The sequence below is a fragment of the Myodes glareolus genome, chromosome 20, assembly GCF_982192425.1.
Source record: "Myodes glareolus chromosome 20, mMyoGla1.1, whole genome shotgun sequence".
Classification (NCBI taxonomy): Eukaryota; Metazoa; Chordata; class Mammalia; order Rodentia; family Cricetidae; genus Myodes; species Myodes glareolus.
Genome location: NC_142045.1, coordinates 55,114,288 through 55,391,551, shown reverse-complemented (window position 1 = coordinate 55,391,551; position 277,264 = coordinate 55,114,288). Strand labels below are relative to the sequence as shown.

Here is a 277,264-nt window from a genome sequence, read left to right as displayed (position 1 = left end):
ATCTGAACATTTTAGCAAGCACACAGAACTGTATTCAGTCTAAGCACACGAGAGGATCTGTTGATGAAGCCAACACACCAAAGAGATGTCAGACATCAGATCATGACTTTACTCCCATGTTTTAAAAAGAGTTGAACAAAGACACTTATTAAGATTTCTCCCCACCATTCTCTTAAATTAAACTAAAGCAGAGAGCTAAAAATCAAAGCTTTGTTTCTATACACAAATATAAAAATGTATGGCCAGGTCGATGGCTCATTGAAAAAAAAATTGCTGCTCACGCCTGACATCCTGAGTTATCCCCAGAATCCAAGTGAAGGTAAAAGGAGAGAACCAGTTCCACAGAGTGATCCTCTTACCTCTCCATGGGCACCATGGCATGCACCCCCCTGATAATAATACATACAATCTCAGTTAAAGTGTGTGTGTTCAAGTGAGTGTGTGTGCATGTGTGTGTGTGCATGTGTATAGGAGTGTTTACCTGTGTATGTGTGTGTATGTGTGTTTACATGTATATGTCTGTGTGTGTGAGAGTGTGTGTAGGTGTGTTTACCTTGTATGTGTGTATACATGTAGTTGTCTCTGTGTGAATGTGTGAAAGTGTGCATAGGTGTGTGTCCCTGTGTGTGTACATGTGTGTATAGTTGTGTTTGCCTACGTGTGTGCATGTGTATGTAGGTGTGTTCACCTCTGTGTGTGTGCATAATTTTTAATTTTAACTTAAAGTATAACTGATGAACATAGACTTGAACATCTGATGTGTGGAAGTTTCCAGAATACAAAGCAAAACAAAACACCTCTTGGTGGAAGAAGAAGGGAAGAATGACATCTCTTAAGTTCCAACCTTTCTAACCTCATTGACAGTTTCGGAGGTGCTTCGTTTTGTGAGCAGACTGCATGCCCCTAGGAGACCTTCATTCGTTGCACGTGGTCTGAAAAACAGATTATGTCACAGAGCTCCTTGATGTACAAGCCAAAGGCAGCAAGATCTGAGAGCACTGGGTTTGGACTAGGTGGATCCTTGCTTGAGACTTTTCGCCCAGCGTTACTAGAAAGAAGCTTGCCTTTGAACCTGGGGGAACAATGGCAGCCAGGGTAGTTAGCGGCTACCAGTTAAACACTTAGCAGTTTCAGCATTGTTAACCTCAGTCACGATGGTTGAGCCATCTGCTAATGGTTGTCTGTGCTATAAAAAAAATCAAAACATGTTAGCAGACAGCAGACAAAGAATCCCTACTCTTTTCTATCTTCTTTAAAAATTTTTTCTTTTATTTTTATTTTATGTATATCGAAGGTTTCACTGCATGTTCATCTGTGTACCCTGTGTGTGCAGTGTCCACAGAGGCCAGAAGAGGGCATCAGATCACAAGGAAGGACTGGAGCTAGAGATGGTTGTGAGGTACCATGTTGGGGAAGGAGGGGCGCATTTTCCCCATCTTCTTGAGAAGAACTCAAAGGCAATTGACTGGCAAAGACTGGATAAAGCAACCTCTAGATTATTGTCTTTTATTAGTTAATTTTGTTATTTAACAATCTCATACATGTATATCATGTATTTTAATTACTAGCTCTCACAGCCTGTCTTATTTCTCTCCCACCCCCAGCACCCTACCATACAACACCCTACCTGTCCCTTTCCTGGGTTTGTGACTTTTGGTTGGGTTTGGTGACCTATTTAGCTAACCATCTTTGTGACTGTGGATTAGAGATATCAGTGGGGTCAGATGGGGTCTGATGGGTATACAGATCAAGGTAATGATTGTTCCCTGATTCTATTAGGAGCAAATAGTTCAGCAATGAGGAGTAGAACCCCTGAGCCCTCCTCCATCTATGCCTGAGAGTTGAACGGACCACTCTTGTGCTGACCAGTTGAGAGTTCGTGGAAGTCATGGCTATGGCTGTTGAGAGTTCGTGGTTGCCATGGCTATGACTGCTGAGAGTTCGTGGATGCCATGGCTATGGCTGCTGAGAGTTCGTGGATGCCATGGCTATGGCTGCTGAGAGTTCGTGGATGCCATGGCTATGGCTGCTGAGAGTTCGTGGAAGCCATGGCTATGGCTGCTGTGAGTTTGTGGATACCATGACTATGACTGCTGAGAATTCGTGGCTACCATGGCTATGTCTTGTTCAAATGTTGATTTTTTTCAGACATTCTCCCTATTTTCCAGCTTTTCCATTCTGACTCCTCTTTTTCAAGGTGTCCTGAGCCCCAGAAGGGACAGTATAAATGTCTATTGGACCTCTAAAAATCTGTGACCAATCTGGAAACAAAATACTTTTTCTGTGCTTTCCTAGTAATGCTAAACATACCAGAAGCGTCAGGGTTCTGTTTTCACACAGGTGGGGAAAGCCAGGTGAGGTAACGGTGTCATAAATAATTCCATCCTCTCACACCAGAGTCTCTGCACAAAGTCCCCACAACACATGCCCAGTGCTCTTCCTACTATTTGGGGGCTCTATTACTTTTCTTGTTGTGACTTGTAGTAAGGAGGAGCTGCAGGCTCTGTCCCGCCGTCCGGCTAGCTTAACCCCAGAAATAGCCACACGGAAATTGTATTAACTAAATTGCTGCCTGGCCCATTATCTCTAGCCTCTTATTGGCTACCTCTCACATGTTAGTTAGTTTAACCCATTTCTAATAATCTGTATCGCCACTTGACTGTGGCTGACCGGGATGAGTCTAACCAGCGTCCGTCTGTCCAGGGCAGGGGAATCATGGCGTCTGCCACACTTCCCTTCTTTCCAGCATTCTGTTCTGTCTACTCCACCCACCTAAGGGCCGCCCTACCAAAAGGCCAAGGCAGCTTCGTTATTCAACCAATGAAATCAACACAAATACAGAAAGCCCTCCTACACCAGTGACCAAATACCTGACAGGAAGAAACCTTGAAGGAGGATGGGCTGTTTGGTGACACAGTCCACTAAGGGAGGAAGGCATGGTGGCAGTAGTGAAGGCAGCTGGTCGCACTGCACCAGCACTCAGGAAGCATAGGGGGAACAGAGAGTAGACACAGAGAGGGACAAGCCTATAGCATCTCAAGACCTGCCTGTAAAAGGAGCGGTGGGCTGCATTTCCGCCCGGCTAGCTTTACCTGAAATAATTACACAGAAACTGTATTTATTTAAACACAGCTTGGCCCATTAGTTTCAGCCTCTTATTGGCTAACTCTCACATATTGATCTAACCCATTTCTAATAATCTGTGTAGCACCACGAGGTGGTGGCTTACCAGGACCATTCTAACCTGCGGCTGTCTCGGAGAGGAGAGTCATGGCATCTGCCTCACTGCCTTCTTCCTCCCAGCATTCTGTTCTGTTTACTCCACCTATCTAAGCTGCTGTCCTATCAAAAGCCAAGGCAGTTTCTTTATTAACCAATGAAAGCAACACATAGACAGTTAGCCCTCCTCCATCACCTGCCCCCAGTGACTCCCTTCCTCCAGTGAGGCTCCATGTCCTAAAGGTTCTGAGCCTATTCCAAATATTCTGAGCCACCAGCTGGAGACCAAGTATTTGGACATATGAGCCTGTGGGATACATTTCATACTATGACACCGTTTTATCACACCTGATTTTGTCTTCAGGTTCTTGGATTATGTGTTTATTCTGCATCTTCCCCCACCAGAGGGAAGCGCTGTGAATGCAAGGCCTTTGCTTTAGTTATGCATACCAGATCCCAAAACAATGTCCAGCCTGGAGTACAGGATTAGAGCGGATTGCTGGACTGATAAACCGCTTCTCACAACCACTACTGCATCTAAGCCATCTGCTATAGAAGACAGCCCCACAGGTCTTCCCCGAGAAGCACGTGATGACTGGTTCCTTGAGCCAGGCTCTCCTCTCTGGAAGCCCACATAGGAGCACAAGGGTTGTCTTCCAGGAGAGCCTCGCCAGTTGGAGATCTGCACTGTACACACTGTAGTGGTTTAGACAAAAGGGCACATTTCCCCGAGGGGCATCAGTGGGTCACGAGGGGCAGCCAGGTCCCACCACCTGAGGCCTCTGTGGGTCCCAGGCAGGAGGGAGGCTGTAAGTGAGAGATCTCAGAGGGGCAGAGGGGCAGTCGGTCCCACGAGGAGCCACAGTGGGTGACAGACGGATAGACACCATGCAGAGAAAGTGGGTATAGTTTATTTAGTGGGTTATGAAAGAGAAGGGGAAAGGGAAGAAGGAGGGAGGGAGAGGGAGGGAGAGGGAGAGGAAGAGGGAGGGAGAGGGAGGGACGGAGGGAGAGAGAGAGAGAGAGAGAGAGAACTCTGGTGTGTACTTTTTAAATCCACTAGTGTTGATCTGTAAAGCAAGTCCTCCTCATGATAATCACAGGATCTGGGGGCAGACTCAGTGGGTAGGTTGCTTGCCTAGCAAGTATGAAGGTTTCCATTACACAAACCTGGTGTGGTGGTACACACGTGTAATCCAAGCATTTGGGCTGGGGTAGAAGAAGGAGGATCATGAGTTCAGGGTCCTCTTCAGCTACATAGTGAGCTCAAGGCCAGCATGGGATGCCTATTATATTGATAAGAGAGAGAGAGAGAGAGAGAAAGAGAGAGAGAGAGAGAGAGAGAGAGAGAGAGAGAGAGAGAGGTGGGGGGGGAGGAAGGAAAAGGGAGGATTGAACTATGTAAACTTCTTTTCCCTCCGAATCTCCATGTAGATGGCATCACGATCTTTTCTGCGATACAAAAATTGAGCATCTGAATAAACCCTTTGGGTTTATTGGGTCTCAATGCAAGCATCACCCTTTGGCAGATCTATAGCATTAGCAATGGCTGATTGCCACTTTTCAGCCCAGGTTTCTGTCCTTGGTGGTGTTTGTTTCCACGTTAGGAAAAGGAAGCATTTGTGCAACTTCCCTATGACAAAGGCTCTTCCATTCCTTCCTCACTGTCTGTACAAAGCAAACTAACAAAGCTGGGGCAAGCAGGGCCACCTTATCCAACAGGTAAGGTCACTGAAAAGAATGTGTGGCACTAACAATGGAAAACATGGAGGAATAAGCCAACCAGAGAGTCACAGACAGAGCCAGAAGGACATTAAGAACTAGCCATGCTTGATCTGTCATTCCCTGGAGCAAATCCACAGTTAAACTCCAAGGCATCCTCTGCTTGCCTCCCAGCCTAACCTTCAGCAGGCCTGCTGTTACGTCCCTCTGCTATGTCTGGGTTTAGCACTAGGTGCTGCTCTACTGTTATTTATAGACACGGGTTTCCTTGCGAGGTGGCAGGAGCCTAACCTCTCCGGTCACACTCTCCTTCAGTCACCCTGGGCCAGCACATCCAATGTCATGGTCATTCCTCTGAACGGAGCAGGTGTGTCACACTGAAACCACAGCCCTGGGAAGGAAGGATCGATATGTACGAGGGGAGGCGACTCCAAAGTTAGATTTCTGTAATTGTCCTAATTCAAATATTTACTTAAACTCTGTTTTTATATTATGCACAGTTCAAGGGGAATGACATTGTCAGCTCTGTTTCCTGGAACTGGCTGTCTCCCACAAGGCCACAGATAAAGTTTGTTTACAGAAAAACAAAATATGAAAAAAAAAGAGACACTGTTCTTTGGGGTTTTATACTCCCACACATACTTGAGTGGAAGAGGGGACGATGTTCTAGGACTTTCCCCGCTGGTAACAAAAGGCGTAAATGCTTTCACTCCATCGAGGCGTGGGTGCGTCGTTACTCAGCTGATAGTGGCTCTCCCCATTGCTGTGACCTGACACCTGACCAGAATCGTGTAAGAAAGAAGGCTTTATCTTGCCGATAGTTTGAGGGGACCCAGACCAGCATGGTGAAAGGAAGAGCCATGCTCTGTCACAGTCACCTACATCCGGGATGCAGCAATGAATGCTGGCCTTTAGTTTCTTCTCACCTCTTAGTTAAATATTAGGACTCTAATCTATGGAATGGTGTCACCCACATTTAGGATGGGTCTTCTCACTTTAATTAATTCAGGGTACAAACTCCCAGGTATATTCTGATATTTGTCTCTAGGTGTCCTAGATCCTGACAACTTGGCGATATTAACCATCACAGAGAGTTTCAATTTACCTTTAAAGTCTTTTTGTTTTTGTTTGTTTGGTTGGTTGATTTTTTGAGACAGGGTTTCTCTGTAGCTTTGGAGCCTGTCCTGGAACTAGCGCTTGTAGACCAGGCTGGCCTTGAACTCACAGAGATCGGCCTGCCTCTGCCTCCTGAGTGCTGGGATTAGAGGCATGCGCCACCACCACCCGGCCTACCTTTAAGTTTTAAAGAACCAGTTAGTTGTGTTTCTTTAAACCAGCTGAAGCAGGAGGGTTACTGTGAATCTTGGGCTACAGAGGCTTAAAGAAGCAAGCAAACAAATGGGCAATCAAACAACAATAACAACAACTACAACAGATTCTTAAAAGTCAAAAGTCAGATTTCTTGCCCTGTGAGTCCTCAGCATCATTGCTTGGTCCTGTGGTGTGAGATGAACTCAGGTGGACTTGGCACAATGCAGAGGTTCCAGGCCTGCAAGTTGCTTGTGCTGTGACTGCACGATGCTAAGTTGGAAACTTTTCTGCACGTGTGTAACCAACCAGCACACAGCTTGTTGCTGCTATCCATGCTATTTTTGTTATTTGGCACTTACTGTTTACAGTAGTGGCAATCCGGCAACATGCTCACAGTACTCCTAGAGTTTGCCTTTATTTTACTGTGTGTGTGTTAGTGGTATTGGCTGCTGAGGCTTCATGCCCTCGTGCACGATGAACATGTGCTCTTTTGTTGAAGGACACACCCATCCCTAGCTTTTTTGTTGAAGGAGAAGTGGAGAGGGAGGGCTGGGGAGATGTCTCAGTGGTGAAATGCTCACCTTGTAAGCAGGAGGACCTACCCGAGTTCCATTCCAAGCACCCACGTTTAAAATACAAAAGAAGGAAAAGCCAATGTGGCTGTACATACCTGTGATATCAGCATGGCTGTACATACCTGTGATACCAGCATGGCTGTACATACCTGTGATATCAGCATCAGGGAGGCACAGGCCAGAAAATCCTCTGAGCTGCCAGTCAGTGTAACTGTATCTGTGAGCTCCAGGCTCAGGGAGGGAACTCTCTCAAGAATGAGAGAGCAACTGAGGAAGGTACCTGATATCAAACCCTGGCTTCCACACGTGTGTGCGCACACACAAACACGTACGTGCACAAGCTGACAGAAAGGGGGCGGCAGGAAAAGGCCTGAGCATGTAGCTCAGTCAGTGGAACTATTGCCTTAGCACAAAGCCCCAGTGGCACACACCTGCGACCTCAGCACTCAGGAAATGGGGGCAGGATGATAGGGAGTCACAGGCCAGCCTGCGACAGATGAGATAAAGTACGGGAGAGGTGAGGTGGGAGGGAGGGAGGGAGGGAGGGAAAAAGATGGAAATCTTAATTTTATTCAGAGCTTGGGAAACACGGAGGGAGGCACTAAGAGTCAGCCTTTCAGTCTGCCCTGAAGAGAGGATTTCTTCTCAATCTTAAAGTGCTGGCCTAAGGGCTGATGGAAATAAACACGTGGCTAAAATCTGGCTTTTTTTTACAAACTGTTCTCCCAGCTTTCTTCCTGCCACAAACACGGCCTGTCTTTTCTGAACATTCTAGTCATCTCTATCCTTTGACCATGGAAGGGTGCGCTGCAGCCGCTGTGTTAATTAGTCAGGGCATTTAGAAACGGAGAGGCCTGTGCTTTGTGTCACGCCTCCTCGTCAAGGTCTTCCTTGCCCTCCTCCCATAGCCTGAGCGCGGACACGCACGCAGGAGAGACACAGACGACGTGAAGTAGTAACTCCCTGCTCCGCGCTTCTTTCATTATGTGTCTGTCAGAGGTAGACAAAAGTGACCAGAAGTCAAGTCCTGACCCCTGCTCTCCTCAGCCTCCAGGAAGAGATGTTTATATATCCATCAAATTATCCATTTCCTGTAAGAATGGAGGAAGAATTCGTTTTGGAGATAAATGGTGCATTAATGAGAGAAAGAGAAGACAGGATGAGTAGGCTGTGCCTTTTGGATAATGAGACTTCTACTTAGCTGAGTCTATGGACCCGCTCAGAGGGGTGAGACCTGTGAAAGCAGGCATGGGGAAATGGGGAAGTCGATACTGCTAAAGTTCATGAACCCTGGTGTGGTGGTTTGAAAGAAAATCGCCCCCCAAAGGGAGTGGCACTATTAGGAGGTGTGGCTTTGTAGGAGAGGGTATGGGTTTGTTGGAGGAAGTGTGTCACTCTGGAGAAGGGCTTTGAGGTCTCATATATGCTAATGTCGTGCCCAGTGTCTGAGGCCACTTCCTGTTGCCTGCAGGTCAAGATATAAAACCCTTGGGTCCTTCTCCAGCACCAAGTCTCCCTGCTTGCAACCATGTAACACCATGATGATAATGGACTAAACCTCCGAAAACAGAAGCTGGTACTGTAATGGTCTGTCTTGTCCCTTTAAGAGACAACCCCCCCCCCCCCCCCCCCCCCCCCGTCCACCAGCGAGGCAGGAGAATCTTCCTTCTGCTTCCAATCTGAGCCTCTTCCTTTCTTCTGCCTCCTCCCTTCTTTCCCCTTCTCCCCTTCTCCCTCCTCCTCCTTCTCCTTCTTCTTTCTTTCTCTCTCTCTCTCTCTCTCTCTATCTTTCTCTCTCGTTCTTTCTCTCTCTCTGCTCTTCCCCCTTCTCCCCTTTCTCCTTCCCTTCCATAACCCACTAAATAAATATCCAGCCTCACTCTGCGCGGCATGTGCCTAGCCGTCTCTGTCTCTCACCTGCTGTGTGACTCTCTGCCTGGGACTGGCTGCCTTCGTGGCTGCCGTGGTCTCATGGCCCCCTGCCCACTGCTGCCACTCAGGGACCTGCAGCATTTGACCATAACAGGCACCTCCGTTAAGTGTTTTCCTTTATAAGAGTTGCTATAGTCGTGATGTCTCTTCATAGCAATAGGAACCCAACTAAGACACTTGGCTTGGATCCCTAACACCCAGCTGAAACCAGACAGGGTGACTTGTGTTTATAACCCAGTGGTGGGACTCTCTGGTTAGTCAGTGTAACAGAACCTGTAAAAGACCCTGTCTCAAAAACCAAATGAGAAACAATTGAGGGAGGCACCTGACAGTGACTTCTGGTTTCACACCACACATACACGTGCTCACATACATGTGTTCCACACACACACATTCCTATGTCAATACATCTATGAACACCTACATATATCACACAAATAAAAAAAATCTTATGAAAATAGACTTATATTTATACATGGATACATCCTCAAATTACCAAATATTTACTCTTAGGTTTTCTGTCTGCTAAACTGATCAAAGTTATGAAAATCCTGGTGTGGGAGCTTTTTAAATGTCACCTGCTAATCTCCTCGATCCCTTCCTATCCACCAGAGGTTTCATTTACACAATCCCAGGAGGTGGCTTGAGTCATATTCTCTACTAAAAATTAGTTCCAGTTTGGTTTGACAACTGTTTTTCAGTTTTATTCCAAATTTGAGACAAAATTTCACTCTACTAACAGTGAAACAAAGCCGAAATTCCTACCCTGTTGCTTCAATGCTTGTTTTCACTATTTTCTTCCCTAATGGGAAACTTTATAAATATTGAAAAGAAACATGACCGTGCTACAGAGACAATCCGGTTGCAATCCCCAGAAGATATCCATTTCAGGCCACATAGAATTTTCCCACTTCCTTGAATCAGAAAAAAGTAATTACAAAATTCATTAAAAAAAATACATGCGTTGAGGGCCGATGCGAAGCCATGGGGGATGTTTTGAGTTTCAGTCCTGAGCACTGAATCCAGAGCCTCTCCTGTGTTTAACAAAGACTCTGCCCCTGAGCCACACCCCAAGCTTAGCCAAGGATTTTAATGCAAATGGCAAAGTTGGTTTGAGTTTTGGCCCGGGACTGCTTGATGTCGGGTAAAAATGAAATATACAAATCATAACATTTAGTGATAAGAACCAACCATGTTAGAACAGCTGCTCCTACAGGGGCTGAGATACCTGGGCAATAAAGGTGCTGTCTGCTGCCGGGACTGAGAACCTCAGCTGGGTCTCTGGGACCCATGTGGTAGAAGGAGAGACCTGACTTGTGCAAGTTGCTCTTTGAGTTCCACACTGGGCCGTGGTACATCCGTGCCTCATTCCCATATCAAGTAAGGAAAATATTTAAAAATCTATGTATATAAAGCAGGAAAAAGCTTCATAGAGTTATGCATTAGCCTAATGCTTTTGTTTGTTTGTTTGTTTGTTTGTCTGAGACAAGGTCTCAGGTGGCATGGTAGTGCATGCCTTTAGTCCCTCAGGTAGTCTTGAGCTTGAAGCTAGCCTCATCTAAGTAGTGAGTTTCCATACAGCCAGAGCTGCAGGGTGAGACTCTGTCTCACACAAACAAGCAAACAAGCAAAAAGAGACAGGGCGCGTAGTTCAGGCTGGCCTTGGAGTCCCTGTGGAGGTGTTCAGGAACAGCGGAGTGTTTACCTGCAGAGTGTCTGGGTTGTTGGGGTAGAACACAGGACTTCATCCTGCTAGGCAGCCTTCCACCAACTGAGCTACACCCCAGCCTATGCTGTGTCTTTTTAAGTCAAATTTCCCATTTAAAGAATATGGAGTTGATTTATCAAAATCTCTGTTTACTATAGTTTTAACTTCTTGGACATTTTAATCTAGTTTTCTGCTTTATTGAAGCCACTGTAAGTATGGAATCTGACATTTTCATGGAGTGTCCACCAGCAAATTTAATGAACACAGTTATTTAAAATTTCCATCTAAGTTATTCACGAAAGACTGTTCCCTGGGGGCGTGCCTCCTCCGCTAAGTCCAAACACTAAGGGGATATGGAGCAGTAAAAAGAACAAGCTGGGCATAGTGACCAGTTCCTGTGGAGGGAGGAGGAGCATGCTCTGATTGTCTTAGTGAATATGGTCAGAACAATAGCGAGAGATCCTATTGGGAGGGGGAGAGAGGGAGAGAGAGAGAGAGAGAGAGAGAGAGAGAGAGAGAGAGAGAGAGAGAGAGAGAGAGGAGGGGAAGAGGAGGGAAGGGGAGGAGAGAAGAAGGGGAGAAGTAGAGGGGAGGAGGAGGGGAGGGGAAGAGAGGAGAAGGAGGGCAGTAGAGTGGGGGCCATTTTCTTCATAGTACAGCGCAGGTAAGTTACCTCTGCTTTTTTGAAATTAGCATGTGATCCAGATGGCTGTTGAATTTTCACTCTGGCTTCAATATCCCAAAAGCTGGTATCTCTAGGATACATTAACATGTTCATGTCAAATGTTTTTTATAAAGATTGATTTTGGTTTTATTTTCAGGTATGTCTATATACAAGTGTGCGTATGCTGCCAGAAGACAGGCATTGGATCCCCTGGAGCTAGAGTTACAGGTGGCTGTGAGCCGACAGATGTGGGTGCTGAGAAGCAAACTTTAGTCCTCTAGAAGAACAGCAGACACTCTTAACTGCTGAGGCATCTCTTCAGACCCTCAAAGAGTTCTGAAATTAGATCTCTAAGGTCTGTAGGCCATTGGGGAGTGTCCAGACAGAGGAGACCGAGTGCAGGCTTACAGTAAGAGAATTAGAGTGAGCTAGTCACAATGTGATTTCAGCACCTGGAAGTTAGAAGCAGAAGAATCAGTTCACATGTGTCATCTTGAACTGCAGAGACTGAGGCCAGCCTGGGATACATAAAGTGTGGTGGTGGTGGGGTGCAATTTTGATCTCCTGCTCTCGAATCCTAAAGACCAGTGTTTACACCCCAGCACCCACATAACAAGCTGGGCATCCTGCAAATACCTTGTATCTCTAGCTCTGAAGGGACACAGATGGGGGGTTGCGCAGTTTGCCAGCTTCCAACAAAGCTCAGAAAATCCTGAGCTCCAGGTTCAGGGATAGATGCCACCTCAGAAGAAAAGGCAGAGTGATAAAGGATACCCATACTTTCTCCTTGTCTGCGTTCGTGAAAAGTTCGCATGCCTGCACACACATTTGGATGGACACAATTCTAATAGACAAAACACAAAAAATGTTAATGATATCTTTCAAATTAGAATGCAAAGTGGGAATTGAAAATTAGAATAAAATTCAAGCACAAAAGCAAATCACACAGCAGCATATCTTAATCCCCTCAATTAATCCCCTTAATCAGCGTGGGGATGCCCACGCTGTCCTTGTTTGTGAGATGGTCTTCAACTATCCCTTGAACCTTTACTGCTTATCCTGAACTCTGACCTGAAAGCACTTCCTGTCTCATTCCCATCCCCTACAAGTCTGTGGGATGTGACCAGTACGTTGGACATCAACTGTGAATATCTTTGCAGATATTTTTCCTTACAAGCTTACTTTTTGCCCATTTAACTCAGAAGACATAGATTACTGAGGGGCATGTTTTTCTTCATTTTTGCATAACAATTCCCAGTCCTGGGGAGGGGGAGATGGTTTTGATTTTTATGTTCATGCTGGAGGCATTGTTGTCTGAGTCAGAGTCTCAAGTAGCCCACATGGACCTCAAAATTGTATGTGGCCAAAGATGATTCTGCTGGAATTGCAGGCTTAAGCCACCATGCCTGGATCAAGTTCAAGTTTTAATTTTTTTTTCACATTTTATCACTTAAAAAAACATTTTAATTAACTTCACAGTAAGCATTTTATTGTATCATAATTTATATAAACATAATTGTAAAAACTTTTTGTGACTTCTACTTTTATAACACTATAATTAATATTGTTTTTCCTTCTTCCTTTCCCTTTCCTCCCCTCCCTTCTTCCCTTCCTTCTCCCCCCCCCCCCCTTCTCTTGTTTTATTGGGGCAGGGTCTCATTGTAGCTGAGGGCTGTCTTCCAGTCACCTTCTGACCACTCTGTCTGCATCTCTCAGGAGCTGGGATCACAGATTTGTGCCATCGACATTGACATAACCTTAATTCTTGTATGGGTTAGTTATTGCTACCTTAGTATAAAAAAAATCCCACAATTAAGATTTTTAAGACAAAGAATTAAGAAAAATATTTTAAAATATTGCCACATTAGCCTGAGTAACTTTCCAAATATAAAAAGGTTCAAAATAATAGTTTTCACTTTATTTATATATTCACCTGTTTATATTGTCTGCTTGTTTTGCTGACTGAAAAGTTTTTGTGTCCCAATAAACCTCTCCCGCGACACAATAACCCAAATCAGACCAAATTAAACCTACTCAGAAAAAGCCCAGGTTTAATGGATGTCAGCGCTCCCTGGTGGCCTTCCAGTTCCCCAGAGAGGTGATAAAGAAGGAAGACCAGAAAACCACATGTCCGGTCTCTGGGGGACAATTTAAATACCCTGTGGGAGTGGTCTTGAGCGCTCTGGGGAGGGGTCACCGATTGGCCGGTTTTTGGAAGTGGAGTCTGGACTGAGGCAACTCCCAGAAGAGGGGGCTTGGGATGAAACTTCCACCCAACATTTCAGACATTTTGTATATATGGATGCCAGGGGCTGGGGTGACATTTCCAACCAAACGCTGACATTTTTTTTTTTTTTTTTGATGGAGTCTTTTTGTTACTCAGCTGTGGATGCCCTAGAACCTCACTATGTAGCCCAAACTGGTCTCGAACTCACAGAGATTCACCTGCGTCTGCCTCCTGAGTACTGGGGTTAAAAACAAACCCCACCATGCCTGGCCTATTTATTTATTTATTTTTATATTTTTGAGACAAAGTTTTGCACTGCAGCTCAGGCTGACCTAGAATTCCAACTAACCCTCCTGCCTCAGCCGCTGGAGAGCTAGGATTGTCGGCCGTGGGCCCCCCAAACCTGGCTGCTTAGACAACCACTTTATACACGCACTTTGATCCTGCTGGCACCTTTGTCACCTCTCCTGTCCCTCCTCCTGCTGGCCCCTTTCTTTTCCCAGGCAGTCCCCTTTCTACTTTCACGTCTTTTCTTTTCTAAACATTTAGAGCTAGAGTCCTATAGAGTCCGATAGAGTCCTAGAGCCATTGATTGCCCACACGCTAGAGTCACTAATTGGAAGCCCCTGGCCTGGCAGCCGCCCGGGCTTGGACTCCAACTCCCAGTCTGCCAAGTGGTGACCCCTGCCTGGGAGGGTCAGGACCACGCCCCCAGGCTGTTTAGGCTTGCCGCAGAAAGAAGAACAAGTGGTTTTGGGGTCTGCATGGATCTCTCATCTGTCTCTCTCTCTCTCTCTCTCTCTCTCCCTTGCCTTGCTCTCCCTGCCACCGGAGAGTGCAACATTAATTAAACATGGGCATTTTAATTTGGCATATCCGGTTTGGTTGGATTTCTTTGTGCTGGCGGAGCGCCTCGTCTTAGGAAATATTCCTAACAGTTACCAGCAATTGTGAACCAATGTTGGGGCTGGTAACTGAACTCAGCCTCTGAAAGAGCACCAAGCACTCTTATTCTCTGAGCCATCTCTCCAGCCCCTTCCCTACAACTTTAAAAAAAAAATGTACAGTTTCTATGTATGAAAGAAATCTTGCAATACAGGGGCTTAGCAACTACTTTTGTTAAAAAGCACCGGCTCCTCCCTTGGGTCCTGGGAGCTGTGCCCTCTTGTGGCATCTGTCTCCTTGAGTGCGTGTTGGTCTCTGGCACTACTCTGTAAAGGCATAAATGAGGAGGGAGTGTCTGTCAGCCTAACCTGTCTCAGCCCCCTTCAGAGCTGAGGACACAAAGATGCTATTGTCTCGCACCTGCTTCCAGCCAGTTCCAGAGCAATCCCTCAGCTTCCGGGGGTCAGTGTGATCGGCAGGACAGACACTTCCCAGATAAGAACTGTTGTCATTTATTTTAAAACGTTGTGAAGAGAAGTCGTGTCCTGCAACAGGGCTCACATGGAAGGTGTATTGGAAGAGGAGAGAGAAGAGGCTGAGAAGGGGGCAGAGACCGGACCCTGAGAACAAGTGTGGTGAAGAGAAATAGAGAGAAAGACACAGGAGGTGAGCAAGGTTCACCTTTTAAAAGGGGACATGCACAGGAGGTCTCCTAGTGGCTGCCGCTGAGGACGTATCCTGTCAGGACACTAAGGGCAGGCAGTGCAGACCTCTGCACACTAACACAATCATCTGCCAGCAGGAGCTGCACCCTGAGCACAGCCACCGGGAGGAATCACACTGGTCCTTTTGTGATAGCAGTGATGAGCAGATAACAATGTAGCAAGCTCGGCCAGCCTTAGCTGATGCCTTTCATCCCAAGACTGGGCAGGAAAGGCAGGAGGATTGCTCTAAGTCCCCTGACAGCTGGGGCTATGTGGTGGTTTGAATGAGAATGGCCCCCATAGGGTCATTGGGAGTGGCACTATTAGGAGGTGAGGCATTGTTGGAGGAAGTGTGTCACAGGAGTGGACTTTGAGGTTTCAGAAGTTCTGTCTCTTTCTGCTGATGTTGGGCCCAGATTAGAACTCTCTGCCTCTTCTCCAGCACCATGTCTGCCTTTGTGCCACCATGCTTCTTACCATGATGGCGATGGACTAAACCTCTGAACTATAAGCAAACCCCAATTAAATGCTTTCCTTTATAAGAGTTATGGTGGTCATGTTTCCCTTCACAGAAATAAACCCTAAAAAGACTATAAAATGACCTCATATCAAAACAAAGGAGCAAACCTTTTAGGTTACAGTACCAAGGTGAGACAACAATGGATACAACCACACCTTGACAAAGACTGCTTAATCCTGCAGACCTCTTGGCCCCTACACTTCTCTATTTAGTCCAGAGCTCCTATCGGCATTCCAAGAAGAGCTCAAGATCTCAGCCTCCCTTTTCATCTTCCGGCGCGCTGAGCAAGCTCCCTTTCTCCACTTTCCCCATCCCTTGCCCGGCTGTCACTTGTTTATCTGGACAGGGTCTCTGCGTCACCCCAGATAGCCTAGAACTTGCCCTACAGGACAGGCTGCCCCAGTTCATGAGCCTACCAGTGCCTGACTTTTGCTAGAGGTAAAAGTGCATGCCACAATGCCTGGCATCCTGCACATCTCTCTGGTTGGCATGTTGGGATGGGTGGCTAAGCCTGGCTTTGGGAGACTGGAGAAATGGGGCTTCAACCCCAGTTTAACACCAGCTTTCATTTTTTATTTTTTAACTTAGTGCCGTGATCTCCATTGCCATCTAGGCTGCAGGAATGATAGAAATTTCTTCTTCATCGAGGTCAAATAAAGCTCCGTTGTGTATGTGATGGCTATTCTTGGTTGTCACCTTGACTATATCTGGAATGAATTACAAACCAAAAATGGAATGTGCACTTGTGATCCAGTCTTGAGGCAGGAAGACAACACGCCATTAATCTGGATATTGAGGCGGGAAGACACACCTTTAATCTGGGCCACATCTTCTGCTGGAAGCCTGTATCAGGACATGCAATACAGCAGGTTTCACTCATTCTTTGCCTGTTTAACCTCACCTTGCCAGAACATCTATCCCTTCACTGGCATTGGAACCTACTTCTGGATTTCAGCATACACAGAAAACCAGCAGAGACACCCAGCCTCATGGGACTAAGCAACTATTGGATTCTTGGAGTTTGGTTCCGCAGGTAGCCATTGTTGGGCTCTAGCCTGTTGGTCACTCCCATATAGATACGTTCATTCCATAAGTTCTGTGACTCTAGAGAAGCCTGAGTAACGCAGTGTGTACATCACATTTTCTGTAACCTTCCCTCTGCCCATGGGTATAATAGTGCAGTGATAAGCATGGTTGGGTAAGCATCTATTCTGAGACAGGGTTTTTTGTTATGCTTCCTTTTGTTGTTTGGAAAATTTTTGTTTTATCATGAACTTTTGATATATATATATATATATATATATATACACACACTTACATACACACTCACGCACACACATACACAGTCCCCATCGATGCCCGTGCGCACGCGCGCACACACACACACACACACACACACACACACACAACGGTGTTACAAGAGTACACCTCCATGTTAGTTTGTTCTGTGCAAGGATTTGTTTGACCCAGGGCTTGGGCAGCTAAGTACTCTGCAATCTGAGCTCCAACCTCAGCCTTCCCAGTGACATGCTTTGTTTGTTTTGTTTTTGAGACAAGATCTTGCTCTGCAGTCTAGGCTGTTAGACTGACTTTGTAGTCAGGCTTGCCTCCAACTTGTGGTGATCCTCCTGCCTCAGCATTTCAAGCACTGGGATCAGTCTCATTTTAATGGATTTTTTTTTCTATTTAAGATACAATAAAACTTATAAGATATCTTCAATTTAATTTCAAGAGCTGAAAAACAGAAAAAGTGAGGGATGGGGACAATTCACCAGCTAACATGCATTCGATCAGAACAAAGGCCATTTCACTGGCCTGAGTGTATGTTTAAACCTTAACTCAGAACCCATGACCAACTCTAGGCACCTATCCCTTGGGCTACAAACTGTAATCCCAGCCTTGGCCTCCACCTTTGGAGGCCCCTTCCCTGTGCCCCTCAAACCTTGACCTCTCCCCTGTAAAGGTCAAGACCACTCCCACAGGTTATTTAAACTGTTCCCCAGAAAATAAACACTCATTTTCCCCTCTTCCTCTTGGTGGTCGCATCGGCGGCTTCCCGTTTGCCCTTCGGGGCCACCCCAGACCGCAGGTGTCTAATTAAACCTGAATATCTTTTAATTTGGTCTGATTTGGTTTGATTGGGATTATTTTGTGTAGGTGGAGTAGCTCGGTTAGGAAATACTCCTAACACAAGGCTTTCCCATCAGCCCGTGCAAAACCCAAACTTCGTATCTGTAACCAACGTAGGTGTGATGTAAATTACTTAAGTCTTTCTTCTCCCAAGTCTCTATTAAAGTATTGACCATAGAGCTGACCCAGTGAAGGTTTCCCAATCGCTGCCTTAATTACTAGAAGCTGTGGGGACTGGCCTCAAGACACGGTCCAGCTACAATGGCTCACTAAACCATGCTCAGTGGTTGGTTGGTGTATCATAGTATGTTATATGTAGCACATGCTAGCCTCATGCTCAATAGACTGCCAGCATCACTTGAGCTTCTCGTCCTTCCTGCCTTCATTTCCTGGAGAGCTGGCCTTCCTCTCTGGATGGAGAGCTGGCCTTACAGTCCTTCCTCTTTGGAGCCTTTGTTATAAACCACAAGGAGTAGAAGTGAGATGTCTTCCCTAGCTAGCCCCACCCAGCTCAAGCTCCACAGAAGCAGGGTACTGTAGGGCCCATGGGTCTACCCTTGCTCCAGGGGTTCATCTTGAGGGCAGCTTCTGGCCAGCCAGCTAAAATCCCGATTGTTCCTGTGCTCCCTCTGCCCTGCCTGGTGGTTGGCTACAGGGCATTGTTTACTCCACCTTGGGCATGGTAATTTTCCACCTGCCTGGGGGGAATTCCATTGTGCAGCAGCTAGGCTTATTAGGATTTTCCTAAACTTGAATAAAGGGCATTTGGCTGATCTCCTTTCAAATGACCCAGGTCTCTTGTGTGTTCTTTCAATCTCCAGGCCCTTGTCTGGCTCTCATATGGTACAGTGGCGCACGAACTGTACCAAGGGTAACACAGGAGTTACAGGGCACCCAGCCCAGGGGCTGACACTCCAGAACTGTCCCCACAGAGGTTCTCCCTCCTCCTCACTGACCCAGGCCCTTGTTTGCACAGCAGCTCAACCTCTCAGACTGAGTCCTGTCTGCCTTTACTTTTCCTCTTCTAACCCAATTCCTTCTCCTCACTTTCCTGAGTTTAGATGATGGGAAGGGAGGGGGCACCTGGTAGGGGGGAGTAGAGAGAAACTGCCCAGACACCTTCACATGCTGCTCTATTTTGTTCAGGGTCTGGGGTGTTGGCACCCACTGGCCTCTAGGGTCACCACCAACAGAAGCGTGGCACACTAGTGGCCTATTAGTACCTGATGTCAAGGGCTCCCGTCTCATCACTCATCCCTGTAATGGCATCCAGCTCCCCAGTGTGCATGTACCGTGTTCTCATGCTCTCAGGAGTTCCTTAGTATTATTCTTTTAAAAAGAATATGGTGATGGGATGTCCCGGCGGCTCGCGGAGTCCGACAAGGATGGCCGTGAGTCCCTGCAGCGCCATGCAGCCGGGGGAGTCAGGCAGGCGATTACGGAGAATAAAAGGCTCATAGGACATAGTATTATTTAAAGAAGAGGGAGACATTTATTGCTTAAAGAAGAGAAAAACAAAGAGAGAGAACAAAGACACACGTACACATGAGACGAGACAACACGTACACACACACACACACACGCACACACACATACAGACACCCCCCCACACACACATGCACGAGAGAGAGAGAAGATGGCGGCGGGAGGAGGGTCAAAAGTGGCTGGGATGGGCATGGTTAGTTCTTAAAGTGTCCCAATGGAATAACATTCCCGGATCCTTTTTATAATAAAAAGTAGAAGGTTAGACATTACAGGTTGAAGGAATTGGGGCGGCGAATTCTCAAGACTGCTTCCGGCAGATTTGTGGGCGTCGTCTTTGGGGGAGTGTGGGGGTGAGGGAGATCCGAGAGAAGCTGGGTGCTGGTCACGTCTTGGCATAGCTGGTCTCTGTTTCCGACAGGACAGGTGTCTGTGGCATGGAAATGTCCCTTGTACCTGGCTAGGGTGTTGGCAGAACAGAGGACAAAGTTAAATTGAGAAAAAAAAAATTTAAGACCAGGGAATTGAGGTGTTTGTATCTGACCTGTTTACGGTGGGTTTTTTAATTCGGCTCCCTGGAACTCATAAGAAAAATAGAAGTTTTAGACATATATATTGTATTAAGAACTCCTTGGGTTTGTAAAAACAGAAATTATAATGAAAAGTATTTTTATTTCGTGAGACAACCTGGCAAAACCTCTCAGCTATCAGACTGTCAGAGATCTTTGAGAAGGATAAGATTTTACTTGAGTTATTGATTAAAAAATGACAGAGAACTTACTTGGTTGGCACCCAGAGCTACTCTTTGGTCCTCCCTGGTCGCTGAAGGTTGTATTTGACCTTTTGTTGTTAGCACAGAGCCAGTCAGGCTTTTGATGACCCTGTGGACTAAGAAATCTGTAGGAAGACAGGCCTACCTTGACCTGGGCAGCTAGGCTGTTGATTCCAGTGATCCTGTCTACATTTGGAGGTCTCCAGTTTAGGTGAAAGGCAGTCTTTGCCCAATGGTCAGCGCTTGGCAGTCGAAGCAAACTGCAGATGGACGTTGGTCAGTGACGTGACCGTCTGTCTTCTGTCTTCTTGGAGGAAACAGAGTGCTTACTAGGAGCCAACCTGTCTCTTTTGGTTATGAAAAGTTTTTTTAGATAATTAAACATTTAAATATCACATTCCCCCGATCTCTGAGCAGTTGAGGGCTGATTATTAGGTATAGTTGCAGTATAGAATCTGTTTGGAAGATTGAGTTTGAGTTTGACTGTAAAAAGACAGACAGAAAGAAAAAAAACTGTTTGTAACATTAAGATTAGTGGCAGAACTGACAATGGTAAAAAACAGCTTAAAAGCACATACCAGTTTATGATTTTGTAGTCTGAAACGAGATGAAATGAACAATCATTATACATAGAGAACAGGAATTAGGCAAAGTGTATGTTTCTGATGGGCCCTATCAGAAAGCACGTCACTATGCAAAATACCTGTAATTGCAGCTAAGGAGAGATATCAGTGAACACTGAGGAGGGGGAGGGGAAAGCGGGACATACATAACAGTGGGAGGGCCTGGTCACGTGATCTGGCTCTCAGTGAATCTAGCGATAAAGTCATCTGACCCCAATGAACATGGCGGTGGCCACGTGTTGTGGCTTGAATGGAAAAACCGCGGGGATTTTAAAAGCCGGGGGCCGCCTGGTTGTTATGTAGAGTCTGAATCGTGAAAAACTCATGGCATATTTAGGCTGGTACGACTTGCTTTTCCAGGTCAAGACCGTGAAAAACCCGCAAAAAACCGTGACATCTCGAGCCTATGGGGAACGGCTCCCCGTTTAGGTAAGATGCAAATCGACCACCCAGGACATGTGGGGGAGCGTCCTCCATACACATGTGAGGGGTATAGGCCGAACCAGATCAGCCAATTACGTCCGCGAGAAAGGTTGGAAGGAAGAAAAGACTGAAATAAAGAGGAAGAAGCCTGGGAACCCCGGGTCACCAGGTGCGGGAATGCACGGGCTTAACAGAGGACACAAGCCGGAATGGATGCCAGCGACGGGGCAGAAAGTACCCCTCCCCAAGCCCAGAAACACCAGGAGGACCAGTCAATCCTGGGTTAAAAAGGCTTAGATAAGCTGGCTGGAGTGAGGAAACTTACAATTAGAAGCCTGTGTTGTTTGAAGGAATGAGTTCAGGCAGTTGGTGGTGTTGAGAAGGCCCTCGGTCCGATTCAATCCCGGAAGTTGGTGGTCAGAGTCCCGTGGAACTCTGGCCTTTGGCGGGTAAATCTGTCGAGTCCGCGGCACCAAAATATTGTTCTTTTAAAAAGAATATGATGATGGGATGTCCTGGTGGCTCGCGGAGTCTGACAAGGATGGCCGTGAGTCCCTGCAGCACCATGCGGCCAGGGGAGTCAGGCGGGCGGTTATGGCGGATAAAAGGCTCATAGGACATAGTATTATTTAAAGAAGAGGGAGACATTTATTGCTTAAAGAAGAAAAAACAAAGAGAGAGAACAAAGACACACGTACACACGAGACGAGACAACACGTACACACACACGCACGCGCACACACATACACACACCCACACACACATGCGAGAGAGAGAGAGAGAGAGAGAGAGAGAGAGAGAGAGAGAAGATGGAGGAGGGTCAAAAGTGGCTGGGATGGGTGTGGTTAGTTCTTAAAGTGTCCCAATGGAATAACACTTAGCTCATCTGACTTTTGACTATCGCAGATACTAAGTCGGGGGCCTGGGGGAGGGGGGATCTCCTAGTGCTACTGAGGCCCATTTACCAGCCAGTTCCTCCTTCAGCACAGTGAACTTTACATCAAAGTGCCTTCACTGCGAGGCTGCTACCAGCAAGGGAAATGGAAAGGTGGGTGGATTTGTCTTTTTGCCCGACTGAGACTTGCAAGGGATGTCCTCACTCTTCCTTTCTCTTGCAAGGGATGTCCTCACTCTTCCTTCTCGTGGGCCACAGTTCAGACACCACCCACAGTCTCTGTCTAGCCAGAGATAAGCAGACTTTCTAAGACAATGCTTACTTTTGTTGCTTTTGCTTGGCTTTCTTCCTGCCTTTCTGCCTCCCTTTCCTTTCCCTCCCCTCCCCTCCCTTTCCTTTCCCTCCCTCCCTCCCTCCCTCCCTCCCTCCCTCCCTCCCTCCCTCCCTTCTTTCTTTCTTTCTTTCTTTCTTTCTTTCTGTTTTTTGAAACAGGGTTTCTTCGTTGTTTCTCAGTCCCGGTTGTCCTGGAACTCGCTCTGTAGATCAGGCTGACTTCAAACTCTTAGAGATCCACCTGCCTCTGCTCCCCCCCTCCCCAGCCCCCAATTTCCCCAACCCCATGCTGGGATTAAAGGCAGGCGCCAACACCACCTACCTGCTTATTTTCTTATTTAACAAAGGACCTCACTATCCCAGACTAGTCTCTAACTCACCAAAGAAGACTTTGAACTCCTGATGCCCCTGCTTTGTCCTACTGAGTGCTGGGGATTACATTCACTACAGCAGACTCACAGGTGCCACAATTGAACACGGAATTTTGCACACTACACAACATTCTCCTGGGGAATGAACTAGATCCCAGCCCACAGTTTTCCATTTGTCTCCTCCACCCTCGTCCTCACTACAAGTAAACTATTTCCTAAATAAAAGGCCACGACTCGGCCTCTCTATAAGACTGTATTTCTTGGAGGGGACTCGCCTTGTTCATTTTTTGTCTTCAGTACACATATGCACGATTTTGTGGACACATAAGTGATTAATGCAAAGCTTCAGACTCACACTGCTGAGTACCCATAGGCTCTTCCTGCTGGGCAGGCAAGGTCTGCACAGAGACAAAATGCAAACAGAAAAAGAAGAACAAAATGAAATCATTTCTCATTTGCAACTAGTAAATATTGTTCTTTTAAAAAAGATATGATGATGGGATGCCCCGGGCGGCTCGCGGAGTCCGACAAGGATGGCCGTGGGTCCCTGCAAGATCTCCAGGGTGGCAGCGCCATGCGGCCGGGGGAGTCAGGCGGGCAGTTACGGCGGATAAAAGGCTCACAGGGCATAGTATTATTTAAAGAAGAGGGAGACATTTATTACTTAAAGAAGAGAAAAACAGAGAGGCATAAGAGAAACATAGAGAGAACAAAGACACATGTACACACGACACGAGACAAACACACACACACACGAGAGAGAAGATGGCGGTGGGGGGAGGTCAGAAGTGGCTGGGGTGGGCGTGGTTAGTTCTTAAAGTGACCCAAAGGAATAACAGTAAATCTGAATTGTTCTTAAACAGACATTATAAAAACCCACCTCTCTTAAATATTAGCCTAGCTACTTTTTTTAAAAAGTTACAGATCTTTAAGTGAATTTGTAAGTTTGTGCCCCTGAGTGTGAGCAGGGTGACTGGCAGGATGAGTGTGGCAACTAGAGAACAACTTGGTTCTGTTTCCACCATGCGCCCTGGGGATCCAACTCAGGTCGTTAGGTACTTTATCCTCACAGCCTTCCTGCTGCCCCAGTATTAATGTTTTTTGATTTATGCATACTTTGTATGAAACCAAACTATTTTTATTAATTGTAAATCTGTAAAATATTTATATAGCAGCCAAAAGAATATAATTAGCACATAGGCTAAGATTGCTCACTATGTACTTTGAAGATCTGAATCCAAATCCCAAGAAGCCAAATAAAAAACCAGGTGTGAGCCCAGGTGCCTGTGACACCAGCTCCAGGTGTGAACCCCCATACCTGTGACACCAGCTCCAGCTGTGAACACCCGTGCCTATGACACCAGCCTCAGGTGTGAGCACCTGTTCCTGTGACACCAGCCCCAGGTGTGAGCCCCCGTGCCTGTGACACCAGCTCCAGCTGTGAGCATCTGTGCCTGTGACACCAGCTCCAGGTGTGAGCACCCATGCCTGTGACACCAGCCCCAGGTGTGAGCCCCTGTTCCTGTGACACCAGCTCCAGGTGTGAGCACCTGTTCCTGTGACACCAGCTCTAGGCGTGAGTCCCTGTTCTCCTGACACCAGCTCCAGCTGTAAGCCCCCAGTTCCCCTGATACCAGCTCCAGCTGTGAGCCCCTCCCCCCCACCCCGTGCCCCTGACACCAGCAGGGCTGGGAGAGGGGGAGGCAGTGGGTCAGGGGAAGTGGACAGAGATGCTCTGGAGGATGCTGACTGCCAGCCCACTTCAGGTTCAGTCAGACAGAGGTCCTGACTGAAGGAACAAGGCAGAGGACCACAGCAGAAAACCTAGAGTCCTCCTCTGGCCTCCCATGCAGTCACACCGAAGCATATTATCACATACCAACAAAAACATGAGTAAAATATTTCTCAAAGGTGCATTTGTTACTCGTAAAAGCAGAACTCCATTGGTGTTCTTATTGTCTGTGCTACTGGGGTTCTACCTAGGAAGAGGGCTCCTGTGTCCATGTCTTGTAGACTACTTCCCACTTTCTCTTCTATCAGGTTCAATGTGGTCAGATTAATGTTGAGGTCTTTAATCCATTTGGACTTGAGTTTTGTGCATGGTGATAGATATGGATCTATTTTCATTGTTCTACAGGTTGACATTCAGTTATGCCAGCACCATTTGTTAAAGATGCTTTCTTTCTTCCATTGTATACTTTTAGCTCCTTTGGGGAAAATCAGTTGTTCATAGGTTTGAGGATTAATATCTGGGTCTTCAATTCAATTCCATTGATCAACATCTCTGTAGAAGGCCGCAACCACACTCTCCACCATAGATGGCGCTGCACCGCCAGGTGAGCTAGAAAGCTCACACGTGTTAGTATTTTTCCACTACTCCCAAGGTATCACCTGGGACTGGGAGCAGTTGACCAATCCAAAAATGACACGTCCAAAGCAGGGTCTGTTTCCTATATAAGGGATGGGTTCCATCTTATCTGGGTCTCCGCCATGTTGGCTGATGCCCGCTCTCCCAAGGGGCATTAAAGCTTTACTGCAAAAGTATCCTATGTGTACCGCATGGTTCTTGCTGGCGAGACGGTAGCACGGGACATCTGGTGCCGAAACCCGGGAAGAAGAAGAAAAACTTTGCACCGCCGGAGACCCCTTGGACACAAGGAGGATTCAGAACTACAGACATGCATACTCAGAGAGGTACGCTCTAAAGTCCAGAGAGCATATCAAAAACTAAACAGCAGTGGGAGGTTATGCGCGCACCCAGATAAGTTAAAAAATGACCCTCCGGAAAAGAATGGGGGAGACAAAAAAGAAAATAAGTTTGAAGTCAGGGATGGTAATGCCTCCAGTAGTACTTTTATTATATAGTATTGTTTTGGCTATCCTGGGTTTTCTTGATGGATAAATGGGACCTCCTGAAACTGAGAAGCTTATGTAAAGCAAAGGACACTGTCATTAAGACAAAAAGGCAACCTACTGATTGGGAGAAGATCTTCACCAATCCCTCATCAGACAAAGGTTTGATCTCCAAAATATACAAAGAACTCAAGAAAAAAGACACTAAAACTCTAATTAACCCGATTAAAAAAATGGGGTACTGAACTGAACAGAGAATTCTCAACAGAAGAAGTTCGAATGGCCAAAAGACACTTAAGGTCATGCTCAACCTCCTTAGTGATCAGGAAAATGCAAATCAAAACAACTTTGAGATACCATCCGACACCTGTCAGAAGAGCTAAAATCAAAAACCCCAATGATAGCCTATGCTGGAGAGGATGTAGAGTAAGGGGAACACTCATCCATTGTTGGTAGGAATGCAAGCTTGTGCAGCCACTTTGGAAATCAGTGTGGCGGTTTCTCAGGAAATTGGGAGTCAACCTATCTCAGGACCCAGCAGTTTCACTCTTGGGAATATACCCAAGAGATGCCCTATCATACTACAAATGCATTTGTTCAACTATGTTCATAGCAGCACTATTTGTAATAGCTAGAACCTGACAACTACCTAGGTGCCCTTCAATAGAAGAATGGTTAAAGAAGGTGTGGAACATATACACATTAGAGTTTTACTCAGCGGTAAAAAACAATGACATCTTGAATTTTGCCTGCTAATGGATGGAAATAGAAAACGCTTTACTGAGTGAGGTAACCCAGACCCAAAAAGAGGAATATGGTATGTACTCACTCATAAGTGGATTCTAGCCATAATTAAAGGTCTTTGAGCCTATAATTCGTGATCCTAGAGAAGCTAAATAAGAAGGTGAACCCAAAGAATATCATATAGTTATCTCCTGAATATCGGAATTAGACAAGATTGCCAGACAAAACTTGGGTGCACGGGAGTGTGGGAGGAGTGGATGTAAGGGGAGATGGTTAGAGAGAAGGGAGAAGGGGATGTTTCAGGAGAACTTGGGGGAATGGGATGGGTCGGATGGAGGAAGGGTGGATATGGGAGCAGGGAAGTAAATATCTTAATCAAGGCAGCCATTTTAGGGTTTGCAAGAGACTTGATTCTAGAGGGGTTCCCAGGTCCAAGGAGAGGTCACCAGATTGTTCCTTGGGCAGCAGAGGAGAGGGTGCCTGAATTGGCCTCGTCCCATAGCCACACTGATGAATATCTTGCATATCACCATAGAACCTTCATCTGGCGATGGATGGAGATAGAGACAGAGACCCACATTGGAGCACTGGACTTAGTTAAAATGTTGCTTTGTTACTTTTTTTCTGGTATGAATCTTTATTTTCATAAAAATACTGGTGTATGTCTCCCCAAACAAAAACCCCTTGCTGAATTTCTTTTGTTTTGGTCCTGCTTTGCTTTTGAAACAAGGTCTCACTATGTAGCGCAGTCTGCTGATTGAGCTGAGCATCCTCACTCAGCCTTCATCAACGTACCAGAACGGCACGTTTGCTGCCTGCTCAACAAAATATCAAGTATTCTGGTGTGGGAGAATTGTCTGTATTCTGTCAATCATATTTTAATAAAACGCTGATTGGCCAGGCAGGCAGTATAGGCGGGAAAGCTAGACAGGAAGTAGGGGTGGAGCAAAGAGACTGGGAGTATTCTGGGAAGCAGGAAGCTTCCAGTTCTGCCTAGACCACCAGAGAGGAAAGATGTAAGCTGCCCCACTGGAAAAGGTACTGAGCCATGTGCTAATGTAGATAAGGATAATGGGGTAGCATAAGTTATAAGAGCTAATAAGTAGCCTGACCTAATGGGCCAATCAGTTTATAATCTTATGGAGTCCTGTGTGTGATTTTTCTTTGGACTTGCTGGTTGTGGGGTACCGGGCAGGACAGATACCCCAACAAGCCGGCCCTCATGTTACAGTATTCATTGTTAGGAATTTTTCCTAATGCGAGCTCTCTGCCAATGTAAAAATCCCAATCAAGCCAAATCACAACATGCAAATTAAGAAATATCTAGGTTTAATGGGATTCTTGCGCTCTTGGGTGGTCCCGAGGGGGAACCAGGAGGCCACGAATGCAATCATGGGGGAGGGGGAAGAGAGCATGAGGAAACTTTCCCGGGAAGCAGTTTAAATAGACTGTGGGCGTGGTCAAGAGTTTGGTGGGCTCATCTTGACATTCCTCCAGGTAGGGCAGGTAGGGGTCAAGGCTTGGCAGGCACAGGGACAGGTTGTTTTCTTTTTGTTTGTTTGTTTGTTTGTTTTTCCGAGAGAGGGTTTCTCTGTAGCTTTGGAGCTTGTCCTGGAACTAGCTCTTGTAGACCAGGCTGGCCTCGAACTCGCAGAGATCCGCCTGCCTCTGCCTCCCAAGTGCTGGGATTCAAGGTGTGTGCCACCACTGCCCGGCAATTCATCACATCTTTTGATTAACAAAATAATATCCAATGAGATGTCAAAAGATATTTTTGCTTTGTATGTGTGTATGTGTTTCCTATTTTGCTTTTATGTTTTAGTTTACCTTGACCAAAAGCAGGTTGAGGAGAAAAGGGCTAATTTGGTCTGATTATATAGTCCATCTTCAAGGGAAACCAGAATTGGAGCTCAATGTTGAGCCTGGAGGCAGATACTGAATCAGAGACCATGGGAGAATGCTACTTACTGGCTTGCTCTATTCTTGCTCAGCTACCTTTCTTATTACAGGCCAGACCAACCTGCCTAGGGATGGCACCTCCTACAGTGGCCTGGGCCCTCCTGTATCAACTAGCAGTCAAAAAAATAAAAATACCAGGAAGGTATACACTGTCCAATCTGATGGAAACAATACCTCAATTAAGAGTAAAACTTGAGAAGGGAGTGTTGTAAGAAGCTGCTAGTTTGTTCCTGGCTGCTCAGTCCTGAAATAATCACACAGAAACTATATTATTTGCAATACTGTTTGGCCAAGAGCTAGCTAGCTCTTACTTCGAGAATTAACCCATCTCCATTAATCTGTGCATTGCCACAAGGCTGTGGTTTACAGGAAAAGTTTTGGCATGTCTGTCCCTGGTAGCAGCTCCATGGCTTCTCTTTGACTCCACCTTCTTTCTCCCAGCATTCTGTTTAGTTTTTCCAACCTACTGTTCTGCCCTTCTCTGCTGTAGGCTCAAAGCAGTTTCCTTGTTCTTTAACCAATAAAAGCAACACATAGACAGAAGGACCTCCCACACCAGGGGAGGAGGAGAGTAATTCCTCCATCAGGGCGTATGTATTTAATTCTAGCCCTTGGAGGTAGTGGCAGCTAGATCTCTGAGTTCAAGGCCAGCCAGGAGTGAGCTATGGAGTGAGCTCCAGGACAGCCAGGGCTACACTGAGAAACCCTGTCCCAAAGAGCCAAAGAGTTCCTCTTCCCAAGTGTGTCATTGTGTCAAAGTGACAAAAACTAACCAGCACAGTGTGTATGTGTGTTGTTTGAGTGTGAGAGAATGTACACACCATGGCATGTATGTGGAAATCTGTAACAACTTTTGAGAATCCCTGCTCTCTCCCTCCATCTTGTGGGCATCTGTCTAGTGTGTATCAGTGCCTTGAACCTTTTCCTGCTAAGCACCCTTGCCAACCCTGTAGAGACTTCACTGAAGTAGAAATGATAAAAACAATGTATGAGAAACAAGATAGGACCCAAATGTGAGTGAGCCATTTTGGAAGACTCAAGCTTCACAGTATGGGACCCTTGCTGTACAGTCCAGGAAGAATCACATGGATCAGGCTTACGCGGAACATGCTTAAAGAATACTCCAAGTACTGTTATACCTGTAATTTGATCAAGCACACACGATCAATGGTGGCGGTACCAAGAGGTCAGAACATTTGTTAAGTGGCAGTATAGTAATAGGTGATGTGTTACAGGCGTTTAGGCAGATTTGGGGTAACCTTGTACAATGAAGAACTGACTTGCATCTCCTATTAACTCCAAAAAACACCCTAGTTTCTGAATCCAGAATCTAATTTTGCTTTATATATACACGTTGAAAAAAATGTTCGTTGTACGCGTTTATATATATTACAGTATTTTCTGAGAACAAATCGAGGGATACTCTCTTATTTGGCAGAGAGAGTTGCTCAGCACCAAGCCTACTCATCCTGCAGCCGCAACTGCTCATAACCCCCTTAGCAGTGTGGGAGCAGCCATGATAAGCTGAGGAAGAACAGACCACCCAAAGGAAGTTCTCTACTTCCCACCATTATCACCTGCCAGAACAGGACTCAGCCATCCCTAAGTTGACTGGAGGCCAGAGTCTCAGTAGTTTACCCTGAGGCAATGCCTGGCTGCAGAAAGGATCATAAACCAAGATTACCTGAGCACCACCCAAGAACAGACCATACAAAGGAAATGCCTAACATTCCAACCTCTGTAGATAGGATCACCTGCCAGCACACACTCACCAGGACACCCCTAGACAAATATCAGTCAATCAGGGGTCCTGAACCTTAGAAACCCCTCACCCCCACCTTTACTACTATAAAAACCCACTTCTAACTGAGCTCAGGGATCTCTGTTTATTCCAATACATTGGACATGCGGAGAGACTGAGTTTACAAACTTGCATAAAATAAAGGCTCTTTGTTTTTTATTATGGGATTTGGCCTCCTTGTTGGCTTTTGGGGGAACTCGCAAATTTGGACATAACAGCAGCAGAACCAGGCTGAGTTGATTTGAGGTTATTTTAAAAAATCATGGCCCCATCAACAGCAGTGCGAAAAAGGAAAAAGTGCAGGGTGAAAGGTTTCTGTGCCCCGATGAACCTCTCTGCCAATGAAATAATCCAAATCAGACCAAATAAACAGAATAAGAAAAAGCCCAGGTTTAATGGATACCAATGCTCCCGGGTGACCTTCCAGGCCCTCAGAGAGGAAAACCACGCATTTGTTCTCTGGGGGGCAGTTTAAATAGCCTGTGGGAGTGGTCTTGAGCATCTCTGGGGAGAGGTCATCATTTGGCAGGATTTCTCAGAGGTGGAGTCTGGATTGAGGCAGCTCCCAGAGAAAGGGGGTTTGGGGTGGAACTTCCAAACATTCCATTTCTTTGGATATATGGATGCCAGGGGTTGGAGTGTTGCTTCTACCCAAACACAGGCTCTCTTTCTTCCCCTTTCCAAAGTGGTCCCTGGGTCTGAGGGTGGCTTCAGTGGTTGAGAACAAAAGCTTCACTTGTTGGTGGGAGGCTGTGCTTGGTTCCTGGTTATGCAAAATAAATGCAAATAACAAACTGGGCCAGGGGGTGTGGCTAGGCCTGTAATCCCAGTGTTTACATAGGCGGGGAGGGAGGATTGCTGAGAGTTTCAGGCCAGCTTGGGCTGCACAAGAAAACCATGTGCAGGGACACTTGGGTCCCCTCAAGACACCCTAAGACCAATTTCTCGGCACAGAGGGGATTTATATGCCCAGAGAGACCAAGGGCAGGAATAAGAGAGAAAAACAAAAAATAGAACATGAACAAGTGAGGTGGGGGCGGGAGAGTGTTTGCCCTGGAGTGGGAAAAAGGACCACCTCTGGATAGGAAAGAGACAGATGTGGTTCACAGAAAATGGCAGCTTATAATGGTAAAGGGAACATCCCCTTCATCCCCCCCCTCCACCGATGTTATGATAAGGCATTTAATTTTGATTTGGCATGTTAATTAGGGTGGCCACAGGGAGCTTTTGATTGCTGGACTTCAATAGTTTGATAACTGGACCTTGGTAGTCAGCCTCAGGAGAAGGAAATGACCAATTAAGGGACTAGGGTTTGGTGGTTAGCTTCAGAAAGGCAATCTAGTAGTTTTTCTAGCAAAGCAGAGGGAATGAGGGAAGGGCAAGACCTACAAGAGCCATGTTTGCCTTGTTCAGGCTAGCTAGAGTCCCTTCGCCTTTTCTCAAAAGAAACAAATATAAATTAATACAAAAATTCTGACACTAGGCTAACATCTAGAAAGCACTCCTGTGCTTGCTAGAAGAAACCCACTGCAGACCCATGGATCAGAATCGACATGTGATTAATTTATTTGAAACCACAATTAATAAAGTTATAGTTTACTGTGCTCTGAGAAAGGGTCTCATACAGCCTAGACTATATGAAAAGTCAATGTCCAGAGGAGGAGGACTTGGAATTATGATCTTCTTGCTTACACTCCAAACCCTAGGATGACAGGCATTCTCCACCACCCCTGCTTTAAGCGGTGCTGAGGATGGAACTCAAGGCCTAGTGCATGCTAGACCCTCTACCAAATGGCTATATCCCCAGCTTCCAGAAGCCGGGTGTAACAAGACCCACCAGTGACTTGTAGGCACATACAGATGTAAGAGGCAAACAGCGGTTGATAACAACTAGCTTCTAATTACCAGGAGACAGAGAAACACAGAGAGAGAGGGACAGAGAAAGAAGAGAGAGTTAGAGAGACACACAGCTGCTTCCTCAGAGAAATGGCAGGAAGGAAGAGAGCAGGGGTGTGTGGAACTTGTCTCTTAAAAGGACAGGGTACTGTCTGTCATGCATGTAGGCATGATGCAGGGTACAGAGTGTGACACATTGTGTCAGGTTCCTGAGGGACAGGGATAAGGTGTGTCTTGATGCTAACAGAGAGTGATACATATTCATAGTGTACAATGATTGCTCCACAGCATGCCCCCTTTTTTCTAATTAAAAAGGAATATTTTAACTTTAGCATAGTAAAATTATATACAACAAAATAGTTATTAGGTAAGAATTACAGTTGCAACATCTAGTCCATTTGTATTTGGCAAAATTAGGAAAAACACTCTGTTAGCTATCTTATCTTGGTGAGTCTAAAGTTTTACCTTTTTATTATAACTAAGGAAAGCTATAAATATAACTATCTAGTCTTAAATTCCATCAGAGACCCCAGAAATGTGAAACGCTGCCTGATGACAGGCACGTCAGACTGTCTGGACAGTCACTCCAGGTTCTTCTGTGACGTTGGGGCAGCTACAGGGCTGGTATATCTGACAGACTTTCCTGTGAAGCAGGGAATTTTGAAAGACTGTTCTGCTTTGTTTGGGCCAAGTTTGGCAGTCACCATTCTTGTGACCCAGTTTGGACAGCAACTATCAGCAATTGAGACAAGAGTAGTTTCTTTGCCCATGAGTCTAGCTTTTGTCATAAAGAGAGTCTAGCTTCTGTCATATGAAGTTTCTTCAATGCCAATTATCTTCTCTGAAGTGAATTGGTGCTGCCAGGAGCATACATGTCTCATTGTCATAAAAAACCTTTTTGTATTAAATACCATATTCTGCAGATCTTTGAGGTGTTTGAAGATGACCTGTCTATCTAAAATATATCTCTGTTTGACCTTGAAAACATACCTAACATGGTTACAAGCTTGACTATAATACATGACTATTAACCTATTTATTAATTATATATTACATTTTTAAATGAGCTGAATAAATATAATAACCTAAACAATAGTAGAAACATACGTACAATACAACAACTTCAAATAATTAACTTTAAATTTTAATTAATATAGAAAAATCCATACTAATCTAAAATATTTAAGGCTAGTAGTTGCTTTTTTGGTTTAAAAGTAGATTCAATAATCTACTATTTTGTCCTATCATTTCTATGTCCCCCCTTTTTCTTTTCAGTCCTTGAATCTAATCTCCTTTGTTTAACTTTTTTTCTGTCCATTACTAACAACAACTTGTAACCAACCCTCCTTAAATGATGACAAACATCCATAACCAATCTTTTGGGAATGTGTGCGTATTTTTCTTGACTACTTCCTGTTGTTTGGGGGTCACTGGCAATCTTTGGACCCGAGAAAATTTAGGATATTTATTTAGTGTTAGCTGTAGTAGACTGTGAGGCTGGATCATCTCAGCCAGCACCTTAAAACTGTTCTGTATGTAGAACTCTGGAAATTGCAACAGAGGCATTCTGATATTTTGGATCATCTGGACCATCTGTTTCTTTGGTATCTCACCTCTTTAGTCTGAAAATACATAAACTTTTAAAGTATATAAAGTATATATATATATATATATATACACACACACACACACACATATATAAGTATAGACTGCATTGTACACAAGTCAGTCAAAGATGATTTTCTATTTTATATTTGAGCAAGTAAAATATACATCAGGTGTCTCCTGTACTTTTTCTAGATTTATTTGTTTATGTTTGTAGGCAGGATTTTCAGGGGTCTTCCTCGATCAAACCTGATCATTTTGAACTTTGAACAAATCCACAGTCTTTGATTTCTGTGGAGATAAAAATATAACCTCTTCCCCAAAGTGATATATCTTTGGAATTTCATTTTGAAGTCAAGACATTTTTAAAATATATAGGTTGACTTAATCCAGCAACATTTATAATCAAATGTCTCTTAGCAGCTAGTGCTCCTTTCTCAGCAGTCAAAAAATTCAAAGGCAACATAATAGCGAACAGTATCTGTACTCCCTGTGTATTTTCTATTTTTACCTAGCTTTTTTCTTTTATAGTAGTTTATTACCTTTTTAAGGACTTTATTTTATTATTTTAAAACTGCATTTTAAACTAAGACTATATATACTCTTTCTCTTCTCTCTGCCAAGCATATACATATTTTTAAACACTCTGTAAACTGCTTAGAGTCTTTTTCCCCATCTGAATCTCTCTTTACTCCTTATCTGTAATCTTTTTTTACTTACATGAGCAAACCCCCAAACCTGCTATGCAATATGCTATTGGAGCTTGCACTGGCAGCTGAAGCCCTCAGAGAGCAGCTGGGAGACACCTCTCTGTACTGCTGCCTGTGTAAGAGATTGCTGAAATCTGCTGTTTGGCTTAGCTCATGGATACTGGCAGCTGCTGGGAGAAATTTCTCTGTACTGTGGCTGCATGAGAGAAATGAGACTAGGAAGCTGAGTTTGACTCCATTTTCATGTGTTTAGAACCTTTTTAATGCTTTTTCAGGTTTTATGTGAATCTATGCAGGATTGTGGGCATCATTTGTAGGTAGGGTTTTTTTTCCCAAGAAATCACACAAAAGTTTATATTAATTACAAATGCTCAGTCTATAGCTCAGGCTTATTGCTAACTAACTCTTACAATCTAAACTAACCCATTTCTATTAATCTCTGTATTGCTACATGGTTCTTGGCTTTACCTGTTCTCCAACATGTCTTGTTTCCTCTGTGTCTCTTGGTGACCCTGCCCTTCTTCCCCTCAACATTCTGCTTGACTGTCCCTCCTATACTTCCTGCTTGGCTACCAACCAGTCAGTTCTTTACTACCCAATGCCTAATTTATATTTACAGTGTGCAGAAGGATTATTCCACAGCAGCAGGGAACAAGGGGAGGTACACTAAGGAGGAAATGCATCACCTGTGCTCAGATTTTAATAATAATGAGAGTGTTATGCAAAGACAGGCTTATGCAAAACCTGTGCCTACACAAGTGAGGACAGAATGTTACTTTGGCTGCAGTAAATTTTGGATCCTTGGATTTTGCAAATAGCTTCAAAGAACATTCCTGTTGCTTTAATTCAATGCACGAAACTCTTGCAGCAAAGATGCAAGGTCAGGAGTCTGAAAACTGCAATCTAATGTCACCGACAGAGTACAAAGGTGAATCGGCTGAAGACTGCTGGGACAGTTATTGAGATACCATGTCTAGGTATGTTTGTGAGGATGTTTCTGGGAGAGATTTGCATAGGAGTCCAATGACCAAATAAAAGTAACTTAGTTTGGGTCACCATTGCTGTAATAAAACACCATGACCAAGAGCAAATTGGGGAGAGTAGTGGTTTGTAATCGCCCCACATAATCTCATAGGGAGTGGCACTATTAGGAGGTGTGACTTTGTTGGAGTGGGTATCACCTTGTTAGAGGAAGTGTGTCTTTGTGTAGGAGGCCTTTGAGGTTTCTTCCATTCAGAAAGTCTCAGTTGATTTTCTCTTGTGTGCAAGGTGTAGGACTTGCAGCTATTTCTCCAGCACTCTGTCTGCCTGCATGCTGCCATGCTCCTCACTGTGAAGATAATGGACTGAACCTCTGAAACTGTAAACCAGCCTTCGCAATTAAATGCGTTCTTTTTGTGCTGTGGTCATGGCGTCTCTTCACAGTAATGAAAGCCCTAATTAAGACAGGGAGGAAAGGGTTTACTTGACTTATGCTTCCACATCTCTGTTCATCATTGGAGGAAGTCAGGTCAGGAACCAAAGCAGGGCAGGCACCTGGAGGCAGAAGCTGATGCAGAGGCTATGAAAGAGTGCTACTTGCTGGCTTGTTCCTCCTGGCTTGCTCAACCTGCTTTCTTCTAGGACCGTGGACCACCAGCCCAGGGATGGCCCCACCCACAATGGACTGGGCTCTCCCAGGTCAGTCACTAATTAAGAAAATTCCCTGTAGGCTTGCCTACAATCTTATTTTATGGATGCATTTTCTTTTTTATTTTTATTTTTATTTATTTTTATTTTTTATACATTTTTTATGATTTATTTAACTTTTTTATTTTATGTGCATGTGAAGGTGTCAGATCCCTTGCAACTGGATCTTCAGACAGCTGTGAGCTGCCATGTGGGTGCTGGGAATTGAACCCGGGTCCTCTGGAAGAGTAGTCAGTGCTCTTAACCTCTGAGCCATCTCTCCAGCCCTGGATGCATTTTCTTAATCTAGGTTCCCTCTTTCCAGATGAGTCCAGCTTGTGTCAGACTGACATAAAACTATATAGCACACATCAGTTTGGTGGGTACCATACAACCTATTGAAGCAGAAAGAACAAAATGGCAAGAATATGACCATTTGAGTCTTACTGAGATGGGACCTCCATCTTCTGTCCTTGGGTGCCTGTGCGTCTTGTTCTCAGAGTTGGACATGGGTCAGAATATACCCATTGCCCGGAACTGCTCAGTCAACTTTCCTGTCTTTGATTTAGAAATAGCACAGTTTGGAACTTCTCAGCCTCTATAACTGTGTAAGCCACTTCCTTCCTCCTAGTAAATCTATATTTATTTGTGTGTGTGTGTGTGTGTGTGTGTGTGTGTGTGTGTGTGAGTTGTTTCTCTCCTTTCACTGTGTGGGGTTCTGGGATTAAACTCAGGTTGTTGGGTTTAGAAATAAGTGCCCTTATCACTCAGTCATCTCACTGTCTCCAAAATCCATATTTGTATATCTCTATGTATTCTGTTGGTACTGCTGCTTGTATGGGTAGGGATTATAGTTAATTGTCAAAATGTTAGTCAGATAACTCACAGACGCACACACACATACACACAAGCACACACACACACACCGCATGTGTGCATGTGAGTGTGCATGGACACACATTCTTCTATTTCATTTCGTGATTCACAGGAAGTCCTGATTCCCTGGAGTACCATGAACTCATCCGAAACCGAGAAGTGACTGAGGTGCTATTGCTTCAGCTGGGTTGTGTAAAAGAGTAGTCTTGACCACCTCCCGAGCTTAGGGCATGCGTCTGAAAACACAAGTGAGAAAACTGGTGTCATCCACAGCTGTGTGTGCCCACAGGGTCCACATTCATGTGGGAAAATGAAAATTATGACAGAGATGGAGCTGATCTCTTCCTGCCTTGATATTAATGAGTGTTCGCCAATGAAACACTTCCCATGTTTCTCTGGAGGTCCAAATAGCTCAGAAAGCACACTTGCAGGGGTCAGGGTCAACCCTGGAAGACGCTTACATCACTAAGGGAAATTGTATGACCTTTACCATTTCTAGCCTTTGTTTGAATTAGAAACGTTTGCTGATGCCACAAACCTGACTTCCTAAATCTGAACTAAATCTGGAGGGTGTGAAGTCAAACAAATGTTTGCAGAGACATTTTGCTTAGGAGCCGTAGAGTACGCTGATGTGTAACCATCTTAGGGTCTCCTGCAGGGCTTTCTAGGCGCTAGTACGACAGGCGTGAGCCACCATGCCTAGCTGTATGGTCTACTGAAACAAAGGCAGATCACATTGCTTCTCTATCCAGGGCTTTCCATGCCAAACCACACTTGGTATCCTTTCCTCAAAGAGTGTGCCCAGCCTTTACCCTCATCGTGTGTCTCCTTATCTGCCCTTGAAGTTAGTCCGTCTGCATGGATGCCCTTTCCAGAGACACTTGAAGGCCTTGCTTCTTCTCCAACCTGGGTCCTGGGAATGCACTTCAGGTATCCTGCAAGAGCAGTAGATGCTCTTAACTCCGTACTGTCTCTCCAGCCCCTATTATTGATTTTGTTAGTCAAATCCACACACTGTAGCTCAGGTTGTTCTGGAAATCAGTGTGTAATCCAGGCTGACCTCAAACCTTTAGTAGTCCTCCTGCCTCAGCCTTCCAAGAGCTGAGGTCACAGGCGATAACCATCAAGCATGGCTTATATTTTCTTTCTCTGATCACTTTATGGCATTTTTCTGGGAATTAATCACAGTCGTTTTACAGCAATTTGAGGGCAGTAGAAGACATTGGCATTTGTTTTGCCAATTGACATTGGTTTTGGTCTAAAAAAGTTTAGTCACTTTTAGATGTCTTCATGCATATTTGCTTACTTAACAATTATTTAGTTTGTGCAAATCCATAAAAACACAACTCAAAAAGTGTGCCAACAGCAGGAATTTGGGAACTAGTGAGTTTATTTATCTGTTTTTGAGAAAGAATCTCAAGGGATCAGGCTGAACACAATTCCCTATTGGGCTGGGATGATCTTAAACTCCCTATTCTCCTGCCTGGACCTCCCAAGTTCTGGGATCCAGGCCCATGTCACCACAACCAGCTGGAGACATTGAACTGTCGTCAGATGGGGGAGTTGGATGATTGTAATACATTCTTAGGGTTGACTGTGAGTGACTAAAAGACATCCCTCTCTGACACACCTATGACTTTTGGAAGCCTGGTGTCACATGATTGACATCCCACAAGCTCCCTGCTACTCCACGAATTTAGGAACTGTACAAACGATCTGCAGGAGGCTAAAATGGTGTTACTGAGCCAGGACCCTCCCCACACCCTGGCAATATGTGCACCATTTCTCAATATCTCTGAATCTTTTTTTTAATTGATCTTTTTCATAGTTGTTTCTTTCTTTCTTTCTTTTTAAACATTTATTTATTTATTATGTATACAATATTCTGTCTGTGTGTACGTCTGCAACCATTACAGATGGTTGTGAGCCACCATGTGGTTGCTGGGATTTGAACTCAGGACCTTTGGAAGAGCAGGCAATGCTCTTAACCACTGAGCCATCTCTCCAGCCCCCTGTTTCTTTCTTTTTAAAGCTTAGTTCTAAGCATGTGATTCTTTTTCATTCTGCATGCCCTTGTGGTTGAAGTGACTCACATTAGCTGATGGCTGAGGATCAGACATCTTGCTCTACACCCTGTGTCCACAGATAAACAGGTATGTATTGCCCAATTAATTAACATTGTTTCTGGATACACATAACCCCAGGCAAACTTGCTGTGTAGCCACAGATAACCCTGAACTTGAGATTCTCCTGTCTCCTGGGTGCTGGGCTCCACCAGGTGTTTCACTTCTGGTTTATGCAGTGCTGGGGCTCCCTGTGCACTGGGCAGACATGCTGTCACTGAACCACGCTGCTAGCCCCTTGACTGCCATTAATAATTAAATGCTTGTGAGTGAATAAAAGGATAAAGTAGGTGTGGTAATTTGAATGAGAGTGACCCCCATAGAATTCTTGGCCTCCATTAGCAGAACTGTTTGGGAAGGATTAGGAGGTATGAGCTTGTTGGAGTGGATGGCGCCTTGCTAGAGTAGGCGTGCCACTAGAGGAGGATTTTGAGGTGTCAAAAGCCTGTACCAGGGCCATTCTCTCTCTCTCTCTCTCTCTCTCTCTCTCTCTCTCTCTCTCTCTCTCTCCTCTCTCCCTTTTACTTGTGGCTCTGATGTAAGTTCTCATCTACTGCCTCAGGGTCATGCCAGGTTCCTGCCATGGTGATCATGGATGAATCCTCTGAAACTGTAAAGACGCCACTACTTAAATGCTTCCTTCCATAAGCTGCCTTGTCATGAGTCTCTTCATAGCAACAGAACAGTAACCAAGACAGGAGGGCAGGCACACAGGCAGAAAGGAAGGAAGGAGGGAGGAAGGGCAATGAATGGTTGTTATTTTGTGGGATGGATGACTTGGGATCACGAAGATTATGCAGAGTGAGTACTGGGGACAAGCAATGGATGCAGACTCTCCGTGTCTGAAGGAAAAAGGTATCAGGGGTTCAGAATCAGGGTAAGGCAGGTGAATGACAATACCAGAATGAAGATGAACACTGAAAAGAAATCTCACACTAGCTCGAAACTGAGTAAAATAAAGAGTTATTTATTTAGGGGTAGTCTCACAGATCACAATCCTCTACTCAAACGGGGAACAGCAACCAAATCCCTCCCTCCCTCCCTCCCTCCCTCCCTCTCTCCCTCCCTCCCTCCCTCCTTCCCTTCTTCCCTCCCTCCCTCCCTCCCTCCCTCCCTCCCTCCCTCCCTCCCTCCCTCTCTTCCTTCCTTTCCTTTGAGACAGCATCCTACTATGACTCTGGCTGGCCTGGAACTCACTGTACAGACCACACTGCTCGCACATCCTCCTGCCCACCTCTGCTTCTCCATGGAAATCACAGACGTTCAGCAGGATGACCAACTTACTTGTGTATATGTTGATTGGTTGTGTTTCAAGGTTTTCTGACATTTTTTATTTAGAGGGAGGGAGGGAGGGAGAGAGAGAGAGAGAGAGAGAGAGAGAGAGAGAGAGAGAGAGAGAGAGAATGTGCCATGCTGCAGGTGTGGAAACACTATCACATGTGGAGGTCAGAGGACACCTTTCCCCAGGGTTGCATTCAGTTCAGCAGGTTTGATCATGGATACCTTCAGCGGCTGAGTTATCTCACTTGTTTGATTTACAGTTATTTTGAGACAGGGTCTCACGAAGCCCAGGCTAGCTTGGAACTCAATAGATAACTGAGGGTGACCTTGAACTCCTGAGGCTCCCACCACCACCTCCCAAGTGTTAGGATCACAGTCAAGCACCATCAGGTCTGGCTTTGGAGAGTATTTTTGCAGTATCACTGAGTCTTTGAAATGTTTATCTGTGTTGCTTTTCTTTTAATAATCTACCTGAAGAGTTAAGAGATCTTGCCCCAGGGATAAATCTTGTGTTTGTCCCAGCATCGTTTATAAACTGTACACAATCCTGAAAGTCTTATAGAAAACAAGAGGAGGTAGTTAGACTCTTCAACCAAAATTCTGTATGTAAGCAAAGTTTAATGACAATTAGAAAACTTAATTTGTAAATAGTGAGATAAAATGATTCAAATAGTCTGTATAGCAGTGTGCTATGGTTGCAACACTTATGTACAGAAATAAACTTAAAAGAAATATTACCAAGTATTAATAATGAATGTACATATGGGGATTGTATATTATTTTGATTAAATTGGTTTTTCCTGAAGAATTACTGTGTCCCCCAGTTTTTCCCATGAAGGTCTCTGTGGTGGTTTGGAAGAAAATGACCCCCAAAGGGATTGGTACTATTAGGAGGTATGGTTTTGCTGGAGTAGATATGGCCTTGTTGGAGAAAGTATATCACTGTGGGTGTTAGTTAGCATTCAGGCATTATACTGGCCTGCTCCCTGTCACCTAGCAGGATGCACTTGCCAGTACTCAGGGAAATACTTAGCCCAGGGCTCTACAACTGGCTATAGGTCACTATGTAATCTACCTACAAGGCTCTGTTCGCAGGTACAAAAGGTCCCTTTAAGAAACAAGCTCTGCCCATTTCTTCTTGTTCACTGCAGCTTCTCTGAAGAGGCAGGCTGATCTCTGCGCCTCTCTCTCTCTCTCTCTCTCTCTCTCTCTCTCACCTCCAGTGGGTGGCCACCAAGGTCCCTCTCCCATCGATTTTACAACGGTGGGGATGGGTTTCAAGGTCTCAGATTTGCTTAACTCTCAGTGACTCAGATCACTTCCTGTTGCCTTTGGGTCAAGACAGAGAACTCTCAGCTCCTTGTTTAGTACCATGTCTGCCTGCATGATGCCTTGTTTCCCATCATGACGATAATGGACTAAATTTCTGAACTGTAAGTAAGACACCAAAATAAAATGTTTTCCTTTTTAAGAGTTTCCATGGTCCTGGTGTCTCTTCATAGCAATAGAAGTCCTAAGACAGAAGTTGGTACTAGGTGTTTGGTTGGAGCCCCTGGCTCACCTCTGGCATGATCCTGAAAGCCCCATTCCTGTCTCTCTCTCTCTCTAAACCTCACCCACCCAGAGAGTCTCTGAACAAAGGAAAAGGGCCAAAAAGCCCAGTTCAGCATTCTTGGCAGCTACTGCAGCTTACTCCTCTGAAGTTACCAGCCCACCCTCCCAATTCCACCTAAACTGTTGAACTTTTGACCATACTTGGACACAAACCCAGCTCATGGTGGAAACGTCATCACTTCTTGCCTACAACCTATAAAGTCTCCTTCCTTTAGTTCTGACATGTAGCAGCTTCTCTGGCTTTGGTCTCTGGGACTGGAGAACCCACCTGGGAGTTGTTTTGCTCAAATAAATCTGTTGTTATACCTTTTCAATTTGGCTTTACTTGGCTTACTGCATCAATAGAGTAACCTATTATCAGGAGGCCGCCAACCCATTGCCAGGGACTGGGGTATTGTTGTGATGGGCCTGACCATGCTTTTGTTTGAAGGAATATAGATCTTGGGATTGTGGATTAGAAAAGCAGTTAAACACTAAGTGCTGTTTAATGGGCCAAACTAGTGGAAGACAGTGGGGCTGAATGTGATCTGATAAACTGTGGGGGGCTGGCTCAGAATGTTTCAGAGAGGAAGAATTGTAATCTGTGGCCAAGAGATTGTTCTTGTGTTATTTTTTGATGAAGAAGGTAGCTGCTTTTTTGCCCAGTGTCCAAAGAATTTGCCTGAGGTTAAAGTGAAGAGATTTGGATTAATTTCACTGGCAGAGGAAATCTCAACATAGCCTAGTGTATAGACTCTGTTGTGTGGTTATTAGTGATCATTCTTACACATATTTATAATGAAAAAGAGCAGGAAAATGTGCAACTTGAGGAGAAAAAGAGCACCAGGAAGTGGAATGGAGCTAATTTCTGTGTTCAAGGAGATTGGTAGATTAAGACATGGAATAGCAGGAGTAGTGACCTTAGGGCAAGATCCTACCCAGCTCAATTTCCAATGTGTGAAAAGGAGTTAAAGTAAAACTTAGAGCTGGGTGTGGTATTGCGTGTCTTTAATAGCAGCACTCCAAAGATAGAGGCTGTCAGATCTTTGAGTCTGAGGCTAGCCTGGTCTACAGACCAGTTCCAGAACAGCCAAGCGTAGGCAGTGAAGGAAACCATGGAAAATAAAACTGGTAAAGATTTGATTGAGCAAGGAGGTCATGTTGCAGTTCCAGCAAGCAGTAGAACTTGGCAGCTTTGGCCACATTGTTATGACTTTAGAGTCAAGGATAGAAGAAAGGGTTTATGGAATAGCCCTTTGCAATTAAGGAAAGCGTCTAAGGCCAGTCACATGTTGGGGTGTCTCTTCGTGGAGGCCCAGGAAGCTTTTGTGTGAAGGTGAAGCCCGGACTATCTTGGAGACTCCTTGTTGGAGATGCCAGAGTCATGGGACCTGCTGAGGAGAGCTGCTAACAGTGAGTGGACCAGCACAAGAGGAAGAAGTGTGTTGCAGTCAGAAAAGCTAAAAGGAGTTGGAGATCTGAAGAGAGCTCTGACATCACACATGGAGATGCAGAGTTTGGAGTCTTGGTCTTGTTTAAGTCCAGTGTTTCCTCACTGTGCCCCTTTCCTCCCTTTTGGAATGGTAATCGTTATTTTATGCCTTTGTTTGTTGGAAGTATGCGATCTGTTTTTTTCATTTTGATTTTACAAGGGATTGTAATTAAGAGATTGTCATGAATATCAGAGACTTTGAACTGTAGACTTTTACATAGTGGTAGACTATGGGAACTTTGAAGTTGGACTAAATGCATTTTGCATTATGATATGGCTACAAGGCTACGGGGGCCAGGGGGCAGAATTGTGGTGGTGTGAATGAAACTGTCCCAGGTAGGCTCAGAGAATAGATTGAGACTTGTGGTCTTGTTGGGGTAGGTGTGACCTTGTTACAGGAAGTATGCCACTGGGGTTTGCTTTGAGGTTTCAGGAGCTTGTTGACAAAGATGTTTGTCCTGTCCAGTCCCACAGTTGTTCAGTCCCAAAACAACACACAGAGGCCTGCATTAATTATAAACTGGTTGGCCTATTAGCTCAGGCTTCTTAATAATTCTTTCTTACATCTTATATTAGCCTATAATTTTTATCTGTCTTAGCCACATGGCTTGGTACTTTTTACCAGTGAGGCATTCTCATCTTGCTTCCTCTGTGTCTGGGTGACAATTGCAGACTTAATCTCTTCTCTTCCCAGAATTCTGTTCTACTCTACTTTCTGCTTGGTTGCCACATCTTTACTTTTTGCCTGGCTATTGGCCAATCAGTGTTTTATTAAAACAGTACAATATAAGTGACAGGTTACAAGACCATTGTCCCACAGCAGAAGATGAAGTCAGGCCCAGGCCCAGTGACTTTCTCTCTTCCTACTGTCTGCCAGTTCAGATGTATAACTCTTGACTCCTTCTCAAACACTATGTCTGCCTGCACGTTGCCATGCTTCTCATCATGAGGATAATGGATAAAACCTCTGAACTGTAAGCCAGCCCCAATTAAATGTTTTCCTTGATAAGAGTTGCTGTGATCATGGTTTCTCTTCACAGAAATAAAACTCTTAAGACAGAGATCATTGTCTGAGATAGACCCCAAAGCTCCCATTCTCCGTCTGTGTCTGTTTTGTACAGACAATGCCATCTATGAATTCACTGGAAGTAAACCATCCAGTCAAGTTTATATTAACAAACAGTTTTAGATTTTGCTATATGCTATGAGTTGAGATGACATGTTCAACTTCTAAGTCTTTTTAGCACATCAAAAAAGTAATTTCTTCATTGAAATTGTTCCTAGAGCCTCCAAAAACTTTCTATGTTTGCAGAATACAATGCAAACATTATGAAGTAAACATATAGTATTTTTATATTCAGAAGAAAAGGTGAAAGTTTTAAAAGATTTAGGAAAGAAAACAGGTGTGATTAAAAGCCCCAGCTCTGAGGTAAACATGTGTATTAGTTGTTTTTCTCCTTGAGGTCACCTGCCAAGAAGCTGCTGAAAAGAAGAAGTGTTCATCTGGCTCACAGTTTGAGGTGTACAATCCACTATGGCAGGGAAGGCATGGTGGCATGGACAGCTGGTCACATTGTCCTGAAGTCCTGAAGCAGAGCCAGATGATGGCAGACGTCCAGCTCCATTCTAGGTCTGTCCAGTCAGGACCCCAAGGAATGGTGCCACCACATTTATAGCAGGACTTCCCTCTGTGTAAAACCTTCCTGGAAATGTCCTCACCGCCCCACCTTGCACCCCCAGAGGTGTTATTGGATGGCCATTCTACATCTAATCAGGTTGACAATGAAGAGTAAGCATCACAGTAGATGAGACAGAATTTCTTAATCTCCCCTCCCCCCACCCAGGTAAGTCTCAAAGTCTTCTCCAGTGCTGGTAGTCTAGAATTTTCTTAGTCAATTATTTTTTGCTTGACACCCATGAAAAGAAATAACCATCACAAAATCTCTGAGGACAGTAGCAACAACCTTTGGAATTCTAGTATGTGTCTAAAATTTATGTTAGCTACAGCCTCACTTCCTTGCTGGGTGATAGAGGGGCAGAATTCTGGTTCTTGTACAGTACTGTCTTATTTTATAGTCTCAGTTAACGGAAAGACCTATTGTTACGTATTAATGCCAAACGTTTCAATGATGACTTTTTAGAAATCGGAATGTAATTTTCTAGCTTGGTGCTTAAACATCTCACATTAATTAAAGACAAGCTTGTAAGAGTGCAGTGGCTCATGGGCCTGTGCTTCTCAAATCCCTGAGACTAATGAGCCAGGGAGAGGGAGGAAGGAGGCTCACGGAGCCTTTCAGCCACATGCTTGTCAGAGTCTTGCCAAACTCCTCTTAGGCAATCCCCTGTTTCTCAGAAGACTGTGCATATAATTGCAAAAATCTGTCAGAATCATAGGATTCAAAAGCCATCAATATTTATGTCAACAAGGAAAGAGTGAGGTCCTCGATCTTCCGAAACGATGTGCTCAAAAGAGAGGAATGCAGAGGGCTGGCGGTTGCCGCTTACAGGAAAGCTGAGCCCACACTGTAATTTCACCTCCTCTGGCTGCACTGAAATATTATATTTTTCATTTCAAGCAGTGTCGTGAGCACAGAAAGATATTATGTAACTGGGTCTGGCTCACTGCCAATAAACAGTTGCAAAAGGCCAACAGCATTAGCAGTTTAATGAACGGGGACCATCACATCTTTGGGCACTGTCTGGGTGCAGTGTTGTGCAACCAACTTGGAACTGACCTGTATTCAAAATTATATTCCAGAAGGGCTTCTATTCAAACCACATGGCCGCTGGTGTTCTCTTGATGACGACTCTCTTAAGTGGGCTAAATAGCAAAATTGCCATTTGGACAGCTCTGTAGGTGTGATGGGAGCCTCTCAGTCTTCCCCCCCATTTTAGTTTTAGTTTTCCCATTAAGATTTCTGGATTACACCCAGCCGATGGCAAATGGGACAGAGAAGTGTGGGTGTGAGGTGTGAGGGCAGTGTGTAATTGTTTGAGCCCCACCTGGTCCTCATAGCCAACCAGGTATACAGCAGAGAGCCATCTACAAACAGCAACGACAACACCAAAACAAAACAAAACAAACAAAAAAAACACCCGACCAAATGCACACACACGCACACTCACAGACGCGCGCGCGCGCGCGCGCGCACACACACACACACACACACACACACACACACTCCCTGGAGCGGGGATGGGCAGGGAGTAAGGCAGTCTTAGCTGGGCGGACCAGGCTGCTTACTCCATTCTTTGCAGACTCAGTTTCCTTTCTTGTAAACAGGCAATAACACCGACCGTTGGTTTGCAAGGAGGTCACAGTTGACCTCCACAATGCCCCTAGTTAAGTATGTAGCTTCAGGCCAGGAATATTTCACCATTTGGCTAGCTGCTTGCTTCTAACACGCGGCCAGATCTGGCGACTAGATATCATAGACAAGGACTGGACTCAGAGATTAGGGAAGTGAACTAGGTAAGAAGAACGCTAGCGTGCGCCCTGCGGATAACTGCGGCCGAGTTAGGAAACTTGGGGAGAAGAAAGTTTAAGAACCGAGGCGTGTAGAAAGGCCGGCGGCAGAGGCTCTGTAACGCGGCTGACCGGCGCCGCCCCGCCCCACCCAGCAGACGGGTTGGCGAGTTCCGGGCGGCGAGTCCTCGCGCCTTCCCCTCCTCCAGCCGCCCTAGTTGCTCCAGCTGCGCGGGGAGCCCCGAAGCCGCCGCCGCAGAGGGTGTGCCAGCGCCCCAAGCCCACAGGTAGGAGCCGCTGGAGCCAGGCTTGCAGGATTTCCTAGCCCGCAGGGCGTCCCGGCCTCGGCGCTTCGTCCTGGCCTCTTGGAACGGACCCCAGGAGGTCCCCCGGGACCCCACCCCCCCTCCCCATAGTCTTAATTCCTGCAATGTCTGTGCTAGCGATGAGTGGTGCACACTGTGGCCGCAGGCGAGGACCGCTGCCCGGAGCTCAGAGCCGGGTCAGCTGCTGGTGCCCTAGACCCACTTTATCCTCAAGTCCCTGGAGATCCCCGGGGAGCTCTGCAGGATGCACCCCACCCCACTTCCCTGGGCCGGGGTGCAGTGGGTCTGTACGCTCCCTCTAACTAGATGTCTCTGGCTCCCAGAGCTCCTTAGCTCTGTGGTCTGAAGGGGATGGCGATGGCACCAACATCCCGGGCCAACCAGGAAGTGCTGCATTCCAGCGGCTTAGAGTCCCGCTGAAGCACAGTCCCGGGCGCTTAGCCACACAGCTGCTGCCTCGCGGCCAAAGATGTGCAGCGTTGAAGTGGAGGGACAAGCGTGACAACTAAGGGCAGGGCCTGTGTTAGGGGGTTGTTATTTTAGCTTTGACCCAAGATAATTTGAGACAGTTCTCAGGGAGCGAGGTCCTCCAAGCTGTGGGACTGTTTGTTTGAAACAGTTTTCTGTAGCCCAGGCTGCCCTCAAAGTCTATGTAACAGAGGATGAGACCTTGATTTCTGTTGTCCTGCCTCCACCTCTCAAGTGCAGGGATCACTGGTCAGAATTTTTTTAGGATTTTTGCCAGGCCCTACCCCGTTACCCTGGGGCTACCTGCCACACCTGTTTGTCCATCTCCCCCCCCCCCCCCCCCCGCCCCAAACCCCCTTCTCAGATCACTGCCTTCTTCCTTCCTGAAGCTCAAAATACAAGGGCAATCTTAAGGACCACAGGAGTGTCGCATTTGACCATTTCTAGGTCTGTCCATGGAAAGAACAGATCTGTTAATTAGCCAGGCCCACCAGTTTCAGCTTGGCCAACTCCGGATGACTTTCCAAGGGTCCCTGGAGACTAAACTACCAGGAACATCAGAGACCCTTCAAGCCAGGTATGTTAGTGGCGCTGCTAAGGCAAGCCCGAAGAGATCAGGGATCCAGTTTGAACTATTCTGTGTAACTCTTTATGCAAGCATTTCTTTCCATAGCCAGTGCTTTGGGACACACAAGTGAATTTGTAAGCTGCATTTGAAGGATGTGTGGGGACCTTTTAAATTGTTATGTAAGCTAGTATCTGAGTTTTTATGAGCCAGTACAATTAGCTTTCCAAATAAAAAGGGAGCAGTGAAAGGTTTTGAGGGGGTGGCCTCCTTGCTGGCTTGTTTCTGGCATTACAGTGTCTGCAGACACCCGTGTTAAGTTCCCTACAGGCTCACTTAGGTTTATTGATTTACCGATAAATACATGAGTAGCATATAGTTAATGTGGAATCCCACTCATTAGAAGTTTACTTAGCATGTATTTCTTAATCTAAAATTACAAGTGGTCTTATGTAACCCTGTATAATAAAAACATCACAGTGACAATATTCATCAACCTTTAACTTCAGTGTATTTTAAAGATTTATTTTATTTTAATTTATTTAGTTATTCATATTTAGTTATGTGAATGCGTTTGTCTTGGTGTGGATATGTGCATTTGAGTGCTGATGCCTAAGAAGGCCAGAAGAGGGTGTTGCCTAAGCTGGGTGTGAAGAACTGAACTAGGTCCTTTGCGAGGGCACTATGTATGTACCTTAACTGCTGAGCCAACTCCAGTCCCATTTCCACAGGTTTTGAAAAAGTTTTATGTTTTACTTTTATTTTGTCAAAATACACACGTGACTTTGCCATCTCAACAATGTAAATATAGATGTTTGGTTGCACTCAATGCAGTTCAGTCCCTGGGCTATCATCCATCTCCATTCCCCAAAACCTCCCAGCTTCCTTGCAGGGATTAATAACACTTTAATAATGATGGCTACATTGCAAGTTTCAGTTTTCTCACTGAGTGAGGTCAGATTCTTTTTTCAAAGCTTTAAAGAAATGCACTTGAAAAATGTTGTTTTGAGGTAGGGTTTCTTGTACAACCCTGAAACTCACTATGTGAGTGAAGATGGCCATACCTGTGCACCCCCTGAGTGCTGGGACCGCAGGCATGCACCACCATACCTGTGCACCCCCTGAGTGCTGGGACTGCAGGCATGCACCACCGTACCTGTGCACCCCCTGAGTGCTGGGACCGCAGGCATGCACCACCATACCTGTGCACCCCCTGAGTGCTGGGACCGCAGGCATGCACCACCATACCTGTGCACCCCCCTGAGTGCTGGGACTGCAGGCATGCACCACCGTACCTGTGCACCCCCTGAGTGCTGGGACCGCAGGCATGCACCACCATACCTGTGCACCCCCTGAGTGCTGGGCTCACAGGCATGCACCACCATACCTGTGCACCCCTTGAGTGCTGGGACTGCAGGCATGCACCACCATACCTGTGCACCCCTTGAGTGCTGGGCCTGCAGGCATGCACCACCATACCTGTGCACCCCTTGAGTGCTGGGACTGCAGGCATGCACCACCATACCTGTGCACCCCCTGAGTGCTGGGACCGCAGGCATGCACCACCATACCTGTGCACCCCCTGAGTGCTGGGACCGCAGGCATGCACCACCATACCTGTGTACCCCCTGAGTGCTGGGATTACAGGCATGCACCACCATACCTGCGCACCCCCCTGAGTGCTGGGCTCACAGTCATGCACCACCATACCTATGCACCCCCTGAGTGCTGGGCTCACAGGTATGCACCACCATACCTGTGCACCCCTTGAGTGCTGGGACTGCAGGCATGCACCACCATACCTGTGCACCCCGAGTGTTGGGATTATAGGCATGCACCACCAGACCTGTGCACCCCAAGTGCTGGGATTACAGGCATGCACCACCATACCTGTGCACCCCAAGTGCTGGGATTACAGGCAAGCACCACCATACCTATGCACCCCCTAAGTGCTGGACTCACAGTCATGCACCACCATACCTGTGCACCCCCTAAGTGCTGGGATGACAGGCATGCACCACCATATCTGTTTTGTGTTGTATGTGCTAGGTGAACACTCTATCAATAAAGCTACTTTGTCAGCAAGACATTCACATTTAAAGAGGAATGAGAAAGGCATAACCAGACAGATGGAGTAAGGAAGCTTGCTTGAAGGTCAGTTGGTAAGCTAATTTGAGTTTGTGGTGGGAGCACTTTGTGAGCCTATCTAGGGGTAGGAAAAGGGAAGGGAGTTATTCTTAGTACTTCCTCCTCTGGAGACGTAAAAACAACAACACAATCTCAGTCACTTTGTCCCCTTTAGCAGTACAGTGAGACCAATTCACACCATGCATGGCCCAAACCATGGCACATTTTTAGTACCCAAAGACCTTTCTGATTAAGCAAGTTGCTGGGTTTAGCAATTTCCTGTCCTCCCCAGCGATATGCTAAAGATAGTGTCAGAGAACCCAGCACATGTGATATGGTCTTTAAACCTGTGGCTCCTCTGAGTCATTGTGTACAGAGAGCTGTCCTATGGGAGGCCAGGTTTTATGTTTACAGTCCTGTAAGTCTCAACAGCACAAGGAAAACTTATTTACTAAGGTGTTGGTTAAGAGATGTTTCAGGGTTCAGATGAGAAGCAGAACCTCAGCATCCAGTAAGCCTGGGACATTTCTGATTAGAATAGGGAATCAGATGCATTGCATCACATGGTTCAGTGGGAATGCGTTATAAAGCCGTGTCTGCCCTGAACTCACAGTGCAGGTTCAAATCTGGTCCCCGATGCTCCAGTGGTGGGCTCTTTGACAACAGCATGTGTTATGTAGCTCCATAGGATCACAATTTTTTCTATTGTGAAACTTTATCTAGTTTTAGATTTATTGAATAAGCACTAAGATGACAAAATAACATAAATGGTAAGTTTAATCAACACTCTCATGACATCCACTTGGTTTTGGACACCACGGAAAGCATCCCCTTGACACAGAGAAGGCAGTTAGAGGCACCCGGTGTCGCAGTTAACACGAGCTGGGACTCCACCCCGAGAGCTTTTGGATTGCCATCTCTTTAAGAGGTTAGTCTTGGATTCTGCTCCCTAACAAGCCATCTTCCCATTTTTTTTTCCTCATTTTGTTCTTGTTCTTGGGCATACAGAGCATGTTAAAACTGCAAGCATCATGCAGCCGACACATCGGTTCACTCCTGCATTCTTTGAAGAGGGAGACAAAATGGATGGTGGTCATGTTGCTGGTGAAAGGTTGTGTTTACTGCTGGGCCGGGGTCCTCTAGCTTTAAGGAGTAATTATCCTGTCTGTCTGTCTGCACACACACACACACACACACACACACACACACACACACACACACTTTTGAGCCTAGGTCTCACGTAAGCCAGCCTGGCCTTGGGCTTGATATGAAGAATGAGTTCTGATCCTCGTGTCTCCATCTCTGAGCGCTAGGATTCCGAGTCTGCCTCACCATATCATGGATTTATGCAGTGTTGAGAACTGAACTCTGGGCTCCAAGCATACTAGAAAGGCATTCTGCCAATTGAGCTACATCCCTAACACACTCCTGTGTTTTAATAACTGTTACCACCACCCTGGAGCCACTTTGTAAATAAGGGCCCAGGTTGTACCCAGAGGCCAGAGCAGACTTTTGCACTAGTTCTGGGCCATGGAGATGCTGCCCCAGCTTCCGGTCTCTTTACCCAGCTCTTGCATGACTGGCAGCACTGGGTTGTTTCCTGGATGGAGGGAACATCTTATTTTATGAGCCGAGGCTTGCCTCTGGATGAGGGGAACATCTTATTTTGTGCTTCACTATTTTTGAGCATTTGGGATCTGGAGCTGGAAACTTCTTGAAGGCCTCTGGCACACACAGGGAAAGCAGCACACACACTAAGAGCAGCCTGCCTTAGTTTCTCAGAGGTAGCTCCCTAGCAAAGACTTAAACTGTGGTTTCTCGAGACAGGGTTTCTCTGTGTAACCCTGGCTGTCCTGGAACTCACTTTGTAGACCAGGCTGGCCTCGAACTCACAGAGATCCCCCTGCCTCTGTCTCCCGAGTGCTGGGATTAAAGGAATGTGCTGCCACACCTGACCTTGCAAATGGTTTATTAAGAACAGAAAATGTTTGCATTAAACAGTGATTCTTTTTAAAGTAGGCTTGTACCCCTTTAGAAAAAGGAGACTGAGGATCAGCGCAGGGAGAAAAACAGCTATGGGTTACACCAAGTGGCGGAGGCAGTAGCAGAATATTTGGCAGGTCTTTGTAAAAGCATGGAAACTTCTAGGAAAGGCAAGGCTTGGGGAAAATCAAATGTGTGGCTGTCTTCAAGTGGTCTTAATGTTTAAAGTGCTGCTAATCCTCCTAGTTTGCGTTCTAGTTCGGTGATGAACACCGTGACTAAAAGCTACGGGAGAGAAGGGTTTGTTTCCACTCGGACTTTATAGTGTCACCGAGGAAGTCAGGGCAAGAACTCAGGACAAGAACCTGGATGCAGGAGCTGAATCAGAGGCCATGGAGCAATGTTTACTGACTTTCTCAGTCTGCCTGCTTTCTTTCTTTTTTTTTTTTTTAATTTTAAATTTGTTTAGCACTTGGGAGGCAGAGGCAGTAGGATTTCTGTGAATTCAGAACCAACCTGGTCTACAGAGCAAGTTCCAGTACAGGCTCCAAAGTTACAGAGAAACCCTGTCTTGAAAAACCAAAAAAAAAAAAAAAAAAAAAAAAAAAAAGAAAGAAAGAAAAGAAAGGAGTATATATATGTGTGTGTGTGTGTGTGTGTGTATACATATATGTGTATATTTATTTATCTTATATCCTTGCCACATTTTTCCCTCCTTCCTCTCCTCTCTCCCCCATACTTTTGTCCCCACCCACAATCCACTCAGGAAAGGGCAGGTCTCTCATGGATATCAACAAAACATGGCATATCAAGTTTCAGTATTAAACACCTCTCCATGTATTAAGGCTGGGCAAGAAGATCCAATATGAGAAGTAGGGTCCCAAAGGCCTGTAAAAGACTCAGAGATAGTCCCAGGTCCCACTGTTAGGAGTCCCACCAGTAGACCAAGCTACTTGTAAATGTAATACATATGCAGAGTGCCTAGGCCGGTCCCATACAGTTTCCTGGTTGTTGCTTTGGCCTCTGTGAACTCCTATGAGCCCAGGTTAGTTGAATCTATGAGTTTTCTTGTGGTGTCCTTGACCCCTCTGCTCCTACAGTCCTTCCCCTCTTGTTCAGGATTTCCTGACTTCTTCCTAATGTTTGGCTGTGTGTCTCTGCATGTTACATCAGTTGCTGGATGAAGCCTCTCCGACTACTGGGCTAGGCACCAGTCTATGACTATAGCAGAATATTATTAGGCATCATTACACTGACTTTTTCCCTCCAGTCGTGTTTGGTTCTATCCTAGGTCTACTGGGTTATCTTGCCTGTGGGTCCTGATGCTCCAGGCAGTGTCAGGGGTGGGCTCACTCGCTTAGCATGGGTCTGAGGCTGAAGCAATCCTTGGTGTCCCACTCCCTCTTCCTGGTCACAGGCTCCATATCTGCTTTTACTAGTGGTCTTACCTGGGGTTGGTCTGTTTTCTTATGCAGCTCAGGATCACCTGCCTCAGGTGGCATTGCCCACAGTGCACATCTCACATCCATCCTTAAGTAAGAAAGTGCCCCACAGGTCTACCTGATGCAGATACTGACTCGTTTGAGGTTCCCTCTTTCTAGAAGACTCTAACTGAAAGCAACAAAGACCTAACCAGCACGTAGTTAATTAAAAAAAAAAAAAACCCACAGTGGAGCTGCTTCCAGAGGTCCCTTCTGCTGTGTGCCACCATCATCCCGGTGGGATTACAGAGAACGTGTTGGTGTCGGAATCCCGAATCTGCACTGCTCACTGTCTATACTCTGGGAGAGGGCACAGCCTTGGAGGTCACAGATGGCACCTTCGATGTATTCAGCCCTTTATATGCCATGGGGTTGAATGAAGAGGTCAGGTGGTGGTGAAGAGGAACGGCCAATCACTGAGGATCTCTAGGCATTCAGGAAAAAGACTGTCAGGGTTGTCAGGGTTAGTGTTTTATTTATCTGTCCTCTGTGCTGTTGACTGCTTTGTTCTGGTATAATTGTTTTGAGACAGCACAGCACAAGCTCACCTTGAATTTTCCGTGGTAGCTGGGACTGACCTTGAGTTTGTAATCCTGCCTCCACCTCCCAAGGACTGGGATTGTAGGCACAAACCTTTATACCTTTCTTACACACCATGTGTATGTGTGTGTGTGTGTGTGTGTGTAGGTAAGGATACAGGATTTGTGGGAAAAGTCAGAATATTTTTGATCCTAACATTACAGGATTTTCAAAAATACTTATAAAAAAGTTGAGAGATGGGTGTGTTAGAAATCCAATCCTGTTATCCCAAGCAGGAAAAACTGTGGGTCAAGGTACTGATGATGGTAAATGTGTTATAATTTTATTACTATGGGTGTGGTGGTGTGTATATATGTGTGTGGTGGTGGTGTGTGTATGTGTGTGTGGTGGTGGTGTGTGCATGTGTGTATGTGGTGGTGTGTGTATGTGTGTGTGGTGGTGGTATGTGCATGTGTGTGTGGTGGTGGTGTGTGTATGTGTGTGTTTGTGTGTGTGTGGTGGTGGTGTGTGTGGTAGTGTGTGTGTGTAGCATGTGGACCTGCTTTGTTGGAGTTTCTGTCCTGCCCAGTTCACACAGCCGGCAAGTCCCAATGACACAGAGGTCTCCATAAGATTATAAACTGATTGACGCATTAGCTCAGGCTTCTTATTAGCTCTTGTAGCTTATATTAACCCATTATTCTTATCTATTTTAGCCACATGGCTCAGTACCTTTTTCAGCGAGGCAGGTCACATTCTGCTTCTTCGATGATCTGGGCAGGACTGGGGGGGAAGAGCTTCCTTCTTCCCAGAATACTCCTGTTCTCATTGCCCCACCTCTAATTCCTATCTGGTTGGCTATCGGCCAATCAGCGTTTATTTAAAATGTAATTGACAGAATACAGAATTGTCCCGCACCATGTGTGTATGTGTGTGTGGTGGTGGTGTGTGTATGGTGTGTGTGGTGTTGTGTGTGTGTATGTGTTTCTGCATGTGCATGTGGAAGTCAGTCACCTTTTGGGAATTGATTCTCTCCTTTATTGGGCTAGTGAGATGGTCAGTGGACCAAGCAAGCTTGCTGCAGAAGCTTAGGACTGCTGACCATCTTGTCAACCCAAAGATAGTAATATCTTAATGTAGGCATGGGGGGTCACTACCTCACCTGTAATCCATAGCCAAAACAGAGCTGGCAATGGACCATTGACCAGGCAGGCCATGTATCAGGGTGGCACATCAGGCACCACTAGGCTCTCAGTGTCCTCACTGGAGGTGACAACTTCAGGCCTCTTATAGACGGTGGGCAAGGGTTAAATCCTGAGAGCTCTTTCCCAGACTCATTCACATATGTCTCAGTTTCTCCACCTTTATAGTGAAGATACATTCTCAGGAAAGTGCAGGAAATAGTGTCTGCTATTAGACACTATTAGACACTAGTAGCGCTTAGAGCTGGGGACATCCAGACCACACCATCAGTGTTTGTTTCTCCTGTTTTGTGCACTGTTGTCTTCACCCGCCAAATCTGGCAGGAGAAACATTCTCGATAGAAGCAAGCAAGGTGGAGTCAGTAGTCAGTGCTAGACTGGACAATGGAATGTGGCCCCATGGGGTAGGCACTCAGCAGGAGTCAGCTGTGTGTAGGTGAGAGTGGGGTTCTATGAGAATGTGGCCCCATGGGGTAGGCACTCAGCAGGAGTCAGCTGTGTGTAGGTGAGAGTGGGGTTCTATGAGAATGTGGCCCCATGGGGTAGGCATTCAGCAGGAATCAGCTGTGTGTAGCTGAGAGTGGGGTTCTATGAGAATGGGGCCACACTGGGGTAGGCACTCAGCAGGAATCAGCTGTGTGTAGGTGAGAGCTGGGGTTCTATGAGAATGGGGTCACACTGGGGTAGGCACTCAGCAGGAGTCAGCTGTGTGTAGGTGAGAGTGGGGTTCCATGAGACACTCATAGTGGGAGTCAGGGAGTCTTCTGGTGGCAGAACTGGTCACACTGAAGATAGGAACCGCGTGCTTCTGATAATTCCAATTTTAGGGTATGTATGTTGACATTAGCTAGGTAGTTTGTTCTTTTCGTTGCTGTGTTATGCCCAAGTTAATTGTCCCCCAAAAAGAAACTCCAAGGGACCAAATTCCAATGATAAACTCAAGAGGGTTTTTACTATTCAAACTCGAGTTTAGACCACACCTCCAGCACAGTAATGCAGTAGGTGAGAAAGTGCCTTTAAAGGGGAAAGACCATAATCAGGGGAGTTCATGTCCTGTCGTCTTGGGATTGGGTAAGGAGGGCATAGGGTAAGATAGTTCCTGAAATTATTGGTCAGTTTTGGGGTGCAAAAAAACCTATCAAAGGACCATTAATAACTGCAAGGTGTCTTCAAGGACAGATGCCTCCTAGGAACATCTGGACCTCGTTACATTTTATGGCCCTGCTCCCTAGTTCTTTAACTGGCCATTTTCAGGGTATCCATCCAAATTCTGCTATGGCAGCACATTTCTGGAGCTGCCATCGGCCCCTGCTCATTATACGATTTAAGATGAAGCCCCTTGCTTACAATGAAGTTTGCAAAGCCAGGTCCTCACAGTTGCCGCTTTGGAGACAGACTCTCATTCTGTTGTCCAGGTTGTCCTCTTATTTCTGTCTCTCAGATGTTGGGGTTTTTCAATGTGTGTTCATATGGACATGCATTTTTCAAATGTTTCAAGAGTTATAAAACAGGAGGGTGCACTATGGATGTAAGAGTGAGCCAGCTCACGTTATGTTGAGAAGACTCTCTTCATATTCTGCAGCTTCATGAGAAGAATGCCCCCGGCAATATCCACTTCTTACTTCCTTACAGCATTTAAAATTGTGTCGTGTGTGTGGTGCGTGTCATACAGTGAAGAAGGGTGTTGGGTGTCCTGCCGCTTCTCCACGTCTTGTCTTCCTGACTGTACTGTAACAAGGGGAAGGCCAAGCCTTTGCATCCACCTGGGTTCAGAATTCCAGGGGCTGGGGTGGGGGTGTGGGGCAGGAGTGGGGGCGGGGGCAGGAGTGAGGCTGGGGGGGCGGGATGGGGCTGGGGAGCAGGAGTGGGGGTGTGGGGCAGGAGTGAAGGTCGCACCCACGCCATAAGCCTTGCATCCATGTAGCCCTAGGCTCAGTCACCAGCACCAGAATCCTCCCTCCTCTAGAACAGAACAAATAAATATGATTTCATCTTAGAGTCAATAAATCTAAATGCCAAAAGGAACCACTCTAATATGTCATGGCAGAACGGAATCCGTATGATCATTTCACAAAGAAACATGGCAGTACGATTAATATAGGCAAGTATTTTGATTTAGGAAGTATAAATGGAAATATTTAAAGGAATTAAAAATGTTTATATAGAAGAACATATTTATTACAATATTTTATAATAATAATTTTTTTATTTTTTGACACAGGGTCTCATATAATCCACATGGGCCTTGAACTCACTGGGTAGCTAAGAATGACTTCACATTCCTGAGTCCCCTGCTTCCACCTCCCAAGTGCTGAAATTACAGATGTATCCCCACATCCCAATTTACAATAATAGTTTTGAAGATTTTGTAACTGATAGAATTGATTCGTTCTGGGAGCTGGTTTTTGTATTTCTCAGGAATTTGCTGAACTAACTGTGACAAGCATGTCATTATGAAAAGTCAGGATTTCTGGGGCTGGTGAGATGGCTGAGAAGTTAGGAGCAGTGGCTGCTGTTCTAGAGAACCTGGCTTTGATTCCCAGCACCCACAAGGCAGCTCACAACTGCCTGTAACTCCAGTTCCCCAGGATCCAATGCACTCTTCTGCTTCCATGGGCACTGGATACACATAGTCTGTGGACACGCATACAGACAAAACACCCGTAAACATTAAAAAAAAAATCAGAATTTCTGAATTTAAAATTTCCCAAATTTACATCAAATAAATTATATTGACAACAAAGACTACAACCTCTGAAAACTCATCTTTCGCTGGCTGCTGCACTCACTGCCTTCTGTTCTTTGGAAATTATTTATAGGTGCTGTTTTTGTGTAGTAGAAATGCTGTAAGCACTACGTCTGTCTTTCCAAGCTGCATGGTCGGTAGTGATGTAAAACTGGTAGCTTAAGAATAGCTATGGTGGGAATAGGTACATCCTGGAAACAGGCAGACACCAGGCTAGGCCGCCCTCCCCTCCCCTCCCTTCCCCTCCCCCACCTGGTTAGTAAGCATCTGTCTGCACTCCAGGCATATTATGTATGGCACTCCCTGCTTCCATTCCATTGGGCCTGGTTCTTCCATTTTGCCTTGGGTTACCTTAATGGCAGCCTCTTCTACCCAGACAGGGCCCTGAGCTGGGAGAGCAGGTGTGCCTGGTGTACAGTCGGGGTCCATTAGCTGCTTGTTAGAGGAACCTGCCTGCATTTCCTCAAACGCTCCCAATATTGGTCTCAAGCCTGGGTTCCCAAGTTACTCCTCTGTTTCTCTCACCCCTCTGCTCTGCTCTCCCACAGATGCTCCGTGCTGAGAAACCTCTGACATCTGGAACAAGTACTACTGTCGACAGACAAGAAAGAAAGCCTGGAACTTCCTTTGTGAATGTCTTCTTTCATTTTCGGAAAAGCCACAGGGACTTGATTCTGCAGCTCCTGTTTGTCCTGCAGGTGAGTCATCTGTGAGGGGAGGGAGCGAGCCAACTGGAATCAGTGTGAGGCAAGTGTGGCAGACTTGGAGGCCTCTCCCATTTTCGTCTCCTAACAGTAGATTTTGGTTGGGATGCTCCAGGCGAGGAAGCCGTCTCCTACTCTATGAACTACCGGGAGGCTGGAAGCGTGTGTTGGTGATGTGTGTCCTGACTCACCTGAGTGGAGGAAACAGGATCAGGTTGGCTAACAGTGAGGCAATTTCTGCAAATCGGTTGCAAACAAGGTTAATAGATTACAATTAAAGCCTTCACCATGCATTCATAGGGGTCCATGCTCATGCTGGCATTGGGATATCTCCCAAGCACAGAGTCTTTGAGAACACTCAGTGGGGCTAGTGAGTCTAGGAAGTGATTCTTGCGGCTCAGTGCTTGACATCCCAGGGCTTGCAGGCATGTCTAAACCTTGTGGCCTGCATGTGGCTGGGAAGAGATATGCTGTAAAATTACTTGAAGCAGGAAAGATTTTTCTAACCTGACGGTGCAGTTCTCAGTAGTGGAGTCCGTAGACGATGACACCATGCCAGTGCTGTGACATCAGGAAGCTGGGTATACCTGTGTGCATCCATTCGAACCAGGACTGGACTGTGGAGGAGAACAGTGCCAGGTCACCTGAAGTCGGCTGGCATTTTGATCTGCTAGTAGGATATGGTTTTCCTTGATAGCAGTCTTCAAACAATATTATGATCTCAATATTTATTTTTCCCTAAAACTGATGTGTTAAAATCTCCACCCTCAACGCTATGGTGATATGAACTGACATCTGTGGGAGGTGATTAAACCAAGTGGGATCATTGCCCATTCCGGGATACAGTGGGAAGGGACCTCATACGCACAATAATAATGTGTAAAGTATGTTTTAAACCCCAGTTTTATATACATAAAAATTGTGTTTGTTTTAGATCTACAGAAGAGGTATGGAGGTGATACAGAATGTCCCCAAAGGGACACTAGGGTGTCAGCCTTTGGCTTCTCTGGATAGATGGGTGAAGGACTTTATTGGGCCACATATGCATGGCTCCTCTGTCTAAGGTGCATCTGCAATGCTGTGTCTCATTACTAACTAAAGTTCGTGCTTTATTCAGAATTCATTTGCTCCTAATTGGCTTTTGCTCCGTCTATCCTATCTAGGACGTCACCTCAGAGTTTGCGATTTAGCACTAATGCTTCAGCGCTGTGCTGGCTCTCTGCCTAGCGCGTCCCTTGTTTCTGATGACCTTGGCAGTTTTGAGGAGCACTGATTGGCTGTTTTGTTGAATGTCTGTCATTTGGGTTTCTTGATGATTTCTTATGAACGGACTGGGATTATGGGTTAGGCGAGGGAAACCACAGAGGTGAGATGCCATTCCCTTGACTTCACGATCAGACAACTTACGTGTGACATTCGCCTTGATCGCTGGCTGAGGACATGTTTGTAGCTATTTCTATTATGAAGCTAAATTTCCTCTGCCCTGCCAACGGCGCACATATCTTGTGAGAGCAGTTATAGTTTGGGTGCAGGTTGTTACGAGACACTTTTTAGGAAGGAGGGTAGCGACTAACATTTGAAATTATTGAGCATAGAAAATTTGTCTTTGAATTCATTCACTTATTTATTACTTAATTTATTTATATTAATTACTTATATTTATATGGTATGAACTAATACTATTTATCTTATGTTTTGAGCAATTTATTATTTATTTATCCACCTATTTATTTATTTAATTGTTATCCAGGACTATCTCTCTTCTTTAGTTATATTTTACTTTTGAGCAATGTTATTTGAATTTTGTTCTGTGTGTGTGTGTATGTGTGTGTGTGTGGTGTGCGTGTGCGTGTGTGGTTTGTGTGTGTGTGCTGAGGTGAAATTCAGAACCTTGAGTATGTTAGGCAAGACTTCTACCACTAAGCTACATTACCAAAAATTGTTTAAAATTTTAGTTATTTCTTTTTGATTTTTAAAAGATTTATTTATTATTTATACAGTATTCTGCCTACATACATGCCTGCAAGCCCAAAGAAGGTAGTATAACTTATTATAGATGTTTGTGAGCTACTGTGTTTGCTGGGAATTGAACTCAGGACCTCTGGTAGAATAGTCAGTTCTCTTATCTCTGAGCCGTCTCTCTAGTCCTGCTAGTTATTTCTTAATATGATGTTTTCTTCCTAGGTCCAAGGACTCAGGGAACCTGTGAGTCTTCTATAAATAAAATGATCATGTATTTAGTGAGTAGGAATGATTAGAAGTGATTATTTTATCATTATCATCTTCATTATTAATTCTTACAGGGTCTTCTGTGACTCAGAATGGCCTTGACCTTACTGTGTTGAAAATAATGACCTTGAACTTCTGATCCTCCTGCTTTTACCTCCTTAGTGCTAGCATTACAGGTGTGTGTCATCTTACCTGGTTTATGTGACTTGGGGACTAAGCCCAAAGCCTTGTATACTCTGGGCAAGGACTACCAACTGGATCGGCCTCTAGAAATAAAGAATGTTATTTTATTTCTTTGTCATAGAATACAAGCCAAGTTGGTCCAGGAAGAGGCCAAATGCTGTATTTAAATAAGGCTTGAATTTTATCTGGTCTGTGGTCCCCGTGGCTATAGCCCTCAGTTGATATGGATCCAGGATGACATCAAAGAACCAGTGAAAATGTCTTAGGCTGATTGGGGTCTTCAGATCTTCTTTCCCTCAGGGGGTGGGCCTGGAATTGTTTCCCAGACAGAGGCTAGTGGTAGAATGTAGGCCATTGCTCTGGCTTGAGAGTTCCTTTAACAGAGGGTGTCTAAGTGGCCAACTCCTGGGCACTGGCCTGTTATTGTCCTTAAGCTCTTCCAGAGCATTAGCATCTGTTGCCTCTGTGTCTAGCCCTCCCCATCTCCTGCCATTCTGGTTATATGACAGAACAGTCTTGCTTAGATTACCTGGGTTCAGCGGCCAGTAAGGAGTATGTCCTCCTTACTTTTAAATTCTCTTTAAAAAAATTTATTATTATTTTATGTGCATTGGTGTGAAGGTGTTATATCCCCTGGAATTGGAGTTACAGACAGTTATAAACTGCCACGTGGGTGCTAGGAATTGAACTCAAGACCTCTGGAAGAACAGCCAATGCCCTAAACCACTAAACCATCTCTCCAGTCCCTACTTTTAAAATCTCTTTCAAGAGTCAGTAATATTTATATTTGTCTGTTTTAAAAATGAGTCATGGAAAGTAACAGCCTTATGACACATTTGAGGAAGGTTAGCAATAAGATGCAATAAAGCTCTCAAATGTTCCAGCAATAGAAGGAAGAGGAATAAATTCAGCAAACTTCAGTTTGCTTTACATTGGAGACCCAAGATAAATAAATATAAAACCCTCATTCATGGTAGCAATACAGACCTTTCCATTAGTAAGATATTTGCATACACCACTTACCTTTTTTATTTGTGTGACAAAATACCTGGCAGAAGCCACTTGAGGGAGGAGGGCCTTATTTGGGGTTGAGGAGCAGGCTGTCATGGTGGGGAGTCTCGATGTCATGGAACTGGAGGCAGCTGGTTGTATGGCGTCCACAGTCAGGAAGCAGAGAGTCAAAGATGCTAGCGCTCAGCTCCCTTACTCGTTTCTATGCAGTTTGGGACTCCAGTCCATGAACTGGTGCCACCCATGTTTCGGTGCCCATGGAGGTCGGAAGAGGCAGTGAGGTCACCTGGAACTGTAGTTGCAGACATTGCAACTTGCTGGCCATGGATGCCAGGAAGTCGGGTCCTCTGCAAGAGCAGCAAATGCCCTGAACTGCTGAGAGCTGGGGTTTTGTGCTGAGGTGTTCTGGGTTTTGGACTTGGTCAGCAAGCATGTCCATAACGGTACTTATGGACGGCCACAGCAATTTGCTGGTAGACTTGGGAAGAAAGTGATCCAGGAGAGCAGTTAAGAATTCCTGAGACAGCCCCACCCAGATGTAGGGTGGACCGAAGAGCAAGGTGGCAGGTCCTCTGTGTGCCTGCGGCAGATGTGGGGAGAACAGAGGAAGGGATCGACGTAGCCAGAACTCCTTCTTTCCAGAACCATTTCTATAGACTGATACTGAAGTGTTATTCTCGGCTCCTTGGGATTCTGTGTTCAATTTCTAGGAATGTTAAGAGTAAGATGTTAAATGCAGCAATGGTTTAAAATTAAACACAATGGATTCTAAGTCCAAAGATGATTAAGCACTCAGAATTTTATGCTGCATTGTGATTTTATAGTCTATTAATTCCACTGCTCTCAAGGACACTTTTTTTTTCAAGGAGCAGAGCCCATCCGAGAAAGTGCTGCTATTAATAAGCCATGCTTTGCTCTATTCTTTTCTGTTTAGAATTACTTCCCAAGCTCGCTCAGGCTTTATGTGGACGCAGTTGTCCTCGTGTGCCGTTCTGTTGTCTGAGGTTTCTGTCCTGCCCAGTTCCCACAGTTATTAAGTCCCAAAGAAATCACAGAGGTCTACATTAGTTATAAACTGATTGGCCCATTAGCTCAGGCTTGTTGTTAACTCACTTATATAAGCCCATTATTTTTTTTTTTCTATGTTAGCCACATGGCTTGGTCCCTTTATTGGCGAGGCAGTCACATCTTGCTTGCTCTGTATCTGGATCACGACTCACTTTTGTCTACCTTTCAAGGTAGAAACACCACGGACTGTGCTGTCGCATCTCTCCCCGCTGCCCCGTAAGTTGAACTTGGCCATGATAGGAGTGTGTCTACATGGAAATTGAAAAACACTGCACACTATAGTTGTTGTTAGTCCTGAGAAGGTGGTGGGTAAACGGTTGTTGGGCTGGGTAGTGCTTGCAGTTGTCACACTGTGAATAAACAAATAATCAAGTATTCTTTTAGCAACTCTGAGACAGAAGCAAGATGCCTAGAAAGAAGCATGGGGTATGGTCTTTCACCATAGTCTGGCTATGGATAAAAGAGTTCAGCAGAGCCTAACAGGACCGGGTAGAATCAATTACTACATAAACTTTATAATTTATATTATAAATTTTATATTACAGTACACTTATGTATCCAGGTACACATAAATACCCTTGCTTCTCTGTGGAGGCCTAGGATGTAGCTCAGCTGATAGAGAACGTGCCTCACATGCATAAAACCCTGGCTTTTAGCCCTAACTGTACTATCACTGTCATGAGCTTCACTCTGAGGGCCATGCGTCCGGGCAACAACGTGACAATGTCAGCGGGGTCTTGCTCGGCTTATTTGTCGGTGCTTGGAGGGAAGGGTGAGGATTAAGAAAGCGATAGACAAGAGACAACTGATAGAGTCAGGAGAGCATCTGGTAAATACTGAGTTTGCCCCATGTTTATGTTTATTTGTCATAGGCTTTATTCACCCCAATCCAAAGAGGAGGGGGAAGGCAAGGGCCTTTTTTTTTTTTTTAAACAGGATATAAAGAACAAACAAAGTAATTACCTTCTCAATACTAAAAGCACCTAGTAACCACACCCTAGATCAAAACATCCTGTTAGTAGCCACACCTTAGGTCAAACCTCCTGTCAATAACCTTGAAGGAACTCTGACCTTTGGCAAAGGTGGGACAGATCCACTTCTGTGGGCTCCCACACACATTTAGTCTAAACCAGGCACAGTGGCACATCCTGTAATCCTAGCATTTGGGAAGTGGCAGAGGATCAGATGTTCAAAGTGCCAGTTTGGGTTACGCGGTGAGTTCAAGGCCAGCCTAGGCTGTAACTGGAGTCTTGTTTGTGCTGGCCTGTTTGCTTGGAATTCTTTTACTATTATTGGGATTCTTTCAGTGTCATTATTATCACTGTTAATTCATTTTTATGTGTATAAGTATGTAGCATGCAAGTATATATGTGTACACATGAATTCCTGGTGCCTGCAGATGACAGAAGAAGGCGCTGGAACTTGATTTACAGGCAGTTGTGAGCTGCCCGACATGGGTGCTGGGGGCCAGACTCCGAGAGCAGGATTGACTCTCACCATTGAGCCATCTCTCCAACCTTACTTTCAAGAACTCCAGTGCGTACGAGTGTTTGGGAAATTACAGGATTTTGCAATTTTCTACAACCCCAGTGTCACAAGAGAAGAAACTGATGCTCAGAGTGGAAAGGCCCAGAGTTCTCAACATTGGCTTAAGGCAGAGCTGAGTTGTTTCTACTTCTTATGATCCTGTATTTCTGGCCCTGAGTGTCCACAAATCTCTGCACTCTGGTCCTGGGAGTCTGTTGAACTAAATGTTTCCTTCTTCTGTCTCCCAAGAGGAGCGGCATCCGTTTCAACTGTGATTCTTATTTTTTTTTTTTTTTTTGATTTTTGAGACAGGGTTTCTCTGTAGTTTTTGGTGCCTGTCCTGGCACTAGCTCTTGTAGACCAGGCTGGCCTCGAACTCACAGGTTCCGCCTGCCTCTGCCTCCCAAGTGCTGGGATTAAAGGCCTGCACCACCACCGCCCGGCTCTCAACTGTGATTCTTTATAGACTGAGACACTTGGTCTCTCTCTCTCTGAGGACCAACAATAGTTTACTTTTGCTCAACAATTTAATTTGATCCCTCAAACGTTGGCTGACCGTGTTTGTTTGTATGTTCGGAGACAGGTTCTCATGCACTATGTAGTCCCAGAACTCTCTATACAGACCAGGCTGGTCTCAGAATTCACGGAGCTCTTCCTGCCTTTGCCTTCTGAGCGCTGGAACTAAAGGAATGTGCTACCGCACCCAGCTTTGCCATCCAGTTTTTATAACTATTTATGATTAGTGCAGTGGAGGACAAATTGAGGAAGAGCTATTCTTTATTCAGAAAGAGCTCATAGGTACTGGAGATTTAGTTCAGTGGTAGAGCTGGGTTCAAACCCAGAGCTACCACTGCCCCCCAAATCAGAACTCAATGGGAAACAGAGAACTGTGTAAGCACGTATATATCATACATGGTATGACTGGGGTGTGAAACCAGAAAGAGATGTATAAAATGTCTACCCTTCTTATGCAGAAAATATGCATAGTTCACTTGTTAAGCTACAGTATACGGCATGAGATGAACAAATGAACATATTAAGGAAGTGACACCTCAATGCCAACAGCTTCTATTTCAGCCCCATGAGGAAGTTCTTCCAGTCGGGTCCTGTGGAGCTGCTTCATACCCAGGAGGCTCAAAGGAACCCGGCTCCCTTTGTCTAATGGCACGTCAAATATCTCCAGGCCGGAATGCTGGCACAAGCTATAATTCTAGCACTTGGGAGGTCCAGGCTGGAATATCAGAGTTCAAGGTCACCTTCATTTTGCTCAGCTCTGGTATGCGTAGCCAACCTTGGGTAGCAATTGGTGAAAGCAACCCCGTTTCCTTTGCAATGTAAGGAGGAGGCAAATGTGAAGTCCGACATAGTCCTGCATGCCGCTTGCTCGCTAAGCATCTTGCTTATGAATTCACTGGTTTGCTAGATGAACGCACCTCAATTGTTTACTTATTCACAGTGTGACAACAGCGGCCACCACCATCCCATCCACATTTGCCCATCACCTTCTTAGGACTAACAGCAAAAATCAACTGTGGTGTGTACAGTATTTTTCAATTTCCACATGGACATGTTCAACTTATGGGAAAGTGGGGAGAGGCAGCAGTGCAGCACACGGCGGTTCACACTGGTGAGCAGGCCAGAGTGTCCTGGAGAGCAGAGGGATTAACAAGATGTGAAATCATAAGGCTGCCATCAGTTTTGAGTACTTTACTGCTCCTGGGCTAAATACAAGTTACTTTAATTTAATTTTAAATCATTGCTGCATCTAACAGCTGAATCATAGCATTTCCAGGTTTTCCTCCAGAGCCCAGGACACCACTGGAGTTACGTTTGACAATGTTCTCTTACAGCAATTTGAAGAGATGCCTGGCAGAGGAGGGGAAGCTCTGACTGAGAGTGGTAAGGGAAGAACATGACGACATGGGTCCCCAGACCCCACTGGCCTGAGTTTAAATGAGGTTCAGGTTAATAAAGAACAACATGGAAATCTAACTATAGGACTCAAATCATTCTTGAGGCAAGATCTTATTCATGTAGCCCAGGCTGGCCTCCAAAAACTCATTCACATAACCAGTGCCAGCCTTGAACTTGATCTACCTGCCTCTAACCTCCTAAGTGCTGGGTTATCAGTCATGAGGCTTCATAGTCCTCTTTAAACTTAATTTGTTCTTGAGACAGGTCTCGTAGGATAGCCCAATCTGGCTTCAAGCTTGATAGTCTTTTGCCTTAGCCTCCCAAGAGGCTGTGATTTGCATATACCAGAACGCAGCCCCCATGCAGGACATTTAAGAAAACTCTCCTCTGTTGTAGTCTTGGTGATATCTTGGCGCCGTCACACGTGTTCCTAGAGCCTTACCCCATTCACAGTCTGTGGCTGTACTCTCTGCTTGGTGACCACCCACCACCTGGTGACCACCCACTATCCAGTGACCACTACCTGGTGACCACCCATCTCCTGGTGGCCACCCACTTCCTGGTGACCACCCACCACCTAGTGACCACCCATCACCTGTAGCAGGTCAGACGCCATTATTTGTATTCTCAAGTGTGAGCATCTAGGTGAGAGGACTGTAAAGGATGCTGGGGTCCTATCTGCACTCTGCACCAGTTCCTAGTTCCCGATATTGCCTGGAGCCTGGAGGTGAAGGGTTTGGTTCCCTAGGACTCATATCAGCAGAGGGAGAGGCTGTCCTTGCTAATTCTTCCTGTGGCCTCTTCCTGCAGTGGCTTCTGGAGTCTGCCTTTAGGCAGGAACACAGTCTCTACCCCCTCCAAAGGCTCCTGCAAGCTCTGGGCTTAAGACACCTCTCCCTTTGTAGATCCCCAGGGGCACATTGATCACCAGGATCCCGGATCCAGTTTTGCTCCTAGAATTTAAGCCTTTCGTTTTGAGTTTTCTCCCCCTCCCCCATGCTTCATAGATGGCGTACAGACAAGTAGATGAAATGATGGCCATGGCCTTGGTTGCCTGCTGGGGTGGATCCATTCTTGCTCCTAGAATGTAAGATGTTCTTTCTGAGTTGTCCCACACACCTTTATACTTCATAGATGACGTACAGACAAATAGGTGAAAATGGCCATGGCCCTGGTTGCTGGTTGCATGGTGGGGCCAGGGCTTGAATTGGAATCAACTTAGACTTAGGCATAAGACAGGGAGGAGGACCACTTAAAAATTCAATACACTTGATTTGAACTTGATGGAATAAATACCTGTGGGAATTCAGAGGGTCCTGGGTAGACCAGAGGGAGGGTGGTGTTTGGAAGAGGGAAGCTTTAAGTTTACAAACGTCTCCTAGACTTCCTTCTCTGTGGACACAGAATGGCAAGAGACTTAGGTGCCAAATAGACGTAAGGAGACAGAAGAACTCTAAGCAGCGTCAGTGTTTAAGGGAGGGTGTTGTAGAGAAGCCCAGAACTCAGAAGCCAGGACTCCTGCTGAAGAGAATGTGAGAGGAAGGAGGCCTGGGCCCAGCACTGTGACCCAGCTTTGTGACCCAGGCTGGGAAGAGGCCAACCATTGTTCACCCTTTCAGAGCTGGCTTCGTGATCTGTGAGCCATCCCCTCCTGGCTCTGAAGAGGGGTCAGGTTTGCTGCAGTTTGGGGAACGGCCTGTGAACACGAAGACACTGGACACCTCGCGCCTTGCCAGTACTTTGATCTAGCCTCTTACAGTCAGCCCCAGGAGCTGAAGGCCACTGCAAGTCTGCTCCGTAGTCTCTCCTTTCCCCCTGGTCACTGCCTGGTGCTGGTGTTCTCTCCTTTGTGCCCTGCCTGATGTGTCCGGCAGGTTCTTCCCTGCGATCGAGTGACACGGTAGATCTCAGGCTGGCCCAGAATGGGAGTCCCTCCTGGTGGGTAAGAGGACTGCTGAACAGGTAAGTTTCTGAATGGCTGCATGGTTGGCATTCAGCACAAAGCACACTGGAGAGGCGTGAGGCGGATCAGGAGACAAAGATGACTTCAGTTCCATTCCTGGAACCCACATGGTGGAACGGGAGAATTGACTCTCCTGAGTTGTTTTCTGGTCTCCATACGTATGCTGTGATACCCACACAGAAAATCTCTCTTTCTCTCTCTTTCTCTCTCTCTCTCTCTCTCTCTCTCTCTCTCTCTCTCTCTCACACACACACACACACACACACACACACACACACACACCAGACACACATGCACACACACACACACACAAAATGAATAAATAAATTTAATAGTATGCCCTGGGCATGTAAGAGGTTGTTGGTTTGGGAAATAAGATGGCTCTACCATGGAGAAGAGAGACCCTTATCGGGAGATATAGCAAAGTCCGTTTTCTACAGCAAATCTGTGGAATGAGTGAGAAGCAAGTCTGGATAGAACCACAGGCTTGCCGTATGAAATTCTATTCCATGGGAATTAAAGTTTGTGGCTTTGTAAGGCATTTATTGCAGATGGTAAAAACTTTTCTCATATTCTTTTGCCAAAGCCTAGAAGCATATAAAAATAAGGATGGGCTTTTACTGCGGCGGTGTGTCTGCTCTTATCCCCTTAAACATTTAATGTGTCCCCTGTGCACAGCAGTGACATTTAAAGTTGCTATTCTGCATAACACAGCAGCTTAAATGTAGAAGTCTCTTACTAAGAAAACAGAAAAGTGAGAGAAAGACGCTTCGGGATTGTGCTTTTCTGAGAGTGTTGCTGTTCCCAAGGTAGTGTTCAGCTTCTCTTGCAAAAGCAGTTTAGATGCAGACACTTGAGAACTGGCATGTCTGGACCAAGGTACCTTCTGCCTCAGCAGTTCTAATGTGATGTCTCCAAGATGTGGTCCTTGTCGGAGAAGGAGTCTGGTGCTTCACATGTCCACTTCATATTTGTGGGCAAAGAATGAAGGTAGACGGGGGAGGTTCTATCTCCCTGTGAAGACCTGCCTCGTCATTCTAACACTGTCACATCTTACTAGCTAAAGCTTGTCTCCCAGGCTGCTGCACCTGGTCACACTGTGAATCTCTTAGTTATTATGAACCTCATTTTAGAAAATTTAAGTAACAGTCTTGTCTTTGCTTTGTCCTTGTATATATATACTCAGAAAAGTATATATATATACTTTCACAGGGGACTCTTGGGTGTCTTTCTGGATGATTTCACATCAGGAACTAGCTAAGTTTGCTGCAGATGTGGGGTTAGTAAATTGCATGTATTTAGGGGTTTCTTACAGGGAAATGATTTACTTACCTGTAGGGTTGGATGGCCAACTAGAAAGAGGTAGTACAGGCAGAATTACCGTGAGCAGAAGTAGAGGCCTGGAGTCGTGGAAGTGTGGAAATCCTAAGGACTGTCAGTCCTGTCAGGGGAACCACCTTGTTTACTAATTACCCTGGATGCAATCTCCAGAATCCCTTCACAGCATCAAGGTTAGTAGCTGATTGGTAGCTAGGGAACATGTGTGCACACACTATAAAAAGACTGCTGCTGCCTCCTTCCCTGCTTCAGTTCTGAGGAAACAGGGTCGTACTGGCTGGCCCTGACTAGACACACACAGAAGGGACATGTTGGGGACTGTGGCTCATCGCAGTGAAGTCACCATGTCACCTTACTACTTAATTGCCAAATAGTGACAGATACAGGGTAAAAACCAAGTCAGCGAGTGTTTCCTCATTTCTGGTGTCTGACAGAGCTGTGTGGATGCTATCATAAGTATTGCCTCAGATGGCAATGTGGAACTAGTTATTCAGTTAGTTCCTTTTAGTATTTTGTTCTTATATTCCATGTATCATAGGTAGTTAAGACTTGATGTTTTCATTTTGCATGAGGTGAGTGAAGAATTTTGAGGGCCATCTGCCATTGTGACCACATCCAATGCAGCATTGTTTTTTATAACTAAAGGAAATATAACTCAGTTTTTAACTACTTAAATGTTTTTCCTTATCCACACCTATTTTGATCTTCTGGATACATATGCTAACTGATCTTTTTCTTCTTTATTTTTTACATTTGTTTGTGTGTTCATGTGTGGATGCATATGTATGTGTGTGTGTGTGTGTGTGTACATATGTGTGTGTGCATATGTGCATGTGCATATGTGTGTGTGCCCATGGGTGTGTGTTTGTGAATGCCTAGAAAACAACTTTTCAGAGTCATGTTTTTCCTTTTGTCATGAGTGTCCCAGAGATAAAACCGGTCATCAGGCTTGGTAGCAATGCCTTTACCCACTGAGCCATCTTGCCAGCTCATTCCTGACTTTGTCATAACAAAACCATACATTCACAATGGGCAAAGCCCACCTAGATACGCTTCACTATGTACAATTAAAAACAAACATTATAAGCAGTTAAAACATTGTATTTTACCAGTCATTTTTGATCAGCAAACTATTTAAAATAATCAGTGTTGCTTTTTTAATTCAAAGTTTAAAGCAAAGGAGTCTACTACAGTTATCTACAGTTATCTTAAAAATAACCCAATGCCTCCATTTGTGCATGCCAGAAGTATAGGGTAGAAATATAGCCACTTTGATAATAGAACCTGGCATTGAGTTTACGTTTGGGAGGTTTAGGGGTCCAGTTATTTTTGTTTTCTTATGAAAAGCAAGAATCACTGTTCTACCAGTTTAAGTTCTTTTTCTTTTTCTTTTTTTTTTTCTCCCTGAGACTGGGTCTCTTCATATAGCCCTGGCTGTCCTGGAACTCACTTTGCAGACCAGGCTCAGCTTGAACTCACAGAGATCCACCTGCTTCTGCTTCCCAAGTGCTGGGATTAAAGTCACGCACCACCATGTCCAAACCTGGGAGTTCCTCTGTAATTGCATTTCTGTACACTTGCTGTTTGCGTGTGCCACAGCACGCACCGGGCGAGAGACGTTTGCTCTGGACTCCACCACGTGGGTCTGTAGGATGGAGCTCAGATTCTCAGTCATGCCCTGCTCTCAGCTTCCGGTGCCCATACCTGCTGAGCCATTTCACCCCCAGACTTAAGTTCTTGGAAACAGAAATGGGTAACTCGCTGTAAACATTTGTTTCAAGCAGAGATGGTCCTTTATTGTGGGATCTTCTGCCCCAGCCGAGTCCATTCATTCTTCAGGCGCCATTTGCCATGGCGGCTTGCGTTCATCCCTGCTGCGAGCAGTACTTGTCCTTTGCTTAGTGCGAGCTCAGGTACAGACACTGCTGGTCCAAGAGTCACGTGAGACTTTCCCAGACTGTGCTTCAGAGGTGGAGAGGCTGGAAGGTCATCAGATATTCATGTGAGATGTTTATTTTGCTTTGTTTGAGAAACGGTCTCCCTGTGTAGCCCTGGCTGGCCTGGAAAACACTATGTAGACCAGGTTGGCTTCAAATGCACTGAGATCTGCCTTCCTCAGCCCCCTGTGTGCTGGGGTTAAAGGCCAGCAGCGTTTCAAGTGTCCTGGACTGGCCTTGAACTATCTGTATACCTGGGGCGGGTCGTGAATGCCTGATCTTCATGCCATCTCCACCCGCTAGGGCTGGGAGTATAGGTGCGTACATGAACCACTTCATGATGGCATCTTGTCCATGCTCTCCCTTCCCAGCGCTGGAGTTACAGTGCAGACACATAGCCATGCCCTTCCTTCATGTAGGTTCTGGGAATCCAGACTTAGGTACTCTTGTTTGCAAAGCCAGCACTTTACCCACTGGTCTGCCCAGCCTTTCACTGATTGACAGCTGCCTGGCTGTTCTCGGAAGGCACAAGCCTATGCGCTCAGGCGTGCCCCGCGGGCAGAATGCAGTATCTATGACTTGCCAGAAGGAAGTGGGAAAAGGCTAAAACAAAGATTTTGAGAACACCCTGCAGGAAGAGACCCAGATCTTCCTGGGGGATGGTTTCACCACAGACAGACACACCACTCCTGCATTGCTAAGGGTGAGCGTGGTCTCTGGGGAGAACAGGGAATGGAGTAAGACGGGAACTGAAGGCTCACACTGTTGTGTGCTTGCAGGCTTACTCCCCTTAGGTCACCACGTTAATAGTTAGAGATACCTTGCCGCTGCCGTGTTAACATAGGTTTTGTTCCTGCAGCTGCCTTGCTTGCCCCCATTGCTGTTCAAATGAGCACCTTGTGCAAGAAGGTGTTTTGTTTTGTTGATAGCATTCTCTGTAGTGCCCACGTCTGGCAGGCAGGAAGTGAGAGTGCAGATATGGTGTGTGCAAGAAGGAGTTAAATAAAGATGCAACTCCCTAGAATTCAGTTTTTACAGTTCTCTCATGCAAGCAGCAATGAGTTATCTTCATAAATACCCTGGTCTATCTCTGCGTGACTGAGACCGACCTTCCATTACAAATGCAGCAGACATTTCAGTCATCTGACTGCGCCTGTTTCTAAACCTCTGCGTGAAGCTGAAGATAGGAGGGGAGGAGGTAGTGGGAGGGCTCTGCTAAATGGAGCAATCAAACACATTGATCAATAGCTAAGGGAACAAACAAATATTTAAGACTATCAAAATACAAAATGCCTGTGTGTGCACACACATGCCATGGTGTGGGTGTGGAGGTCAGAGGACAGCCTGTGGGGGTTGTGTGTGCACACACATGCCATGGTGCGGGTGTGGAGGTCAGAGGACAGCCTGTGGGAACTGTGTGTGCACACACATGCCATGGTGCGGGTGTGGAGGTCAGAGGACAGCCTGTGGGAGCTGTGTGTGCACACACATGCCATGGTGCGGGTGTGGAGGTCAGAGGACAGCCTGTGGGGGTTGTGTGTGCACACACATGCCATGGTGCGGGTGTGGAGGTCAGAGGACAGCCTGTGGGGGCTGGTTCTCTCCTTCCACCTTCACACAGCTCCCAGCCATTGAATTCAGATCATTAGGTTTGTACAGCAAGCACCCTTACCCGCCGAGCCATGTCTCTGTCTCATTGTTACAGTTTTAATTTCCCTGGTGACTATGAAGAGCTAGGATCTTGTCATGTGCTTTGTCTCGTGTAGCCCAGGTTGTGTAACTGAGGCTGTCTTTGAACTCTTGATCTTCTAAATTCCACGGGAGCAGGGAAGTTCCCTTTTCACTTCCGTATTCTCAGAGCTGAGAACAAGACCTGGCACACAGGGAGCATGGGGGACTTCCAGCCTCTCTCCATAGGCCTTAATGCTTTCTTCCCCAAGAACATCTCAGAAGGAACCCCCTCTGCTCACTTACAGATGGAGAGCCCTCTGTGTGCTTTTCTTTCCTTGGACTGTCTGCGGGATCCCTCACTTTCCGGTTATTACCTTGGGTTCTTCTCTTGCTGTCGTGACAAACTATGTGACACAAAGCTATCCAATGGGAGAAGGATTTCTCTGTGTTTACAGTTTGAAGGATTGCAGCCATTGTGGCAGGGAAGGCAGGACAGTAGACTGTGATGTGAGCTCGGTTGTATCTGCATTCGGGAAGCAGAGGGTGGACAAGATTTGAGGTTGGTCTTTAAAGCATCAAGGCCAGCCCCTGTAGCGCTCCTCCTCCAGAGAAACCACCTCCTAAAAGTTCCACAACCTTCCAACACAGACCAAGAGCTCAGACACACAGGCCTATGGAGGGCATTTTACATTTAAATCACAACAGCTCAGAGCCCTGTAACCAGGATTCCATCTTTCCTGTGAACTCACCTCATGCGAGAGTCTCTCCCAATGTACGGCTCATCTCTTGACCAGCCTTTCTGTGGCCTTTCGCCCTCCTGATTTGGCCAGCTTGTGTGAAAGAAGCTCTGGAGGCTGCAGCCTTACCTCAGTGCTGTCTCCTCCCCAGCTTGCTACGATTTCCTGGAACCGCTGGCCTCTGAATTACCCAGCCCAGCCAGGAGTCCATGCAGCTGCCCCGCAGCCTGGCCTGCTTGGATCTGTTGATGTCCTCCTTTCTTCTTCTCCTGTGTTCTTCCCATGAGCACCATTACACGCTCTGCTTTTATGCACCTGGCCAACTCTTCCTTGCCTCAGTGAGAAATGTGGATGCTGACTGACCTCCCTGTCTCCCCGCCCCTTTCTACTCTGCTAAGCCCTTCCTCAGAGGTACCCTGCATTTCTCTCTGCAGCCATCTAAAACTCAGATTGGAGCTTCAAACTTTCTGTGCTCCTCATTAGATTCAAATCTGCCTCCCCACGTCCCCAGGCTTCCTCTACAGGGATTTTCGGTGCTAGAATGTGCCTTGTACTCTCCTGTATGGAACTCTTTCAGTAGGATGCTCTTCCTCTCTTGTAGATAAGCATCCTGGACCTTTGTAGAGTCTACCTCGATGCACATTTTTTTTACATGCTGGGTCATGTCTGTCTCTTCCCTGCACCCAGAGTTCTGTGCATGGCATACCTTTGTTGGTAGGGCATGGGCACTGCCTCCTCCATGAGCTCTTCAGCTTTTTGTGGTTCATTTCTTACTCAACTTTGAACCTTCAGTGTCTACAGATTTCTTAGCACATAGTAGATATTCAGTGGGAATTTGAATAAAGGTCCCATTAACAGAGGCAGAGCCATGGGTTACAGGCTCATACCTATAACCTTGACATTTGAGAGCATGAGACAGGAGGATTTACATGTGTTGGAAAGCCAACCTGGGCTATGTAGTTAAGTTCTAGGTTAGGCTCAGCTATAGGGTGAGATTCTGCCTCAAAAACAAACAAAAAAACCAAAGATGCAAATTAGTTCTTCTGCTAACAGAAGGTTTTGTGTTTTATTTTTTTTTTGTTTGTTTGTTTTTGAGACAGGCTTTCTCTGTGTTACAGTCCTGGCTGTCCTGGAACTCTCTTTGTAGACTAGACTGACCTTGAACTCACAGAGATCCACTTACCTCTGCCTCCCAAGTGCTGAGATTAAAGGCACAGCACCACCACTGCCCTAACAGAAGATTATTATCTATTGTTGCTATTGGTTGATTTAGACAGGTCATTTTGTACCACAGGCTAACCTTGAATTCCCAAGATCTTCCTGCCTTAGCCTCCAAAGCACTGGGATGACAGGCCTGTGTCACACTCTCAGCTAACAGCGGAGAATTTAAGCTCAAACAAGTCGGGAGTAGCATGGGCAGTAGCAACAGCAAGAAGGAGCGTTAATGAATGGTCTTCTTTGTCATCTCAAGCCAGGCTTGACAGTGGCTGCTTTGATACATGTGGAAACCACTGGCCACTGTCAGAGCTCTTTGTTCTGTCGGGTCCCTGTGGTGCTTTCCTGGTCAGTTTCTAAGAGACGTGACAAGTTTAACACCATTTCAGCCCTAGTAGAATAAACGTTTCCACAGTCCTTTAGGTTTTGCAGATTGCCCATTGCAGTGGTTCTCAGCCTTCCTAACACTGCGGCCCTTTGATACAGCTCCTCGTGCTGTGGTGACCCCAACCGTAAAATTATTTTCATTGCTACTTTGTAATTGTAATTTTGCTACTGTTATTTATTGCAATGTGCATATATTTGGAGATGGAGGGTTGCCAAAGGAGTCTCCACCCACAGGTTGAGAACAGCTGACTGACCGGGTTTTGTTTGTTTGTTTGTTTGAGACAGAGTCTCCTATAGCCCAGACTATTCCTTGAACTTCCCATCCGACTGGCTTTGCCTATTGTTCGGATTTGTATTTGGCAAGTGGGTAAGTGGGTTATTAGGGAACCAGAATCAAATACTTGGTTTATTGAGATCCATACCGAATGAGTTCAATGGGACAAGGGATCTGGGAGCCCTCTGCCTTTAGGACCACTCCACGCTTCAGGGTACTGGTAGCTGGTGAATCTGGTCTCACTTTCTCAGCAGCTGGGAACCTGGACGTAGGGCCTGTCAGTCACCCTCTCAGTGGTGTTGTGACCACAGATTCCTCTGTCATTCTTCTCAGGAGGAAAAGGCGAAAACTAATTTTGTTCTTAAAGGCTTGTAGTTTTAATAGTTTCTTTTCAAAAATTGTTGTCAGGGATGGGATCAAACTTAGTGGGTAGAGTGGTTGCCTACTGTGCAGCAAGCCCTGGGTTCGATCCCCAGTCCTCCGTGAATCAGGAAGCAGTAGTGCCTGCCTGTAATCTCAGACTCAGCAGGTGGAGGCGGGCAGATTGTAAGATCGAGGTCAACTTTGGCTACAGAGTAAATTGAGGTCAGACTGGACTATTTAGGACTCTTTCTCAAAGGGGAAAAAAAAGATCTTTGTCTTCTTTTTAGAAATCAAATTAATTCTTGTATCTAAATTTCATTAACTTATCAGGAAAATATATTTACTTTCTCCAAATGATAATTTAGGAATACTATTATTATTATTATTCTCCTTTTTTGCATTTATTTGCGTGTATGTGTGTGTGTGTGTGTGTGTGTGTGTGAGAGAGAGAGAGAGAGAGAGAGAGAGAGAGAGAGAGAGAGAGAGAATTACTTGGGGAGTCAGTTCTCTCTCTTCTTGAGGCAGGTGGGGCCCAGTGATCCAGTTCACACTGTCAGTGCAGGTGGCAAGCCCTCCTACCCACTGAGCCATCTCGCCTCCCCCCGTGGATGCCATTCCTGCTACTAGGAAGATGGCTTCTGTCTGTCAACTTGCATTAACCTCCTCTGTGATACTCTGCCTACCTTCAGCCAGCGGTCGTGCACCTACCATAAATGTTCACAAAGCCCTTTGTTTTATTTCCTGGAAATGGTGACATCTAAGTGAATCAGAGCATGTGCGATATATTCCAGAAACTTTTCCGTGCATGCAAATCCATTGTATCTCCTCATAGGCAGACTTTGCATGATCAAGAGGTTGGTTTTTTGTTTGTCTGTTGTTGTATGTAATCAGCTTTTGCAGTAGGAGTGGGAGAGAAGTACTGGCCACTTGGGGGCACCCAGGCATTTATTTTGCAAGGACAATGGAGGTATTGCCAAGGGAAAAGGAAGAAAGGGGAAAACAACTCAGGGTAGAGGGTGTTCTAGCATAGGAGCTCAGACTGGAGGCCTGTGTTGGAGGCAGATACCCATACTCTAATGAATCCTGACGCAATGAACAGAATCACTGAAAGCCTGGCCAAGTGATAATTCATGGGAACTTCTGCATGGCAGGCGGCCTTGGGAATCTCAGAGGAAGCCAGAGGTGATGGAACAGAATGATCGTGATTGGCCAGCTTCCCCAGTAGTCCCACATCTATTTCTGACCTGTGCTGAATGACTGATTCCCTGCTGAAGTTATACGCTCATCAGAACTGGTCAGTGGTTGCTAGGCTGGAAGGTGTAAGATGATGATAACCCATCAGCGAAAGGAGTTAGTGTGAGGCATTGTGTGTGCTGGAAGTGTACAGATGCCCCTCCATCCCAGTGAGGTGCAGAGCGGTAGAGCTGAACTGAGTGCTTTCCAGGGGCCTCTGTGTCTGCATACAAGTATGCATACTTGCGCATGCAAGGACACATGTGCGTGCACACATACACATACACACACGCACAATTTTAAAAATAAAAAAGTAATGAAAATATACTTAATGAGGTGTGAGGGTGGTTCCTGTCAGCAAAACTGCAAGCATAAAAACCTGAGTTCCGTTCTCGAACCCACATTTTAAAAGTCAGGAGTGCGCATAGTATTGTTGGCAGAGGTTTCTGTCCCACTGGTCCCTCAGCCATTTAGTCCCAAAGAAACACACAGAGGCCTACATTATTTATAAACTGGTTGGCCTATTAGCTCAGGCTTCTAATTAACAATTTCTTACATCTTAAATTATCTCATAATTCTTGTCTGTGTTAACCACGTGACTTCATACCTTTCATCAGGGAGGCATTCTCATTTTGTTTCCTCTTGGTCTGGGTGAGGACTGCAGACTGAGCCTTTCCTCTTCCCAGAATTCTCCTATTCTGGTAGCTCTGCCTTTACTTCCTGCCTGACTGTTGGCCAGTCAATGTTTTAGTAAACCAATCCAAGTGACAAAACTTTACAGGGTATAAGACCATTGTCTCATAGCACAGTTTGTAATCCCAGTGTTGGGAAGCAAGGTCAGGAAGATGACTGAGGGTCAGTGGTCAGCCCGCCTGACTGAAGCAACAGGTTTCAGGCCGGTGAGAGATTATGTGAAAAAGCAAAATCAAAGCAAAATGAAGTTAGAGGGCATGCCCTGAGGGCTAATAACGCAGAATTGACCTTTACACCTACACACATACTACACCTGCACACAGGTACGCTTGTACACACATGTGACCCCTCCCCCCACTTAAAACACAGTTAATATAGCATAGCTACCCTACTGAACCATACAGGACACTGTAGAATACCCTGATTATGTGACTGACCAAGGAGGGCGGCCACTGCCCAGCATGATTAGAGAGCATTTGTCACGAACCCAGGAGAAGACCCAAATCTAAAACTGGAAGGCCAGTCACCATTACATGCACTTGGCTTTAGCTTCATGGTGAAGCTGAGGAAATGTGTCCAGAACTGTGTAAATGGTTGGCCATCTATCTTAGTGTGATTGGCTGCAGTGTTTGCAGGAAGTCAGCAGGAAGGGTCCAGATTACTCCTCCAGTGGGAACTTCAGGTTGATGTATTTTCTTGTATCTATTGTAGATGTATGGATATATCCATACATGAAAGACCTGATCTTTATTTGCGGTAAGTTAACAACACAGCATCCTTACAGAGCATCCCATCATACTTTTGTAGGATGGAACCATTAAAACTGTCCTTTGAGCTCCAGTACTCTCCGGCCGTCTGTGTTGTTTAATCACCTACTTGGCAGGTAGGGTTCTCTATAATGCAGAATCTAAGTCCTGTTTCCTGATGTGACTCCTCTTTGGTTCAGGAAGACAAGCTGGGATGGGGTGTTTTCTTTAGTTTTATGGGTTTACAAATTCTCTTTTATTAATTCATCCAGGCATGAATGTTTTGAAACATGAAACGTGTTTGTTTAATGTTAAATTAAGGGCTGGTGAGATGGCTCAAAGGGTAAAGGAGCTTTATGAAGCCTGATGACCTATTTGACCCTGGGACCACATGGTGGAAGGAGAGCCTATAAGTTGTCCTCTATGGACACACACACACACACACACACACACACACACACACACACAGAGAGACAGAGACAGAGACAGAGACAGACAGAGGGAGAGAGAATACATAAAATATATTTTAAAAGATTAGCCACATTTGAGATTATTCTCTCTTCCTCTCTTTCTCTCTTCCTTCAGACTTTTTAGCAAACCCCAACCGTGTTAAAATCAAGACCACACAGGCACAACTCTGCACTTTCCCCCAAGAGCTGAGTGTGCCCTGAGAACACCCCCCCCCCACAAATCCAATGATGTGTAATTGGACCTCTTCTCATCTCCTCAACTTGCGTCTTCTTAGAAATCTATATACATTTCCCAGTGAGTTCATTGTCTTATCTTCCTGAAAAACTTTGTTTCTTCCTTCAAACCTACCTTTCCTCTTACCTTTCTCAACTAAAGATCTTGTGTGTCATGGAGAACCTAGATGTAGTCAGCAAGAACAACCCTATCTCCCCAGGACCAAACCTTCTATATTCAACTGTCATTCTGTCCCTCCAGGCCCTGGTCTTTTCATGGTGTGTTTCCGTGAGTTATATCTGTCTTACCCTCAGAACACCAATCTACTTCTGCCCAAGCAGAACTCTGTATCCTGCTGCATCCAGGATCATTAGACTTCCTTCACTTATTGGATCATATTTATTGTTCACCGCTTTCCATAGTAGTCTCTGTAAACATTTCCCCTGCATCATGCTCAATGAAATGAGCTGGCACCTAAAGACAAATACTACTTCTTTTTATTTTTATATGAAACTAAACTGTTGAAGTCCTAACGTAAAAACGAAATAGTGCTTCCCTGAGCCTAGGAAGGGTGCTGGGGAGGGAAGACAGAGAGGTGAGGGTTAGCAGAAGCAGGATGCATTTTCTTGAGAAGATTAACATCTGTAGTCTATGTATAGTACCGCGGAGCAGTCTATACAGTACAGCGGGGTAGTCTATACAGTACAGTGGGGTAGTCTATACAGTACAGCGGGGTAGTCTGTACAGTACAGTGGGGTAGTCTGTACAGTACAGCGGGGTAGTCTATACAGCACAGCGGGGCAGTTTATACATAACAGTGGGGTAGTCTATACAGTACAGCGGGGTAGTCTATACAGTACAGCGGGGTAGTCTATACAGTACAGCGGGGTAGTCTATACAGTACAGCGGGGTAGTCTATACAGTACAGCGGGGTAGTCTATACAGTACAGCGGGGTAGTCTATACAGTACAGCGGGGCAGTCTATACAGTACAGCGGGGTAGTCTATACAGCACAACGGGGTAGTCTATACAGCACAGCGGGGTAGTCTATACAGCACAGCGGGGCAGTCTATACATAACAGCGGGGCAGTCTATACAGTACAGCGGGGCAGTCTATACAGTACAGCGGGGCAGTTTATACAGTACAGCAGGGTAGTCTACACAGTACAGCGGGGTAGTCTATACAGTACAGCGGGGTAGTCTACACAGTACAACGGGGTAGTCTACACAGTACAGCGGGGTAGTCTATACAGTACAGCGGGGCAGTCTACACAGTACAGCGGGGTAGTCTATACAGTACAGCGGGGCAGTCTATACAGTACAGCGGGGTAGTCTATACAGTACAGCTAGGTAGTCTATACAGTACAGCTAGGTAGTCTATATACAGTACAGTGGGGTAGTATACTTTTCCCTAAAACTGTCACAGTGTACCCCATAAATATACACAATTCCTGTGTTTAATTTAAAAATCCAAGAACATCCCCTCAATCTCTTGTCTCCTCATTTTTCCCATATATCTATCATTTTTTTTGTATCTATTTCAGACATTGTTTCAGGCAGTGCAGGCTGGCTTTGAATCACTATGGAACTCAGAATGAGCTTGAATTCCCAACTTCCTGCCTCCACCTTGCAAGTACTGGGTTTACACATGTGTGACATTAAACCCGGTTGACAGTTTCTGTGGTTCTAGGGTTTGAATCACAGCCCGATCCATCTGCCTGTTCTTCACAGCAAAACTCTTTGAGTAAGTTAGTCGGTTTGTCCTGTTTCCAATTCCATCCCTCATACCATCCCCCTTCATCTTATTCTAAACATTTCAAACTTTGGGATTGATGAAGTCTTCAAGTGAGCAATCAGAGACTCCAAATGACCCCCAACCTTGCTGTTTTCCTTGGATGCCTCCAGGTCCCTGCCTTGGCTTCCCTGACAATGGGCTGTAACCTGTAATCCAAATACACCTTTCTTTCCCCAAATGGTTTTTGGTCAGTGTTTTTATCACAGCAATAGAAAGCAAACCGAGGCACGTGGCTTTTTAAGGTCTCTCTTGAGTGGCATTTCCACAGTGAGCCTCCTCTGGGCACTCCCGCTGAGGAGCGTGCCACCTCCCCGCTTTGCACTGCGCTGACTTCCTGTCCCCTGCTCTGTGTTTCATGGCGTTAACATTGCATGGTTTTGTATTTCTGTCTTTTTGTTGTTGTTTGGTTGGTTTCCTGTTCTAGCACTGGAGATCAAACCCAGGGTCATGGCATACTAGGCAAACTCTCTACCACTGAGCTATATCCTCAGCCTGCATGTTTTAATTTTTGGTTTTCTTCCTCTGGGAGATGGAGATGCCAGGATCTACCATACTGGCTGCACATGAGTGGAAAATAAGATGCCGAGAGTGACACACATTGGTGCTGTCATATTGTCACATTGCTTATTTTGTGACTGTCAAATAATAGAGATGACTTTAATTGCTTAGGATCAATCAATATAGGAGAATGCCACGGGAGATGGGATTTGCCTATAATACACTTTTGGCAGCGATTGCTTTCAGAGGTGTAAGTTGGAATCCACAGATACCGATGTCTGCACAGATGGTCCTGATACGTGATGGTCTCACCTAATGACTTTCTACTTTGTGACGTGACTACACCTACAGACCATCCTGTTTCCCATTTTGGTGCAGTATTCCTTAAATGACAGGACATTCAACTTGTATTATAAGTAGGCTTTGTGTTGTTTGGCTTTTCCAAACGCTAGGCTAATATTAGGTATTATTGGCATCCTTATGGTAATAAGTTAAATTATTATAGTCAAATTAAACAGCATGGGGACCAGGGCTGGCTCAGTCCTGGTCAGCCAATGTCCCTGAAGTGGATCGGCTCCTGCTCCCATGGAGCTTGCTTCCTCAGGCCCACTCAGGCTTAGGTAGCTGGTTCAGTCCCACTCCTGTGTAATTTGTTGCCTCAGGTCCACTCCAGCCCAAGGTACAGTTCATTGCCTTGGGCCTACTTTGGCCTAGGCTACCAGCTTTGACCTGTTTCTGTAAATCCTGGTCTGCATCTACTCCTGCAGAGGACCCTGACTTGGAATTGGTTCTGCAAAGGACTCTGGCCCTAGCAGACTCCCTCAGAGTTCCCAGGCTCAGGTGCGCCCAGACCGACAGAGGATCTGGCTCAGGTTTAGTCCCTCAGAGGTCCCAGACTCATGCTCGGACCCACAGAGGTTTCTGGTTCCTGTCTATTCTCTGTGATGTACCAGACCAACGCCTGGCTCCACCCTCCACTTCTAAAGTACTATGATTATAGATGTGTACAACCAAGTCCCAAAGCCGGGGCTTTGTAAGGATCCTACCAAATGAGCTACATTCATTAATCCCTTCAACTTTCATTTTCAACCCCTTGATTTCTCTATGGGTTAAAGCTAAAAGGCCACTAATGTGAGAAGAAAGGGTGCTTATATGGTGAGCAACCTGTGAGCTGATAGCTAACTTAAAAAGGCAGGTTACCTGGGTAAACTTGAGATAATATTTGCTTGAAATAATAGAGTTTTGCATAAAACTACAATAATACAGAAATGTTAAAGAGGCTGGAGAGATGGGTCAGAGATTAAGAACACTTGCTGTTCTTTAGAGGACCTGATCTTGATTCCCAACACCCACGTGACAGCTCACAACCACGTGTAACTCAAGTCCAGAGAGTCTGACAGGCTTTCCTGGCATCAGGGATCTGCATTGCACACACACACACACACACACACACACACACACACACACACACACATTCAGACAGGCAGACGTCCACATAAATAAAAATAAAACAAATCTTAAAAAAAATCCAAATATATGTTTTAAAGAGTTTTAAACACCAGCGCTTTCAATTTGTGCTCTCAGTTCTCAGAATGGTGTTACATTTTGGAGGGTGCGACTAGATTTCAAAGTAATTTGCAGTAGTTAAGGAAATAACCCCATGAAAGCAAGAACAGCAAAGTCTACAAACAGGAGGAACCATGACAGCTGTGGCAGGCCAAGGAGTGGACGTGGCAACAATGAGTGCCATTGTCCTTTCTGGCCATCCTGGCAACACGTGTCACAGCTCAAATATCGAATGCCAGTTGGCAGGCACAGAGAACGGAGAACAAAGCCCTGTGCCCGCTAGTCCATCTAATTCCAAACTCATTGCTTTAGCAGAGGCTTCTGTTTGGGTTATGGATGATGGAAAATTAAACAGGTGTATATTGTAAAGCTCATAATTCACACGCTGACAGTCGTAAGAGCCATGGCTATGAACAGAAGCTGGGAGAAGGGTGGGGTCATCAGTAGGCTTGTCATTCGCTGGGACTTCTTACAATGGTGACAAGAGTGTCTCTCCCGTATTCATGGTTGAGGATCCACTATGTTGGTCACGGACACTCCAAGCTGACAGGCCTGGCCCAGTGTCGGGGTCAGGGAATGGAGTTGTCATACCTGACAGCTTCTGCTGAAGTTCAGAGCAGGCCGGGTTGCCTGCCAGTCAGCTGAGGAGCTAGTGCATCTGGAAGTTTGTTTACATATGTTGTTTACATCAGTGAAGTAATGGATGTTTTTATTAGGGGGTAGAGTCAGGGGCTGGAAGAAACACGAGTTAGAAATCCTGTTTTTGAATTCTGCAACTGAATTCTGGCTTCTACTCATACCAGTGTTCTCTCTCTCTCTCTCTTTCTCTCTCTCTCTCTCTCTCTCTTATTATTTTACTGTTGTGGGGAAAGCATGCGCACACGTGGAGGTCAGAAGACAACTTTGGGGAGTTAATTCTGCCCTTCCACCTTTACATGGTCCTGAAGATCAAGCCCAGTTCTTCAGAATCTGGGCAAACACCTTTACCCAGCGGACCATCTTGCCACCCTGGGGCTCCTTTTCTGAATGCCATTCCTAAGAGCCTTGTTTGTTTTTTGTTTTTTTTTTTTTTTTTTTTTTTTGTATTTTGAGACAGGGTTTCTCTGCATAGCCCTGGCTGTCCTGAAACTTGCTCTATAGACCAGGCTGGCCCCGAACTCAGAGAGCTGCCTGCCTCTGCCTCCTGAGTGCTGGGACTAAGCTGTTCTCCACCACACCATGGACCACATGACTTTAAACGTTTGTTCTTCCTTTCCATCTAGAGTCCTGGAATTATGGGCATGCACTACCCTACCTGGTTTATGTCTTGCTGGCCTGTACATGCATGCCATAAGGGTGCTCTGTCAGCTGAGCCACCTCACCCCTACAGATCAAATAGTCTTCACTTTGTGGGGGCCATGGTAACCTCTTGACTTTCTAACAGAGCTAACGAGTCCCTTTGAAGAGAATAATCTTTACTGCATACGATTAAATGTATTAAAGTACCTAAGATTACAAAGAAAATCAATAACTGAGAGTCATAGATACGACAAGAAATAAACATTGTAATCCTGAGGGATCCTCTTGTTTTACGTGCACAGTGGCGTCGAGGTGGTGACTCTGATGACCATTACTGTTCTGAATTTATGATATATGGGAGCGATGCTTTGAGATTTTAGTGACAGTTGTGACATGCTATGAAATCATCTTTGACTTCTTTTAATGACAAGTCACAGGAAAAGATGTTCTTTTTAAATTAATAACTACATCTATTTATTTATTATTTGGTCGTGGAACCCGTGCGGAAGTTGAGTACAGCTGTGTGCAATCAGGCCTCTCCTCTGTCACGAGGGTCCTGGCTAGACCTCAGGTGCTCAGGCTTGGTGGCAAGACACTGAATGAGCTATCTCTGGCCGGAATTTGTTGCATGGCTGCGAACATTTTTTACTGAAGGAAATACTAAATCTTGGTACAAGGTTTGGATCAATGAAAAGGAAAGAAACTTCCCACCTACATCCTAAATTCTGTTTGGTGGTTTCAGAACCTTTTGGACTCAGTGGAGTCAAAGCCTCCACCACCGCCACTACCCCAACTAGGCTGTTCTTTCTGTGTTTGGGGTTTACAGTTGCACATCTCCTGCCTGAGTGCAGAGCTGGAGCCCCAGAGCCTCCTGGGCCATGCTGGACCTTACCTAGCCTTCCACAGTTGTGATGGGCATGGACAACCTGGCTCTCCTTTGTTCCTCAGCCTGTTCCTCTTGTGAACAATGTTATGATCCTCTGGTCAGCTCAGATCAGACCTGTGTTCCCCAAGGATCATGGTGCTCTCAGGCTTACCTCTGGAGCCTTTTTTTTGTAAATTTAAAAAAGGTTTTCAGATTTGTGTGTGTGAGTGCTTGTGTGTGCGTGCATGCATGTGTGTGTGCATGTGTGTGTGTGTGTGTGTGTGTGTGTGTGTGTAAGAGAGAGAGAGAGAGAGAGAGAGAGAGAGAGAAAAGTGGGGGAGGCTTGGAGGCCACAGGCCACCTGATATGGATGTTGTGAACTGAACTGAAATCCTGTGGAGAAGCAGGAAACACTCCTAACTCCTAAGCCATCTTCCCAGCCTTCAGTTCCTGTACTGCCTTATTTATTTATCAATTTATTTTTATGTATATGGGTGTTTTGTCTGCATGTATGTCTGTATATTATGTGGGCACCCACAGGCCGGAAGAGGGCATTAGATCCCCTGGAACTGGTAATACAGATGTTGGGAGCCACCATGTGGATACTGGTAATTGAATGGGTCCTTTGGAAGAGCAACCACTGCTCTTAACTACTGAACCATATATACAGCCCCTCTTCAGAATTCTTGATGATACTTACTAATATAAACTTGGGTATTTTGTTTATTTTTACTATATTTTATTTGTTCACTAATTTTCTTAGTAGTCTATCTCTGTGTGTATGACTATGTGTGTCTCTGTGTGTGTGTGCAGATGCACACCTGTATGAAAGTCAGAGGACCACTGTGGCTGTTGGTCCTCCCCTTCCACATTGTTTGAGATGGCAGAGTTTCTTCTTTTTCTCCTCTGCATATGCCAGGTTGGCCAGGTGACCCAAATCTCCCAAGGATTTTCCTGCACCTACCTCTCATCTCCCCCACGAGAACACTGGTATTACAGAGTGCGCTACTGCGACTGGAGATCTGGAGATCTTGACTCCAATCATCAAGCTTGTGTGCTTTACCCTCATCTATTTACTACTGCATCCATTCACAAATCATGTGTATATACATGTGTGTATACACACGTGTGCGTGGAGAGTACAGAACAGCCTGCGGGATTGGTTTGGTTCTCTTCCTCTACCATGTGAGTCCCAGGGTTCAAATTCCAGTCTTTAGGCATGGTGGCAAATGTATTTATTCAGTGAACCATTCTTCCTGCTGGCCTCCTTAGTTATTTTTGGAGACAGAGTCTCTAATCCAGACTGACCTTGATTTTGAGTAGTAGAAGATGACCTTGAACTTCTGATCTTCCTGTTTCTTCCTGGGATTATGGTCTTGCCCCACTGTACCTGACTTTTGCTGAGCTGAGGGTTGAACCCAGGATTTGGGCAAGTTGGGCAAGCGCTCCATCAGCTGGGCTTTGTCTGGACCCCGAACTTGGACATTTAACAACACTGCCACGCACCTGTCCTTTTTTGTGAATGCCTTCTGTCTTCTATGTCTCTGCCTGGTCCCGCCTCCTTGCCTCTTCACCATGCTCCCCAGTCAAGTCTTGACTAGGTGAAATTAGAGGAGTCACCTTCCTCCTGCCTTCCCCGTGATGTTCTGCCAGTTTTCCAGGCTGAACACACTTCCTCCAAGGATGCCTAGTGCCACCCCGGGTCTTCTTCTACCTTGGCAGGATGAGCAAGTGCCTTCTTCTGTCTGGGCACACCTCCCTTCCCCTGTCACTTCCGGCTCTCAGTCTTGTGCTGCTTCTCTGGAGAGTCTACTGGGACTGACCCAGGAGTCCCTTGCTTGCTTCCCTTCTCTCCTATGCCAACCAGAGTCTGGCCAAGGACATGACCAGTTCACCACAGTGTCCTGCTGTGGCCAGTGGCAATCACTGCAAACCTTCCCCGAATACTCATGGGTTTGGATACGATACATCCAAATGTATAAAATCACATATGATGTGCTCGACACACACATGTCTTCCATAGGCTTTAGCTGGCCTCAAGCAAGATTCCTCATGATCCATGATGCAGTGTCTATGCTATTGCAGGAGCTGCTGCGTCAGGCGGACACTGTTTTACAGTCTAGCAGCGATTATGCTGTTGAACTGTAATTGCCCAGGGATAATGACAGGAAAAAGTTTAGACCTGGTCGGTACAGACATTCCCCCACAACTGAGGTTGGTTGACCCATCCATGTGGAGGGTCAGAAGCTCATGGTTAGGACCAGTGGCTTTCTCTCTGGCCTGACTCTGTGGCTGTGTGTCCGGACGCTCCTCCTCGGACAGCTCTGCTTCCTCGAGTTAGTCGGGTGTAGCCTTGTGGTGTAAGGCACCTGTCCTCCACCCTGACTCTTAGCAGGAGCTAATGATGCCTGCCTCATTCATTTTAGTTAAATGCTTCAGCTGATTTAGAAGCTGCATCCCAATGTAATTTCATTTGGCGGGGGTTTTTAATATTTTTCACCCTCACTGAGGTTGATATCGGGCTTGAGTTTTAGAAACATTAACTTATATGACACTACAGGGCATTTCTGTGTGAGTTCAGGCAAGCACACTCCTGGACACACCTGTGGAGGTCAGAGGACAATCTCAGTCCCCTCCCCCATGCTTGTGCTGTGTGCCTGACTGGTTGGTTCCTGAACTAGCCGGGAGTCTTCATTTTCTACTTCCGCGTCTCTGAGAGATTATAGACCTGTGCTACCACATCCAGCTTTACGTGGGTTCTTAGAATTTTAACCTAGAATCTTGTACTTGCAAAGTGTTCACTTTACTGAGCCAACTTCCCACCCTGAATTATTGGTTTTTTTTCCCCCCTCTTTGAGGCAGTTTCGGGTAGCCCAGGCTATGTCACACTTTGTAGCTGAGGATGGCCTTAAGTTTCTGGTCCCTCCTCCTGCTCCCTCCTTGTCCCTAGTGCCAGGATCACAGGAGAGCTACCTCACCCGCTGTCTCTAGAGAACAAACTCAGAGCTCTGTACACACCAGGCATGCCTAAAAGGAAGTAAATTATGACAGAAAAACAGAAAAAATAGATCCTAAAGATAGACTTTTTTCTTTCTTTTTCTTTTCTTTTCTTTTCTTTCTTTCTTTTTTTTTTTTTTTTTTAAAAAAAAAGGAAACAGAGTTTCTCTGTAACTTTGGAGTCTGTCCTGGAACTAGCTCTTGTAGACCAGGCTGACCTCAAACTCACACCAATACGCCTGCCTCTGCTTCCCAAGGCTGGGATTAAAGGCATGCGCCACCACTGCCCGGCTAGACTTTCTTTTTTAAGATAAGGTTCCACTGTGACCAAGGCTGACCTGGAATTTAAGATCCTCCTGCCTCCCCGTCCTGAGTGCCGGGATCACAGGTGTGCACCACCCCATCCAGGGGAAGGAACTTTACGGAAAGAAGGAGACTCGCTCCCACCGTTAGCTCATCGAGCTGAGTTGAGGGTCTGTCTGTACATTTCTGCTTCAAAGCTGGTGCTGGTGTGACAGCGTGACTTCTTGTAGGGGGAGAAGAAAACTTAGCAGAAGACAGATGTGTCTTTGAGAATACGCATCATCAAATACGCTGGCAAGCGAGAGCCCCATAAAAGAGATGGCCTTAAGTTTAATTATGCTTTGGCATCAACATTTTTCAGAAATATTCTACTTTTGTAGGTGAGAACATTTTAATGAACCCTACTGCACATCACTTGTGGCATTGACATTGTCATAGGGCGGGACTTCCTTCCCCTGAGGTCTGTTCCAGCAGTCCTGGCTGCTCCTGTTCCTGCCAGCAGGTGGGGTGCTGGGACTTTTGAAGGCACTAGCTAGCTACCTGCCTGAGGCTGCTTCTCCTCTCAGTGCTGGGATTCTCCTGGTGAACCCACCAAGCCTGGAGGAGAGAGATGGAGGCGGCTGGTGGGTCTGAGCTGTGTGTGGGTTTTCCTGACCAGCATTGTTGAGCTAGCGTGCTCAAGTCCCGTGTGTTGCCCAGGTGCTGATTAACTTAGTTTAGCAGAAATGTGTGTAAGTCTGCCTGGTAACCACTGGTCAGTTTCCCTGGTCCTGTGTAATTCTGGGTTACACAGGAAATCTGGACCATTTTGTTGAAGCAGATCTTATGCAAATCAACCAGAACGTTCTGTATAAAAGAGTAGCAAGTCCTTGAAATCAGCATTGCTCCTGGGGTTGAAAAGTAGGGGTCAGCCGGATTTCCTGTGAGTGCACCTTGTTTAAAAGCGGAGTAACCAGTGTGCTGGAACAACATTGACTCTGCCACTTGAAAAAAGTTATCAGTTACATTTTTGTGCAATGAAAGTTAAAGTTAGATGGCTTATTTTGAAACTGTAGTCTATGTTATCGAAAGATAATAACGATCCACTTGAAAATACTTTTTAAACATTTTATTTTTTTGTGAGTACACATGTGTTTGAGTGAATGTGACATGTGGAGGTCGGGGATGGCCCCTGGGAGTCAGCTCGCTCCTTCCCGTGTGGGTGCTGGTGACTGATCAGTCTTCAGGCTTGGCAGCAAGGACCTCCTTGATGGGCCATCACGCTGGCGCCCTTGAGAAAAACCTTTTCCTCCTATGTATCGAACACAATGAACTGACGCGGCAAAGCTGACTTAGAGATTTACGGACACCAAGTCAGACCTGACGTTAGGAGGGCCTTTGGCAGATCTTCCCTGTGAACTATATTAACTTTTGAGCTTTTGTGAGGTTTTAAGCTTATTCTATATTATGTTAAAGTTGAGAGCTAGCGGTAGTATGAGTTTGACTCTTGGAAACAATAATGCCATACATCTCTCTTATAAAATGTGAAATTACAGAACTGTATGTTTCACCATCAGCACCACGTATCAAAGTCATTTCTTGGCCCCAGTAGAGGGAGACAGTACCACCCTTGTTTACCGTGAATCAGCCCCTTAATACAGTGTCTAGGGGAGACCAGCGCATGAGCACTCTCTTTGTTTAAGTGTGTGCTCTGGTTTTCTTGGGCAACCAGTGCTCTTTCTCCCTCTGCCTTCTCTTTCACACAACAGGGTCTACTTAGCATATGGGGCGTGGTTTCAAGTTCATTACTGCCGCTTATAGGCTGAAGTGCTCTGTGGGCTTGGCCGCCTTGAATTGCCTTTAGGGAGCCTGGCAAAGCTGAGCTTGGAACAGGACGGCTTTCCCTGTTTATGTGGATTCTTGGGGTAACAGTTTCCCCCCATCTCAACTTTCAACTGCTTTGGACATTAGTTTCATAGGAAGGCTTCATTCTTTAGAGTCAAATGGAGCGGCTCTATTTGCCAGGGGCCTCAGGTTAGTAACACTTTGAACATTGTTTTGTGTCAGATTTTCTTTCTGTGCTGACAGGGACTTGGGGTGACAGAGACAGAAAGGAGGAGGCTTGTCCTGCTGCTGTGTTAGGAACAAACTTTTGATCCCTTGATCCTGCGGGACTGGGGGTTATATTCTTCTAAATAAGATATTTTTCTGTCAGTCCAAACGGAGCCAAGAGGAAATATGTGTGTTGGAGTCGCAACTTTAAGGGTTGTAATTGTTTGTAAGCATTATTTATTTCGTTATTTTTAACTTTTTTATTTTTTGGTGATGGCTTTCTTTGCGTCCTCCACATCCAGCTAGGCAGAACTCTGATTTTAAGCATTGTGATTTTGTTTTAGCTTTTGAAGTGAGCAGTGTGTTGTGTTCTAGCAAGTCCTATTTTCTCTCATTCTGCCTGCTGGATAGTTTCCCCTGGGGCCTACTCCTCACAGTTACTGTGGCTCAGATGTCAGCTCAGTTTTACTTTGGAAACCCTGGTTCTTTGCTAGCTGCCTTGTGAAATACCCTGTGGAATACCCTGTGGAATATGTACAGGATGACTGAGGTGGATCGAACATCCAGGTGGGCTCAGAGGGGACCCAGTTCCTCCCTTGTTTGTTGTGTCTGTTCACGAGTAGCTCCCGAGGTCACCCTAAAAATAAACATGATTGTAAAATTGGAGTGTGATGTGTAAGATGCGAAAGTCGTGTTAATAATAATAAAGAAATGAAGCTAATAAAATTAAGTGCCAAGGGAATAGCTTGCTCAGTTTCCTGGCATTAGAAGAGACAGGTAGGGAGCAATTTGGCCTCCGTGCATTTGCCCTGAAGCCGTCTTGCACGAGACCACTTTGCAAGAGGAAGTGTGTGCTTTTTAGGAACTATGGCTTCTCTGCCTTGTGTGTGTGAGTATGCATTGATTCACAAGAATGAACTAATGTTTTAAAATATGCGAATATGTGTCTATTATTGCCACTCTCTTTTTTCCCAAACGGACAGGCAGTGCGCCAGCATCTCATCTTTTTCTTACTGGCTTTAAAGATTGAGGGAAAAGGGAAGCAGAAAATGTGTGTGTGTGTGTGTGTGTGTGTGTGTGTGTGTGTGTGTGTGTGTGTGTGTTATGTGTGTGGTACATGTGTGTGGTATGTGTGTGTATGCGTGTGTGGTATTGTGTGTATGTGTGTGGTACATGCGTGTGGTATGTATGTGTGGTATGTGTGTATGTGTGTATGGTACGTGTGTGTGTGTGGTACCTGTGTGTGGTACATGCATGTGGTATGTATGTGTGGTATGTGTGTGTGGTACCTGTGTGTGGTATGTATGTGTGGTATGTGTGTGTGGTATGTGTGTGTGGTACCTGTGTGTGGTATGTATGTGTGGTATGTGTGTGTGGTATTGTGTGTGTGAGTGTGATATGTGTGTAATACCTGTCTGTGGTAAATGTGCGTGGTACATGTGTGTATATGTGGTACATATGTGACACACGTGTTTGTGGCACATGTGTAGTAGGTATATATGTGGTATGTGTGTGCTACATGTGTACAGGTGTGACATATGTGTGTGCCTTTAAGGTGCTGAACTTCAAGGTTCCTTCTATTTCCTGTCTATCTGAGGCGGATGCTATAAAGAGAAGGCTGTGAGCCATCTCGGATTAGAACCATGTACTTTACACCCTCAGACAGCGGCAGTTACTGTCCCCACCCCCCAGATACTTCCCTTAACTGCAAATGCTCCAGGCAAACTTTAGCTTCCTGAAAAGACAATGAAGGCCCTGGTTTTACTGCCCTGCAACTATACCCATGTGTTTGCTTCTACTGCATTTGGCTATGTTGTTGTGTGGTTATTAATTATTTAATTCTTTTGGGGTGGGGTTCTAGATAGGGTTTCTCTGTGTAACCCTGGCTGTCTTGGAATTCATTCTGTAGAGCAGGCTGGCCTTGAATTCAGAGATTCATCTGTTCCTGCCTTCCAAGTGCTGGAATTAAGGCATAAGACACCATGCCTGACTAAATGCTATTAATTTAAATCTTAAAAGACAACACTTATCAATGTGGTTTTTGATGCTTGATGATTTTAAAGAAAAATATTAAGCCATCTCACCCATTGATCATTTCCCTGTGCTAAGTGAGCATGAACACATCCTCAGGAGCTTGACTCTTTTATGCCTTCTGGAATCTCAGCTTGTTCTAGTGTACTTCTGAGCTAAACCTCTGTTGACAATAGAATCAAACAAAATGACAAATAATATGAGAAGTGGGAAAATACAAGTACAAACCAGACTTTAGCGGCTTTTCCAGAGCATGTGAAGACAAGAAATTACATTTTCTTCAACCTGAGGAATATGAAGGCGGTGCAGCAGTGTTGGTGTCTGACAACCAGGGCCGAGCTGTCTCAGCCATCTAGCCCTTACAACAGTCACAGGGTTCTCACCATCGTGACAGACTGGCCTAGCACACCCTATATCACTGCAGTTTTGGCTCAGGTTAAGCAGTCATCACATCTGACTGATTCTATACCATCATATCCCAAGTGGAGCCTTGAGCTCGTTAACTTTTACCCCACATCTGGTTTCCAGTTTGGTGCTGAAGCTGTCCCACGTCCATCAGGCAGGTTATGGCCCAGCTGATGACCCAGAAGCATGCCAGGCCAGTTTTTCTTTCAGAGTGAATCTAGGTCAAGGTTGGAACTGCCTTGGGCAGACTATCCCCTGAGTTAGCCCACGCCAGGCACCTGGTGAATCAAATGGCGCTAGAAGGAAAGTCCTCGAGGAAAGGAGAGCTGAGAGCAGCTGCTCTGGGTTTCCAGTCAGCACATTTTCACTTCCTCATCCAATTCCATCCATACTTCTGCTCACACCCGTTCGCAGCCTTCATCTTCGCTGGAGAAGGTTTGGGAGGTTCTTGTGTGTGATCCTGTCAGATTTATTTAGGGACTGTAGTGATCACTGCGTTCTCTGCCACTGCTGTCCTTAACCCCGTGGTTCTTGTCTTAACCTTGTTTACTCCAGACACTGGCCTGCATAGGTCTTGGACTCACACACCAAACATCAAGGAATGGAGTGATCCCGTCCACCTTGGGAATTCACTGTTTTCAGAATGACAATGAGAGCCAATTTCCCAGGACAGATTAGTCTCTGGGAGCTTAACAAACCACACCCTTACCAGCTCTGAGGAACCCAAAGGAAGTTCCGAGCTGGCGTGTCCTGGAGTGGGGATAGGAATCGTGTGGCCATTCCTACCGCAGTGACAGTCACAGGAAGAATGGCTGCCCCTCAAAAGGCACTCCCTGCTGTGGCTGCTCTTCTGAGCCTTCTCTTCCATGCCCCATCCACCCCTAAAAACTTGACTGTCTAATTGTCCCCATTTTATGTTAGCAGCTGCCCCACAGCGTCCAGTAAGGCTAAATCAGTGGAAGACAGACAGGTTCGCTTTTTTAGAGAATGTCCCCTGGTGTTTGTTATTAACGACAAGTGACCATGTAAACGCGGACGTCTGTGCTGATATTCCTAACATAGGGACATCATCAGTTAACCCCCGTCACTCAGGAAGGCATGCCCTCCGTGTCCTTCCTCCACTTGTGTGAGCTTGTTCTAGGCTTCCCTACCTATGCTGCTGATGACCAGCGGCCAAAGCCCAGTGACTAATCACAGAGTGTAGAGCGTGTCTGTGGCCCGTAAGCAAGACTAGCGATGGACTGAGGAGATGGCCAGCTAAGTGGTTGTTCATCTGTGATCCCAGCACTGCCGAGGCAGACACAGGAGGACGTACTGGGCTTGTTGGCCGGCCAGTGTAGCCAAATCAGTTTAGAAAGCTCCAGTATCCAATGTAAGGTGGAGGGAGAGTGAGTGAGAAGGATGCCTGACTTTGGCCTCTTCCTTCATAAACTCGTGCTCACGTGTGCAAGCTCATCCCCACCCTCCCCCAAACACTGCCTACTAAGGCTAGAGGTGGCCACTTGGTGTGAAGAATGAGCTCCACTGGGCTGCATTCTGTCTCCTACTGACCAAAACTAGACTTGAAATTCTTTAGACTTTTTAAGGCTAAAGTTATCAAATCACTAAGATTAGGAAACTTCTTATTTAGTTTTGTGTCCTCGTCATTCCTGGCCAGCATGATTTTCTGCTGGTAGAGAAAGCTTGAGTTATTTTGTCAATCCTCAGGGCTTTCTGAAGCTCTGCAGAAAGCCGAGAGTATCAGATGGGAAGTTCCCTTAAAAATGTAAATGCTCATTTAAAGATGCTGGATGAACAACTTATGCTTGATTTGGCTGAAACATAAACATTTGGCAAATACATTTAGAAAATGTAATGGAGCATAGTAGTGTAGTCTGAGTAGAGTAGGGGCTCGGTTTTGTTTGTGTTTATGCCTCTCTCTCTCTCTCTCTCTCTCTCTGTCTCTGTCTCTCTGTCTCTGTCTCTCTCTCTCTCTCACACACACACACACACACACATGCCGGGGGGGTCAAACAGAGAGAGGGGGGAGGGTCTCATGTATTCCAGGTTGGCCTCAAACTCAATATGTAGCCTAGAATGATCTTGAACTTGTGATCCGCTTGCCTCCACCTTCCCCACGCTAGAGTACAGGTGTGTGCCATGACACCTAATTAACACAGTGCTGGTCTGAGCCCAGGGCTTCAAGCGCATTAACCAAGTTCTACCAACTGAGCTCCCATACCCGGCCACAGGCATGATTATGTTAATCTCAAATTTTTTAATTTAAAGTTTTTCTTTCTTCCATTTTATTCTTTTTCTTTTTGGAATATTTGTCTGTATAGCCTCATCTGTCCTGGGACTTGCTGTGTAGATCTGGCTGCCCTCTAACTCACAGAGATCTACCTTCTTCGACCTCACAAGTGCTGAGATTAAAGGTATTAGCCACCATGCCTGGCTGAGTTTTCCTGTAATAGGGAATTATTATTATTATTATTATTGTAGTAGTAGTATAGTATTTGTATGTGCCAATCCAGCTGTCTGTGTGACCCATGGAGGCCAGAGGTTTGTTTTATTTTTTTTCCAATGTCTTCCTTAATTGCCCCTCCATCTTGTCTTTCTCCTCTGAGTCTCAGCCACACTGAACCTGGACTCACTACCTTAGACTGGACTGTGACTGGACAGTGAGTGTGAGCCCTTAGGACCCCACTATCCCTGTAGCACTAGGGGCCATGTTCGTGCCACTGCCTGGTTGCCACAGGGAAGCTGGGGATCCACACTCATGCCTGCCTGGCATGTGCTGTCCCCTGGACCATCTTCCCAGTTTAAGAGTTTATTATTTATCGCACATATCTAAGCAGATCGAGGTTGACAGGAGAGAGTTAAGGCAAGATGACTTTTACAAGATGCGATGATTTTGCTGGGCAGTGGTGGCACACGCCTTTAATCCCAGCACTTGGAAGGCAGAGGCAGGCAGATCTCTGTGAGTTCGAGGTCAGCCTGGTCTACAGTGGGAGTTCAGGACAGGCTCCAACGCGACAGCAAAACCCTGTCTCAAGAGACAAAACAAAAACAACAAATAAACAAAAGATGGAATGATTTCACTTAATACTTGAAAGATCAGTCTAAGAAAGACCTTGGGCTGTGTTTCCCACAGATCCAGTGCGTGGTGACCTTGTTTAGTCTGACATCAGTGATGACGGCAGGAAGAGCCTGCCAGTGTCCTGAGGCTTCCTTAGGGAAAATGGGATAATGAAGAAGGGAGAAACCTGGGAACAGCCGGTTTTGGTTTTCCATGTTCTCATTTAGTAGAGGTCACTGAAGGTCGGGAGGAGTGAGCCCTTAGGGCCACAGGTTCCAGTACACTCTGTGGGAGCTTTTGAGTTTCTGCCGTTGTCCCATGGCTACTGTTTTGACTCTTTCCTTCTGTCCAATTTAGCAAATTTCAGTGACAATGAATGAAGCAATATTTCCATTTATTCTAGGTAGGAAAAGTCAAAATCAAATAAATTTCCCAGTCCTTACTAAATAGTATGAAAGGCTGACCACCATTTCCGAGGAAAGCCGAATGGCCTCCAAGCACCGCCAGGGTTCTCATGATCGCTGTTTGAACATTTTGTTCTGGGTCCGTCCATCTGTTTCCCGTGCTTATTCTGGAAGACCACAGTCACAAGGGGTAACTAAAGGATATTTGATCCTGAGTCTTGGATGTTATTTTCTCATTGTTTTCATTTTCTTGAGGCAGGATTTCATGTAGCCCAGGCTGGCTGGAAGCTCCTGGTCTTTTTGCCCCCCTCTTCTTAAGTGCTAGGATCACAGTCCTGCACCACCACTTTTAGTTTGCAAATTATTTTATTATTTTTTATTTGCTTGTATATATATACATATATATATACACACACACACACACATATATGTATATATATGCACATGTCACATGTGTATCCATGCACATGGCATGTGTGTCAGGCGGTCAGAAGACAAATTGCAGGAGCCACTTTTCTCCTCTCACCAAGTACTTCCTACGGAACTTGGATTCCAAGGCTTAGCAGCAAGCGCCTGAAGACCTTCCCAGTCATCTCACTGGCCCTGGAAATTGTGTTTGATCATTGTTCTTGATATTACATAATTGATAAGTTATGAAGTTAACCCTTTAGATCTGCATTTGAGTGTTGCTCAGCATGAAGTTATGTGGCCATCACAATAATAATTCATTTTAAAAATATTTTTGTTGATCTCTAAGAAACTTACCTCCTTTTGGTACCAGCCCTAGGCCGTCATTGTTCTCCTAACTTGGGTGTTACCCATTCTGAACAGCTCATCTGAATGGATCAGTAAATAAGACTCCTGGAACTTTTAGTTTGATGCTCACATGTTTCTGCATTGGCAGAGGCTGCGCTTTAGAGGGCCGCTGTTTCTGCCTGCAGATGTGGCTCTGCGGTTACTAGCCTGCTTCTCTAGCAGTGGTCTAGTAGTCTAGTGCTCAGACTGAAGCCCAGTGGGAATTCTGTTCCTTCAAGTACCAGCTTTGTTGCTACTGCCAAACACAGATTTTAATTAAGTCTGTATTTTTCTTTTTATCAATAAGACTCAGGAGTTAAAGGCTGGGGCGAAAACCTGCTAGCTCAGAGAGGTTGAGTAGCAACTAGCTGACCTTCTCTCTTTGTTGTGTCTCTGAAAGAGAGTGTCCCTGTGCTCCTCAAAAACAAAAGAACACACTACGTTAAGTCTCTCCCTACTTCTTCCTGTGTGTCTTTCTATTGTCTTACAGACACCTTATGACTCTCAATGATTACTTTCTGGCAACTAGTTGCTAACTTGTCCTCCTACCAGAGGTTGATTTTATTTAATTAACTCAAAGGCAAAGTAGTGGTTTATGATGTGTCAAATATCCCACAATACTCAAAAGCTGCTTCTATAAGCATATCCTGGTAACTGTGTGGGGTCTCTGTCTTCTCTGCTGTCGGGAAGAGTAGGGGTAAGACCAAAGGATACAAGGTTGCCACCTATCTTACTAAATTTAGCTATTTTGTCTTTAAGAGCTCCAGATTCTTTCCATATTCATTTTTTTTTAAATGAATGGGTATAGATAGTATGAGATGGTTGTAGGTTACGTTGTAAAATGGTTGGGTAGACCACTGGTATCAGTTTTTTGAGATGAGAGAATAATGTGCAGGTGTGATCAAATGACAGCCCAGGCTGGGAGAAATGTTGGCTGTGCTTAGTCTGTTTTCACACCTGTGGGATATGGACTCAGTATTAGGGAGTTCAGCACTTCACTAAACAGCATAGCGCACCTGGTTGTGTGTGTGCATTTGTGTATGTAGTGTGTATGTAGTAAGAACTTCTGAGTTAACTAGACTCAGAGCCCAAACTGACTTCAAAACCATGCCACTAGGAATTAACATTGCCTAGTCAAGACAACGAGTTTCCATGTAATGGTTCTGGTTTATAGATGCTACTCACACATGCTAGGCTAAAGTGCACACTCTTGTTGATAGCCCTGATCCTTGATCCTCACGATACTTCAGCATAGAAACACCCCCACCTAAACAGACAATCCCCTGTGGCAGTCCTGGTTCTCACCCTCTGCCGCCCTTGTTCAAACATTCACAGTCTCGCTTATTATCTTTTGGTTTATGAGTTCCAACCCACCTGCACCTGTTTCTGTTTCCTGGATTGTGCTTTCTATTCTGAATGCTTAGTGGACTTCTGTATGTCTTCGAGACCCCTTTACAATATCCCTTTCCAGGGGCAGGCTTCCTAAGTGCTTGGGTTGAATATTCCTACTCTTACTTCCTACGACACTTTTATCCATGCTCAGAATTCGCCATTACCTACCCTGACCCTGAGGTCCCAAGGGATACATTTGACTGTCATTGTTGCCTTAAGCCCTCTCTAGCATCTGACACAGGACAGCCATTCAAGAGGGTAGAAGTGAGACAGTAACCTGACTGCCTATGAGTTACTAACTATGCAAGGTTTCTGAGCTTAGTTTTGGGTATAGAATGTGTAGCCTGGTCTGGATTAACTGTGGGCCAATGCAGATAAACAAAAAGTCTGTATTACTCCTAAATACAGAACAGCCCCACCTGGGGATTAAGACTGCGAGAGCCTTCCGTTGCGTAATGGCACCCTTCACCTTGGCAGATAGGTGAATTGACATCCTGAGGGAAGCAACGGCTTTTCTGTGGCGCAAGGCTAAGCCCAACCTACCACCTTTGCCCAGAGAGATTTAGATAAAATTAGTGAGACATGTGACAGTGTGGCCAGATACCTAAGTTCATGATAGAGTTAACTACCAGTGTAGGAATCCATGCTGATAAGCGACAGTGCAAAGTCATGTGTCTGCTTAACTCTGGGGCTTGAGCAGCAAGCAGCTCATGGAGTATGGACAGAGGTTGTTCCTCAGTGCATGGACAGAGGGGTCCTTTGAGAACAGGTCTGTCACTGAGGCAGCAAAGGAGACAGTCTCTATCTGAACAAGAGTGGCTCTCACCGGCTGTTGGCTGTAATTCATAAAATTGTGTTCTTGTCTTGGAGCTGAGTAGGGATATATAAATGAGGGCCTGATTTTGAACCCTGGAAAACACACACACACACACACACACACACACACACACACACACGCACACATGCCTTGTACATATCTTAAATGGGTTAATAAGGTAGGCTGGAGAGATGTCTCAGAAGTAAGGAGCCCTGGGTACTCTTCCAGATGATCTGGGTTCGATTCCCAGCAACAGCTGAGTGACTAAAAACTGTATAAACTCTAGTTCTAGGGGCTCTGAAGGTCTTTTCTGGCATCTTCACACATTGCACACATGTGGTGTACAGATACACATGAAGGCAAAACACACATATACAAAAAAACAAAGATTAAAGTAAATCTTTTAAGAATTAATTAATTTGGGGTCCGACTGGATTCACTGTCGGTGGAATGAGTCCCATGCTAGTGGTGGTCTATATGGATTTCTTATCCCGAGAGCTGACCCTCATCATAACTACTCTGTGAGCCCTGAGACCCCACAGCCCAGCCTCTCTCCCTGTGTTTCACTTGGCCAGCTATAGTGACATTTTGTTTATGTTTAAATAAATAAAGCTTGCCTGAAGATCAGAGAAGCAGAGCCATCAGCCACTAAAGAATTCTTTTTACCTCTACTGATGCTCAGACTGAAGGGGCGATCCTGTCCTCAGACTGCATCTCCAGGCTTCATCTGTCTCCACTGAACCTCAGACTGCAACTGTCTCTACTAAACCTCAGACTGCAACTGTCTCCACCAAACCCCAGACTGACTGAGCTCCTGTCTCCTTCTGCCTTATATTCCTCTCTTCACCCAGCCACATTACTCCTGTCTCCACCTCTCTAGTGCTGGGATTAAAGGCGCAGGGTCCCAAGCGCTGGGATCACCTTTGTGTGAGTTCTGTTTCTCTTTTAGACAGATTCAATCTTGTGTAGTCCAGAGTGGCCGTGAACTAACAGAGATTCCTCTGCCTCAGTCTTGAGATTAAAGGTGTGTACCATTATTGCCTGGCCTCTAGTGGCTTTACTCTGCACTCTGATCTTTAAGAAAATTTTATCTGTTAAAGCATAAACAAAATATCACTACAGCCAACCTCCTCAATGTAGCATGAGTCTTTGCTTGCCAGATCTCTTGCCACAAGACTAGACCCCAGCAAATCCATCTTCTTCTTCCTTCTGTACTGGTGGGTTAGGAAGCTACTTCTGCTCTGAGTGGTCCCCAAAGAACTGGCCCAGGTCTGAGGGACCACGGTAGCTGTAGAGTTCCGAAGCTAAAGTGGATACACTCTCTGTATCGAACAGGAGGCTCCTCTAGGAAGTGCTCACATGGGTGACATGGGCAGTAACACCTGGATTTCAGACGTGTTTTCTGATGCCTACTTTTGAATGTCTCTCTGGGTGACTCTGAAAGTCACACGGACCCTGCTGAAACACTCACACTGTGATGGTTTGAATAAGGACAGCCCTCATAGGCTCACATTTGCATACTTAGTTATCAGGGAGCGGAACTACTTGGGAAGGATTAGGAGATGTGATCTTGTTGGAGGATGTGTTACTGGGGGTGCGCTTTGAGGGTTTGAAAACCCATGCCAAGTCCAGAGTTTCTTCCTCTGCCTGTAGATCAGGATGCAGCTTTCAGCCACTGCTCCTCTGCCATGCCTGTCCCCATGCCCCTGCCAGGATGATAATGTACTAAACCTCTGGATCTGTAAACCAGTCCCCAATTGCATGGTGTGTTTTTTGGTAAGAGTTGCCTTAGTCACAGTGTCTCTTCATAGCTATAGAACAGCAGCTCAGATACTCACATGTTCTCCATTTTACCCTCTGAAGCCACAGATGCAGTATCTACAACCCTAGTTTGTAGACTATTGGAAAGGTCTCTCATTTTAGCTGAATAGCCACAGACTCTGCCAATTGCACCTTGTAGTACTACAGCTTCCAGATATAGAGTCGGTCTGATGGCTGTTTTCAGGTAGTTGTGGTTCCCTTTGCTGTTCCGACTGAATGTCGTGCTTCTGACTTGAAGCCTGGTTTCTCAACTGCTTTTCAGGGCTGTGGTCATCGTTCTAATTTATCCCTAGTCTGCATCAGCTCTGAAAAAGCAATGCTGTTCACATGTGCCATTTTAATAATTACAAATTTGAGAGCGCACGCATGTGTGTGTGTGTGTGTGTGTGTGTGTGTGTGTGTGTGTGAAAGAGAGAGAGAAAGAGAGAGAGAGAGAGAGAGAGAGTCCAGGGAGTTAATCCATGTCTTCAGACATAGGGTAAGTGCCTTCACTTACTGAGCCATCTTTCAAGTCATATTGTGAGACTCTAATAAGGCCTGTTGCTGGCTGTCATTTGGACTGGGAATATGGGACTGGTAGGAAGACCCACAGATATGATTTACTCCTGACATTGCTCTGACCTGTGGGCTTGCCAGGTCAAGGACTCTTTCGCTAGTTAATATGTATCTGAGTTGCAGTGGCCTCTGGACTTGGCATTGAGTCAGATTCCTTGGGACCATGCTGCCCAGCTTTGCTTAGTTTCCTGCTGGCCCTACAGCTTCGAGCATGCTCACTGACTTTCTTTACTGTGATTCAGCTGACAGACAATCCCAGAAGCCAAAGGATGATTCTGAGCAGGTTAAGAATGTGGAGAATACAGAGGCTGGGGCGATGATGATTCGTGAGTGGGAATGTTTGTTGTACAAGCTTAAAGCCCCGAGTTCAAACCCCAGCACACACGTGAAAAACCAGACATGGCAGCTCCAGTACCATGGGGAACAGTGAGAGGAGAGTCACTAGGGCTCACTGACTGCCTGCCTAGCTCCAGCTTCAGCAAGAGACCTAGTCTCAGGGAGGGAGGGAGGGAGGGAGGGAGGGAGAGAGAGAGAGAGAGAGAGAGAGAGAGAGAGAGAGAGAGAGAGAGAATTTTTTTCTGTATGACTCTTAGTTCCAAGAAACAGTCTTATAACTATAAAATAAATACAATTCATTGTTCATTTTATTTAATTTTTAAGGCAGGCTTTCATGTAGGCCAGGCTGGCCTCAGACTTGCTATGTAATAGAAGATGACCCTGAACTTTGGATCCTCTTGCCTCTACCTCCCAAGTGCTGGAAGGATAGGTGTGTGCCTCCACTCCGGGTTTTATATGGTGCTGGGGATCACTTGGGCTTTATGCATGCGATGTGGACATAATAGATGTTCTCAACCCTTTAAAATGGGAAATGAAGAAAAAGGTAGCTGAGCATCCTCCTTGCTGGGCCTCTGTAGGCAGAGCTCTCACAGTTTGGTAACTCCGGGACACGGGAGAGCCAGCTCACAGGAGAGCAATGCTGAGCCCGCTGAAACCGGCCAGGTGCTCCTCTTGCCCGACTCGCCCTCTTATGGCGCAGCTGCCCTTTGCTTTGAAGCTGTATTTCCTGTCTGAAGATGTTATGCCCTGCAAAAAGTGAACCATGAGCTCTATTGAAAGATATCTCCCTTAAATCCAGTTTAAACTGGAGCTTATGTTAGGCTTGCTGTTGTCCATGTGTTTATAAGTGTGTCAGTATTCAAACCGATGACTCAGCCCTGATAAGAAACCATTTCTGTGGGCGAGGAAGGTGGCAGGCTGGAGGTTAGCTTTGGCGGTGTTCTTTGGGAGCCATCTGTGCTTTCTCTTTTCCCGTTTGAACCCGTCTCTCACTCAGAGCTAGGGCTCACTGCTTACGTTAGGCTGGCTGGACAGCAAGCCCCAGGGATCTGCCTGTCCCTGCTTCCCAAGTGCTGGGATGAAAAGCAGTCACCTCCATGCCTGACTACGAACATGGGTGCTGGGGATTCAGCCTGAAGACGACGAGCACTTTACTAACTGGGCTGTCTCTCTAGCCCCAGCAGAGTATATTTTTGTTTAATTGTTTAATGATGCCTACTTCCAAAGGCACAGGCATGTGGATTTCAGAACCGAGTGGAGTCATAGAGCACTCTGTATATATGATGTGGGTTATGGATTTCGTTCTGAGACAGAGTCTCTCCCATGTAGTCCAGGCTGGCCTCAAACTTGAACACTGCCTATGGAGTCAGCTCTTGCCTCTGTCGTCAGCTCCTTTGGAATCCTTATATATTCCCTGGACCTGTCCAGGCTAAGGCGGGTCTGTTCAGTCACAAGCTGGCTGCCTTCTCTCTGGAGCCAGCACAGTCGCTCTCTCTTCCTTCTTTATCTTCTTTCTTCCTATTTTAAATATGTGTCAATTTGGAGAGAGTTCAAATGACGTCTCTGAAACTCAAACTGATGCACACATAGCCCCCAAGCACCTCGTTAAAATGAGCATTTTGTTTTCTGAGTGTGGCCAAGATCCTGCTTTTACTGAGTGGCTGGGAGGTCCCTGTGCTGCTGGCCCAGGGTGTGAACAGCAGAAACTCTGAGCCTCACTGCCCAGCTGGAGTGGAAAGCCCAAAGCTGGACTGGAAAGTGTCAAAGCAAACACCAGGCAGGGCAGCCTTGTACGTTTCCTGACCACTCCGATTATGTTGGCCAGTTCCTAGAGGCCACACTCACTGGGCATAAGAACTCTTCCAGCCGGGCGGTGGTGGTGCACACCTTTAATTACAGCACTTGGGAGGGAGAGGAAGGTGGATCTCTGTAAATCTGAGGCCAGCCTGGTCTACAGAGCAAGTTTCAGGATAGTCAGGGCTGTTTCACAGAGAAACCCTGTCTCGAAAGAAAAGAAAAACCAACAATAACAACAAAAAAGAACTCTTCCATCCTTTCTGCCACCAAACAGAAGACTCACAGGTGCCTGTTAGTAATCTCCGCAAAGCCTGACTTGTTCATTCGAAACATGCAAATCGTATGAAAGTGTATTTTTAGTGTTATTGGGCTGATTAAATGAAATATTGTGTGTAAAACACCTACTAAGTGCTTGCTGAATATTGACAATGTGAAGAAATTCAGGAAGCATTTATTGAACACCTACTACATGAATGTGGAGCATGTAAAGAGTAAAGTTACTCATCTAATTTTGCTATTGAGTTTTGTTTTAATTTGTGTTGTTCTGTTGGGACAGAGTCTCATGTAGCCCAGGCTGGCCTTGAACTTCTAACCCTCTAGTTTTTACTTCTAAGAGTTAGAATTATAGTTTTGTGCTACCATATCTGACTAGGAGTTTTTTGCCTGCATTTTTTTTTTATTTTAAAAGTTATATTTACTGTGTGTGCACGTGTGTGTGCACATGCACGCACATGCTATACCACATGTGTGGAGACCAGAGGGCAAATTGTCAAAGTTAGTCTTGTCCTTCCACCATGCTCATCCTGAGTTTCAAGCTCAGGTCCCTAGGTTTGGTGAAACACATTTTTCACCCATTGTTCTGGTTTTTGAGACCAGCTATGCAGCTCAGGATAGCCATGGACTTGTGATCTTCCTGTTCCATCCTCCTAAATCAGATCTACAGCTGGACTCTATGGTCAGTGCTCTTTCTGTCTGTGATGGCTGGCAGTTTCTTAAATCGAAAGGGTACATTAAACCAGAGCTGGTTGTCGACCACCTTTAGTTGCATGGAACCCGTGTGTTAGAGGACACTGGACGAAACATCTGATTTCAGAAGGTTTTTATAGCATATATGTCAAGTCAACACAATGACATGTTGCGTTATTATACTTTCATACATATATGTGATGTATTTTGTATATAGGGTGTATATATTCACCCCTAGACTTCCTCTTGTCCTCCTCACCCTCTTCTTCTGTACAGGATCCCAGCTGCTGCCATCTCTTTTGAATCTAACTTTTACAAACAAAATCTCTCTTCCATTTGGTTCCATGAGTTTGAGAGCATTGGCTCCAAACAAGGAAGTTAAAAGGAAGACTTTTGTTTCATTCCAATTTGCTTATGAGTGACCTGTTGGCTCGAGTAAGTTGGCAAAGGATGGCATGGTCTAGCTCTTCTGCACTTGCTTCGGTAATTGACATCCACCTTTTAAGATGGTTTACAAAGCTCCTGCCTTTGCTAAAATAATTTCCAACAATCTTGCATGCTGCCTCTATGCTAACAGCCCCTAAGCATAGTCACGCATGTGCCCTTAGGGAGTTTCGCCCCTCTGATTTTCCCCTCCTCCGGTACTTTTGTTTGGAACTCTGTCTTACAAAGGAAGTGACCACTGATGGGCAATGTTTCTTCTCCTTTTTCAAGTCATTGAGGCTTGTATGATACTCTTCCTAAACATTTCATAGTGTGCTGGGTGGTACAAACTTGAAAAGATGCTTGTCTGGGGAACAGACCCCAGCAGGACTGTGCTGGGAAGGAAAAGTTACCTCTGAACAGAGCTGGTAGCCGCTGGAGCTGAAGGTGGTGTCCTGCAGCACTGACCACGCTCTTTGCAGCCTTTGACGAGGTCTCAACCCTTCCTGTCTTCATGTTTAAGTAGTGATTTTTTTTCCCCTAAGGTATGTAGAAATGATTTGTGCTGCTGATTTTCCTTTCTTGGGCTCAGAGAAAATCACCTGCTTTTCCTTTAAATACTGGTGCACGCTTTGACTATTTTTCTTTTAATCGTTTTTTATTGGTATATAGCTCACTCATCATAAAATTAGCCCACTTGAGGTGTATAATTTGATGATCTTTAGTACGCTGTCAGCGTGGTCTCTGCAAGCACATCTTCTCTTCTCTGCTTTCTCTGTGTTCCCAGACCTTTCTAGTCTATGTTTCTCTTGCTTTGTTTTTGGAGACAGGGTCTCTTAGACCCAAGGCTAACTTTTAACTCTGGATCTTCCTGCCTCTGCTTCCCAAGTGCTGAGATTATAGTTGAATGCTGCCATGCCCAGCTCTTCTTCCCGTTTGCAATATCTTTTTTCCTTTTACATATTTGAACAAGTAACAAAGACATTTTTAAAAGTGTTTTATAAATTTATTGTATGTAATTAAAAATAATATCAGATCCAAAAGAATTATTTCAATATTGGAATAGTTCTACAAATTGCTGTTTGCAAAGGAAAACAGACAAACAGAGGTATCCATGAAGGCAGGAAGGAAAGCAAATGTAGAGATGTAAGAATCCAGGGTTTCTGGAGAGACAGCTATGGATGCTGGGAACTGAACTCTGGCTGTGACCCTAGCCTTTAATGGCTGAACCATCACTCCAGCCCAACAAAGACATCTAAACTCTCTTATGACATTCCTAGTTACTTTGTGACTTTTATTAACTTTATATCAGTGCGTTTTAATGACTGAATCAATAAATCATCTGTCAACTGTGTCTCTGGGAGCCTGGCATGTCCTTTATCACGCTTCCAATCCTTTCTTCTACTTGAGCACAAGCTCCACACCCTACCCTCCTAGCTGACCTTACTTTACAGACAGAACAGAGTGTGTCTGTGTCTCTACTGTGTCTCTGTGGGTTTGTGCTTGTGTGTCCCCATGTGTGTACATGTATGTCGTGTCCAGAGGCCAACTTCAGTTATTGCTCATTCCTTAGATGTCTCTCATTGTACTGGCACTGCCTGCACCACGAGTTCGCCTCCCAAGTCTTGGGACTACAAGCTCACATCACAATGCTTGGCTTCTTATATTTGTAACGTGAGGTCTGGGGATCAGACTCAAGCCCTCGGTTTTGCCAGGCAAGCACTTTGCCAACTGAGGTGCCCTGAGTCTCCCACCACAGCCCTGGAGCTGGTCTCTGCTGACTCCGCTCAGGCGTTGCTTTGCACGGCCGAGGCTCATCTGGAAGCTATTCTCCCTTGGAGGGACTTGGACGGAGGAAGGAGCTGGTTTTCTACTTAAGCAGAGGGTTTTCTATATTTGTGAGCGAGCATCATTGTTTAGAAGGGTAATAAAAATAAACAAGCACAAGTGATGTTTCTTACCCTATCAAATCCCATTTTGAGCCATCAAAAGTTTCTTGCTAAAAAACCAGTTAGCTGCATGTCCTCAGGAGCAAGACCACCTTGCATAGGAGACCATTGACTATGAGACCCTAATACCACCGGCCCCTACCCAGTACCTAGACACAGAGCACCTTCTCTTATGTCCTTAATCCTGCTGTGCCAAGGGAAAGAAAATATTGTGGTCATAGAAGAGGCGTTTAGCTCTTGGCAGGACTTACTAGCTGATAGATACTAAGAATTACAGAAAGAGCATTGCTAAGAATGAGTCCCAAGATTTCCAGTCTCTGCAGCCGGGTAGACGACATGTCTAAGTTATTCAGGAAGCGAGCAAAGGAAGAAGAAATGTTCTGTGGTTAGAGGATGAGAAGTCTGTTCTGAAGCCTGGGCTGGGACGTGGTAGAAAGCTTGCCTTGTAGAAATGAGGCCTTGGCTTCGGTCCCCAGCACCAGATAGACTGGGTGTGGTGGCTCAAGCCTCATACTTGGCAGGTAGAGGGAGGAAGATCAGAGGTTCAAGATCATCTCTGGCTACATTCCATCATGTCACAAAATAAAACAGAACAATGAAATCTATATTGGGCATAGCGAGTAGAGATTACTTACGGGGTTGGCAGGTGGGAAAGTTCATAAGCAGATGTATGTCAGAACTGACTCTCAGGAAAAGGGATGCGATGGGATAATTAGGAAAAAGACTTGATTCAGGGACAATGACTGAGAGTCCAGGGGGCACCAGTAGCTGTCAGCACATGGATGGCATCTGTCCATAGGAATCTGCTGGGGGACACATCGAGTGGAAAGAAATGCACTCAGTGGTGATCTCGTTTGGACCCGTAGAGGCACCCACAACAGGAAATGCTGGAATGTGTCGTCACACTAAAGTGAAGACATCTACTGGGGAAGTGTATAGTAAGAAAGAATGAGTCCAGTGTCCTGAAGAACCTCAGTGTGCAAACTCTGTGCAGCATCAGGGCCCCATTGTGGTGGCTGGAGAGGGAGGAAGAAACTAGAACACTGTGGAAAGTCACCTGAGAAGGGATGTGAGCAGAGGGAAGCAAGGCTGGCCCAGTAGAAAGGCTCCATGAGATGAGCATGCGGCAGCAGCCTGCAGATTTTACAAGTCCAGGTGGCCTTGATGTTTGGTGCAAGACGTTTGGTAGAGGGAGAAAGTGAAGAGGGATGCGGAAGGAGCAAGCAGACACACTCTTAGGGGGTCAGCCTTGAGGGAGGCTCGAGAGAAACATGGTGGACGGCCCGTAGATGACAGCCCGTAAAGCCAAGGGCTTTCTGCATCCACCTGGAGAAGATTTGGGTAGGCGCCAAGAAAGCAGATGGTTGTATTGGGTTGGGATTGGACAGGACTATGGGACCTGCAAGTAAAGATTTATGGCAAGAGAGGATGATGCATTTGGCTCTTTGAACAGGCATGCAAGGCTGACGGAAAGTCAAGAGTGTTGCTGAGTACCAAGGGCGTTCTTAGGTAACGGTGGCTTGCATAGTTTTCCTACCAGATAGGATTGTGATTTTCTGGTTTGAGTGGTGTGTGTGTGCGTGCGTGCGTGCGTGCGTGCGTGCGTGCGTGTGTGTGTGTGTGTGTGTGTGTTACATCTGTCTGTTTGTCTGACTATCTGTTGTGTTCATTCTCATGATCAGTTTGCTTAGCTACAGAACGGGGAGACTGATTTCTACATCCCAGGTTTGGATGAGGAGAATATAAAGGTAATCAGCCCACTAGAATCTCCACTAGAATGGAGGCAACAGTTTGTAGATAATGGGGAAATCAGTGGCCGTGAACTGCAGAGGTCAGGATTTGAGTCTCAGGCCGGCTGGTGACAATGTCACCACAGGTCAGGGTTTGAGTCTCAGGCCGGCTGCTGACAATGTCACCACAGGCATTTTGGGCCATTACTTCTTTAGATGAAGAGAACTGAGAATACTGCTTCTTTTCTTTTCCAAGTAGGATTAGCAGGAAAACTCAGTTAGGTATAGACATGAGAACTGCTCTTGTTCTCTGTCCTGCGCATACTGCCCATCTAAGTCTTGTTTGCATCTATTCATTCCGTTTCCCCACAAATGGTGACGGGAACCAATAGAAACTCGGGACATGGGACGTGGCCTTTCACTTGAAGGAGCTCAGTCTTCTAGAGGGGACACAGCCGAGCAGAAAGGTATACATCCATACTCAAAGGACTCACTGGGTTGCCATAGAGGCACTAAAGAAAGGCACACATCCTGTCAGCCAGGCCACAGGAGACTTCCCGGAGGAGGAAGCATCTGATAGGTCCACCCAGATGACTGAGTCTGTCAGACAAAGAAGACAGGGATGTGGAGGAAGCTCAGCTGGCATAGGGTTTAATCGCCTGAGATCCATACCCAAACCCATGTTTAAAGCAGAAAAGAAAAGCTAGGCATGGTGGTTCCGTTCTGTAATCCCTTGTGGGGAGACAGAAGTACACAGATTTTGGGGATTACTGGACATTAAGCCGAACCTATTTGGTAAGCCCAAGGCCAGTGAGAGACCCTGTTTCAAAATACATGTGTAAAAATGAAAGAGAATGGTTCCTAAGGAATGACACCAAGGGCTGTCCTCTGCCTTTTACAGGTGTAGACATATATGTGCACATGAACACATGAACACATACATGCACACGCAAAAAGGGGATCCAAAGGAGGCCAAGCCACATGGAGTAAGGCAGTCTATCCAAAGGCTCAGGATTAAACATGCAGAGTGAAGCCCGTCTGGTCCCGTCCAGCTGAGCAAGGCAGTGGCTACTTTCAGACGTTGACCATGGAGTCACAGTCAGAGAGACGTGTTAGCAGAGGGGACCTCACATGTAGGAGGTGCTTGTTGTAAGAGTCGAAGGAAAGCCGGAAGTTGGCTAGGAAGTTGATGATGCGTGGGGCAGAGACAGGAGGGTTGGACGCAGGTCTGGGCAGCAGGAATGGCTCCCCCAGAGGTTTGGTAACGAAGGTCCTCATTGCCCAGGTAAGGTGAGAGAGGGACGTGTTGTTCCTAAAGCTCCCTCTCCACTGCGAAGGAAAGAAAAGGCATTGGTCATTTACACCCCATCCACCATCTGGTGCTCAGCACTCCGTGTGCTCAGTCCCTGAGGCTGAGGTTGACTGTTACACTGACAGGAGCCTCGAGCTGTCCTGAGAGTGTCGTGACCAGAAAACTAGATAGTGCCCTCAGCTGGCTGCTGAACACTGGCCCTATTCATTGGCTTGGCAGCCTGCCTGCCCGCCTGCCTTGCTGCCTGTCCACCCTCCTATCTCCCTTCCTTCCTCCTTCTGCCTTTAGCTTTCTTTCTGTCTCTCTCTTTCTGTCTGTCTGTCCTCTCCTTCTTTCTCTCTCATTTTTGGAAATAGGGCCTCACTTTGTAGCCTAGATTGTCCTGGTACTCGCACTAAAACTGGCCTTTGACTCACAGCCATTTTTCTGATATAGCCCCCCAAATCCTGGGATTACGAGCCTGGATCACCACACCTTGTAGCATTTCTGATTTGTTTCAGGGATGCAGCCTGAGTCTCCCTGACTTGGGCAGAGTGTCTGTGAAGACAGTTGTCCTCAGGAGAGCTCTGGTCTCAGCCTAGAGCAGGACAGAGAGGCTTCTAGAGCGAGGACCGAACTGGTTCTTTCCTGCAAGCGTCCTTGTCTACACCCGCTGGGTGGAGTCTGGAAGCTGAGAAGCTAAAATCGGTTTATCCTGCCTGTCTGGTTGGCTTGCTGACACAGTCGCAGAGGTGATTCACACTTCATGCTTTGGGAAGAACCCACGCCTGAAACATGTCTGGGCAGGCGATTTGTGAAGAGGACAACTGTTTTCTTTTGTTTCTTTTGTGTGAGTCTCAGGGACTCACACAGGGCTCACTGTCTTCGCAGGGCATTGGAGGGAGTTGGGCGAAATGAGTGCCAAGGTGAACTCATGTACTGGCTTTAGTGACTACAAGTGACACTTACTGTGGCTTCCTTAGTCACTCTGAAGGGTCCCTAGGTTCTTAGCAGTGCTTGCCACCAGATGCAGGAACTATAGGCTCTTACTGTATCACACTAGCTTCTGATCCTTCATATAAATGCACACATATGCCCGCCAGCTCATTTGATTAATTTTATGCTTCTCAATAGATACTAAAGGCATGAGGTAGAACAGATTAGATTTGTTGTTGTTGTTGTTATTGCTGATGGTGGAGGTGGTGGTCTTGGGGTGTGTGTGTGTGTGAGAGAGAGAGAGAGAGAGAGAGAGAGGCCAGAGGTCAACGTCAACCTTGAGTGGTTCCTCAGGAGCTATCCACCTTATCCACTTTGTTTTTTGTGAAGGTCTCTACCTGGGCCCTAGAACTCGCTGGCCAGAAATCCCCTGCACTCGGCTGATCCAGACCCCAGCTCCCCATCGGGGGATCACAAGCTCATGTTATCATCCCTTTTAAAACTCAAATTGTACACTTGTAAGACAAACCAACTGAGCCATCTCCCAGTCCCAGGCTAGACTTCTTCCAGAGCTGCCTGGGAGCTGACAGATTGCAAAGTTTGGATGTAAAGACTAAGGAAAGTGTAGTATTGGGATCAAAGAGGAAAATGGGCTACAATCCTATATAGAGGTCCACCGTAAGGGATGCTCGGCAGAATTTTATCATTGTCATTCCGACTTCCTAGGGTGCTCACAGCCCAGGAAGAATGAAGGGACCGTAGCCTTACCTCTGTAAGGAAAAGACTGTTGCTGGGTTTGCTTGCTGGAGACAGAATGACAGCCGTGCGGGGTTATTTTTCAGTTTCTCTGGCACTGAGCAAGCAGGTCTGTTAGTTGGCTTTATTTTTCACTTCCTTAGATTGGACGGCTAGTGCCCGATGTTGACTTGCTGCCCCTTTGGTGACAGTCATCGGTAACTGTTAACACGGACCTGAGCTGACGTCATACTTTGTGTTCTCTGTGCACTTTTCCACCCTCCAGTGAGGCAGGATCACCCTTCCAGGGAAAACCCCAAAGCTTGGAGAGCTTCAGCAATACAGTAATACGTGACCTAAAAAGTAATATAGTATAGATAAGGTAATATAAAAAAGTAATTCAACGTACTCTAAGTGACGTAATACAGAACTCGAAGCTGAACAAAAGGTTTCAGTCCCACCATTAAGGAGTCAGTGTGGTTGGGAGAACGCTAGCATGGCATGGGGAAGGCCCGGGGTTCTAGCTCTAGAACTTTGTAAACCTGGCATGGCTCACTCGTGTAATCAGGAGGTCGAGGCAGGAGGATCAGAAGTCCAAAAGACAGAGTGCAAGGCGAGTGTGCACACTGGTGGATAAAGTGGATGAGGGGCTGCAGAGAGGGCGGCCACAGAAGATTCAAGTCTTACCTCTTAATTGAGGAGTATTTTTCTCATTCAGTAAATACTGTTAGCTGTGCACATCTGTGGGGATGATCCAGCTGCCCCACCCTGGAGTTCACAGAAGAGGTGGAGGCCTGTCCTCACAGAGGTACAGGTGTTCCCAAAGAGCCTGGCGGTGGAGGGCAGCCAAGGGAGGCTTTGTCATTTGAATGTGGGGAAAGCAGAAAGGCCTTAGGCAGGGCTTAGGAGGAGGCATCAGGCAGAGAAGCGGGAGGGGTGTTTTAATGTGACAGAGAGAACAAGGGTGATGGGAAGCCCAGGCCTCAGGGACAGTGTGCCAGATGGACCATGGTTGATCATTGCTCAGATCTTGAAATAGCCGTGCTCCTCCCGAGAGCCCACACCATGCATGCCTCATCCCTCCCCCAGCTGATGAGTGATATGAGCCACTGTTATCTGGAGGCCTCACTGTGTCTTTATCAACTCTCTATTGACCTCCATAGTTACTTTTGTTTTTGTAACAAAACATCTTGTGGGCAGTCCTCTTGCCTCTGCCATCTGAGTACTGGAATTGCATGTGTGGACCACCACCCTTTGCTAAAACATAGTTTTGCTGTATTGATTTCCTGGGTTGCATAGCTTCCTTCCTTCCTTCCTTCCTTCCTTCCTTCCTTCCTTCCTTCCTTCCTTCCTTCCTTCCTCCCTCCCTTTCTTTCTCCCTCCCTCCTTCCTTCCTTTTTCCTTCCTTTCTTCCTTCCTTCCTTCCTTCCTCCCTTTCTTTCTCCCTCCCTCCTTCCTTCCTTTTTCCTTCCTTTCTTCCTTCCTTCCTTCCTTCCTTCCTTCCTTTCTTTCTCTCTTTATTTTTTATGTTGTTTTGTTAAAAAACCCCTCACACCCTTTTTATTATTTTTTATTTATATATTTTTTAAGACAGCGTCTCTGTATTAGACAGATCAGGCTGTCCTAGAGCTTACTATGTAGACCAGGCTGACCTCGAACTCACAGAGATCCACCTGTCTCTGTCTCCTGTACACACTGTTTTGGTTGCTTTGTTTGCTCTAAGATAGGGTCTCGTGTAGTCTGGAATGGACTCTAAGATTCCTCTGCAGCTGAGGAGGACCTTGAACTTCTCGGCACTTCTACCCCTTGAGTTCAGGGATTATACGTGTGTGCCACACGTGTGTAATGCTTGGCCCTAAAGCAGGCTCTCTGCTCTCACGGATGTGTGCTTTATTTATCCAGTTTCCTTTATTTTGATCGGTGTTTAAAGCCCATTTGAGTATGTTCTTTTACACCATCACGGAGGCACGTTTTAGACTGTGTCTAAGGGAAGCCTTGTGGGACAGTAGGCTGTGCCGTCGCTGGGTTCCCTAGCTGCCACCACATTGTTCAGGTTATTTCAGCCACTTTCTGATGAGCAGTGAATGAGCTGCCTTTCTTCACCAGCGCCAAGTAGCTGTGGCTTACACAGAGCTTAGCAGTGCAGTGGGGCGAAATGGCCTCTTGTTCGGGTGAGAACTCTGCAGCCACCTAGGCTGAGCGAAGGAAGGACCGGTTCCCTACAGTTACCTTCCTGAGAAGCTGACACGAGCCCAAGTCTACTCTCGATGATCTCTGGATCCGTTTCTTTCACATTTATGGATCTTTCCTACTACCCATCTTTTCTCTCAATCTGGAGTGCTGTTCAAACTTACAGAGTTTTACCATTTGTCTAATAAAAGTTTTAAACTTAAACGTGGTGGAATTTCTCAGCATTTCCTTGGTGATTTTTCTATTTGTTTGGTTGCTTGATTCTACACACAGGGTTCTGTTACGTAGCCCAGGCTAGGCTCAAATTCGCCTCAGTTCTGCCTGTTTCACCTGAATGCCAGGGTTAAGCCGTGAGCACCCACTCCTGGTTGTAGTCTGTAATTTGGTGTTATAACATAACAAGGTCATAATAGTAATTTTTTATATTTTATTTTAAAGGTTTAAAGTTTGTTGTGCACATTTAGACTTTAATACTAAAAACACAGGTTGTCTATGCTATAATCTGCAAGTGTTGTTATGGGAAATCTCAGGGAAAGAACAAATTTTAGTTAATATTTCTTTATGAATTGTCAGTTTCAGCATCACTTACTGAAAAATCTGATCTCACCAATGTGTTCCATCACTGTCATAAATGAGAAACTCATATTTGTACATCTGGTTTGGGGATCTTTATTTGGTTTCTGGTTGTTTTAATATATTTCTATATTCCTCCAGACTTATAGAAATTATAGTGTAGAAATTATACACACACACACACACATCAGAAAACACATCTTATTGGCTTATTTTTATAACTTCTGATATGAGTTTTAATATTATCAAGACTGGTGGGATACTATATAGAATTTTAAATAGTAATTTCACATTGAAAAGCAAATATTCAAAATCATAATTTTTGAACATCTGGACTTTCATTATCTTGTGCCCTTCATTTATTTATTCTTTTGGTTGTCCCTAAGTTTTAGTAAACAATCATACAAAACATTCCAGATTAGTGAGTTTTTTGAATTTTCATTTGTTATTACTGTGTGTGTGGGGGGGGTAAGTATGTATATATGTGTGTACATATGTATGTATATATGTATGATGTATATATATGGGCATATGTAGCATGATACATGGAAAAATCAGAGGACAGTCTGTGAATTGGTCTTCCCAGCTATCTTTATGTGGGTTCCCGGGACCTAACTCAGGCCACCAGCCCTTCCTGGGAAGAGCCTTTTGGTTGTTGTTTGTTTGCTCTTCTTTTGGCTCTTTTGGGGGCCCACCACCCCTCTCCCAAAGAAACCACACACGGAGTATTATAAGTAATAACTTATGAATGCTCGACCTTAATTGGCTTGTTTCCACCCAGCTGATCTTAGTTTACAGTATCCCGTCCACCTTCTGCCCTGGGCCTTTTCCTCTTCTCACTTCTGTAATCTGACTTTCACTCTGACTCTGGGCTGACTGACTGGGTGGCTGGCCCCGATCCTCCTCTCTCCTTCTTCTCTCCTGCTCCTTCCTCCTTCTCTTTACACTCTCTGCCTGCCAGCCCCACCTATCCTTTCTCCTGCCTTACTATTGGCCGTTCAGCTCTTTATTAGACCATCAGTTGTTTTAGACAGACAAAAAATCAAGGCTTCACAGAGTTAAACAAATATAACATAAAATAATGCAACATATCATTGCACCATTAAACACATGTTCCACAGTACAAACAAATGTAACACATCTTAGAATCATATTTTACGACACCTTTACTTGTTGAGCCCCTAAAATAAATAAGTTTTAATCCACGTCTCCTCCTCTTCATCCTTCTTAACCTAAGTAGGGTGATTCATGACTGTCTCCGTTGTTAGTGACTATACACAGTCATGTAGGATGCTTAACCTAAGTAGGTAATTCATGACTGTCTCCGTTGTTAGTGACTATACACAGTCATGTAGGATGCTGTTCAGACACTCTCACACCAAACTTGGTTGTTTAATTGTTTATTTTTCAGTGCTGGGGATCTAATCCAGGGCCTCAGGCTCCATCCCCAGCATCATACAGAACTGACCTGGTAGCACACGCCTAGAATTCTAGTACTTAAAAAGTGGAGGCAAGAGGATCAGATATTTAGGATCATCCTCAGCTACACAGTGAGCGTGAAGTGTTCCTGAGCTGCATGAGAGCCTGCGCCAAAGGAAGATAAAAAAGCAAAACCAACAGCAACCAAGAAAACCTCTTTGAGCCCTTCCAACTTCAAGTGCATTGTGCTTATTTGTACAGCTGGACACTGAAGTTTCCCTACATTATTGTTTTTCTTCTCCCTGACATTATTATCCTTGACTGAGTATCTTTGCAAAACAGTTGCAGTGTATTCCATGATTCTGTGTATGTCGTGGGAAGGGGGCACATGTCTTATTTAATCTCTTCTGTCCCCGGACGGTGTCAGGGGTGGGGACACCTGTGTTCATCTGCTCTGTCCCTGGATGGTGGCAGGGGTGGGGACACCTGTGTTCATCTGTTCTGACCGGGACGGTGTCAGGGGTGGGGACACCTGTGTTCATCTGCTCTGTCCCTGGATGGTGACAGGGGTGGGGACACCTGTGTTCATCTGCTCTGTCCCTGGATGGTGGCAGGGGTGGGGACACCTGTGTTCATCTGCTCTGTCCCTGGATGGTGTCAGGGGTGGGGACACCTGTGTTCATCTGCTCTGTCCCTGGATGGTGGCAGAGGTGGGGACACCTGTGTTCATCTGTTCTGTCCCTGGATGGTGGCAGAGGTGGGGACACCTGTGTTCATCTGTTCTGTCCCTGGATGGTGGCAGGGGTTGGGACACCTGTGTTCATCTGCTCTGTCCCTGGATGGTGTCAGGGGTGGGGACACCTGTGTTCATCTGTTCTGTCCCTGGATGATGGCAGGGGTGGAGACACCTGTGTTCATCTGCTCTGTCCCTGGATGGTGTCAGGGGTGGGGACACCTGTGTTCATCTGCTCTATCCCTGGATGGTGTCAGGGGTGGGGACACCTGTGTTCATCTGCTCTGTCCCTGAATGGTGGCAGGGGTGTTTTGCGAGTTTTGTTTGATTGGCTTTGTTGTTTTTGAGACAGGGTCTCTCCATGTAGCCATCGCTGTCCTGGAACTTTTTGTACAGCCCAGGCTTGCTTCAGACTCACAAAGATCCCCCTGCCTCTACTTCCAAGGCTCTGAGATTACAGGCCTGGTAGTTTTTAACTATTTCCACTATGGCTGCTTTCTTCCCTGAAAAGTGCTGCGTCCTATACAGACAGCCCCATTCAGCTAGAGGCACTTGATTCTCGGGTGTAGACTGCTTCTCAACATTTCCCCAAGTATCTGAAGTTGGACTCCATCCAAAGGAATGGGCAAACAACCCACATTATAACAAGTGTAGGCAACACCGAGAGCCCTTTCAGTGACCCAGCAGGCTCACCTACAACCCAAAGGAAGTAGGCACACATACACGTGCCATCTCTTCCAGGCATTCTCAGTGCTGATTAGCTCTCACACTTTGTCACAAGTGCTGGTAGACACAGAAACATCTGTTAAAGCTTCCTGAGGCAACATAGTTGAAACATGTAAGAAGAGGGAACCTCAGCTAAAGAACTGGTCCTATTATATCAGCCGGTGGGGATGTCTGTGAGATGCTGTCTTAACTGACGACTGATGTGGGTAGGCCCAGCTTGCTCTGGGCAATGCCATCACTGGGCAGCCCATCTGGAGCTGTATAAGAGGGCTGTCTGAGCAAGGGAAGCAAACCAGAAAGCAGCTTGCGCTCCTGTCTTGGCTTCCCTTCATGACGGATTGTAAGAAGAAATCATTTGTTCGTTTCTCTCAAAGTTGCTTTGGCCATGGTGTCTGTCATAGCAACAGAAAGCAAATAGGACAGCATCCTGTGTGAGAAGCAGAGCTCGGGTTAAAATGAGGTGTGTCCTATGCCACCAGGACTTCTAAGAACTATGTGACTCTGCGTAAGCACAGGAACCAGCAGTAAGGACTGGATGTTGAGGACAAGCTGGTGCTGCATGCTACAGAAAACCCCGTCACTGAGCCAGGTGTGAGACCCCACCTCAAAAAAAAAAAAAAAAACAAAACTCAGCAGCTAACCAACCAAAGGCCCCTTCCCACCTTCATCCTATGTATATGTACATCCCCACCTTCTTCCTTTGTATATGTACATCCCCACCTTCTTCCTATGTATATGTGCATCCCCACCTTCATCCTATGTATATGTGCATCCCACCTTCATCCTATGTATATGTATGCACTCCCCACCTTCATCCTATGTATACGTATGCATCCCCACCTTCTTCCTATGTATATGTGCATTCCCACCTTCATCCTATGTATATGTATGCACTCCCCACCTTCATCCTATGTATATGTGCACCCCACCTTCATCCTATGTATATGTACATCCCCACCTTCTTCCTATGTATATGTGCATTCCCACCTTTATCCTATGTATATGTGCACCCCACCTTCATCCTATGTATATGTGCATCCCACCTTCATCCTATGTATATGTACATCCCCACCTTCATCCTATGTATATGTATGCACTCCCCACCTTCATCCTATGTATATGTGCATCCCACTTTCATCCTATGTATATGTACATCCCCACCTTCATCCTATGTATATGTATGCACTCCCCACCTTCATCCTATGTATATGTATGCACTCCCCACCTTCATCCTATGTATATGTGCATCCCACTTTCATCCTATGTATATGTACATCCCCACCTTCATCCTATGTATATGTATGCACTCCCCACCTTCATCCTATGTATATGTATGCACTCCCCACCTTCTTCCTATGTATATGTGCATTCCCACCTTTATCCTATGTATATGTATGCATCCCCACCCTCATCCTATGTATATTTATACATGCCTCTTATTTGCTTTTTCTCAACAATTGAGGTTTGTAAGGAGTAAAAAAAAATGAATTTTCTCAGTGTGCTCAGTCCAGCAGAGCCAGGTTTGGGAGTCTGGCTTTCAGTCCCCCGTGGAGAGCCCTCGGGCTCTGCCAGAGCTCAGCTGGTATTGAAGTTCTCCAGAGTCGCGTCTCTTCCTCACACATGGGAAGGGAACAGTGCATGCGTGGACTGCATAGGATGTCAGATCTGCATAGCTGTCTCCATGATGTGGATCAGACTCTGCCAAGGATGGGCCGTGTGACAGCAAATCACAACCAGGCGTCAAGTGCAGCTTTGGCTGCTTTGGCCATTGTCACCACATCTCACTGTACCCTTTCTCATTCGGGTTTATCAAAAAGTCACTCCCTGATTCATGAAAATAGTTTCAGTGGATTTTCTGAATAGCTGAAAGGAAATAACTTCTTTATGTCATCTCACTACAAGTGAATGCCGTTTGTGTGTTGAGGGAAGGCATCTGTTTTGTCCACTAAAGCATTGGTGGACTAAGGTTGTCTTCTTGATGTTTCCGCCACCTTGCCTAGTGTAGCTTTTTCCACAAGGGTAAAGATTTTTATAAATTCATGTGTAGTTGGCATCCTTTCTTGAAACACTGTGTGAATATTCAATTCTTGGCTATAAAAAGTTATGTGGTAATTTGAATGACGATGGTCATCACAGGCTCTTATATTTGAATACTTGGTCCCCACTTGGTGAAACTGTTTGGGAAGGACAGGGAGGCAAGGTCTTTGTTTGAGGCTTTGAGGTTTCAAAAGGCCATGCCCTACCCAGGTAGTTCTTGCTTGTGTCTCATGTTTGTATCTCCAGATGTGAGCTCACAGCTACTGCTCCAGAGTCATGCCTACCTGCCTGCTGCATGCTCTCCACCATGATAGTCATGGATTCTGACCTTCTGGAGCCATGAGCACCAAAGGAAACACTTTCTTTTTTAAGTTGCCTTGGTCGTGGTGTTTTATCACAGTGATTGATCGATGACTAAGACAATTTAGAATATAAAGGGGTGATGTTCTGAAGCTTGAGCATAAGTTTTCATTGTCAGATATATAATGAATGCAATTGTAGCTTACGTTGCAATGGTTGGCCCAGAGTAGGAACTCAATGAATGTGGATATCACTTTCCCATAAGAGTAGGATGTGCCTCTGGAAACAAAGTCAATAGAACTGAGACAAATTAGAATCAGCTGGCTCCTGCAAGGAGAGCAATACTCAGCTCTAGGATGCACCAAATTAAATGTGTTGGAAATTTCTTGCCAGGGGATATGCACCTGGGTTGTTCAGAAGGGTATCCAAGGATTTAGGGAAGTTTTGGTGTGAATCAAGAAGCATCTTTTTTGTTGTTGTTGTTGCTGTCTCTAGGGTAGTCCCTTCAGAAATCAATGGCATCTATGGGAACTATTTGCGGCTTCTGTGTCCTAAAGCTGCCCTGGATGCTTGAGGTCAATATTGACAGTGGTTGTCAGGGATCATTATCATAAGTATGCAAATGACATGCAATACCAATTGAGATTTGCTAATGGAAAATCAAGCATGAATATGGAGAGGTAGCTCATTGGTTAAGAGCCCTGTCTGCTCTTTCAGAGGACCCATGTTCAATTCCCAGCACCTTCATGGTGGTTCACAACTGTGTATATCTTCAGGCACAAGGGATCTGATGGCCCCTTCTGGCCTCTGTGAGTGCTATGTACTTGTGTTGTACAGGCAAACACTGTGACATAAGATATGAATAAAATCTCAGAGGAAGACAACAGAAAGGGAGCCATGTAAACACCTTCAAGTCACTGTGGGCTTGCTTGTGCCTTTAGCTACGTAAGAGAAAGAGTGTATCTTTGTTTCCTGGGCTCAAAGGATCTGAGTTCAGGTTACTTATCAACATCTCCTCTGATCTTGCCACCTCGGGAGGAAATTCTACCGTTGTTAGACATTTGCTATAAGGCTTTCCCACAAAGTCTGGGGAGAAGAAACGGAAGATTGCTCTGGAATGACCATGTCAGCTTTGATGTGGAGTTCAGAGAGAAGACAGACAGGGCCTAGAAATCACACTTAGAGCCAGCCAGAACAGCAGGCTGTCCACACAGCCTCTGGACCACAGAGGGATGTGTGATTTCATATGGAATAATCTCTTTTTCTTGGCATGGTTGCAGGTGGCAGGACAGATGAGACAGGCCTGTGACTTTCAGGTCAGCCAGCGCTCAGCTGATGGCTGGCGGCCCAACCTCCTGTCTCCTTGTCTGCTTATTGGTATCATGAGAGTCGCAGGAGGACCGGTTTGTGAAGCTGTTGCCAAGCTACTTGAGGTGGTACAGCAGGAGCCCTTGGCAAAGGCCTGGTGCACTAAGTTCCCATAGCAATTCTCTGTTGGTTGCCAATGATCCATACCATTCGTGCTGCTTCTCGGGGCCTTTTCCCAGCAGAAGGTCATTGCATATGGTAGCCTCTGCAGGTTACGAGAAGGGCATCTTTCTGAGGTCTGTATTGGATTGCCTGTAGATAGCAGATTCTCTGTGGACAGCTTGCTTATTAAGTAATTTAATAACAAATAATTGCTGAACATGTGTTCTGTGAATTCTGAGTGGTCATGGCATTGCCCCATCCTTCCCCAAGAAAAACCCCATCTCCTGGAGGGGACAGGTGTGCCCACCCTCAAAATGTCACTTCAGTGGACAGGGCGTCCTAATGCATGCATCATAGGACACTCACAGGCCCAGGAAAATAAATGCTGTGTAAGAACAGAGGTGCATTGTGGGGCTTTAGACTCATAGGTGTCACCAAAGTCGCAAAGAGGACTGGCTTCCCATGTTAATTCCTTTTCTCACTGCCATGACAAACACATGGCAGAAGCAACTTAAAGAAGGAAGGCTTTATTTGGTTCACAGTTTGGGAGCATAGTTCATCATGAGAATGAAGACCTGGAGCTAGGCACTTCAGGAGACAGGTCACCTTGTGTCTGGGTCAGGAAGCTAGGCACTTCAGGAGACGGGTCATATTGTGTCTGGGTCAGGAAGCTAGGCACTTCAGGAGACGGGTCACTTTGTGTCTGGGTCAGGAAGCTAGGCACTTCAGGAGACGGGTCACATTGTGTCTGGGTCAGGAAGCTAGGCACTTCAGGAGACGGGTCACATTGTGTCTGGGTCAGGAAGCTAGGCACTTCAGGAGATGGGTCACTTTGTGTCTGGGTCAGGAAGCTAGGCACTTCAGGAGACAGGTCACCTTGTGTCTGGGTCAGGAAGTTAGGCACTTCAGGAGACAGGTCACCTTGTGTCTGGGTCAGGAAGTTAGGCACTTCAGGAGACAGGTCACCTTGTGTCTGGGTCAGGAAGCAGAGAGAGAAGAACTCGAGGTTCAGCTTGCTCTCTTCTCCTGTTCAGCCCAGGTCCCCTGCCAGTGATGACATCACTCACCCTGAGGGGTTGTCTTCCCAGCTCAGTTAATCCTCTGGAGAAACTTCCTCACAGACCTGCCCTCAGGCTCCTGTCCCAGGCGATTCTAGACCTTGTCAAGGTATCAGATGGTATATCAGCACTGCTATAAAGCACACAGGAGTCATTGTAATGAAGAACAAGGGGACAGTTCCATTTCAGGACCTAGGAAGAGATGCAGGAGCAGAAGGGAAAGCAAGCACCCAAGCCAGGGAGGATGAGGGGGCAGTGTCTTGGCCAATTCCGTCCACAGTTGGGTTGTCAATGAAAGACTTACTGGCTTCCGTCTGATTTCTGTGGTATAGTCCAGAAGTCAGAGCCGGAAGGACAGCGGCTGGATGGCATGTTACTTGGTGCAGCTAAGTGGAGGTGCAAGGCTGGACACGGCCTAGCATCTCAGCCTCGAAGACTGCTACAACCAACCTAACTTACCTGTGCATATCTCTTCACTGAGTTAGAGGGCACACTGGTGGCCAGGGTCACCTTCACTCTGGATGCACATGTCCTGCCACAGCCCCATCAGGAGGAGTGGTAATGTAGTTCACTGAGGGGAAATGGACATTCTGGAGTTGATGGTTGGTCAGCCACTGACAGTAAGGACAGAATCGTCATGATCATCTGACCTATTCTGTACCACTGACATCTAGTTTAAATTTTTTTAAATTGATTTTATTGTTTTAAGTGTATGGGCCTTTTGCCTGAGTGTATATCTGCACATCGTATGCTTGCATTGCCTGGGGAGCCAGATGAGGGTAACAGATCCCCTGGAACTGGAGTTACAGATGGTTGTGAGCTGCTAAGTGGGTGCTGGGAATTGAACCCAGGTCATTTGGAAAAGCAACTATTTTGCCATCTCTCTGGCCCCTGACATTTAATTTTTGGATGAAAGGACTTAATAGAGTTCCTACTAACCTTTGTGGATATGATATTCTTCTTTTAAAAATTTCTAAGATCCAAGAAACATTAAAAGTTTTTTAAAACTTGTTTTTATTTTTTAAAATATATAGTTTGGAATATGAAATATACCAATACTTTATTAATAAAGTCAGCTAAGCTAAAAAAATATTTATTCAAGCTTTATTGTATCGCTGGGTATTTAGGTCAGTTTTTGAATTTTCAGTTATGAATTTTATGCTTTAGAGAATATCAAGTCTGCCCATGAAAGTAAATTCTGTGCAATCATAAGGAGTTCTGTGATATAGATGGCCCTGTCATCATGAATTATGAGAGACTATAAATCCTATTAATTAATATTCTTTCCAATGGCTTAATTATAATTCACATTGATAGGTATGATTTGGTTTGGGGCTTTGAAAACCATCCTCTTGCTAAGCACAAATAACATGGAAAAACATGCAAGAACCCTGTAGATTACATGGCAAAAACATGGAAGGACCCTGTTGATTACATGGGAACATGTAAGGACTCTGTAGATTACATGGGAAAAACATGGAAGGACCCTGGGGAACATGGAAGGACTCTGTATATTACCCAGAAAGGATGCAGGAACCAAGACACAACATTCATTTCACATGATAAAATGCTAGAGTTTTTGTTATTGTTCCTTTTTAAAATTAGATTTGCCTTTTTCTATTAATTTTTTTCATATAATGTATTTGCTGTGCCTTAATCATATTCCGAGTGAGAGTGAGCGACCTTCCCTCCCCAACCTCTAGTGGCAGATGACAGACTAGTTAACTGAACTTTGGAGTTAGAGGGTTGGCTCCCTCACTTCCTGGACATGGGACCATGTCCTCTCTTTCCTAAGATGCTCTTCAGAATATGGCTGCCAGCAGGACCTGGCTCTCAAGATGGCTATGGAATTGTACAATGCCTGGCATGTGACATATTCAGCAAATGTTAACTAATGTAATGTCTATCTTACCATCAATAACTATGGCTGGCAGTATTGTTGTTACTTTAGCTAAGAGAATGTTTATGTGTTTATCATGTGAGAAGGAAAATACCTGTTCTCTTTCCCAGCCAGTGGTAGAGGCACACACTTTTAATCCCAGTACTTGGGAGGCAGAGGCAGGCAGATCACTGTTGAGTTTGAGGCCAGCCTGGTCTACAGAGTGAGTTCCAGGACAGCAAGGGCTCCTACATTCAGATAAACCCTATGCAAAACAATAACAATACATTTTTTTTTAAATTTTGAAGAGAAAACCCTATTTCTCTGCTCCCTTCATTGAATGATGACATTATTAAATGGTTGCTGCAAAGAGTTTTGATTCTAGTATTCAAAGCCAGAAAAAAAGAAAGAGAAACCCACTTTATTTACCTCCTAGATAAGGAACACCTGCAAACAGAATTGTAGCCCAGCTGCTCGCATCCCTCTGCTTACAGCAGCTCCTCTTTGTACAGGGTGAGGCAGAGACCCACAGGGTAGACTTATAAAGAGATAAGGGAATGGATTCTTATCTCAGATGGAAGCACTAAAGGGCTTATCGCACTGCTGGGTAACTCAGACTTTAACTATGGCAGCTGCTCTATTCCAAGATAGAGGGCTCTAATTGAAGTAACACGGCCTGACACGTGAAGTCTCAGCAGAGGAACAAGCATGACCTCACCATCTGATTGTGAACACCAGCAATAGAATTGTGGGATGCGAACTCACGCAACTCTGTGGAGTCCAGCAAGCAGCAATGCTCAAATCATGCCTTCTCTTTCCCGCCATTAGTGCTAAGATCCGCAATCTGATGTGTAAATATGCGAACCCTTTGGGGCCCCTAAAATTTCTTATGATCCTTTGTTATGATTCATGGAAATTCTGGAAGCTTTCCTGACTCGTTTCCATCTCTATAGTGATTGTGGGTTTGGATGATCCTCCCCAAGGTGTGGTGTTGAAACTAGAGGACGTCTCTTATTGTCATAGAACACAGGCATCATAGAAAAGATTAAATTTCTAGTCATTCAAGCCATGAAATAAAACCAATGAGTGTGAACCAAGGTTACAGCATATTAGAACCAGTCAATTCCACTTTAAAAAGTCACTCCTCCTTTGAAGAGATCCTTTATTGATGGTTAGTTAGGAGCAGGTGGTAGTTTGAATAAAATTGGCCCCTATAGGCTAATATATTTGAATAAGGGAGTGGCACTGATTGAGAAGGATTGGGAGGCGTGTTCTTGTAGAAAGAACTGTGTCACTGAGGGTGGGCTTTGAGGGGTCAAAAGCCCATGCTAGGCTCAGTGTCTCTCTTCTCCTGCTGTCTGTGGGTCTGGACATGAAGAACTCTCAGGTACTCCTCCAGCACCATGTCTGCCTGTGTGCCCCCATGCTCCCTGTCATGACGGTAATGAACTGAATCTCTGAAACTGTAATCAAGTCTCAATTAAATGTTTTCTTTTGTAAGATTTGCCTTGGTCATGGTGTCTGACCAAGACAGAGCATGTTTACTCTTGCAGAAGACCCGAGTTAAGTTCCCAGCAGCCATGTAGGGAGCTTTAAAACACCTGTTGTTCAAGCTCCAGGGTCATTGATGACTTGTTCTGGACTCCACAGGCACTCCCATGCACATAATCCCACACACAGACACAGACACACACACACACACACACACACATTCACATATTTAAAAAGACATCTTAAAAATGTAAGAGGTGACTCTGACACAAGTTGAGTACCTCTGGACAAATATCTAAATTTCATAGGGCAATCTTGACTCTCAAGTATTAAATAACAAAATTGTGCTTATCATACAATAAATACTTTATACTAAATATTGTGGGTTTTTCTTTTACTCTTTCTGCTTCTTTTCTCATTCTTTCAGTTTTCACACACTCGCATGCTTCTTTTCTCTCGGCCAGAAAAAAGATATTTATTTCAGCACGAGCCAAAGCCTTTCCCCTACTCACCCCAACATGTAGAGTAATCTCTGTGTATTAATCACATTTTTAAAGTCTAGAACTTGGCCCAAAAGGAAGGTCATTTGGAGTAACCTCCCTTTGCTATGCTGAGGAAGTTGAGAAAGTTAACCATAAGTCTATTTAATCAATAAAAATCTCTAAAATCTTTAAAAGTTAACGAATGACAATAATATGATATAATTTCTGATTTGGTTTTCCTTATCTCAGTTCCTCTTCCCATTACCTTGTCTTTTAAATAATGCAAAGCTTCATGGTTCATGTCTAATAAGTGACTCTTTGTTGAATTAGGGGAAAAGGAAGCAAATATTTTAATTGTGACCCAAGGCAACACCTCCCCAGCAGGAACTGAACAAACAGCAGACAGTTTTGGCTGGAAGGCTCTCTGCCACCCACTCTCTTATTTAAATACAAAACTACTTGGCGTAATTGCTGGAGATAGGAAGATGGTTAAATTATCATGGAGGCTAATCAACTTTAGGGCATCTTCTATATATAGTTAAAGTGACCCTAGGAGTGAAATTCGTAAGCCAAGACCCCAGGACTGAAATGGCTTTGTCCTGTGAACACTGGAATGTAGGAAAATTTCATTTCCTGTTCGGCCATGCCAGTTAGCGTGTATAGAGACTTGTCCCAAGGTATGTGTGACTATCAGCCCTTTCAAGGCAGTTTATTCATCTCCAAAAGTTAGAAAAATAATTTGAAAATGAGAGAATTGCAAGGAAGGGATAGAGGTAATGATAGCCCAATGATTTGACTACAGTAAGGTATAAACTTAAATTTAACCTTCTTACAGTCAAGGGAGTGTAAGAGTGAAGAGTGGGTGATTTCCTCAGTTCACAGGGAACCCCAAAGTATAATCACATGCACAAGGCAACCCAGAATTTCCCTCCTCTCCCCATCTTTGCATTTCTAAACGAAGTCTCTACCAGACGCAGTGGTGGCGACTTAGGCATGGTTTTGGAGACTTGTTATCTTAATGGCTGCTCAAGTTGGCTCCATGTGGCACACCCAACCTCTCCTCAGAGCCAGAAGCCGGCCAGGTGTCTTCCCCGCGGGACAAGTCTACTCTCAGGAAGTTCAAGGCCTTCGAGGAGGCCTGGGATGAAACATGGAATTAAGTAGCTGTTTCCCCAACCCACACAGCAGGTGTCTGCTGTAGAATATTCCTTTATATTGTGTGATATGTCACTGTGATTGGTTTACTAGAAAGCTAAGGGGCCAATAGCTAGGCAGGACTTTCCAGGCAGAGAGAATGCGGGAAACAAGGGCAGAGAAGCTAGCCAGATGAGGAACGAGTCGGACACACAAAATGGGATAGAGGTAAAAGTCACATGGTAGAACATAATTTAATAAATACATGGGTTCGTTTAAGCTATAAGAGCTCGTTAGAAACAAACCTAAGTCCAGCTTCAGAGCTCCTTAACTCATCTTCACATTTTCTGACCTTCGTATTTGATCTATCAGTGTGTGCATGTGTGTTCGTGTGAAATGTGTGCATGCTTGTGCATGAGTGCATGTGAGTGTGTGTATGTGTGCCACTGCACACATGCCGGAGCATGACTGCCAGGAGCTGGTTCTTTCCACTGTGGGGTCCAGAGTTGAACTCAGATTTGTACATGGCAAGTGATTTTATTGACTGAACTGTCGCACAGACCCCGTATTTAAAGTTACATTCGTTGCTTCTCATCCACGGTGAACGCAATGCTAAGTTAACGCTTGTGAGCTGCCATAGACAGCGAGCATGTGTAGAAGAGTTAGCCATGTGAGTCTCCTCTCAGTTTACGCCCAATTCTGTCAGAGGTGGTTTCTATATTGGGCGATATAGACTTTTTAATCCAATTCTGACAGCAGTGCACAGAGCTTACTCCTCCATATTTTAAATGGAAAATAAAATCTATATGAAGTCTTTCCCCTGGGTACTGATGTGCAATGACTCATGTTATGAAATGTCAGGATGAAATAGAGCCAGCTTTCATGAAAGGGGGAGAGAAATAGAATCCCAACCCCTCTGGTAGCTTTAGGAACGGGTGTATTAGTCCGTTTCCTTTCATTGCCGTGGCCGTAGCCTCAGGGCTCCGAGTTGTTGTCACTTGGGAAGTCAGCTCTTGAGAAAATGTAGGATGGTTACACTGTCATACGAATTTTACTTTCATTATTGTGTGTATGACATGTGTGTGTCAGAGAACTTCTGCGTGTCAACATTTGTCTTTCCAACAAGTTCCTTTACCCACTCAGCCATCTCATCAAGCTATAAATATAATTAATTTCCAAATCTGAATATTTGGATGTGGAAAATTTCCACGATTTTCTTTAAGAAAATGCTGCTTATTTTCCATGTTATATACTTTACATGCACTTTTCTCCTCTTCCTTCCCCCCTCTCTCCCTCCCTTCCTTTCTCCCTCCCTTCTCTCTCTCTCTCTCTCTCTCTCTCTCTCTCTCTCTCTCTTTCATTTTGGTCTTACTATGTGACCTTTGCTGGCCTGGATCTCACTGTGTAGCCCGGACTGACCTTGAACTTACACAGATGTTCCTGTCTCTAGAGAGCTGGGATTACAGGTGTAGGCCACCATGCCAGGCTATTTTGTATTTTTAGTTTGAACATATTTATTCAACAAGGAGGCATATCTTCAGTTCTGACAAAGCAAACGTGTCTGAGTGACGCCTGTCCTTCCTCCTCAGCCCCTCTGCTTGCCTGTCAGAAGTCAACATGTCACTGAAAAACGAGCCGAGGGTAAACACTTCAGCGCTGCAGAAAATTGCCGCAGACATGAGCAATCTGATAGAAAACCTTGACACGCGGGAACTCCACTTTGAGGGAGAGGAGGTGGATTTTGATGCCTCTCCTGGAGACCCCAAGACTCAGGAAGGTAAGGACAGATGACGAAAGGACCGGCCAAGACATCCTCAGGGTTGGTTGCAGGGCACAGTGGTAAATAACCGAGCAGTCACCTTCCTTGGAGAGAGGGCTTCCAGAAACTTACTTATTTTAACTATGATTCTTTTTTTTTTCTTTTTTATTCTGTCTGATAATGGCTTTGTCTCTGTAAGACATTTGTCACTCTGGTGACCAAATCCCACAGCCTACATGACCAGACCCCACGTCCCCCAGCAGCTCTGGGACACTTGATCAGCCCCAGCTTAGGTCTTACAAAGGTGCAGGGTGTTTCTGCCTGTGACTGGAATAACCTGTTCCCTCTGTGCTTTGCAGAGTACATCCCATTCTCTTCGATTTACAACACACAAGGATTTAAGGAGCCCAACATCCAGACCTACCTCTCCGGCTGTCCCGTAAAAGCCCAAGTCCTGGAAGTGGAGCGCTTCACGTCTACCAGCAGGGTCAGGGCACTTTGGGTTCACCAGTTTGGGTTTTTGTCAAGCGCGTGTCCATACACGGCCCGACTCTGGATCCCCTCCCCCGGCACTGTGATGTTGCTGGTTGAGCTTTAGTTGCAATTTCTGTGTCCTTGGTTTTTTAAAACTCTGCTCTTTGGGGCCAACACGCAGCTCCCAAACAACCACTCCTAGACTCCTTCTTACTTATGAGCACCGGCCGCAGCCAGGCTTCTTTCTAGCCTTTCTTAACTTAAACTATGCCGTCTAACTTTTGCTTCTGCACTTTTCTCTTTCTCTATCCTCTGTATCTTTCTTTACTTCTTACTCTGTGACTTACTGTGTAACTGGGTGTCTGGCCCCTTACTGTCCTCCTCTCCTTTTCTTGTTCCTTTTCTTCTCTTTCTATTTGTTCTTTCTGCCTGGCAGCACTGGCTACTTCCCTCTCCTACCTAGCTATTGGGCATTTAGCTCTTTATTAGACCAATCACATGTTTTAGACAGGCAATGAATCACAGCTTCACGGAGGTAAACAAATGCAATATAAAAGAATGTAACACAAATAGCATAAAACATCTCAGAGGAACTCTAACCAAACAAGTGGAAGACTTGTATGACAAGAACTTAAAATCTTTGAAGAAAAAAATTGAAGACACCGGAAAATGGAAAGATCTCCCATGCTCTTGGGTAGGTAGAATTAACATAATAAAAATGGCAATCTTACCAAAAGCAATCTACAGATTCAATGCAATGTCCATTAGAATCCCAGAAAAATTCTTCACAGACCTCGAAAGAACAGTACTCAACTTTATATGGAAAAGCAAAAACAACAACAACAAAAACCAAAATAGCCAAAACAATCCTGTAAATTCAAAGAACTTCTGGAGTCATCACGATCCCTGACTTCAAACTCTGCTACAGAGCTACAGTACTGAAAACAGCCTGGTTTTGGCATAAGAACAGACAGAAGGACCAATGGAACTGAATCAATGACCTAGTTATTAATCCACACACCTACGAACACCTGATTTTTGACAAAGAAGCAAAAAATATCAAATGAAAAAAAGAAAGCTTATTTAACAAATGATGCTGGCATAACTGGATATTAACATGTAGAAGAATGAAAATAGACCCATATCTGTCACCATGCACAAAACTGAAGTCCAAATGGATCAAAGACCTCAACATAAAGCCAGCCACACTGAACCTCATAGAAGAGAAAGTGGGAAGTATACTTGAACACATTGGCACAGGAGATCACTTCCTAAATATAACCCCAGCAGCACAGACACTGAGAGAAACAATTAATAAATGGGGTCTCCTGAAACTGAAAAGCTTCTGGAAAGCAATGGACATGGTCAACAAGACAAAACCGCAGTCTACAGAAAGGGAAAAGATCTTTACCAACCCCACATCAGACAGAGGGCTGATCTCCAAAATATACAAAGAACTCAAGAAATTGATCATCAAAAGAACAAGTAACTTAATTTAAAAAAATGGAGTACAGACCTAAACAGAGAACTCTCAATAGAGGAATCCAAAATGGCTGAAAGACACTTAAGAAAATGCTCAACATCCTTAGTCATCAGAGAAATGCAAATCAAAACAACTCTGAGATTCCATCTTACACCTGTAAGAATGACTAAGATTAAAAACACTGATGACAACTAATGCTGGAGAGATTGTGGAGTAAAGGGAACACTCCTGCATTGCTGGTGGAAGTGCAAACTGGTATATCCACTTTGGATATCAGTGTGGCAGTTTCTTAGAAAATTAGGAAACAAGCTTCCTCAAGACCCAGTAATACCACTTTTGGGTATATATCCAAAGGATGCTCAATCGTGCCACAAGGACATATGCTCAACTATGTTCATAGCAGCATTTTTGTCATAACTAGAACCTGGAAACAATATAAATGCCCCTCAACCAAAGAATGGATAAGGAAAATGTGGTACATTTACACAATGGAGTACTATACAGCAGAAAAAATGATGACATCTTGATATTTGCTAGCAAATGAATGGTGAGTGAAGTAATCCAGACCCAGAAAGACAAATATCATATATACTCATGCATAAGTGGCTTTTTTTAGACATAAAGCAAAGAAAACCAGCCCACAAATCACAATCCCAGAGAGCCTAGACAACAAAAAGGACCCTAAGAGAGACTTACATAGATATGATCTACATGGGAAGTAGAAAAAGACAAAATCTCCTGGGTAAATTGGGAGCATGGGGGTCATGGGAGAGGGTTGAAGGGGAGGGGAGAGGCAGGGAGGGGAGCAGAGAACAATGTGTAGCTCAATAAAAATCAATAAAGAAAATAATGCAACGTATTTGCATCATTAAACAAATGTTCCAGGGCATAAACAAATGCAATTCATCTTCAGCCTGTAAGTCCTCTTCATGGCTGAGGACTGCACTTCCTTCTCACGCACTCTGTTCTTATCACACTGCCTTTTCCCCTTTGTGAACAGTGCTCCTTGTTGTTGGAGACGGGGCTCTCATGGAGCTTGGCGGGCATCTCTTGCTCCTCCTACCTCCGCCTCCCCAGGGTTGAGATTATAGGTGGGAGACCCTCTGCTACTACAGTGGGTTTAGCTTGGTTAACATTCAAGGGCAGGCGAGGTGCTTTAGTAGGGAAAGGCGCTTGCTGCCAAGCCTGAGCGCTTGAAGCCAGGGGAGGGAGTTCCTGCCTCCTGGAACTTGTCCTTTGACCTCCACTTGAGTTCTGTGACACATCCACAGGCACACAGACACTTACAGAAATAAGTAACTGCATGAAAAGAAACAAACAAAAATAATATCATTCAAGGCAATTTTTTTAATTTGATAACTAACTGACAAGATGTCTCTTTGTCTCCAGTATTCCTTTTCAGTGGGGCTTTTGGGACAAATGACTAACTGAGGTGCCTGTTAATGTATCAAAGCAGACCTGGCCACCAGGTTCTCCCAGCATCCCCCAGTTCCTACCTGTTACAGGGTATGGTTGGCACACCCCGAGCCCTACCCATAACTTCTCCAGCCCAGGGCTGGGCTACCCTTTTCCCAGCTGCCCTTCCCTATAGAATCCAGCGGTTTTGGCTAGCCAACCCTTTTTGTCTGCCATTTACTCTCCTGGCTGTCCACTCCACCTCTCCTTACGTGACCTGGCTCAGGGTCACATCCACTCTGTTCTCTGGGTGCCCCACATCTGCCCATTTTCTCCCTTTTACCTACAATAGAACTCCTCCACCATACCTAGGTGCGATCATGTCCTTCCTTTTTATTTCTTTATTGCCTTCAATATCCATTTTAACTGAAGGACTAGTATACGTCAAGAGAAGCTTTACTTTTCCTAAGTCTTCTTTAGCAAGAAAATACGAGTGCTATTCATCTCTGAAAACAAACAAACAAAAAAGTCTGGACATTGAATTGTAGGTGCTATATTCAGACGCGCTGCTGAGAGAATTCTGCTGCAAATTTTGTCTCTGATTTGTTTTTGGGATTCCGCTCTTCAGTCTGCTGGGCTCTCTTCTCAGTTCCCTACATGTGACCTGCCGTATTCAGAGCTCCACCCTCAGACTCTGAGACTCCATCCTTTCTGGTTTCTCTGAGCACTAAAAGGCTTTAGATAAAGTAAGTTATCTTTGCGGAGCCAAGCGGAACAGACTGGAGGAGGAGAGGTCTGGACAACTGCCTGACGAGTGCTGCTTGGATCTCATAGTAGTAGGGGACCTTTGTCCCCCAGGTGAAGTACTAGTCAAGATTGGGTAGGACATCACGGGCTTCTGCCTCACAGTACACACAGAATCCTAACCTTCGGTCAGGGGCCGTTGACTTCCCCAACCCTCAAACTTTCCTATTCCTCTGCATCCTCCCAGTCTTTTGAGGGCAGGTGGGCAACCACTTTTAATGCTGGTTTAGAGGCCTGATCTGTCTGATCTATGCGGACTGTAGTTGACACCACTCTGGTGTCCAGCCTGTGCTCTGGCCTCTTTTCCTCCCTACCGCTGCTCTTCCTTCCCTAAGAGATAGTCTCGTGTGCTCTTTAACATCACTTAGCAATTAGCTGTTGCTTGCTGAGCAATTTCAGAACTTTCCCCATCTAAGATAACAACCATTTTTTTTAAACATCTATCACTGCAGGTGCCAAGTATCAATCTGTACACTATTGAATTAACACATGGGGAGTTCACATGGCAAGTGAAGAGGAAATTCAAGCACTTCCAAGAGTTCCATAGGGAGCTTCTCAAGTACAAAGCCTTCATCCGCATCCCCATTCCCACCAAAAGGTAAGTCTGGCAGAAATAACATAGTTAACCCCCTGTGCAGGGATGGAAGTGTGTTTTATTCTTTTCCATTAGGGGGTAGACATTTTCAATAGCAGAGCTATTTTAAAAGTAAGCCACCTCAGCAGCATGCATGGGTGCAAGCCGGTGGTCCCTGGTGCTTGGGAGGAGGGGACAAGAGGACCAGGAGCTCAAGGCTAGTTCACTTGGCTATATAGTGAGTTGGAGGCCATGAGACTGTTTTTAAACATTGACAGGAATGAAAATAATAAGTTATGACATAAAAGATAATATGAGGCAGTCAAAGAATAGTCGAATTGCTGTTGGCATCGTGTGTGTCTGTCCTCTAGACATACTTTCAGAAGACAGAATGTCAAAGAAGAGCCCCGAGAGATGCCCAGTCTGCCCCGTTCATCAGAAAACGCAATCCAGGAAGAGCAGTTCTTCGGCAGGAGGGTGAGTCTTTCTCTGTTGTACTTATTGCTATTTGTGTGTGTATGTGTGTGTGTGTGTGTGTGTGTGTGTGTGTGTGTGTGTGTGTGTGCAGTGATTCAAAGACAACTGTGGAGTCACTTTTCTCCTTCCATCTTTTCATGGCTTCCCAAGATGAACCCCAGGTCTTCAGGCTTGTGTGGGAAACCCTTTTGCCAGCTGAGCCCTCTCTCTGGTTCTGGTCTTGAAAATCCCTTCTCAGCGCTGAAAGGGTCTAGCACCTAAAGAGAGGGGTGTAGCTGCCCCCACCCCATTGATGGCTGGCTACTTTTCTCTGGACCTTAGCCATCACCTGGTCTCCCAAACCAGGGAGGAGACAGAGTGCTTATTTGGATGATGGGACAGTGATCTTCCCAGTGGAACTTCCCCGGGTTTGAGGAGAGACGAACACTCAGCACATTCTAGTAGGTTTTGAGATCCACTCTTAAAAAGCAGATGTTTCCACCCATTTATTTGATTTCCAATAGCTCGTTCTAAAGATATGTGACATCATTTCCTCCTTAGATTGGTGGTTATGGTCGGAAAACAGAGAGAGGGAGCACAGAAGGCACAGCTCAAGGGCACAGGTCTGCCCACCCTGCTCCGTGACTGCTGCTACCAAGGCCGGAGATAGTTTGTATTAGCGTATTAGTAATTCTGTCGTTTTTATCAGCTCAGTCTTAGCATCTGAAATGTGTGTGCTTCAAGGAACAGAGAACACCGACTCGTCTCCATGAAACGCTGTTTAAAACGAATTTTAAAAAACTCACCTCTTATGGGCAGGGCAGTCCTATTCTCCTAAGTATGGAGGAGTAAAACCAGGCAGCTTGAGCCCAGCAGTGCCGTCCTCTAACCCAGCACCCGGGGGATAGAGGCAGGAGGATCTCCGTGAGTTCAAGGCTAGCCTGGTCTACAAAGTGAGTTCCAGGAGAGCCAGGACTGTTACACAGAGAAAAGAAACCCTGTCTTGAAAAACCAAAAAAAAAACAAACCAATTCAAAAACCAAAACCCAAACCACACAACTCAAGGCTTGTTCGCTTTAAGGTTAACACTGAGAGGAGGCCGGGAGGGTTCTCTAGATTAGGCTTCCTGAGGGGAAGAACTACCTTAATCGTGAGTGCCCGCAGGCTAGGATTTAGCAATGAGTGCCCACGGACTAGGGCATAACCATGAGTGTCCACCATCTTTTACCATTGAGTGCCCTAGGCTAGGGCACTGGACTGACTAGAAAGGAACCCCTGAGTTCCCCACTCTGGCTCTGCCCGAGTGACCACCCAGTCTCCCATCCTTGCCCCGATCCCTTCTGCGCCGCAGTGGACAGTGTCCTCTTAAAGGACAGAGTCAACCCTTTCTTTCTGGGTGTTTCGTCACAGCACTGACAAAACAGCACAGGCAAAGACCTAAGCATATTGAAAGTTAAGTATTTATAGCAAGAAGAGGCTTAAATAACACCCCAAGAAAATGGTAAGCGTTCTACCTTCCTGCCTAAAGACAGGGTGTAGTGACTGACAGATGTTCGGTGAGACCTGATCCCATCACTGTGGTTGTTTAAATTCTGTACAGACATGATTATGTTCAACTGTATCCAAAATATTCTTTATTGTAGAAGCAACTGGAAGATTACTTGACAAAAATACTAAAGATGCCCATGTACAGAAACTACCATGCCACGGTAAGTACCCTCAGTGGGCCTGAAGGAACCGATGGGATCCTGAACTGTAGCTAACTTTGGATACTTTCATGAACTTTCATGCGCTTGCTTTTGGTCCTTGAGCCGCATTAAATTAGTAAGGACAAAATTGCTTTGGCAGTCGATCTGGATCCAGTCTGCAGTGATGATTCTGATGTTCCTAAAATATTCAGTAGAACTTGGTATGTCTGTGGCAATAGAGTCAGATGAAGTTGCAATGCTACCGTGGGTTAGATACCTAGAAATGGCCCTCTTCTCCATGAAACCTTAAAACATTTCAAAGCGAACTGTCAAGCGGGGTTGCACACCCCCAGATCATACGGAGCATAATTTCTCTGCTGTCTGATTGGTGTTTTCCTGTGAAAGTGAGAAGCATGGGAAAACTAGGGAAAGAAAGACCTCTTGCAAAACGTAAGAAAAGCCTGGAGAGCAGTCGGGGCCGAGAAGAGCCACAGAGGGTGAGCCCGGAAGGCCGGCCGCCAGCCAGCAGGAGGAAGCCAGCTTTGCACGGTCAGCAAACTGAGAGCTTTGCTTTGGAGAGGCCCCTTGAATGGGGAGGCGAGTGTTTTTAAAAGATTAGCTTTCAGTTCTGCTGAGGTCTGAACAAGGGCGAATGCCTGGATTGTAGTATTTCTCTCTGGTAGCGCAGACTGTGGGGTTGGCCACACGGAAGTGTTGCGTGTAGAAGGTACGAACCCGCGCAGGTGCGACTTGCCCTCTGCCCTCCAGAATGGTGGGTCAGAAACATCGGCACTGAGGAGGGGAGAGGAAGGGAAAGTGCCTGGCTCTGCCGTTTCTTGTGCGAGAGCTTCCCCATTGCTGTCTGCGGGGGGCCCAACGTATACCCAACTGCTCCCTGTTTACACACATGGCCCTAGCCGGGTTCTCACGCTTCCGTGGTGGCCTGCAGTGCGGTGGTCACGAACCTGAGGAGCCTTTCAAGGCTTGGTAATCCTGGCATCTCAGCAAATCCATCAGTGTGGGTCTCACTGCAGCTCTCTAGAGAAGAATGACAAGGCGCCTTATTCCATCTAGGATTTAGGAATTTGTAGTGTCAACAACCGCCAGGATTTTAGCTAGGAAAGCGGTTCCCAGCTGTGCTCTCTGCGCTCAGGAGTGCTGTCCCCTTGGCTGCACAGCTGTGCAGATGTGACCTGACACCCACACGCACTGCCCTCCCTTTCTCTTGCTCCCCTGCCCACGACCTGACTTGCACCCTTGCTTTTGGCCTAGAGTAACACTCGGTGAGCCCAGGCTCCTGCCCTCCCAGCCGCATCCATTACATGTCAGAGAGTTATGCGGAATGAAGGATGTGTGTATCTTAAAAAGATGTTTGCTTTAATTATTTCTCCAGTCACAAAATTTTTTTTTTTCAAACTGAAGCCACATTGTATTTATAAACCCCAGGCTACCTTAGAAGCACCACTTTTGGGGGAGAAAAACTAGCTCCTGCTAGCTCCTGCCCTAAGGAACGTACCCTTCTCGCTTGTTCCTGATGGCTGGCCGGATGGTCCGTCCCTAATGATTCAAGCAAGGGTACAATCGATATATCTTAATTCGCTGACATTTCCCCTCATGGTAAATTTCGCCCAGCCTCAAGACCAGATACACAGACCGCATATCGTTTTGTAAAATTAGATTACTGTCTCTGCATTTCCTGTAGCATCGTATGCCCAGCTCTGTGTCTCTCCAACTGACTTTTAGATACATGATCTCTCACTGAACCTGGAACTCACCAATTAGGAAGGTTGGCTGATGGTGGAACTCCCTCCTCCCAGGCCTGGGATTGCAGACACTTGCTGCCATGCTCAGGGCTGTATATGGGTGCTGGGGTTCTGAACTCGGGTTCTTATGTTGACACTTACCCACTGAGCCGTCTCCTCAGCCCTTAACTCAGACAAACCATGGGCCACAAGTCAGGGGACCGGATACATATGTGTTTAACTCTAGGACTGTGCAGATCTGTGTCTAAGAGCTGGGGGTGTGACTCAGTTTATAGAGCGCCCCCTAGGTTCAAGGCCCGGAACTGCACAAACCAGTTATAGTGGTACAAGGCTGCAACCCTAGTGCTCAGTAGGGAGAAGGAAGCAAGGGAATTGCAGATTCAAGGTCCTCTGCAGCTGCGTAGTTTGAGGTCACCCTGGGCTAATTTCACAGATGAGACCCCCTCCCCCCTCATCTCAAACAAACCTACGAAACAGCAAAATGAACACCTGTCTTTGGAACCTGTGTTTTTAAACAGAAGTTTAGCTGATTCACATCAGAAGGATTTGGGAATTAAGCTAAGCATAGCTAAGTTGCTATGGTGACAGATGTAAAGGCCCAAGATGGAGTTGCTTTTGCAGTTTTGCTTTAGGAGGGTTTACTCAGAGGGAGCTGGGCTAGGCCTTGAAGCTTTTGAAGCTGGCCAGGACTGGTTCTTCCCTCTGTCTCTACACCTTCCTTGGTTGATTGTTGATATTGCGTGCAGACAGACAGATAACGGCCTTTCCTCCAGGGTTCCTGGAGACTTCTTTTTGTCTTTATTTCCTTCTTTCAGCTCTGACAGAGTAGCCCAGCTTTCAATGTCAGTCTCCCCAGGGAGAGTGCCTCATTAAGTTATTACTAATTTGTAAAAATGGCCGAACGTGTCAATGCAAAAATGCAGCGCTCACCTCACAGGGAATAACAGGTTATTTTGGAGCCAACCATGAGTGATCACACGTTGGGAACACAGACTCGGGCTTCCCCAGATACCATGTTTCCCTGTGGAAGTGGTTATGTGAGACTTTAATAATTACAGAGCAAAGAACGTCCTCAGCCAAAGTTTATCCACCGTGGGGACCACAGGTACGCAGGTACAAGGCGGGCCAGCTCAGACAGAGTTTTAGAAAATATTTGATGAGTTTCTTGGCCTTTGGACTTACAGGAGCTAGTGGCTAGTTAAGTTTGCCTTGTGAATCTTTGATAGTCTCAAGGAAGTTAGGTAAGACACCGGGAATGACAATGGCTGGTTTTCAAAGGGACACTGAATAGGCCAAGATAATTTGGCTGTGGTCTGCAAGTTCTGTCTCGCCATAATTAGTCATTAGGTCTTGTGGAGTCTTTAACTCAAGGACAGTGTTTCCCTCTTTTTGATCATCTTTGTTGAGACTATCACAGTGTGTTTCACTTCTATGTGGACGTGTATGCACACACACACACACACAAACACACACACACACACACACACATACACACAGTGGCTATCTGATTGAGCTGTGCAACACCACGCAGAAAAGTGCAGGCAGGAATTCTTGTGGTCTGCAATTGTTCTAGGATTGGGTATCATACAGAATTCACAATTTGGGCATTTTAGGGGCTAATTGGAAAATGCTTTTCTCCAAGAGGATTAAAAGAAGTGGAATAAATAACAGTAAATGTGTTGTTCCCCTTAAGATTAAAATCTGAACATAGAACAAAATGTCCAGTTTCTGAGAAAAGGCCATAAACTACTGGGAGCCCACGGCCGTCTGGACTGTCATGAACCCCCTGTTAAAATGACTTCTCTCCAGATTAGCTTAAAACCTTAGATAAAGCATTATAAACACCTCTTGGATCAATAATTCTGAGTTCACTTCCTCCTCCCTTTGTAGGGCAAATAAAATTAACTGGAGGTGAGGAATAAAGAGGCACCGTTTCCATAGCAACAGAGAGAAGCTGTGCTGATTTGAAAGGCTGCATTTTCAAATTAAGTGATTTGTGTATTGTTTTTCCATGACCGAATCTTCGCGGCAGTGGCGGTGGGGCACATGACGTGAGCCTTTGTCCACCCTCTTCCTTCCCTCCGTAGTTAGGATGTCTTCGTCTCCTACAGCTGTGTAAGCTGCTGCGTACAGGAGAGAGGCAGCAATCCTTGGAGTACCTGGGCCTGTCTCCGCCCATCCCTACCTGCATGTGGTCCTGAGGGAAGCTCATGTCTTCCTATGTCTCATGTTTACTGTCCCTTCATCCTTTCAGTGCTGCCACTTGAGGCCTGAAGGGGGTCTCTGGAGATTGCTCCCCCTTATAACACCAAGATGGCCAAAAAGGACATTGTGGACGTGATTGATAAATCATCTCCATAGCGGTTGCTACCCAGAGCATTTACAGTTTGCTGGTTGGCATGGAAACCTTTGTACTCCCTCATTTTGCTAGCCTTTAAGTAGCCAGTTGTTGGTAAGGCACAGTGGCATTTTGTGCCAGAGACCCCTTTCCACCCAGTGCCAGGAATGTGTGTAATTGAATTTGTTGCAACTGCCTCTTCTTCCGAAATGAAACCAAGACAATATTGATTAGCTCTTTACTCCGTAAGCCCTGTGGGAGACTGCTCGGATAAGCTGGTTTTTAGTTTTAGTTTGGGCAGCACCTGTCTCAGTGGAGGCCGAGTTCTCACTACTGACAAACCACGGAGAAGGCTACAACATCATCTTTTTTGAAACTTTGTGCTTTGCTAATTAGTTTGGCCTCTCACTCACCTCGGCTCATTTGCTTTCAGCGTGGTTAGGTCTGTAGTAGATGCGGGTGGTGGAGCAGCCTCTCCTCTAGTGCCCCGTTTGTAAGCTATCAAGACCTTTTATGGTATGTGTGTGTGTGCACACACGTGTGTGCATACCGGGCATATATGTGTTCCACCACATTCCCATGAAGGGCAGAGGGCAGCCTCTAGGTATCTATTCTCTCCTATCATGAAACCTGGAGGTTGAACTCAGGGCCTTAGGCCAGTGCAGCAGGTGCCTTTACCCACAGAGCCATGCTGCTAGCCCTGGTGTGGGCGTTTTGAAACTGGATCTCACGATGTAGCCTTGCTAGCCCAGAATTTACTGTGTAGACCAAGCTGACCTGACCTTAAAATTATAGTAATTCTTCTGTCTCAGTTTCCTGAAGAAAATTCTAAATTTTAAATTAACATGAACGTGAGATGGCTTAGTGGGTAAAAGTTCTTGCTACCAAGCCTTGTCTCCAGGACTCACACACTGTAGGAGAGAGTCCATTCCTGAAAGCTGATATTTGACCAACATACAAGAGCCATGGCAATTGAGTGTACACACACACACACACACACACACACACCCCAAATAAACAAAACTATTTTCTTAAAGAAAATATCTATATATTAATGGACATGTGGTTCCCTTAGTGTTTTTTTTTATTGTTTGAGACAGTGTCTCATGTAGCCCAGGCTAGCCTCCTGCTTGCTATGTAATAGAGACTGAACTTTACTGAGACCAAGATCCAGAATTACAGGCATTCAGTACCACACCTGTGTTGTAGAATATTTGGTGAAGATGTGTTACACCTGTTTATGCTGTCGAACATTTGTTTAATGATGCAAAGATGTTTTGCATCTTTTATGTTGCATTTGTTTAACTCTGTGAAGCTGTGTTACTCTGCCTGTCTAAAACACCTGATTTGTCTAGTAAAGAGTTAATAGCTAATAGTTAAATGGCTCATAGCTAGGAAGGAGGAAGGAAAGGTGGGGCTGACATGCATAGAGAATAAGTAGGTGGAGAAAAAAACAGAAGGAATGAGAAAAGGAGAGAGGACCCCAGGACCAGCTACTCAACTACATAGCCAGTTATGAAATAAGAGCGAAAGAAAGATACATAAAATAGAGAAAGATAAAATCCCAGAGGCAAAAGATAGATGGGATAATTTAAGAAAAGTTGACTGGCTGGAAACAAGCCAAGCTAAGGTCAAGCATGCATAAGAAAGAATGAACCTCTGTGTGGTTTATTTGGGAGCTGGGTGGTGGGCCCCCCAACGAGTAAAGAACAAGAGCAAAGAGGAAAAAAACAAAACTCCACACCTGTTTACTATTTGTTATTTATTTTCTGTTGTTGGTTTTTGAGACAGGGGCTTAGGGTGAAACCCAGGCTGACCTGTGGCTTGCAGGGATCTTTCCCTTAGCCTTCTGACTGTCGGGGTTACAGATGTGCGTACCACACACCAGACTGTCGGGTTACAGATGTGCGTACCACACGCTGGGCTGTTGGGTTACAGATGTCTGTACCACACCCAGACTGTTGGGGTTACAGATGTGTGTACCACACGCCGGGCTGTCGGGTTACAGATGTGTGCACCACACGCCGGGCTGGCTTTCCGGGATTGTTCCTTCCATGTCTTATTTTTGCATTTTCAAGTTCTATGAAGTTACACAAATTCTCAGTTCCTCAGAAATAATTTCTTACCAGGACAGACATCATCTGCCTGCTCCTTAGAGATAAACTGAAAGTCTATGGTTTAGGATTCTAAAAGATTTTGGATCTCACACTGACAACCTGCCATTTCTAAGTAGCTATATTTTCCGGCTGAATTTCTTCAAAAATCAGATAGAAAATGTGTAGAGCTGAGTCAGTGTGTTTTACATGTGAGATAAAAACCTAGACTTTCGGGAGCCTTCTTTTTAAAATGCCGTGTGTAGATAGATTCAGTGGAATCGGGGGAATTTTAAAAAGTTATTTAAATCCTATTAAAAGTAAAAAGTTTACTTTTCCCAAGAAGACATGCAAGTGTTTCATTGAACCTCTCGAAAGTCCTCACATAACTGAGGCAATTTTTTTTTTGCCTTCAAATTTCATGATTTTCTTTTTTTCTTTTTATTGTTTTTATTGAGCTGTATATTTTTCTCCACTCCCCTCCCTTCCTCTCTCCGCCCCTTCTGCCCTCTCCCATGGTTCCCATGCTCCCAATTTACTAAGGAGATCTTGTCTTTTTCTATTTCCCGTGTAGATTAGATCCATGGTTGCTGAGACAGTTTTTTTTTTTTCAAGGCTGGTTTTTTTTTTTTAAAACACATACAAACATTTTAAGGAAATCTGCTGTTTTCTTTTGATAATCCAGTTAGAAGCCAGGTATGGCTTCCTCTACCGATCCAGCCCCACCCTGCTCTGGGGCTTTAGTACTGCCCCGTGACTGGATGATTCTCCCACTGGACTCTGCTGCTGTAATCTCCCATCTGCTTCCCCACCCTGGGTAAATACCTTCCCTGTCAAGGGTTTCTGCTTTGGATACACTCTGTGGCAAGAGATGACTTTGAACTTCTGATTTTTCTGCCTCCACCTCGCTAGGGCCGCGACTGCAGGTGTGGAGCAGAGCGATCATTTTATGAAGCGCTGGGGACAGAAGGCAGCCCTCTGCCAGCTGAGCTACATTCCCAGCTTATCTCGGTCTCCTCCCTGGCTATTGCTGACGTGGTCCAAGCATCACCGGCACACCTGGGCTGACAATGCTTCGAAGAGAAACCTGTAAACAGGGAGCATTCCGTGTTCAGTTCTAGGTGTTGCGAACACTTTCTGAGACAAACCCTGGTCTGTGTTGAGCACTGCATGCGCTAAATTCACATCTTTTCTCCCGCCCTCCATGTTTGCAGCTTGCCCTCTCCTCATTATTATATGCAGGGAACTCATCTAAATAAGATAAATGTTGAGCTGGGTATGGTGGTGCACACGTGATTCCCGCACTCAGGAGGCTGAGGACACGAGATCTGAGGTTATGCTGGGCTACCTAGGTAACACTTGTCTCAAAATCAAAACACAACAACAACAATACACACACAGAGATAAATAGATAGATAGATAGATAGATAGATAGATAGATAGATAGATAGATAGATAGATAGATAGATATGGAGAACACAAACAGATGAATATTAAATAACATACTGACTTTGGTTTGATTTGATATCAGTTCTATAATCCCTGGCTATATGGTCTTGGGAGCTTAGTTTCCCTAAACCACCACGAACTGGTAGATCAGAACTTTTGTGCCAAACTGAGTTCACTGACTGTTTTTGTGTTTTCTCTTAAGATTTCCTCCCTCCTTCCCTCCCTCCCTCCCTCTCCTTCTCTCCCTCTCTCCCTTTCCCTCCCTCCTTCTCTCCCTCCCTCCTTCTCTCCCTCCCTCTCTCCCTTCCTTCTTCCCTCCCTCCCTCCCTTCTCCCCTCCTTCCCTCCCTCTCTCCCTCCCTCTCTCCCTTCCTCCTTACCTCCCTCCCTCCTCCCCTCCCTCCCTCCCTCTCTCCCTTCCTCCTTCCCTCCCTCCCTTCCTCCTTACCTCCCTCCCTCCTCCCCTCCCTCCCTCCCTCTCTCCCTTCCTCCTTCCCTCCCTCCCTCCTTCCCTCCCTCTCTCCCTCCCTCCTTCTCTCCCTCCCTCCCTCCCTCCTTCCCTCCCTCTCTCCCTCCCTCCCTCCCTCCCTCCCTTCTTTCTTTCCTCCCTTCCTTCCTGTTGAGTCTACGGTGGTCGTGCAAAAATGGGGGACAGACCACCAAAGTCTATTAAACCAGAAGCCAACTTTATTCCAGGAAAAAGTAAAAAATTAAAAAAAAATCTCTACAGAGAACAAAAAGCTTTGCAGCTAGCTGGGACAACAGCCAGAGGTGGACTTGTAAGGCTGTGGCGATGGGCTATTTCCGAACTCCTTTTTTTTTTATAGTAAGAAACAAACATTAGGCATGAACAAAAGAATTTTTACAATCTCGCGATAAAACTCCGAAACAAATTGCCTCTTTTATAATTTTCACTAACAGGGTCTTCTAGTTAGGCTAGTGTTTGTATTTAGCCCTTTGCTTCTCTCTGGCGCTTGCTGCTGGTGTTTGCCAGAGCTCTGTACTCCCCTGATAAAGCCAGTTTCTCACAGCAGGGAAGGGCATGGGACAATGCACAACCAAAAAGTCAGGGACATCCCATCTTTTAAAGTTAACTGAGTTCACATCAGTTTCTAGTCATGAGTGGCCGGGGTTATCTGAAAGCTGCCCCTCAGTTTGCAGAGGCCAATTCAGCCCTGCAGACAGAGCTATGGGTTGTAAAGCAGAGTAACCCACTGTTAATAGTTAATCCTTAAACTTCTGAGAAAGCCGCTGATAGCCTGCTCTCATTCTCCTAGGCTTACAACTTTGTACTTCTTTATTTCTACCTCCTTATTTCGTGAATCTACAATTCTTATTCTTGGACTCTTCATTTCTATCTTAATTTCTATCTTGAGACAGGGCCTCATGTAGTCCATGCTAGCCTTGAACTCAATATATAGCTCAGGATGACTTCGAATTTCTGGTCCCCAGATTTCACCCCCTGGTAGCTGAGACCTGGTTTTCTATTTGCATCTGGTATTCACGAAGTTTTACTTGCTACAGCCACACCCACGTGTGTATCCCCAGTCTGTGTTCACACCACAGGGGAAGATTGGGCATTAGTAAAAAAGGGTCAAGGGCCCACAGAGATCAAAATATTTGTCTGTTTTTGTTGTTTTGACGCAAAAAGCTCCGCCTACCCTTGTTATTAAGCGTAGTCTCCTTTCTGTTGGGAAAATTTTAAAGCATGTTTAAGAGAATTGTGAAGAAGCGTTTAATACATGTAAAAAGCCCTTAGTAAGTGGTATCCGCGAGAGTCAATTAGCTTCCATCCCAACTCACTGAGAAGTGAGTCTACCAGTGGGGCTGGTAGCTCAGATCTGTAAGCTAAGCTTCTCCAGAGCTTGAGGAGGACGGTTCAAGGCCTGGGCCACAGAGTAACCCCAGGTCCAGCTGGATAACTTAGGGATAGTCCGTCTCAAAGGAAAGAGCCTTGGAACATGGCTCAGTGGTAGGGCTCCTGCCAGGTGTGTGTGAGGACCCAGGCTCAAGCCCTAGCACTGGGCGAAATTCTGCTGCACCTCATGCTGCTGGTCTCGTGGATCTCCAGGGGCTTTGATTCAGAGCAGGTCTCCATCTTTGCTCTGCAGCTCGACCGCATTCTGTCATCTGTCCTTTCCCTCGTCCCCCACTTCCGCATGCCCCCAGTCTACCTTCTAGAACCCTTCCCATCCTCTCTTCATGCGCGCCTTATTTTCTATACACGGTACCACAAAACCCTCTCCCCTGGCAATGAAAATGGTAAGGAAAACAGCGGTTGGGAGTAGCTGCCCTCTACGGTCTGCAGAGTGTTCTGTCTCCATCCATCCCTGTGGTGCACAGCACTTTCTTCATTGTGTGTTCATTATGCAATTCCTTTTCAGTTTTTTTCTTTTCGGAAACAGTCTTATGTATCCCAGGCTGACCTGGAATGTACTTTACTGTGTAGTAAGCTTAACCTTGAACGCCTGATCCTCATTCCTTCTCCCAAGAGCTGGATTACGGTGTGCATCAAAGCATTTATACCTAATGGCTCCTAATACATGGCTTATGCAACTCATGACTGTCTTGTTTTTCTTCTTCTTCTTCCCTTCCTTCTACCTGATGTTTTCTATGTTTTCTTTCCTTCTGATTTACTTTGTTTTCTAAAGTGTTTATGATTTCTTTCATTTTTCTTTTTTCCTTTTTTTTCAGACAGAGTTCCTTGATGTCAGCCAGCTGTCTTTCATCCATGATTTGGGACCAAAAGGCCTGTAAGTTCCAGGGTTGGGTCTTTACAGAAATGTGTAAGGAAGCTGGTGGGTATGGATGCCTGATGCCACAGCTGCTGACACTGATGGGCAGCTTGCCCTTCCCTTCCTGGGACTTCTCCCGCCCCACTAGTGAGATGCTCACATGGAGCAGAGCGCCCCCTGTAGGAAGCAGGGGCAGCAGCTATCTCCTCTTTCTGGTGGCCTAGGAACACTCAGTATCCATAGTCAGTACTCTCCCAGCTATGAGGATCAAGTGCGTAAGATGCCTCCTCCAGTCTCTTCCGCAAGCTGTTCCCACCCCTTTTCCTAAGTACTTCAGAGCAGCGCTTTGTCACAGGCGCTGTATAAATAGACTGGGAGTTTACTCAGTGGCTGTTTTTCCTTCCGATATTAGGGCTTGCTTGTACAAAGGGCTTGCTCTTTTCCATCATTATTTTTACTAATTTTAATTGTGCGTGCATGTATGTTTGTGCGTGGGTCTGTGCACACAAGTGCAGGTGCCTCTGTAGAGTTCAGAAGAGGGCGTCTGGTCCCTGGACTTAGGCGTGGCTGTGAGCCGAATGACGTGGGTGCTGGGTCCTCCGCAAGAGCAATGGGTGTTTTTACTCACTGAGCCGTTGCTCCAGCCCCACAACGTACACTTTTAATTCGAGTTAAGCACAGTGCTCGTAGCTATTTCAGTATTATTTCTCTTAAGTTATTGTTATTGCACATCTTTCAAATTAAAATGTTAAGTTTTTCTTTGTTTTGAGACAGGGTCTCGTGTAGCCTAGGCTTGCCTAGAACTCTTTTATGCATCTTGGGATGACCTTGAATTACTGATTCCCCTGTTTCTACTACCCTAAGGCTGGGTTGATAGGAATGGCCTACCATACCCAGCAAAATAACCCACTTTGCATAGCCAGTAGCTTTGGTCTCCTTGCTTCAAGTGGCTCGATTGATCACTGTGTGTGATGCCGTGTGGAGATGTGTAAGACCCTGGGGGGCCTCAAACCCCATCTCAGCTGCAGCCACCGTGGCTGCAGGGAGGATTTATCCTTAAGATCTGGGAGCCAGGGTGCAAAGATCCTACATTGTGCCCGACAGAATCACTGGTCCACAAAGGCCGAAAGGGCTACATTTGAACAAGTGTCTGTAAGAATCTCTGCTGGTGGGCCCTACCTGATAGAGAGCAGTGACCAAGGGGAGGGGGAAGGAAGGAATGAGGGAGTGGGGGTGGGGAGGGAGTTACTTGAGACGGTTTATACAGTCCCTGACTGTGGGGCTGGCTGAGCAAGGCCTGTGTGAACTGTACATGTGAATTTCATGACTTGGTGTGGTATCTCTTTCAGGGAAGGGATGATCATGAAAAGATCCGGGGGACACAGGATACCAGGTCTGAATTGCTGTGGCCAGGGAAGAGCCTGCTACCGGTGGTCAAAAAGGTAGGACTCGCGAGTTCTGTGTATGTGACTGAATACACTGAGCATCTGGGTGTTTAGATACTCTCTTTGCTTGTTTTGTTTTGAGATGTAGCCCAGTCTGGACTCAGCCACTGTGTGTCTAGGTGAACCCTGAACTCCTGGTTGTAACAGTATTTTCTTATTGGAACCACCAGGCCACAAGTAACAGTAGAGAGACTTCCTGTTAGTTGTGAATGCTCAGCCTTAGCTTAGGCTTGTTCCTAACTAGTTCCTATAACTTAAATTAATCTTGTTTGTTTGTTTGTTTGTTTTTTCAAGACAGTGTTTCTCTGTAGTTTTTGAGTCTGGGTAGCTCTTGTAGACTAGGCTGGCCTTGAATTTACACAGATCCACTTACCTCTGCCTTCCTAGAACTGGGATTAAAGGCCTGCACCACCACACCTGGCTAAACTCACAGATTCACCTGCCTCTGCCTCCTGAGTGCTGGGATTAAAGGCATGCGCCACCACCGCCTAGCCTAAACCCATATTTTTTTTAATCTGCATTCTGGCTTATAGTTTGTTACCTCATCTCCGTATTGCTTCCTCCGTGTCTGGCTGGTGCCTCAGCTTTTCTTTCCAGAGTTCTCTCTCTGCCCAGAAGTCCCACCTATACTTCCTGCCTAGCTACTGGTCGTTTGGTTTTTTTTTTTTTATTACACCAATCACAGCCATGCATCTTCACACAGTATACAAATATCCTCGGCACTCTTTCCTCCCCTTCCCACATAGGGCATTCCAGATGTTTACCACCACGCCCAGCTCTCAAACATGACCTCACATCTGCTTAGAATATAAGCAGTGGTATGGGAAAGCCAGAGACTTGCTTTTGTCTTCTTACCCTCAGCTGTACAGAACACTGGGTAGAGGTTTACTAAGGGTACAAGGGAGTTTGTTAGGGAAGCAGTATCAGAGGAAGACAGGTAGAAAGAGCAGGGATGGGAACTCCCGAGGATCATGGGTACCACAAGCTAGCCATGCAAGCAGGAAAAGGATGAAGTTGCAGGACTTGGCTGCCAGGGCATCTCTTCTTCAGTGGTGGCTTCTGGAGGTGGGTTTCCCAGCCTCCTGTGGCTCTGCCGGTCACTCCTTCTCTTTCCCTCAGTCATTCACTACTTGCCTGTCTCATCTTCCTACACTGATGCTTTAAACCCCCGGTGATTTTTTTTTTCTTCCCAGAAGCTCTGGGCTGCCAGAGTTCTGCAGCTGGTGAGCAGACCAGACTGGAAGAGTCAGTGGAGTCATCAGTGGTCAGCACCACCTTGTTGGGATGACTCATACATGCCAGGAACTAATGACTGAAGGAATCAGTCAGTAACTGAACAGTGCGACAGTGGTGTACTGTCCCTTACCAAACTAAAACACTCTACAAGATTCCAACATCTTACATTGATACAAATAAAATGTATACACAGCAGGAGAATCCCGCCTTTTAAATAAGTCCATGAATGAATTCTCACTAAAGCTGCTAGCCACGGTGGAACAAGCCCTTGGGCTCACGGAGCTCTGAGGGAAATGAGGTCATATGGAAGTGGAGAAGTAGCAGATGTTGTTTGGATCTAGGGTGATCGGGATGATGTTGGGGAGACTCCGGCACTGTGATGGCAAGGGTGCTGGGGTCGTAGCCCCAGGAGTGTTGTCAGAGATCCTAAGGATCCCATTCTGAGCTCTACCCCCCAGAGGAGGGCACCCGCACTCTGGGAGCAAATATTTGAATGTTTTCTGTTTGGACGGCGTTTATGCTGACATCCACTTTGCCACTCTACTCCATTATGAAGCTCTGAGTGCTGCATTGAATGGAGCCGTTTTGAGAGCTACTTCTATACTGTTGAAAATTATTCATTAACAATCCGTAAACCAGAAATATTTTGAAGTGAACAACAGAATATGTGGAGTGTTAGATGTAGTTATTAAATGTTCTAGAGTCAGCTGCATTTAAGGTAGTTTATGTGAGCAAACACTGCCTCGCTCTATTCTTCAGCAAGGGGCTCTTCAGTGCTTCCTGTTGACATCGGGGACGTTCTTCCAGGAATGAATTAATTCTTTTTGATTGCATGGTGTCCACACACAGAGAAGGACAACCAGAAGGCCTGTTTTGTAGTAATTAGTCTCCCTCCTGGGAATTAAATCCAGTACTCTGTACGTGCTAGGCAAGACGTATGCCACTGAGCCTCGCCCCTAGCTCCTGTTTCATGGTGATCTTTAAAAGGCACAAATAATCCGTCAGGTGAGACATGACATTATATCCGTGATCTTCCAGAGTGTTTTCTTACGACTTGAGTTGTAACTGGCTTCAGTTACTCAGCTTTGAAAGCTGCTGCCGTCTTCTTCCAGGTGGTTAATAGTGAAGGATTCTTTCCTGCTGTACATGAAGCCGGACAGTGGGGCCATCGCCTTTGTCCTCCTCGTAGACAAAGAATTCAGAATAAAAGTGGGAAGAAAAGAAACAGAGACAAAATACGGACTTCGAATTGATAATCTTTCAAGGTAGAAATTTCTAATGTTTAAAACATATTTCTCCCTTCCTCAAGGCCTCACCTATGAAAAAGGAGTAAATTAGATTTAAATGTTCATAATTGTTGCTTGGAGCTCATCCTCAATTAGAAGTAATGGAACTGTGTGTGTGTGTGTGTGTGTGTGTGCGCGTGCGCGCGCGCGCGCACATGTGTGTGAGCAATGAGCATGTGAATTAATACAGGACCTGCAGAGGTTAGAAGAGGATATTGGATCTCCTGGAGCTGGAGACCGAAGTTTGTCAACTCATCTACCAGTTTGTTGAATGAATCAATTGGCAGCTTGCATGTTAGAATAATAGTTTTATATAGTTTATAAATTAATATATTTTGATATGAACATCTTTAAAGTGATTTGATCTGTAAAATTTTGTCTGCATAGAGCTTTTGAGAAAGATATCTTGAAGAGATGATGAAATGTACATGTATTATATATTTTACTCACAATTACATTATGTGTTAATGTGCAGGTTTCTTTCTGGCAGACTATAATCATACCTTGAAAAAGCGTGTGTGTGTATGTGTGTGCATGTTTGTGTAATCACTCTCATCCATATGAATATTCATAAATTCTCCTTACACAGTTACAACAGGCATATATATCTCTCCTAATACATATTTGTACAGTATTGCATGTATGCTTGTATGATACGTACATGCATGCTTGTGTATGTGCATGTATGTAGGGTGATATGGGGTACAACAATATTGAGCTTCCTACTTTCCTTTCAGAAGGTAACTTTCAGACTGTTACTGAAATGTCTTTGTTATTATCCGCTATATCTCCATTCCCCACACCAAGTGGATCTATTTGAATCCAGGGTTCTCCAGGCTCCTCCAGGCAGAAGTGTTCCTTGTCATCTTAGCCAACAAGACCAGCTTCTCCATTGTCTTGGAGTTATTTATCTCTGTTTGTAGACACTCCTGCTACAGCCTTTTGGTTCTGTGTTGGCAGTTCTCTTTATAACCCTTCTCACACATGTATTTATTTATTTTTGCCTCTTCCCTCTTGCTTCTTCTATTATTTATACACCCATTTATTTGTGTGTGTGTGTTGTGTAGTTATTGTGTATGTGTTGAGTCAGTCATTTCCTTTCCTTCCACTGGAAAGGAAATGGATCAAACTGGAGAATCAAACTCCCTCCCTTGATGGCAGGTATGTCTACCCATGGAACCACCTCACTGGTTCCCCCTTTTTAAAGTATTATTATTATTATATACATGTGTGAATAAGGGTGCATGAGTGCCACTTCATACATGTGGAAGTCACAGGGAAACTCTGTGAAGCTAGTTCTCTCTTCACATGGGCCCCAGCGGTGGGATTAAGGTCAGCAGGCTTGCCCTGCCATGCTCTTGTCTGCTGAGTCATCTGGCCGGCCCTCATTCCATTTCTGTGCTTGGAATAGTTTCCCTCCTCCACCACTAGCCCTCTGGTGATACTCATCTCTTCCACACAACCATCTTCTCAGGACATCTTGTCCCAAGGATAGGCTGACCCCAGGCAACTTCCGAGCCCTCTTGCTCCTCATGACTCCATTGCTATACCTGCTGGGGAGGCTTCTTTCCCACCCCAGCCCCTCTCACCTCCCTATCCCCACACCCGCCAGCCTTCTGCTGGACAGAAGCTTTCAAAGGCCAACATCCATCTGTGATATATCTAGAGCAACTATTTGGGCACCCTCGATCCTTATAAATAATTATAGAATCTGTGCATATGGCCCCTCCCTTGCTCTCCATGAGAACAGCCGTATACCCCGCCCACCATGCATTCAAATGGAAATGAAGCTCTGCTTCCCACTCAGTACCATTTCTATTGTCAGGAAGCATAGAACAGCGCCTTGCCCTTTGAACTTCAGTTCCAGTAACTGTTTTCACTCTTGTTAATAGCCATTTGTTCTGACACTTGGCATAAATTTTTTTTTGTAATCCCCCAGAATTTATTCCCAATATTTTTAATTCTATAACAGGCTAAAGTAACTTGCTCAAGTGATAGATGCAAATGGACTTATTCCAGAGCAAATTAATTAGCCATGTGGAGTGATTAATTCTCAAGCTAACCTACATCATTAAGACACATTTTCTAGGTTTCCTTAGCTTTGGAACCTGCCTTGTCCTCAGCGGGGTCCCCTTCTACCACAAGATGGCTGCTCAGCACCCTCACAGCACACTCAGCAGGAGGGAGGGAGTCTTTTCCCACACTGCTGTGTTCTCAGATCTACTCTCACGGGGTGGGGCTAACTTCTGTGCCCTTGCCCCAGCCCACTAGGACTAGGGGAGTGGGGGATACTATTTTGCATAGCTCTGCTGGCTTTCAGGAAGGAAAGGAGATCTCTCCCAAGGACAGCAGAAGTCGGGGTGGTCAGTGCAAAGGGACCAGCAACTCTGACAGAAGTGTTCCCTCACTCTGTACCTGCCCCACAACCCTTCTCATCCCCTAGTACGGTTCAGTGTCTACATCAAACCCCTTCCCATGTGCCTGCACGCTGGAGTGAGCAGGGAGCCTGACCAGGAAGTTCTGACCAGTGAGCCTTGTGAGGAACTCTACCGAGGTGTTTTAGAAGCTTGCTTTTCCAAACGTTCATTACCTAGAAATGTCAATTCCTGTTTGATGCGGCATGCTTCATCTTTAAATTTGTTTTAAGAGCTAGAACTCAGAGTAAACCCTCAATGCCCATGTTTGCTTTTCTTTAAAGGACACTGATTTTGAAATGTAACAGCTACCGGCACGCTCGGTGGTGGGGAGGAGCCATAGAAGAGTTCATTCAGAAGCATGGCACGGACTTTCTCAAAGACCATCGCTTTGGTTCCTATGCTGCGGTCCACGACAACACATTAGCTAAATGGTGAGGTGTTTTGCTCACAGGTGTTCATCTAGTGTTATAATGGCTTAAATTTACCTGGAATCAGCCTCAAAACTAAACCAGTGGTTTGCTCAACTGATGGATCATATTTAAAGATAAGATTGCAGCTTCAATTTTGTTTTTTGACCATCTTTAATAGTGAGCTTACAGGCCTTTAGATTTTGATGTTTGCTTTGTTTTGTGAGAGAGGGTCTTGTGAAACCTAGATGGACCTTGAACTTCTAATCCACCTGCCTCATCTCCCACAGGCTGTGACTGCAAGCCTGTATCACTGTACCTAGGTAGAACTCTGGTTTTTAAGATCCGCTTCAAGACTGGGTCCATGGCACAGTTACTGTGTTTACTTAGCATGCATGAATCCGTACTACCCCGTAAAACCAGACATGATGGCATAGTTTATAATCCCAGCAACTGGGAAGGGGAAGCAAGTGGATCATTACCTTAAGGTCATGTTTGGCTTCATAATGAGCCAGAGGCCAGTCTAAGATACCCAAGCCCCAGTCCTAAAAAGAAAAGCAAAGTGTAACTTCCTATATCTCTTAAAGGTAAAATGGGGCTGTATTTAAATCATTTATTTTTCCCCCATGGATATGAGCTGGTCTGTTTGTAGGCTCAAACCTGTGTAATAAGGAGGCTCCATGAGAGTGATTGACAGGCTGCTGTCTAAACAGAGATTGCTCAGGTCTGTCTCCTGACTGCCTTTCCTGTGTAATAGATGGAGACAAGGTCATGTTTTCAATCTTGTTTCCAGTTACCCAAAGGAAAACGGTGGGAATGTAGACCAGGCAGAGCTTTCCATGCTTTGCCTTGGCCTAGGGTGTGTTTTTCTTTTTTGTCCTGTTTTATAAAATCAAAAAAAAAAAAGCATCAAAAGAAACCAAGGAACAAATCCTATTTCTTCCAGGTATGTGAACGCCAAAGGTTACTTTGAAGATATCGCAAATGCAATGGAAGAGGCAATGGAGGAGATTTTCATCACTGACTGGTGGTTAGTATTTGTCCAGGGGAGTGCTGTCTGGAAGCATCTCTGTTTAGAAATGTGCTATGGGAGAATACCACACTATGGAAGTCCACAGTAGCCATGATGGATTGGCCAAGGCTCAGTCAACTAAATAGACTCCAGAGAAAGACTTCCAAATGCTCTAGTGATCTCTTGTCTAATCGCCATGGCAGAGATAGCATAAAGGAGGAAAAGTTTGTCTGGCTCGCTGTTTGAGGGTCCGTCCATCATGCTGTGGTGGGTAGACCTGGTGGCAGCCTCTGAGGGCTGTGGCTTGGTATGCATGGTTGGGAAGCCGAAGAGGTGAACTCCTGTGTTCTACTCACATTCTCCCTTTTATCCACTCTGCAATGCCAGCCCATAGATGATGCTCTCCTGTATTTAGGGCAAGCCTTCCCACTTCAGCTAACCCAATGTCAAAACTCCCTCACAGACCTTCCCAGGGCTTTGTTTCCAAGGTGATTCCAGACTCTCTTAAGCGGACAACCATTGTTAACTATTGCAAATATCTCCGTAAAGTATTTAATGTGAGTGGTCTTGGAAGCAGACATGCAAACATTTGTGTTGCTGTGGAAGAGTGGCTGTGGAGACGGGAAGGCCCATCCTCTCTAGCTGTCTTTCCATCTCTTACCATGTCCTTCACTTGGTCCAGGAAGCAACTCCTGAAGTTTTGCTTTGACACTGAAATGGTTGTTCTTGCTGTCACTGTTGAAAGGACTGGGTCTGGGCAGCTCTTCTGGCTGTCCATCAGATTTAACTGTCTCGCCCGTTGTGAAGATGCCCGCAGGCATCACGATGCTCACTTTACCGAAGTCACTGGAAATCTCCTATCTAAAGTTCTTGAGTTCTTGGGGAATGCCACCTGTGGAGTTGGTGTTGGTTTGGTGTTTGTAGTCTAACTTCAGTTCCAGCTGCTGTCATCTTAGAATGGTGAAGCCCAGCACAGATTCCGACATTGGCTGATTTGGAGGTGGAATATGCTGTCCTTGTAGAAACTGAAGTGACTTTCTAAATGCACTCTACCCTTTGAGACATACGGGCTTGCTTTGTAACCCGGGTAGACTGGTGGGATTCACTGTTTGGCCCAGGCTGGCCTTTAAATCCTAGCAGTCCTCCTGTCTCAGCATCCCAAGTGCTGGGGATTTCTGACATGAACCATGCCTGGCTCTGAAATTTTGCTTTCAGCTCCATCTTACTTCTTTCAGATATTACTCATAGATGAAGCTTGAAAACACCTTCCGGGTGTGTTTCCTTCTAATGCTAGACTAGGAGACAGGGAGAGAAATAGACGTGGTGTCAGGTCCACGAGGGTGGCGCAAAGATGGAGAGAGACCACCGAAGTCTAGTAAACCTTATCACAGAAAAAAGAAAAAGATAAAACACCACGGGGCACAAAAGCTTGTCAGCTAGCTGAGACCACAGCGGAGTTTGGGCTGAAACTGTGGAACAAGTCGGTTTCTGGACTCCCCCTTTTTATAGCAAGAAATAAGAAGCATTAAACATGAACAAAGGAATTTTTACAATCTCGACATAAAACTCAGATATGTATTGCCTTTCCTTACAATTTTCATTAACAGAGTTTCTCAGTTAAGCTAGGTTTGTATTTAATCCATTGTTTCTTCCTGGCTCTCCCTAATTGTCTTTACCAAAGCTCTGCACCTCCCTAACGCTGCCAGTTTCACATAGCAGGGAAAATGCATAACCGAAAAGTCATGTCCACCTCATCCTCTGAAGGTTAACTCAGCTATCTCCGTTGTTAATCAGGATGGCCGTGGTGTTATCTTAGGGCTGACTCTCAGTTTGCAGAGGGATGCTTCAGAGCAGCCAGTTGTGAAATGAAATAACCACTGCTGCTAACGGCTCCGTAAGCAGCTGAGAAATAACTTACTGCTGAGAAGGCTCTTAGTAGTTCGCTTAGGGTTACAACTTTATGTCTTTCTTCATTCTAACTTCTACATCCTCATTTCTGGTACCTACATTTCTATATTCCCATTTTTATTTCTAGATACTTCCATGGAAATTCTTCTAATCCTAGGTTAGAAGAGAGGGGGAGCAATGGACATGGGTATTCTTCTAGTCCTAGACAGGAGACGGGGGAGAGCAATGGACATGGGAAGCCATTTTCTGGTTCCCTTCAGTTCTATAGAAATCTGTAGATCGGGGTCCTCTTTCCAATTTGGTGCTAGTGACGTTTTGAGAGAGATGATTCTTTGTCATAGATGTCTGTCTGCAGTACCTGTGGCTTTGACCAGTTAGCTGTCAATAGCAGATCCCCTTTATGACAATCAGATAGTCTTTAGTTATTGCCAAATACTGAATAGTTTCTCAGAAGTCAGGAAAGTACATCCAAAGCTCAATGTTCATATATTCATCAAAATACCCCTAAAACTTCAGCCAGGACACGAACGAGAGAAAGGAGCTTTTCCAACGATGCCATATTTTCCTGCAAGAAAGAAGCGTCTCTTTTGGAGGTTCCGGATGGTAAAATTCAGACTTCCACTTAAACAGCTACGGAGCTGGAACCTATGTGATTTCTGCTGTACTTTCCGAAGGAGAGGGAATTAGGTGCTGTTTGTTCCGGCCACAGCCCTGGCACATATCTTACTTACGGTAGCACGCATTTTGAAGTGAAGCCCTACAGGACCTTCCTCTCGGGCGAAGGGAATCCTCAGGGGCCATTATCCTGGAGTACATGTAAAGTGTCTTATGGTTTTACTGATTTGTTTGTTTATTTATTATCAGTGATTCCTTTAAACAATGTACTGTAACACGACGGAGCTGGCTTGCTGGGGTTTCCGTCCCGCCCGGTACCCCACAACCGGCAAATCCCAAAGAGAAATCACACACAGGACTCCATAAGGTTATAAACTGATTGGCCCATTAGGTCAGGCTACTTATTAGCTCTTATAACTTTTGTTACCCCATTATCCTTATCTATGTGAGCCACACAGCTCAGTACCTTTCTCAGCTGGTTAGGTTACATGCTACCTCTTCGGTGGTCTGCACAGGAGTGGTGGTGGGACTTCCTCCTTCCTGGAATACTCCTGTTCTCATTGCCCCGCCTCTACTTCCTGTCTGGTTGACCTGCCTATACTTCCTGCCTGGCCAATCAGCGTTTTATTAAAATACATGATTGACAGAATACAGATAATTCTCCCGCACCAATGTACTTTTTGGATTCTTGTTTACTATTTTAGAGCCATCCCCTTGTCCCTCTCCTCTCCCATTGGCTCTGGAGAATTTCTTCTGTATTCGACTGTCTTAATTATCCAGGATTTCTTTTCTTTTCTTTTATTGCTTTTGCTTTTTGTTTTTTGAGACAGAGTTTCTCTGTAGCTTTAGAGCCTGTCCTGGAACTAGCTCTTGTAGACCAGGCTGGCCTCAAACTCACAGAGATCTGCCCGCCTCTGCCTCGTGAGAGTTGGGATTAAAGGCGTGTGCCACCACCATCCGGCCTAATTATCCAGGATCTTGTGTGTTCTAATTAAATAGCACATTTCATTCTGGCCTCCAGTATTCTGGAGAGGAAATTTCAGCAATAAACTATTTTTCTCTTTAGTGCTTTCCAACTTTTCCAACTGTTTGGTTTTCAGCAGTTGGGTTGTGACCTGGGAGTTTATCTGAGTTTCTTGAATGTATTGTCTTATGTCTCTAGCCAAATTTGAGACTGTCTTGCCATTGTTTCTTCACACATGAAAATTTCCTCTTCTGCCAGGCGGTGCCGGTACATGCCTTTCCCAGCACTTGGGAGGAGAGACAGGCTGTGAGTTCAAGGCCAGGCAGGTCTATGGAGCAAGTTCCAGGACAGGCTTCAAAGCTATGGAGAAACTCTGTCTCAAAAAACAAAACCAAACAAACCAATTTCCTCTTCTAAAGGTTCCACTATGTAGACAGTCCTTCCTACTGTCTCCAAGACTAGCTTCATATTTTAAAATATTTTCTCTCTTGGATGTTGTATTGGATAATTTCTTTTTCTCTAAATTTACATTTATTATTTATTTTGTGTGCACGTGTAGGTTTGTATGTACACATGCATGTGCCACACCACCACATGTAGGGGTCAGAGGACAACATGCAAGCATCAGTGCTCTCTCTTCACTACATGAGTTCCAGGCCTCAAACTCAGGTCATCAGGCTTGGTGGCAATCCTTGTACCCACCAGCTACCTCCCCAGCCCACATCAGCAGAAGCTTATTTCTATTTAGCTACCTTCATAACCTTCGTTCTGGTATTGAGCTTATGATGTGAAGCCTGGTAATTTTTTTCTCCTATTTTTGGGGTGATTGTCTTTTTATCTAAGAATTTTCTGATTCTGGATTTCATCCGTTTCCCTGAGGGTTTTCCTCTCCCTGTTTGTTCTTACATATAGTTGTATTTTTATATCTGCTAAGGGATTAAACTAGATAATCAGGCCAGGAAGATGACTCAGTGGGCAAAGGCACTTGCCACCACCATGCCTGATGACAAGATTCAGTTCTGGAGCCTACATGGTTAAAGGAGAAAACTGACTTGTACAAATTGTCCTCTGTCCTCTGATTTCCAAATGTACATTGTGCACACACACACACACACACACACACACACACACACACACACGAGAGAGAGAGAGAGAGATTTTAAATACATGTAAAGTAAATAGTAACAATATCAGCATCTACGATACCTATTGTTGGTATTTATTTCATGCAAATTGATTTTTTTTTGTTGCTGTGTGCCCAGTATTTTTTAAAAATTTTATTCTAGAAAAATTAACATGATGATGTAAGACTTTTAATCTCACTTAAATCTGTGGGCAATATTTTCTTTTCTTTCCTTTTGAGTCAGAATTTCTCTGTAGCCCTGGCACTCACTCTGTCTGGCCTCAAACACACAGAGATTCTCCTGTCTCTGCCTCTAGCCTGTTAGTATTAAAGGCGTGTGACTCTACCACCTGACATTTATTTATTTTTTTAATAGAGTGTTTTCTTTGGCTGGCAATGGCCTCATTTGGATTAGGCAGAAAGTTCCAAGCAGCATTTGGGATGCTTAACAATTCTTTGTAGCCTTGTTTCAGTTTTTTGTGTATGAGTGTTCACTGGCATGCATCCTGTGCTAAGGCAGAAGAGGGTGTCAGATTTCCTGGAACTGGAGTTACGGATGGTGTGAATTATCTGTGAGTGCTGGGAACTGAACCTGGGTCCTCTGCAAGAGCAACAAGTCCCCTTAATAGCCAGGCCACCTCTCCATCCTCTAGGGGTGGGGTTTTAAAGCCAGTTTTAGTTCCCGGGCCTGTGCTCTGCTCTTGCCTGAGCTATATAATGTGCGCCACCTGGTGGTCGATCTGGGACATGGCCGCAACCTATTGGTTCCTCCTCAAACTCCTTAGATGAATTTTGCTGTAGTCAAATCCCCGAGGGAACAGCTTGTGAAGGAGCCAGGAGACCGTCAACAGCTTCATGGGACTGCTTTCCGGAGTTCTCCCCTCTCCACGGTCGCCCAACTGTTTTCTAATTCCTCACAACTTTCCTTATTAGTACACTCGCTTGAAATGGGAATTTTGACTCACCCAACCCTAACATGTGACCCTGAAACAGGGCCAACGGAAGGAGCCATTGTGAACTTAGGTCACCCTCTTGGGGGCTCAGTTCTGCTCTAACTGGATTCCTCTGTGTCTGTGGCCTCCCTGCTGCTGCCCTGGCCTCTGCAGGCCATCCTGTTCTTTCTTGTTAAGCTGGAACTGGACTTCTCTCAGCTAATCCCATTTCGAGATTTTCCTTCCAGATCAAATCACCAATAAATCGATTACATGTAATTCAGATTCCTTTTCTGCCCTTCACTGGGCCTTTTGGTTAACAAGCATTGCATAGTTGATTTAAAATTTTTAGTAGTGTTTTGTACCGATCCACATAGAGCTCTTCATAAAATTGTGTGCTATGTGTGTGTATGCGTGTGTTATGTGTGTGTATGCATGTGTTATGTGTGTGTATGCGTGTGTTATGTGTGTGTATGCGTGTGTTATGTGTGTGTATGCGTGTGCTATGTGTGTGTATGCGTGTGCTCTGCGTGTGTATGCGTGTGTTCTGCGTGTGCCCCAGCACCATGCTGAGGACAGAGGACAACTTGCAGGAGCCGCCTCTCCTCTACCACATGGATCCTTGGGATCGGGCTCAGGCTGTCAGGCTGTTACTCACTGAGCCATTTCACCAACCTCCATTAGGGCCCTATATGTACAATTTGATACATTTCTTAGTAAGCACTTCGATTTTTTTAAAAAAAATATTTCTTTTTATTTTATGTGCACAGGTGTTTTGCTTGCATTTATATCTGTGTGGCTTTGAACTTGTGATCCTGCAGTCTTCACCTCCCAAATGTTGAGATTAAGAGTATGGATCTTGAATTGTTTTTGATTGGACATAGTTTCTTCCATGAGTTTCTCATAGCCTTGGGGAAGAGATCTGACAGGGCAGACTTAACGGCATGTGTCTAAGTCTGGTCTGTGACACAGTGAATTTCCTCTTTTGTTTCAATCCCTTTCCTTTTTTTTTTTTTGTGACTTCAGGTTAAGCCCAGAAATCTTCCTGAAGCGTCCAGTGGTGGAAGGCAACCGCTGGAGGCTGGACTGCATCCTCAAGCGGAAAGCGGTGAGTACGGCCCCAGTGCACACAAATGTTTCTAAACTCCTTCATGTATGCATGGAGCCGGATCACAGCTGGAGAACTTGCTCGGCCTGTGTGAGGCCCTGGCTGGGTTTTATTCCAGGGAGCATAGGAAGCCAACTGTGGTGACACACGCCTTTAATGACAGCACTTAGGAGGTAGAAGAAAGATGAGGAGTTCAAGGCCAGCCTAGGCCGCATGGCGATGTCAAGGCCAGCCTGGGCCTTTTGAAAGTGTCTCAAAATAATTTTTTTAAAAAATATACTTATAAGTTTTTACTTTAGAGCAGTGGTTCCCAGCCTTCCAATGCTGCGGCCCTTTAGTACAGTTCCTGATGTGGTGACCCCCAACCATAAAATCATTTTTGTTGTTACTTCATAGTTGTAACTCTTTTCCAGTGGTCTTAGGCGGCCCCTGTGAAAGGGTCGTTCAGCACACCGCTTGAGAACCACTGCCTTAGAGCTTGCAAGCCAGCACGCATACACATACAACACATGCACACACATGAAACACATGCACATGTGCACACATGTGGGGGGGACTTCCCGTTCACCAGTTCATTTAGAGAAAAGCACATGGGGAGGGAAGATGGCTCAGTAGGCAAGAGCTTTTGCTGCCCAGTGTGGACTTGAGTTTGAATCTCCAGTATACCACAGTATACCACGTATACTCAGTGCACGTAGAACCCCGGAACTGTGAGAGATATACATCGAAGCATTGCTGGCTTTGTTGACTGCCAACCTGGCTCTGGGTTCAATGAGCGATCCTGTTTCAGAGGAATAAGATGGAGAGCAATAGAAATGGGACATTTATGTCTTTCCCTGGCCTCCACAGACATGTATGTTGGCATATGCACCAAACAACACCCCCACATATTCATTAACCCCCCATACACACATATCATATAGGTGGGAGGATGTTAGAGACCATGGGGTTTGGTTCTAGTCTGAGGACAGGTTCCATTGAAGCTAGCCCATAGAGTCTGGGTAAACACTGATATGTCCTTTTTGTTATAAATAAGTAAACAGTTGAAGCAGTGTAGCTACATGTATGTTGTTAATGAAGTCTGTTTAGGTGACTAAATTAGAGCAAACCTTTACTTATTTTATTAATCTTCTGAGTAGGGAATGCTAACCCTTTTCCTCTGGTTTGAACCTGTCTTAGTTTTTCTCTCTAGTGAAGCATGTTCTGACAGGTGTTTGGATTCCGCAGTACTGGGAGCGGTATTTTTCCTGGAGGAGGTCTCCATACCGTCTTCCTCCTCTCTTTGTCCTTTCCTCCACCTCCCAGAGAGTTCCCATCAGTACCCAGATCTCATTGCTCATCCTGAGGGAAGAAGAGGTTTTCTTCTATCCATCCAGCATGGCCTCGGTGGATAATGTAATCCATTCCATTCACAAAATGGGACCCACTGAGCCTGAGAAGTTCTATTTATGTATTCCCTAAACAGCTCAGTCTCTGTGTAGGATGCCGATCACCAGGGAGGCTCTAGCAAATGTCGTTCCAGCCCATCCCAGCTAACTCTTATTGAAGGCTCGTGCCCTAGGCTCACACCTAGCCTTACCAACCGATTTCCTACCTGTTAAAGAATCCGGAACCCGCTCTGTTTTTCTTTTCTGAAAGCAGCACCTCTCCCAATCTTCCTTAGGATTTCATGTCAGCAAACTTTTCCAGGCTTGGCCAGTGACCTGCACTCACACCTGGAGACCCTCCCGCACAGCATTTGTCTGAGAATTTATATTTTTTATGTTTCAGTCAACATGAGCTTGTTGAATGCTTCCCCATGTTTAGGAGCGTGACTGATCATAAAGGAGTGTATGATGAATAATCTCTGTGATACATAAGCTGGGGCAGCGTAAAGATCCTCACATATGCCACTTCCCTGTGATCCACATGTGTGCTGCATCCCCATGATCCACACGTGTGCAGCTTCCCCTTGATTCACATGTATGCAGCTTCCCTGTGATCCGCACATGTGTGTGTCTCTGTGATCCACACGTGTGTAGCTTCCCTTGATCCATACATGTGCAGTTTCCCTGTGATCCAAACATGTGTGTCCCTGTGATCCACACATGTACAGCTTCCCTGAGATCCACACATGTGCAGTTTCCCTGTGATCCACACGTGTGCGTGTGCTTGTGATCCACATGTGTGTTTGTCCCTGTGATCCATATGTGTGCTGCATCCCCATGATCCACACATGTGCAGCTTCCCTGTGATCCACACATGTGTGTGTCCCTGTGATCCACATGTGTGCAGCTTCCCTGTGATCCACACATGTGCCACTTCCCTGTGATCCACATGTGTGCTGCATCCCTATGATCCACATGTATACCACGTCCCCATGATCCACACATGTGCAGCTTCCCTATGATCCACACATGCGCGTATCCCTGTGACCCACACGTGTGCAGCTTCCCTGTGATTCACACACGTGCCACCTCCCTCTCCAGTAGAGAAGGCATCTCAGCAGACACCTCTGCCTCTTAAAATGTTTCCACCCTTTCTTCCGTGACTTTCCATGAGCCTCATTTGTAGGGTTTCATTGCAGCCATGGTGCTGGTAGCCACACGCAGTGGCCCTTTGTATTTTAGCCTGTTTTGGCTTTCCGAAACAGCATCCATCTGCTACAGAAAGAAGCATCTTTGACGAGGGTTAAGAGTAGCCCTCATGTGAGCATATAAGGGTAAAATGTTGAGAGTGCAGCTAGGCACTGTGCTGATTTAGGAGAGTGTCAGTTGCACAGTCTCCTCTTGGTCTCCTCACTAGCCATGGGTACTGAGAACTACGGGCAGTTAGCCACTGCTGAGCAAAGAATTGGTTTCCTCTAGAAAAGGACCCCCGTTGGTTTTATTCAAATGGTCAACACATATACATACAAGTGGACTAAATGGACTCAACAGGTTGTATGTGTGCATATGTAGGTGTGTGTGCACATGTGTTTAACAACAACAAAGCAAAAACAATAGAAATCATACATGGCATTAGAAGGAGGGCTTGGAGGCAGAGGAGGGGAATAGCGGGAGGGGAGCAGGCTAGGATCAGAGTACATCACACTGGTGTGTAGGTCATAATGTGCACTTAACACATGCTAATAAGCTGAGGAGGAAATCCATAAGCTTGTCAAATTCAGGGAGTACAGGGAGCGCACTAGGCCGAGCACCTCACACCCTGAGGGCTTTGGGGGGAACGTAGGATGGGCAAATTCCACAGGTGCAGTAAACCCTGAGAACAGAGGGACGGTCTGCTAGAGTACGGTGGCAGGTGTGGCTGGGCTCCCGCTGGGGCGTGGCTGCAGCTAGGCTGTGGGGCTGAGAGCCAAGCCAGTGACAGGACTTTCTGACGAAAGTTAGGATGCTTAGGGTCAACAAGGTGGACCTGGGATGTGGTAGAGAGAGGAGCGGGAACTTGGATTCAGAAAGCTGAAGTCTGTGTCCCTCCCTCCCTCCCTCCCTCCCTCCCTCCCTCCCTCCCTCCCTCCCTCCCTCTTCTTCTCTCCCTCTCTCCCTTTCCCACCCTCCTTCCCTCCCTCCCTCTCTCCCCCTCCCTCCCTCTCTCCCCTTCTCTCCCTCCCTTTCCCTCCCTCTCTCCCTCTCTCCCATGCCCTCAACCTCCCTTCTTTACCCTCCCTCCCTCCCTCTCTTCCTTTGAATGACTTCCTTCTCTCCTCTTTCTCTCTCCCCTCCCATACTCTTTCCTTTCTTTCTGAACTGCCATCAAGCCCAGGCTCTTCGCTGGATACAGCTCCACGAGTTGCATCCCCAAGCCTAGAGAGATTCATTTGAGATGCCCAGACAGAGTGCCAGGGGTCTGTAGACACCAGCATAGCCCAAGAGAGGTGGCAGATGTTGATCCAGGCTCAGGAGGGAGGCCTGCAGATCTGGCCCTCCACCTCCTGTTGCCTGTTACCTGGCAGTATTGGTCTGTCGGCCTCAGGGTCCCTGGCCTTTACATCACTGGTCTGGCTTCTCATAGCTTTTGACCTACCAACCCTGCTGAGGTCTCTAGTGAACACCCCAGCAAAGGAACATCACAGCTGCTGACAGTGTTGTGTTCCCAGGTCAGGTGCTTTCCGCGGCTTGTCATCTTTAAATTAAATGGGTAACAATTTGCTTCTTGTTCCTGAGAAACGGTTGTGCTATGAAGGGTTAATGCTTCTTGGCACATTTAGTGGAGTGGTCTCCTTCATCTCAGTGCACTGAATTTTTACATAAATAATAAAATTTTTACATTTGGATCATTCCAATCTGATCCATCGTATGCACATGAACATTGCTTCTCATATATAATTTAGCTTCTGAAAGCCACATGCTAAGCTCGAAAAGAATGGAGTGTAACATAATATTTGTTTTTGTATTATTGTGTCCCTAAGGTCTGTAAGGTTGATTAAAATGGAACATTTCCCTTCTGACTATACAGATTATTTTTTAATATTTAAGAGGAATCTGCAAATTTCTCTGCCTTGGCGCGGATGTGTAGGTCAACATCTCTCACAAGAGCTGTGTTTTGTTCTTCTGGTAACAACTGGGCTGATAATCTCATCTTTCCCGGCTCTCATGACATGTGATGTCCACAGTGCCAGCCGGTCTTGTCAGCAGGTTGTTTATTGCTCAGGCATCCTCCTGCCTCGGTTGCCACAGTTCCGCAGTAAAGACACCAGGAACTGAGAAGATAAGTTGCCTCACGCTATGGTCACCAGAACTCTGTGTCACGGTTGTGGATGCGTCAGTCTTAGAAATATGAGATTGACAGCAAAGGAATTTTCCAGAGCAGTGAGCTGCCAGCCGTCAAAGGGGTTTTGCTTTTCACAATGAATTTGTCATCAAGTTTAAATTTTTTTTTCCTTTTTGCACCACAAGACACAGGACTGCTAGAGATATAGTCAGCTGCCAAAGGGGAAGATGTCCACACTAGAGAAGAGAGACAGAGAAATACCCCTCTACCTAGAAAACCAGTGGGACCCTAAGTAGGAGGCTGGAATGGCTTGCCAGGGAAGGGAGAGCATATCTTTAACCTCCAGGACCAGATTTTAAGCAAAGCTGTTTAAAAATACATAGATAGTTATGTTGTGGTCGCCTACTGCTCCTCATCTGTAACTAGTGAGAATGTGATTGCTGCTTTGAAGTGTATTCGTGTGTGCACACGTGTGTGGAAGTCAGAGGACAGCTTGAGGGAGTTGTGGGTATTCAGGTATTCTGGCTTGGAGGCAAATGCCTTTACCCGCTGAGCCGTCTGACAGGTCTGCTTTCTGCCCTCATGTTTTGGAGACGGGATCCCATCCCCTTGCCCCATCTTCTCAGGTGCTGGAGCTACAGCTGAACACCAGCACGCAGGGGTTTTGTCTTTCTTCATTTGTTTCCCATTTTCCTACAGTCTTGCACCCCAAGAGAAGTGGCAAACAATGGATTGTTTCTCTGGGGTGCGTTTGTATAAAGTAATGACAGACAAAAGACAAACTTGGCTGTGCTTCGGAAATACTTGGGTCATGCTACTTTGAATAATCAGAGGAGAGGCTGGCTATGAAATTGTGTCTTGATCATTGTCTTCATGTGTGTTTTGTGTATCCAAACCCCTCCAGCTCCATGCACCACCACACCTGGCTTATGTGTTGGGGACTGAACCCAGGGCTTCCTGAGTGCCAGGCAAACACGCTACCACCTGAGCTACCTCTCCTGCTTGTTGTCTTAATGAATTTCCTTAGTGTTTTAAATGCTCATTGTAGAGGACTTTGACTTGTTTGGTTAGGTTTATTCTGAGATAATGCTTTCCTTTTAAGCTTTTATGAATGGAATCGTTTTCCTGACTCATTATCACAATCCCTGTTTGCATATAGAAAGGCTACTTCCAAGAATGACTTTTTAAATTACAAACTTAGCCTCTGTCTTCCGTAGATTTTGTTGTTGGTTTACCAAAATAGCGTCCATGGTTTCGTCAGCCTGTACTGTAACAACAAAGCAAATGATTTTTATCACAAAGGAACACTTTTCTTTTGCCACTTATGGAGTTTGTGGCTACGCTGTGATATGGTGCGCACTTTGACATTTATGGAGTTTAGGGCTGTGAGGTAATATGTGGCGCAAAAGGGAAAAATTACTGATTTTTTTTTTTGGGAATCTGCAACATATTAACTTCTTATTCCAGGTATAAACATGAGTATGTAGAACAAGCCTCATTAAAAATAGCATTTGTATAATTAGTTCCTTGTTAGTCATTGGTATTTAAGATAAAGGGGACAGAATTTATACCCTATTTCCTTTCCATTCACCTTTTTCAAGTGAGAAAGGACATGATATGAAATAAAATACCAGGTATAAGCTTTGGAAGGTGTTAGTGCAATCCATTAGAGTTAACATCTTTATCTCGAAAATCCACCAATTATTCAGGTACGTGGGAAACTGCAGGATTTAGACAAAGTACCTAATTTGCAAACCCTGCTCTTCGTGAATTTAATGTTTTAAGTTCGAGAGGCAGAATTTCCGAGCTAGTGTGGGTTACTTTATTGTAACCGTTTACATAAAAAGATGGAGCCGTGGTTAAGAATGTTTGCTGCAAAGCTATGAGGACCTGGGTTCAGATCCATGTCCACAGGGAACGTGCTGGGCAGGGCTTAGTGTGCGCCTGACACCCAGTGCTGTGGAGGCAGAGACACGAGGGCTGCTGGGGTTGCTGACTTTGCCTAGCGGAAAAGTGAGCTCCCGTTTCCGGAAGAGAAGTGCCTCAAAGGAATGAGGAAGAGAGTGATAGAGGGGCACATAGTCTTTCCCTGTTGCTCCACACAGATGAACACACAAGTGCTGCACTAAGACCACACTCACGGGCTCCTGTGCATGGGAATGCATGTGTGCCACACATCACCACACTCACGGGCTCCTGTGCATGGGAATGCACGTGTGTCACACATCACCACACTCATGGGCTCCTGTGCATGGGAATGCACGTGTGCCAGACATCACCACACTCACGGGCTCCTGTGCATGGGGATGCATGTGTGCTGCACATACACTATACTTGCTCGTATGCACAAAAGAATTTGAGAAACACTCTCTAGAAACAAAAGCAGAATTTCATCCATTTGAAATAAGGGATGATGTCAGGTATAAGAATCACTATTCAGGTTGCAGTTTTGGGTTATAAACTTGGAATTATATTCCCCCCCGAAAGACTTCTATTTAGCATAGAATTAAAATATTTAAAAAGGAAAAAATAGCTGAATGATAGAAGTGAAAAATTAGCTAATTTTCCTTCCCAGCTCTCAGTTAGTGTTTATTACAGAGGACTGACTGGCCAGGTCGTCAAAAATTAACCTGCTCCCTGCTTGCCTATATTTTTATGTTCGTATTTATTTATTCAAACTATATATATTCAAATTATATGTCTGATAATATTTTTTAAAATATTTATTTTTAGTTTTTAATTATGTGTTTGTTGTGTAAGCATGCGTACGTGCTCATGGTGCCTATGAAGGCCAGAGAAGGCATCGGATCCCCTGGAGCTACAGCTCTGAGCTGCCTGATGTGGGTGCTGGGAACCAACGCTCACCCTCGGCAGGAGCACTACATGCTCCTAACTGCCGAGCCCTCTCTCCAGCTCACCATTCTTTAAAATATACACGTATTAATGTGTGTGCGTGCGCATGTCACTGTAGTATGTGCGTAGAGGAGCTCTCCTACCACATGGGTTCTAGGGGTCAAACTCAGGTCACCAGGCTTGGCAATAGTCACCTTTATCTACTAAACCAGCTTGTCAGCTCTGGACTTATACCTTTCATATTTGATTATAATAGTAATTGAATAGTTATAGTAAGCAATAAGTAAGTTCCAATATCCAGGTGTTCGTAAGTGAAATGGAATTATGTGAGTGTGTGTACATCCACGTGCAAGAGTGTGAAGGGTATGTATCATACAGACTAATTTTGACCTTTTTCTTTTTCTCAGAACAAGGGTTTATCTTCTAATACATGTAACGAACACCTGATTGAAAATCTAGTGTCCTTTTAAAGTTGTAGACTCATTTCAGGCATAACTAACTCATGAAGTGATGTGGTCTTATACAAAACCCACACACTATATAGTGTGGACAGAATAACACTGGGAAACTGAATATTTATGGCTCCCCATTATCTATTGCCTAAAAGCATGAACTCAATGTCATTTGAAGTTGTGGTGTTGTGAAAACACATGGTTCTTGTTGGTCAGATGGTGAACTCAGTAGTTCATCAGGCACTTTCTGACTTAGTTTGACAGTGACAGGGCCCCCAACAACCCTGCCTTTGTTCTGACCCACAGTCTAGGGGCAGATGCATGTTCATTCATTACACACGTTACACAGCTGCTGCCACAGTGAAGTCCTTTTGCTAGCACCATAGATGTTAAGAATTGTGTGTAAGATCTAGCACACTCTTCTTTAAGGATTTAGAAGTGTTTTATCCATTTAAAATCATTTTTTAAGGCAGTCAGTCTCTACCCTGAGACATGTCAGGTGCATTTGACACTAGCTCAGGTCGCAGTTCTCCTGAGCAGTAGTGCTGGGGGTTTTCTAGAAAGGCACTAAGGCTACTGGACACTTTTAGGAGCAGAGGTGTTGGCCACTGCATCTTGGATCTATAAGTATCCAATACCAACACTCGTGTGATGAACTTGTACAAAGGGAAGGAGGATGGTTTTCTTCTGAGTGAGATAATATGTAGCCTAGGCTAGCCTTGAACTCTGCTCCTCCTGACTCCCCCTCCCCAGTGCTGGAGTAACCAGTATTTGCCACTACTCCTAAGTTTTAGATTTTCTATTTGTGCCTTGACATCATGCATGCCATGTCTCTCACTGCCTGTTTGTTCACTGTTTCCATCCCAGTTCATGGACTAAAGGAGATCTAAGCCAGGGAAAGAAGGAAGGGAGGTGGGGCACAGCCCTCCGGGGCACAGCCCTCCGGGGCACAGCCCTCCCGGTGCTCACTCGTGTTTTCCCGTGACAGCAACAAGGTGTTCGGATTTTCATCATGCTTTACAAGGAGGTGGAGCTAGCCCTCGGGATCAACAGTGAATACAGCAAGCGGACTTTGATGCGGCTGCACCCCAACATAAAGGTATCCTGGTCCCAGCGCTTACCGCCCCACAGCAGCCTTTCCCATAAAGATGACCCGAGTGTTCATATTGAGCGAACAGCGTCAGATCCTCAGAAATGCACACATTATTATACTTTCTTGTTCTGCTGTTCAAAATTAGTTCACAAAGGGAGGGGTATGTCAACCACACCTTGTTTCTATTGCTCCCCCTTCTCCATTTCCTTTGCCCAGACTCTTGCTCCCCCTTCCCCTTCTTTCTCAGGGTACCCCTTATTTTACTTTTATGTCACACATATTTTCATACCCTCTTCTCCCCCTCCCAGTTCCCTTCAGACTTCTCTTCCCTTCTCATAATCCCTCTCCAGTTTCTTGACCCTATTCACATGCCATAGATATGCACATATAGAAATGTTTAAATCTAGGATCTACATGTGAGAGGGAACAGTTGGTATTTGTCTTTCTAGGTCTGGGTTACTTTAGTAGTTTCCTTTTTCATCATCTTCCCGCAAATATTGTTATTTCATTTGTTACTACTAAATAGAATATAGGTATGTGTATATATACCATACAGTCTTTATCCGTCTGTTGATGGGCTCCTAGATCGGCTTCGTTTGCTTACCATTGTGAATAGAACAGAAGACACATGGATGCAGGAATCTGTGCAGTGTAACGCAGTCCTTTATATACCCAAGAGCAGCTGAGCCCTATGGCAGTTTTAATTTTAGTTTCTTCCCTTTCTTTCTTCTTCCTTTCCTCCTCCTCCTCCTCCTCCTCCTCTTCTTCCTCCTTCTCTTTCTTTCTTTCTTTCTTTCTTTCTTTCTTTCTTTCTTTCTTTCTTTTAAATACAATCTCAATTTGTAATCTGGTTGGCCAGTAACTCTCTATGTGGCTCAGTCTGGCCTCTGAGATCCTCCTGCCTGCCTGCCTGCCTCTCTGGTTCTGGAATTAAAGGCACACACCACCTCTCCAGGTATATTTCTAGAGAGACCTGCATGCTAATTTCCGTAGTGGCTGAACCAGTTTACCCCAGCAGCAGTAACTAAGCTTCGCTCTCCCCTCCCCACATTTCTCTCCAGCGTTTACTGTTGTTTGTTTTCCTGAGGGTAGCTATTCGGCCCACCAAGATGAAATCTTTAAATGGTTTTGATTTGCATTTCTTTGATGACTAAGGATGCTGAATGCTTTAAAAACATTTTTTTTTTCTGAGACTCCTCTATTCAGCTAAAATATTTCCTTATATTCTCTGTTGATGGGGTGAGTAGATCTTACATTTTTCAACTTGAGATGAAAGTTGAGCCAATAGCATGGTTCCTGCACTATTTTACTCATGAGTTCTGTCTACTCTTCACATTGTGTTAGGAAAACACCAAAAACACTTGGACATAACGTCACCACCCAGTTCTCTGATTGCTAACAGCAATAAAGAGATTCCCTTTAGGGTTTGAAAGCCTGTATAGTTTGAGATCAACAGTATCTAATGTGAAATGTTTGAAAAAGCTCCTAGAAATCTCATTAGACCTAAAATCTCAATAAATATCATTCAACTATCAAGACACAAGACTTCTGTTCTAACAGGTTTAAAATATGTAACAATTATGTATCTTTCTTGATTAAAAATCAGCCCACAGGATAAGTCAACTTACAGCTTCTCAACATTCATTCACTGGGTGTTGATTTTGTGACATCAGTAACTGAAAAGAATACAACAAATGGTTTCTCAGAAAATTGGGAATCGATCTACTTCAAGACCCAGTTATCCCACTCGTGAGCATACAACCCAAGGATGCTCCATTCTACCACAAGGACACTTGTTCAACTATGTTCATAGCAACTTTGTTCCTAGTAGCCAGAAACTGGAAACAACCTAGATGTCTCTCCACCAAAGAAAGAATTGAGACAAAAGAACAAAGCAAACCTAAAGGTAGCAGGGGAGGGACATCAAGATCAGACACGTCAGTCACAGGCAGAATGGGGAAAAATCAGTGACCAAAAGTTAGTGTTTAGAAAGATCAACCAGTTCAAGAAAGCTTTAGTCAGAAGAAGAAAGAGAAAAAGGAAAGCCTCTGGTTTCTGAAGACAAGAAGTGAAGATGGAGCCACTGTGAAAGTCCACAGTGGGAGCAGGTGACCCCCACAAAACCGGTCCAGGCTAGCCCAGGAAAAGGTATGAAATCTGGATAGGCGCAACTAGTCTGGGGATCGTGACCAACAACTGAAAACTCTCAGGGAAAAGCACGGGGTTCTTGTGATTCTAATGCTGCATTCTGATGAGCTCTGCCCGGCATTTTTTCTTTTCTTTTCTTTCCTTCTTTCCTTCTTTCCTTCTTTCCTTCTTTCCTTCTTTCCTTCTTTCCTTCTTTCCTTCCTTCCTTCCTTCCTTCCTTCCTTCCTTCCTTCCTTCCTTCCTTTCTCTCTCTCTCTCTCTCTCTCTCTCTCTCTCTCTCTCTCTCTCTCTCTCTCTCTCTCTTTCTTTTTTCAAGACATGGTTTCTCTGTAGCTTTGGAGCCTGCCCTGGCATTAGCTCTGTAGACCAGGTAGGCCGCTAACTCAGAGATCTGCCTGCCTCTGCCTCCCAAGTGCTGGGATTAAAGGCGTGTGCGTCCACCACCTGTCTGAATTCCACCCAGCATTTCAAGCCCTAACAGCAGTCCTCAAGATTGGCTAGCTCATGGCCTTGGGAAAACTGCACAGAGGAATTGGAAATGTGGCAAATTTCATGTATTCTACCACAATAAATCAAAGCATTAGCCAACATTTTTGTTACTTACTTACAAACGTAAACATAAGAGAGGTCACACGGGGTCATTAGGGGCTCATCCTGCAAGCCGTTTACCACAGCTCCATTTCCTTCACATGAGGCGCTGTCCCAGTGTCTGTGTGTTTGTAACATCAGAATGCTAGCATAATTTGTTACACGTCTTTCCACAGTGCATGGTGGTTAAGGACTTACTCATTTACTTATTAATTTATTTATACCAAGAGTAGCTACTGGAGGGGGTGGAAAGAGAACCTATAGCTCTAATGGTTTCCATTCAAGTCAAATGACCGCTTCCTCAAACCACCTCATCTGGCTGAGGACTTAAGCCATAAGAGGTCACATATAGGGGCCTACACTTGGAATCCCAGGATTCAGGAAACTGAGACAAGAGACTCTCAAGACCAGTGAGGATAGTCCTTTAAAAGAGAGAGAAAGAAAGAAAGAAAGAAAGAAAGAAAGAAAGAAAGAAAGAAGGAAGGAAGGAAAGAAGGAAGAAAGGAAAGAAGAAAGAAAGAGAGCCAGATGGAAGTCTTTCTCTGCTAATTCTGGGATTAAAATGTGAAGTTTGAGGGACTTTCTTTGGCATGTGTAGAACACATTTTGTACCTGAATTCTTTTAGAAGTGGTCTCAGGAGAGCAGACCTATTTTACTGTGATTGGAAGGGCTTTATAATTCGCATTCCCTGTGGATTTCTCCCGTCTGCAGGTGATGAGGCACCCAGACCACGTGTCCTCCAGTGTCTATCTGTGGGCTCATCACGAGAAGCTCGTCATCATCGACCAATCACTGGCGTTTGTGGGTGGGATTGACCTCGCCTATGGGCGGTGGGATGACGAGGAACACAGACTCACCGACGTGGGCAGTGTGAAGCGGGTCACCTCAGGACTGTCCATGGGCTCTCTCGCAGTAAGTACCCGTCACCTTTGAGGGACGGCATAACATCGACAGGCTTGTCTAAACCCGATAAAATACCATGATTGACCCAGTGATTCAGAGGTGGCAACCGGGAGATATGGTGGATGTGCCTACTTTCCTGTAATAGTCTATACAACCTGCCCAACCCGGAACCTGGCCTCTCAGCTTCTCTCCTACAGGAAGAGAGGGTGAGTTCTGTATAGCGTATGTCATCTCAGTCGGTTCTCTAGTGAAATACGAGCAAGAAGCCCATCCCAGGCAGCTGCTGGAGCTGGGTTTCATTCACTTATGAGGGTGTGTGCCCGGCTATGGCGGGCATTTGTTTTTAGCGTTTTCCTGCTTCTGGACACAGAAGTCAGTCGATCAGTCTGGGGTCACTTAGAGCAAACTGGAGCAGGAAGTTAACTAATAACTCCTCAAAGCACCCGCTAATCAGGAGCTGCTAAAATCCTTGCTTTGTTTCAGTTCCACACGGCCCAGGTGCAGTATGGTTAAGGATTCAAAGATTTCAGGGGCCCCTCTCATTTCCTGATGGCTATGCTGCTGGCTTTTTTGAGGATTGAGAATGAGCAATGCCCTGCCTGGATCCACTTCATTACTGTAACCAAACATCTGATGGGAAGCAGGAGGTGGGACTGTTTCAGCCTCGGCTTAAGGAGTGCAGTCCACCGTGCTGCTAACGTTGTGGAGGCAGGAGCAGGGGTCCTGCTCATCCCATTCCATGGACAGTTAGGAGGTGTGGAGATGACAAGCCATCAAACCTGAAGGCCCATCCCCAGTAATTCATCTTCCCGGGCAGGGTTCCACCTCCTGAAGCCTTCCAAAACACTGCCACCAACTGGGGACTAAGTGTTCAGTCTGCGGGGGACTTCACATTCAAACCATGGCAATGGGGAACATGCCTGACCAAGGGAGTCAGCTCATCAGAGTTGTGTAGCTTCTTGCTGAATTTTAACAGTCTAATTAGTGTGAGGTAAGGGGGGGTCAGTGAAATGAAATCTCAGGAATTTTAGATGGGTGTGGTGGCATGCACCGATAGTCCCAGAATGTGGGAGGCAGAGGTTGGTGAATCTCTAAACTTGAGGTCAGCCTGATCTACATAGAAAGTTCCAGGACAGCTAAAGCGCTCACAGGAATCCACCACCGCCCTGTGGCTGACCTGACTCTATGGAGAGTCTGTTCTGGGACCATCTGTTTATAAACCGCCTCTCAGCTCTGCTTGAGTGAGAGCCCATTGCAGAATACTGTATGCATGACCTTTTAATTTTTATTTAATAACTTTCTCAGGCAGCAACAATAGAATCTATGGAATCCTTAAACCTCAAGAGTAATCACGAAGCTCATAAAAATGAGCCCATCCTGAAGAGTGCCGACGACATAGACGGCAAGCTGAAAGGAATAGGCAAGCCCCGGAAGTTCTCCAAATTTAGTCTCTATCGACAGCTGCACCGTCGTCATCTGCACAACTCCGACAGCGTCAGCAGCATCGACAGCGCCTCCAGTGAGTCTCGTCGCGTTAGAACTTGTCTTGGCTGTGCTGTGACCCTTGACCTGTTTTTTATCAAGCTGTGGTGGCATTCCATGAATAATGCCTCTAGTTTGCCAAGCCATCCTGTGTGACACCATTGGCACTGTTTGTGTTCCGAGACAGGGTCTCATGTGACACAGGCTGGTCGCAGACTCGCTATGCAGGAGAGGCAGATCTTGGGCTCCTGTCTGCTCCATGCTGGTATCACAGGCATGCACCACCATGCCTGTTTTACAAGGTTCTGGGATTAAACCAAGGGCTCTGTGTATGGAAGCAAGCACACTACCAATTGAGCTCCATGTCGGCCTCCTTTGCGTCATTTACAAAGCATATTTATTTTCAACACAAACTAATCATAGCAGCTATTATTGATCTTTGATGGTCACATAATGACTAAAGCTTTGTAAAATATGACAAGCTGCAAAGTGAAATTAAGGCGTCAGGTATACTTCAAAAACCTTTTGTAGAAGAAAGTTTTCTTTTCATCCAGAAATATATTGTTCGTATTAGTAGAAATCAGATATTCTGTATCTTAAGAATTTACTATTCCTTATCACACTATACCTAATGACTGATTCTATAGACTTGCTTGTTTTAAAAATTATTACGCTTGCTTTTGAGTTTGGAAACTTTGATACCTATATCAAATATAAACATATACAAATACATGCACATATATGTAAATATGTTTCTTTGTAAAACAAAAAAGAACTCTCAACTTTCTCCAGGTTATTCTAGCCACTATAGAAGTCACCAGAATTTAATCCATGGTTTAAAGCCCCACTTGAAACTCTTTCGCCTTTCCTGTGAGTCTGAGCAGGGACTCACTAGGCACGGCACTGGTAAGTGACCCGCTAGTGTCAGAACCCCATGGTCGTTGGCTTTTGTCGCTTCCTCTGCTACATGAGCACAGTGAGTGTGTGTCCGCACCGGCTTTCTGCACAGTCTTCCTGCCTCTTATGTCGGGTAGAACCTGCTTTATGCAGGTGGAGCACTTACATTCTAGTGGTAGCATGCGTGCGCACACACAGCCAGCTCTGCGCAAGGCAGGACTTCCTCTTGCTGACTAGAGAAACGTTCTGAAAAGAGAGCTTGTCCAGTAGGCCTGACAGTAACTTGGGGGTGGAGAGGACAGTAACTTGGGGGTGGAGAGGACGGTAACTTGGGGGTGGAGGGGACAGTAACTTGGGGGTAGACAAGGACAGGAAGATTTTGAAGGTGAAGGAAAGGAGCCCCGTAAAGACCCTGGCATGAGAAGACCAATGCCGTAACTGTTAAGGACAAGCCTTGTTCAGCCAAGGCACAGTGACTGGTGTTAAGAGGACACATTCAAGACACAGAAACTCGGACAAAGAGGGGAAGATACAACTTCATTTGCTGAAAAAAATCATGATGAGTTTTGATAGGACTATCATGTTTTACGTGGATTGGTTAGAAAATGCTATCTGATACCTTTTATGAGAAGGATCAGATACGCGAAGAATGAATTACTTAGGGACTAAAGTATGGGGGTGGGAATGAAGGAGGTTTTGGCAATTGATCTGACCTAAGGATGAAGAGTCACTACAATAAGTCAGCAGCCGAGGGTTCAGATGGCTCCTCACTGCCCTGGGTGTCTCTGGTTTCCACAGATGAGGAAACCCGACCTACACTGTGCTGGCACAGTGTTACTGCCCAGTGTAGTCCCAGCTCAGCACAGCCTCCTGCTCAGTATCTACACGTAAAACCCAGGAGAAGTGCAGGCACTCTGTCCGTCTCGACCTTGGCTTGATCCCCAGGCTAAGATTCTGCTCTGCTAGGACAGTGGAGCCCAGCTGACTGCCAGGATGAAGCTCCAGGGGACCTGACTAGTAAGGCTGACGCTTGAAGAGTGAGAGTGGTTCCAGCATTCTTTAGGAATCTAGCTTTTCAACTGTTTTTAATCATATGTGTTGATTTCATATGTGTATATGTGTATGCTGGGCCGTGGTGACCGTGTGGAGGTCTGAGAACAACTTGTAGGAGTTGGTCGTCTGTTTCACAAGGGATTGAACTCAGGCCTCCAGATTTGAGGCCTGATAAAGATAAAGATAAAGATAAAGCACCTTTATCTCCTAAGCCATCACATGGACCCAGACATAGCAATTTTTAAAATATGTTGACTGTATGTAACGTACCAAAGCACAGCGTAAATTTAAGCAATATTGTTACACAGTTAAAAATGGAAAACATTATATTATAGTTATTTAACATAAGGCTAGTTCTTGATTGGCATATGAGTTTAGGGGTTGCTTTCATTTATGTCTGCTCCTGTGTGCGCCTCAATGTTCCGAGGTCTGGAAGCTTTTGGGTAACCGAGGGGACCAAGACAGAGTACCTGCAGCTATAGATATTAAGAAGAATTTTTAATTAAGGTGGGCCTGGAAAGTGGCTTTCTGGTATGTGTGTGTTTACTGCTTTAGAGGTGAGGTTCAAAGTGAGATGGGAGACTGAGGCTGCCGAAATGTGAAAGACTCTGCACATTGGCCATTAGTGAGTGCAGGATGGGAGCAAGTGGAGCTGAAAGGCTCTGGCACATTAGGCCAACCCCTGGTGGAGGGCGTGAGACCCACAGTGGTGGCCTAGGACGGGATGCTGCTGGGAAGTGTCCTTGTATGCATTCAGCCTCCTCCTGGTGACTTGTTTATTTTAAGAGAAAGGAAGGAAGTAAACAACTCAAATTTTAGCCTCTGGGGATGATAAGGAAGTAGGCAGTTGGGTCATCCTTAATGAGACCCAGCAGCCATTAAAGCAGAAGCTCACATAGTTCTTTAAAGATTTATTTTTAGCTCTAATTATGTGTGTGTTTCTGGTGGATGCTGGAAGCCAGACCTGAGTTGCCTGTGCTCCTAATCACTGAAACGTTTTTCCAGTCCCTTTGTATGAACATATATGCACTAAGCTCCTGTGACATACTAAACCCTGTCCTAACTACTGTGAATTAAGTTAATGTAGTAGGGATGGGGGTTACACACACAGACTGTTGCACATAGTATTTCAGGCAGTGATAATTATTCTAGTGGAGACCAACGGTGTGAAAGCAGAGGGATGAATAACTATTCTATACAACCTAAATAAAGAACAGTGCTCTTACAAGTTGAGTTTCCCCTGGAGCTCAAGAAGGAGAGGAGGAGAATAAGAAACTATCTGGGGAAGTGTCCTAAGCAGGAACAATAACAATTTCAAAGAACCCAAGGCAGGGGGATGATTGGAACGTTCTAGAAATATGGCTGTGGAGATGGGAATGTTAGAAAAGCAAGAAGGTGGGACTGGATGGACTCTAGGCAGCTCTGTAGGCTACTGTAAGAATTTCATCTCTAGGATGGATGCTCTAGTGGCACAATAGGCTAGTGCATGGTACTTATAATACCAAGAATTTCATCTCTGGGGAAGTCAATGGATAGTGTTAAACAGTACACAGATAGTCACATGGAAGGGACTCTTAGGACACCTTGCCTTGCAGAGGTCAAAATGCAGGGTGCAGGTGTAAGGGGTCCCTGCAGGTGTCCAGGCAGGAAAGTGAACGGCACAAAGAGATAAGTATGAAAACAAGGTGCAGACTGACTGTGTCAACCTGGATCTGACTCCGGGGAGTCTAAAAAGAGACAGTTTCTGCTGGAGATGAGAGCTGCTTGTTGGTTCCCTGCCACCCAGCTAGTGTAAACCCAAAATAATCACACAGAAACCGTATTAATTAAATCACTGCTTGGCCCACTAGTTTTAGCTTCTTGTTGACTAACTCTTATGTTAGTTTAACCCATTTCTATTAATCTGTGTATCGCCACGTGGCTGTGGCTTACCCGCTAAAGTTTTGGCATGTCTGACTCTGGCAGTGGCTCCACAGCTTCTCTCTGACTCTACCCTTCTTTCTCCCAGCATTCAGCCTAGCTTCCCCTGCCTACCTAAGTTCTGCCTTTCTATAGGTCCAAAGCAGTTTCTTTATTCATTAATGGTAATCACAGTACACAGAGGGGACTCCCTCATCAGGTTTCTTCCCAATGTGTTTAAACCCAGTATAATTTGAAAAAAAAAAATCCTGGTGTAATACAATTTCTGGTGCATTAAGTAGCATAAATACATTGAAACTCAACTTAGGTTACATGTCATCTCTTCCCAGAAGATGGGTTTTAAAGATAGACTAGCCTATCTGTAGTAGCTGTCAGTCACACAGTGTAGAAGTCGTTTGGGCTATTAGCCATGCCTGGTCCTGGCTTTGGGAGTTTGGGGAGCCCCTGGCTATAAGGGTCCTGGTTGAAAGAGCTAAATGTGGCCTGGCTTACAGATAATGTAGGTTACCTGGCTGTTTGTCATCCCCAATTCTCAGCTTTCTGGGTGGAAGAGCAGGGTTTTCATCTTTCCCTTTGGAAAGACAATCCTGTGTGCTTAACATTCTTGGTTTCTCTGGAGACCTGTGGGCACAAGGATCTTGGTTCTGTGTTCCCAACACAGGAGAGAGCTTGGCAGGGTTCAAACAGGAAGACTACACTAAATGTGATTCCTTTTAATGAGCTCAGTAACCATGGTAGATTCTGTAGTATGTATTTTAATTCAAAAAGCACTTAGCCACCCTCAAGGATTTTTTTTTTTTGTCTTTTCAAAATTATGTTCTAAGGAGACTTCCAGGGGGCTATTGCTTTGCCTAACACTATTTTAAATACAGAGTTTGACTGCTCTCACATTTGGGGAACATCTGCTGAGCTCTCCTTTGTAATGCCGGGCAGATTAAGTAAGCGGGTTTCCCCATTATCAGTGATCGGTTGATACTAACGGTAATAAGGTATGAACTTCTCCAGACTTCTCTGGATTGTAATGCATAAGCCTCTTCATCTTCCCTCAAGAAGCTTAGGTCAGGCAGACGAGGTAGCACATAGCTGCAGTCTCAGCCTTTGGGGGACAGAGACAGAGGACTGTGACAAACTCGAGGCCAGCCTGGTGTAGCTTACGAAGGGAGTTTAGCACCAGCTAGGGCTAGATAGGTCTTGTCTGAAAACAAAGCAAGACGCAACAAAGCAAAAAAACTAAAGAAAACCAGCTTATTGTCTGCTAGCTGATCGTGAAATACTTTGAAATGTTTTGCCAACTAGCACACTGGTCAGTACTCTTGCTACAGGTGAAACCTTAATGGGCGCAACCAAGACAAAGTCACAAATCCTCACAGACACTTGGAAATCTAGAAAGTTTGAAAATGAACATTTTCAAAACCATGTTACTCATTCAGGACCTGGATTGTGACTGCCCTTGGATATGAATATAGATGCAAAAGATAGGATATTGACATTGTAGCTCAGTGGTAGAGTGCCTGCCAGCCTAGCACATATGAGGCCCTAATGCTACAGAAAAAAAAAAAAACCTTAGAAGGTAGAGACTAAGAAAGGAGAAAGCATTGTTTCAGGATAATGTTCTTAGGGCACAGATTTGTGTTGTAAAAGGAGCGGTGGGCTGCGTTCCTGCCGCCTGGCTGCTGGCTAGCTTTACACCTGAAATAATCAAATGGAAACTGTATTCATTTAAACACTGCCTGGCCCATTATATCTAACCTCTTACTGGATAACTCTAACATATTGATTCAACCCATTTCCAATAGTCTGTATCGCCACTTGACTGTGGCTTACCGGCATGAGTCTAACCAACGTCCGTCTTGGAGAGGAGAGCCATGGCGTCTGCCTGACTCTGCTTTCTTTTTCCCAGCATTCTGTTTGGTCTACTCCGCTTATCTAAGCTGCTGTCCGATCAAAAGGCGAAGGCAGTTTTTTTATTTGACCAATGAAAGTAACACAAAGAGAGAAGGCCCTCCTACTCCAGATTTGGAAATGAACACCAGAAGTACTTGTTTTCAGTTCTCAAACTTAGGCAGTGGGACAAACCCACAGAGATATACATGCAGTCAGGGATGTAAGCAGACTCCATGTGTGTACACATGAGTGGGAACAATGAAGTCAAGGAATGTAAGCAGACTCCATGTGTGTGCACATGAGTGGGGACAGTGCAATCAGGGATGTAAACAGACTCCATTCGTGCACAGCATGAGTTGGGCAATGCAGTTGGAAAAACTTCCTTGACAGTTCAGGTTAACTTCTGATAACAAGTGAACCATGAACACACATTGGGATTTCAGGGTTGGGGAACTTGTGGTTAAGGATTAATTCATATAGACTGGGCCAATGGAGTCTATCTGGATCAATTTTGGAGGCTCCAATGAGTCAGGCTGAAAGTCTAAGTCAAAAAATGCTGGGGAGCCCTATGGCGGAGGTTGGCTAAAGGGAGAAGTTCATGAATGATATACTTGATGTAAAGGGATCTTACAAGGTTGTGACAATGTGCTCAAGACTAGAAGAGATGGAAATTTCCAGAATTATTAAGACGTCCCTATGGTTCTAGAAGTGGTGAAGGGGAGGATGTGAGGAGGATTGCTGAGCAGAGTGGTGGAGATGCCCAGGTCAGAGTCACCCTCAGAGGGATTGGTGCTATAGGATGCTGGCAGTTTTAGTGTTAGGTGTGACACAAAGAGGCGACTTGTCAAGGCCTGGAGACTCACAGCAGGAACAGGAAGATGTTCTTGCCGCAAACTTTGGCTACCGACAGACAAGGGGGCGGAAACCTGGCACGAGGCATCCACGGATAAAAGATGCAGCTGTGAGGATGTCATTCCGGAGCCGGATATGGCTGGGATATCCACGTGTGCTGGGCTGCCTCTGTGTGTTGGGAGGACTGCTGTTCCTCGGCATAGTAGAGCCTTGGCTAGAAACAAAAGTATGTTTGAATTGTGGGCACCTGAATCCAGTTATTCTCAGGGTTGTTTTCTGAGACTAGAAATTTACTTTCATTTTGCTGTCAAATGATAACCAACTATTATAATTATCTTAATATTTCAACAAGTGTATGGGTGTCCGTGTTACGGTCTCAGCTTCATTTCTCAGGCTGATGAAAAATCAACTGTATGTATGTGTATATCTGCAATCACCACACACGACTAATATTGTGTCTCAAATTTAATTCTTACATGTTTGTGTTTTTTAATTTTTTATTACTGTGTGGGGGAGGCTGCACCCCTGCCTATGTGACACGACAAGGCCTGTGGAGATTAGAGAACAATTTGGTCGAGTCAGTTCTTTCACCACGTGCATCCTGGGATTGATGCAGGGCCCCAGGCTAGGTCACGGGTCCCTTTATCTACTCAGCCACCTCTCTGTTTCTGTGTATTGTAAATTTGGGATTGACTCATGGTCGTCTATATTCTCACTGTCCCTGTCCCTCTCACAAGCCTGGCTTCCCGACAGTATCCATGCTTCTAGGAAGAGCCTACGGGCAGCACACAGCCCGCATGCGCTCTTTCCGTTCAGGGGTCTACAGCAGGACAGCCAACGGCTGGGAGAAGACAGTGAAGTCTGCTTCAAACATTAGTTGCTTTTGTTGACATTGACAATTTAAACCATTTTTTTCATACAGCATATTTAATGATCTTTCTAAAGTTAATTATTAATTTTGAGATAGATTATTAGGTGTGTGGTTACTGCATTAAATATTTGTTCTGCAAACATTTATTAATGCCTTCCTAGATACTGGGAGCTGCAGCAGGTGGTAAAGGGCTATGGTGCCTGCTCTGAGTGTATAGGCTCCTGGAGGAGGGATATCCACTCAGCGTTTTATGCAATCGCATGGCCTGGTCAAAGGGCTTGGGAAGATCTAGACAGGACAGCATCAGTGCTGGTGAGGCCCCTGCCGGCACGGGTCCGGTCTGTCTCTCTTGAGGCCAGAATGATATGGCTCATAATGGAAGCTTAAAAGATCAGGCCGCAGAGAGAGAAGAGTAATCTGTTCAGAATGAGTATCATGCAGACTGCACAAAGGCAAGGTGGATCATCCTGTCACAATACAGTGAAGAAGGAGGCATGCTGACGCCTGGGGCTCAGCGAAGGGAAATGGGGAAGGAAATAACAGACAGCTGCCTGGGAAGCAGCTCCCACACACACTGATCCCTTAGCACTTGAACCACCTGTCGATGCTCTGGAGAGGTTTTTAAACAACTTTACAGTTTACAATGACAGCTCAGGTGCTATGGCAGCGATAGTGTATGGTGGCCAGTAGACCTCTCATTGGCTACTTCAAGTGGTTCTATTATAATTTCTTTAGCAAGCATTCTTGCGCCCCATGCCTGCCTGCCTAATGCCCCCTTTGTGCAAGTACTGCATTTGTGATTTCAGTCTGCTTCTCCCCTGCTTTGTTTCCTTTATGACTGACACACCCCTGAAATGTTGGTGCTGTTTAACTCGGTATCTGTTCTTAGGTAGAGTGATCCGTTCGTCTCTTTGTGGGAGGCTGTACAGCTGCTGCTTTAGTGCCTCAGTTGTAAGCATTTGTCTTTGTGTTTTATGGATGATGTTTGTTAAAGATGGAAAGATCTCAGTCGTCATCTAGGCTAAATCATATTCTTTACACGGAAGGCTTTATGACCCCAAATGTAGGAGCTTGGTGCCATGTAGCTATATAATCCTGGGGCTGGAACATGGACTGTCTAAATATGAGACTCATGTTTTTTGAGATGAGAAAGGCATGAAGTATCCACCATATTGGTAAAGGAAGAGGTGGCCTAGCTCCTGCTGCCTCTGTGTAGTGGACCCCCTACTCACCTGGCTATAGTGTTCTCTTGGAACCCCACCTGGGGAATTCTTTCTTTATAATATATTCTGTGATCTATTCTCCCTGACCTAGTAGGCTTTGAGAATAAGCTACTCAATTATTAAGAACGTTAACTTCCAAGTTAGCAGATAACTCTTGTTTGGGCCTTCATTGCTACCTAAAGGGAATCTTGTGAGGGTTGGAATCCTACCTCAACCCACAGTCCTGATTCAATGGACTTAGGCTGTCCTAGTGACAGGACCCAGGAAGAAAAGTGAGGGTGAAAGGAGTGTTAGGGTCAGGAGGTCCCTCTGCAGGACCTGCCCAACTCTGTCTCTGAGCCAATGTTGCAATGTTCACAGATACTGGCTCCATCCGAAGCGTGCAGACAGGCGTGGGAGAGCTACATGGGGAGACCAGGTTTTGGCACGGGAAGGATTACTGCAACTTTGTCTTCAAGGACTGGGTTCAGCTGGACAAGCCTTTTGCTGGTGAGTACTGGGGAGGAGGGCGGCTGAGGTTCCATTCTGTTTTACACTTTGGGGCATCTCAGCAAGTATGTATGTGCATGATCTAAGTCCCTTCTGTTTGTTTATTGAAATTTTGCATTTACATTTATTAATTATATGTGATGATTAATTTCATTATGGCATTTTCATACATACACACATACATACATTATTTTGGTTCTATCCACCCCCTCCATTGCCCTCCCCCCTCCCATTCCCATTGGTCCCCTTTTCTTCCCAATTAGAAACGCTTCTACTTTTGATGGTTCAGTGAGTTTAATTGGGTTTGCTTACAAGAGCGTGGGTAAGGAATTACTTATAGAAGCATAGGTGACTTTTACAAGTGGCTAACCACTGTAGGAAATGTCATTCCCTCCCCTGGCCATTATTAACTACCTCCAGATCCCCAGTGAGAAGGAAGAGCCTCAAGGCTGTGTTGAATTCTGGAGGTCTGATTTGGTCATACCCGTGTGAGTGTTTTCCCTGTAGCTGTGAGAAGAAAACTTCCCAATTTTCCACAGCTGTGTTTCAGGGCAAAAAACGAACTGTCGCCCTCGTTTGGTTCTTTTGTATTTATTCTCTCTGTCTTCCTTCACTGAGGGATGGGTCTTAGATAATGACCGTGCTTCTATGCTTGAGAGGTGCCCAGCATGGTGCTTGTGTATACAGATAGCCTACTGTTATTCCCACAGATCAAACGGGAAACCCCATCACACCTTGCCTTGTCTGCAGATTAGTACTGAGCATATATTAGATTCAGTGGAGTGGGTGGATGGTTCAAGTTTCTGAAGATCTGTTTCCTTTGACCATGACTGTGTTGTATCCTAGTTGAGGTCAGTATTTCTGTTCTCTGGCACCGAACTTAGTGATGGGTCCTTGCCTGGTGCTCCGGGCAGATTTCATTGACAGGTACTCCACCCCCCGGATGCCTTGGCACGATATTGGTTCTGTGGTCCACGGGAAGGCAGCTCGTGATGTGGCTCGTCACTTTATCCAGCGCTGGAACTTCACCAAGGTACCAATGTTGTGACTTGGCCACGTTTGTGCCTGGCCAAGGTGAAGATCAGAGGGTTGGCAGGAAAGGGCTGCTGTGGCCACATCTGTGACACCATCTATTGTTAGGGTTATCATTGTCATAGTGCTGGGCTTCAGAGCACTACAAGAAAGCAGACTGTGTTTTGGAGTGCTATGACAGACAGCTCTGAATGTAGAGGGATAGATGCGGCAGTCACGGCCTGTGAACTTAAAACAGAAGTGTTAAGTATTTGCAGAGACAGATCAGCATGTGATGGAGGAGGGTTAACTGTCTATGTGTTACTTTTATTGGTTAATAAAGAAACTGCCTTGGCTTTTGATAGGACAGCAGCTTAGATAGGTGGAGTAGACAGAACAAAATGTTAGGAGGAAGAAGGCAATGAGGCAGTCGCCATGACTCTCCTCTCCGAGACAGCTACAGGTTAGAATCCTCCTGGTAAGCCACCACCTCATGGTGCTACACAGATTATTAGAAATGGGTTAGATCAATATGTAAGAGTTAGCTAATAAGAGGCTACAGATAATGGGCCAAGCAGTGTTTAAAAGAATACAGTTTCCATGTAATTATTTCAAATGTAAAGCTAGCTAGGAGGCGGGCGGCAGGAAGCGGCCCACCACTCCTTCTACAAGCATGCATGTGGACGACTATTATAGGGTCTGTGGGGCGTGTTAAATAGGGGCTCAGCTGTAAAGTACCTTCTGATCCTGGCCTGTCCTGGCCACGTGCTGGCATAGGACCATGGAACTGGCTTTGAACAGGGAATGCCAATGAGTTGGAGCCATTTCTTTTCTCTAGATAGAACTCACTCACAAGCTACCATTTCTATAAGAGTAAGACCCTAACCTGCAGAAATTTGGCCAAGCCAATGGTGCTGTTAAGGGCCTGCTGCATCTACTTAAAATAATGAGGCTGTTTATCCTGATAACTGGAAAAGGGGCCCAGCTGAGTACTTCCGTGAATAACAGGGTATCAGTTTACTAATCGTTCATATAAAAGCTGCAAATTTTTTATTTTAAATTCAAGTTTGGAGGGGATGAATGAGTAAGCAAAGCAGTATCACTTTATTTTTCTTTTTTTTTTTTTTTGGTTTTTCAAGGCAAGAGTTTCTCTGTGTAGCCCTGACCGTCGTGGAACTAGCGCTGTAGATTGGGCTGGCCTTGAACTAACAGTGATTCTCCTGCCTCTGCCTCCCAAGTGTTGGGACTAAAGGCATGTACCACCACTGACCTGCACAATATTATTTTTAATCTACTGTACTGCCAAAAATAAAAATATTGCTGATATTTACAGTTTATTTTTTCTATACCCCCGTGCCCTGCTCCTAATAGGATAAACTCTCAATAATATTTTTAGCTATAAAATCCCTTCCCAGAAAAAAGTATTTTCACATCACTTCTAATGGTTCAAACACTGCTAGAATTAGTTAAAATGCCAATTAATAGTACTAAAAGCTTTGTTTTTGAGACAGACTTTCTATGTAGCCCATCCTGGCCCAGACCTCACAGTGTTGCTCCTGCCTTAGCCTCCAGAGTTCTATTGGGTGTCAGATGAGCTCCCGAATTCCTGAGTAATATGAACCAAACCTGATTCTTCCTCCTGTTTTACTGTGAAGTTGTTTAAAATGAAATCGTGCCTAATTGCTGTCGTCAGACATTTTCAGCCCAGCGAAACATTAGCCCACAGAATAAGAATTCCAGCTTTGCAATTACATGTTGCTGTAACTTTATATTAAAAGAATGTGTGCTTGCTGCACGAGGAAAAGAGAACTGTGAACACAGAAAACAAAGGCAGCTTCCAGCTTTGAACGTAGAAATAGTCGCTTATAATTTTTTTGGTTCCCAGGAACCTGCATTTCTTTTTCCACTTCAAAGCAAAGAATAATGGATTTCTTTTCTCATTTGAATTTTTTTGAATTTGACTTTCCTGTTTCAGATTATGAAGCCAAAATACCGCTCCCTTTCTTACCCTTTCCTGCTTCCCAAGTCTCAAACTACTGCGCATGAGCTGAGGTACCAGGTGCCTGGGACAGTCCCCGCCAAAGTGCAGGTAAGCAAAGGCTGCTGGGTAATATCGAGGTGATGGGAATAATTGTCCGCCACCTTCGCTTCAGATTTTCCAATAAGCATTTTTCTGACGCGCGGCTAGGTGGATCTTTGAAAATTGAGTGTTGTATTTACTCTAAATGATTCAGTTTGCCATCTTTCTAAAGCCCATGTGTTGTGTCTAATAAATGCATGTCCTCAGGAAGGCTACAGTGCAGGCACAGCTATTCCCATGATTCCTTGAGAGCTGCCCCTTGCCACTCTTATGCTGTATACCTGGGGCCAGTGCTGCTCCAGTACCAGGGACAAGGCTGAAACTTGAAGTCTGGGAAGGGCATTCTCATTTAGTCAAATTTTAGTGCTTAATTAACCAAATACCATTTAGAGGCCCTTTTAAAACAACAGGAAGTTGTTTAGTAGAGTTATAAAAATTTACAGCTTCCATTCCAACCACATCAAATTACAAACAAGAAAACTCCTGACCTGGGACTGGAGCTTCTCCAGAGCCACCCACTACTGCTGGGTTCCAGCTCTGGCAGTGGCACTCAGCTGACTCCTTTATCACTGGCTTTCATCTGTCTTGAAGTTACACAAGGACAGGATGAGGATGGACCACTTTTGGCGTTGCCTTCGTACCATCGAAAGCATTGTTTGAGCAGAAGCCCAGTCCCCTGCCTGCTGTTCATGACCCTGGTGTGAACTGACCTAATTCAGACAGGGACCCTGGTGGACACGCTTTCACAAATGAAGTTTCTAAGTCTGTTACTCCGCACTATATGCAAGCGTAGGCGTGTGCCTACCGAAAGTAAAAATATATTACAACAGACAAAATAATAGAATATAAAGAACAAGTCAGGGCTGAGGAGATAGCTCAGGTGGTAAAGCGCTTGCCACGCAAGCAGGAGGCTCAGAATGTGAGCCCCAGAACCCATGTAAAGAAGCGAGGCATGGGGATGTGTGCTCATAATCTTAGCAGTGGGGAGGTGGATCCTGGGCCTCACTGGTCAGCCAACCTAGTGGGCCCCAGGCCAGTGAGAGATACTGTCCTCTCAAAATAAGGTGGAGAGCTCACAAGCAATGCCCAGGCTTGTCTTGTGGCCGCCTGTCAATAACACATATCTGCACGTGTCCCTCCCCCCCTCCCCCGCACAAGGGCAAGTCACCTAAACACTCACCTCACATGCAAACACACAAAGAGAAAATTGGACACACAGCTTGAGAAAAATACCTGCAGTAGATGTGAAGTCATCCCACTATGAAAAGATACGCAAACATTCCATTTGGAAGCACAGAGAGCATTTGCGTATAAGTTGGTTGGTATTTTATGAATCTATTTGATTCTATGTGGATGAGAAGAGCTTACTTATTCTGCAAGATGAGACAAGGATGCTGGTACTAAGAAAAAAGAGGATTTAAGATTTGAACTTGCATTAAAATTGGTGTGGGGGTCATCTAGCTTCTGTTAAGTGTCGGTCAAAACTGTATTGTTGATTGGCTGTAGAGATGGCGTGGGGTGGAAGCCTCACTGCCAAGCCTGGTGATTTGAGTTTGGTATACTGCCCTCACGTGGCAGAAGGAGACTCCTGCAGATGGTCCTCTGACTTTCACACCCTTGTGTGCCCCCCCCCCCACACACAAATAACTAAATATATATGATAATTTAAATATATATATATGATATTTTAGTTTACTGCTTATATCAAGACTCATTCACTGACTCAACCAGCATGTTTAAGTACTGCTTTCTCTTCCCAGCGAACTATGCTTCCAGAGGCAGCAAAAACTGGTTTTTATCCCCTTCTCTCAGGATCCAAAATGATGGCTTACAGCGTAAACATATGGTGCTTAAACATATGCTTATATAAACATATGGTGAAACTGAAAAATTCTTTTGGCCACTCCCCTGGATGCCCTAAGAGCTTGCCAACAAGGAGGGCCGGAGCTGCTTCTTGTGCCTAAGACAGCCTGCTGTAAACCACTGCCCTTGGAGAGAGCAGTCCAGCCTGTGTGAGGCCTGAAGGTGACCGTCAGTGACCTTCAACTTGTCCATTTCCTGGGTGACCTTCAACTTGCCCACCGACCAGGAAGATTAACCAATGACAGTATTTCCCAAACTGGCTTTCGCCTGGTGAATGGGCTTCTGAGGCGGTCTACTGTGGACTGGCTGAGACTTTGTTATGCTAATGTGCAGGAAGCACTGAAGGACTTTTATGTCACGTGGCCATTTTCAAAGTTTATCAGACAGATGATTTCTTATTTTATTTCTTCTCATCTGCTTCTGTGTGAATACTTTGAAGCTCGAGGCACCCACATATGAGGAGCTTTCCAGGGAAGGCCAGGTCAATGAGGGTCGCTAACAGTACCGAGGTCACTATGGGTAAGCTAGGGATGCCAGAAAGGGACAGGATACAGAGGGAAACGTGGACACTGAAAACTAGGGGCTCATCAAGAAAGAGACAGAGTGCAGAGGTTAGCTAACTGTCCTTGCTGGCATCTCCAGAGAGGAATGTGTGTGTCATGCTGAATGGGCCAGCGTGAGTTGAGGTCATCACGGACGGATGCACCCACAGCTCCACAGCAAGGCTGTTCTGTGTGACACAAGATGTGTCTGAGAGTGGTCATGATAAAGAGGTGAAAAAGTCTGAGGGGCCACTTCTAGGGACACAGGACAAAGGTCAGCTAATCACAGTCAATCAATGCATTAGAAAGCCATCAAGTCAGGAAAGGGCAGTCAGATGCAGAGGCCATGGAGCCTGAGGCCTGAGCGGATCGTCCCTGCCATCCTGGGCCTCTTGCTCACTGCAATCCGATCTTAGCTCCCTGCAGGCCCCAGAGAGACTCTTCCATTTAACATATTTAATAAACAAAGGATCGCTATACTGTATTAATTACCCTTTATTGACTCCAATCTGATGTAGCTCAGAGCCCACATAAAACTCGAATGCCTACGTACCTTGGCTTTTAAAGGAGTTATAATCATGTTGATGCCTAAATAGAAGCCGCTGTTAGAATTTGTGAATAGATGATTAAACCCATTTGGTGGGTCTCGGAGAAAAACAATATGAAAATAAATTGCAATATGGCTGTTAGACAAACTGCATCATGGTAGGTGTAGCTGGTCTTCTGTACAGCTGTCAGACAGTGGCTGCAGCATGGCAGGTGCAGTTGGCCTTCTGGTGCAGCTGTCAGACAGTGGCTGCAGCATGGCGGGTGCAGTTGGCCTTCTGGTGCAGCTGTCAGTGGCTACTGAAATCACAAGGACACCAAAGTAGGAAATACATTATTCATGAGCTCTCTAATTCTGAGATAATAGTTTCTTTTGTCCTTCTGATCCTCAAAACCTAATATATATTTCAATTATTTATTTTTTATTTCATGTGCATTGGTGTTTTGCCTGCATGTATGTCTTTGTGAAGGTGTCAGATCTTGGAGTTACAGACAGCTGTTAGCTGCCATGTGGGTCTGGGAATTGAACCTGAATCCCCTAGAAGAGCAGTCAGTGCTCTCAACTACTGAGCCATCTCTACAGCCCCCAAAACCTAATATTTTTATAGTTAACTTTTCATTGTCTCAGTCCCTAAACCTGGGGTTACTTACTGGCTACCTGAAGTTAAGGCCGTGAGAGGAAAAAATGAGTTGTTTCCTTTTAGGAGCCCACATTAGTGTCTGGGCCTTACCTTAGGGTCAGGACAACTCACTGCTCAGTCCTTTCTCAACCTTTGACCCTCGAGTTAGAGCTCCAACCCTGCTGGTCAATGCTTAGTGTGCCTGAAGCCTTGTGTTCAGTCATCAGAATCCCATAAAATTCAGAGTATCAGCACAAGCTGTAATCCCAGAGGCAGGAGAATAAGAAACACACGGTTATGTTTGGCCACATAGCAAGCTTAGGGCTAACCTCGGATATATAAGACCCTGTCTCTAAAAAGATAAATATTTAATTTTGCAAATTTTATGCCATTTTTCTTATAGGGTCCTGCCCTGATTTAGAATGTATAAGACATAGAGAAATCTGGGATTCTACTGGTTTTTAGCCAAATAGCTGTGGTTCTGAAAACTGGCTGCGGCAGGAAGATAGGAAAGTCTAGGATAGAAGACACCCAGAGTGTCTCACCTTACATCTTTTCTCCTTCAGTCCTGACGTGTGTTACATCACCTTCCATCTCTTGTTCACTGCTCTACACAGCCATCCCTCTCTAGATTGTTTTTCCCAGAACCATGGCTGTTCAGGGTTTACAGGCTGAAAGCAGGGATCTAAGCCAGTCTTGATTTTTTTTTTTGTTGTTTCCTTGTCTCCATGAAACGCTGGGGATTGAACTCAGGTCCTTGGACATAAGAGGCAAGACTTCTACCACTTTTCATTCCCATAGAATCAGAAGGGACAAGGAGGTGGATGCTTGGTTCCCTTATTCACTATTTCCTTTTCAAGAATTCATTGTCATGTTTTCCAAATTGTCTGTCTCTCATCTGCCATATGACACTAGCCAAACGGGCTGTTTTACCATTGTTATGATTAAATAAAATGCTACAGGGCCCTGAGTGGTGGCAGTGGGCAGCAGGCATGAGACCATGGTGGGCCATGAAGGCAGCCGATCCCAGGCAGGGAGCTACTTGGTGGGTGAGAGACAGAGACCTATTAGGCACTCCACGCAGAGAAAGTGGGTATTTATTTAATGGATTATGGAGGGGAAAGGGAAAGGAGGGAAGGGGAAAAGGTAGAAGAGGAAAGAGAGAGAGAGAGAGAGAGAGAGAGAGAGAGAGAGAGAGAGAGGAAGATATTAAGAAAGAGAAGGGGGGGAGAAGTGAGGAGAAGGGAGAAAGGCAGAAGCTGCCTCTGGGAGAGAGACAGAAAGGAAGGAGCTCAGGCTGGAAGCAGAAGGAAGATTTGTTTGCCTCAATGGACAGGGAAGGGAGTGAGTGGGGCTTACCTCTGAACCGGACAGGACAGACCATTACAACCATACCTTGGAAAATTTAGTAAAGTTTACCTTTATGTTTATTGTATTGTTAAGAGACAAGGTCTCTGTAAAAGGAAGTTTTTTTATCCCTATCGCCTGTTCCCAAATACCTGGTGGCCACTTCCCAAATTACCACACAGAGACTTATATTAATTCTAAATACTCAGCCAATAGCTCAGGCTTATGACTGACTAGCTCTTTCATTTTAGGTTGACCCATATTCCTTATTTACACTCTGCCACATGCTGGTACCTTTATTAGTATGGCATATTTATCTGCTGCTCTCTCTGCGTCTGACTGGCGACTCCTGACTCTGCCCTTTTCTAAGCGTTTATAATTCAGATAAGCCTCTATGTGTTTATTTGGGACCAGGCAGCCATGACAGGAAGCATCTGTCTTCAGGACTTATGTAATCTGGACTGGCTTTGAACTTACTGTATAGTTGAAGATAACTTTGAATTTCTGGTTCTTCTGCCTGCACTGGCAGAGCGCTGGTCTTAAAGTGTGTACCATCACTCCAGTTTATGTGGTTCTGGGGATGGAGCCCAGGGCTCTGCCCAGCAGGCAGTCCTTACCCTTTGCTGAGGTTTAGAGCAGTTTGCTTAATAACTTAGAGACCTTTTCATACCTGTAAATGAGCATCATGATATCCACTAACAAGATGTGGGTTCTAGAATCAAGCTCTGCCATTTGCTAGCTTGAGCCTTGGGCAAACTGCTTCACTTCTCTGTACATATTTTCTTCTTTTGTAAATCAGGGCTAACAATGCCGTCCATCCCCTCCATGGACCAATAGTGGGTGCAGATGGGTACAAAATCGAAAACCCACAAAGCACTAGAAGGGTGCAGCGGGGCTGTGTGTAGCTCAGTTCGTAGACAGCTCGCCTGGCACTCACTCAGTCCTGGGGTTTGATCCAGAACGCTACAAAACCCCTAAAGGAAGCTGACCACCAACTGCCAGGATCACCTGAACTCTGACCTCCACTCCCCACCCTGTACTAGGGTGCTGTCTGATCTTGGTCTTGTGCAGGCCGTCACAGCCACTGGGCACATATGCAGCTGCCAGAGACGTGATGATACAGATGTCCCACTTAGGACGGAGCACTCCCCAGTACCTCATCCTCTGCACACTGATCAGAAAGACCACACATATCCAGTATTTGGCCCTACACCCCTGCATAGACCGGCAGTACTAAGTGGACTCCATGGGTCGCAAACTAACACAAGGGAGGAGTGGCATAGATAGGGGAGGGACTGTGGGGGGAGGGAAGAGGGGAGGACTGAACTTGATCAAAACATGCTATCTGGATATGTAAAATTCTCCAACAATTAAACAAATAAAGTATGGTGGTGCACACCTGTAATCTTAGCACTAGGGAAGCAGAAGCAGGAGGATCAGAAGGTCAAGGTCATCCTTGTCTACATAGTGAGCTCAAGGTCATCCTTGTCTATGTAATGAGTTCAAGTACAGCCTGTGGTGTGTGAAACCCTGTCTCAAAACGGAAAATAAAAACAAACAAAATCCCCCACTGGGAAAACATCCTCCATTCTTTCCAGGTCTGCTCTTTGATGGTTTCTCTAGTCCAGTGGTCCTCACCTTTCCTAACACTGCGGCCCCTTCACACAGTTCCCTGGGTCCTGGTGATTCCCACCTTAAAATTATTTCCACTGTTACTATGTAAGTGTACTTTTGCTGCTGTTATGAACAATAATGTAAATATCTGATCTGTGGGATATCTGATCCCCCTGAAAGGGTTCTTTGACTCCCGAAGGGACCATGACCCAGAAGTTGAGGACCACTGTGTTTCAAATGTTTGCAATGAAGAAGTTGACTTTGGATGGGTCACTAGAAGGGCTCTAAGTAAAATCCATCTTTTATTTATTGAAATGGAGAAAAAGAACCTGGAGAGATGGTTCAGCGGTTAAGAGCTCTGACTGCTTTTTCGGAGGCTCTGAGTTCAATTCCCAGCATGGGAGTGCTTACTTCTACTCCTAATACTTAAGAGGCTGAGACAGGAGGATAGCCCACCAGTAAAAGACCACCCTTGGCTGTAGAATGAAACACTGCCTCTCCAAAACCAAACAAACAACCTACATGGGTGAGTGGCGGGAATGAGCCTTGATTTCCTGAACTCTGGCTTCAGCACTGAGGTTGTAAGTGCTGGAGCTGGGCCCTGTTCCCAGTAACGATGTTCCCTGTTCCCAGGGCGATGGTAACCACAAAGGCCCCAGCAAAGTGACAATGCTTCATCTGTCACATCCTTTAGGACTGTCTCCCACTGCCTGCCTTTCTTTTATATCTTTTTGGTTCCCCAAAGCACCAACCACACATATCCACACATTCAGCCCCCTATGCTTTCCTCCTTGAGTTTTTATTTGAACACTATGATTTCTTTTTCTACTTCAGCCCTAAGACTGACTTCTTCCTTTGGCACTGTTAAAAAGGCTATTCTTGCGAAAATTGCGTAGCCAACTGAGCAGCAGGCCTCAGACACAGGGGTTGTTAAACGAGGGAACATGAGAAGGAGACAGACACCTCGGTCAATGTCTTTGAGTGAGGCTCCATCTTAGGAGTACTTCCTTTTCTCCTCAGACTCTGCCATTTGGGGGCATCTGCAGGAATGGATGCCAGCCTCACCCTGAAGTACAGGCACATACACACATGCACACACACAGGCAGACAGACAGACAGACAGACACACACACACACACACACACATGCTTTTGTCCTAAGCAATCATTGTCCATAATTCACTTGAACACTTAGGGAAGTAACAAGGAATCAAGATTATTAATTAATTAATTATCTGTATGTACATACATACATACACTGAACTTACAGGGAGTAGAAGTGTTCTGGTGGAAAAGGAGAAACTTTGGACCGATACTAAGAATGTCCTGAAGGCTTTGCTGCAAGAGACATTTCTATTTTTTAAGTATTCATCTTAGGCCCATTGTGTGGGAGGGTAAGGGTTGTGCTTAATGAGAAGGTTATTTTTAGTTTAAAAAATAGGACACTGTACGAAGGAAAATTTCTAGTCCCAGTTATGATTTTGTCCCCAAACCATCAAGTCAGATCTACGCCATTTTCCTGCTGCTTACTCAACTTCGCGGTCTGAACAGTATGGTTAGATCTTATTCCCAGGACATTTGAGGTATGTTTTTGCACGTGGGGCAATGACTCCGAGACTTGTCTCTATTATTTTATTTCAAAACTAGAAATATGAGACAAGCTGGTGAGGCCAAGGAAACAAAAGAGGAGAGTGATTCTCAAGTAAAAACCAAACAGAAATGAATGAGCGCATGCTTGTTGTTCTCGGCGACTCCAGAACTTTCTAGACCATCGAAGATGTAGAGCGGTTAGGACGATTCTCTGGCTTCAGGTTCCAAAGGCAAACAGGAAGGCAGGGCCAGAAGGAAATCAGTTTCTGTTGCTCTGTGGTGACAGGTTTGAGCTAGTCACAAGAGTCAATGACTAATAATCCTAAGTAGTTTTTTTTTCTTTTTCCTCTCTTGCTTAAATTTAACTCTAAAGTTGCCCCCAGATAATGACGGCTTTGAGTGAAGTGACTTCCCATCGTGAGTAAAGCTTGGACTTAGGCCATGGGATCACCACCACGAGCCCCCAGGAGTCGGGCACCTTCCTCTGTGTGGCTGCTGTGAGCATTTTGAGAGCCTCCACTTTTGCATACGGTCTCTCCCACACAACGGGGTGTGTTTTCTGGGTGTCCAGGTTGACTTTAAACATTTAAATGCCTCTGATCACCTGCACCTTGTGGAAAATGACACCTGACCTCCCTGCTTTTCTTCCTGGCAGGCGTGGCTAATCAGAGCCGCCTATCAGTGTACCTGCCCCAAGAGTTTCTTTTCATTATAATTTGCAAGACAGTCCAAATTGATAAGACACGGAGTTGACCTCTGTTATGACATCTGGTTGCTGCTAATTTTTATCTTTCACGCATGAGTTTTGTCTTTGACTCAGGGCGGGTTTCGAGTGAGAAAGAAAAGCAAGTGTAGGTTTCTGGATCTCAGGGGGAGGCAAGGGCTTCCTGTCAGGGCTGCTTGTCAGTTCAGCTGCTGACTTGACAGGACTATGCATTATTAAGTGCACACACATTGATTTCCATGTTGGGATTTATAATTAAGTTTTTAGGTTAATACACAAAGGAGATCTCCCTATGGTGATACTAACTTGTCCTGTCATTTCATCTTAGCAGCAACAGTTCAGGGTGGAAAGGAAGGGCTGGGAGGTAGAGAAAGGGGAGGGAGAGGGAGGGGCACGAGGAGTGTGCACTCAGTTGTTCAGGAGAGGGATGGAGCCTCCGTGGCATTGGAATGGCTGAGGCGAAGATGCTGAAGTTATAACCCGGAGCTGTGGGTCTGGCTGGCTGACTCCAGTGTTACAGACTTCAGTGAGGATGTGTGCCCTGAGAACCTTACCAGTGCAACCCTCATTCTCGGGACACGCTAGTAGCAGTAACATCTACCATTAAATTAAAGAGACCAAGAGTTGAAACTTTGGTTTAAACTTTATTTCTATCAGGTGACTAATTACGCAGTTCCTTGGAGATCCTGTTATTTCCTGGACCATTTTAACTTGGTTCATGTTCGTGATTACACTTTCACTTCTCATCTTTACATGTGTTTGCCTGATACGACTGGAATAAGGCAGCGTGTGCTGGGGAGTGCTGTCTAATAAATAGCCCATATCAGATAAAGGAACAGTTTCAACATTCACCTAAAATTAGAAGCAACAAATATATTTTATAGTTCTCCTCCCCTTTCACTCCCCCACTTTCTTTTTTTTCTCACTTGTACTTTGGTGGGTTGGGGTCTCATGTAGTCCAGGCTTGCCTTAAACTCACCATGTAGCCAAGGATAATTTGACCTTCTTAGTCTCCCGCCTCTACTCTCCATGTGCTGGGATCACAGGTATGTGCCGATGACATCTGGTTTGTGGGTGCTAGGGATGGCAAATAGGGCTTTATGTATGCTAGGCAAGCATTCTAAGGCCTCCGGTGAGTCTTCTGTGACGATACACAGTTACTTAAGAAAGCCAAGACGTATATACTAAGTGCTTACTATATGTAAAAGTCATACTGCAACAGTTAAAATACTGGGGGGACTACCAGGTGAAGGTCATCGAGCATTGGGAAGGCCGCCAGTGTTCCTCACCCCCACCACTGCCATGCATAGCCGCGGTCACATCTCTGATGTGGTCTGCTGTAGCTCAAATACACCTGCTAATGTGTCGTGTTTAGTTAACCGTGCATACTGCTTTCTAGGTGTGATGCTGGCTGGCACACACCTCCGTCACTATTCTCTGCCCTATGTCAGGGTCCTGGGCCTTGCACTAAGTAGGTGCAGCTGAAGGACTGTCATAGGGAAAGAGGGCACAATTATCGCAACTGTAGTGACCCGAATAAGTCTCCCAAATATTCCTTGTAGGAACCACAGTTTAAGTCTTCAAGTCCTGAATTAAAATTCTGCTGGATGGAAGGATGCTGTTTTAGTTTGTGTCTCTATTGCTGTGATAAGTATCACGGCCAAAAGAAATTGGAGAGAAAAGACTTCATTACATATTACAGGTTTTGACCCATCATTCAGGGAAACCAAAACAAGAGCCGAACAGGAACCATGGAGAAGCACAGCTTACTGGCTTGCTCCCTGGCTCCCACTCATACCCCTAGGGGTGGCATTGCTCACAGCAGGTCTGGTCCTCCTGCATCAATGAGAAATCAAGAAGATGCCCACAGACTTGGCCGCGGTTCAGGATGATGGAGGCAGTTCTTCCGTCCGTTGAGGTTCGTTCTTCTCAGGGGTGACATGCTAACGAGAAGATGAGCCGTCACAAGGGTGTGATCTGCTTGTGTTCCAGCTCTCCCTTGGACCGTGTGGTGCTCCAGCCACTGTGATCGTTGCTTTAGAAGGAGTGGCTTCGTCGCATCGGTTCAGATGGTGTCTTCTCTGTTGTCTCATGCTTGCTCGTTGCTGTTGTCTTGCAGTTGCTCCGGTCGGCAGCTGATTGGTCTGCTGGGATAAAGCACCACGAGGAGTCCATCCACGCTGCCTACACCTACGTAATCGAGAACAGCAAGCACTACATCTACATTGAAGTAAGTAGTCAGTGAGTCAGTTCCACAGCTTGCCTTCCTGGGTGTCTTAGTTCCTGTTGTCATGATAAACACCGTGACTCTGAGCAGTCTAGGGGAGGGACAGAGTTTATTTGGCTTACATTTCCACAGTTTGTCACTGAGGGAAGCAGGGCAGGAACTTAAGAGGGGCACAGGAACTTGGAGGAGGGAACTGAAGCAGAGCCTGTGAGGAGCAGAGCTTATTGGTTACTTCCCAAGGCTGGTTCATCCTGCTTTCTTGTCCCACCCAGGACTACTTGCACAGGGTTGGCAATGAAAGGCGGGAGGCTCCTGTGTCAGTCATCAATCTCGAGAAAATGCTCTCCAGAATTCCTTGCCTATGGGCAATCTAACGGAGGCATTTTCTCAGTTTAGGTTCCTCTCCTAGATAACTTTAGTTTGTGTGGAACTCAAACAAAACAAAACAAAAGCAAACAAACAAAAACAACAAACTGACCAGGGCACCAAGTATCGTACAAGACTGTAGGGACCCCAGTTCAGGATTTCTTATTAATAAACATGATCTGAGTTATGAAGAATTCGACGGAAATATTGACTGAAGTCATTTGTATTCCCACCTCCTAGCATACCTGAACTCATTCTGCACCATCATTAATTCAAGGCTAATGGAGTCTTGCAGACCCTTGTGGTACTGACCTCTGTCAGCTGATAAATACATCTTTGGCTGAAACAACCCAGCATGGATGTGGGAATTTTCACTGGGGTGTGGTTAGAAGATCTAGCATGAAGCATGTGCTGTTTCAGGAGAGCACACACATGCACACAGCAGTAAGTTGCTCACACAGAGGACTGACAGAATTCCCCTGCTGTGGGGAATCCTGGAGCAGGAAAAGACAAGGAAGGAATGGGGGATGTGAGGACTCTGTGTTCAGAGTCCATGAGAAAGTCTGAGAGCATCAAGTTTAGTGTGGGAACTTTAATTGAACTTCAAAATAGATACAGAAATAGTACAGACTCTTTGGAACCCCTGAGAAAAATAAAGAATCCCAATAAGGAGGGGGGAGACCCAAACCAACACATATCTCCCTCCTTTATCCTGGTCTTATTTTTCCATTGAATAAAAATAGAACGTTTAGCAGAAATGAGTTGTCGGGGAAACCATCTGAGCCCTGCTTTCCTTCTCCCAGAGTCCTGCTACTCTTCCCTTCCGTAGAGCGACAGTCGATTAAAACATCAGCAAACAACTGTAGCTTGACTCATTTCTCAGACTTGGAGAAAGAGAAAGCTAATTAAAAACATTAGCAGCCTAAATGTGTGTGTATTCCACACGGGATCACGCAGCGGATAAAGGGTATTAGTGGAAATCAGGGAAGCCCACTCGGGAGCTTAATAAGACATTTGGTGTCATTAGCTGTGAGGATGATGCTGTCACTGCCTCTTCTGGCATTCTGGTTTCATTTTTAAAGTGGCATTAACACAGCCATCTCAGCTGCTTCTCTTGTTGCTGTGGTAAGGTAGCTGACAAAAGCAATTGAGGCAGCAAGGGTTTGTTTGGGCTCATAGTTCTGAAGAATAAAGGCCGTCAGAGCGGGGACGTCATGGCAGCCGGAGCAGGAAGTGGGTGACAGTGCCTTCTCCTTTGTAATGAGCCTATGGTTCCAGTTTGTGGAATGGTGCTCTCCACATTTAGGTGATTAACCTAATCTGTATAAACCCATGGGCTGGTTTCCATGGAGATTCTAAATTCAATCAAGTTGACCATCATGACTAATACAACCAACTTTTCTTTCTCATGCCAGTATGGCATTGAATGAGGTCAGCAGTGCCATGTGGGCATTCATGGTTGTGGACATTTCTCTGGTGATACTCATCAGGGTGAGCCGTCAGCATTAATCTTAATCCTCAAAAGGGGGAGTGGAGGGAGGGAGAGAGAAAGCAAACCATGGCATGTGACAGTCTGTCCTTGTAGCTGATGAGATGTGCTACCCTGCTTTGTAGCAAGAGTTGTTTGACTCATATTCTCAGAAGAGTTTCTGCACAATGCCTTCCTGCAATGTCTCCTGAGGCATTGTGCCTATTTGTGCCCTGCTGTGCAAAATCTTGTGAACTCATAAAAATGGTATTGCTATCAAAGGACAAGAATTTACTTGAAGATATTCCTTGAGATGATTTGTTAAAAAAAATTACAGTTGTATTGTAATTTCAATAAGCAGAACTCATAATACTCATTGGTTATTTTTAACATTCTTTTATGCAGCAATAAAAATATTTTGTATCATTAGGATAATAATGGAGTTATTTTCTGACAATAGTGTCGAAGAATATTTTATAGATCTATGAATAACAGAAGTACTTGAAATAAAACCTCTTTTCATTCTATTTTATTAATATATATATTAATATATACATCCATGTACACACAAAATAGATTTGATATAATGTATATGGCATATCATATACATAATATATGTGCACAAAATATACATATACGGGTATACATATACATACATACATACATACACACACAGACACACACACAAAAGAGATTTGAGTGCTGGCGAGATGACTCCCTGGAGAAGCCCTTTTCATGCATTCTTGAAGGATCGGAGCTCAGCTCCTTAGCACGCACATAAATGCTGGGTGGGCACAGAGGCAAAGTGGAGACAGGAGATTGCTGGAGCAAACTGGCTCGCTAGACTAATTCTCTCAGGAAGTTCTAGATTCGGGTGGAGAGAGATCAAGGGGGACTCCGGAGGTCAGCACTCTGGCCAGCACAAACACATGTGCATACACACATGACCATGTACACATGGGCACTCTGGCCAGCACAAACACATGTGCAGACACACATGACCACACAACATGGGCACTCTGACCAGCACAAACACATGTGCAGACACACATGTACGTGACATAGGTACTCTGACCAGCACAAACACATGTGCCCCCACACACATGGACACGCTGACTAGTACAAACACATGTGCCCACACATGACCATGTGCACATGGGTACTCTGGCCAGCACAAACACATGCGCATACACACATGACCATGTACACATGGGCACTCTGACCAGCACAAACACATGTGCATACACACATGACCACGCAACATGGGCACTCTGACCAGCACAAACACATGTGCATACACACATGTACGTGACATGGGTACTCTGACCAGCACAAACACATGTGCCCACACATGACCATGTGCACATGGGTACTCTGACCAGCACAAACACATGTGCATACACACATGTACGTGACATGGGTACTCTGACCAGCACAAACACATGTGCCCACACATGACCATGTGCACATGGGTACTCTGACCAGCACAAACACATGTGCATACACACATGACCATGTACACATGGGCACTCTGGCCAGCACAAACACATGTGCATACACACATGACCATGTACACATGGGCACTCTGACCAGCACAAACACATGTGCAGACACACATGACCATGTACACATGGGCACTCTGGCCAGCACAAACACATGTGCAGACACACATGACCATGTACACATGGGCACACTCTGGCCAGCACAAACACATGTGCAGACACATATGACCACACAACATGGGCACTCTGACCAGCACAAACACATGTGCAGACACACATGTACGTGACATGGGTACTCTGACCAGCACAAACACATGTACCCACACATGACCATGTGCACATGGGTACTCTGACCAGCACAAACACATGTGCCCACACACATGACCACGTACACATATCCTTGTGTGAGCCATTTTCTCTGTCACCGATATAGTATTTGTTCCCTCATTCTACACATCTCCTAGAGAAAACACGGCCTTACCCAAGTGTCCTATTTTTCTCACAGAACCAATTTTTTATAAGCTGTGCCGATGATAAAGTCGTGTTCAACAAGGTGGGCGATGCTATTGCCCAGAGAATCCTGAAAGCCCACAGGTAAGGTTCACTTTGAACAGAAGTTCCAACCAAACTGCTGTAGCTGCTCTTGCTTCTCTGAGGAGGTGGCCGCAAAAGCTTGTGTTGAAAATGAACTCCTCTTAGCTGTCTTGTGCGTCAGTTGCTGAGAAATATTCGGTTTATCTTGGTGGGAATCTGAATTTTTCCAAGATGTCATCAGCTTCCCGGCCTGCCTTTTCCCCACATATGAGGCTTATGTTCTGAGTTAGTTCATGGCAGATAGTGAACTATGCTCACACAACCAAAGCAGAACAGACAGAAACCGTTGCCACAGAGTTATATTTAAATTCTCATTTCCAAATGACATATTTCTTTAGCTCATGGAATTATTTCCCAACAGCCTTATTCTAATCATATCCATATACTGTGCAGTCCTGCAGTGAAGTGAGCAGTTCAACAACTTGGTACAGTCACAGAGTAGCTGGCCTAGCCCGTTTCGTTGTGTTTACTTTAATAACACCACTATTGCGCATGTGTGCACACGGTGCACCCATGCATAGCACATGCCACTGTCCAGAGTGGAGCACAGAGTGAAGATCTGTGCTCTGTTCTCCTACCACATGTGGCCCAGGAATCGAACTCAGGTGGTCAGGATTGGCAGCGAGCACCTTGTCTCTGCCAGACTTTTATGAATATTTTCTTTTAGGAATTTTTTTTATTTAAAAACTGGTTTTTTTTTTTTTTTTGGTTTGGTGTGTGTGTGTGTAGGTGCACACATGCCCACCGAGCTATCTTGCTGTCCCAATAATTTTTTTTTGCTTTATTTGTTACTATTTGTATCTTTGACTCACTCTGAGGTGTTTTGTATCTTGTGTGAGTTAGTGGTCCACCTTCTCTGTGTTTGTGGATGTAGATTCACGGCTGGCACTGTTGATTGGACAGACTATGGCCACATGTTAAAAGAAGCGGGGCCCCTTGTTCCTTCCTGCCCGGCTAGTTTATACCTGAAATGACCACACAGAAATTGTATTAATTAAATTACTGCCTGGCCCATTATCTCTAGCTTCTTATCGGCTCTCACATCTTGATCTAACCCATTTCTATTAATCTGTGTTCACCACGAGGTTGTGGCTTACTGGCAAGATTCTAACCCTTTTTACATCTTTTTTTCATATAATATGTGGTGATTTTAGAATGAAGGACATCTTAATGGTAACTATCAATATTTTATCTGTTTCATAGTTTTTATTTACATTATCTTATTGAGTCTTCACACTTGCGAAAGTAGATCTTGGAGTTGTGGATGTTCAATAGATCATGTGACTTCTGATGTAATTTACTGTTCTTGTAGCAAAAAAATACCAACCAGAGCAGATTAAGGCAGGAAGGCTTTGCTTTGTCTCATGGTGTGAAGATACAGTCCACCACCATGGGGAGGCATGGCGGGATGCGGATTGGGGGGCATGGCAGGATGCGAAGTGGGGAGGCACTGCGGGGTGCGAAGTGGGGAAGCATGGCAGCATGCGAAGTGGGGAAGCATGGCGGGATGCGAAGTGGGGAGGCACAGAGGGATGCGAAGTGGGGGGTCATGGCGGGATGCGAACTGATGCCTGCCTTCCCTCTGAAGTCAGGAAGCGGGGTGAACACTGACTCTCAGCTCGCTTCCCTGTTTGAACTCAGTCCATGGCCCCAGTCCATGGAATGGTTTTGCCTTCACTCACAGTGGGCATTTCCGTGTCAACGGACCTAATCTAGTGACTCTTCCAGGCATGCCCAGAAATCTGTCTCTTAGGTGATTCTTGACTTTGTCAAGTTGACAATCGATATTAACTATCACACTTGTCTAGGTTGCTTTCCAGCAATTTGGAATTTTGAAGGACCAAGTGCTTCCTTATAACATGCAAACATGATCCATAGCTGGCTAGGAAGAACGGACGTTCACCCCATGGGGCTTCCTCATGTGGAGGTACTAACTGGGGGAGGCCTCTATGGCTCTTTCCCCTTCGCCAGTCATTACACACATCCTGATCCCAGACAGTGGGAACAAGTGAGGCCGGTTCCTTTGGCCTATGCAGGATAAAATCTGGGTAAAAGGTCATCACTGTGAGTCAGCAGTGGGGATGGCTGTCTCACCCCCGTGCTCAGAGCGTCTGGGTCGCCCTGCATTCTGTGCCTCTTGTGGTCCACTCAGCAGGCCTCATTCTCCACTGCACCATCAGGTGTCTGGAAAACTGCACCGTTTGCCTCAGCTTCACATTTGCTAGGTACAGAGTCCTAGAGGAAGGCCATCGATTTTATATGGCTACAAAGATGGCCCAGGCATAGCCAAGATGGTGTGGCTGTCATCTGGAACACAAGGACAGCTAGGGATAATAGTATCTGTGTTCTGCCTTTACCCTCCGGATGCTTCCTGAAGTCACCGGAACATCTGTTGCTGCAAGGATTCATAAACAGCCTGGCTTGCAGCCGGACATACGGATGTGTGCAGAGGTTTCTCACCTCCCTGGGCCCCCTACTTCCCGGAGCAATTAGGGAGTTTGAAGAAAAGATGCATTATTTTTTTTTTGTCAGCTTTGGCATCTCATTGATGCAGGACTGCCTGCTTTATTTAGAAAGCACATTTGGCAAAAGGAAAAAACAAACATTATGAAGTTGAAGTAAATCATGGAAAAATATGAAGTTAGTGAATGAGTTTGTCGCAGCGAATGGTGGGTTGTGAACTTTGGAACTACGATTAGCTAATAACTGTAACTGGATGAGCTAGAACTTTCACTGCTCTCGGTAGTGCCCAATAGTGCATAGGTATTTGCAGGTTTGGGCTGGGTAGTTTAGGAGCCTGAGATGATGTTTTTCTCTGGGTGTGTGCGTGTGTGTGTGTGTGTAGGCCAGAGGATAGCTTCAGCTCCCATTCCTCAGGTGCTATGGGCTATCATTAGACAAGACTGAATACTGATGAAAATATAAGTATTTATGTCAGAAATGCTTGAGAATGTGAACCATTGTTGTCAGTACTTCAAACCAAGTAGGGAAGGCAAAAGATCTCAGCTGAAAAAATATATGTCCAAGAGAAAGATTTAAGTTAAAAAAAAAACAAGACTCATATTTAAATAAAACATTTAAGCCAGGGATGGTGGTGCATGCCTTTAATCCCACCAGAGGAAAGCAGATCTCTGTGAGTTAAAGGCCAGTCTGATCTACATAGTTCCAGGCCAACCAGACTACACAGAGACTCTGTCTCAAAAAACAAACAAACAAACAAAAAACAAAACCAACAAAACCAAACAGGTCAACATTGATCTTTTCATTTGCCTTTCTATCTATCTATCTCTATCTATCTATCTATCTATCTATCTATCTATCTATCTATCTATCTATCTATCTATCTACCTACCTACCTATCTACCTACCTATCTCTTTTTCTTCTTTCTTCCTTCTTCCCTTCATTCCAATCCTTCCATTCTTCCTTCCTCCCTCCTCTCTCCTTGCCTCTTCTCTCCTCCCCTCCCTTCCTTTTGAGATAGTCTCTCACTAGCCTAAACTTCACAAAATAGACAAGCTGGGTGGCCAGTCAGCCTCGAAGATGCTTCTATGTCCACAGATTAAAGTCATATACTCTCACATCTAGCTTTTTGAAGCTATGAACTCTGGGGATCGGTCAGGCCAGGCCACCATGCCTACAGGACAAGGACCTCACTGACTGAGCTGTCACTGCAGCCCAAGACCATTTTCTTCTGCCATTTCAGTTTACACCTAAAGAGCTGGAATATTCCTAAAGTTCTAGTGTTTTAGAGCCGGAAGGAATTTATGATATTTTCTCCTTCCACATTTCCCAGCAATCCTGTGAGTGAATCCGGAAGGTAAAGGGAATCATAGGAGTGTGGAAGACAGTGTGTCTCAGATCGCACTGCTTGATTTTACTTAATAATTTGAAGTCTGTGTGTTGGTTTTCCTAGACAAGGTCAAGGCAGAAGACAAAGCTCCATTTGCAGGCTGCCTGTTCTGCTCAGCAGTGCTGGCCTGAGCCTTGTTTGCTCTTTCTCTTCCTTCATAGATCTCCCTTGCCAAAGACACGTTCTTCGCAGCAGGTCTAGTTCAGTGGCCGGAGGAGGACAAGACAGGAGTATAAAGCAAGCTCAGGGAAGTGACAGCCATCTGCCAGGTCTGACAGAGGAATGTGGGCCCTTGGCCAGGGCCCTCCCACCTCAGGTAGATGGAAGTCCCCCAGGTGCCAGCTCCCTCTGCCAGGGTTGGAATGGAGCCTCAGCCCAGCTCCCCAGAGCCATTTACTTCCTTTCCCACAGCCAGCATTCTCCCCAGAAACGGGATCCTGCCAGGTCTCCGTGCTGTGTTCCATGACCTGGAGCCGCACTCCCATGTTCATTCCACAGTAAACAAGAAGGAGCCAGGGGAACAACATGTCTGCTCTAATACCTCAACCTGTCTCCGGGTTGAAACCAGCTCCCACCATACTTGAAACATACCTCTGACAATTCAAATGTGTCTGGGTAGGCAGGATAAGTCATGGCCCTCTATTTCAAATCATGTCTGTCACACCACAACCGAGTAACCCAGGAGAAAGAACAATGCCAACTAATCTAGACAGAAACCCTTTAAGGCATTGTGTGCCATGAGCAAATGGGTTCTGGGGACCATCTCGGGTCTGCCTATTTTGACATGCAAAATTTCCCTGCCTTGGTAGACAGCCAGGCAATGAGAGAATGCATCTCACATGATTGTCACCAGAAACCTGATCCACAATGACAGTGGCGGTTGACTTCATGCGACTGTTAGAACGAGATGACATCAAAAACCATGAAGCTGCTTTAAAAATACACGCTTTTTAAAAATTGTTTTGCTTCCCAGATGGTTCTTACAACTGGGGGAAGTTGGCGCGGGCAAGTAAAAGGCTGCTGTGAGCAGCGACCAGTAGTGAACTCTAGTATCCTTGGGGCCAGCTGTCTGGGGACTTATGTGACCTTTGCAGTCAGTTGCTCTGTGTTTTTCTAATGCTGTTTCTTCACCCACAAAGAGAACAATGAACCATCAGTGTGAGTGTTTATGGTGTCAGTTAGGTGGCGAGGCACCAGTTAATGTGAAATCAATATAGCCTTCCAGAGCCATCGTCATCTGGAAACACACTACACACTCTAAGTCAAGAGTATAAAGAGTCATAACCGCTAAATCAAAATTCTTATCTGTGCTAGAAACAAAGATTCCCACCAAAAAAAAGTTTAATCAACCCTATTTTAAATTGTTAGGTGCATTACTATAGAATCATGCTTGCTTTAAAAAAAAAAACACAATATTTTTAATTTAAAAAAAAAAAAACTCCTTACTTTTGTTTCCAACTACTGGCTCACAACTTCGTTCTGCCTTTGGAAGACCTGCCGGGACTATGGCAGATCTCTCTTTCCAATTGATTTTTCAGTTTCTCTTTTTAAAAAACTTTTATTGCATTTATTTATTTATGTGTTTATTTATTTGTGTGTCTGTGTGTGTGTGCGCACACACGTGCACACACGTTCACACGTGTGAAGTTACACACATGCCACAATACTTATGTAGAGATAAGAGGACAACTTTTGGGAGTCAGCGCTCTCCTTCCACCACATGGGTCTTGGTGTTGAGCTCAGGCTGTCAGGCTTGGCGTCCAGCATCCTCACCCACCGGACACCTCGCCTGGGTTTCTCCTTGCGATGACATCATAAAAGATGGGAGGGGCTTGCCGGCACTGTCCTCTCCATTCAGTCTGGTTTGGCCTTGTGTCAGCTGCTGTCTGCCCTGTCATCCTTGGGTGATACAAAAGCCGAAACTTTAATTTTAATTAAACTGTGAGGGGCCATTTTTGAGTCCTTCTGGTAGGTGCTTTTCATGGATTGCTTCGTTCAGTCTTCAACTTTGTGGGGCTGGATACGTAACGCCTCACCCTAGAGAGCAGGCAGCTGAGACTAAGTAACTCACACAAACCTACTTATGGGGAGACGGGACCCAAAGCCCGTCAGCAGGTGCTGTGAGATGTCTCCCATAGGCTCGTATGTCTGAACACATGGCCACCTACCCATGGTGTTGTTTTGTTCTGTGGGTCTTTTAGAGGCAGAACCTCCCTGGAGGCAGCGGGCCATTGTGTGTAAGAGTTCATGTGGTGGTGGGGCTGGTGGTTTGAGACAGTGTTTTGTAGTCAAGGTTGATGACTTTGATATCACTGTGTAGCCAAGGATGACCTTGAATTTCTGATCTTCTTTCCACTCCTCAAGTCTGGGGTGGAACTTATCATGTGATACCAGACCTGATTTATGCAGGGCTAAGAATCCAACCAAGGCTTTATGCATGTTGAGTAAGCATTCTGCCACGTGAGTCACACCACCAACTCAGGTCTTGAAGTTTTATAACCTGGCCCTACTTCCTCTTCATTCTGCTTTCTGATTGAAGAGGCAATGTGACCACTGGCTTCGATTTCTGCACCATGTCCTCCCCACCACAATGGTCTATGAGCCCTCCCTACTATGATGAACTGTGAGCCCTTCCCACCATGATAGACTGAGAGCCTTCCCCACCATGATTCTGTGTGCCCTCCCCACCATGATGGACTGTGAGCCCTCCCTACCATGATGGACTGTGAGCCCTCCCCACCATGATGGACTGTGAGCCCTCCCCACCATGATGGACTGTGAGCCCTCCCCACCATGATGTCGTCATACTGTAAGCAAAAAACAAGTTGTTTCCTGTGGTAGTTTGAAGGTAATTAACCCCATAATCTTATAAAGAAGCACATTGTTAGGAGACGTGGCCTTGTTGGAGTAGATGTGGTCTTGTTGGAGGAAGTGTGCCACTGTGCAGGCAGGCTCTGAGCTCTCAAATATGCTCAAGATGCCACCCAGTGTCTTAGTCCCATTCCTTTTACCTTCTGATCAAGATGGAGCCGACACTATGTCTGTCTGCAAGTTGCCATGCTCCCTGCCATGATGATAATGAACTGAACCTCTAAATTGTTAACCACCACCTCAATTCAGGGTTTTTCTTTAAAGGAGTTGCTGTGGTCATGGTGTCTCTCCACAGCAATAGAAACTGTATCTAAGACATTCCCTTAAGTAGCCTTTGTCGGTGTTTGGCCCAGCGATAAAAAACGTAGCTGGGTCCCAGGACTTTAGCTTCTGTTCCTCAGTACCAAGCTTCCGAGCGTCCCTTGTCTCTAAGGAAGCAGATAGTTTTAATAGTTAAGATTTCAAAAAAGCCAAGAAAGCTATTTATTTAAAACCATACAAATATTTTGTTTTTTAAAAGCATTTGTTGGCTAAAGTTTCTTCAGTTAGATGCTATCTCTACCCTACGATTTTCATATCCTATAATTTTGTGCTGTGGAAAGGCATGCCAGACTGGGCGCAGAAGTGGCGTGCTGAGGGATTGGAGCTGCAGTTATCAGAAAAAGTAGGGAAAACATTTTCAGTATAACAATTGCTAGCTTTCTTCTTCCTTCCTTCCTTCCATCCTTCCTTCCTTCCTTCCTTTCTTTTTTCCTTCCTTTCCTTTTTTTCCTTGTGGGCTATTTCCCAAGTTCTAAAACACTTTTAGAGAAGAGGTTACATCAGGGCACGGATGACAATAAATCCTGGCAGAAATTTTGTTTGAGATCATTTTATTGCCTTTATTTTATTCCAAACAATCTTATGAATGGTCTTCTCAGCATCTAGATATGGAGCATAAGGCTGGAGCCAGCAATCATTTTGAGCCTGATTTTGTGTCCTGGCTAGGGTAGGGTTGGTGGAGAACAATTGGGCTTAATAAGTGATGTGTGGGGTCTCTTTTGGAGGATATGTCTTTCCAAACGTTATCAAGCCTGGGGTAAAGTTGAACTCAGATATGCTGGGCTAACCCAACCTTCTTACGTTTCAAGGCTTGCTGCTCTGTGTGTTTGGGTCTAGCGCTCTATCCCAGCTTACACGATCTCTCATAGAGTTGGTAAAGATCAGGGTTAGGTCATGTGGACATTTCTAGCAGGCTGCTAGATTTTAGTCAGTTCCCTGGTCTACAAATAAGAGGGTGAGCAGAAAGAGTTATTACATATTAAAAAAATTAGGCAGACATGAAATTAAAAGGCTTATGTCCTGAACTTCCAAGGGCGTCAGATCTAAGTCCAGCATGGCTGACCCCACCACAAGCTAACAGTTCCTGAGGAGCCCCAGCTGCAATCACTCCCATTTCTAGCACAGTTCATATCCTCAGTGCCTCCCAGTTCACAGTAACGAGCCTCCTGCCCCAACTGCTCATGGCTACAGAAGTGCGCTGAGTCTCTTTGGGGCTTGGCTAAGGTCATGAGAACAGCGGTGAGCCAACAGCTTCTAACTGAAGGGCTCAGGCACCAGGAAGGAGGGGTTAAGAGGGCAAGGGTCTCATCTGAAAGAACAGGAGGGGACTGGAGAGACTGCTGCCTCCTTGTGGCCACTACTCTGCTTTGAGAGGTGCAAACAGATTTGCAGCAATAGCCTTAGAATAGTCATCTTCCATAGCCCACACCCACGGAGGGAGCTCAGTTAGTAACGCAGTAGACTGACAAGCGCGAAGACTGAGTTTAATCCCAAACCTACAGAAAAAGGTCGGGCATGAGAGTACAGTGTCTAACCCCAGCTCTGGGGCCCGCAGAGACAGCTGAACCCCTGGGAATCACTGACTGCCTAGGCCACTTGACAAGCTCCAAGCCCATGAGACATCTTGGCTCAAAAGACAGGTGGACAAGGTTCCAGACAATGACACCTGTTCCGAACAGTGACTTCTGGTTTCCATACACATATGTAGATACATGCAAATGCCTTCTCACACACATGAAAACTTACAAACACACAAATAAATGTAAAAAGAATCATATAAAATAAATAAAAAGGAAATGGCTGGGGCCTGCACTGTTTCCTCTGGAATTTTTCTCAGAACAGACGAACTGTTTTCACTAGCTTACTCTTACTTCTTTCGTTTTTAATTTTTTTTTAAAAGTCCTACTATTTGGTTTTTGTGTTGTTTGTTTGTTTTAGACAGGGTTTCTGTGTAACTCTGGCTGTCCTGAACTCACTCTGTAGACCAGGCTGGCCTCAAACTCAGATCCATCTGCCTCTGCCTCCTGAGTGCTGAGATGAAAGGAGTGAGCACCACGGTCCAGCCAGAGCTATTTTTATGTAGCATGTGTGTCTCTCTGTAGGGATTTGTACATGAGTACAGTTCCTGCAGGGTCCAGAAGAGGGTGGAGGATCCCCTGGCACTAGAGTTACAGGCTGCTGGGAGCTTCCATCTGTTTTGGGGTGCTGAAACCCCAACTCCTTTAGAGGAGTAGTGCACATCCCTAACCCCTGAACCCTTTTCTTACTTCTTCATCCCCTGCCTCAGCTCTCAAGGTCTTGGGCTAGCCCCCTCATTCTGAAAGTGCCCATCTTTGCCCGGGTTCCTTTCTGCCTTGCCGCCCTAGGAGCAAGGCCTGCTTCACAGTTCCAGGCACTAAGCAAAGAAGTTAGCACATGCAGGAGGGTAGACTGGGCATTTCAAGATTAGCTGCCATGTTTCCATTGTCTAATTGGTTTGCTTGGGGCCATTTTAAACATGGTACCTGGACTGTTCTGCCCTTGAGTGGATCTAGCAGCGATAAGGTAACTTAGTTGTCTTCCTGTTGTTGAACATCGCTTTCCAGTGTTTAGCCCTCATATATCACATTGCCATAAGAGCTCATGAATTTTAAAGGAAAAAGTCATTTTAACCAGACTCTTGAAGATGGAATTTTATAAAATGATATCTTAACTCGAGTGGGTGAAGCAATCGCCTGCTTGACAGGTCTGCTCGCGGCCTGTTGCCCAGCAGCTCTCCACTGCTTTAAAGCAGTAGTCTTGTGAGGGACTCCTTCCCTGCTGGCTGCTGGGGCTCTGGAGGCGCCGTGTTTCCAGAGAGACTGGAATCTTTGCATTGGAGGGATTTGGGTCGCACAACATATGTAATAGTTTAACATATTTTTTACAAAGTGAGAAACAATTTAGGTTCCTGCCAATAGAGTGTGATTTAAACAGTAAGGGTCAGATGTGCAGTGGACTGTTGTGTCCCTGCTGGGCTCTCTTGTGAAGGGTACGAGGTGTACTGTTGAATGGTAAGACAACAACATTCAGAAAAGCCTTCACCAGGACTGCGTCTACAGGACCACGGAGGTCACTGAGTGGGGGCAAAAGTAGGGGAAAGGTTTTGTTGTTTTATCTGTATAATCCTCTTAGGTTTACACGGTGTTACTCACTGGAAAGTCTGATTTAGTTTTTGGTTCCTTGGAGTACTAAACAGAGAATAACCATATGACTCAATATTTCCATTGCTGAGTGTGTATCCAAAAAGGAATGAAAATGAGTCAAATGGACTTGATGTGCCAAGACTGACTTTGTTTTGTTTTGTTGTATTTTTTTTTTGAGGTGGGTCTTTACTCTGTTTGCACTAGCTAGCCTGGAACTCAGTATGTAGACCAGTGCAGCCTGGAATGCCCAGACGTGGGCCTGCCTCTGAGTGCTGGGACTAAAAGCGTGTACCACCATGCTCTGCCTAATAATGCAATACTGATAGCAGCTTTATTCCCAATAACCACAAGGCAAAGACAAACCGACTGCCCACCAGCAAACAAAAGTGTATACACAATGCAGAATACTGTTGAGTCACAAAGGGGAAGGGCCACTGACACAGGCTGTCATGTGGATGTACCTTGAAGGTACTATGCTAAGAAAAACAAGTTAGACCCAAAGGACACGTATATGCAAAATCCATACAGGCAATTCATAAAAACAGGAAGTCCCCGGAGATCACCAGGGAGATGAAGATGACGAACACTGAATAGGGAAGATAGTCGTTGTATAAAATTATGAACACAATTAATAACGAAGAATCATATACTTACAGTGGCCAGATGCCCAATTGTCATCTCATATATTGACCATAATGAAAATTCAAGTTAAATGCAATTAAAGAAAAAAAAGCATCAAGTACAGTTTGACTTATTCTTCATTGAAGCATTCTTCTTGCCTTACCCCACCCTCAGCAGCCAACAGTAGTCTCTGAGAATGTGGGCCCTAAGCTGAACGCTCCCTAAAATAGAAAGGTATGTGGACATGTACCCTTGTGTTGGAGCAGGTCAGCCCTCAGCCTGGCCTTGAGGCCCAGAGCCCATGGGTTGACTCTCTGGCCACCGTCTGTGGGAAGGAAGAGGCCAGTGTGACCCAGTTCTGACTGCTGTGTCAGGAAGTTTCACGGATGAAGGTGACCTAGAAGTGAAGTCCGTCCTGGGCTAGGAGCTGAGGATCCAAATTTTATTAGCAGCGGTGGGGTGGGGTATGGTGGGCATTGCTGGGGTGCTTGCGGGGGGGTCTCACTACAGTATGATTTTAGCTAGAAAAGCAATGGAGTCTAAATGGTGCCTTCCTTGGTCCTTAAATGCATATTTGCGTGGATCTGGGTTTTTAATGCTGCTGTGGGAAACTGGCTTAGGGCTTCCTGCTCTTTCCCCGTTCCTGTTTACCATTTAAAGACCTTGCCTTCTCTCCTAATCAAGCAGATAACTAGGTCTGTTCACAATTTCTCTGTATTCTTCCCAACCCAAACTATGTTCGCCATCTAGCGAGTAATCCTTGCCATTACAGCAGCGTCCGTCAAATGCCTCGGTTCTCAGCCCGGCTAAGGCAGCCCGGTCAAGCTGACCCCAGTCACTTGGCATATGCTGCTGTGACTACATGGACATTCAAGCCCAGTGGTCAGATCTGAGCCATCAGAATAGTGGAAGTTCTCACGGAAGGGGCACTCCTGCCGTTCCTAAGAAGATAAACTCTGAGAGTTCAGTGTTATAAAAGGTTTAAGCAGGACAACTCATGAGAATTAACCAGCAGCGAAAATGTTCTCAAGCCAACTGTTTGCGCACTGTGACGTTTCCACATTTATTTCCAAGCTTTCTCTTCTTCCTTTGTGTTCTACAACCAATTCCAGAGGCTATCACAGTCTGGGACTCTCACAGTAAATGCTGCCTTGAGGGCTATCCAACCTGGGGCCAAGGACAGCTGCACACACAGCCTGCCGCACAATGTGAAACTTACACACAGCATTATGAGAGGGGTTGCCCCTGACTCTATACTGACCTCTTCTCCAGCATGACCTTTGTCTTCCACAGTGTCCTACCTCAGAGTCAAAGGCCACAAATGCCTCTCAGCATAATAGTCTGGGTTTCGGAGCACACATCGAAAGAGAGCTACATTTTCAGCGTGTTGTATCTATCGTTATCCTTTGGAAGGTGGCCTGGGGATACTGCGTTATATATGCTGGGGATTTAAAAACAAAAACTGGCTGGGGCTGGCTCAACGGGAAAAGGAGCTTGCCAACAAGCCTGGTGACCTCAGTCCAGTCCTGGAAGGACTGGTAAGGACGTAAGGAGAGAACCGGCTGCATAAAGTTGTCCTCTAATCTCCATACATTGGCTGTAGTGTATGTGTGGCCACGACCCATGCACACCATAAAAACAATTACATGTTTAAAAATAAAATAAGGGCCACGGGGGTGACCCAGCCAGTAAAGGTGCTTGCTGCCTAGACTGATATTCTGAACTTGAGCCCCGGGATTCACATGATAGAAAGAGAGAACTGACTCTCACAGGTTGCTGTCACACACACACACACACACACACACACACACACACACACACACACACAAATGTTTAAAAAATTAAAATAAAAATTAATACTAGTCACTTAGAATTCTTGAAGAATCCCTGATGCTATCCTGTGGCTGGGCCCTTAGGATTCCTAAACAATGATAAGGGCTCTGTTTTGGGAAATATACTAAATCCTGTGTGTTTGCTCCTAAGACAGAGACCCTGGGAACCCCACAGTTGTAAATGGAATGCCTGCAAACTGCCAGGCTATGGACTGAATCCCTATGGCTGTAATCTGTTTTATATATGTCTCTCCATCTATATCTACACATATGGAAACATATATTTAAATAAAATAGAAACTGACTTAAAATTTAACACACACACACACACACACACACACACACACACACTGTTGATAGCATTTTTTTCCCTAAACTTGTTGAAAGCCACTTGCTACACCCTCTTCCGCAAGAACCGGCAAGATTTATTTTAAACCATCTTCTGTCCTGCCAAGGACTACGAGTATAGAAGAGAAAGCAGACACAATTCCCACTTTACTGCCAAACTGGGTTTATCACTCAGCATGACACTCCACAGCGATAGCTGGGATCCAAGAGCCATGAAGGCTGAGCACGGGAGGTGGTGTGGAATGATTCATGCTGTCCAGAAAGCCCTGGGACCTGCTTGACTGGTGATGTAACTGATACTTGCTTTTCTTTCTGTGCATTTCTGTGCACGTGGTTTTGCAGGGAAGGCCAGAGATACCGGGTGTACATCGTGATACCGCTGCTGCCGGGATTCGAAGGAGACATCTCCACAGGTGGAGGGAACGCATTGCAAGCGATAATGCACTTCAACTACAGGTGCCCGGACTCCAGACCCTCTGCTCTGATCTCTGCATCACACATGGAAGCCCGGCAGGGAGCTGCAGGATGTCTGCATAGTTGATCAGTATTTTACTAAGTGATAAAATTCAAATGTTACAGTCATACATGAGGAAGTGCGCTCTCTCTCCTCCTGGTTCTCACTGTGTAGCCCCGGCTGCCTGGAACTTGCTATGCAGATAAAAGGCTGACCTTGAACTTCAGAGATACCCCCACCACTGCCACCTGAATGCTCAGCTAGTACCTGCTTATATTACATTTTTAATACATAATGTTAATGAAAAATATGTTTATGCCACAATCCCTTTATTCTTTTCAGTAAGTAGGGAGAGTTGAAACAAAAAATGTTAAGTACTAATGTGCTGTTTCACAGCCTCCAGTCAGGCAGAGCAAAGATGATAACCAGAAGATTTCTTTTAAGTTTCACACTTTTCTTGTCTTCCTTTTTTGGGTGGGAGGAGAGAATGAGACTTTAATGAGACGGAAGAGAGAAGGGCTCTGAGCCTTGGTCACACTTGGGTGGAGAATTTTGTGCCCCACGCTTGGCTTCAGGGAACCCCAGCTGATTCCGAGAACACGGTTTGAGGGCCCCATTGGGTGGGATTGTGGTCGTGTTTGATATTAAGCCTCATATGGCCCAGGCTGGCTTTGAACTCGCTATAGCTGAGGGTGGCTCTGAGCGTCTGATCTTTCCAGCCTCCTGAGTGCTGTGATTATAGGTGTGTGCCACCATGCCTGTTGGCAGCCCTGGGGATGAACGCAGGTCTTCCTGCGTGGGGTTAAAGGCATGCACTGCCAGGCCCAGCAATTGGTTTCTTTGTTTCCACTGACTCTTCCAGCTTGTGTCTGTTTATCTGCCAGGGTTTGAAGTAAGCATTGGTACTGATGCTGGCATCCCAGGGCTAAAGTCACCTGGTTACAGCGACTACCTTTCTTCTACATACTTGGACTTAGTACATAGCCAAAAACGTTTTTTGAGCATGTTGGTCACATGATGTTTAATTGCTTTCTGTCTGCTTTCGTGGCAATTCAAATATTACTTTTGGGATTTTGTCAGTTGTATTTCCTATGACTGTTTTTGATTTTTTGAACCAGCTGGATGAAATGCACATTTGGCTGTTGTTCAGCAAACGAAACCTTTTCTTATGCCTTTTCTTATGCAAAAACATCTCTATTTGCTGGTGTTGACTTGGGTAATAACAGTCTTTCCAGGCATAGCTGTAATTTAATTGCATTCATACAGTAGGCTGATGGAACATAGAATTTTGGTTTTTTTCCTTTTTAATACACATTTTCATTAACATCCAGCTCAAATATTTTCTACTTTATTTTTAAAGTTTTTATTAGCATATGCTAATTACCTTAGTAATGAGTATAAATAAATGAATTTTCATTATAACATTTTTTTACATGTATATAATTTTAATCATATTTGCTCTGTGGTCCCCTCTCTCTCAAGCCATCCCCTACCTCATTCCCTAGTCTCTTCCCTCCTCTCCCCTCCTCTCCTCCCTCCCTCCCCCTCCCCTCCCCTACCCTCCTTCCTTCCCTCCCTCCCTCTCTTCATTCTCCCCTCTCTCCAGTGAGCTCCATTAGAGTTCTGAGCATTAGGAGCCTACATGACAGGTGGTTTGTGGGATCTTGCGTGTCTTCCCACGGCTACACCACTGAAGAAAATGTCTCCCCCTCTCTGACTGTGATAGCTTCTGGGGAAGAATGGCCTCAGGGCTCCTGGCTTTCCCACTATTTAGAGGCTTCCGTATTTAACAGTCTTGGGGGCAGAGATCATCGGCAGAGCGGGTTATTTAAAGCTTGGTTTTTCACAGTTAGAGGTTTTTTTGCTGACTTGATGGAAATAACCCAGTCTAAGGGTTGTTTTTAAATAATAATTTAGACTTTATAATAAATTTAGACTTTATAATAGTCTGCTTACTTCTTGACACTCTGACAAGAGTCTGCCCTTTTCACCTCAGAACGTAGGATGATTTTATAAATGCTCTTATGAAGACTCCTAAATCTTTGCTGTCACAAAATTTTCTAAGGGAAAGTTTATTCACAGCCCATCTCTCTTTCTGAACTCTGATCTCTGTTTTATAGCTCTCCCATTGACTCTCATCAAAATAACTGTCTTTTCAGTAACATTAAAAAAAAATCTTACTGCGGTTTTAACTTTTGAAAATGGGCAGCGTTTTCTCAGGAAAGTGCTTGTCCCATTTGCTCGGGTTAGGGTTACATCCCCGGGTATTGCTGTGAGACTCGGTTGCCGGACCCTCCGTAACTATGCCTTTCCATGTTTTCAGAACCATGTGCCGGGGCGAGAACTCCATCCTCGGACAGTTAAAGCCAGAGCGTGAGTAGTGTTCTCTTCTCTTCTGAGTTTGTCCCTAGGAAGCATCAGGGCATCACAAGATGAGATATGAGCTGAGGCGACAGTGGCTATCAGCTGTTCTCCTTGTCACGGAGAAACGGCTGACAAAGCAGCCTCAGGGAGGCTCATGGCTTGAAGGTACGCTCCATCCTGGCAGGAATGGCAGGCGGCATCTGCAGGGGTGGCCACGTTGAATTCACAGTCAGGAAGCACGACAGGATCAATGCTGGGGTACCCTTTGTCCTTTTTGTTCAGTCTGGAACCCCCTCTCATGGAATGGTGCAGCTCACACTTAGAGTAGACCTTCTCACTTTAATTAACTTCATCTAGAAAACTTTTTACACGCATACCTTAGATTACCATGAAATTAACTGCCATGGTATCCCTAAATGTTCACGCGGTGTGCTTGTTTACAGAATACTGCTCACAGCGTGCTTACAGAGCACTGCTCACCGGGTGGTGTGCTTACAGAACGCTGCTTACGTGGTGTGTTAACAGGATACTGCTCACAGTGTGCTTCCAGAGCATTGCTCACGCGGCGTGCTTACACAACACTGCTCACGCGGCGTGCTTACACAACACTGCTCACGCGGCGTGCTTACACAACACTGCTCACGCGGCGTGCTTACACAACACTGCTCACGCGGCGTGCTTACACAACACTGCTCACGCGGCGTGCTTACACAACACTGCTCACGCGGCGTGCTTACACAACACTGCTCACGCGGCGTGCTTACACAACACTGCTCACGTGGCGTGCTTACACAACACTGCTCACGTGGCGTGCTTACACAACACAGCTCATGCGGTGTTCTTAGAGAACATTGGTCACACAAGCCTCTTCACAAAATGCTCAGCTGAGGTAAACCACTTTTTCTCGTTAAGTTGCCCAAACCAGTGTCTCAATGGAAACCCCTGTGCATGAGCCGATGGGCAGTGGACAGTGGAAACATCTCCGCAATTTTTATCATTTATTTCTGGAATTCCAGTGATAACTGAGGAGTGTCACAGGGCTGTCTGCGTGTATTCTCAGCCTCTCCCTTACCACAACCCACGTGGGTCACCCCTGTCTTAAAGACGAGGAAAACAGGCGTGGGGACGGCAGGCATTTGTCACACCTATTTATGTGAAAGCCGTGGATTCCCATAGTGCTTCCTTTTTAAAATTTAATCATTATTTATTTTACATCCAGACTCCCACTCTCTCCTCCTTCCCCCTCTCTTCCTCATCAACCCACTGCTCCTGCCTATTTGCTCAGAAAGGAGCAGCCCCCATGGGCATCAGCACAGCATGGCATATCAAACTGTCATAAGACCAGGCATCTCCTCTGCGCTGAGTGTGGACAAGGCAGTCCAGCATGAGGAACAGGTTCCCAAGAGCCAAAGCACCAGGGACAGTCCCTTTCCAGTTGCCCGGAGTCCCACAAATAGACCAAGCTACTCAATTGTCCCATGCAGGCTCCCTGGTTGTTGGTTCAGAGTTCCCATGAGCCAGGCAGGTTGTTTCTGTAGGTTTTCCCTGAATGTCCCTATTCCTCTAGATCCTACAATCCCTCTTCCCTCTCCTCAGCAGAACTCCCCGAGCTCGGCCCAGTATTTGGCCTTAAATCTCTGACTCTGCCTCCATCAGTCACTGAATGAAGGCTCTCTGATGACACCAATCCGATCACAAGGGATGGCGTGTTCAGACTACTCATTCTTTGCTGCCAGGAGAATTAGCTGGGGTCATCCTTGTAGACTCACGGGAGCTTCCATTATATCAGGCTTCGTTATCTGCCTCATAAAACTCCTCTGCCCATCCCAAAACCTGATCCCTCAAGTTCCCATCCCCACCCACCCCAATCCACCCAGGAGATCTCCTCTATTTCCCCTTCCCAGGGAGATCTGTGTGTCCCTCTTGGACTCTCCTTGTTACCTGCCTGTCTGGGTCTGCGGATTGAAGTGTGGTTGTCCTTTACTGTACAGCTAATGTCCGCCTATGAGAGAGTGCTTACCTTGTTTGTCTTTCTGGGTCTGGGTTACCTCACTCAGGATGATTTTTTTTTTTTCTAGTTGCATCCGTTTGCCTGTAACTTCCTGATGTCATTGTTTTTAACATCTAAGTAGTGCTCCATTGTATAAATGTACCATATTTTCTTTATCCTTTTTTTCAGTTGAGGGGCATCTAGGTTGTTTCCAGGTTCTGCCTATTACAAATAAAGCTGCTATGAACATAGGCGAACAAGTTTCCTTGTGGTATGATTGAGCAGCCTTCGAGTATATGCCCAAGAGGAATATAGCTGGGTCTTGAGGTAGATTCCCATTTTTCTGAGAAACTGATATATGATTTCCACGTTTACATTCCCACAATCAGTGGAGGAGTGTTCCCCTTGCTCTTCTTCCTCTCCAGCATAAGTTGTCATTTGTGTTTTTGATCCTAGCCATTCTGACAGGTTAAAGATGGAATCTCAGAGTCGTTTTGATTTGCATTCCCTGATGGTCAAAGATGTTGAGCATTTCTTTAAGTGTTTCTCTGAAATTTGAGGTTATTCTGTTGAGAGGTCTGTACCCTATTTTTTAAATTGAATTACTTAGTTTTTGCTGTCTAGTTTAGTTTCTTCAGTTCTTTATATCTTTTGGAGATCAACCCTTTGTCAGTGTGGGTTGGTGAAGATCTTTTCCCATTCTGTAGGCTGCCATTTTGTCCTATTGACAGAGTTCTTTGTCTTTCAGAAGCATTTCAGTTTCATGAGGTCCCATTTATTAATTGTCACCCTTAGTGTCTGTGCTACTGGTGTTTTGTTCAGGAAGTTGTCTCCTGTGCCAATATGTTCAAAACTGTTCCCCACTTTCTTTTCTATCAGGTTCAGTGTGACAGAATTTATGTTGAAGTTTTTGATCTACTTGGACTTAAGTTTTTTGGAAGGTGATAGATATGGATCTATTTGCATTCTTCTACACATGCTGACATCCAGTTATGCCAGCACCATTTGTTGAAGATGCTTTCTTTTTTCCATTGTATAGTTTTGGCTTCTTTGTCAAAATCATGCATCCATAGGTGTGTGGATTTATTTCTGGTTCTTCAATTTAATTCCATTGATCAATGTGTCTGTTTTTATGTCAATACCATGCTGGTTTTATTACTATAACTCTGTAGTGGAGCTTGAAGCCAGGGATAGTGATACCTCCAGAATTTCTTTTATTACACAGAATTGTTTTGGCTATCCTGGGTTTTTTGTTTTTCTATATATAATTGAGTATTGTTCTTTCAAGGTCTGTAAAGAATTGTGTTGGAATTTTGATGGGAATTGTGTTGAAACTGTAGATGGATTTTGGTAAGATAGCTATTTATATTATGTTAATTCTACTGACCCACAAGCTCATAGTAATTTCTTACAGCCTATACCGTGACTATGTTCTATAATGTATAAGACAGCTGTGGATGAGGAAGGAAACAGACCTAGGTATCAGCTTTCACTGCTGCAGTTCTTTCTAGAAGTACATTCTTAAGTGGAGGAGAGAAAAAAGAGTGAGAGAAAAATATTTGCTCATCATATACATAAGGGACTATCCGGACTATGCAAAAAAAATTCTTATAACTCAGCAATGAGCAAAATTAGCTCATTTTAAAAATATCTAAATAGACATTTGATTTCAAAGAAGATACAGAGATGACTAATAAGTACATGAAATATGCTTGAAATCATTAGCCATTGCAGAAAACCAAATGAAACCACAATAAGAAACAACTTCACACACTCTAGGATGTCTAAAATAGTGATGAGGTATTAGCAAGGATGTACAAATAATGGAACCCAAACCCCCATGCATTGCTGTTGGGAATGCAGCAGGTCGGTAGTTCCTCAGAGGTTAGACAGAGTTCTACATGTGCCAGAAAATTTCTTTATAGAAAATGCATCTATGCAAAAGTTGCACATGTGTGCTCATAGTTAAAATAGGCAAACCATACAATGGTCAATAGCTGATCAATGTATAAATTGTATGAGCATGTGTGTGCACACGAGGCCAGAAAAACACATTGGGTCTCCTGTTCCATCATTCTCTGTCCATCATAATGATGGGGTAGTGTTGATAAACAATAAGAAGGAATTAAATTGTCTGTGCTGAAATATGGACAGACCATGTAAGTGCTGGGCTAACTGAAAGAAGCCAGGCAAAAGAGGCCATGCACTGTATGGTTCCACTATTTTATGAAATGTCTTTAGTAGGCAAATCCATATCAACAGAAAGTTCTATAGTGGTTGCTAAGGTCCGGGAGTAGGTATGACCAGATGCCAATTAGATGGACATTGGGGGTATAAAAATACCTTAAAATTAAGTATTGGTGACGGTTATACAACTTTGTGAATATACGTTTTGTTTTGTTTTTTTGAGACAGGGTTTCTCTGTGTAGCTTTGGTGCCTGTCCTGGAACTCACTCTGTAGCCCAGGCTGGCCTCAAACTCACAGAGATCCACCTGTCTCTGCCTCCCAAATGCTGGGATAAAAGAAATGTGCCAAAACCACCGGCTGTGAATCTACTTTTTAAAAAATCTACTGAACTGGACCTGGAAATGCAGCTCGGTTGGCACAGGACTTGGCTGGCATGTTTAAGGCCCTAGGTTCAATCCCAGAACCACATAAACCAAGTGAAGTTGTATACAGCTGTGATCTGAGCATTCAGAAACTAGAGGGAGGGTCTGAAGCTCAAGGTCATTCTTAGATCTGCAGCATGTTCAAGGACAATTTGGGATGCAGGGAAGATGTAGTATGCAGTTTAAAAGGGAAATTTTATGCCGTGGAAATAGCTGTAGAATTTTATGACCTTTTCGGGGGGTTGACAGCTTTGAAAGCTATGGGTGTAGCTGGATGTGGTGATGTACACTTTAAACCCAGCACTTGGGAGGCAGAGGGAAGCAGGCTGATCTCTGTGATTCCAAAGCCAGTTTGGTCTACTTAGTAAGTTCCAGGAGGGTCAGAGCTATGTAGTGAGACTCTGTCACCCCCAAATAAATAGCTAGATAAATAAAGAAGTGGGTTTAGCGTTCCTCATAGCGGCTGTTCTCAGCCTTCCTAATGTTGTGACCCTTTAATATGGTTCTTCATGTTGTGGTGACCCCAAGCATAAAATTATTTTTGTTGTCACTTCATAGCTATAACTTGTCACTATTATGAATTGTAATGTAAATATCTGATATGCAGGCTATCTGATATGCAACCCCCAAGGGGGTCATGGCCCACAGGTTAAGAACCGCTCTCCTACATTATCTGTATTATGTGTCTATCAGTACTGTGTATTTAGGAAGTTTTCACTGGTGGTCTGTTCAGACCTAGTTACACGCATCACCTAATTGTACCCAGGAGAGAGCAGATGTCCCAGAGTGTCACCTTGATCTCTATGGGTTGACGAATCAGTCTATAAAAGACATATTGTGATAAAAGAGTAAGAAAGGCATCCTGCGCTGTCTGACGGGGGTTTGGAAGGTGAAGGTGAGGTTGTAGGAGAGTCAGGAATCAAAGCAAGCTTATTCTTTCCTTTCTCAGCTGCGAAAATGTCCTGAGCTTAATAGAAAGCACTTTCTTTGGCTCAGACCCCCCCCCCCCCCACACACACCCTTCTTTGCTTTGCCATTCAGAGGAAATAGATTGGATTTTAACGCAAGAAACAATTTCAATGGCAAGCCCGCTTGGGGGAAAATTTCTAAGCACCCTGGGAACAAGTCAAAATAAGGTCTCTCTGTGGGGGAATGTTCATATTCTGAACCAGGCGAGGAAAGATTAATTACAGCGTGACCTTTTCTGAAGCAAGGGTCACGTTGTTGGGCTTGGTCTTGTTAGTGCTGGTGGTTTTAGAGCCCCAGTGGCCTGCGCTCTGATTGGGTGGAGGACGGCAGTGCCCAGAGGCAGGAGCTCAGTTATTCTGAAGGACAAACAGGCTGTGCAGAAGTGAAGTTCCCTGTAAATGATTCCGGTTCCAGCCAGCCTCCGAGCTGGAGACCTAAGGTCCAGTTTAAAGCAGTTCCTTCTCACTTTTCTAATATCATTTTTGTCAATTATAACCTTTTAGGGCCAAATAAACTAGTGACCAGGGGTATTCAAGAAGGACTAAACACACACAGATACCCAAAACTCCACTTGTAAGTAATAAGCCTCTGATACTTTTTGGTTGTTTTTTGTTTTTGTTTTCATTGTTGTTTTACCAAAATTGCCTTGTAAACTTGCGGCAGGCTTGTGGAGCCCACTTCCTTCCGGTGTCAGACAACAATGTCAACCCCAGTCCGGAAAGGTTGTCTGCTGAGCCTCGTAGCCCATGACATCAGCTAGGGACCCCCAGGACTTGTCTTTCCCTTTTTTCACGATGGTGTTTTTCTGTTGTTCCCATTGTAGCTTGGGGACATCATATTAGCACTCATTTCCTGTGAAGTCAGTTTTCTTCACAGAATAAAATACCAGTATGCTTTTTGCTTGTCTTGCTTCACCGGGAGCACAGGAGGTGGGAGGTGGCATCCATTGCTGTCACAGATGTGCACTCGTTGTCTCTGATAGGTCACACCGAGATTATCCTAGATGTAGTAGGCCCACACCACCTAGCAAGAGCTTTTTCTCTTGCCTTGTTCCTCTCTCCTCCCCCTCCCCCCACACCCCCATATTCCTTCTCCCTTTCTTTTTTCTTTCCTTTTTGCTCTTCTTCTCCTTCTCCTCCTTCTTCCTTTTCACTTCCTTCTCCCTTTGCCTTCCATATTTCTTCTTCTTCCTCCCCTTCTTCCTTTGAAATCTGTACTGTGAGCTTTCTCTTCAGGGCCATTTTTCACGTTTTGAGCCTCACTGTTGAGTGAGGCGGAGTAGAAGATGGTGTGCACTGTGGGTTGGGCATCCCTGATTTGACAAGCGCTTGGACGATAGGCCCTAGGCCTGCTGTGGAATGGTGCAAACCTGAGTCTCAGACACCTTTGCGCATCTTAGAACCCAGGCTGCTGGCAAGTAGTCAGTATAACCTATCTGTTAAAAACATTGTTGAAATACTTCAGATTCTTAGTAGAACTTACTCATTGTATTATGACTGGAAGAAGACAAATGCCACATCTCACATGTAGAAGTCAGAGGACAATGTTCAGGAGTCAGTTCTCTCCTTCCACCTTTCCATGGGTCCCAGCGATCAAATGCAGATTTGTGAGGCAATAGCCTTTATCCGCGGTGACATCACTCTGAACCACAATAGAACAATTTCTGGGGCTCTATCTGTCCTTTCATCCTGTGTTTCTATATGCTGACATGTTACCTCTTCCCATCTCTTCCTTCTTCATTGTCCTCCACTTCTCTCCCCTTCCTGTCCTGCTTTTAACTTCCCCAGGACCTTAAACCCTCCACAAACCATCCTCCACGGAACCACACATGCAGCTCTGTAATGCGCCTCTAGCGAGTCCTATGAAATAGGTATAGACCTGTGTACACTGAGAAGTTCTGTTTAATGTAGCTTGGGAGCTTTTAATAGGAGAATCCTTGTTTAAAAATATTTACTTTTCTCTATGGTTCCACTGGAAATCTGCTTTATATCTTAAAATGTTATACTCTGGGTCACAAGCCCACCCTAGATGTACGAGAGAAACCCAAAGCTCAGGCACCATGGCCTTGAGTAATGACGATGATGTCAAGCTGTGCAGCACAGCGCTTATGATGCGCAACACAGTGATGGTGCTGTGCAGTGCAGTGGTGGTGCTGTGCAGAGCAGTAATGGCGCTGTGTAGCACAGTGATGGTGACGTGCAGCACAGTGATGGTGACGTGTAGTGCAGTGATGGTGACGTGCAGTGCAGTGATGGTGATGTGCGGCACAGTGATGGTGACGTGTAGTGCAGTGATGGTGACGTGCAGCACAGTGATGGTGCTGTGCAGCACAGTGATGGTGACGTGTAGTGCAGTGATGGTGACGTGCAGCAGTGATGGTGACGTGTAGTGCAGTGATGGTGATGTGTAGTGCAGTGATGGTGACGTGCAGAGCAGTAATGGTGCTGTGCAGCACAGTGATGGTGATGTGTAGTGCAGTGATGGTGATGTGCAGCGCAGTGATGGTGCTGTGCAGCACAGTGATGGTGACGTGTAGTGCAGTGATGGTGACGTGCAGCACAGTGATGGTGATGTGCAGCGCAGTGATGGTGACATGTAGTGCAGTGATGGTGACGTGCAGCGCAGTGATGGTGATGTGCAGCACAGTGATGGTGACGTGCAGCACAGTGATGGTGACGTGTAGTGCAGTGATGGTGACGTGCAGCACAGTGATGGTGATGTGCAGCGCAGTGATGGTGATGTGCGGCACAGTGATGGTGATAGCGATGGTGACGTGCAACACAATGGTGGTGATGTGCAGCACAGTGATGGTGACGTGCAGCACAGTGATGGTGACGTGTAGTGCAGTGATGGTGATGTGCAGCGCAGTGATGGTTTTGTGCGGTGCAGTGATGGTGACGTGTGGTGCAGTGATGGTGCCAGAGAAATGTAATCTACAATATCTATAAAAATTAGGAATTTTAGAAATATTTTCCTAGAATTTTATGGACATAAAGGACTTCAAAGAGGACACAATCCCTTCTTTATAATCAGAGATTTTTGTTTGTTTGTTTTTTGTTTTTATTCCAAACAGGGTTTTTTTTCTTGTAGCTCTGGCTTTCCAGGAACTTAGAGATTCTCCTGCCTCTGCTTCCTGAGTGCTGGAATTGCAGGCGTGTGCCACCATGGCCTGGCCAGAGGAGGTTTTCTAAAGGAAGTAATGGTCCAGGCCATGTCCAGTCTCTTGATATTGTCATCTGCAAAATTCATGTTCGAGAAGTATGTGATTAAGTTACAAAAATTGTCCCTCACTACAAAAAAAAGAACTCTCAATGCTTTACGTATGTTTTTGATTTTTGTGTTGTTCATCGTTGTCCTAGGGCTCATGTAACTGCTGGCTGCAGGTTAAACACACCTGGAACTTAAACATTGCTCTAATGTGACATTAATACATGGAGTGGGAATTTGTGAACGTTAAATGTTTCTAGATCTTTCAGAAAGGTCTTTTACATGTGAAGCTCTAATACACCAACACAGCCCCTTTTGGCAGCCGGTGCTCTGAGATCACTGTGTACATTTGGGAAGGTGATCTCTTGGTGAACTTAGGAATGAATTTCTTTCCAAGATACCTGAACTTAATAGAGCATCCATGGCAAAGTAGAAAAACTAAGTAACAAATGGGAAGCTCAGCAAGTGAAAGATGAGTTACTGCTGGGTCTGTTACTATTCTTTCCTGACCTCCTAAGACACAGTCTCGAATGGAATGTTCCTGCTGTTAGAAATCATGACAGCTTGGCCCCTCTCCCTTTATTCTGAGTCTTAGACTTTGTGCAGGTCAACTGTGAGGGAGGGGACATAAAACCTTGTGGTGAACACAGACCGTGGTATTGACTATAGTTTGGTGTGGAATGCGGGATGCAGTCCCTGTCTTGTGGTAAGACGAGTGAGCAGCTATTTTACAGAACAAGCCTGGTACCCTTTACTCTACACAAGGATCTCCCAGTGTCAAACACAATAAAGCTTATTTTCCTAATGTTAGCGATCTGGAAGGGAGAATTTTGACAATTGCATATATGTATATATTGTGTTTTCACCTTTTGTTGCCCTTGCTCATCTCCTCCTCCCCAGCCAATCCCATTCCTGCTTTCATATTAGTTTTTTAGTGATTCACTGAAATTATTTAGCATTGCTGGCAGGAGCATGGGCAACTTAGCGGTGGCTACACCACTGAAGAAAATGGCTTCTCTTTCTACAGCAACCAGGATGTGCCGATAGCTTTTCAGGGAAGACAGACCTCTCATGAGACCTTCCCTACCTATAAGGGAATGCTGGTGGGGCCCCTTCCTGTCCAGGTAGCTACAGTTGCTGTGAGTAGCCAGGCCAGGAAGGCAACAGCTCCCAGCCCTCCTCCCCAACCTGGGGGAAAGTTATGTAATTGGCAACATTTCTATGCCCTGGGCAACTTAACTGCCATTCAGTGCTGACTATGCTACATTCAGTGATCTTGACACGCCCTTGTCCTCTGGATTAAACCGCAACAGGTGTCATCTGAGACAGCGCAGCTGTGACACTGGGATCATGTTTTGTCTTTTCTGCCTCCACTCCTCATTAACTCACCAAATCATGAAATGCTCAGATCGGGGTCCATTTCTAGATTGCCTCAGCCAAAGACAGAAGACATCTCAATATGATTTTCTTTTTTTTTTTAAATTTTTTATATATTTTTTATTTTCTCCATTCAAAAATTTACACTTCCTCCCCTCCTCCCATTCCCCTCCTGCTCCCTCCCTCCCCCTCCTCCCTCCCCCTCCCTCCTTAAGAGAGGGTAGGGAACCCTGCCCTGTGGGAAGTCCAAGGCCCTCCCTGCTACATCCAGGACTAGGAAGCTTTGCATCCATATAGACTAGGGTCCCAAAAAGCCAGTGCATACAGTAGAAACAAGTCCAGTGTCTTTATCAATGGCTTCTCAGTCAACCCCCATTGTCAGCCACATTCAAAGAGTTCGGTTCCTTAGCTTTGATGACACAGCCTAGAGCCATCTAAGAAGGGAATCTCAGTTGAGGAGTTGCTCACCTCATATTGGCCTGTGGACGTATCTACGAGGGACCTTTACTGTAATTGATGTGGTGAGCCCGGCCCACTGTAGGCTGCACCAACCCGGGGTGGTGGTTCTGGGATAGATAGGAAAAGAGCTAAGCCTGAGCAGGAAACAAGCCAGGGAGCGAGCTAGCAAGCATCGTTCCTCTGGATGCTGCTTTCAGCGCCCTCCTTGAGTTCCTGCCCGACCTCCCTCGGTGACGGGCTGTGACCCGGAAGGATAAGTCGCATAAACCCCCCTGTGACCTGGAAGAATAAGTCGCATAAACCCCCTGTGACCCGGAAGGATAAGTCACATAAACCCTTCTCCCCCCAGTGGCTTCTGGGTGTTGTGTCACAGCTGCATCACAAGACTAGGACACTCATCCAGTTATCAATATTAATTCCTTTCACCATAAAAATGTCCTGGTTAAATTTTGCCAACGAAATTATATATTGTGTATATACACTCTAAGTAACCTGCTTAAAGTGGTAGATGATTTAGTCTTTAGAGTCCCACATGGGTGTGCCTTTGTTGGACACGGTCATGTTGATTTTGGTATTGTCTTTCTAATTTGCAGTTGGGAATCAGTGGATAAATTACATATCGTTTTGTGGCCTGAGAACACACGCGGAGCTGGAAGGGAACCTCGTCACCGAGCTCATCTATGTCCACAGCAAGCTGCTAATTGCTGATGATAACACGGTTATTATTGGTAAGTGTGTGCACTGTGCCCGTGCTTCTGGTCAATTGTCCTTGCTTTCCCATGCTTCCTTGGCTGTTGAGATTCGTCACGTAACACCCAAACTGTTTCAGAGACAGCCGTTTTCTTTTGCATCCTTGCTGACCTGATTTTTGTTGCTTTTGCTTTTTAATCTACACAGAATTAGATCTAGAGCAATGGCGGGGACTTTGTGCATGTCACAGTATTTAAAGCAGGGCTGAGGCCACACAGCCATTCATCTGCCTGATCTCACGGATCCTTTTAAAAATGTTTTCTTTTTGTTTGGTTGTTTGGTTGATTGATGTGCATTCTAGGCATTTCTGTGTGGAAGTCAGAGGCCAGCTTGAATGAGTTTCCACCAAGAGGGTCCTGGGGATCGAACTCCAATCTTTAGGCTTGGCAGCAAGTGCCTTCACCTGCCGAGCCATGGCACGAGCCCTCATTTTATTAATTCATCATTACTCCCTTATTTTTAGTTGAGCCCAAGTGCCTAGATTTCTGGGATTGGGAGGGGAAGAAATCAGCAAGAAAAGTACATCAAACACGAGATGTGTGTGGTCCGTGTTTATCATCTGACCTTTTCTACAGATCCAGGGCCAGGGAACATCAGGCCAGAAGGATGCTAAAGTCTTACTGCTGGTGCATGTACCAGTATGTTTTCTAATGGTTATGTTTTGAATGCTCTCAGTCACAATGTGGAGCTGTCAGCTTTGCTGATATGGGTGGAGGTAGGGAAAGCATTGTGTTTTAGTGAAATGGCATAGCCTGCTTTAAGATCAAGGTCCTTTTCGAATGATACAAGGTGCACTTCTATACGCTCCCTTCTCTCACTGGTTCATGTACATACTGAATAGGAACTTCTGGGACAGAAGGGTGGACATCAGTCTCCTTCAGTTTTAGAAACACTGAACATCCTGCGTTAACATCATTGGACTGTTTCTCATTTAATCCTGTCACATGAATGAATACTGGAAAGGTGGATGAGACACAGAAAATTAATAACCTGCCCTAGTTAGTGTTTCTATTGCTGTGATGAAACACCATAACCAAAATAAAGTTGTGGAGGAAAGGGTTTATTTGGCTTAAACTTCCACATTGTAATCTATCACTGAAGGAAGCCAGGACAGGAACTCAAACAGGGCAGGAACTTGAAGACAGGAGCTGATGCAGAGGCCATGGAAAAGTGCTTCTTCCTGGCTTTCTCAACATGACTTGTTCAGCCTCCTTTCTTATAGAACAGCACTACCTGCCCAGACCCAGGACCACCACCCATAATGGACTGGGCCTTCCCATCAATCACTAATCAAGAAAATGCACTACGACCAGATCTTATGGGGTCGTTTTCTCAGTTGAGGTCCCTCCTTTCAGATGACTCTAGTTTGTGTCGTGATGACATAAAACTAGCCAGCATATAATCGCTCTGAAAACTGAGTGGTCCAGGTGTGTGTCTGTGTGTGTGTGTGTGTGTGTGTGTGTGTGTGTGTGTGTGAACTTCATCAGTAGAGATGGCACATGGAACTGCTGGGAACTCTGCTCATCTGTTTTAAACAAAACGTTGCTCCTCCGCTGTATTAAGATAATTCCCTAGTCTTCAAGGACTAAATGCCATGAGTAGTTTGACACCTTTTTGACAGTTATATGCCCTTTTCATCTCTATCCTCATTGAGAAAAAAAAAGTCTCATAACTAGCTGTAATGAGATGGCTTATCTGGAATACTTTTTGGGAAAAGGGTAATTCTGAAGCAAGAAAATATACACAGATCAGTGTACACATATGTGTATAGATTAATACATGTATGAATATACATGTAAAATAGCTTGAATATCTGTATACACACACACACACACACACACACACATAGGGGTAAAGACTAGAGAAATGGATTCTTTTAATATTTCTGCAGAACAGTTTTTTAAGAAAGCATCCTATCCCAACATCTTTTACTCAGTATCAATGGTTCTCAACCTGTGGATCGCAATCCCCAGGTTTGAACAACCCTCTTACTGGTGTCATTTAAGACCATCAGAAAACATAGATATTTACATTATGATTCATAACATAAAAATTAAAATTGTGAAGTAGCAACAAAAAAAATATACGGTTGAGGGGAGGGGTCACAACAGCATGAGGTATTAAAGGGTCACAGTAGTAGGAAGACTGGGAACCACAGCAACTGATCTCAACTTGTGGGTCGCAACCCCCAGAGATGAACAACCGTTTCACTGGTGTCACGGAGACAATCAGAAAACACAAATATTTATATTATGATTCATAACAGTCGCAAAATTACAATTGTGAAGTAGCAACGAAATAATTTCATGGTCGAGGGGAGGAGTCATCACAGCATGGGGTCACAGCACTAGGAAGCTTGAGAACCACTGCTCTATAGAGATTTATTACACTAAACAAAACGTGACTCCAAATAGATCAAAGACCTCAACATAAAACCAGATAAATGGATGGAGCTAGAAAAAAAATCATCCTGAGTGAGGTAGCCCAGATCTGAAAAGAAACAATGTGTATTCACTGATATGTGAATGTTAGCTGTTAGGTCTTCAACAAGCAGGCTACAGTCCAGACAGTCACGGAAGTTAGGTGCAGAGTAAGGGGCCAGAAGGCAGGGATGGATCTCCCTAGGAAAGGAAAGATCATAAAATAAATAGATCGTTATGGATGGACAAGGTGAGAGACTAGAGTGAGAAGCAAATGAGGAGGAGGGAAGAAAGAGATGGAAGGAATACAGGGAAAGACACCTAAAACTAGGGCCATTGAGGGATAGCGTATGGAAACCTTATACAGTAGAAAGTTCCCAAAATATGTTCATATACCAAGGTGATCTAATTGAAAATGCCAAATAGTTGGAAAAATGGAAGCCCAACCGGGCATCTCTCACCATCAAATGAAGTTTTGGGAATAAGTTACTTCTAATTTTTTTTTCCCATGAGAGCCCCCAGACAACCCAGGCTATTGTCAAGGCTGTTGATTGGTCCTTACAAACTGATAATAACCCCCTCTTGCTGAACATAATACCTATACAACTTCTTGAACATGGAGCCTTCAGTCCTACGGTACTGGAAGGTACTCTGCATGCTGCCAGAGGAGAAGGGCAAGCACCAGCCCAGCTACAAACCCTTTGATCTCCAAATGATGACCTGCCTGCAAGATTTGCTAGTGAAATAGTGACATGACATGAAGCATGTGGGAATAACCAACTAATATTTGATTGGATTTCAGGCCCACTCCATGAGATAGAACCATATCCAAGGCTACTTGAGGAGGCAAGAACCTAAGACTAGATAGGAGCTAGGGCAAAACCACATACTTGCTGTGGAACAATCCTCTTATACACTGTAAAGATTTGTCACTCGAATTGGTTTAATAAGACATTGATTGACCAGTTGCCAGACAGGAAGTTTAGGCAGGGCAACCAAACTAAGAATGATGGGAAGGAGAAGGGCAGAGTCAGGAGTTGCCAGCCAGATCCAGGTGGAGCAGGAGATGAGCATGTCATGCTAATAACAGTACTGCCACATGGCAGAGCATAAATAAGGCATATGGGTCAGCTTAAAATGTAAGCGCTAGTTAGTAATAAGCCTGAGCTACTGGTTGAGCATTTATAAGTAATATTAAGTCTCTGAGTCAGTTATTTGGGAAGTGACCAGCGGGTATTTGGGAACAGGTGGTCAGGAGAGAAACATCTGACCATAAATACAACTGTTCTGATAAACAAACATGGAAATAAAATGATGCCTAGTGATATTTTGCTATAAACTCCCTCCTGCAGCTAAACAATGTGCAGACAATGAGAGACACTGAAACACTCAGTCCTAAATGGGATGTCTCCATCAGGCCCCTACCTCTAGGCTCAGGGACCTCTGCTGAAGAGGAGGTGGAAAGATAGTTAAGGGTTAGTGGGGACGGAGGACACAAGGACACAAAGATTTCCAGACTCCACAGGACTGATGCATATGAGTGCACAGAGACACTGGCGGCATGCACAGGTCTGCACAGGTCTGAGCCAGCTGGAGTCCCAGCAGTGAGAGGGAAAGTGAACACAAACCCACAGCCCTAGCCCAGAGCAATTAGTTTTCTCCAGCAGAGTCTCACTGGGCACCTAGTACGTGACCAACACATCGTTGGCATTTTTGGAGGCACTTTGTCTCATGCTTTGTCAGGTTTTTTTTTCTCCATGTGTAAATGTGTATCTCTGCGTCTGTACATGTTCCTTGAGCTTTTTCTTTGGCTTTTGTTCTAGTTTGTTTAGTTTTGTTTTATCTTATTTTATTCTTAGTTTTTAAATGTCTGTTTGTTTTCAAATGAGAGGTAGGGTATGGATTTTGATGGGAGGAGTTGGGTGAAGGGAAACCATAATTAGAATATATGTATGAAAGAGGTCTATTTTCAGTAAAAGAAAAAAATAAAAAAATTATAAATATGCACAGATGCCTGAAACATTTAATATAAAACAAGAGAAAAGAATAGCCATAATTCTTTCGTGAAACTCTATAATCTGTACCTGCTGACGTGCAGTGTGGTTTTATTTTAGTCATGTGACGTATTTATCTAAACTATGTAAGCTAATATCTTTTGTTTTCTCAGATCATAGCATACTTTTATTACATAATTTCCAGTTCTATATTTATACATGTTTGTTTGCATATCTCACAGGGCTGTTCCTTTCTTTACAACTGTAACCACTCTCTGATTTGCTATTTTTATTTTCTCCACTATTGCGAAGAACTGCCCTCCTTTTTGTTAAAAGCACATTCACTTCCGATTTGTTGCTTTCATAGTTTGTTTACACTGAGGCCTCGATTGATTCCCCAGTGTAATCCTGGGACTGAGAACACGGACACGTTCAAGGCTGGGCACTTGTCTGGGACCTACCTGTCTCCACCAATGCGGCGGACACAGGCCTGCAGGTGCATTGGTCCCCTCGGGATCAAACACAGTCCTCTCCAGTCAGAGGTGCTTACCCTTAGGCCCACGGCTCCTTAGAGGCACAGGTGGGTTGTGGCTCTTCTTTAGGATGAGGGATTTGAAAGTTTTCAGTCTGCTCACCAACCACCTCTTTAAGTCCCTTCGGAGGTTCTTCAGTCGTAGGCAGGACAGAGCCTGCGCTCCTGCAGTGTCCGTCAGCTGCTCCCTGCACGGCCACCTGCTCCCTCAGAATTTCCTTCACACCATCCCTCAGGCGCGCTGGGGAGGTTTGGGGAGAGGTCCTGTTGTCCTCACCTCGGTGATGGATTCAGTGGTGGTTTATCATTGTTTTGATGTTTGTTTTCTTATACCCTTTTGTATTTTGTGCTGCAGCCAGTGCGACTGGCGGGGGGCGCTAGGATTGAGACATGGGGGCTCCTGTTCAGGTGGAAGAACAGCAGCCTTTATTTTGCCCAGCAACCTTTTATACCTCTACTCCTTCTGTGGAGACCCACCAGCCAGAAAGAACACAAACATCCTTGTCAATTACAGACCGCAAGGAAGTCTCTCTGTCAGTCAGGGGGAATGAGGGCAGCTGGATCACAACATTTTGCTGCAGTTTGAAAATGCCCGGTTTCTTATAACAGACACAGAAATGGTTTTTAAGTGATCTAGGCAATGACTTAATAAAAAACAAGTCAGTTCCATATTAGTTAGAACACAGACACAGCGCATATTCGCTGTTAGTGGTGCAAACTCTGAAGGGTCAGAAGTCTCCTCACTGTGTACTGTGTTCTTCAGAAGGTCCCCAGAACCTGTGTCCATTCCATGTACCCCAGATTCCTCCTTTCTCTTTCTCTTATTTATGTAGAAATGAGGAATGCCCCAATCCTGTGACTCCTTTTCTGAATCTGATTTTCAGGACACAGGGATGTTTAACATCAAGACTGGAGATAACATTTACCCTTATCAGAATTTCCTCGTCAGTGTTAAGTTCGTCTAAGATCTGTGTGTGAAGTGTGCATGCAGGATCACATATGTGTGTGCATGTGTCTTGACTGTGTGTCTGTCACTTTCCACCTCGTATGTTGAGGTGGGATCCTTTGCTTCCTTGGAGCCTAGCTTGTTGTTGAATATTATTTTAAAGTCTGTTACATTTGTTTACGTCCTAGAACATTTGTTTAACAATGTAAAGATGTGTTACTTTGCCTGTCTAAAACACCTGATGGTCTAATAAACAACTGAATGGCCGATAGCGAGGCAGGAGAAAGGATAGGCAGGATTGGCAGGCGGAGAGAATAAATAGAAGAAATGAAGGAAAAAAAAAAGATGGAGAGGAGGGCATCAGGGCTCCCCAGCCACACAACCAACCACAGAGTAAGGGTGAAAGTAAGATGAAAAGAAGAAAAGGAAAAAGCCCAAAGCCAGAAGGTAGATGGGTTAACCTAAGAAAAGTTGGCAAGAAACAGGCCAAGCTAGGACCAGGTGTTTTTAAGAAAGAATAAGTATCCACGCGCGATTTATTTGGGAGCTGGGTTGCATGCTCCCCGAAAGAACTAAGAGTAAGAGCAAAGAATAAAGCAGACATTTTGGCTCCCAGCATGGGGCCAGAGTAGAAGAAAACCCAACACTAGCTAGTTGACCTGCTCCAGAAATCACCGTCTCCGCCTGCCTTACACTGGATCGCAGGTGAACCGCCACACCTGCCCAGTGCTTACATGGGTTCTGGGGACATGAACTGAGTCATTTTATCTCAGCCTGTGTCCCAAGCCACACAGCTTCAGCAAGGCAATAATGGAAAGCAGAAAAATAAAGGAGATTCTTCAATGTGGCCATCTTGGGAAAAGAGGGTAAAGAGACCCAGTGAAGCCCCCCATGTTTGTGTTCAGGGTTCTTCACTAAGACTGTGAGGTTTGAATGGAGAGCTAAAATTATGACCATCTGAGCAGTGCCCTCCAAGGTGGCAGTGCCATCCTGCCCCGCACTAACCCATGCTGTGGGCTTCACTCTCATGCTGTGAGGTCCTCTGCTAAGTTGTTACAACTGTGAAACCTCTTGCCAGGAGACAAGTTCCTGTCTGCCCCATCCTTTTTTTTTTTTTTTCTCCCAGCATGGGATTTCTGGGGGGAAATTCCCATTTCTTTGGCACCCATTGTTTCTCCAGTCTAGTAGTCAGGGTGAGAGACACAAAAGTTTGCATTCCTGCCAGGCCCGTTTCCCTGGCTTGTAACAGACAGCTCCTACTCCCATCTCTAACATTTCAGCCCACAATGCCAGGAGCGTACTCCCACCCTCGGGAATCCAGGGCTGCTGCAATGGGATAGATGGATTCGGGGCTAACGGATAAATATGTGGGGTTTCCAGTCTGGCTCCCACCCACAGGGTTCTGATCGTGGCTGCAGACCCAGTCCCTGAGTGGTCTCTGCTTAGGGCAGGAAGAGAGTGAAGGCCCAAAGTAGCACCAGGGGAGTTCCCTTCATGCACCTAGAAGGGAATGCTTGTGTTAGAGAGAGGGATACAAATGCTGCATTCCAGCAAATTCTCCCCACCTGCAGCTCTGGTCTCACCAACACGACTGCCTAAATGAGATCTGAGCAAGTGCAACAACTAACGCGGAATGGGGAGGGTTCCACACCAGAACAAAGAGCTGTGGGCTGCTAAGGAATGCGGAGGGTGGGAGAAAGAGTCTCAAGGGATGAATCCCCAATTGATTATCCAGGACAGCCCCGGGATTGTATACATTCAAGTCGCACTAAATAAACTATAGACAGATTGTATTTATGCATTTATACATATAACGATATCATTATTGTATTTATGCATTTATACATATAATAATATCATTATTGTTACATTTATGTGCATTTATAACAATTAAAAAGAGGACCTAAATTTAAGAAAAGACAATGGGAGGCATGGAAGGGCTGGAAGAAGAAAAGACAAGAGGGGAAATCATGTGATTATATTTTAATTGAAAAAAGCTGACAAACCTCATGGTGTAATGCTAAAGCTAATTAGTGCAAATGCATGCTTTTCCATGACCCACATTAATCTATTGTGAGGAATCAGGCAGTAAGAAAGAGTGCATTGTTCACATCTGAAATAAAAGACTCATCCTTGCCAAGGGGAAGTCAACATCCTTGGGGCATTGAGGTTTTATCTCTAGACCAGGCTGGCTTCGAACTCACAGAGGTCTGTCTGCCTCTGCCTCCCTAGTGCTGCGATTAAAAGCCTGCGGCACTACTGCCCCAACTGAGGTTTCAAAATAGAGGGAAGGTGATACCAAGGCTACAGCCTGTCAGGCAAGCGGAGGTGGAGAGCTGCAGCCATTGAGGGCAGACCTTAACTCAGATTAAGCAGTGACTGGGAACGCACGCCTGGCATCTAACATTCCTTGTACAACTAGACTAGAAAGACTGTTCTGGTTTTTGTTTTCTTAAAACAAGAACAAAAACCCAACTTCTGTACTGAGCCAGTTGATCTGCCGGTTTTCTTTGAACTCTCCTTCATGAGTCAGTTAGCCAGCTTCCTTTGAGATACAGGTAGAAACTGGAAGTATGTGAAACAATAAGATACATTGTTTCATAAACAAGAAAGCTCCAGTGTTGACTGAGTTTAGCGTCTCCGGATTTTGTTGTAACAGGCTTTCTTGGACTGCCAGCCCCCAAATTATAACATAACATGGAGATTTAATATTAGTTATGAATGTTCGGCCTTATCTTAAGCTTGTCCCACTACCTCTTATATCTTAATTTAACCTGTTTATCTTCATCTTTGTTTGGCCTCTGGGCCTTTTACCTTTCTTTCCTTCTGTATGCCCTACTCTGTGTCTGGCTGCCTGGCGGCTGCCTGCCTACCTCTGCACATCTCCCCCGCTTTCTCCCTCATTCTTTTCTTTCCTCTCTCATCTCTCCTCTCTTATTCTGTCTGCCACCTCCACCCATCCCTAGCTATTGACCATTCAGCTTTTTGTTAGACCAATCAGGTGCCTTAGTCAGGCAAAGTAAAGCAGCAACACATCTTTACATAGTTAAACAAATGTAGCATAAACAAATGTAACACATCTTTTCCTAGTTAAAGTTTTTTATATTTGTGGGTTTTTTTTGTTTTTGTTTTTGTTCTTTTCCTGAGACAGGGTTTCTCTGCAGCTTTGGAGCCTCTCCGGGAACTAGCTCTTGTAGACCAGGTTGGCCTTAAACTCACAGAGATCTGCCTGCCTCTGCCTCCCTAGTGCTGAGAGTAAAGGCGTGTGCCACCACCGCCCAGCTCCCAGTTAAAGTTTATTCCACAATATTTTGTAGGGATTTTTTTAAATAATTATTTTCATTTATGTATCCCTGGAGGCCAGAAGAAGGTATCAGATCCTCTGAATCTAGAGTTTCAGAGTGTTCTGAGCCACTTGACATGGGTGCTGGGGATGAACTCGGGTCCTCAGCAAGAGCAGGAATCACCTGTAACTGCTGAGCCGACTCCAGTCTGTGAGCATTCTTGTTGGCTCAGCCCTCATGTTTGAAATCTGATGTCAATATCCAAAGGATGGAAGAGATGGTATAAAATTCTGCTTTCTCAGAAGCCCCTTGGGAGCTTTCCTTCATGATGTCTGGAACCATGCTAAGGCCATCTCCTAAGCTAATCACTGATAAAGATGGTGACATTATGATTCTAGGCGGCTTTAGAATGATCAAAGGTCTTGCTTGGGCTAATCTTAAGGTGGCCCCTACCTCCCTAAACTACATCTTCCCTAGATATCTTTGACAAAATTGGGGTGTTGAGAGTCAGGAAGCATGGGGAAGGGTTGGCCATTGGCAGTAGCTGTTAGGAGAAGTTGTCCATTTCTTTTGTTTCTCCGTTTAGGTTCTGCCAACATCAATGACCGGAGTATGCTGGGGAAGCGAGACAGTGAGATGGCCATCATAGTGGAGGACACAGAGACGGTCCCCTCACTTATGGATGGGAAAGAATACCAAGCTGGCTGCTTCGCCCGGGAACTTCGGCTGCAGTGCTTCAGGTGACGCCCACAGAGCGACGCCTCTGCTATTAGTCCCACGGCCACAGAGCCACGGCCACTCCTGCCATGCCAGATTCTTTTTAATCTAGAACAATGTCTCTCAGAGTGGAGGGTATAAACAGTAGTACAGAAATGATTCTAAATATACACACATGTTTTAATACCTCGTCATCTTTATGTGTAATAGCACAAACTACCATTGAAAATGTAATCAATTTAAGGTCAGGCCAGATCAAACCATTTAGGTAGGATTTGTTTAACTTTTTAAAAGTAACTCCACATTTTTTTTTTTTTTTTGAGACAGGGTTTCTCTGTGAAACAGTTCTGCCTGTCCTGGAACTTACTCTGTAGACCAGGCTGACCTTGAACTCACAGTGATCACCTGCCTCTGCCTCCCGAGTGTGAGTGCGAGTGCTAGGATTAAAGGCGTGGGCCAACCCCTCAGGCTTGCTCAGTGGGTTTTAGGAATCCAGTGCAGGTCCGCAGGCTTGCATGACAAGTCTTTTTCTGATGAACCATCTCTCCAGCCTGCGCATATGTATCTACTCAAGCCTCGGCCCTCTCTTTGTGAGGAGACCATTCAAAATTCTTTCTCCTAGCTTCAGGGAACTATATAGTGTACCACCATCCATAGTGTCCCATGGATCACACCAGAACTTGTTACTCATACCCACAACGACTTGGTTCCCATTGACCGACCAGGTTTCCTGCCCCTTCCTTGTTGCCCCAGCACTGGTAACCATCATTCTACTCTCAAACATCTATGAGGCCTTGCCCACGTTCCATCTACAAGGTCAAACCACCTCTGTCTTTTAACGCCTGGCTTATTCCTTGATGGTCGCTAGCTCCATTCATGTTGCCATAAATGATAGGATTTTTTACATGTGATTGAATAGCATTAACTTGTATGAATGAGCCACATTTCCTTTATTCCCCCATCAATTGATGGACACTGAGTTTGTTTCTACGTAACAACATGGGGGTGCAGCTGTCCCTGACAGACTGAAATAATCTCTCTGGAGATAACAGGGCTCTCCATTTAATCATCTGATGAACCCCAGGATGGGTTCTCATCCCCAGCAATATAGTCAGGGTTTCCTCTTCACAGCTCACAGTGTGCTAATGATGTTAACATTTGGTGTCTAGCGTTCAACTTCTCCCCCACATGTGGATTAATTTATATTGCATCTATTTTTTTTTTAAAAAATCCAAAATTTAAATCTTGCAGGTTCTGAATATTCTTAACTTTTAAAGATTTATTTGTGTGTACATGCATATGTACGTGTACATGAATGTGAAAGTCAGAGCGTAACTTGTATGAGTTTCACGTTGTGGGTTCTGAAGATCAAATTCAGGTCTTCAGATTTGGAGGCAGTCAACTTTGCCAGCTGAGTCATTAGGCCAGCCCCAGAATATTCTCTCTTTTCTTTTCTTTTCTTTTCTTTTTTTTCTTTCTTCCCTTTTTCTTTCTTTCTTCTTCTTCCTTTTTGCTTGTTTTTTGATTTTTTTTTGAGACAAGGTTTCTCTGTGTAACAGCCCTGGCTGTCCTGGAACTCACTCTGTAGACCAGGCTGGCCTTGAACTCACAGAGATCTGCCTGCCTCTGCCTCCCAAGTGCTGGGATTCATGCCTGGCCCCTGAGTCGTCTTTATTATTTAATGCTGCAATGCATTTCCATGTCAGTGTTATTCTGTAACATTTTAATGATTGCATCATACTTCATGTGTGTGTGCCATAATTCCTTAAAAACATGCTTCTGTGTTTGACACAGCTTTCTTGCTGATGTAAAAATGGTAGGTATTTTTGTTTGTTTGCTTGTTTCTTATGTGAGCAAGAATAGTGCCAATTCTAAGAGAAAGGAAGCTGCATTTGCCCCCATATTTATTCTTAGGTTGCTAACAATTTAACGGGCTCGTTCCTTCTATTTTGTCAGTGTCTCTTACAGTAGTTAATCTTTGCCAATTTTTAATTTCAAGTGGAATTTCATTATTTTGTGATTTTTAAGATTTTTTTAAAATGTGTTTATTAGTCAAGAATACTTGCTCTTTTGTGAGTTTGCCTGGCCTTTTCATGCTCTTTGCCCATTTTTCTAGAATGTTTAACTTTCTTTTAATGACTTCTTATTTTGTTTAAGATGATTGAGCAATTTTTCTTCTATTAAGAGTGAAATTATTCAGGTATTATTAACAAAATTTATTATTTTTTCTTTTACCTTTTTGCTGAATATATATACATATATATGTGTATATATACATATATATATACATGTATATATATATATATACATATATATATATATATATGTATATATATATGTATATATACACATATACATATGTCTCCAGTCTAAGATCAACAGTTACTTTTGGAATTTAGTTTTTGTTTTTTCCTAGTTTTTTTTTTGTGTTCTACATTTTGTGTTTAACGTTTGTAGCTTCTTTTTATTTATTTACTTATTTTTTACAGGGACTTACCTTGAACTCAGAGCCTTCTTGTCTCAGCCACTTTGCTGTGGGATTTCAAGTGTGCACCGCCATGCCTCACAGAGTAGCCTGTTTTAGTGTAGGAAATGAGACAGCATCTCTTGATTTTCTTTCCCTCAACAGGTCAAAAGGTGTGGTGAGGTGAGGTCGTAGTTTTACCTGCTTGTTTTTAAACATTTGCTGTTGTGCCACCATACCTTGCTAAAACAGAACCGAAAGACTCTTTTTCCTTTTCTTTCTTTTTTTTTCTTGAACTCACTTTGTAGCTAGGGTGACCTTGGACTTTGGTCCCCTGCCTCCACCCTCCAAGCGCTGGTGTGACAGGTGTGCACCCACATCCAGGAGTTTATCTGATGCTCAGCGCTTCTTTATGACGCTGCCATTGCCGTCCGTGTAACTCTCCTCCCATTTCTGTCGCATCACATTGAGAGTCTGTTTTCTTACACACCAGTGTGACATCATTTTCATTTTTGTGGCCTCAGTTTTACTGTTACATTATGGTCACATGACTTCCTCAGTGTAGCATGCTTTTAGAACACATTCGGTCATTCTAAATATTCATTCTTTCACATGAACTTTAGAACTATTTACTCAGATTCTGTCATGTCCATACTTTTCTTTTTAATTGGCAGTGTAGCAGGTGGCATTTAACAACTGACATCTTTGTCGTACTGAGCCATCTTACTGAAGAAGAAGGCACGTGCCTTAATTTAGAAGGTGTTTTATTCTCTGCCTCTCTCTCTCTCTCTCTCTCTCTCTCTTTCTCAGATGAGTGTGCATGTTTATGGGTGTGCAGGTGCCCATGTATGTGTAGGGCTTGTTGAGTATACATGTATGCGGAGGTCAGAAGACAACTTCGTGTTCTTCCTTCGATGTTGTGCATCTTTCTTTTTGAAGCAGGGTCTCACTGGCCAGAAATTCACCAGTTAGGCCACACTGGCTCCAGCAAGCCATGTCTCACTAGCCTCACCAATTACACCAGGCTCTCTGACTGACCAGCAGGACCTTGGGATCTTCATCTCTCCAACACCAGGGTTCCCAGCACATACTACTGTGTGTTTGGGGGACTGAACTCAGGTCCTTATGCTTGCAAGGGCAGCCCTGTACCAGCTGAGCCGTCTCCCCATGCCAGTTCTTTACTGAAGTTTTAGGATTTTCATAACAGAGGATGTATCTTTAGTAAAACTTCATTTTCCCCTTTATGCTTACCCCCAACCTTTCATGGGAAGTTAATTCCCAGGTATGTTATTTTTCCTGGAATTTTTCACACTGTCTTAAAAAGACAGTTGTTTTTGAACGATGGTTTTAACTTTATCCCATTGGCAGATACAGATAATCTGCTACAAAGCACCACAAAAAAATGTCAATTTTCCCTCCCTCCTTTGGAAGTATCCCTGGAGATAAACATTGTAGCCTAGAGCACAGCCATTTTCTCACTTTAGCTTGCAGCTTCAATCCATCTTCCATCTGGGCTGTTTTTGAACAGAAATTCAGAGACACATTTCAACGTGAAATCAATTCTAAACAGAGACAGTATCAACCACCAGGGTTCTGTAGTGATTGTCACAACTATGAGCCAAACAGCCCATTAAACCCTAGAGAAGTATCCAAAATGTCACAGATACAACCATCCCTCACCAGAAGCCATCGGCTGCCAGGTGAGCTCAGAACCACTTAAGATGACAGATGTGCCGAGCGGAAAGAACAGAAACCATTTTCTGTAAAGTGTCTGTCTCCCTAATTTTGTGACTAAATACCAAATATGTATGGGCATAAAGTCAAAGTCATTTTCTCAGAAGATCACCCAAACTTTTTCATGTATTTTTGTTGCTCATTTTCATGTAGTTAAATGCGGAGAAGGGAAAGTACCCTAGAACTCAGTGTTGCCTGTTAGAGACTTATTTAAATAGCTTTCTTACAATCCAGTCCTTAACTCTTAAGTTGGTGGATACATTATCTCAACCCTCTTGTTTAAAGAATAAACTCAAGGAAATACCTCTAGTGCTGGGTTTTCAACTTCTTCAATGTGTCCCAAGTTATGGAACTATTCCAACTGGTTTATTGCCGTAGCCTCTCTATTCTTCAGATTTGTGCAATAAAATTTTGCTTGAATTCTCAGCAGCTAGCCGGGGGTGTGCTGACATTGTTGGGGTCATTTTCTTACAGTCATTCTCATGTAATAAAAAGAAAACTTTATTTAAACTAGAAATAGAATTTTTGAGACTATAAAATTGAAGAATTGTAGCATACCCCTGGCATTTGCTTTAGAGAGACTTTATGGAGCAGAAAAGCAGAGAATGAGAAGGAAGTCGGCTGCCTTTAATACCTGTGAAACAGACTGAACTCTTGCAGGTTGTTGTTGGAAATGCATGGAGAGTGTTTGGTGCAGCACAGCTTGTCCTTGAATAAGTCCATATAGTCTTTTTTTTTTTTTTTTTAAAGGCATGGTGTCTTTGTAGCCCTGGCTGTCCTAGAACTCTCTCCACCACTGCCTGGTTTCAAATATTCTTTAACCCAGGAATTTTCATTCTGGAATTTCTCTTAGTGATTGCAGGAAATCACCTGATGTTACATATGGTGTCTAAACTGCATCATTATGATTTTTGCTCATACTAATAAGATACTGGAAATGACGCAAACGTCCATCATAAAATAATTGGTTACATAAGCTATATGTGATGAGAAACTGTAACCTTTAATGATGACGTAAGTCTGCATTTGCTGCCCACCCAGACAGGATAACACCACAATGGCATCCATATTACTAAACCATGGTCACCAGGCTGGTTGTCTTTCCTGTTGGGGTGACCAAATAGCTGACCAGAAGCAGGCTAAGGAGAGTTTATCTTAGCTCACAGTTCAAGGGACGCAAGGCCACCATGCTGGGAAAAGCAAAGCAGCAGGAACTTGTGGTGTCTGGTCCCATCAGGAAGGAAGGAAGGGGAGGAAGAGGGAGAGAAAGAGGAAAGGAGGGAGAAAGGAAGGAAGGTTGTGGGGAAAGGGAGAGAGAGAGGCAAGGCAGAGACAGAGCGGGGGAGAGGGAGGGAGAGATAGATAGATGACAGATGACAGACAGACAGATGAGATCAAGACCTGCTGCAGGGACACATTTTCAGTGACATTTCCTCTCCTAAAGACTTGTGTCTTGAGACCCCACAATCTTCTGATCCAAAATCATGACCCCACTGGCAATCACATGTTCATACACATGACTCTGTTTGCGACATTCCATCCTTAGATCACAGAAGTCAGTTTTGCCTAAATTTGACAGAATTCCCCTTGCCATATTTTTCCACGTGGTTATCGGATTCTGTGTCATCTGGTTCTTCTCCAGCCCCTCTTCCCTCCAGCTACACTGGGCCATCTTCACGGTTTACACTCACTCCTCTGAGAAACCCTTTACAAACATGGTTTTATGGGCATATAAATGAGGGCAATTCGAAAGTTGGTATTTCCAGCCAAGCCCTTCCACACTCCAGGTCCCTTTAGCAAAATAGCCATTCAGTATCACCACATGTGTTTAAACGATGGATCAACAGGCTCGGCACTGAATTCCAAGTCTCTGCATAGTAACTGGATCTACCCACAGAATCCTCCATCCTGGCAAATGACAATGCCACTATCTGCCAATTGTCCTCAAGGCCAGCGTGGTTTCTAAGTACTACTACTCTACTGTGTGTGTGTGTGTGTGTGTGTCTGTCTGTCTGTCTGTCTGTCTATCCAGATCTAGAGATATATACAGAATAGAATGAATCTCCTCATCCAGCTGTTATTTATTTATTTATTTATTTATTTATTTATTTATATGAGGAGTCTCATTCTGTAGCTCAGGCTGGTGGCCTGAAATTCACTGTGTATACCAGGCTGTTCTTGAACTTGCTACCATCCTCCTGCCTCTGTTTAGAAGTTGTATTCCAGTCCATAAGCCAGGGCCTCTCGCTCCTCTGTCTGATGTCATCAGTGAGGTGTCCTCTCTCATTCATCCAACACCAAAACCAGTCTTTATACGGCCCGTGTTCCAGTTGTTCTGTGGTTAGCAGAGACCTCTGCTGCTTGCTGAGTTCACATGAGAAAAGTTTCGTGTAAGCCCCAGTGCTTACTCCCAAATCAGGGTCTCCAGAAGTAGTCGGCTGCTGGAAAGGCTTTCTTATCTACAGACATTTTAAAGAACGATGGTTATTACGCTTTCTTAATATGGCTTCTGAATCTTATCTTTATTCTGCTTGGTGTTTTCTTGCTATTACATATGATCTCTTGATTGTATGTGATCAGTTTAGATGATACCTTCACGTATGACTTCCTATGTCTGGCACTCACAGATATGAGATATCTGTGATATCTCAGATATCACAGATATGAGAGTAACCAAGTCATGCTCTTTGAGAGAATCTGTATTCTCTTAGTGGCAGATGGACCTGTTGAAAATAAAAGTGATATAAGAACAAAATAGTGAAGCCGCAGGGCGATTGGTAATGAAAAGTCCCCAGACTATCTTGATACAAAATATACAGCGTCCTGTCGCAAGAGCCAGGCGAAAAGAGAACTGGGGGGGGGGGGGGGGGGAGTGTGCTTGCTAAGTTTATAGGCAGGCTTTAGCCTGAGGGCGGCTTGCCCCAAAAACAGAATGTGATTGGCTGAACTCCCCTATCAAAACAGGTGAGGAGGACAGTGGGGAAGTGGCAGACTCCCCAGCTTCGGAAGGACAGGCAGAGCTTGTTCTGAGTCTTTAAACATCCCAGCTACTTTGGACTCAGTGTGGCAGCTTTTGCTTTATCCTGTATTTTATTTTGTCATGTTTGGTTGTTATCTATTAGAAGCTTGTTCTTTTCTAATGAGAGACAGAAGGGGCGTGGATCCAGAGGGGAGGGGAGGGGAGGGGAAGTGGAGAGGGAGCTGGGAGGAGTAGGAGAGGGAGAATTACAATCAGGATACATTGTAGAGAAAAGAGTCTATTGTCAATAAAAGGGGAAAATGAGAACAACAGAAACCGAAAGGGTTGCATCTGGAGCTGGTAACCCAGCCACCCCCATCTCCCCCTTTCAGAACCCACCCTATTTGTGACAACTGCAGTGACCTCTTCTTGCCAGGGCTGACGATTCACTCATTCCCCAAATTTAACTATGTAAACAGAAGTCGTGCTTTTCTTACTCGTTTCTATATCCAAGAGCTGAGCATCTTGCTTGACCCAAGGAATGGGAAGGAAGATAAAAGGGATGGCCGAGTAGGATCAAAACAGAGTGGGGAGTGTGGGAGAAGTGGGGGGGCGGGGGGAGGGGGGAGTGGGGAGTGTGGGAGAAGAAGGGAGGGGGACTGAGTGAGTGGGGAGTGTAGGAGAAGCGGGGGGGGGGGGGGGGGGGGGGGGGGAGATGGAAGGTCACATCACCTCTTACAGCTGTAGGAGCTACAACAGGCTCCTGTGGTCTGTCCTGCTTTAATTCCTTTGTCTGTAAAATGGGCATGGTTACAGCTGGGCCTTAGTGAGCTAATCCTGGGAGAGGGCTCCTCACATTGCCTTCTGGCCAGTGTTTGGGTGCTAACCTTAATGGTCAAGGGTCTGGCCAGCTTGGTCCACATTACAAGGATTCTTTCAGAACAAAAGGAGGTTTTAATGGGTTTCATGGCTTCTTTGTCCTCCCTTGGGAAGATCTCTGTCTCTGTGGGTGATCTGCCTTGCTGCTGTCGCTGAGAACTTCCTATCTCCGTCACTCAATTCGAAGGCTCTTGTATTTCAGGCTTGTCCTTGGCTATCTTTCTGATCCAAGTGAGGACCTTCAGGATCCTGTAAGTGACAAATTCTTCAAGGAGATTTGGGTTTCGACAGCAGCTCGGAATGCTACTATTTATGACAAGGTGAGGTTTACTTACCCCCCACCCCCCACCCTTTTTCATTCATTCTCATCACAATTTTACTGAGACAGATAGAATATTATTAGTATAAAATCATCAGTGTGCCTAAATGTTGTAAAGCTATCTCTTTGTAGACATTGAAATACAACAATCAAAGGGCTAGGGCTGTACCTTAATGGTTGGGTCCTTGCTAGCATGCCCAAGGCCCTGGGTTATCACTTAGAAGAGGCCTTAGTGACACCCTGTCCACCATAGGATTGACTCTCATCAACAGCATCATGAGCACCTGACTAAGCAGCCTTTGAAGGTGTTTAGTGACAGAGAGAAGATAGATCGATAGGATCCAAAGATGAGCACACTGGTACGCAACCCACCTCAGTTGCTTACCCGTGTGTGGTGGCTTGGTTCTCCAAGCCTTCCTTTCTTCCGTGCTGTTATTAAAGGGTTAAGTGTTGTTTGATGGTAGATAAGTTACCTCAGGAAAAAGTCAAATTTGTTGACCATTTGTGTGAGAAGTTGGGTAAGAATGTGTCCGCCTTCGGGTCTCCTAGAGCCCCTTCTGGACAGACATATCTTCTTAGTGGGACAGAATGTTGCAAACCCATCGTACTGCCTGTTCAGCCCCTGAAATTGGGGAGGAACAGAGAGAAAAGACATTTTGGTCACAATGGGATAAACCTGCACGTGACCCTGTGGAATTATGTCTCTTGGCTACAGGAATGATGCTGAGTCTGTGGGTTCCTGTCCTCATTTTTATGCAACACCTACTGAAATATGCAGGGTAAACCGCTGTGGTATCTGGACCGTATTTCAGTCAGCAAAGTGTTAGATGCTAATGACTGTTAACACTAATCAAACTTGCAATTTACCTCGCCAACAGGAATCTCCAGTAAAACTCAGGGATGGTCATTTTAGCATTTCCTCCCCAGCATGCATTCCTCACTGCCAGCTTGTCTTTATTCTGTGGCTAATGAGCTCTATAAATGAGAGAGCGAGAATGTGGCTGTGGCCTTTTGAAATGGGAAGAAGTCTCACAGTGTCTTTGTAGCATAAAAAAAAAACCCAGCAACTATATTCAGGTGGTGGTGGCGCATGCCTTTAATCCCAGTACTTGGGAGGCAGAGGCAGGTGGATTTCTTTGAGTTCGAGGCCAGCCTGGTCTACAGAGCTAGTTCCAGGACATCTAGGGCTGTTACACAGAGAAACCCTGTCTCAAGAAACCAAAGCAGAAACAAAAGCAGCAACTATGGTTGGTTGGTTTGCTTGGTTATTTGAAACCAGGACTTACTACATAACCCAGCTGGTCTTAAACTTACGATTCTCCTGCCTCAGCTCCCATGTGCTAGAGATCACAGGCAGGCATGTGCCACTATGCCCAGATGTAAACAGTAACCCTTCAGCCTGTGCTTTGGCATAAAATTGTTTCCTAAAACAAAGCTTTTGCCTGTCGGAATGAGTCTCTTCCATACGGACCGTGTACTTGCTTTTAAATAAGTAACTCTGTTTCTAATTTGTCTTTTAACAGGTGTTTCGCTGCCTTCCAAATGATGAAGTGCACAACTTAATGCAGCTGAGGGACTTCATAAGCAAGCCCATATTGGCAAAAGATGACCCCATTCGTGCCGAGGAAGAACTGAGAAAGATCCGAGGCTTCTTGGTGCAGTTCCCATTTTATTTCTTATCTGAGGAAAACCTGCTGCCTTCTGTCGGAACCAAAGAAGCCATTGTGCCCATGGAGGTTTGGACTTAAGACAGACTTCTTTGCAACTCAAGGACTTCCAGGGTGGAGACCACATTGCATATGGTGACCTCCTAAGGGCCTCACAGCCAAAGTCAGGCCTGATGCACTCCTGGGACCAACCCACTGGACTTTCTGGAGAGGCTGAGTGGGACAAGGGTCACACTGCTGGAAGGACACTCGGCATAAGCAAGCCTTCGTTATTCCTCCTGCCTACCCTCAAGGAAAGTGCTTATGTTCTTGTTGGTAGTGTTGTTCAAACAATGCCAAACACAGATATCAAAACCCATCTCCTTTGCTAACAAGAACCTGCCTGTAACTGGGATCCAAGTTGCCAAAAGTTGCCTGATTCTCTTGCTCTCCTCTGATGCTCATCTGTGCAGCTGGGGCCCACCAGGCATGTCCTCAGCTTGTCCATACAGCCCTGTTTAAGAGACTGTTTATCAGGGAAAAGTGTGGAGAGCCACTTTCAAAGTCCTCAAGATTCCACATGAGCTGTACCCTTCTGGTTCTGATGGGAATGTGTAACCAAGTCAAGAAGTTGCTTTTTGTTCCTTTTCCGTCACCGCTGGGACAAAATAGGCTTTGCCTAGGTATCCGCATTAGGCACTTCTGAGGAGAACAACGCTGCATCTTGACAATAGGAAGGCATTAAATTCCAGTGCTTAAGAAGAAGTATCCCTTGGTTTCCAAAGATACTGCCAAGTGGTTGAACCCATCTGATAAAATCTGTAAACACGTGCAGGGAATGCCAAAACATAGCAACCAGATAAACACAGAAAGAATCTCCAAGGTGTCAGTGGGAATCCAGTTCAGATAAAGGACAAGCTTCTCCATTAATAGAATCCCTGTTCTACTTAGCCACTGGATTGACCAAAAAGCTGGATTTCTCCATAAGCAATCCAGTGGATGCAATTAGTCTTCCAAAAGAATCAGAGGCATCATAATGCCTTCCAGCTAAGAAGCAGGAGTCTAGCCTTATTTACCCTAAGTTTTCCCGCTATGTCTTCTTTAGGGGAAAAGTGATTGGTTATAAAGATGAGTGACTTTGCTTACATATGATGCAATAACATTCCAACACGACTTCCACAGAAGTTGCAATAGTGATTCACATTGTCCCCATGTGAAAATGTGGATATCCACTTTCCCTTTCAGAGGGTATGGTACCCTTTAGAGACCAAATTTCAGCGTTCCTTTCGCATCCCAGGAGTATCTATGGATTCCTGAAAGCCTAGGGTCCTTTGGGGTTCTCTTCAAAACAACTCCTGACCCATGTTCTGATAAACAAATATGCTGGTTTGAAAGATGACACAGGACCACAAAGCCAGTGTTAGGGGTTAGTAACGGAGTGACACTCACATCAAGGGAGGATGGGATCATTCCACAAATGAGGTGGGATTTGTAATCAACATTGAAAATGAATATGTTTTTATGAATAAATAAATTATTTCTTATATGGCCAAGGATGGTGACTATACAGATAAAGATAAGATTACATTTAAAATATTCATTGTGCATGGAATAATTAAAGATTTATGGTATTTTAATTAAAAAAAATCTTTAAAATGTTAAAGTAGCTAACCAGCTGCTCTTGGTTTTGTATACAGTGTTCTCATAAGAACATAAAGAACCAGTAAGGGCCCCAAATAAATCATCTACTTTGACCCTTTCCTATTGTATAGATGAGGGAACTGAGACTTGTATTGGAGGAAGGGATGATGTAAGCCGCCCAACAGATGTGCAATAGGCTTCTGTAGCCAGTGTCAGCCTCTCGTCGCTTCATGATCACCCCGAACTGAGGACATGCAACCTGCTGTTCTGAATCCTGTGAACTGTGTTTATTTGTCTCTGCCTGCTAGACTGGGAGCCACACATAGCAGGAACTTCGTGGGTTCTTTAGTCTTCAGAGCCTGAAATCGTGCCCAATGCAAAGGGGGGTGCCAACAAATATTTGGGAGCCAATATGATATAGAAGAGGGAGCCAATGAAAACCACACTGAATCTTCCTGCTGGTAAACTTCTGTGGCAAGTTTTCCCACTGCATCCTCTCGAAGATGAGATGCTTACCTGCAAAGAGATTTACGTGGAGGGGCCTTGTGGGAAATTCAAGTGTAATGAATACCTTCCTGTGGTAACTGTTTACAGAGTCCGACCGTCTACCAAGATGCACAGGACACGGGCAGGAGCTCGACCACAAGCTCATTGCCTGCCATTCTTGGACACCACTACTGCCTTCTAGAACTACAGCGCCATATCTGATGAAGACTTTAAAATGTTAACGGTCTGTGTCTTGAGAAGCTGTTTCAGATCTGCTCAGTGTTCGAGATTAACCACAATCTCTTGAAATGCCCATCAGTGCGCACCTAATGGCCTGCCAATCTCTGTCATAACTTTTGTTTTTAAGAAGCCAAAAAGCCTATTGTTAAAAGAAGTGAAGAGTAGGTGCTTGAGGGAGCTGCTGTGGACATGCGCCAAGCTTAGTGCTGTGGTAGCAAGTGGGGTACAGCAATTCCCTTCAAATCAAGTGTCTTTGCAGTGGGGCGGTCTTAATCCTGAGCCACAGCGCAGCACAGAGCGGTGGAAGGGGCTGATGGCGAAATAAAAATCTTTGTTTTTAAAGTGCTTTTCAAAGAGGATTTTGTCAGTCGGCGATCACGTTGTGGAGCGTTCATTTGTGGTGTAAGAACTTGGGTAAGAACATGATAGAGTTGTACTAGATCCCGAATGAACACAGTTTGAAGACATTTCCCAGTATGCGCTGGGGGAGTCGCTTTTCTGTACAGCTGGTAAAGTGCCTGTTGTATGAACACGAGGGCCTGAGCAGGGACTTCTGGCAGCTGTGCGAGAAATGGCCTACATCTGTAACTGGAGCTCGCACCGTGCAGAGGAGACAAGTGGGTGGGACCCAAGGCTGTTGGCTGGCCAGTCAGCTCATTCCACAAACTCCCTGTTCAGTAAGAGAACCTGTTTCAAAATGTAAGGCAGAGAGCAAAAGGGAAGGAAGGCACTTCAATGTTAGCTTCTGTACTTCCAGACACGCACACACACACACATTTTCATGAGCGCATACACAATATCTACATTGATTTTAAATTATTTTACGTCAGTATACAGAGTCATAGAAGTTATTCTGACATTTTTATATGTAGGTGTCATTATCCTTATTTCTCACTTGTTCCCCCCGCCCTTCCCTATCCCCCATCCCCCATCATTCCCCAGCGCCCGCTATTACTTCCTTTAAGAATCTGCAGTTCTTCCTACACGCAATCCTTATCTCTAACCAGAGCTTTTCTTTTTAAAAAAGATTTATGCTTTATTTATTTATATGTATGTGTCTGGGAACGTGCGCCATTCGTGTGCATGCCTGTAGAGACCAGAAGAGGGCGCTGGATCCTCAGGAGCTAGAGTTACAGGTGTTTTTGTGAGCAGCCTCCCCCTATATGAAAACCATTTTAGATGAGAAGAAAGTTCCCTGGAAACGGAAATCAGGCCTGCTGCTAATCTCCTTAGACAACATAAGTCCAGAATCAGGGGCCCGGTCTAGGCAGTGAGAACTTCCAGGCCTGTCAAAGGCCACCTTGTCACCATGTGACCCCTTCTTGGTGTAAGCAAGGGACTGGGTCAGGAGAGGAGGGGAGAGAAAGAAGGAGAGAGAGAGAGAGAGAGAGAGAGAGAGAGAGAGAGAGAGAGAGAGAGAGAGAGAGAGAGAGAGAGAGAGCTGCTGCTTCCTGCTAGGCACAAGTCCTTCACAAGAGCCCATCACCCTTATGACTTCTAACTAAGGACCCCCAAAAACCCTTCTCCAGCTGTCACACTAAAGGTTAGGGGTTCAGCAGAAGAATTTGGGGGAAAGGGTGCAAATGTAGAACGAACGTCTGAACTCAATCCTGTTTAACTGACTCGTTTAGTCTCCAACAATCACGATTTTTATCCTGGGCTGTTGCTCTTGTCCCTCCTCGCGCCAGGTTTGGCAATATTAGTGTTGCAGTTGCTGTCACCTGTGACAGAGGTGGAAGGGCCCTTCATGTCCCCTCAGCTCCCTCGACCCTCTCTTTCGTGAAATGAGGGAGAAAAAAGGATTTTGCGTGAGCCCATGAATGTATCTTCGTTTCCTTAGAAGTCTGTCTGAGATCAGTGACTCTTGGCAGTTGGTAATCTGAAGTGAGCTGACCCAGCCCTCAGCCTGGAAACTTGAATCTGGAAGGGGTCTGGGAAAGATGCTCAGGGGGGTCTGACACAGAATAAAAATCCGCCCCCCCATGTGTGTGTGTGCGCATGCGTGTGAATGCGTATATGCAGGAGTACTCACCAACCCATGTGTGCACACGTAAGATGTCTTATTCTATTGCCCTCCACTGGTTTTTGTTCCTTTATTTCTTTGTTTGTAGGGATCCAGGGTCTCTCTGGAGCTGGGGTTGCCATTTTGGCTAGAATGGATGGTCAGTGGGCTCCAAAGAGCCACCTGTCTCTGCCTGTGCATCGGCCCCTGGCTTTTCCGTGAGTTCTGAGCACCTGAATTCAGGTCAGGCCATTGTTCTTCAACAGCAGGCACCCTACCCCTGAGCCATCTCTCAGCCCTGATTTGAGAGAGAAGGGGTGTAAAGAAGAGCAAGTGCTGTAATGTGATTCCTCACGATAACTTTATCTACACATGAAATAGTCCTGCTTCTCACAGGATTGGAAGGCTGCAGTGTAGCAAGGCAAAGAGGGTCTGCTCCTGGGATTCCGGCTCTTTGCAGGTGGAGGCAGAAGACCCTCAACTAAACAGTGAGGCCCAGGTCAGCCTGCGCTACAGAGGACCAGCCTCAAACACAAAACAAAAAGCCTAAAAGTATCTAACCTTTCATGGCTTAATTTAGATTTATTTTATCTTTTTTTTTTACCATTTATGTTTATTAATTTTAAAAGCAATCAAACATTGTGTAAAGGGAAATTGTTGCAATGGTCATCTTAAATTTCAGGTTTTAAAGTCAGGTTGGATGCAGTTCAGGCAAGCCCTGGATGTGATTACCCACTGTTTCTAGGCAACCATCATTTTCCACTCCTTCCTAGATAAATGCCCTTTGCTGTGTGTTGTCCTAGGCCGCTGGATTCTGGGAACCTGGACATCATGTCCTTCTCCTGACTATTCTACTTAAATTAGTCACAGGAAATAGAATGAGCCCAACATGCTAACCCACCAGTGTTTTAAATGCAAAGTTGATGTTCTGCAGCTGGAACGCATACTGTGCCAAGTGCAAACGCCAAGTGGCCTTGTCAGTGGCCCTGTCAGGCCTCTGGCTGAAGGCGTCTCAAGTCCAGACTGACCTCCTAGTTTTGATTTGGCTTTGACTAGAATGATGCCACACACAGTGCCTGGCATTCTTATATGACACCCCATAACTAATAAATGTTGTCTGTCTCTAGGTAAAGGCTTTCTGGTCCTTCTTCAGAAGACCCAGACAGGCCACCTTGGCCAGCAGACTCAGGGAACTTACCATTTTCTCCACCAGCAGAGTTGTCAGCCTCTCTGTCCCAGGATCCAGAATTTGGCAATGTGTTTGTCTTAGGAATGTAGTCATGTCCTTTTGAGAACAAGACTCACATGGTTTGGGTTCTGGAAAGATGTGCTGGGCTGAAGCAAGCTTCTCCAGCTGAGCACTTATAAGCAGTGTGGCTGAGTCTGTGCAGCTGCACTGCTGCAGAGTTGGGGCTGTCTTCTGAGAACTGAAATCAAGGAGTCTGTGTCCCTGGCCGTGCCTTCCATGGGGCCCTGGTTCCACGTGGCTTTCTTTATGTACATAGTACCTTGGCTAGTTTTTTATTTTCTTTTTAGGATAGAAGTATGCATTTATTATATAATTAAAACTGTGATATCATCAGTATCTGTTTGGAACTTATTTCTCATTCTTTGTGGGAATTTCCAGAGCCAAGGTCAATGGGGTTGAGATAAAGATGGTACCACGTGTCCCTGATACCCTGTACACACCGGCAGAGCCACCAAGGAAGGCTAGATTTGGAATCACAGCATTCTCTGGACCACAAGCATCTTCCATGGGAGCCACAAAGACACAGGGACTGACTCTAACCCTAATCCTTGAGTTTATTCCGAAAGATGACTGTGGCATTCAGTGATGACACATTGAAGAACATCCCATCAAGATACTGGGGAAAACTCAGAATACTAGGGAAAACTCAGAGGTCAGACCAGGGTGCCCACAGCCCCATGCTTAGCTTAGCAAGTAGAGTGTAGAGCATTTCCACTCTCAAAATAGCAGTGACCAGGATAAGAGTCAACTGAACGCTCATGGAGAGAACAGCCAAGACTGGAGAGCGAGCCGTGCCATTCTCTGAGGACACCAGGGAAGACATAATCACCACCTATGATAATAACAGCTAATGTGAGGAGCTTTCTGGGTTACAGCCTCCTCTGAGCACTCCCCCCTGTCCTGATTTCCTCGACTGGCCTTACCACCTTTTCAACTCCCTTAGTTAGACTTGGAGGTGCAAGAATGTCCCCCCACTCCAAGCTCCCGTTGATAAATAATTTCTGTTAAATCAACCTGAAGAGATGGAACCTTTGAAAAGATGGTTCAGCCATTAGGGCTCTGCCACTGTGAATGGATTGACGCCATTACCAAAGAGCAGGCCAGTAATAACAGGAGCGAGCTCATGAAGACAGAATACTGATGTAGGTGACTCTTATGTATTTCTGTTGCTTTCATTGGTTAATTAATAAAGAAACTGCTTGGCCTGATAGGTCAGAACATAGGTAGGCGGGGAAGGCAGAACAGAATTGTGGGAGAAAGAAAGCAGAGGCAGGCAGACACTATAGCTCTCCTCTCCAAGACGGATGCAGGATAAGATCCTTCCCAGTAAGCCACCACCTCGTGGTGCTACACAGATTGTTAAAAATGGGTTAATCGAGATGTGAGAGTTAGCCAATAAGAGGCTGAAACTAATGGGCCAGGTAGTGTTTAAAGGAATACAGTTTGTGTGTTGTTATTTCTGGGTGTAAAGCTAGCCATGCGGGAGCCAGGCAGGAACATAGCCCGCTGCTCCTTCTACAGAACATGTTTTGTTTTTTTTTTTGTTTTGTTTTTGTTTTTGTTTTTTGTTTTTTGTTTTTGACACACGAAGCTGTTTAATTAGGTTGTTAGCAATTTAGAAAACCAGTTTGTGAGGATACATCCCGTTCATCAGAGAGAACTGAGAGCGCAGGTAGCCCTGCAGCTGAGGAACAGCTTTCATCTTTGGCAGAATCTGCGAGTCCACCGTTCTCTGATCAGCCTTGCGCTGCTCTGTAATCTCATATTTCTCCTTCTTTGTGTCAAAGATCTCGCCCTCCTGGTGCCTGGGCTTTTGCAGCCGCTTTTTCTTGAAGTAAGCCTCAGTCAGGTGTTTGGGGATTTTAACTGTGCTGATATCAACTTTCGTAGAGGTGGCGATGATAAACTTCTGATGTGTTCTTCTCAGAGGAACTCTGTTGAGGGCAAGAGGTCCTGTCGCAAGCAGTAAACCACTGCCCAGCTGCTTCAGGAAAACCACTCTCCTGCCCCTGTGGCGCCCGGTGAGGATGATGAGGACAGTCCCAGGAGTGATGCTAGCACGCAGGCGTCTCACGTGCTGACTGAAGGGCTTTTTGCCATGGCTCAGCAGCTTCCGAGGCACATCTTCGGTAGGATAATACCTGGGCATTTTTCGAAGCTTAACCACCCAGGTACCACCATGCTTGTCACTACCAACTGGTTTTGTGACCGTAGCAAGGACCTTTTTCTTTTTCTTCTTCTATTCAACCTTGGTTTTCGCAGCTATGTATTTCCTTTTGTACATGGCCTTTCTGGAATACACAGCAGATCGGGAGTCCCTGCCAATTCCTCTAACAAGGACTGGATACGTTTAATCCAATTTTCTCTCCCTCTCTCGAGTGAGCTTCTGCTTTGTCCTAAGGCAGCACATCTGGCCAGATGTTGACATGTGTTCCTGACTTCCCAGCCTCCAACACTGTGGGAAAATTGATTTTCATTGTTTATACGTTCCCCACTATGTTTCTAGAAGCAGAAAGTGGAATAAGACAGCAATCAAATGCTAGTAATCTCCAGGTGGGGGTGTCTGAGCAGGAAGGAAGGCAGACACAGGGGACTGAGGTAAGAAGATGCTAGATGTCTTTGTCTACATTTCTAGTTTATATCCACTGTTGATGGTATAAAAAGAGTCCAAACTGATGTCTCACTGCTGGAGAGAGGAGGGGGGAGAGAGGGAGAGAGGGGGGAGAGAGGGAGAAAGGGAGAGAGAGAGAGAGAGAGAGAGAGAGAGAGAGAGAGAGAGAGGAGAGGGGGAGAGAGGAAGAGAGAGAGAGAAAGAGAGAGGGGGAGAGGGAGAAAGGGAGGGAGAGAGAGAGAGAGAAGGGGAAGAGAGGAAGAGAGAGAGAGAGAAAGAGAGAGAGAGAAGGGGGAGAGAGGGGGAGAGAGGAAGAGAGAGAGAGAGAGAGAGAGAAAGAGAAGGGGAGAGGGAGAAAGGGAGAGAGAGGGAGAGGGAGAGGGAGAGAGAGAGAGAGAGAGAGAGAGAGAGAGAGAGAGAGAGAGAATATGAATTTCTGAAATTCTTCTGTACTTGTTTTAAGTGCCTGGGGATGGAGCCCAGAGCCTCAGAGATGCCAGTAAATACTTTCCTATGAGCTACATTCCCAAACTACCTTTCTACATTTATTCATAGAACAGGGATTCCTGTTATTTGCGTTATGTTATCTGGTACAAAGGTTGTAAGCAGGCCTCACAGGCTTTGCCTAACCCGCAGATACATTTAGCTGAACCAAGCAATGTTGTCTAACATTGAGGATTAGTTACCAAACTCAAATAGGAAATTTCGAGTAAACTTTTGGTTATTGGACTTCTGGAAAACAAGATCTCTAGATACATATGGCACAGTATTGATTCCTGTAGGAAGGGAAGAGTTATTCCTTTTATGGGGACATCTACTGGCCAGGTCAGCAGAGTGCCCCCCATGAACCTTCTGTGTGCTCGACCTGGGACTTTTTTGGCAGCTGCAAATTGGTGCCAAGATATTGCCTCTCTTTCCATCCAGGCTCCAAGAAAACCACAGCATCCTCTCTTTGTAACTCAGAGCTGTGCCACCATGAGAACGAGAGACCACATGGAGAAAAGGGATGGGATGACAGTCAGCATCAGTCGCTAGAGGCAGTGAGAAAGCCGTGCAAGGCCAGCCAGATCCAGCCGAGCTACCTAGGAATCCAGTCAAAGAATCCTGCAGCTGAACTCAACCCAAACTAACTCCAGAGTCAGGAGCCAGTAAGGTTAGCACTGCTGTAATGCTGGAGACACCACATTAGCTCACGGGTAGGGACAGAGTTCATCAGGGCACTCTGACTAGTTCTCCGTGACCTCATGCTCTTCAGCCTCTAGTCCCGCCACGTGAACTAACCCACATAACTTTTTACTCTTCTTGTATAAGTTCATTTATGTATATTATATATGTTCATTTATAATAAATTAACATACTATAAACATGCAACTTGATGAATTTCCACAAGTTTAACAAATGCCTAATCAGCACCCAAATCAAGAGGGAATGGGAGAAAAAAAAGAAAGAGAAGGAGACAGAAAGGATTAAAGAAAAAAAGGAAAAGAAGGAGTGATGGAGGAGGGTTATCTGTCTATTGTGTTATTTTCATTGGTCAATAAAGAGACTGCCTTGGCCCTTTGATAGGACAGAAAATTAGGTAGGCGGAGTAAACAGAACAGAATGCTGGGAAGAGGGCAATGAGGCAGATGCCATGGAGCCAGCCACCAGGTCAGACATGCTGAATCTTTTCCGGTAAGCCACTACCTCGTGGTGCTACCACGAGATTATTAGAAATGGATTAATATCAAGATATGAGAGTTAGTCAGTAACTAACTCTCTAGAGATAATGGGCCAGACAGTGTTTAAATGAATATAACTTGTGTGTTATTATTTCTGGGGCTAAGCTAGCCGTGCAGGAGCTGGGCAGGATGAAAAGCAGGCCTGCCCGCAGCTCCTCACTACAGAAGGAGAAATGGGGCATGGAGAAAGACGAAAAGGAGAAAAACAAAGGAAGGAAAGAAAAGGAAGAGGGAGGAGCGGGTCCTGCTTCCACTTGCCTGTGTTCATGTCACCTCACCCCTCGGGTCCAGTCACAGCAGAGATTCCTGATGACCGTTTAGCCTGAGATGGTTGTGATTCGTCCCTGTAAGCAACTGCAGCTAAACTCATGGTTTACAAGTTGGCTGAGGCTGGAACCTTTTCTTTGCCCTGTCATTGCTTTGCGATCTTGAGTGAACAGAAACATAACCTAGAAAAGGTCAAAGAGCACTGCTACTTTTGGGGTTCCTCTTGCAGAGGTTCAGCCGGCTATAATGAGGTAGAGGGGAATGCAGGGAGAGGAAGAAGCTTGCCAAGGGCAAAGCTTTCAAAATGAGAAGATCTGCCCTGAATGACTTCAGGTAACCAGGGGCAGGCTGAGGGCAGCAGCATCAATAGCATCAGGTAGATGAGCCTGTACCTTCTCATGATAGTTAGTGTAGACATTATGGCCAATAAATGGTTTCTTCAAAGAATTAAACAGAACTGCCTATGGTGCAGCAATTCCATATTTTTGTGTGCTGTATACATAAAAAAATGAGAACACTACTTATTGTGGTTTATATGAGAGATACCCTCAGTAGGCTCATGTATTTCAGTACCTGGTTCCCATTTGGTGAGTGTTGTAATACAATGGTTTGTATTCTGTCAATTATATTTTAAATAAACACTGATTGGTCAGTAGCCAAACAGGAAGTATAGGTGAGACAACCAGACAGGAAGTAGAGGCAGGTCAAGAACAGGAGAATTCTGGGAATAGAGTAAGTTTTGTCTGCAGTCGTGACCCAGCCACAGAAGGAGCAAGATGTGACCTTCCTCACCAAATAAGGTACCGAGCCACGTGGCTAACGTAGACAAGAATAATGGGCTAATAGAAGTTATAAGAGTTAATAAGAAGCCTGAGCTAATGGGCCAATCAGTTTATAGTTAATGTAGACCTCTGTGTGATTTCTTTGGGACTTAACGACTGCAGGGACCAGGTGGGAAAGAAACCCTGACAACAGGTGAGGCCGTTCTGGAGGCAGGTGGGTTATGGAACCTTTGGAAGGCAGAGCCTTGCTGGAGGAAGTGTGGCACAAGAGGCAGTGTTAGAAAGTTCATAGCCTTGTCTTTTAGCTCCCTGTGTGTAGATGAAATGCGATCATTAAACTTCCTGTTTCTGTTGCCAGGACTACGCAGACTTTATGGACTTTGTCCCTCTGGAACAACACCCAAAAATTAGCCCTTTTCTTTTCTGCATTGGTTGTCAGGGTATTTTCATCGCAGCAGAGAGAAAGTAGCTATCACAGTTCAGCAAAGAGGCCTGTGCTTCATGTTTATTATGGTACTACTCATACCATAGTAGGTGTGGAGCCAGCCTAAGGTCTGTGATGGTCTTATTGGAGAAGGCATGTCACTGGGGGTGGATTTTGAGGTTTTGCATGCTCATTTTCTTTCTCTCGGCTTCCTACTCACAAGTCAAAACACAAGAGCTCTTAAACGTTCCTCTGTTCCACCATCATGGGCATCAAACCTCTGGAATCATAAACCAGATTAAATACTTTTAAAAAATAAGTTGCCTTGATGAATGTGCTTTCTCACAGTAAAAGTGGAGTAACTGAGATAGGACTATCATAAATAAAAGCTGTGTTTTATACTTAACAGGGTAGATCTTAAATTCTCTCACCCACAAATACTCATGTGAGATGATGTTTTGCTGTGTTAATTGTTTATTATGTCTATGTATATAAAACCATCATATTATATATCATAAGTATACAGAGTTTATTTTGAGATTTTTTAAATTGATTTTTCTTGAGCTCTACATTTTTTCTCTGCTCCCCTCCCTGCCTCTCTCCTCCCTTTCAACCCTTGCCCAAGGTCCTCATGCTCCCTATTTACTCAGGAGATATTGTCTTTTTATACTTCCCATGTAGATTAGATCCATGTATGTCTCTCTTAGAGTCTTCATTGTTGTCTAGCCTCTCTGGGATTGTAATTTGTGGGCTGTTTTTTTTTTGTTTTATGTTTAAAAACCACTTATGAGTAAGTATATATGATAATTATCTTTCTGGGTTTGGGTTACCTCACTTAAAATGTTGTTTTCTAGCTCCATCAATTCACCTGCAAATTTCAAGATGTCATTATTTTTTCTGCTGTGTAGTACTCCATTGTGTAAATGTACCACATTTTCCTTATACATTCTTTAGTCAAGGTTTATTTAGGTTGTTTCCAGGTTCTGGCTATGACAAAAAATGCTGCTATGAACATAGTTGAGCACATGTCCTTGTGGCATGGTTGAGCATCCTTTGAATATATACCCAAAAGTGGTATTGCTGGGTCTTGAGGAAGGTTGTTTTCTAATTTTCTGAGAAACTACCATCCTGATATCCAAAGGGGCTGTACCAGATTTTACTCCCACAAGCAATGCAAGAGTGTTCCCTTTACCCCACAACCTCTTCAGTATAAATTGTCATCAGTGTTTTTGATGTTGGCCATTCTTACATAGTGGTTTGATTTGTATTTCTTTGATGACTAAGGTTGTTGAGTATTTCTTTAAGTGTCTTTCAGACATTTTGTATTCCTCTGTTGAGAGTTCTCTGTTTAGGTCTGTACTCCATTTTTTTATTGGGTTATTTGTTCTTTTGATGACCAATTTTTTGAGTTCTTTGTATATTTTGGAGATCACCCCTCTGTCTGATGTGGGATTGGTGAAGATCTTTTCCCATTCTGTAGGCTGTCATTTTGTCTTGTTGACCGTGTCCTTTGCTTTACAAAAGCTTTTCAGTTCCAGAAGGTCCCATTTATTAATTGTTTCTCTGAGTGTCTGTGCTACTGGGGTTATATTTAGGAAGTGGTCTCCTGTGCCAGTGAGTTTAAATATCCTTCCCACTTTCTCTTCAGTGAGGTTTGGTGTGGCTGGTTTTATCTTGAGGTCTTTGATTCATTTGGACTTGAATTTTGTGCATGGTGATAGATATGGATCTATTTTTATTCTTCTACAGGTTGATAACCAGTTATGCCAGCACCATTTGTTAAATATGCTTTCTGTTTTCTATTTGATATTTTTTGCTTCTTTGTCAAAAATCAGGTGTTCAAAAGTGTGTGGATTAATATCCAGGTCTTCGACTCAGTTTCATTGATCCTCCTGTCTGTTTTTGTGCCAATACCAGGCTGTTTTCAGTACTGTAGCTCTATACTAGAGTTTGAAGTCAGGGATTGTGATGCTTCCAGAAATTCTTTTATTGTACAGGATTGTTTTGGCTATTTTGGGTTTTTTTGCTTTTCCATATGAAGATGAGTACTGTTCTTTCGAGATCTATGAAGAATTTTTCTGGGATTTTGATGGGTATTGCATTGAATCTGTAGATTGCTTCTGGTAAGATTGCCATTTTTACTATGTTAAGTTTACCTACCTAAGAGCACAGGAGATCTTTCCACTTCCTGGTGTCTTCTTCAATTTATTTCTTCAAAGATTTAAAGTTCTTGTCATAAAAGTCTTCCACTAGCTTGATTAGAGTTACTCTGAAATATTTTATGCTATTTGTGGCTATTGTGAAGAGTGTTGATTCTCTGATCTTTTTCTCAGCCCATTTATCACCTGTGTACAGGAGTACTACTGATTTTTTGGAGTTAATCTTGTATCCTGCTACATTGCTAAAAGTGTTTATGAGTTGTAGAAGTTCCGTGATAGAGTTTTGGGGATTGCTTATGTAAACTATCATATAATCAGCACATAGTGAGAGTTTGATTTCTTCTTTTCTGATTTGTATCCCCTTGATCGCTTATTGTTGCCTTATTGCTCTATCTAGGACCTCAAGAACTATATTGAATAGATATGGAGAGAGTAGACAACCTTGTCTTGTTCCTGATTTTAGTAGGATCACTGTGAGTTTCTCTCCATTTAGTTTGATGTTGGCTGTTGGTTTGCTGTATATTGCCTTTATTATATGTTCCTTGTATCCCTGATCTTTCCAAGATCTTTATCATGAAGGAATGTTGTATTTTGTCAAAAGTTTTTTCAGCATCTAATGATCCTGTGGTTTTTAATTTTTAGTTTGTTTATATGGTGGATTATATTGACAGATTTCTGTATGTTGAACCATCCCTGTATCTCTGGAATGAGGCCAACTTGATCATGGTAGATGGGGGTTCTGATGTGTTTAATTTGTCAGTATTTTATTTAGTATTTTTATATCAATGTTCATGAATAAGATTGGTCTGTAATTCTCTTTGTTAGAAATGCCTTTATATGGTTTGGGTATCAGGGTAATTGTAGCCTCATAAAAAGACTTTGGCAGTGTTCTTTTTGTTTCTATTGTGTGGAACAATTTGAGAAGTATTAGTATTAGTTCTTCTTTGAAAATCTTGTAGAATTCTGAGCTTCTGAGCTGAAACCATCTGGTCCTGGGGTCTTTTTGGTTGGGAGACTTTTGATGACTGTTTCTACTTCTTCAGCAGTTATAGGTCTGCTTAATTTGCTTATCTAGTCTTGATTTAACTTTGGCAAGTGATACATATCCAGAAAGTTGTCCATTTCCTTTAAGTTGTGGAGTACAGGTTTTTGAAATATGACATGATTATTCTCTGTATTTCCTCCGTGTCTGTTGTTCTGTCCCCCTTTTTGTTTCTGATTTTGTTAATTTGGATATTCTCTTTCTGCCTTTTGATTAGTTTGCATAATGGTTTATCTATTTTGGTTATTTTCCTCAAAGAACTAACTCTTTTTCTCATTGATTCTTTGTATTGTTTTCTTTGTTTCTATTTTGTTGATTTCAGCTCTCAATTTGATTATTTCCTGCTGTCCAGTTCTCTTAGGTGAGTTTGCTTCTTTTTGTTCTAAAGTTTTCAAATGTTGTGTTAATTCACTAGTGTGGTATATTTCCAGCTTCTTTATGTAGGCATTTAGTGCTATGAACTTGTCTCTTAATACTGTTTTCATTGTGTCCCATAAATTTGGGTATGTTGTGTCATTTTCATTGAATTTTAGGAAGTCTTTAATTTCATTCTTTATTTCTTTCTTGACCCATTGATGATTCAGATGAGCATTGTTTAATTTCCATGTGTTTGTTGGCTTTCTGGAATTATTATTGCTGTTGAATTCTAGCTTTAAGCAATGGTGATCTGATAAGATACATGGGGTTATTCCAATTTTTTTGTATAAGTTGAGGTATGTTTTATTACTGAGTATGTGGTCAATTTTTGAGACGATTCCATGAGGTTTTGAGAAGAAGTTATATTTTTTTATGTTTGGATGGAAAGTTCTGTAGATGTCTGTTGATTCCAAATTGAGTCATGAAATCTGCTAGTTCTCTTATTTCTCTGTTAGGTTTCTATCTGGTTGATCTATCCATTGGGGAGAGTGGCATGTCAAAGTTTTCTACTATTAGTGTGTGGGGTTTGATTGTGATTAAGTTTCAGTAATATTTCTTTTACATATGTGGGTGTTCTTGTAGTTGGGGCATAGCTATTCAGGATTGAGACTTCATCTTGATGGATTGCTCCTGTGGTGTATAAAGTGTCCTTCTCCATCTCTTTTGATTGATTTTAATTTGAAGTTTCTTTTGTTAGATATTAAGCTAACTATACCAGCTTGTTTCTTAGGTCCATTTGATTGAAAATTTTTTTCCCAATGCTTTACTCTGAGGTGATGTCAGTCTGTGAGGTTGAGGTGTGTTTCTTGTATGCAGCAGAAAGATGAATTCTGTTTTTGTATTCAATCTGTTAGCCTGTGTCTTTTTGTAGGTGAGTTGAGTTCATTTATATTATGGAATATTAATGACCAGTGATTACTATCTCCTGTTAATTTAGTTTTCATTATTGGTGATGTTAATTTGTGTGTTTCTCTCTTCTTTGGGATTTGCCCCTGTGAGATCAAGTGTCTGTGTTTTTGTTGATGTAGCCAACTTCCTTGAATTGAAGTTTTCCTTCTAGTACTTTGTGTAGGACTGGGTTTGTGACTAGGTATTGGTTAAATCTGGTTTTGTCATGGAATATCTTGTTTTTTTCTTCTACAGTGATTGAAAGTTTTGCTGGGCATAGTAGTCTGGGCTGGCATCCATGGTCTCTTAATGTCTGCATAATGCTTGACCATGATTTTCTGGCTTTCATTGTCTCCAATGAGAAGTCAGGTGTAATTCTGATAGATTTGCCTTTATATGTTACTCGGCCTTTTTCCTTTGCTGCTCTTAATATTCTTTCTTTATTCTGTATGTTTAGTGCTTTGATTATTATGTGGCAAGGGAACTTTATTTTGATTCAGTTTATTTGGTGTTCTGCAGGCTTCTTGTATCTTCATAGGTATATGTTTCTTTAGGTTGGGAAGGTTTTTCTTCTATGATTTTGTTAAATAAATTTTCTGTGCTTTTTAGTTGAACTTCTTCTATACCTATTATTCTTAGGTTTGGTCTTTTCATGGTGTCCCATATTTCCTGGATATTTTGGGTTAAGCTTTTGTTATATTTAATGTTTTCTTTGACTAATGAGTATATTTCTTCTATTTTATATTCAGTGCTTGAGATTCTCTCTTCCATCTCTTGTATTCTTTTGTTTATGTTTGCATCTGTGGTTCCTGATCATTTTCTCATAGTTTCTGATTCTGTAATTCCCTTGGTTTGTGTTTTCTTTATTGTCTCTATTTCAGTTTTCAAGTCTTGAATAGTTTCTTTTATATGTTTTATTGCTCTTTCTTTGTTTTCTTTAAGGGTGTCTTCTAATTTTTTATTTGTCTTTTCCTACACTTTTTAAAGGGAATTTCTTATTTCTTCTTTAAGAGTTTCAAACATTCTCCTGAAGTTGTTTTTTTAGGTCATTTTCTTCTGCTTCATCTATATTTGGTTGTTCAAGTCTTGCTGTTGTAGAGCCTCTATATTTTACTGATGTTGTGTTGGTCTTTGTGTTTTTACATGTGTTCTTACCTTATCTACTCATTTTTTTCCTCTAATTGGTGTGGTTGGGGATGTCTGTGATTCTGGTGATTAATTTTCTAGGTGCCAGTGGATCCAAGGCTCAGATGGTTGTTCCTTGTGGTACAGTCAGGTCCACAGTTCTAGTTACCCCCTTGGTCACTCCATGTTCCTGGAGGACACTCAGCACTCCCAGGGTTTACTCTGCTCCTGAGTAGTTTGCTGTCTCAGGCCTGCTCTGGTCCAGGTCGCTGGCTCAGACCTGTTTCTGTAAATGTCCCTGGTCTGGATCTATTCCTGTGGAATTCCTTGGCTTGGGGTTAGTCCTGTAAAGGTCTTTGGCTCTGATCTTCTCTCTTGGAAGTCCCAGCCTTGGGTGCGCCTGGACCCATAAAGGGCCTGGCTCAGGCCTACTTCCTCATAGGTCCCAGACTCACGCCCAGATCCGCAGAGGTTTCTGGTTCCTGTCTATTCCCTCAGAGGTCCCAGATTCATGTCTGGACCTGCAGTGGTCTCTGGCTCTGGCCTACTCACTCAGCAGTTGCTCCCTGTGTACCTGCTCCTGTAGAGTTTGCTGTCTCATGTCTGCTCCTCCAGGGCCCAGGTCTCCTGCTCAGTCCTGCCTCCACAAATGTCCCTGGTCTGAATCCATTCCTGCTTCTGTGGAGCTTGCAGTCTCAGGTTTGCTCTGGCCTAGGTTGCTGGCTCAGTCCTGCTCCTCTGGAGCTTGCTACCTCAGGCCTGTTCCAGCCTAGATTACTGGTCTAATTCTGCTTCTGCAAATATCCTTGGTATGGATCTGCCCGTGCTCCCATGGAATTTACCATCCCAGGCATGCTCTGGCCCAAGATTCTGCCTTAGTCCTGCTCTTGTGGAGTTCACTGCCTCAGGACTGTTCTGGCGTAGGTCGCTAGCTCAATCCTGCTCCTGTGGAATTTGTTGCCTCAGGCCTGCTCTGGCCCAGGTTGCTAGTTCAGTCCTGCTCCTGTGGTTGTCCCAGCTATTTTAAGACTTTTTTTTTTAAAAAAAATTCTGTATACAAGTATTTTGTCTGTCTGTCTGTCTGTATATATGTGTTCCATTATGTGCCTTGTCCCATGGAGACCTGAAAGGGGTGTCAGGTCCCCTGGAACTAGAGTCATAGACAATTGTGAACCAGTCTCCAGTGCTATGCAAGAGCACCAGGGGCTCCTAACTACTGAACTATCTGTCCAACCCCAATACACACAGTTTTTATTTGTCCCCTCTCCCAAGGAATCTGGTGGCAGCAGGGGATGGGGAGGAATATAATAACTCTTATCTATTATAGGCATTGCCTCATTCCTCTGAAGGTACTGTCTTCCTTCGCATACTCATTTAAGTGCATTTAATGCTGAGTTGGCTCAGAAGATGTGAAAAATGAACTGAAAGTTGTCATATTTCCTCTCTCCTCCCTGAACTAATGATATGTGAAGCTGATTACACCCATCCATAATGCTTGGAGCAGAACCCAAAGAAATGGGAGCTATTTTTCCTAATAGAGTAATGCAATAAGGAGTGGATTTTATAAATCTTTCTTTGGTATTTAAAAAGCCTCAATTGTTATTTTTAAAATGTGAAATATTATTAACATTATGATAATGGAATTAAATGTCAGGTCAACAATCTCATTTAAAAGATTATGAAAAATTAAAATGAAAGTGTTTTCCCATGATAGATAGAAAGGCTATATACTTTCTAGACAATAGACAGAAGGGCTGGCCTAGAATTGTTCCAGAAAACTGTAGGCAAATGATCAGTGACTTATGAGAAGCAAAAATGAAGTCTGCAAATCCAAACATGCTATTTCCTGAGTTCTCCAGGCAAGCATGTGAAGATCCACCATGCAAGCCTTCTTGGAAGGCAGCATGACTCTGTCTCTCCATGCCTCTGATTACCGACTGTTCTGCCCAGAACAATGGCCCGGCTCTGTACACAGGTCTGGGTGTCACTGGATGATACCCTTATCTTTTATCATTTTCATATGTATGGCTTTTTCCAAGGTCTGAATTTATATTTTTTTCCTTCTCTCTATCTTTGGATAAACTCTGTACATGGGTCCTCATTGCAAAGGGTTCAGTTAATAACAGTCTACCCCCCAGGACCTATTAAGATCCTGGTTCTTGTTTGATTTGTTTTTATCTTGGCACCCCAGTCATTTTTCCCTCACCACAAGAAACATTTCAATGAATTTTATGTTTCTTTTCACTTTGATATATTGCAAATATATATAATGTATTGTAAGTTTTGTTCACACAGCGGTATACGTCACATGCTATTTGTAATGCAGACCTGTACTGTGATTCAGTTTCTCCAGATAGGCAGCTCTGTTCATTCACATTAAGTCACTGGGTTTTGTGTTGTGCAATTTGCATATTTCTATGCAGTAATTTCTCAAAAATTGACACCCAAGTTACCTTCAATGATGCAGCACCAGAAACATACTAAAGTGGAGATCTTTACACCATGGGACTGCTTGAGTGACCTCACAACGTGGTGGCCGGCTTCTCCAAGAATAAGTGTCCTGAGGTGAAGCAGAAGCCCTATGACTTTCATAACCTAGTGTTGAATGTCAGAAATTATTGATTATGACATTCTATTTGTTTTACTAGTCAGTGAGAGAGCAACATGCAGCTGTATGAATAAAAGCAGGGAGAGCAGAAGAATGCATGGAACCTAACAGCCTCATCCGCCCAATGATGTCCCCTCCATGTTAGAGTACTTGTTTCCTTCAAGTGTATGCATTTCTTCCTTTGTCTTTGTGAGCTGATTATTTCTTAGGAGTAGTCTGCTTCCTTGGTGTGCACTTTCTTTCCATGTTTGTAAGCCATAGTCTTCATATACCCATTGAGTTTTTTTATAAGAATGGCCAAATGGCTACAAGTTCAAGCCTAGTCAAGGGGATATATTGAGTTCCAGGCCAACTAGGTCTATATAGAAAGAACCTGCTTTAAAAGGAATTAAGTACATTATATACCATACATATATGGTACATATGAACTATATGATTTCTTGCTAGACATCAAAAGAGAGAGAGAAGAAGCGAGAATAATGTGCTTTGACATTTTATGTCAGGGAGGCTGCAAAGAGGACTCACCTTCTGAAAGCAATGTTTCACTGCAAGCCAAAATGGTATTCTATGGAACCACTAAAACATCATGTGTTCTTTTGTTTCTGCTGATCTGAAGCTTCTGGGTTGTTCACAGTTTGAGATAGTGATGTACACTGAAAAATACTTATGGGCAGGAATAGTAGTGATGTCTTGGATAACTAAATATCTACTTTATCACACAGAAAAATAATGTGTATGGATTTATGGCTATTGCTTTTTAATTTGGTGATGAAAAACTGCCTTTCAGCACAGATGTGGCTGTCACCATTCTAAGTAGGAATACGCATGAGTATTAAGAGGCTGAGGATAAATAAGATTCTTCCAAACTGTTTCCTCCATAATGTGAGTCAGCGACAAAGAAATTGAGACTCCCACCGGAGTTTACGCAATGGCCACATAAATTCTTGGTACAGAAATCAATTATTGCAGCATAGTTTTTCAATTTGGCTACTCATTTCCTCTTCTTTCACATTCCCAGAGTGTTTGAGGCCTTCAAATAAAGACCGAGAAAACCTAAGAAAACCTGCCTCCAGGTGGGCACACTCTCCACTACTCAACTGTGTTTGATTTAGGAGATGGGAATCAAGAGACCACCAGTATCTACTGTCTTTGGACAATATCAAAGCCGGTTAGCCTTAGGCCAGACTGCACAGACTATGTGAGTGTTATTTGATTTGTAGTTAGGTATGAAAATTTGGAGTAATTAAAAATCTGGCTTTCCATTACATATCAAGTTTCTGATTTTATTGTTGAAAGAGTTGAGGCAAGGATTTTTGGCATGGAGAAGATCCAAGTGCTAAGAAAATTACAAAAGTTAGTGTTAGCCACGCTTTGTCACAGAAGCAAACACCTGAGATAAAACAAAATTTTGGCACACAATTTGTGGCCATTTCTGTCCACAGTCTGTTGGCTCCATTACTTTCGTGCCTATTAGACAATGTCTCGTGTCAGACAGAATAGCAGGTTGCTTGCTTCGTGTCTATCAGGAAGCAAAGAGAGAGGAAGAGGAGGGGCCATTGTCTCCCATATACCTGTCAAGAACTTGATATCCTAAACTTTATTAGGTTTCAATAGCACCAATAGAAGAGTAAGCCTTTATCACAAGGACCATCAAGGAACATTCTAGATTTAAACTATAGCAAAGTCTATTCCCAGATGTAGACTGTTTCAGAAAGGACTCAGAGTTACTGTCTTGGATGTGGCATGTTCAGGTGATAGCCACTCTGACTTTTCTCTTGTAATTTATTCCTCTGCGTGACAGCAAGGAATCAGGTCCAAGATAGTTCAGGCCTTGTGACATGCCATGGTGCAAGGAGGGTGTTTACTCCACAGACAAGGGCACTTTTCAGTCACCTCTGAAAGCTCTTCACTCATTGGCCCATTCCAGGGACATGCCATAGTCATAGGTCAAGGAAGCCTGCAGTTGACTGATAACATACAATCAAATGGTCAATCTTTCTCCACAGACCTTTAAACCCTTCCAAGTTGACTTCAGAACAGCGGTTTATACAGGTCAGAGTGGGAGCTTTTTCTCCACATTTTGTAGAATGGAGGACAGAGAGCCTAAGTGATGTGATAGAAACAAGTCTGAATAAGAAAGTACAGGGCATAGAGGAGTCTTCCAGAGGCTCAAGAGCCACTGAGAAAGCCCTGGCTGCCACAAGGTTGAGAGAGCTGAGCTATCACTGCTTGTGCTGGCAGACAGAAAGCACGGCGGCTGTAGCCCAGACTTCTGCGCTCCTCTGCCCATTCCTGACCTCCACGCCACGGTCTTCAGTGTAGTCTGAAAATCTTGGTTCTGTTATCCATGAAGGAATGTTGCAGTAGCAAGATAGATAAAGCTGCCAGCAGAAGGGAGGGTAAGCAGGAAAAAGGCAAAGCTTCCTTCTTCCGTGTCCCTGTAAGTGGGCTGCCACCAGAAGGCACTGCCCAGAGTTAGAATGGGTCTTCCTGCTTCAGATAATCTAACAAAGAAAATCCCTTACAGGAGAGTCTACAAATTTGGGTTAGTTGATTCCAGATGTAGTCAAATTGACAACCAAGATTACCCATCATCAGTACATAAATAAGTAAATAGATAGATAAAAAAATAAATAAATGAAAGATAAATAATGATAGATAGATAGATAGACAGACAGACAGACAGACAGACGATTGGTAGATGATGTGAACTGACTCTCCCGCTCCTGAAAGTCTGAAAGGCTCACCATCTGGTATCTGCAGAAAAAACAAACACCAAAGCTAGCTACAGAATTCCATCAGAGACAAAGGCCTGTGCACTCAGGAGGCTGGGAAGGGATATGTATTGTATGTATTGTTAGCTTTCTCCTGGTGTGACAAAGTCACCAGACAAAAGCAACTTAAGGAAGCACTGACTCCGGCTCACAGTTCAGAAGGACATGGCCCACCATGCCGGGAAGGCGAGGTGGCAGGATCGTGATGCTGCTGATCCCACCGTCTGCAGTCAGGAGCTGAGAGCTGAATGTTGCTGCTTCTCTCACTCCCTGCTGTCACTCAGTCTGGGACCCCAGCCCACATGCAGGGCTGGTCCCCTGCTTAGTTAAATCCTCTCGTAGGCATGCACAGTGATGCATGTGTCTCCTGGGTGATTGTAAATCTCATTGAGTTGACAATGAAGAGGAACAGCCGCAGACCCATGATCCTCAGCATTTGCTTTATGCAAGGTATTTATGATACGCATGGTGCCGGCCCCTACACTGATAAGAACTGACCACTTTAGTCAGTTTGCTAATTCAGATACTCATTTCTCCCATAACCATCTTCACGGACACACTCAGAAACAGTTTTACCAGCTATTAGGATTCCTCCTAACATAGACAAGTTAACACCTAAAAATCAACTACCAAGGAAAATGTGTTACGAAATAACAATGATCAGCCTGGTTACTGAATTACCATTGAACTCAGCAACACAAAGAGTTTGACCTGGAGGGGACTCGAAAGTCCATGCCCCAGTGAATGACGCCACATCCAGGTACATATGCACAGTGCTGATTGAATTTAGCAAGTTAAAAATAAATAATTATAAAAGGAAAAAATACTAGGAAGAGAGATGGGATTGTAGATCCTGGAGAAAGCTGACAGGATGGACAAGATCAAGGTACATCCTATACACATATGGAGTTTTAAAATTCTGAATAAAGTAATATCTAATGGCTAAGCTTCTCTCTGTGTGATGGCTAATCTTGGTTGCCAACTTGACACAGTAGTGTAACATGGAGGGACCTGGCTTGTTAGGGTTTTCTGTCCTGCTCAATTCCCACTGATTTTCTATTTTATCAAATTCCAAACAGAATTTGGGGCTAATTCTGTTTAGCCCCAAAGAAAATCACACAGAGATCTCTATAAGTTATAAAGCTGATTGGCCCATTAGGTCAGGCTTCTTATTAGTTCTTGTAACTTATATTAACCCATTATTCTGATCTATTTTAGCCATGTGGCTCAGTACTTTTTTCAGTGGGGGCAGATCACATCCTGCTGCTTCGATGATCTGGGCAGGAGTGGGAGGAATCAACTTTCTCCTTCCTCCTTCCCAGAATTCTCCTGTTCTCATCGCATCATTTCTACTTTCTGTCTGGTTTTCCCATCTAGACTTCCTGCCTGGCCAATCAGCGTTTATTTAAAACATGATTGACAGAATACAGACAATTCTCCTGCACCACAGCAGGAAAGAGAATTTCAGTGGAGGGACTGCCTCCATCAGACTGGCCTGTAGTCTAGTCTGTGGGGGCAGTTTCTTGACTAATGGTTGATGTGGGAGGGCCCATCCCATTGTGAGCAATGAGGTACCTGGGCAGGTAGGCCAGAGCTGTAGAAGAAAGGTAGCTGACAGGAGCAAGTGGGTAAGAAGCACTTCTTCATGGTCTCTGTTTCAATTCCTACCTTCAGGTTCTTCCTTGAGGAAGTTCCTGGCTTGGCTTCCCTCAATGATGGACTGTAGTCTTGAAGCCAATTAATTCTTTCTTTTTCAAGCTGGTTTTTGTCAGTGTTTTATCAAAGCAACAGGAACCAAAGTACAACATTCTGTCCTCTCCCTTCCTCCTTCCCTCCTCCCTCTTCCATTTTTTGTGCAGTCCTGGGAATCTAACCCATAGTCCTTATGCATGCTAGTCAAGTGCTCTACCATTGAATCACAATTTCAACTCAAAATTTTCTATTTTATCTTTTTCATCCTTGGTCATCTATAATCCCACTTGAAACACGAAGGTTTTCCATTCATCTCTCCTAACGTTCATCTTTCAGATCATCTAATGCTTAACTCCTTGGTGTCATTGAGCCTCTCACCCCTCACTGCTTGTGAATTCCTGTTTACTCCACCATAGTCACCCCAGTATGAAGTCCACCGTGACTTTCAGGGGTTTAAGCTTTGTGCATCTTTACAGTCTTCTTATGGATCAAATTCAGAACAGGGGTCTGAGCTATCCCGATCAGTATTCTGAGACCTAAGAATACAGTCAGTGATGAAAACGGACCAGTCCTGCACACAGAGCAAAAGAAGACAAACAGAACTAGAAGACAATTTCCAGGGGGCGGGGATGGCATAACCTATTGTCTCACTCACGTGGGAGGCAGAGTCAGGACGGTCAGTTGAGCCCAGATCGAGACTGTCCCAGGTGACATAACAAAGACACCATTTCAAAAGCAAAAAGTTGAGGGAATTTAATCTTGTAAAGTCTAGAAGTGAGATAGTGGTAGGGTGTGGAGAGCACTGAGTATGTGCTCTTGTGTGACCAAGGAGAATACCTCCGGCAAGTGGTATATCCAAGACCTGGGTGCTGAGAAGGAGCCAGGCACGTAAATCTGCAGGAGGTGCTACAGACAGAAGGGCAAGTGTGAGCCGGGGAGGCTGATGTGAGTGAAGCAGCAATACCGAGAAACAGCATTGGAGACGTGGGCCAATTTCAGAGTCTGGATTTTATTCTAATTTTCAAGAAGCTATGGGGATTTTATAGAGAGAATTGATTGATATTATTATTACTATATGATGTGATCACAGCAGCTGATGGGGGGCAGAAAGGCTTGGGAGGGAGCTGGCAAGGACACCGTTGTCAAGGTTGATGGGTTCTCAAGAACAGACCCAAATAGTAGACTTGTCTGGGAGATGATCCCAGGAAACAGGAACAACATGCAGGTAAATGAGACAGCAGAGAAAGCTTTAACAGGCAATTCACCACCCGCCAGGCCAGCCAGGCTCTACTCCACCTTAGATGTGACATTTGTGGTCTGAGAAAGACAGAGGGGCTTGGTCACTTGAGGGGAGACACTCTTCGTGTGAATAAGATGTATGTCCAGGGAAGCTAGAGGGGAGCTTGGACTGTCAGGTTGGAATGGCCCCATGTCTAGGCTGTAGTTTCATTATCCAATTAACACTCCTCTGAGGTCACCATGAAGGTATTTGCAGAGGTGAGAAAGGTCACCCACAGCCGATTTTTCAGGAAGGGAGAGAACCCTGGAAGATCTCAATGAGCTGAGTTCAATCAGGCAGCAGAGGCCTGCAAGAATGGGACCGTGTTGTCACAGATCAGACCATCTATAGGAAGCAGCTTCTGATGCTACTAATGCTGGCTGGAGGAACAGAAAAGGGGGTAGGTTTATTAAACCTAGGTTAAAGGTGAGGACAGCAAAGCTGGGACCAAGGGCTCTGCAAGCCTTGCTGCTGGTGACAAGATCCCTGAATAAGACTCCCCACTTTCCTAATGTAGATACAGCAGTCTGCCCATTCTCTTTGAGAATGCTGGCCCGGCATTCCCCACCTTCCTAATGTAGATACAGCAGTGTGCCCATATACTCTTTGATGGCCTGACGTTCCCCACATCACTGGTCTTTATAAGCTTTGCATCCGTCTCAAGCCTGCCCTGCCCAGGGTGACTCTTTACTAGAATGTTTTTGATGTTCATCCCAGTTGTAGTATCATTTAAGTTGTTTATTCACCTTTATGACTAAACCATATTCCACTGAACAGACATACGAAGATTAATCCATTAATGTATCAGATGGCATCAGAGCTGTTTACACCAGCCAGCCACTGTAAACAATGGCATGGGCATCTCTGCACAGGTGTATCTTTCCCTAGATACACACTTGAAGGTGGGCTGCTCTGTCACATGTTAACGCTGTGTTTGACGTTTTCAGGAGACATAGAACTGCTTTCAAAGTGGCTAACCGGTTTTCATTCACACCAACATGTATGAAGGCCTCGCAGTCTCACCAGCACGTGTTCCTCTCTGACCGTTTATTGCATTGACTGCTGTCCTAGGACTATGAGTCATCTCAGTGAGGTTTTCTGTGGAGTCTCCTGATGGCTGCTAATGTTGGGCATCTTTTCATTTGTTTCTTGGCCATCAGGTACCCCCCTTTAGAGAAATACTCACCCCAGAATTCTTTCGTCTTTAAAACTGCTTTGCCTCATAACGACTGAGTTATGCACGTATTTTTATATATTCTAGATGCATGTCCTCTGTGCTTTGAAAATATTTTTTCCCTATTTTGTGACTTGTGTTTTAACCTTTTAAATGGTGTCCTTCATAACACTAGTTTCTGATTTTGATAAATATACTTTTTGATAAAGTACATCTTGCCTTTTCACTGTTGGCTGTGCCATCCGTGCCACATTTGAGGACCCAGTGCCATCCCAAGGCGACAGAGACTTACCTCAACGCTGCTTTTCCCCAATAGGTTTCTGAGTTGGCGTTCACATTGGTCTCTGATCCACTTTCAGTTTGCCTGCAGATGATGTAAAATGAGGGTCCAGTTTTTCTCCTCTGGATGTGGCTATCTTAATGTTTCTGCACCATTTGTTGAAAGATTCCAGAGGTGGACAGTAGATGTCCTTCTTTCCCATCGTGAGAGTCATTCATGACTGACTTTCTATTAGAAGACAGGT

At 45.0% G+C, this 277,264-nt stretch overlaps 1 protein-coding gene and 1 pseudogene across 4 annotated transcripts; one reads left to right on the top strand and one right to left on the bottom strand.

Moving 5' to 3' along the window:
* The first annotated feature begins 46,703 nt into the window (after positions 1–46,703).
* Positions 46,704–252,868, top strand: Pld1 (phospholipase D1). Of its 4 annotated transcripts, XM_087899627.1 has the most exons (29): positions 46,764–46,850; positions 47,805–47,934; positions 58,529–58,678; positions 129,713–129,900; positions 130,242–130,369; positions 134,491–134,636; positions 134,984–135,089; positions 136,712–136,777; positions 147,093–147,151; positions 148,483–148,575; positions 150,927–151,079; positions 153,799–153,948; positions 154,871–154,954; positions 161,505–161,586; positions 170,569–170,679; positions 174,122–174,322; positions 175,619–175,832; positions 176,588–176,701; positions 184,856–184,984; positions 185,899–186,017; positions 187,971–188,084; positions 199,040–199,150; positions 202,989–203,077; positions 216,428–216,541; positions 218,863–218,912; positions 230,109–230,243; positions 240,028–240,181; positions 248,397–248,514; positions 250,037–252,868. In XM_087899627.1, exons 4-29 carry the CDS (start codon positions 129,741–129,743, stop codon positions 250,259–250,261), a joined length of 3,225 nt encoding a protein of 1,074 aa, XP_087755753.1. In that variant the 5' UTR covers positions 46,764–46,850; positions 47,805–47,934; positions 58,529–58,678; positions 129,713–129,740; the 3' UTR covers positions 250,262–252,868. The 4 variants fall into 4 exon arrangements, with proteins under 4 accessions (XP_087755752.1, XP_087755753.1, XP_048308595.2 ...); XM_087899626.1 differs by lacking the exon at positions 47,805–47,934 and having other exon boundaries at positions 46,704–46,850; XM_048452638.3 differs by lacking the exons at positions 46,764–46,850; positions 47,805–47,934; positions 58,529–58,678 and adding an exon at positions 90,989–91,172.
* A 4,495-nt stretch (positions 252,869–257,363) lies between these two features.
* Positions 257,364–258,117, bottom strand: LOC125412128 (large ribosomal subunit protein eL6 pseudogene; annotated as a pseudogene).
* Between the last annotated feature and the right edge of the window lie 19,147 nt (positions 258,118–277,264).

Coding starts and splice junctions, on each gene's coding strand:
- Pld1 (XM_087899626.1), top strand. CDS start 129,741: ATGTCACTGAAAAACGAGCCGAGGGTAAACACTTCAGCGCTGCAGAAA. Junction 147,152..148,482: donor GATTTGGGACCAAAAGGCCT/GTAAGTTCCAGG, acceptor TATCTCTTTCAG/GGAAGGGATGATCATGAAAA. Junction 199,151..202,988: donor AGCACTACATCTACATTGAA/GTAAGTAGTCAG, acceptor TTTTTCTCACAG/AACCAATTTTTTATAAGCTG.